This window comes from Papio anubis, chromosome 14, assembly GCF_008728515.1.
Source record: "Papio anubis isolate 15944 chromosome 14, Panubis1.0, whole genome shotgun sequence".
NCBI classification, from domain to species: Eukaryota; Metazoa; Chordata; class Mammalia; order Primates; family Cercopithecidae; genus Papio; species Papio anubis.
In genome coordinates, this window is record NC_044989.1 from 94,193,486 (window position 1) to 94,481,843 (window position 288,358).

The window sequence follows — 288,358 nt, forward strand, 5'->3', positions numbered from 1 at the left end:
TTAAAGATATACAGCTAGGAAGCAGCAGAGCCCATGTTATGTAAACAGGACAATACTTGATTCAAGCAGTACTTCTTTCCATGACAGCAGATGTCACTATAAGCAAATACCTGAATTCACTTAAGGTGCCAAATATCAAGAACTGATGTAGGGCTGACAACAGGAACAGTCAGACCCTAAGAGACACCACATCATCTCTATCTTGCACAGTCAAATGGATTCCTCTACCCCTAAAATCCTCCAAAAAAGCTGCTGTTCTCAGCAAACCCATCTGATCAGATCCAAATCTGTGAAGTTCCAACAAGGGTGAAGGCAGTGATTATACAGGACAATGAAGAAAAGTCTAGATAGTGAACCATGAGTTCCCCAATCTACTTCCCCTGGAACATAAGGGTAAATCTCTCAAAAGGCAGAACAAAAAGAGGAGGAGGCCGGGTGCGGTGGCTCACACCTGTAATCCCAGCACTTTGGGAGGCTGAGGTGGGCAGATCACGAGGTCAGGAGATCAAGACTATCCTGGCTAACAAGGTGAAACCCCGTCTCTACTAAAAATACAAAAAAATTAGCCGGGTGCGGTGGCGGGCGCCTGTAGTCCCAGCTACTCCGGAGGCAGAGGCAGGAGAATGGGGTAAACCTGGGAGGTGGAGCTTGCAGTGAGCTGAGATTGCACACTGCACTCCAGCCTGGGCAACAGAGCGAGACTCCGTCTCAAAAAAGAAAAAGAAAAAAAAAAAAAAAAGAGGAGGAGAATAAGAGAAAAATTAGAGAAACTCCAACTTTCAGGTAAACATCATAAAAAAAAGGTAAGAAATGGTCAAAGAAATAATACAAGAAATGTTACAGAACTGAAAGACATGAGTTTCCCAATTGAAAGGACACTTCCAGAAAACCTTTAAGTTACCAAGAACAAGAATCTCATGGGACTTCTAACAGAACTTCTAGAAAATGGAGCAATGATCTCAAAATCGAGAAAAAAATTATTTCAAACTCAGAATTCGATAACCAAATGATCAACTAAATTAAGTAAAGATGTTTTGCAGGCATACCATTAGTTTCAAGACCAGCCTGACCAACATGGTGAAATCCCATCTCTACTAAAAATAAAACAATTAGCTGGGCATGGTAGCGCACACCTGTAATCCCGCTATTCAGGAGGCTGAGGCAGGAGAATCCCTTGAACCCGGGAGAAGGAGGCTGCAGTGAGCCGAGACCACCCCACTGCACTCCAGTCTGGGCAATAGAGCAAGACTCCGTATCAGAAAAAAAAAAAAAAACACACACACACAACAAAACAAAAACCTCTCATCCACTTTTCCTCTAAGCAAGTGAGGCTATGCTACACCAAAACAAAGAAAGTAAATCAAGAGGACATGAGATACAAGAAACAAAGTGTCTAACTCAGAAAAGAGGTGAAGGGAATTCTCAGGCTGATGACAAAGGGAAGTCCCAAGAGCACAGCTGCATAGTAAAGAGGAAGAAAAACCAGTCCGGGTTGGAGAAGTCTGTTAGTAAGGGTATCTTAGGTAGAAAGACAATCAATCAAGCAATGTTTTAAGCTGAAATTGATGGGATTATGTGACCAGTATGACCACATTTGAGGGTTTAAATTGCTGAGTTTAAGAAAACAAGGAGTAACACAACATAAACCAAAAAATAAAGCAATTATTCAGTCCAGGAAAAACAAAACTGCATAACAGGGGCAATTCAAATGCAAAAATATTTACCTTATGATATTTATATAAATGTGAAATATTCATTTAAGCAAAAACTGCAGTACTGAAAGAATGAGGGGCAAACCAAAGTGTCTGAGGACAGTTTGGGAGGAGCATAGTAGAAAGTCAATAGAAAATGTCTAAAATGGGGCTGGGCGCAGTGGCTCACGCCTGTAATCCCAGCACTTTGGGAGGCCAAGGTGGGCGGATTACGAGGTCAGGAGATCAAGACCATCCTGGCTAACACGGTGATACCCCGTCTCTACTGAAAATACAAAAAAAATTAGCTGGGCATTGCGGCGGGTGCCTGTAGTCCCAGCTACTCAGGAGGCTGAGGCAGCAGAACGGCATGAACCCGGGAGGTGGAGTTTGCAGTGAGCCAAGATCGTGCCACCGCACTCCAGCCTGGGCAATAGAGCGAGACTCCGCCCCAAAAAAGAAAAAAAAGAAAATGTCCAAAATGGGAGAAAGGGAATTAAAAATAACAAAAGTATGTATGTGTGTTACTCAGAAATATGAAGTATAGATGTAAAGGGCAGAAAAAACAACTAACAGCTGTCAAAGGCACCTGCTTGTAGTCCTAGGTACTCAGGACACAGAGGTAGGAAGATCATTTATGCCCAAAAATTTGATGCCAGCCCGGGCAACACAGCAAGACCCTATTCTAAAAAATAATAATAATAATAATAAGAGCTGTCAAGTAGCCTTTGAGAAGTAGGAATCAGCTGCAGAAGAAGAAACCAACTTGACAGAACCTAGAAAAACTAAACAGAAGCCATATGGAAAAAGAAAAACTAGAGAAAGAATTATATTTTTTTTTAATTTTTTTTTTTTTTTTGAGACAAGAGTCTTGCTCTGTCACACAGGCTGGAGTGCAGTGGCGCAATCTCTGCTCACCGCAACGTCCGCCTCCAGGGTTCAAGCAATTCTCCTGTCTCAGCCTCCCAAGTAGCTGGGACTACAGGCGCCTGCCACCACGCCCGGCTAATTTTTGTATTTTTAATAGAGACGGATTTTCACCATATTGGTCAGGCTGGTCTCTCGGCCTCCGAAAGTGCTTGAATTACAGGCGAATAATATTTTCAAGAAGGGCAAAAGCACGTGAGGAGAGTAGAAAAACGGCAAAACAAAGAGGAGACTAACAAATGAAAGCACAATGGAAGACTAGAAAGATAAGATACACAGACACATCATCACACTCCAAAACTCAGACATTCTAGAAAGCATGGTCAGTTCACAGATGGCCAGCCTCTGCCAAACTGGGGGAGAATACCAACCTCTTTATATTCTTCACAGACACTGCCTCTTCTCCCTCCATTCTTTACCTTCTATCCAAGCACACTGTTTTGTCATTTCACTCAAACCTAACTTTATAGAATAGCTTCACATGTTCCAAAGTTACTCACTAGCTAATCCATATTCCACTGAAATCCCCCAGATTCTAATGTAAATGACTTTCAATTTGTTTGGGGGGAAAAAAATATTCTTTAAGTGTAAAGAGAGAGGTGGTCATAACAATGAATCCTCAAAATTTTGCCACCACTCCACTTTATTTAATGGAAAAGTTATGTAGTTGAAAGAACATTCTAACTTCTGTCTAGACCAGTGGTTTTTAATCTTTTGGAAGCCAAGGTCCCCCCTAAGAATCTCAGAAAGGCTCTAAGCTTGCTTTTTTTTTTTTTTTTTTTTTTTTTAAGCTTGTTTAAAAAAAAAAAAATCACGCTGAGCAGAGTGGCTCACACCTGTAATCTCAGCACCTGGGGCCAAGGCGGGAGGATCACTCGAGCCCAGGAGTTGGAGACCAGCCTGGGTAACATAGTGAGACCCCGTCTCTACATTAAAGAAAAAAGTTAGCCGGGCATGGTGATGCATGCCGGGAGCTGGCATGCCTGTAGTCTCAGCTACCCAGGAGGCTAAGGTGGGAGGATGGATTGAGCCCAGGACGTCAACACTACAGTGAACCATGATCCCGCCACAGCACTCCAGCCTGGAAGAGACCTTGTCTCAAAAATAAAATAATAGCCGTTGCAGTGGCTCACGCCTGGAATCCCAACACTTTGGGAGGTGGAGGCAGGGAAATCACTTGAGCCCAGGAGTTCGAGAACAGCCTGGGCAACATGGTGAAATCCAGTCTCTACCAAAAATACAAAACAAAACAAAAAAAAACAAGCGGGTGTGGTGGGTGCACCTGTGGTACCAACTACTCAGGAGACTGAGGTGGGAGGATCGCTTGAGCTGGGGAGGCGGAAGTTGCAGTGAGTCGAGATAGCGCCACTGCATCCAGCTGGGTGACAAGAGTGAGTGAGACCCCACCTCAAAAAAAAAAAAAACATAAAAATTAAAGTCTTTAATTTCAGGAGTTACTGGAACCCTCAATAAGGTCTGTTTTAGACCCTATCACCACGTTCATATTTATGACTACGCCAGCAGTTTGAAATTACAATGTACAAGTAGGTATCTATTCCTCCTCTCTGGAGGAACAGGCTGTAACTTACTCCACAGTTCCCAAGAGAAACTAAATCAGACCCACTGCCAAAATTCTGCTGCACTTCCTATTTGACCCTGAACAGGTATCTTTAATCTCTACAGGTCTCAATATCCACAGGGCTGCTGGAAGCACAAAATAAGATAACCTACACTTAGTTACGATAAAAGACACAATTGTGCTGCTATTATAATCATGGTCATCCGTGAGTTTCCGTTTGTTTTTTTGTTTTTTTTGTTTTTAATTTTTATTTTTGATGGAGTCTCCCTCTGTCGCCCAGGCTGGAGAGCAGTGGCACGATATCGGCTCACCGGAACCTCCGCCTCCCAGGTTCAAGCCACTCTCCTGCCTCAGCCTCCGGAGTACCTGGGACTACGAGCGTGCGCCACCACGCCCGGCTTTTTTTTTTTTTTTTTTTTTTGGATTTTTAGTAGAGACGGTGTTTCAACATGTTAGCCAGGTTGGTCTCGAACTCCTGACCTCAGGCAATCCGCCCTCCTTGGACTCCCAAAGTGGCGGGATTACAGGCGTGAGCCACCGGGCCCCGCCAATATCCTTTTAACATCAACAATAAAAACAGTGACTTGTAGCTAACATTCAGTGCTATGTATCAAGCACAACCCTAAATGTTTAAAATGGATCCTATCAAATTCTATCAATGTTACAACTCCACCTATGGATGAAAAGTGTAACTGGCCCCAAATACCCAGCTTATGAACGACAGAGCTGATTATTCAAGCCAAAGCAAACTGACTCAACATTCTGTGCACATCCACCTTTAATAGCTTCTTCCGTCACTCTTTAGATCCAATTGCTAAAGTCTTATTGAATCCAAAACAGATCACATTATTTACCTATAAAGAGGAAAAATATCCTAAGAACATTTGTGGAAAAGGTTAAAAATTGTAAGCCATACTAACGATTTATAAGAAATTTATAATTTTTTTTTTTTTTAAAGCAAAAGCAGCTACCAAACTGTTCTGGGGTGGGGGAGGTGAGTATGAGGAGTGGAGCTGGACCCTTATAAAGGGACAGCGACAAACACCTCATACTCAAAACAAGGGGACTTCGCGTGTCATTTGCGCCGTCGGGCCGTTGCAAACGTTCGCGCTGAGATCCCTACGTTGTCACTCGTCACAGCCGCCAAAGCGCACCCCGGAGCTGCGTCAGTCCCCACTGGGTTCCCCCAGGCCAAGGAGGTACGACCTCCGCCGCAACACGTAAAATGTCCGGGGGATGGGAAGAATCCCGCCGACATAGCAGCCGGGTGCCCAAGCCCCCCGAGAACTAGGCCGCGCGGGTACTACGCGGCGCGCGACCGGCCAGAAAGCCCGGGCCAGGGCGGGCCCACGAGCGAGGACCGTCGGGAACAGGCCGGGAGAAAGAGGAAGCGCCGGCGCCAACGGTCTCCCGCCCACAGCGGTCCCCCCAGGGCTCTCCCTGCGCTTGCCAGCGCCACGCCGCCCACAGGACCGCGCTAGCCGGCCGGCGCCTCAACAGTGCGCGCCAGGGAGCAGCGCCCGTCGGGAGCCATGACGCCCGAGCCTCGCGAGGCCGCCGCCCGGCCAGGTCGAAGCCGTCGGTCTCTTCGAGATCCACTCACCTCTCGAGGCGACGGGGCGGAGCCCTGCACCGAGGCGATGTACCGCTCCACGTCGGCCTTGCTGCGCCTCATCGCGCCGCCAACCTGGCTCCCGAGGCGCGGGAGACCAGCGCTCAGCCCCGCAGCAGTCGCAACTTCCAAGAGGAAAGCGCCTGCAAACCAGTGACGCAGCGACGTCGCCGGCGGAGGACCATCCCGACGAACTTGCGTACTGCGTCAGCACTGTGCGCCACGTTGGCGACGTCGGCGCTAGAGCTGCACACAGCCGGGCTCTTGGTAGCTCCCTGGGTTCTGAGCGGTGTCTTGGGAAGCCGGGATCAGATTTCGGCCCCCGCGTCCACAGCGTAGGCGTAGATTTCCAGCAGATAACAATTTGCGTGATGGGCTCTTAAGCGTTTTGGTCGCTTGTTCTAAATTATAAGTGCGCCATGCATTGAAAGAAAAAAGCACTCAGGCCAAGTTGGTGAGCGTGTAAATTGGAACAACGTTTCTGGAGATGACTGGTTAAATACGTTGCATCGGACATGTGTGAATACTAAAGTATACATTTTAAAATTCGTATCTATTAACAGAAATGAGGGCCGGGCGTGGTGACTCACGCCTGTAATCCCAGCACTTTGGGAGGCCGAGGCGGCCGGATCATGAGGTCAGGAAATCGAGACCATCCTGGTTAACCCAGTGAAACCCCGTCTCTACTAAAAATACAAAAAAAAAAAAAAAAAATCAGCGGGACGTGGTCGCACGCACCTGTAGTCCCAGCTACTCGGGAGGCTGAGGCAGGAGAATCGCTTGAACCTGGGAGGCAGAGGTTGCAGTGAGCAGAGATTGCGCCACTGCCCTCCGCTTGGGCGACAGAGCGAGACTCCGTCTGAATTTAAAAAAAAAAAAAAAAATTTAGAATTGCATAATGAAAAAGTAGGCCACAAATACTAAGTTTTGGACAATTACAATTTTTTAAACAGTCATCCCTTGGCGGGGGATTGGTTCCAGAACCACTGGTTTATGCCAAAACCCACGCATTCCGCTGGGCGCGGTGGCTCACGCCTGTAATCCCAGCACTTTGGGAGGCTGAGGCAGGCGGATCACCTGAGGTCAGGAGTTCGAGACCAGCCTGACCAACATGGCGAAAGCCCGTTTCTACTAAAAATGCAAAAAAAAATTACCTGGGCATGGAGGTGGGCACGTGTAATCCCAGCTACTCGGGAGGCTGAGGCACGAGAATCGCTTGAAACTGAGAGGCGGAAGTTGCAGTGAGCTGAGGTCGCGCCACTGTACTCCAGCCTGGGCGAGAGTAAGACTTCCTCTTAAAAACAACAACAACAAAAAAAATCCGCGGATTTTCAAATCCCGCAGTCAGTGCTGAGGATGGAACTCTCAGAGGAAAAGTCGGACCTCTCTATATGCCGGCCCCTCGAATACTGTATTTTCTGTCGGCTTATAAGTGGACCCAGGCAGTTCAAACCCATGTTATTCCAGGTTCAACCGTGTATATAGGAATAACCATTCGCCCCACAGAGTGGCTCAAGCCCATAGCCCCAGCACTTTGGGAGGTCGACGCGGGAGGACCCCTCGAGTCCAGGAGTTCCAGGTTGCAATGAACTATGATAGCGCCGCTGCATTCCATCCTGGGCACCAGAGTGAGACCCTTGTCTCAAAAAAAAAAAAAAAAAAAGAAAAGGAATAGCGCCCCAAATGTATATATATTTCACTAGCAGAATAACAGGGCATACCAAAATTTAACAGTAATAATGTCAAGATTTTGAACCATCTGTATCTTCCAAATCTTCAAAAATGTCTATTTTGGGAATTTGGATGTTAAACTCTTACTTTTAAAACAAGATTTAACAAAATGTTTTTAATAGTGAGAACCTTTTACATTTTAAAAGATCACATTTGTGTAAACATTACGGTCTTAATTATGCAGGCAAATATCAAATGCGTTGACATTTTTAACTGGAAATTTAGGCTATTTTGGTTGTGGATACATTTTTATCCTGTTTGTTTTTCCATATTTTCTAAATTTTGTATAATGAACAAGTATTGCCTTTCTAAAAAAAGGAAAAGCAGCGTTTTGTTTTGTTTTGTTTCAACCATACTGGATGTGAATAAAAGAAAAGAAAAAGATGATTCTGAGCTTACCAGTGTGTGTGACCCACATTAACAGAAATGACATGTAAAGAAAATCTAGTTTGGAGTGGAAAATCCTATTTTAGGTAGTTGATTTCTTTCACTTGAGGTACCATTTATATATCCATGTGGGATAGGCTAGTAGGAAGATGAAATGGTAGGACAAAGATCCTGATGGAAGCCAGTAGTCATGGCACAGTTCGGAGGCCCAGCTACTCCAAAGGCAGCGGGGGAGAAATCCCTTTAGCCCGGGAGTTGGAGACTGCGATTAGTTATGTTCATGCCTTTGCACTCCAGCCTCTGGAAGAGAATGAGATTCCTATCTCTAAAACGAAAAGAGGGCTAGGCACAATGGCTCACACCTATAATCCCAGCACGCTGGGAGGCCCAGATGGGTGGATTGCTTGAGGCCAGGAGTTCAAGACCAGCCTGGCCAACATGGTGAAACCCCATCTCTACTAAAAATGCAAAAATTAATTGGGTGTGGTGGTGCATGCCTGTAATCCCAGCTTCTTTGGATGACTGAGGCACTGGAATTGCTTGAACCTGGGAGGTTGCAGTGAGCTGAGATTGTGCCAATGCACTCCAGCCTGGGCAACAGAGCAGACTCTGTCTCAAAAAATAACAATAATAATATTTAATTAATTTTAAAATAAAAACAAAAAGAGAAGATCTGATGGACTTAGAAGTCATAAACCTCGGCTGGGCACAGTGGCTCACGCCTGTAATCCCAGCAATTTGGGAGGCCAAGGTGGGCGGATCACGAAGTCAGGAGATTGAGACCACCCTGGCTAACACGGTGAAAACCCATCTCCACTAAAATACAAAAAATTCTCTGGGCATGGTGGCGGGCGCCTGTAGTCCCAGCTACTCGGGAGGCTGAGGCAGGAGAATGGTATGAGCCCGGGAGGCGGAGCTTGCAGTGAGTTGAGATGGTGCCACTGCACTCCAGCCTGGGCGACAGAGCGAGAAAAAAAAAAAAAAGTAATAAACCTCAGGTGATAGGTGAAATCACGAATTTGCCTTGAAAACTGTGTTGGTAACAATAGCCATAGCTAACAAGTACTTGCTGTGTTCCAAAGCTCTTTTTTTTCTTTAGCACTTCACTTGTATTAACTAATTTCGTTCTTCCAACAACTTTATACGGGTACTGTTATTATCCTCGGTTTTTACAGATAAGAAAACCAAAAGACAGCCAGGCACCATGGCTCATGCCTGTAATCCAAAACTTTGGGAGGCTGAGGTGGGAGGATCACTTGAGCCCAGTAGTTCAAGACCAGCCTGGGCAACATAGCAACACCCTGTGCTTACAAACAAAAAGAAATTAAAAACTAGCCAGGCATGGTGATGCATGCCAGTAGTCCGAGCTATTTGGGAGACTGAAGCAGGAGGATCTCTTGAGGCTAGGTGTTGGAGGCTGCAGTGAGCTATGTTCACCTCACTACATTCCAGCTTAGGTGACAGAGAAAGACCCTGTCTCCCAAAAAAAAAAAAAAAAAGGAAACCAAGAGAATGAGCACTGAAGCAACTTGCCCAAACACACTCACCTTGTAAAAATGGTATCGTTAATCCATTTACATTGAATGTATTGAAAAGGAGTGCCCAAAGAGAGAATCTTCTTTTTTTGTTGTTGTTTTTTTTTTGTTTTTTTTTTTTCCTTGAGACAGTGTTTTGCTCTGTGGCCCAGGCTGGACTGCAGTGGCGCAGTGTCGGCTCACTGCAACCTCTGCCTCCCAGGTTCGAGCAATTCTTGTGCCTCAGCCTCCTGAGTAGCTGAGATTACAGGTACGTGCCACCACACCCAGCTAATTGTTTTATTCTTTGTAGAGATGGGGTTTCACCATGTTGGACAGGCTGGTCTTGAACTCCTGGCCTCCAGTGATCCATCTGCGTTGGCCTCCCAAAGTGCTCGGATACAGGTGCCCAGCATCCACCGTGCCCAGCATCCAAAGAGAGAATCTTCTTGAGGAACTCAAAAGACTTTTATCTTTTGGACAAGCAGTTCATAGTTCTGCATTAATTAGGGATTTTCACATTTTACTTCATTTTACACTACTTTTTTGTTGTTGTTGTTCAGTGGTGTGACATTTTCACCAAGGCACTGAAAATTCCATTTGCACTAATGTCCAATGTCATATATTCCTACCATGTTGCAAATACAGTTCATTTGCCCAGCTTTATTGAGGTATAATTCACAAATAAAAATTATATATATTTACTAGGTACAACATGATGTTTTGCTATCCAAGCATACCTCATGTAATTGCACTACATTTTATTGTACTTCACAGATACTATGTTTTTTACAAATTGAAAGTTTGTGCCCACCCTGTGTCAAACAAATCTCTCGGCATCATTTTTCTTTTTTGAGACAGAGTCTCACTCTGCTGCCCAGGCTGGAGTATAGTGACATGATCTCAGCTCACTGCAACCTCCTGTGGCAGGCCAGGTCTCACCAATGCAGGCTTCCATAACAACTCTTTCAGTAATGACTGAGTGGTTAAATTCAATATTAAAAGCCAGTGCCCTTATAGAAAGGCTGGGATATAACAAAAGGCCATCGAAACGTTTGCCTAGGCCTTTCCTGGGCCTTAAAGCATGAGAAAATAATGAAGGAATTCTTTTTTTTTTTTTTTTTTTTTTGAGATGGAGTCTTGTTGTGTCACCCAGGTAGAGTGCAGTGGTGGGATCTTGGCTCACTGCAACCTCTGCCTCCCAGGTTCAAGCAATTCTCCTGTCTCAGCCTCCTGAGTAGCTGGGATTACAGGCGTGCATCACCACGCCTGGCTAATTTTTTAAATTTTAGTAGAGACAGGCTTTCACCATGTTGGCCAGGCTGGTCTCGATCTCTTGACCTCATGATCCACCCGCCTCAGCTTCCCAAAGTGTTGGGATTACAGGCATGAGCCACCGCATTCAGCCCATAACGAAGAAGTTCTTAACAGGACCCATTTAGGATTAAACAAGTTTTATTGTGGGTCTGAAGAAACTCCCCAGGTCTCCACAGACAAGTTTACTGGGAGTCTGAAAGAACTTCCCAAACCTCCATGATTTAGCGGAAGCCAAGATAAGGGTAATCACCCGGCACCGAGGCAGAGCTTGCGGTGAGCCGAGATTGTGCCGCTGCACTCCAGCCTGGGGAACAGAGCAAGATTCCATCTCAAAAAAAAAAAAAAAAATCACTCCAGCATCTACATCCATTAGTTTAAGTGAATTTACTGAGGCTCCAGAGGAAGGTCTTTAGGACTCACACCTTAGTTATAGATTAAAAGAAGTGAATCACTTATGTCTTTAGATGAATGGGCACTTACACGTAGACATATAGCTTAGAAGGTATATAAGCTCTGGAAAACTTTGTAATTTTGAGTGGGTCTGGTGATAATTTCCAGGCCTTCTCCCTGTAACTGGTTGCAGAAATAAAAACTCTCTTTCTCCCCAGTTCCTCTGCATCTCGTTATTGGGCCATGAGAAACAGCAGCCCGACCCTCAGTTTGGTCCGGGAACACTCCATCTCCCAGGTTCAAGTGATTCTCCTGCCTCAGCTTCCCTCGTAGCTGGGATTACAGGTGTGTGCCACCACGCCTAGCTAAATTTTTTTGTATTTTTAGTAGAAATGGGGTTTTACCATGTTGGCCAGGCTGGTCTCCAACTCCTGACCTCAAACGATCTGCCCGCCTCAGCGTCCCAAAGGGCTGGAATTACAGGCATGAGCCACCGCACTGGCCTCAGCACCATTTTTCCAATAGCATGTACTCACCTCATGTATCTGCATCCCATTTTGGTAATTCTCACAATATTTCAAATTTTTTCATTATATAATATCTGTTATGTTGATCTGTGATCAGTGATCTTTGATGTTACTTATTGTAATTGTTTTGGGGTACCACAAGCCATGCTCACACAAGACAGCAAACTTAATTGATGAATGTGTGTGTTGCATCTGACTGCTTCACTGACCCGCCATTCCCAGTCTCTCTCCCTCTCCTCAGAGCTCCCTGTTCACCTAGACACAACAATACTGAAATCAGGGCCCTTAATAACCCTATAAGGCCTTCTGTGTGTTCACATGAAAGGAAGAGTTGCATGTCGCTCACTTTAAATCAAAGCTAGAAATGATTAAGCTTAGTGAGGAAGGCATATCAGAAGCCAAGATAAGCCAAAAGGTAGGCCATTTTTCCAGAAAAATGATTCCTTTCAAATTCTGCTGTTCATTGACAATGCGCCTAGTTACTCAAGAGCTCTGACGGAGATGTACAAGTAGATTAATGTTTACCTAGCAGCTAACACTATGTCCATTCTGCAGCCCATGGATCAAGGAGTAATCTTGACTTTTAAGCTTTTTTTTTTTTTTTTTTTTTTTTTTTTTTTTTTTAAGATGGAGCTTTGCTCTTGTCAACCAGCTGGAGGCCAGTGGAGCAATTTTGGCTCACTGCAACCTCTGCCTCCCAGGTTCAAGTGATTCTCCTGCCTCAGCCTCCCAAGTAGCTGGGATTACAGGCAGCTGGCCACCATGCCCGGCTAATTTTTGTCTTTTTTTTAGTAGAGATGGGTTTCACCATGTTTGGCCAGGCTGGTCTCAAACTCCTGACCTCCGGTTTAAGTTTTATTATTTAAGAAATGCATTGCTCTTTCTCTTAAGCACACCACTGAAGATCCTGGTGTCACCATCGGCCACCGCCCCATCCGTTGTTACCGGTATTGTAAGAACAAGCTGTACCCAAAGCCTCGCTTCTGCCGAGGTGTCCCTGATACCAACATTCTCATCTTTGACCTGGGGCGGAAGAAGGCAAAAGTGGATGAGTTTCCACTCTGTGGCCACATGGTGTCAGGTGAATATGGGCAGCACTCCTCTGACGACCTGGAGGCTGCCTGAATTTGTGCCAATACGTACATGGTAGAAAGTTGTGGCAAAGACGGCTTTCACATCCGAGTGCAGCTCCACCCCTTCCACGTCATCCGCATCAACAAGATGTTGTCCTGTGCTGGGGCCGACAGGCTCCCCACAGGTATGCAAAGTGCCTTTGGAAAGCCCCAGGGCACTGTGGCCAGGGTCACATTGGCCAAGTTATCACGTCTATCCGCACCAAGCTGCAGAACAAGGAGCATGCGAATGAGGCCCTGCACTGGGCCACGTTCAAGTTCCCTTGGCCGACAGAAGATCCACATCTCAAAGAAGTGAGAGCTTCATCAAGTTCAATGCGGATGAATTTGAAGACACGGTGACTGAGAAGCGGCTCATCCCAGATGGATGGTGGGTCAAGTACGTCCCTAGTTGTGGTCCTCTGGGCAAGTGGCAGGCCCTGCACTCATGAGGGCTTCCACTGTGCTGCCCCCTCTTAATACTCACCAATAAATCCTACTTCCTGTCCACCTTAAGTTTTTTTTTAAACAATGCATTTAGTAATGTTACAGCTGCCATCAGTGGTGATTCCTCTGGTGGATCTGATCAAAGTAAATCTGGAAAAGATTCACCATTCTAGGTGGCATTTAAAACATTCATGAATAGGCCAGGGGCGGTGGCTCATGCCTGTAATCCCAGCACTTTGGGAGACTGAGGTGGGCGAATCACCTGAGGTCAGGAGTTCAAGACCAGCCTGACCAACATGATGAAACCCTGTCTCTACTGAAAATACAAAAATTAGCTGGGCATGGTGGCGTTTGCCTGTAATCTCAGCTACTCAGGAGGGTGAGGCAGGAAAATTGCATGAACGCGGGAGGCAGAGTTTGCAGTGAGCTTAGATCATGCCACTACACCCCAGCCTGGGTGATAGCAGGCATGCACCACCATGCCTGGCTAATTTTGGTATTTTTAGTAGAGACGGAGATTCACCATGGTGGCCAGGCTGGTCTCAAACTCCTGACCTCAGGTGATCTGCCCACCTCAGCCTCCCAAAGTGCTGGGATTACAGGTGTGAGCTGTGGCACCTGCCCTATGTTTTGGTTATTAATGCCTTGTCAGATAGATAGTTTGCAGATAATTTCTCCCCTTCTATGGGTTGTCCCCTCACTTTGTTGATGTTTTCCTTTGGGGTGCAGGAGCTTTTTAACTTAATGTGATCCCATTTGTCCATTTTTGCTTTGCTTGCCTGTGCTTTTGAGGTATTACTCAGGAAATCTTTGCCCGGACCAATGTCCTGAAGACTTCTCCCAATATTTTCTTGTAGTAGTTTCATAGTTTGAGGTCTTAGTTTTAAGTGTTTAATCCATTTTGATTTGATTTTTGTATATGGTGAGCAAGAAGTCTAGTTTCATTCTTTTACATATGGATATCCAGTTTTCCCAGCACCATTTATTGAAGAGATTGTCCTTTCCCCAGTGTATGTTCTTGATAACATTGTTATAACGAGTCCACTGTACTGTGTGGATTTGTTTCTGGGTTCTCTATTCTGTCCTAGTGGTCTATGCATCTGTTTTTTGCCAGTACCATGCTATTCAATTACTATAGCTCTGTAGTCTAATTTGAAGTCAGGTAATGTGATTCCTCCAGTTTTGTTCTTTTTGCTCATGATGGCTTTGGCTATTCTGGGTCTTTTGTGGCTTCATATAAATTTTAGGATTATTTTTTCTATCTCTGTGAAGAATGTCATTGGTATCTAATAGGGATTGTGTTGAATCTATAGATTGCTTTGGGTAGTATGGACATTTAAAAAATATTGATTCTTCCAATCCATGAATATGGAATATTCTTCCATTTATTGGTGTCCTCTTCAATTTATTTCATCAGTATTTTATTATTTTCATTATTAGAGGTCTTTCACCTTTTTGGTTAATTCCTAGGTATTTTATTTTATTTGCAGCTATTGTAAATAGGATTACTTTCTTGATTTTTCAGATTTTTGCTGTTGGCATATAGAAATGCTACTGATGTTTGTATGTTTATTTTTTATCATCCAATTTTACTGAATTTGTTTTTCAGTTCTAATAGTTTTTTGGGGGGAGCAAGTCATTAGATTTTTCAAATATAAGATTATATCATCTGCAAACAAGAATAATTTAACTTCTTTCTTTTCAATTTGAATGCCCTTTGTTTCTTTCTCTTCTCTGATTTCTTTCTCTTCTCTGATTTCTCTAGCTAGGACTTCCAGTACTATGCTGAATAACAGTGGTGAAAGTGGGCATCCTTCTCTTGTTCCAGGTCTTAGAGGAAAGGCTTTCAGTTTTCCCCCATTGAGTATGATACTGGCTGTGGGTCTGTCATATGTGGTTTTTATTATGTTGAAGTATGTTCCTTCTATACGCAGTTTCTTGAGAGTTTTTTTTTTTTTTTAAATCACAAAATACGTTGATTTTCCCATCTCAGCCTCCTGAGTAGGTGGGACTACAGGGACACACCACCACACTTGGTTAATTTTTTATTTTTAGTGGAGGTGGAGTCTTGCTATATTGGCCAGACTGGTTTCAAACTGTTGGCTTCAACTGATTCTCTCACCTTGGCCCCCCAACGTGCTGGGATTACAGGCATGAGACACTCACTGTGCCTGACCAAGATAAGCAACATTATCAAACGGCTTTTTCAATCTAGTGAAGTAGTTGTATCGTTTCTGTCCTTCGTTTTGTTGATATGATGTATGTATTACATTGATTGCTTTGCATATGCTGAGCCATTCTTGTATTCCTGGGATAAATCCCACTTGGTCATGATAAATGATCTTTTTCAATGTGTTGTTGCATTTGGCTTACTAGTATGTTGTTGAGGATTTTTGCATCAATTTATCAATAATATTGGCCTCTAGCTTCCCTTCCCCTTCCCTTCCCTTTCCCTTCCCCTTCCCTTCTTCCTCCCTCCCTCCCTCCCCTCCCTTTCTTTCATTTTGATTGTGTCTCTGTCGGTGGAGCAGTTGTAATTACTGGCTGAACGACCAAGATTCTCCTCCTATTTAAATAGTTGAGTCGGATTTATGGTTCTTTAAATGTTTGTAAAATTCATGGTGAAGCATAATTTGTGGCCTTCCGAGACTTTATTGGCTTTGATCGCATTATCTGTTACCAATCTATTCAGGTTTTCGATTTCTTCATGATTCAATCTTGTATTTGTCTGAATTCTTCCGATTTCTTCTAATTTCTTCCACCTCTTACTGGCATATAGTTGCTCAAAGTAGTCTCTATTGATCCTTTGAATTTCTGCGTTGTCAGTTGTCATGTCTCATTTTTCATCTCTGATTTTATTCATTTGGGTCTTCTCTCTCAGGAAGTCTGGCTAAAGGTTTGCCAATTTTGTTTATCTTTTTAAAAACCAAGTTTTCATTTCATTGATCTTTTGTATTGTTTTTTCATTTCCATTTTATTTGTTTTTACTCTGATCTTTATTATTTCTTTCCTTCTAGCAATTGTGGGGGTTTTTTTCTTGTTTTTCAGTTCCTTAAGATGCATCTTAGGTTGTTTATTTAAAGTTTTTCTACTTTATCGATGTAGGTGTTTATTGCTATAAACTTTTCTCTTACTATTGCTTTTGCTGCATTCCATAAGTTTTGGTATGTTGTGTTTTCATTTTCTTTTCTTTCAAGAAATGTTTAAATTTCTATCTTAATTTTTTCATTGACCCACTGGTCATTCAGAAGCATAGTATTGAATTTCCATGTGTTTGCATAGTTTCTAAAGTTCCTCTTATTTTTTATTTCTAGTTTAATTCCATTGTGGTGAGAAAAGATACTAAATAGATTTCCTTTTTTTTTTCACTTTTTTTTTTTTTTTCATTTTGAGACAGAGTCTAGTTTCTGTTGCTCCAGGCTGGAGTGTGCAGTGCATTATCTCGTTCACTGCAAGCTCGGGCCCCAGGTTCACACCATTCTTCCCTGCTTCAGCCTCCCGGCAGGTAGCTGGGACTACAGGCACCCACCACTGTGCCCGCTAATTTTTTTTTTATTTTAGTAGAGACAGGGTTTCACCATGCCAGGATAGTCTCGATCTCCTGACCTTGTGTTCCACCTGTGTTGGCCTCCCAAAGTGCTAGGATTACAGGCGTGAGCCACCGTGCCTGGCTTTTTTTCACTTTTTAAAGACTTGGTTTTTTTGGCCTAAGATATGTTCTCTCCTTGAGAATGCTCCATTTACTTAGGAGAAGAATGTGTATTCTGCAGCTATTGCATGAAATGCTCTGTAAATATCTATCAGGTCCATTTGGTCTGTAGTGCATATTAAGTCTGACTTTTTTGTTGTTGATTTTCTGTCTTGATGATCTATCCAGTGCTAAAAGTGGAGTCTTGAAGTCTCTAGCTATTATTGTATTGAGGGCTATCTCCCTCTTAAGCTCTGATAATACTTGCTTTATATAGCTGGGTGCTCTAGTATTGGGTGCATATATATTTGTAATTGTTATAGTCTCTTGATGAATAGACCCTTTGTCATTATATAATGAACTTCTTTGTAGTTTTTATAGTTTTTGTCTTGAAATCTATTTGGTATGATGTAGTATAGTTACTCTGGCTCTTTTTTGGCTGCCATTTGCATGAAATATCCTTTCCCTATTTTCAATCTATGTGTGTCTTTATAGGTGAAGTGTGTTTCTTGTAGGCAACAGGTTGTTGGGTCTTTTTTTTTTTTTTAATCTATTCTGCCACTCTGTGTCTTTTGATTGGAGAGTTTAGTCCATTTACGTTCAATATTATTATTGAAAAGTAAGCACTTAACTACTTCAATGGTGATACTTGTTTCCTGGTGGTTTTGTAGTTCCTTCCCTTCCTTCCTTCCTTCCTTCTTGTGAAGGTGATTTTCTCTGGTGATATGTTTTAATTTCTTGCTTTTTATTTTTTGTGTATCTGTTTTAGGTTTTTTTTTATTTGAAGTTACCACAAAGCTTGTAAATATCATCTTATAATTTATTATTTTAAACTGATGAAAACGTAACACTGTGAAAACAAATAAGCAAAGAGAAAACTAATAAAAATTCTACACTTTACCTTCATCTCCCCACTTTTTAACATTTTGTTTTTTCTTTTTATATCTTATTATATTGTCTATGTCTTGAAAAACTTGTTATTTTTTGATAGGTTCATCTTTTAGTCTTTCTACTCAAGGTATGAATAGTTTACACACCACAATTACAGTGTTATCATATTCTATGTTTATGTGTGTACTTACTATTACCAATGAGGGTTTTTTTTTAACCTTCAGATGATTTCTTATTGCTTATTAATGTCCTTTTCTTTCAGATTGAAGACCTCCCTTTAGCATTTCTTGTAGGACAGGTCTATTGTTGATGAAGTACCTCAGCTTTTGTTTCTCTGGGAAAGTATTTCTCCTTCATGTTTAAAGGATTTTTTCACTGGATATACTATTCTAGGAAAACAGTTGGGTTTGTTGCGGTAGTTGTTGCTGTTGTTGTTGTTTTTCTGCTCTTTAAATATGTTATGTCACTCTCTCCTGGCCTGCAAGGTTTCCACTGAGAAGTCTGATGCCAGATGTATTGGAGCTCCTTTGTATGTTATTTGTTTCTTTTTTCTTGCCATTTTTAGTATTTCTTCTTTATCCTTGACCTTTAGGAGTTTAATTATTAAATGTCTTGAGGCAGTCTTATTTGGGTTAAATCTACTTGGTGTTCTATAACCTTCTTGTACTTGAATATTGATATTTTTCTCTAGGTTAAGAAAGTTCTCAGTTATTGGCTGGGCGTGGTGGCTCACATTTGTAATTCTAGCACTTTAGGAAGGTGGATCACCTGAGGTCAGGAGTTTGAGACCAGCCTGACCAACATGGAGAGACCCCATCTCTACTAAAAATACAAAATTAGCCCAGCAAGGTGGTGCACGCCTGTAATCCAAGCTACTTGGGAGGCTGAGGCAGGAGAATCACTTGAACCCAGGACGCAGAGGTTGTGGTGAGCAGAGATTGCGCCATTGCACTCCAGCCTAGGCAACAAGAGTGAAACTCCATCTCAAAAAAAAAAAAAGAAAAAGAAAAGTATCTGTTATTACCCCTTTGAGTACACTTTCTACCATGATCTCTCTTTTTATCTCCTCTTTAAGGGCTGTAACTTTTAGGTTTGCCCGTTTGAGGCTGTTTTCTAAATCTGGTGGGCATGCTTCACCATTTTTTTCTTTTTTCTTTTGTCTCTTCTGATTGTGTATTTTCAAATAGCTTGTCTTCAAACTCACTAATTCTTTCTTCTACTTGATCAATTCTGCTATTGAGAAACTCTGATGCATTCTTTGGGATGTCGATTAAATTTTTCAGCTCCAGAATTTCTGCTTGATTCTCTTTATTTCAATCTCTCTGTTAAATTCATCTGAGAGGATTCTGAATTCCTTCTCTGTGTTATCTAGAATTTCATTGAGCTTCCTCAAAACAGCTGTTTTGAATTCTGTGTCTGAAACATCACATATCTCTGTCAGTCTGGGATTGACCACTGGTGCCTTATTTAGTTAGTCTGGTAAGGTCACATTTTGCTGGATGGTCTTAATGTTTGTGGATGATCGTTAGTATTTGAGCATTGAAAGTTTATATATTCATTTTTAAATTATTTTTTAATTATTATTATTATTTTTTTTTTTTGAGACAGGGTCTCGCTCTGTCACCCAGGCTGGAGTGCAGTGACAAGATTGCAGCTCAATGCACCCTTGACTTTCTGGCCTCCAGCAGTCCACCCACCTGAGCCTCCTAAGTAGCTAGGACCACACACATGTGCCACCACACCCGGCTTATTTTTGCATTTTTGGTAGAGATGGGGTTTCACTTGTTGCCCAGTCTGGTCTTGAACTCCTGAGCTCAAGCAGTCCACCCACCTTGGCCTCACAAAATCCTGGGATTATAGGCATAAGCCACCATGCCCGGCCTGGTTAGATATTTATTACAATTTTTGCAGTCTGGCTTATTTGTTTCTGTCCTTCTTGGGAAGGCTTTCGAAGTATTCAAAGGGAATTGAGTGTTGTGATCTAAGATTTTGGTGACTGCAGCTGTATCTGCATTAGGGTGCACCCCAAGCCCAATGATGCTGTGACTCTTGCAGACTTGTAGAGGTACTACCCCAGTGGTCTTGGGTAAGATCTGGGAGAATTCCCTAGATTACCTGGCAGAGACTCTTGTTCTCTTTCCTTGCCTTCCCCTAACCAGAGTCTCTCTCTCTTTCCATGCTGAGCTGACTAGACCTTGGGGAAGGATGACATATGAACCCCTGTGGCCACGACCACTGGGACTGCACTGGGTCAGACCTAAAGCTAGCACAACACTGGGTCTCACCCAAGGCCTGTGGCAACCACTGCCTGGTTACCGTTGTTTCCTCACAGCCCACAGGCTCTACTGTCAGGAGGTTGTGAATCCAGCCAGGCTTACTGTCTTCCTTTCAGGGAAGTGCATTCCCCCTGTTTCCAAGTATGTCCAGAGATGTCATCCCATCTGGGAGTCAGGGCCTGGGGTTGGAAAACTTGGGAATCTATCTGGTGCTCTATTCTATTGCTGACCTGGCACCCAGGCCACAAGACAAAGTCCTTCCACTCTTCTCTCTCCTTTCCTCAAACAGAAGGAACCTCTCCCTATGGCCACCACCATCCCAGGCCCGCAGCGAGTATGACTTGGCTACTGCCAGTGTTCACTCAAACCCTGAGAGTTCTTCAGCCAGCTTCTGGTGATTGCTGCCAGGCTGGGTCTCTTCTTTGAGGGCAAAGGGCTCCTTCTCACCTACAGCAAGTCCAAAAATGCCATACAGGAGCCAAGGCCTGGAATCAGGGACCCCAGGAGCCCACCTGGTACTCTATCTCACTGTGACCAAGTCCCCTTTACTCTTCCCTCTCCTTTCGTCAAGCAGAGGGAGCCTCTCCCCATGGCCATTGCAGCTGGGAATGCACTGGGTCACACCTGAGGCCAGCACGGCACTGGGTCTCACCCAAGGCCCACAGTGGGTGGGGCCCGGCAACCACTGATGTTTATTCAAGGCCCAGGCCCTCTTTAGTCAGCAGGTGATGAATTCTGCCAGGACCAGGTTTTTCCCTTCAAGGTGGCGGGTTCCGTTCCAGCCCAGGGTGTGTTCAGAAATGTCATCTGGGACCTGGGGCCTAAATGGGGGCCTCAGGACTCTGGTGCCCTATTCTACTGTGGCTGAGCTGGCATCCAGGCTGCAAGGTACAGTCCTCTTTACTATCCCCTGTCCTCTCTTCAAGCAGAAGAAAAAAGTCTTGGCCAGCTATGGTGGCCCATACCTGTAATCCCAGCACTTTGGGCCATCAAGGCTGGAGGACTGCGTTAGCCCAGGAGTTTGAGAGCAGCCTGGGCAACATAGTGAGACCCTTGTCTCTACAGAGAAAAACAAATTAGCCAGGCATCGTGGGGCATGTCTGTAGTCCCAGCTCCTTGGGAGGCTGGTATGAGAGGATCACTTGAGCCTGGGAGGTCAAGCGTGCAGTGAGCCATGACTGCAGCACTGCACTCCAGTTTGGGTGACAAACCAAGAGCCTGTCTCAAAAAAAAAAAAAAGAAAAAAGAAAAAAAAGAAAAGAGTCTCTCCCACAGCTACACTACCCCAGCTGCACTACCTGGGGTGCTGCGCCCTCAGCCACCCCATCTGATGTCTCATTATGTCATGCGCACCCCAAGTTCACTGGCTCTGAGCCCAACAAAGCACAGCACCGGAGTTGCTAAGAAATTGCAGTCCTTAGCCGGGCGCGGTGGCTCAAGCCTGTAATCCCAGCACTTTGGGAGACCGAGACGGGCGGATCACGGGGTCAGGAGATCGAGACCATCCTGGCTAACAAGGTGAAACCCCGTCTCTACTAAAAAATACAAAAACTAGCCGGGCGAAGTGGCGGGCGCCTGTGGTCCCAGCTACTCGGGAGGCTGAGGCAGGAGAATGGCGTGAACCCGGGAGGCGGAGCTTGCAGTGAGCTGAGATCCAGCCACTGCGCTCCAGCCTGGGCGACAGAGCCAGACTCAGTCTCAAAAAAAAAAAAAAAAAAAAAGAAATTGCAGTCCTTGTGGCCTGGACTGCCTTCTAAGTTTAGTGCCCTAGGACAGGAGGGCACTTTGGCCCACGGTGACAAGGCTTGCTGGAGTTCAGGTTCTGACAGCTAGGACGGATCATTCCCTTCTGGCTAGGGCTGGTCTAAATGCTGCCTCCAAGGGTACCTGCTGAATGTTGCCCTGTGTTGCTTTCCGGTGTTACAGGGAAGCACTGAGTTCCAAGGCAAAGTCTCACAATCACAGCACTCTCCTTCCCCAGATCACACAGATTCTCTCTCATCATGAGGCTGCTGCTACTACTGGGGAGATGGGGGAAAAGTGGCATCAGCTGTTCAAGACTGTCTTTCCTTCCCTCTTCAGTGCCTCTTTCCTTGATATGATGTTACAAACCAGTACTGTGATCACTCATCTGATTTTTGTGTCTTATGAAGGTGCTTTCTTGTGCAGATAGTTGTTCCATTTGGTGTTCCTGCAGGGCAGAGGATTGGGGCGATGCTTGCTGGAGGATTCTAGTCAGACATCTGCTCTGCCTCGTCCTCTAAAAGCTCACTTTTGAAAAAGTGGTACAGACCAAAATCCACCTGCCTATGGAAAAGGAGGAACTAGGTGGTAAGGAAACAGGTGCTCAAAGTGGTGATTACCTTTTTGTGAAATAGAGAGAATGGATATAGGTATTTTCAGTATATAATCATATAGAAAAGTTGCCCATTTAGGGGGTGTAGAGTTCTACACATTTTTTTTTTTTTTTTTTGAGATGGAGTCTTGCTGTGTCGCCCAGGCTGGAGTACAGTGGTTCAATCTCAGCTCACTGCAACCTCTGCCTCCCAGGTTCAAGCGATTCTCCTGCCTCAGCCTCCTGAGTAACTGGGAGTACAGGCACGCACCATCACACCTGGCTAATTTTTGTATTTTTAGTAAAGGCGGAGTTTCACCATGTTGGCCAAACTGGTCTCAAACTCCTGACCTCAGGTGATCTACCCGCCTTGGCCTCCCAAAATTCTGGAATTACAGGTGTGAACCAATGCGCCCGGCCAGTTCTACAAACTTTTTGTAGAAAAAATTTGACACGTACGTCCAGATTCATGTAACCACTACTACAGTAAGGGTACATAACAATTCCAACATTCTAAAAACTCATTCATATTATTATTCCTTTATAGTTATACCTTCCACTCACCCCCTTACCACTGATTACTTCTCCACACTATATGCCATATAAATGGACTTATATGGTTTATAACCCTTTGATAAGTTTGCTCACAATGTTGTGTAACCATGATCACTATCCATTTCCAAAACTTTTGATCATCTCAAATAGAAACTCTGCGCCTATTAAACAATTACTCCCCACTCCCCACTCCACAAGCCCCTGGTAACTCTAACTCTACTTTTTGTCTTTATGAATTTGCCTACTAGCATTTTTTCTTATTGTTTTGTTTTGTTTTTTGAAACAGGGTCCTGCTCTGTCGCTCAGGCTGGAGTGCAGTGGCATGATCTTGGCTCACTGCAACCTCCGCCTACTGGTTTCAAGTGATTCTCAAGCCTCAGTCTCCTGAGTAGCTGAGACTACAGGCGTGTGCTACCACGCCCAGATAATTTTTGTATTTTCAGTAGAGATGGGGTCTCGCCATATTGGCCAGGCTGGTCTCGAACTCCTGGCCTCAAGTGATCCACCTGCCTCAGCCTCCCAAAATGCTAGGATTACAGGCATGAGCCAGTGCGCCCGACATTGTAGCTTTTAATGACTGAATATGTATTAATATTTTATAAACTACTTGATTCAATTTGCAAATTTTTTTGAGGGTTTTGGCATCTAATTTCATGAGGGATATTTATATTTTCTAATTTCTCTTCAAATATTCTCTTTGAAACATGGATTAATTTAGAAGTCTGTTGTTTAATTTATAAGTGTTCAGGAATGCTCCTATTACGTTTGTCTTATTGATTTCTGGTCTACTTTTGTTATGGTCAGAGACCATGCTTGGCATGATTTCACTTCATTTAAGTTTGCTAAGGCTTGTTTTATGACCCAGGATATGGTCTATCTTGGTGAATGGTTCTGTGTGCACTTGAAATAATGTATAGTCTGCTGTTTACAGGTATCAAAGTTCAATTAGATACAGTTGGCTAGTGGTGCTGTTTAATTCTCCTCTTCTTTGTTGATTTTCTTTTTCTTTTTTTTCTTTCTTTTTTTTTTTTTTGAGACGGAGTCTCCCTCTGTCGCCCAGACTAGAGTGCAGTGGCGCGATCTCGGCTCACTGCAAGCTCCGCGTCCCGGGTTCACGCCATTCTCCTGCCTCAGCCTCCCGAGTAGCTGGGACTACAGGTGACCGCCACCATGCCCGGCTAATTTTCTGTATTTTTAGTAGAGACGGGGTTTCACTGTGTTAGCCAGGATGGTCTCGATCTCCTGACCTTGTGATCCGCCCATCTCGGCCTCCCAAAGTGCTGGGATTACAGGCGTGAGCCACCATGCCCAGCCTTCTTTGCTGATTTTCTATCTAATAGTTCTACCAATGATTGAGAGAGGAGTATTGAAGTCTCCAAATATAATTTTGGGTTGTCTATTTGCTTTCAGAATTTTGAAGCTGTGGTGTAAGGCGCAAACATATTTAGGATTGTTATGTCTCCTTGGTGAATCAACTATTTTATCATGATGTATGATCCTTTTTTGTCCCTAATGATTTTCATTGCTCTGGAATTTGCTGTGTATGATATTAACATAGCCACACCAGCTCTTTTGATTAATATTTCCATGGTATATCTTTTCCTTTTTTTTTTTTTTTTTTTGAGATGGAGTCTTGTTCTGTCACCTGGGCTGGAGTGCAGTGGCGTGATCTCAGCTCACTGCAACCTCCACCTCTCGGATTCAAGTGATTCTCCTGCCTCTGCCTTCTGAGTAACTGGGACTACAGGCAACACCACTACACCTGACTAATTTTTGTGTTTTTGGTAGAGATGGGGTTTCGCCATGTTGGCCAGGCTGGTGTCGAACTCCTGACCTCAAGCAATCCACCCGCCTTGGCCTCCCAAAGTGCTGGGATTACAGGCGTGAGCCACTCTGCCCAGCCTCTATTCTTTACTTTTAACCTACATATATCATGTTTAAAGCAAGTTTTGACTGGGTATGGTGGCTAATGCTTGTAATTCCAGTGCTTTGGAAGGCTGAGGTGGGAGGATTGCTTGAGGCCAGGAATTTGAGACTAGCCTGGGCAACTTGGTGAGCCCCTGTCTCTATAAACAAAACAAAACAAAACAAAAAACTAGTCAGACGTGATGGTACATGCCTGTAGTCTTAGCTACATGGGAAGCTGAGGCAGGAGGATTGCCTGAGTCCAGGAGCTGGGAGCTGCAGTGAGCTATGATCATTCCATTGCACTCCAGTCTGGGCAACAGAGCAAAACCTTGTATCTAATAAATAAATAAATAAATAAATAAATAAATAAATAAATGCAAAACATTTTTTAAAAAATGAAAAACATTTTAAAAAATAAAAGAAGTTTCTTGTAAATAGCATATGGCTGGGCACTGCTTTTATCCATTCTGACAATGTCTGTCTTTTAAGATTTAGGTTTAGTCCATTTATGTTTAATGTAATTCTTTATGTGTTTGGATATATGTCTACCATCTTCTTCTTCTTCTTCTTCTTCTTCTTATTATTATTATTATTATTATTATTATTTTGAGACAGAGTCTTGCTCTGTCACCCAGGCTGGAGTGCAGTGGCACAATCTCGACTCACAGCAACCTCCGCCTCCCAGCCTCAAGCAATTTTTGTGCCTCAGCCTCCCAAGTAGTGGGGATTACAGGCGTGTACCACCACGCCCAGCTAATTTTTCTATTTTTGGTAGAGATAGGGTTTCACCGTGTTGACCAGGCTGATCTCAAACTCCTGGCCTCAAATGATTCACCCACCTCAGCTTCCCGAAGCTTTGGGATTACAGGTGTGAGCCACTGGGCCCAGCTCCATCTTATTACTTTTTATTTTGCTCCATTTTTTATCCTTCTGCTTACCACTTTCTGCCTCCTTTTTGGTTATTTAAATGAGTTTTAGCATTCTGTTTTAACTCATATATTGGTTTTGAATATATCTCTTTGAGTAGTTTTTTAAATGGTGACTCTAGGGATTACAATATACTTAATTTTTCACAGAATGAACATATTACCACTTCAAGTGGAATGCAGAAAACTTACAGCTGGATAGGTATTTTTACCTTCCCCTCTCTACATTATAGATGTTTTCTATTACATTTACATGCATTGTAAACTCCACTAATGTTATAATTTTTGCTTTCTTTCTTTCTTTTCTTTCTTTCTTTCTTTCTTTTTTTTTTTTTGAGACAGAGTTTCGCTCTTGTTGCCTAGGCTGGATGCAATGGCTCAATCTTGGGTCACTGCAACCTCCCCCTCCTGGGTTCAAGTGCTTCTCCTATCTCAGCCTCCCGAGTAGCTGGGATTACAGGTGTGCGCCACCACATCTGGCTAATTTTTGTATTTTTAGTAGTGACGGGGTTTCTCCATGTTGGTCAGGCTGGTCTTGAACTCCCAACCTCAAGTGATCCGCCTGCCTCGGCCTCTGAAAGTGCTGGGATTATAGGTGTGAGCCACCACACCCGGCCTAATTTTTGCTTTCAACCATCAAATGTATTTTTAAAAACAATAATGGATAGGTCCACTAGACAGGGATCATCAAGAAAATACAAGACTTCAACAATGGTTTAAACAAGCTAGACCAAATAGACATCTATAGAAAACTCCACCTAACAATATCAAAATACACATTCTTCTCAAGTGCACTTGGAACACTCTTTAGCATAAACCATATGCTAGAGCATAAGACAAACCTCAATGATTCTTTTTTTCAGTAAGTCTTTGTACTCCTAAACCCTCAATAAATTTAAAAGAATTGAAATCATAAAGAGTATGTGTTCTGACCAGAATGGAATGAAATTAGAAATCAACAACAGAAATTTGAGAAATTCACAAACATCTGGACATTACACAACACACTTCTAAATAACCAATGAGTCAAATAAGAAATCACAAGGGAGGCCGGGTGTGGCGACTCATGCCTGTAATCCCAACACTTTGGGAGGCTGAGGCGGGCCAATCATGAGGTCAGGAGATTGAGACCATCCTTGGCTAACACGGTGAAACCCCGTCTCTACTAAAAATAAAAAAATAAAAAAATAAAAAAAAATTAGCCAGGCGTGGTGGTGGGTGCCTATAATCCCAGCTACTCACGAGGGTGAGGCAGGAGAATGGCGTGAACCCAGGAGGTGGAGCTTGCAGTGAGCCGAGATAGCGCCACTGCACTCCAGTCGGTGACAGAGCGAGACTCCAACGAAAAAAAAAAAAAGGAAAGAAAGAAATCACAAGGGAAATTAGAAAGTACACAGGAAATTAGAAGAAATCACGACATGTGAAATTAGAAAATTAGAGAAATTTGAGATGGTTAAAATGAAGATACGACATACGAAAACTTATGGGATACAGCTAAAGCAACACCTAGAAGGAAATGTATACCTGTAAAGACTATATTTAAAAAAGAATGACCTCTAAAAAGTAAGGGATCAAAGCATACCACTACAGAAAGTCATCTAATCATAAGGAAGACAGCAAGAGGGGAAGAAAGGAACAAAGGATCTATAAAACAACTAGAAAACAATTTTTTTTATTTTTGAGACACAGTCTGACTCTGTCACCCAGGCTGGTGGAGGGCAGTGGCGCAATCTTGGCTCACTGCAACCTCTGCCTCCCGGGTTCAAGCAATCCTCGTGCCTCAGCCTCCCAGGTAGCTGGGACCACAGGTGTGCACCACCTCGTGGGACTAATTTTTGTATTTTTAGTAAAGACAGAATTTCACCATGTTGTCCAGGCTGGTCTTGAACTCGTGGCCTCAAGTGATCCGCCCACCTCAGCCTCCCAAAATGCTGGAATTACAGGCATGATGGGATTACAGGCATGAGCCACTGTGCCCAGCCGGAAAACTTTTTTTTTTGAGATGGAGTTTCACTCTTGTTGCCCAGGCTGGAGTGCAATGGTGTGATCTTGGCTTATGATAACCTCCGCCCACCGGGTTCAAGCGATTCTCCTACCTCAGCCTCCTGAGTAGCTGGGATTACAGGCATGTGCCACCACGCCTGGCTAATTTTGTATTTTTAGTAGAGACTGGGTTTCTTCATGTTGGTCAGGCTGGTCTTGAACTCCTAACCTCAGGTGATCCGCCTGCCTCGGCCTTCCAAAGTGCTGGGATTACAGGTGTGAGCTACTGCGCCTGGCCCGGAAAACAATTTTTTAAATGACAGTGGTAATCCTTACCTATCAATAATTACCTTGAATATCAGTGGACTTAAAAAGAATGATGTCAAATCAATAGCCCGGGAAAAAAAGAGCAAACCGTGCCTAAGGCAAGTGGAAGGAAGGACATAAAGGTCAAAGCTGAAATTAGTGAAATAGAAACTAGAAAGACAATAGAGACCTCAATAACAACAAACAAAAGTGAGCAAAAGGCTTGACTAGACATTTTTCTAAAGATGATACACAAATGTATAAAAAGCATAAGAAAAGATGCTCAGGCTGGGTGCGGTGGCTCATGCCTGTAATTCCAGCATTTTGGGAGGCCAAGGCGTGGTGGATCACTTGAGGTCAGGAGCTCAAGACCAGCCTGGCCAACGTGGCAAAACCCCGTCTTTATTAAAAATCCAAAAATTGGAATTTGCACCAAAGCAGCAGCTGCATTCCCACAGTTCTTTCTTCACCTTCATGATGTTTCACTTGGTCAAAAACCGCACTAAGTCATCTGCAAGTTCGAAGCATTCAGCAAACAATGGCAATGCAGAGCCACCAGAAAAGTACACCTGATTTTCATGACAAATACGGTAATGCTATATTAACTAGTGGAGCCACTTTCTGCATTGCTATATGGACATATGTAGCAACACAAATCGGAATAGAATGGAACTTGTCCTCTGTTGGCAGAGTCACCCAAAGGAATGGAGAGATCAGTAATCATCCCAGCTGGTATGATAATGAATTGTTTAAAAAACAGCTCATAATTGATGGCAAGTTAAAACACTGTGACCCATTAAGATATGGCATTATTGAAGAAATAAAGTATATTTGAAACCTTCAAAAAAAAAAAAAAATTAGCCGGGCATGGTGGCAGGCACCTGTAATCCCAGTTACTTGGGAGGCAGAGGCACGAGAATAGCTTGAACTCAGGAGGCAGAGGTTTCAGTGAGCCAGGATCGCAACACTGTACTCCAGCCTGAGTGACAGAGTGAGACTGTCTCAAAACAAAACCAACACCAAAAACAAAACAAAACAAAACAAAACAAAAAAGATGCTCAACATTCCTAATCATCATTAGAGAAATGCAAATGAAAATCACAAGGCAACATTATCTTACACCCATTAGGATGTCTACTGTCAAAAAAGCAGAAACACAAGTGTTAAAGAGGATGTACAGAAATTGGAGCCTTTGTGCAATGCAAGGTGTAGCTACTACCGAAAACAATTTGATGGGTTCTCAAAAGAATAAAAAAAGAATTGCCATATTCACTTCTGGACATATATCCAAAAGAATTGAGAACAGGGTCTTTAAGAGATATTTACACATCCATATTTATAGCAGTATTATTCATAATAGCCAACATGCAGAAGTAGCCTAAATGTCTATCAACAAACGAGGGGATAAACAAAATGTGGTGTATACAAATAATGGAATGTTACTCAGCCTTAAAAAGGAAAGGAATTCTGTTACATGATGTAACATGGAAGAACCTTGAGGACATCATGCTAAGTGGAATAAGCCAGTTGCAAAAATACAAATACTGTATGCTTCCACTTATATGAGGTATCTAAAGTAGTCAAATTCACAGAAACAGCAAATCAAATGGTTGTCACTAGAAACTAGGGGGAGGAGAAAATGGAGAGCTATTGTTTCATGGGTATAGATGTTCAGTTTTAAAAGATAAAAAGTTGGGCCAAGTGGTGGCTCACGCCTGTAATTCCAGCACTTTGGGAGGCCGAGGTGGGAGAATTGCTTGAAGCCAGGAGTTCAAGAACAGCTTAAGCAACAAAGCAAGACTCTCTCCAAAAAAAAAAAAAATTAACCCAGTTCAGTGGTGCACATCTGTAGTCCCCAGCTACCTGGGAGGCTGAGGCAGGAGGATTGATTGAGCACAAGAGTTCGAAGTTGCAGTGACCTATAATCGCACCACTGCAGTCCAGCCCGGGTGACAGTGAGATCATGTCTCAAAATAATAAATAAAGATGAAAACGTCCTGGAGATATATTGCACAACAACATAAGGCTACTGCATTGCACACTTAAAAATGGTTAAGTTGGGCCGGGCACGGTGGCTCATGCCTGTAATCCCAGCACTTCGGGAGGTCGAGGTGGGCTGATCATGAGGTCAGGAGATCAAGACCATCCTGGCTAACACAGTGAAACCCCGACTCTACTAAAAAATACAAAAAAAAAAAAAAAATTAGTTGGGCGTGGTGGCAGGCACCTGTAGTCCCAGCTACTCGGGAGGCTGAGGCAGGAGAATGGCATGAACTCTGGAGGCAAGCTTGCAGTGAGCCAAGATCACGCCACTGCACTCCAGCCTGGGTGACAGACTCCATCTCAAAAAAAAAAAAAAAAAAAAAAGGTTAAGTTGGGCTAGGTGCGGTGGCTCACGCCTGTAATCCCAGTACTTTGGGAGGCCGAGGCGGGCAGATCACGAGGTCAGGAGTTCGAGAGCAGCCTGCCAACATAGTGAAACCCTGTCTCTAATAAAAATACAAAAAATAAGCCAGGCATGGTGGTGGGCGCCTGTAATCCCAGCTACTCAGGAGGCTATGGCAGGAGAATTGCTTGAACCCGGGAGGCAGAGGTTGCAGTGAGCCAAGATCCAGCCTGGGCGCCATTGCACTCCAGCCTGGGCCAAAGTGTGAGACTCCATGTCAAAACAAAACAAAAAAAAACCACAAAAACTTGACTTGCAAGGATGCCTTCTTTCTTCACTTTTATTCAACACAGTACCGGATGTTCTAGCCCAGGCAATTAGGCAAGAAATGCAAACAAAAGGCATCGAAATAGGAATAGAATAAATAAAACTATATTCTAGATGACATGATCTTATATATAGAAAACCCTAATGAAACTTCAAAAAAAAAAAGATCTAAACTATCAGTGATAATAAATGAGTTCAAGGAGATTGTACGATACAAGGTCAATTAAAAAAATGAGTTGTCTACTTACACACTAGCAATGAACAATTCAAATAAAATTAAGTAACCAATTCCATTTATAATATTATCAAAAATAATAAAATAATTATGAATAAATTTAATCCAAAAGTGTAAGACTTGTAGACTGGAAACTACACAACACTGTTGAAAGAAAGAAGAGTTAAATCAATGGAAAGACATACGGTGTTCATTAATTGGATGTAAACATGTCTACACAAAAACTTGTATACAGGCCAGGCATGGTGGCTCATGCCTGTAATCCCAGCACTTTGGGAGTTTTCGATGGGAAGATCACTTGAGTCCAGGAGTTTGAGACCAGCCTGGGCAACAGAGCGAGACCCCCATCTCTACAAAAAAGAAAAAACAAAAACAAAAGAAAACTTACACACGAATGTTTATGGCAGTACTATTTTTATTAGTAAAAGGTAGAAATAGTCCAAATTTCCATCTACTGAAGATGGATTTTTTTAAAATGTGGTATTGCTGGGCACAGACACACGTGTCTGTAGTCCCAGCTACTGGGGAGGTTGAGGCAGGAGGGTCGCTTGAGCCTGAGAGTTTGAAGCTGCAGTTTGAAGCTGCAGTGACGCTCTTTGATCCATGCAGGAGCTGTGATCAGGCCTGTGAAGAGCCACTATACTCCAGCCTGGGCGACATAGTGAGATCTCTGTCTCAAAGAAAAATGTGGTATAGCCATACAATAGAGCATTACTTTTGCATAAAAAAATAATGAAGTACCAATGCATACTACAACATGAATCAGTCTTGAAAACATTCTTCTAAATGAAAGGAGCCCATCACAAAACCTCATATATAATTTCATTTATATGAAATATCCAGAGTAGGCAAACTCAAAGACACGGAAAGTAGATTAGTGATTGCCAAGGGCTTGGCGGAGGGAAAATCTGGGAGGGCATGTGACTGGCAACGTGAATGGAGTCTCTCATTGGGGTGATAGAGGTATTTTGGAATTAGATTTTGGGGATGGCTGTAAAACACTGCAAATTTACTTAAAAAAAATCACTGAATGAAATTAAATGCTATGGAGATTGTAGATATTTTCATTTTGGCCAGGCAATCTACCTGATTTAGGTTCAAACCACAAGTTCCCACCCCTCCATTCTGCAGTCTGTGGTTCCAAAGCCAGTTCAGTGTCCAAAGTCTTCACAGGACTAGTCAGTTCTGTCCCACTTGTGCGCCACCCAGTGGCCAGTTGTGTCTGTGGGTGATGGTCTCTCAGTTCAGCTCTCGGCCTCTGGTGTGTTGAACAGGACCAGATCTATGTGGGAGCCGCTCAAGAAGGAGCCCTGGGGTTCATAAACAACTTAGTGGGTTTGCTTCACTGATTAACTCTGTCTCAGCAATTACCCTGTTGCTTTCATTTGCTGAGGCTTCTCTCTTTCGTCTTCCAAGCAGAAAACTGAGGCTTTCGTTATCTGGCTCTGCCATGCATTTCTACATCTGAAACCAAGCAGTGGGAGGACTGAATTGGAAGAGAAGCAACATGGGCTGTTTCTGCCCTTTTGGGACCACAGCTCTGTCAACTGGAGAAGGTTCCCGCCTGCGTCTTGGCTTCTGGGGCTCCTCTTGGGGCTGGTGCCAGTGCCACTGTGGGACTGCTTGGGGGCTGAGGTATGAGAGAATAAGGAAAAGAAACATGGGGAGGAACGAACTTCTGGATTCCCTTGGGATGTTGGGAGACACTTTTCCTGTTACTTGAGCCAGAAATAGAGGCATCTTCTGGAGCTCTTTCTAGCTACACCCTGGTGCCCATGGCCAGGTTAGTCAGGGGATACCATAGGGGAAACATGGTTATCTCACCACCGATTTGGTGTTACTTCCGGTTCTGGTCTTCCTGGGAAGGCTGCCTGCAACTATTTCGTTTTCAGTGCCTTCCAATAGCTGCTCCATGCATTCCGTGCTGTCTCCTGGCTGCACTCCATGCAGGACGCCTGTCTCCTCCACAGTGTGCGCTCACTCAGGTCATTGCTCAGTTTTATTGTTGGCATTTGTTTGCTTTAATTTTTCAGACTGGCTTCCTAGAGGTCACTTCTTATCTGCATAGTTTGTCAGTCAAACATCAGTTAAAGCCAATACGGTTTCCACCATCTGCTGCTGGCTCTACGCGCAGTGGGGAGGAGGCACGCCCCGGGCCATTTGCAGTGGTGTTCTGGCTTTTACTTCCTAACACTGGCACCGGCACAGACACAGGCTGTGTGCCCTGGGCATATGGACGTGGCTTGGGCTTGCTCTAATCTCTGCCAGCCGGGAGCCTTCAGTCCATTTGGGTAGTGTGAAGAGTTTACCAAGCTCCCTTTGGCTCTCCCACCTCCTGGAGCTCCCTCTTACATCCCTGACTAGTCTGTAGGCCATTTGGTTATCTCCAAAGGCCCAGAGCCTCAGGCTAGGAGTCAGCGGCCTTTCTTCCTCCTGGTCATTGATATCACCACCTTAACTAGCCATGCTGCAAATCAAAACCTTCCTCAATCTTGCATCCGGCCCCTGCAGCGAGGTGGCGGGGGATCTTATTTCCACAGGCTGCCCTGCTGGGGGCTGCTGTGTGTGTTACCAGCAGCTGGGGTAGATGGGGGTAGCAGCCTGGGCAAAGATGCCATGGACACAGGCTGGTCTTCTCCAAGGCTCACTTTAATTCTTTTTTTTTTTTTCTTTTGAGACAGGGTCTGCCTCACTCTGTTGCCCAGGTTGGAGCGCAGTGGTGTGATCACAGCTCACTGCAGACTCAATCTCCTGGGCTCAAATGATTCTCCTGCCTTAGCCTCCCATGTAGCTGGGACCACAGGTGTGTACCACCATGCCTTTTTTTATTTTTTATTTTTTTGTAGAGACGGGGATCTCACTACTTTGCCCAGGTTGTTCTTGAACTCCTGAGCTCAAGTGGTCCTCCTGCTTCGGCCTCCCAAATTGCTGGGGTTACAGGCATGAGCCACCACGCCCAGCGAGCTTTCATTCTTAAACACATCCCCATTTGTGCTGTGCCTTTGGTCAAATTACAGAATGCTCAATGGTTTGTCCAGCTATATAGTTACATTTTGGAAAGATTTGTTGACCTCCGCACTTCATCATGCTAGAAGTGGGAACTTCGATTACTCTTTAAAGAATCTGAAGATGAAGGGAAGACCGATGCATGATTTGAGAGAACGGCAAGACTGAGAAAGGTTTCTGTAGCATGGTGCGTGCATGTGTGTGTGCGTGTGTGTTGGGGGAGGCAAAGAGTTCTGACAAGAGGAAGAGACTGAGAGAGCAGGCTCATCTCCACAACATGCTGCTGCCACCCAATCATAGGGTCTCTTGCAGCAGTTTTAGTCCTGATATCACAGTGCTCTCTTGGACAAACCTCACGCCCTGACTACTGTCCCCTTAATTGGGGTCCCTCCTCAGAGCTTTCCTAAGCCACCCAATGTCTGACAATTAATCAGCAGATATTTACTGACTGCCTCTGCCGTGTCAGGTGCTGTGCTAGGCACAGGTCCACGTTCGCCATCCGTCTCCAACTTCATCTCTCTCACCAGAGCTTAACCTCAACTCAGTGAGAATTCTCACCATTCTCTGATCATACCAGGCTCTTCTTACAGGCGCGTCTCTTTACCCAAAATGCCCACTCACCCCCCTGCCCTTTCCCCTTTCTCCCTCTGGAAAGCTCCTTCCATGTCTTTCAAACCCCAGTGCAGCCATCACCACCTTTGGGAAATCTTTGCAGATGCCCTACAATCACCCAGTCTCTCTGAGCAATCGCTGTATCCCATTCATACATATACACACACACACATATTTTATATATATATATTTATAGATATATAAATATATATTTATACATATATAAATATATATACATATATACACACATATATTTTTATATATATACACACACATATATATATATATTTCTTTAGATGGAGTCTCCCTCTGTCGCCCAGGCTGGAGTGCACTGGCGTAATCACAGCTCACTGCAACCTCTGCCTCCCAGGTTCAAGCAATTCTCCTGCCTCAGCCTCCTGAGTAGTTGGGACTACTGGCGCCCACCAACACGCCCAGCTAATTTTTGTATTTTTAGTAGAGACAAGGTTTCACCATGTTGGTCAGGCTGGTCTCGAACTCCTGATCTCAGGTGATCCACCCGCCTCAGCCTCTCAAAGTACTGGGATTACAGGCGTGAGCTACCACGCCCGGCCTCGCATTCATATTTCTAACATTGATTCTTATCACATTATATGCTGATGCTTTTGTTTTGTTTGTTTGAGATAAGGTCTCACTTTGTCGCCCAGGCTGGAGTGCGGTGGTATGATCATGGCTCACTGCAGACTTGACGTCCTGGGCTCAGGACCCTCAGCCTCCCGAGTAGCTGGGACTACAGATGCATGCTACCACACTTGGCTAATTTTTTGTATTTTTAGTAGAGATGGGGTTTCGTTGTGTTGCTCAGGCTGGTTTTGAACTCCTGGACTCAAGCCATCTGCCTGCCTAGGCCTCTCAAAGTGCTGGGATTACAGCCTTGAGGCACCGTGCCTGGCCTCTGATGCACTTCTTTTTTTTGTTGAGACAGAGTCTAGCTCTGTCACCCGGCTGGAGTGCAGTGACTCGATCTCAGCTCACCACAACCTCCACCCTCCCGGGTTCAAGCGATTCTCTTGCCTCAGCCTCCTGAGTAGCTGGGAATACAGGCGTGCACCACCACGCCCGGCTAATTTTTGTAATTTTAGTAGAGATGAGGTTTCACCATGTTGGTCAGACTGGGCTCGAGCTCCTGACCTTGTGATCCGCCCACCTCGGCCTCCCAAAGTGTTGGGATTACAGGCCTGAGCCACCGTGACCGGCCGCTGATGCACTTCTTATAGCCCCTGGTAAACCATAAGCTTTTCAAGGACTGAAGGTTTATTGTTGTTTAACTATCTTCCGGCACAGTGGCTGACAACAGTTGACATTCAATGTCTCTTTAATTTGCTTGCCTTTAGTCTACCCTCTCCCCGCTTTTAATCTGCGGTCTTCTGTTTGGTATAGGAAACTCAGGAAGTTTGTTAGAGCTGTGTAAACATTTCCAGTACGCAGCTGATAAGCAAGGCCCAAGGGATATTTCTAAGAGTAAAGATAGGAACTTTAGAGTATTTGGCATACATTTTGGTCTTTTTAAGGCTTTTAGGTCCTAATTTTTGCCTATAACTTGAGGGAAGTTGCCAGGAAGATCAGTTCCAAATAGTTCAGGTCTCATTACAGGTACATAAAATTAGAAGACTCTAGCTCGGCTGGGCGCGGTGGCTCATGCCTGTTATCCCAGCACTTTGGGAGGCCGAGGCGGGTGGATCACGAGGTCAGGTTCAAGACCAGCCTGGCCAAGATGGTGAAACCCCATCTCTACTAAAAATACAAAAAAAGTAGCCGGGCGTGGTGGCGTGTGCCTGTAATCCCAGCTACTCCGGAGGCTGAGGCAGAGAATTGCTTAAACCTGGAGGGGCGGAGGTTGCAGTGAGCCGAGATTGTGCCACTGCACTCCAGCCTGGGCGACAGAGGGAGACTCCGTCTCAAAAAAAAAAAAAAAAAAAAGACTCTAGGTCAGTGGTCCTCAACCTTTTTGGCACCATGGACCAGTTTCGTGGAAAGCAATTTTCCACAGACGGTGGTGGTGGGGGTGGTTTCAGGATGATTCAAGTGCATTACATTTATTGCGCACCTTATTTCTATTATTATTACATTGTAATATATAAGGAGATAATTATACAACTCACCATAATGTAGAATCTGCGGGAGCCTGAGCTTGTTTTCCTGCAACTAGATGGTCCCATCTGAGGGTGATGGGGGACAGTGACAGATCATCAGGCATGAGATTCTCATAAGGAGCGTGCAACCTGGATCCCGCACATGGATCTAGTGGAATTTACCACTTGAGAGAAAATAGGCACGTAAAAGTCTCGGAAAAAAGTCTTCAAACTCATGTTCAAACACAATACCTCTTGATTAAATGTGGGGTTTGGTGTAGGGGACTGTGGAATCATTAAAGAATGTGAATAATTTTCAAAGTATTGATATCAATGCTTTGATATCAACATAATCTCTCTTATGTTGTCTGACATGATGCTAAACATATGTGGAAAAGGAATACCCTTATAAGCTGTTCTTTCCATGATGCTTGTCTCTACTATCTTTGGGATTAAGATCTTCTTGGACCATATAAATGAAACTGGTATTTCTAGTAGTGAACTTATTCTATTCCAAGTGTGCTTCAAATACTGTACCGTGACTGCCGGAACCTGAAGGGCTTACCCAGTAAGGACTCCATGATCATGAGTTCAGTGGTCCCTGACCCACAACCCTCCCCATGTCTTGAGCTCCCAGGGGACACTGGGCAGCACAAGTGAGCTTGCTACTAGATCCTAACCTGTGCCTTCACACTCCATCTCCAAAGAGACATCTCAGTGTTTTACAAAGAGAACAGGGCAGTTTCTCCTCACCTCTGAAACGTGGGGTTTCCTGCTTTTCTTTTTAATTTTGCCGATATATTAGAATTTTTGTCTGTTTTAGACAGAGTCTCACTCTGTCACCCAGGCTGGAGTGCAGTGGCGTGGTCATAGCTCACTGCAGCCTTCAACTCCTGAGCTCAAGCGATCCTCCCACCTCAGCCTCCTGAGTTGCTGGCATGAGCCACTGTGCCCTGGCCAGTATTACAATTTTTGATGCCCTTCTACAGGGTCAAGTAGAAGATTCTCTACTTAATGATTGTCACTATTTTTTTTTTTTTTTTTGAGAGTTTCACTCTTGTTGCCCAGGCTGGAGTGCAATGGTGCGATCTCAGCTCTCCACAACCTCCGCCTTGTGGGTTCCAGCAAACCTTGTGGGTTCCAGTTCCTGACTCAGCCTCCCAAGTAGCTGGAATTATAGGCATGTGCCACCTCGCCTGGCTAATTTTGTATTTGTAGTTGAGACGGGGGTTTCTCCATGTTGGTCAGGCTGGTCTCGAACTCCCAACCTCAGGTGATCTGCCCGCCTCGGCCTCCCAAAGTGCTGGGATTACAGGTGTGAGCCACTGCGCCTGGCCAGAATGTCACTAATTTTTATTGCAAGGGTAAATGGCTTCTGAGATCTAAAATTTTATCAGGCTGTGTGACTGGTTCATCAGAATGAAGACTTTACTTTTAGCTCTACTAAGTTAGAATTTGCAATAACTAAGACAGGAGCTGCTTAAAAGCAGCTAAAGTTCAGCATGGCTCCATCTATGGGAAAAATTTTGCTAAAAAATTATGAAAACAATGTTGTAGCATATGCATTTAATTCATTTAACAGAGCACGTTCAAAAAATAGTTACTATTTCCTATTATTATAGAATTTATTTTGGCAAGCTGAAAACACCATCTGAAGAGTCCCCTTTCTCAAAAAAAACTCCAAACAAAAAATTTAAAAAGCATTTCTGTAACATTTTGATGTATTTCCTCCATCTTTTCAAAAGGCCATTTTGCACATATTTGTGATCATGTGTAGTATTTTTAGATCCTGTTTTTACATTGTAAGTATTTCCCAAGTAGACTGTTTAAATTTAATTATTTTTCAGACAGGGTCTCGCTGTCGCCCAGGCCAGAGTGCAGTGGTGCGATCATAGCTCACTGCAGCCTTGACCTGGACTCAAGCCATCCTCAGCTTCCAGAGTAGCTAGGGACCATACGCATGTGCCACCATGCCTAACTTTCTGATTTTTTTGTAGAGATGGGGTCTCACCATCACATCTGCCTAATTTTTAATTTTTTATAGAACTGAGGTCTTGCTATGTTGCCCAGGCTTGTCTTCAACTCCTGGGCTCAAGCAGTCCTTCTGCCGTGGCCTCCCAAAGTGCTGGCATTACAGGCATAAGCTACCATGCTCGGCCCCAAGTAGACTTTTTTTTTTAAGCAAGGAAGCGGTATTTTTGTTTTTTAGTAAGAAAACCCTGGTTGTGGTCTTTGTGCTGATTTTTAGTTTTAACAGCTTTTAGAATACTTGAATATGGCAAGGGCGTAACGTATACTCCCCAGGTATTCACTCACTCATTCAGTGATCACTGAGTTCTTATTGGGGGCTGGGCACTGTGACTGGCAGAGGATACAATGATAAAGTTGCCACAGTCCTTCCCCTCAGGGAGCCAACCTTCTGGTGGGAACATAAACCAATACTTAAATTGCACATCAGAACCACTGAGACAGAGGTGCATACCAAGAACTAGGGGAACAAAGAGAGGGTGACTTGTTGCTTGAAAAAGTCAGGAAAGGCTTCACAAGTCAGGTGATATTGAGCTGAGTCTCAAAAGCGAGAAGGGTCCATTTACTAGAAGAGGGCGGGTCAAGATCCGGGAAGACGATCAATTCTGTGGGCACTTGCACTGGCCACTGAGAGAAAAACACACAGACAACCAGTTGCCATGGGAGAGCTGGGACTTTTTGGACTATCCTGCTTCAGCGAGCCAAACCGAGGCTGACAGCAAGGGCAAGGTGACTGATGGGTACCTAGCAAGGGCAGCCTAAGGCAGGCAGGGGCTGCAAGTCAGGAGCAGAATAAAGATTTCTGGGAACTTTCCACAGCGGAGGTGATGAATTTTGGAGTTAGATGTGGGGGCAAATGTAGGTTGTAGGGAGGAGGAATTGAAGTCAAACTGTTATTAGCTTGGCAGCCTGCACTGATGGGAATGCCACCAAGAGAAATAGAGAAAACGGGAGTGGAAGAGGGCCTGGGATGCCCACTCCCTATCCTCCTTCCCTGCCTGGCCAACTTCTGTTCATCTCTCAAGATCCAGCTCCTTTAGGAAGCCTCCCGTCTCCTCCCCTCCCTGGGCTCCTGCCACTGTGGTCTAGCATGCTCTGTGCTCATCCCATCCAATACCTCCCACAGGGAGATGTAATGACCTGTCTCACCTCGCCAGGGAAGGAAATGGAATGCAAGACTCAGAGGCCCCAGGATTCTCTACATTTAAGGTGGATGCAGAGCCGGGCAGACCAAGCACTGGAAAAGGAATGCCCTGGTAGTGGGTATCTTCCCAACACACTGCACACAGTGACTCAGGGCGTGCTGAATGTTTTTATTAAGCTGTATCTCTCTTTTTTTTTTTTTTTGAGACAAAGTCTTACTCTGTTAGCCAAGCTGGAGTGCAATGGCACAATCTCAGCTCACTGCAACCTCTGTCTCCTGGGTTCAGGGGATTCTCCTGCCTCAGCCTCCCAAGTAGCTGGGACTACAGGTGTACACCACCACGCCCTACTAATTTTTGTAGAGATGAGGTTTCACCGTGTTGGCCAGGCTGGTCTCAAACTCCTGACCTCAAGTGATCCACTGGCCTCGGCCTCCCAAAGTGTTGGGATTACAGGTGTGAGCCACCATGCCTGGCCTGTATCTCCTTTCTTAATAATAATAATAATAATAATAATAATAAAAACCCAGCATTTACATTGAATAGAAGGAAGACTACACCATTGTTCTAGATGGTTTAAAATTTGGCTTATCTATAGTAACCAGGTCATTTTATTCATTTACTTGTTTCTATTATACATTCACGAATACTTCAATTTTCATACGTATTTCATATATATACCATTCAAATTAAACAATATACAACAGGTTATTGTTAATTATAAACATTTATTAAGCACCAAGAGTATACTGTGATGGTTGCTATATGAAAACATAATGATCGATATAGTATCCCTGCCATTGAGCTTACAATCTAAAATGAAATACAAGGCTATCAGCCTACCTAAAAATTTCCTTAACTTAGAAATGGCTACTTTGGCAAATGAGTGAGGCAAAATGACCTATTATTCAGGTGCAGTGTTAATAAGGCTATGAGTATGATCCAAAGAACGTTTTACTTGTACCCATTTTTCCTGATTATATTACACTTGCTAAGAAAAACAGTACTTAGAATTTTGGCATGAACAATGAATTATTTCAAATTGTCTTATAGGACTTTAAACAAAGAGATGCTTACTGGCCTAAGTTTTCCAGCAGCCAGGGAAAGCCCTATTAAAAATATTATGAACTAGACCAAGTTTCTCTTTTAATCCACTTGCAATTCTCTTTTTTTTTTTTTGAGAGGGAGTCTCGCTCTATCGCCCAGGCTGGAGTACAGTGGCGTGATCTCGGCTCACTGCAAGCTCTGCCTCCTGGGTTCAGGCCATTCTCCTGCCTCAGCCTCCTGAGTAGCTGGGACTACAGGCACCCGCCGCCACGCCTGACTAATTTTTTGTATTTTTAGTAGAGACGGGGTTTCACCGTGTTAGCCAGGATGGTCTCGATCTCCTGACCTCGTGATCCACCCGCCTCGGCCTCCCAAAGTGCTGGGATTACAGGCTTGAGCCACCACGCCCAGCCCACTTACACTTTTTAAACTTCTTCCTCTTCTCCTATATTTAAGGGCTCCAATGATACTACTTATCAGGGAAGAAAGTACTGTATCTAGATAAACTACCCTTAAATATTAGAGGCTTAGCAAGTTGAAATTCTAGAAAACACTAATTCATAATTTTTTTTTTTTTAATTGTTTTATTTGAGATGGAGTCTTGCTCTGTCACCCAGGTTGGAGTGCAGTGGCATGATCTGGGCTCACTGCAAGCTCTGCCTCCCGGGCTCACGCCATTCTCCTGCCTCAGCCTCCCGAGTGGCTGGGACTACAGGTGCCCGCCACCTCGCCCAGCTAATGTTTTTGTAGTAGAGACGGAGTTTCACCGTGTTAGCCAGGATGGTCTCGATCTCCTGACTTCGTGATCTACCCACCTCGGCCTCCCAAAGTGCTGGGATTACAGGCATAAGCCACCATGCCCGGTCTATTTTTATTTTTATTTTTGAGATGGAGTCTCACTCTGTGGCCCAGGCTGCAGTGCAGTGGCGCGATCTCTGCTCACTGCAACCTCTGCCTCCCTGGTTCAAGCGATTCTCCTGCCTCAGCCTCCCGAGTAGCTGGGACTATAGGCGCCCGCCACCACTCCTGGCTAATTTTTTTGTATTTTTAGTAGAGACAGGGTTTTACTGTGTTAGCCAGGATGGTCTCGATCTCCTGACCTCGTGATCCAGCCGCCTCGGCCTCCCAAAGTGCTGGGATTACAGGTGTGAGCCACTGCATCTGGCCACTAATTCGTATTTTAAAAGAGGACTGAGTAAAGACAGCAGTGGAACCTCTAGCTACAGGAGATGCTTGGCTATGCCTGATATGTAAACAAACACAAGCAGTTGAGTTCAGGCCATGCATCTTCAAAGTGATGAAGAATGTATGTAAATGCTTGTTTTCCTGCTCCATATTTCTCGTGTAGAGGTATATGAGAATTTAGCATCAAGACTCTGTACTGCAAACCCTGTCCTATGTTGCCTATATTCATAGTATAATACTTAATAAATATTCCCAAGGTTGTCATTGCTGGTCACATATTAGCTGACAAAGGCACACTGAAGGGACTTTGATTCTTACTGTCAAATGCAAAGATTGTTTTAAACTACTGAATACATACAATCTTCAACTACGTGATGATTATTTTCAATCATTTATGATCATTTTAATTCTAAAAGATTACTAAAAAAATAATTGGTTGTCGGGTATCTGAAAACAAAAATAGAATGTACTCCATAATGTACATGCACAGAATTTTTAAAAATGCAGGTATACAAATATTTAATGGCAGAGTGGTAATAACCTGAGACTTTTTAAAAATGGCAAAACAATATTTCAGCAATTTTTGGAAAACACAATATTTTCCCTAAGAAGTCTCTCTTGGCAACTTTCTCTTTAAGTAACAAAGCAGCAGCAACATTGTTTAAATGTTCATAAAGCTCGCTTTACATTAACAAGTTGATTAAGGAAGAGTGGTCCTGAAACTTCAGGATAAAACTTTTGATAAAAGTAGAAGCACTAATTTTGACCTAAAACAGACACTAAAACACTCCTCCTTCCAATTTAAGAGTGTCATTTATACCTCCTACTTGTAGTAAATAAATCCAATTAATTATAAGATTTGAAACGGAAAATCTGAAACACCTATCAACATCACTTTCTTCTAAGATGACAGAAATTAAGAATGGATTTCCCCCAAAAAAGGAGAAGAGAGTTTTTAAAAACTTCATTATAGCTGTGGTAAATGAATCTGGGTTTACCAATCTCAGATCTCAATGCACTTAGTTTTAGTTGGTATTCTGTGAGATGGCTACAATTCCTGATTTAAGTATGCAGTATGTATTTTTTTAAGGCAAGGCAAGTTTGAATATGTATAAAGCATAGATATCAGCATGGTTATAAAGGCAATATGACGGACATACACATTCACTTTTCTGAAGCAAGACATTCCAAGCTACATACAATTTAATTTCATGTCCTATTCTAAGATTACATGCTTAGAACATTAAGCTTAGAAACATAATTGCTGTAATACATTAAAAATACTTCATTTTCCAATATTGTAAAGTATATTTTCAAATGCCTGGTATAAATTTTTTTGCACAAAAATTTAAAAGACATCCTACTAGCTAGCTATTCCTACTGTGTTACATAATCATTCGAAGGAAGAATTCACAAGGAGAGCAGGTTAGAAAACTAAGCATAGTAATTATTGCATTTAACTAAAAAAAAAATCAAGTAGTTCTGAATTACACTTGTTTTTTGTCTTAGTAACGGGTATATTCACTTTATAGCTACTCGTTTGATAAATATACTAAGATCGTATAAGATTCATTTTTCTTGTTTTTGTTTTTCTTGGGTGGTTATTTTTTCTGTGTCCTTCCCCAACAGCAGTTGGAATTTTCTTTTGAATACAGAGTAAATGAATGTTTATACTGTGTTTTCACCTGAGTCATGTAGAAGGTGACTCCTTTCATTTTAAAAAGTTATATTTAATTTTGGGGGGGCCTTAATTAAAATTTAACATTTAACCATGTGTTTTTTTTTGTAAACAGTCTACATGTCAACAAATGGATAAGGGTTAACAAAGGTGAATACTGACTTCATCTGTGTTTTAAACACGATTATATGAATTTTTCTTTTTTAATTAAAAAACGGCATAAAACCATTCATATAGGTCCTTTTCTCGCTCAACTGCTTTGAGATATAGCTTTAAATATGGGTAGATCAAGACAAGTATGTTGGTAGTCTCTTATCTTGCATAGAAAAGAAAAAATAAAGGAACTTATTTCCTTCCTAAGGTCTCGGCTAGTTTCTTAAGTCTTTTCTTCAGCTCCAGTGGAAATTTCTCATAGCACTTCTTACAGACTGGCTTCATGTCAAACTCCACAAACTTATTCCTAAAGATAATAATTATATAAAAAAAAAGAAATTAGTGGAAACATATTCAACACAGATATATAAATAATGTGAAGTAATTGTACTGAACTAAACGAAGGCAACTAGGTGATGATATCTATATTCATGTTAGTAAAAAACCATAATTCTAACCTCAATTCTTATTGTGATATATATATATATATATATATATATATATATAGTATCATTTGAAAAAAAAGTCCTTATAAATTGGTTCTATACATCCACCTGTGTAACACAGACTGTAGATTACATATATAATTTACTTAAGTACAGTCAATCACTTTTTTTTTTGGAAACAGAGCCTCAACTGTCACCCAGGCTGGAGTGCAGTGGTGATCACAGCTCACCACAGCCTCTAACTCCCGGACTCAAGTTATCCTCCCACCTCAGCCTCCTGAATGGCTGGGACACAAGTGCATACTACTATGCCTGGCTAACTTAAAAAAAATTTTTTTTGGAGACACAGGGTCCTGCTGTATTGCCCAGGATGGTAATCACATTTTAAAATATCTTGGGAATACCTTAAAGATAAATTTATCTAAAGGAAAGAATCATATTTTTATAATGTGAATGATTTCTTTATTGGAGGCAACATGATCTTACTTAGTACTTTAAATTAGGTAGCCATGAGGTTTAACTAATTTTAAATTATAAGGGGTTATTTTGGTTATCTGACAGAAAGGTTGGAAGAAAGTTTTCAATCACTCTTAACATAAATGTAACCAAATCACCTGTGGTTGTATTGTAAATGGTAGCTATTTGAAGAACTCAACTATTCTTTTGAAAAGCTAGGGCAATACATATCAATTTATTTTTAAAACGGTCCAGGAGAAGACAACTTTTCAGATAGCCTGCTGACCATCTGTAATGTATTTCCAACAGGTAATTACAGGAGCATATTACTGTTGAAATCCAGAGTGTTTAATTTTGAATTGAGTAAATATACAACTTGATAACTTGTTCATTGTCCGTGAAATCATATTCAGGTAGCATTTGTGAAATAAATCTAGTGATATATTGCTATCTATGACAAAAATGATAAAACCTACTGATATTTTTTACTGCATTTAAACATTAAACTAGACTTTGCTTCAAGATCATTTTAAAGGACAATGTTAGTAACAAAGGAAATTCCTAAACACATATTTAAAATGAAAAATCTTCTATTTTAAAACACCACACTGGGAATTATTTTACGGCTTTTCTCCCAAGGTCTTCTTAGAGCAAAAGCTATTAAAACTGCCATTTTTGTGACAAAAGAAAAAACATTATTCCTGTTTTCAGAGAGACTACCTTAGCAAGCTTTCCACTGTTTGAATCTTTTTTTTTTTTGAGATGGAGTTTCACTCTGTTGCCCAGGATGGAATACAGTGGCACAATCTTGGCTCACTGCAACCTCTGCCTCTCAGGTTCAAGCGATCCTCTTGTCTCAGCCTCATGAGTAGCTGGGATTACCGGTGCCCGCCACCATGCCTGGCTAATTTTTTTGTATTTTTAGTAGAGATGGGGTTTCACCATGTTGCCCAGGCTGGTCTCAAGTGATCTGCTGCCTCGGCCTCTCAAAGTGCTGGCATCACAGGCGTGAGCCACCATGCCCTGCCTCATTGTTTTAATCTTACATTTACATTTAATTCCTCTTTATAGAAGGAAACATGTAAACTGAAACAAAATATTTTTAGAGCTCCAAACACAATGGTAACTATGAGGGAAAACTGGAACAATCATGCTAGTAATTCAAGAGAATTTCAAAGATTGAAATACTTCTCATAAAAATCACGAATAAAAAAAGAGTTTAAAGACACTGAGGACATGAATTCATAAACAATAGCATATGGGTATTGTATCAATGCATATTCAAACATCATAGAAGAGGTCTTATGTAAATCAGATAGACTTTGCTTAGATATGAAACATGTTGTAAGAGTTTTTTTTTTTTTTTTTTTTTTTTTTGAGACAAGAGTCTCACTCTGTCACAGCCCAAGCTGGAGTGTGGTGGCACAGTCATGGCTCACTGCAACCTCAGCCTCCTGAGTAGCTGGGACTACAGGTATGGGCCACCACACCTGCCTAATTTTTTTTTTTTTTTTTTTTTTTTTTACGGATGGGGTCTAGGCATGTTGTCCAGGCTGGTCTCAAAATCCTGGGCTCAAGCAATCCTTCCGCTCTGGCTTCCCAAAGTGCTGGGATTATAGGCATGAGCCACCATGCCTGGCCATGCTGAAATAATTTAATACATAACTTAGAATATATGCATTTTTAAAAATACCAAACACCACTTATAATTTATCAATTAAATGATTTTGGCAAGGAAACTAAAAACCAGGGTTTTAAAAGCTACAGTTATCGGACAAAAATCCTTTAAAACTTTTTCCAGGTTCTATTAACAGATTAGAATTCTCCCCTTTGAATCCATTAAAAAAAAGGAAAGAAATGTACACCGTACGGTATTTAAAAAATGAGGCGAGTGACCCTACAGAGCAAGTGAAATACATGACCACAAACTTGTATTAAGTATGGAGCGTATTCATTTAATCTTTGTAATTTTAGCAACTATGCAAAAGGACCAGTTCTACACAGGACAAATACTTGTATTTCAATCTCTGATGACTACAAATACATGCCCAAAAGTTGTGATGAGGGGGGAAGAAAGCAAAAGACAGAAACAGAACACAAACATATTCCGAAGAACTAACCAAAGGAGAAAGTAGCGAAAATGATGACAGAGCGATAGAAAAGTTTACAGACAGACTGGCTTTTTCTTTTTCTGCTTGTCCTTATCCTTTGCTTCTCTCTCCCGTTTGGCAAGTCGCCTCTTAAATTCTTCTGGCATTTTCTCATAACAGTGTTTGCAGACTGGCTTTAGGTCAATTTCAACAAACTTATCCCTTTGAGTAGGACAAAGAAGGAATAGAAGAAAGAACAGGGAACAATTAAAGGAAGAACCTTTACTTTCAGAAGGCCTGAACAGAAAGAGGACATAAGAAATCAAATAATTCTTTTTCCAAATTCTAGGATTTTTTTAAGTGTCACCCCAAAGTTTTCAGTCTTAGGATTCACACTGGACAAAACCGTAGACTTACTTGAGTGTTAACTTAGTGTTGCAGGTAGAACAGGCAAAGCAGTTCACACACCAGGCCTTATTAAGAGCAGAGACCACTAGAGAAAGAGGAAAGAGATCTGGTCACATGGAAATACATCCTTATGGGGAGCAGGGCAGCTCAGAATTTCAACTCTAAAACAGAACTACGACTGTGTCTGTGGCACTTGGTGGAGGTTCTCAATAACCTTTTTTTAAAAAAAAAAAAAAAGAGACAGGGTCTTGCTCTATTGCCCAGGCTGGAGTACAGTGGCACAATCATGGCTCACTGTAGCCCCAACCTCCCAGGCTCAAGTGATCCTCCCACCTCAGCCTCCTGACTAGCTGAGACTACAGGTGCACGCCACTAAACCTGGCTAATTTTTTTTTTGATACGGACTGTTGCTCTGTTGCCAGGCTGGAGTGCAGTGACGCAATCGTGGCTCACTGCAACCTCCGCCTCCTGGGTTCAAGTGATTCTCCTGCCTCATTTTCTTGAGTAGCTGGGACTACAGGCGTGCGCCACCATGACCAGCTAATTTTTGTATTTTTAGTAGAGACAGGATTTCACCATGTTGGCCAGGATGGTCTCAATCTCTTGACTTTGTGATCCGCCCGTCTTGGCCTCCCAAAGTGCTGGGACTACAGGTGTGAGCCACTGTGCCCGGCTTATACCTGGCTAATTTTTGTATTTTTTGTAGAAACACAGTTTTGCCACGTTTCCCAGGCCGGTCTTGAACTCCTGGGCTCAAGCAATCTCCCTGCCTCAGTCTCCCAAAATGCTGAGATTACAGGCATGAGCCACCATGCCCAGCCAAGAACCTCTTTCTTGAGAGCTTCTTTTCTTTTGTTTTTCAGACAGGGTCTCGCTCTGTTGCCCAGGCTGTACTGCAGTGGTGTGATCACAGCTCGAACTCCTGGGCTCAGGCAGTCTTCTCATCTCATCCTCCTGTGTAGCTGGGACCACAGGTGTGTGCCACCATATCTGGCTAATTTTTTATTTTTATTTTGTAGAGATGGAGGTCTTGCTATGTTGCCCAGGCTGTTCTTGAACGCCTGGCCCCAAGAAATTCTTCTGCTTTGGCCTCCTTAAGTGCTGGGATTACAGGTGTAAGCCACCACACCTGGCCCTCAACCTTTATGTATACAGTTGTTGCTCAGTATGTGCAGGATGCTGTTTCTAGGATGCCCTGAGGATACCAAAATCTCAGATGCTCAAGTCCCTGATATAAAATGCATATAGCAGCTTTCCAGCTTGGACCCGGCAGAATGGCTCCCGCAAAGAAGGGTGGCGAGAAGAAAAAGGGCCGTTCTGCCATCAACGAGGTGGTGACCCGAGAATACACCAGCAACATTCACAAGCGCATCCATGGAGCGGGCTTCCAGAAGCGTGCCCCTCGGGCACTCGAAGAGATTCGGAAATTTGCCATGAAGGAGACGGGAACTCCAGATGTGCGCATTGATACCAGGCTCAACAAAGCTGTCTGGGCCAAAGGAATAAGGAATGTCCCATACCGAATCCGTGCGCGGCTGTCCAGAAAACGTAATGAGGATGAAGATTCACCAAATAAGCTCTATACTTTGGTTACCTATGTACCTGTTACCACTTTCAAAAATCTACAGACAGTCAATGTGGATGAGAACTAATTGCTGATCATCAAATACATCAAATAAAGTTATAAAATTGAAAAATAAAATAAAATAAAATAAAATGTATATAGCCTATGTACATTGTCTTGTATACTTTTTTTTTTTTTTCCTGAGACGAAGTTTCGCTCTTGTTGCCCAGGCTGGAGTGCAATGGTGTGATCTTGGCTCACGGCAACCTCAAGTGATTCTCCTGCCTCTGCCTCCCGAGTAGCTGGGATTATAGGCATGCACCACCACACCCGGCTAATATTTTGTATTTTTAGTAGAGACGGGGTTTCACCATGTTGGCCAGACTGGTCTTGAACTCCTGACCTCAGGTGATCTGCCTGCCTCAGCCTCCCAAAGTGTTGGAATTACAGGCGTGAGCCACTGCTCCTGGTCCTGTCTCGTATAGTTTAGATCATCTCTAGATTAATTACAATGCCTAGTACAATGCAAATGATATGTAAATAGTCATTATACTGTATTATTTGTATTGTTATATTGTTATTTTTCTCTAAATATTTTTGATTCATAGTTGGCTGAATCCACGGATGTTTGCATCCAGCTGTTGGATACGGAGGGCTGACTTTAATCTTTCCCTGTCCTTAAGTATCCTGTGAAGTTATAAATGTGTGCCATGTCTTACACCAGCAACTGTGCCCCCTAGACCTGGGCACATGTGGCGACTGTCCATGCCTCATGTTGTTTAGGTGAGCTTGCTGTTTCTGTCCCTACTGCTGTTGGCCCAACACGGAAATATGAACTAGGTATATAATTTTCAAAAATCCAGACATTAACTTATTTGCCCCTGTAGGAGTCTTTTTTCCAGAGCTGGTAACAAGACAGCTTCCTTTGCAGCTTCTTTCACCTGGCGTCTGTTTCACAGAGGAGGGAGGTAAGTTTTATTTTCAGTGGCACTAAAGATTGTTTTCCTGGGTTGTTTTCACAAACTGCACATGAACAGTGTTTCAAAAGTATTTCCTGAATTAGGTGATGTCTGCAGGGAGCCATGAATCATGCTGAAAACAGGATTGTTCAAAACTTTGCCAGGAAGTCTCTGGCAGAATTGTGTTAGCGACTGTTAGCAAACACAGCTGCTTCCTTTCTGTTCCAATCAATCAGCCCAGCCTAATTACCAAAGTACATTACCAAAGGGTGGTAAGTCCTAGATATGCTTGCTGATAACTGCCAGGTTTTAGTATATGGAGGTTAAAGTGCCTCTTCCTAACTACAATAGCAGATGAAACCGTTCCTAATAAACGTTGTTGTAGAGTTTCCTGAAACTGGACACAGAAACTAGTCTTAGGGTCCACCAGGGACAGTTCCCATGATTGCTGGCATACAACACTGTGGTAGTGACCGGAAGTAGTATCATAAATCAGTAACAAATCCAACTCTTTGATACTATCATCTTACTGCTACAGATTACTTGGGAAATATGCCAAAGAAAGAGAAAAAGCAACTGATAACGATCACATTCCAAACAATAGCAATCACCAACCTGAATTTCCACATTACCCTAGTATTTTTGTGTCAAAGTGGTACGAATCTAAAACTCACACAGATACTTACCATCACCTTCTATAACACGATTGCAGTGGAAGCAAACATCACCAAAGAGCTGAAAATACAAAAAGGTGGTCAAAGTTCAAGATGTGTTAAATATTTTAGAACACTGAACATTTAAAAATAGCTAGTTATTTAAATTGAGAGTTTATCACTACTAGAGAAAATTAGTAAAAGTTCTTTGACAAGTTTTTACTTCTTACAATGAAAGTAATTCACTGTCATCAATTAAAAAGAAAAACTTTCCAGATGACAGTTTGAACACCCAAATAACTAATGCAAAATACAGAAATCTGTGAGTCCATATGGATAAGAAACAGATAAATGAATAAACCTATAGATGGGAGAGGAGGTGGGCTGTTGCTCAGGCAGAGCCCTGAGGTGGAGACTATGGGTGGAGGATGTGGGGCTGGAGAACTGTCGTTTGCAGCTGGCACAGAGACAAGAATCATCAAGGGGTGCTAAATCTAGGGCAGGTTGATGAGGAACAGGACATTTCCATGGTCATAAAATGAATGCCCACAGATTGCTTCTTTCTTACAAAAGAGGGAAGGAAATTGTAATTCATAGTGATGTTATCGGCCAGCACCATGCCTGGGAGATCACCAGTGGCAGGAGAGGCATAAAGTGCTCCAGAGACAAGGTTCTGAGAGGATGCCTGCCACTGTTATGGGGCTGCAACCTGCTGTGTATAACCTCATCTAAGCACAGAGAAGCAGCAGGTGAACCCAAGTGGAAAGTAGTCTATTAAAAGGGGGTAGGGGCCCTCTGCACCCCTCCAAAATGTCAATGTCATCAAAAATTTGAAAAGGCTCTGGAAATGTTCCAGATTTAAGAAGGCTAAAGAAACATCACAACCCCAGGCTGGGTCCAGTCTGGGAGGTGGAAAAAGTGCTGTGAGGATGTTACTGACTCAAGCGACAAAATTGGAATAAATGGGTTAAAGTATGGTATCAATATTGATAACTACGATTATGTTAGAGAGTCCCATATTCTTGGGAAATATACACTGAAGTATTTAGGGGTAAAGGAGTATGATGAACTTATTGGCAAATGCTTTAGAAACGGCCAGCATACTTGTATATAATATTTACGTAAGTACGTGTTTTACACAGGAAGACCGAGCGCGGGAAACGATAAAGCGAACTGTGGACTTGAATGAAAGGCATACAGGTATTCTTTGTATTTTCCATTTTATAGTTAGCTTCTGAGTCTGAAATTATTTCCCAAATACAAAGTTAAAAACAAATTTCTACTGAACAATGTACATCTTCCAAGAGATTTACTTGTAGTTAAACTACTGATAAGCTTAGGTTCATAAAAGTCTATCTGGCACCCAGTGACTAAGGTCAATACCTGGTTATAGTGGGTTTCACAATACGCCAGGCCTTTCCTCTCATAATGGCGATGTCCAAGAAAGGGTTTCTCACACTTGGCGCACACAAAATGCTGGAAAGAAAAACTGCTACAGGTCATTTTTGAATTGCCATATTTTATATCTAATAAAGGAAACCCCAAAGTTAACCTATTTTCAGAGAAGATGAATGAAAGTTTGAGACAGTCATTTCATTTGGCCATAAGTGGCCTCATAATATAATACTTTCGCAGTTTTAATTCAGGTGTCTGTCTTTAAAGGTTACTTTAAGACATAGCCTATTACAATAGCCCAAAAAGAGAACAGAGGTGAGCATCTCAGTAGCACCTATAAAGGACGAGCTGCTGCTGGATATAGACCGTGGCACTTCCTGCTTCAAGAAGGCTTTAGGAGCAAAAGTGCACATCCTGTATCATTACTGAGACATTCACAAAAGCAGTGTACATTCTATATTCTTAACTGTCAGCAAAGTCAATTGTCTTTAAAATGTCCATGTTTAATCTTTAGACTCTCCTAATCTTGCCAGGACACCTGAATCACAGAGATTTGAAAGTACTAGTTACCCCTGAATCATGAAGATTTGAAAGTACTGGTTACACCTTAATCATGGAGATTTGAAAGAACTGGTTGCCCTTTGCCATTCAGAACTCACCTCCACATGCCACTGCTTGCCCATGGCGTTCACCACGCGCCCTTCAATGGGCCGTCGGCAAGCGCCACAGATGGGGACCCCCATTTTATCATGGCATGGCAGGCAGTACAGCTCCCCTTTCAGCTCCCGTGCATCGGCAGTCAGTTCCTTCCTGTCCGTGAGAAAGACAGCCAGCTTAATACTAATACTAAGAGAGAAAAATGACCAACCGATGGGGCTAGCACACTTTTCAGGTTTTTAAAGACATTAGTATGACGATCCCTGCAAACTTCTTTTTCCCCCTTTAGAGGTGATCAGAGTAACCTGAATTAATAGGCCCGAACAGGTTTCAGACTCCTACCAAAAAATCTGTATCTTAAAAGGATAAGATGCAAGACTAGGTCAGATACACACCAACACACCAGGCATATTCATCATTTCCTTCTTATATTATCACATTACATTTTAGTCCATTTGCCTTCCTTTAAAAGCTACAGGGAATAATCACAGTGCTGAGGGTAGACTCAGTAATACTACCTGCTATGGTGTGACTGTGCCCTCCAAAGTTCATGATTCCCAGTGCAGGTGTTGGGAAGTAAGACCTCTAAGGGGTGATTAGATCATGAAGGCTCTGACCTCACGGATGGATTAATGCTGTTATTGAGGGGGTGGGTTCCTTATAAAAGGACGAGTTCAGCCTCCTTCCTTCTCTTACTTCCCCCCTCTTCTCTTCCCCACCATGTGATGCCCTCTGCTATGTTTTGATGCAGAAGAAGGTCCTCACCAGATGCCAGCCCCTTGATCTTGGACTTTCCAGCCTCCAGAACCATGAGCCAAATACATTTCTGCTGGTTACAAATTACCCAGTTTGTGGTATTCTGTTATAGGCGCATAAAATAGACTAAGACATGACCTTTCCAAGCAAACTGAGAAGTTGGGAGACTAGTTCCATTTACTAACATATTTAAATTGTCACAAGCTGTTGAAAAGAGTTATAGGTTAACAGGTTTATTTTCATAAACAATAAAATTCCCAGAATTTCCTTCTCCAAATACTCAAATTAAATATTATTTTCAGTCTCCTGCATCAATAAACATTTGGTCAGAGATGGTCCCAATTAGTCAAATGGATTTGTTTGAATTTCACCCCTTTTGTGTAATTCTCTAGGAGAGATGCTAATGAAAAGTGGACAGAGGAGAATCCCCCAAGAGGGAGGATAGGTAAGAAAATGAGGTAAGGCACAAACTGATAATTCAATCATAAAAGATGAGATGGCTGAACTTATACGACCAAACTGTTTTCTTTTTTTTCACTTTTTTTAAATGAGACGGAGTCTTGCTCTGTCATCCAGGCTGAAGTGCAGTGGTGCGATCTTGGCTCACTGCAAGCTCCGCCTCCCGGGTTCACACCATTCTCCTGCCCCAGCCTCCCGAGTAGCTGGGACTACAGGTGCCCGCCACCATGCCCGGCTAATCTTTGTATTTTTAGTAGAGATGGGGTTTCCCTGTGCTAGCCAGGATGATCTTGATCTCCTGACCTCGTGATCTACCTGCCTTGGCCTCCCAAAGTGCTCGGATTACAGGCGTGAGCCACCACGCCTGGCCAGTTATTGCTAAGTTTCTCAGGCACAATAAGAGTATTGTGGTTCTGACCAGGTGCAGTGGCTCATGCCTATAATCCCAGCACTTTGGGAGGCCGAGATGGGTGCACTGCTTGAGCCCAGGAGTTTGAGACCAGCCTGGGCAACACAGCAAGACTCCATCTCTACAAAAAATTAAAAAAGGGTGGCGTGTGCCTGTGGTCCCAGCTATTCTGGAGGCTGAGGTGGGAGGATTGCTTGAGCCCAGGAGGGTGTGGCTGCAGTGAGCTATGACTGCCCACTGCACTTCAGCCTGGGCAATAGAGCGAGACCCTGTCTCAAGAGAAAAATAAAAAAAATTAAAAATAGTATCGTGGTTCCATAGGAAAATGCCCTTATTCTCAGGAGATGTATACTGAGAGTCATGAGAAATTTTAGAGGTATGTGTATACATGCACACGCACACACATACACGAGGGTGAAACGAGAATGTACTGTATACACACAAGCATGGCAAAATGTTAACTGGTGAAACAAAATTAAGGGTATACAGGTTTCATTATATCATTCTCTTAACTCTTCTATAGTTTAACATTTTCTAGACTAAAAATTGGAGAAAAACAATTTGGTTTGCTAGAGTAACAGAACTATAGATAAATGTAGTCTTTCATTCCCACTGCGTGTGTAATAAAAAAGAAACAATTCCAGTACCCGCAGTTGGCACAGTTGAAATGGTCTGGATGGTAGGGGTCGTTCTTGAATATCAGAGGCTGCTCGTCGATGATAGCATGGCATTTCTGGCAGATATATTTCCCAAGGCCTCTCGCTTTCTCACGATTATGACAGGGGCGACACAGGTGTCTAAACAGAGCCAAAACTTACATTTAAAATTTTAGGTTCTTTCTAATGGTTAAAAAGAAATATGCTTCCCTTATCTCTGAAAAGAAATTAAACACACCATTTCTTAAAAAAATCACTCCTGTGCTTAACAGAGCAGAATCAAGCTACACAAAAATTGTGTTCCAACCCTAATATCTGACTGATTTTCATGAAACTCCATCTAGGCACATCCCCCGTTGGTAGTTCAGCCATGCATGGAGCAGTTATGCCCTGTGCACAGCAATGCAAGGGTCCCCTCCCAGCAGCAGCACTCAGTCAACACACTGCAGTGTCTGAGTTCCCATGCCCTCAATTCGGTGTCCTACAGAACTGCCTTACATCCCGCGTGGAGAAGACACGTGATCTTGTCACAGTCACATTATTCACCCACATCTGACGAGGATGAAAATCCACCTACCTCCCAGCATTCTTGACAAACCCGATATCCGCCAGAACTTCCTGGCAGAGGTCACAGCGGAAGCACTCTGGATGCCAGCTGTTATTCATGGCTTTGATAACTCGGCCAATGATGAATTCACCTGTGGGAAAGCAACACACAAAGGATGTTACTAAGTAACAAGCATGGCACTTTATTTACTAAGAGAGCAATTAAGGAAAAACAGTGAGAAAAAAACCATTTAAGCCTTTCTCAACAAAGGATTTTTTTTTTTTGAGACAGAGTTTCGCCCTTGCTGTCCAGGCTGGAGTGTAATGGCGCCATCTTGGCTCACTGCAACCTCCACCTCCTGGGTTCAAACGATTCTCCTGCCTCAGCCTTCCAAGTAGCTGGGATTACAGGCATGCGCCACCACGCCCGGCTAATTTTGTATTTTCAGTAGAGATGGGGTTTCTCCATGTTGGTCAGGCTGGTCTCGAATTCCCGACCTCAGGTTATCCTCCCGCCTTGGCCTCCCAAAGTGCTAGGATTATAGGTGTGAGCCACCACACCTGGCCAGTAGAGGAACTTTTTATTTATGTGTCTACCACAGTAAGCACATTAGAAAAAAAGTTTTTATTTCATCTGAGTTTTTGTTTTTGATTCAGTAGCCACGTTTTTGGGCTGTTTTGTTTCATCTCTGAATCTAATTTTACTTTCCAAATGAGGTACTGGGCTGTCTTGAATGCCTTTTGGTTATTTCTGTCATTGTCAACATAGACAACTGAAATCTCCAGCACAGTTTCTTATAACCCATACTTAATTTATTCTTTCATTAAACCTTTAGAACATTCTACTCAGTTCCTTCAATCTCTGGAAACCTAGCAGAGGGACTAGCAACCAGTGAAGTGGACAACACGCAAGTCCATTGCTTATGCACCGTGCAAGCAACGCTGAAGCATCCCTAAGCATCAAAAGCACCTCACTGATGTCTTCCCTACCTCTTTCCTGGCAAAACCAAAAGCAGATAGATAAAGGCTGTGTTAACACAGGAAAAGAACAATCCTAATCGCCACCCGATAGGAGTCCTAGTTCATCCCAAAATACCTCTACCTTAAATGTCCTTAAAAATCAATTCTCTCTAGGTTTTGATACTCCTCCAGCTTGTTATATATTAACAATAGGGAAGAGGAGTGATGAAGTATCCAACAGTTATTCATAATGAGCACCAAAAACCATCTCTACCATCGATACTTCACCAGTGTGAAATGACTTAAGGAATTTGGAAGCTTATTTTTTTACCCCAAGATGGAGTTTTGCTCTGTTGCCCAGGCTGGAGTGAAGTGGCCCAATCTTGGCTCACTGCAACCTCTGCCACCTGGGTTAAAGCGATTCTCCTGCCTCAGCCTCTTGAGTAACTGGGATTACAGGCACCTGCCGCCACGTCCAGCTAATTTTTGAATTTTTAGTAGAGATGGGGTTTCCCCATGTTGGCCAGGCTGGTGTCAAACTCCTGACCTCAGGTGATCCTCCTCCCTCTGCCTCCCAAAGTGCTAGGATTACAGGTGTGAGCCACCGCACCCGGCCGGAAACTTACTTTTTACTTGACGTTCAGCAGTAAAACTTACCACACTGATGACAGCAAGGGGCAAAGAGCATCTGAAAGTCATGTTCACAGTACTTTCTTCCTTCAAACTGAAAGAGAGGGTACCACCAACTTACAAACACGAAATAATCACAGGAGAAATATAATTATTTGATGGAGATATACAGGAAAGGTGTTTCCGAGCTAAGAGTTTGTAACTCTACCGGGATTTAGAAAAGCAGATACACTCTCGCACCATCCATACATCTGCATGTTGGTACAGGAAAGACACATGGAATGAGCTGAGGCCAGAGTGACTAGTACACCTACAGGGATGGTGACCCGGCCTCTGACTGCGCTGAATTGTTTTCTGGCTCAAATACCCTGCCTTTAATGAATCTGATGAAAGCTAGGGATCACCTCTCCCTCCAGAAAATATGCACATACATACAACTCACTTCCCACATGTTTTAGGTCGATATCTGTAATTCTCACTGTAACCTTAAATATTTACAAAGGGCAAATATTCTAGCACATTGTACTTTATTTATTTATTTTTTTTAAATGGGAATCTTGCTATGTTGCCTAGACTGGTTATTGGACTCCCGGCCCAAAGCAATCCTCCTACCTCAGCCTCTCAAAGCACTGGGACCACAGGTGTTAGCCAGTATGCTCAGCCCCAGCACATTTTAAAATGACCAAAATCCATTAAAAAAAATCCTTTTAACAGCCGCGATTTTTACATCTTTCATTTCTTGAACTGTTTCCATTTCATGTCCTCCAATTTTATCCGAGTATATTTTTTGTACTTGTCTTTAACTGATCGCCCTGCCATACTTTTCTGCAATTTAAAAAAAAAAAAAATATATATATATATACACAAAAACCATGAAATTTTAAAATGTGCTTTCTGAATCCATAAGGCTGTAAAGGTTAACATTTATTTTCTTCTGTATTATCATTACAATGATTAGTACAGGACAAGCAAGACATAAATATTAATTTTTTAATACTATCTATTTACTTGAAAAGCATATCTTAGTGATAGTGAAATGAGTAGGGCTGCCCTTTCCTCCTACAATTATTTCATGTATCTCATGCATCAACATGGCTTTCCACTAGAAGACTCAGGTTCAATATTAATTCTAGATCTATTTTCTATTTTGGGTGTTGCTTTTTAAAAAATATATATAAATGCTAAGAAGCCTTTTTCATATTACCAAGTCGTGAGACTTGTTATAGTACTGTCTCCCTTTGAGTCTTTGAGCTCCTTACAAGTTATATGTCAAAAGTCATACACTGTTTGATTATCAAAATCCATTTTTAATGATATCCATTTTTAATGTATCACTTGTCAACTCAATTTCCTCAAATTATGGCTATAGATTTAGTTCATCCAATTTAGTGAACATATCTACCACAGCTTAACTGGCAAAGTCAGTTCTTACTATTGAACCAACCAAAGCAGATTTTCTCCTAGAAAAATAACTTTTTTTCCCCCCAGAGTCTCACTCTGTTGCCCAGGCTGGAGTGCAGAGGTATAATCTTGGCTCACTGTAACCTCTGCCTCTTGGGTTCAAGCGATTCTCCTGCCTCAGCTTCCTGAGTAGCTGGGATTAGAGGCACCCGCCACCACATCCAGCTAATTTTTGTATTTTTAATAGAGACAGGGTTTCACCATGTTGGCCAGGCTGGTCTTAAACTCCTGACCTCAAGTGATCCGCCCGCCTTGGCCTCCCAAAGTGCTGGGATTACAGGTGTGAGCTACTATGTTCAGCTTTCACTTAATTCAAATTAATAAGCTGTCATATATTTAATGTATCTTTTTGTTGTTAGACTAGGTCTTGCTATGTTGTTCAGGCTTGTCTTGAACTCTTGGGCTCAAGTGATCCTTCCACATCAGCCTCTTGAGTAGCTGGGATTACAGGCACACACTACCTTGACCAGATTAATGTATCTGGTTTTTAAAGTTTATTAACAGAGGAGAATAAATTGATATGCTATTACTCATACTCTGCCATACTACATTATAATGTGAAGTCAAAAGTACAAGTATTTATGAAGTGCGATATATTTCTGATAAATGTATGCCATCTATGTGTATAAAAATCTGATGTTTAGCTTTTAGCAGTAATTCATGGAACTACCAGATGATCCAGCAATCTCACTACTGGGAATATATCCAAAGGAAACAGAATCAATACGTGGAAGAGATATCTGCACTCTCATGTTTACTGCAGCACTATTCACAATAGCCAAGATTTGGAAGCAACCTAACTGTCCATCAACAGATGAATGGATAAAACAAATATGGTACATATACCCAGTGGAGTACTCTTTGGCCATACAAAAGAATGAGATCTTGTCATCTGTGGCGACATGGATAAACCTGGAGGACGTTACATTAAGTGAAATAAGCACTGAAGGACAAATACTACATGATCTCACTCATATGTGGAATCTAAAGAGGTTGATTTCATAGAAATAGTAAGATAGAGGCTGCCGGAGCCTGGGGAGAATGGAGTGGAGAGCATGGGGAGAAGATGATCAATGGGTACAAAGTTACAGTTAGGATGAGTAAGTTCTAGTGTTCTATTGCACAGTAGCGTGACTGTGGTTAATAATATTGCATTTCAAAATAGCTATTTCAAAATAGCTAGAAAAGGGGTATTCTGAATGTTCTCATTACAAAGAAATTATAAATGTACGAGGTGATGGATATGTTAAATACCCTGATTTGATTTTTACACAATGTATACATGTATTGAAACATCACACTGTGCCTCATATGTGTAATTATTATGTCAGTTAGAAACAAACAAACAAAAAAACAAAACGACCACAAAACAGCCTTCTGTATCTGCTGGGTCTGCATCCTTGGATTCAATTAACCAAGGATAAAAAAATATGTGGAGGGAAAAACCCCAAACAATAAAAAATACCACTAGAAAAATAAAAATAAGACAAATTTAAAAACACAGTATAACAACTATTTACAGAGCATTTACATTTCATTAGCTATTATAAGTAATCTAGAGGTAATGAAAAGTATAAGGAGGATGTGCATAGGTTATATGCAAATAAGTACACCATTTTATATCAGGGACTTGAGCGTTCGAAGATTTTGGTAAACTCTGAGGGTGAGGTGGGAGTGGGGTGGAGGGGGTGTCCTGGAACCAGTCCTCTGTGGACACCATAAGACAACTGTATAAAAACTCAGAAATAACTCCATTAATTTAGTTAGAAATGATCAACTTTTATTCTGTATTAAATGAAAGAGAAAGATGCATATTGCATAAAAACACAAAAAAGTAGCCCAGCAGTTAACATATATATATATTTTAGAAGGTGTATATATATATATATAAAAAAATATATATATATATTTTGGAAGGTTGAAAATATAATCCCTGGCTAAGATAAAATAAAATTAGGATTAGCTGTAATTTGGAAACACCTTTTAACAAGACAGGTAGGAGTCAAGAACACTGACCATGGATCCAGATTGCCTGCGTTCAAGATCTGACTGAAAGACTCATTCAAGTTGCTTAACCTTTCAGGGCCTCCCAAGAGTCAAAAAGCGATAATGCTTTGGTCTGTTTGTTCTAGCTCATGGCATGCCCTCACTGGGACATTGTGAAATACATATTTGGTCTTCCTCCCAGTTTCTTGGCATAGAACTCCTAAAATCCTTGGAATCTTAAAAGTGATGTCTTTTTATATGTTAATGAGGTGACTCATGACTGGCAGCCCCTGGGTAGATTCAGGATGGGACTGGGTTACCAGAAAGACCAAGGCAGAATTAGATGGTTGGGGTTTTCAGCCCCACCCTCCAGCCTTCAGGGAAGGCAGAGAGGAGCTGAAGGTTAAGTTGATCACGATGGCCAAGTGTTTAATTAATCACGCCTACATAATGAAGCCTCCGTAAACATGTGAAAGGACAGGGTGCAGACAGCTTCTGGACAGCTGAACACAGTGCAGTTTCCCAGAGGGTGGTGGAGCCAGACAAGGTGCGGAGGCTCTGACCACCTTCCCCCATAGACCTCACCCTATGTATCTCTTCATCTGTATCCTTTGTAATATCCTTTTTTAAAATTTATTTTTATGTATTATTATTATTATTTTTTCAGAAACAGGGTCTTGCCCTGTTTTTCAGGCTGGAGTGCAGTGGCATGAGTATAGCTCACTGTAGCCTCCAACTCCTGGGCTCAAATGATCTTCCCACCTCAGCCTCCCAAGTAGCTGCGACTGTGTGTGTCATCATGCCTGGCTAATTTTGTTATTTTTTGTAGAGACGGGATCTCACTATGTTGTCCAGGCTGCTCTTGAACTCCTGGCTTCAAGCAATCCTCCCACCTGAGTCTGTCAAAGTGCTAGGATTACAGGTGTGCTCCACTGTGCCTGGCTGGTAATATTGTTTATAATAAACTGGTAAAGCCAGGCATGGTAGCATGTGCCTATAGTCCCAGCTACTGGGAAGGCGGAGGCAGGAAGACTGCTTGAGTCCACGAGATGGAGGCTGCAGTGAACTGTGATTGTTCCACTGCACTCCAGTTTAGGCGACAGAGCTTGGCCTTGTCTCAAAACAAACAAACAAACAAACAAAATACTAATAATAAACCAGTAAACGTGTTTCCCTGAGCTCTATGAGTTGCTCTAGCAAATTAACAGAACCAGAAGAGGGGGCTGTGGGATCCCCAATTTACAGAGCATGTCAGCCAGAAGTACAGAGAAAGCAATCTGGGGCTTTCAATTGGCATCAGAAGAAGAAGACAGTCCTGTGGCTGACCCCTCAATCTGTGGGATCTGAGGCTATCTCCAGGTAGATAGTGTGGGAATTGAATCAGAGAACGCCCAGCTGGTGTCCACTGCAGAACTGATTGCTTGCTTTGTGTGTGGGGAAAAATTTCCATACATTTGGTCACAGAAGAACTTCTGTGGTGACTGTCGTGGTGTGCAAGCAGAAGAAAAATGGTTTGTGTTTTCTATCCACCTCATTCACAATTTCTTACCAATGCTCTTTGCTTTGCTCTCCCAGAGCTTTCTCTTAAAAAGGATGAATTCTTCTGAAATTAGTCAGGGGATGTAGTCAGGGGATGAAAAAGGCTAAGTCCTAAAAGGAAAGCTGTTGGCTGGGCGCAGTGGCTCACGCCTGTAATCTCAGCACTTTGGAAGGCTGAGATGGGGAGATCACAAGATCAGGAGTTCGAGACCAGCCTGACCAACATGTTGAAACCTGTCTCTACTAAAAATACAAAAATTAGCCAGGCGTGGTGGCATGCGCCTGTAATTCCAGCTACTGAGGAGGCTGAGTCAGGAGAATCGCTTGAACCCAGGAGGCAGAGGTTGCAGTGAGCCGAGATGGCGCCACTGCACTCCAGCCTGGGCAACAGAGCAAAACTCAGAAAGAAATAAAGAAAGAAGAAAGAAGCAAGAAAAGAAAGGAAAAGAAAGGAAAAGGAAAGGAAAGGAAAGGAAAGGAAAGGAAAGGAAAGGAAAGGAAAGGAAAGGAAAGGAAGGAAGGAAGGAAAGAAAAAGAAAGAAAGAAAGAAAGAGAAAGAAAGAAAGAAAGCTGTTGTAACTACTGTCTACATCTCTAAACTCAGCATATACAATCATGTGCTGGATAACATTTCTGTCAACAATGAACCATATATACTACCATGGTATATGGTATATTTACCGTACTTTTTCTAAGTTTGGATACTTTTAGATACACAAATACTCACCATTGTGTTACAACTGCCTGCGGTATTCTGTATAGTAACATGCTGTACAGGTTTGTAGCCTAGAGGAATAGCCTATACCATATAGACTAGATGTGCTGTAGGCTATTACACTTAGGTTAAATACATTCTCTGATTTTTGCACAACAATGAACTCGCCTAATGACACCTTTCTCAGACATTTCCCTGTGGTTAGGGGACGTGCATATCTGTACCTGAATATAGGATATCCAACACAGTTCCTAAAGCCAAGCTTCTCCTTAACAAGAAAATACATAAGGCAGGGAAAGCCTAAGCTTATGGGTTTCAGCACTCCTAACTAATCCTTTTTGATGGGTATCCTGGAGCAATTAATGCTAGTAGGATTTGAGATTTCTTTCGTTTGCAATGTGAGAGAAGTGCTATTGTGAATATAAGTATGTTTTCAGGCAAACAGAAAAGGATCCAGAAATTGAGACCTTTAAAACCAGAACAGGAGGACTTAGAAATAGATTTCCTTGCCACCATTATCCTGCAAATCTCCTGCACTCTGGGCTATGCTTCTCCAGTGTCACAACGACTGTTAATTCCAGGTGGAGAACTTCTGCTATAACGAGCTGCCTCTTTTCTACAGAGTGTAGAAATGATCAAACACAGTACAGCCCAACTTTTGGGCCTGACAGACAGGCCAGAAGTTTATCCAAAGTAAAACTCCAGGATATAAATTTTTTAAAAAATCAAGAATCATAAATTGGGAAGAATTAAATTTCTATAAATATAGCTTTTCTAGGTAACTCCACATTACATCCCAAAATGGATTTAAACAAGGAATACAATAAGCCTATTAGAAATATTAAAGGTCCAAATTAGTGGTATTTATAAACAAAATGCCGTAAGAACCCTGGGGTCCCACCACCTGTGGAAATGGGTCGCTCTGTGTGGGGGAAGATGAACTCCAAGAACGGCTCTGTTCTTAACTGTTTTAAGTTTTGGAGTTCTGTAAATATTCCCTTTAGGGGAAAAAACAGAATCATTCTGAGCTGCTTTCAAGTAAGCTCAGGATGAGAAATCAGCTGCAAGTCTCATTTCCAGTCAAGTGCAAATTTGCCAATCTTCATTTGGTGCTTTACACCGGTTTGTCATACACTGCCCTGAAGTGAGTGGGTCCACAGATAAACAGATGTGCTGGTTGGAAGTGGCTTCCATTCTCAGTTTCCGCCTTCCTGAATAATCAGAGTACATGAGTGAAGAAACCGCTCTGTAAAACATCTTGCTACAAACTTACTCATCATAAATGGGTCTTTCCTGGCCAGGGGCAGTGGCTCATGCCTATAATCTCAGCACTTTGGGAGGACAAGGCGAGCAGATCACCTGAGGTCGGGAGTTTGAGACCAGCCTGACCAACATGGAGAAACCCCGTCTCTACTAAAAATACAAAATTAGCCGGGCGTGGTGGCGCATGCCTGTAATCCCAGCTACTTGGGAGGCTGAGGCAGGAGAATTGCTTGAACCTGCGAGATGGAGGTTGTGGTGAGCTAAGATTGCGCATTTGCATTCCAGCCTGGGCAACAAGAGTGAAAATCCGTCTCAAAAAAAATAAAATAAAAATATGAATCTTTCCTGTTAATGCATTTTGTGATGGGAAAAAAGGACATTTGTGAAATTCAAACTAAGGAGAGAGAAATGTGAAGCACCAACAAAGAACCCAGCCCTGAGAATGTACTAAGTCAGGGTTAATCGGCTGCACACCAGGTCCCTGGTCCTTGGTTCAGTCCATCACACTCTGCAACACTTCCTGGACTTAAATCACTCTTGCAACTGTTGGCTCCACTTCACTCCCAAAAGTATTTTCTTATGGAAAAAATTAAGATATTCCTTTTACTGGAAATAATGCTGGATGTCACAAAGTTAGATTGAGGAACCACTAAAGTTAGCGTTAGGGCCTCTGGGCTGAAAGCGTATTTTCCCAGGGAAATGGCATCTAATCACTTGAGTACAGGAGGTCGAGACCAGCCTGGGCAACATGGCAAGACCCTGTTTCTGCAAAAAAAGTTTTTTAATTATCTGGCTGTGGTACTGTGCGCCAGTAGTCCCAGCTCCTAGGGAGGCTGAGGTGGGAGGATTGCTTGAGCCCAGAAGTCAAGGCTGCAGTGAGCCATGATGGTGCCACTGCACTCCAGCCTGGGTAACAGGGTGAGACCTTGTCTTAAGAAAAAGAAAAAAAGGCCGGGCGCAGTGGCTCAAGCCTGTAATCCCAGCACTTTGGAGGCCGAGACGGGCGGATCATGAGGTCAGGAGATCGAGACCATCCTGGCTAACACGGTGAAACCCCATCTCTAGGACTACAGGCGCCCGCCGCCTCAAGCCCGGCTAGTTTTTTGTATTTTTTGAGTACGAGACGGGAGTTTCACCGTGTTCGCCAGGATGGTCTCGATCATCCTGACTAACTCGATGATCCGCCCGTCTCGGCCAAAAAATCCCAAAGACTAGCCATGCGATGTAGCAGGCGCCTATGAGTCCCAGCTACGCGCCCGGCTCATTTCTTCAGATATATCGTTAACTAGTAAGGTGGAGCTTGCAGTGAAACAGAGGATCTCATTCCACTGCACTTCAGCCTCTGTGGCCAAAGGGAAGAATGTCCTATTTAATTCAAAGTACCACAAAGTTCTACCACAAAAGTAAATCACATTTTCAAGGGGAAGCAAGTGCACAGAACCCACCTCTAAGTCTTCACAGCTAGTCTTCTAGAGAAAAGAACACATACAGGCTGTGGAAATCAGGGAAGGAAGTTGTTCTGATAATGAGACAAAAGCAATAACCAAGATACAGAGTGGCGAAGATGCATTTGTTATTATACAAAGACTGAAGCACATCAGTCATGTCCCACGTGGAAGGCAAACCGGGTAAGCTTCCAAGCTTCCTTTTCTGGAAAACAACTTATTGCTGGATATAATTGAAAGTAAAGATTATTTGTTAGCAGCCTTGGATGGTTTTTTCTCTAATATCATTTAACCAAAAAGAAATTTCTTATTCTCCACATGCGGGTTTACACATTCCTGGGCTGGTTTTAATGATAAACAATGTAGCCAAAATAGTAATCTTCCTCAGGACCCAACAGCTTGAACTGGGCAACAGCCCATGAATAGCCTAGTTCTGGGTATTCAACGCATCTTTTGGAATAACAGCACACAGACCCAGGGAGCGTATTTATAGTCCAGTGTGAGGGGTGGGCAGGACCAGATGAGTCACACTTTATTCTTCGCTGCTCAAGGCTGCTCTGAGCCTTTCCCTCTGACTCAGCACCAGTGGCCTCACAGCTGACAGGGCCTAAATGCGGCAGCAGGAGCTCAGGAAGCGGTCATGCTGCTTAATGAAGGTAGCTTAACCATCATGTTCATTCCTAAGTCACAGGCAAAATGGGAGAAAGAAGGTGACGGAATGCTGGAGCTCCAGGGTGCTCTCAGGGGAAACAGCAGGCCAGGGATATAAGGAAAATGTTTGGGAAAACAGAGCCTGTCTTTTTCTCTGAGTTCTTCTCTATTGCTCCCCTGGACCGAGCTCTCCTAAGGCCTTTGTCATAATCGCCCATTTCAATAAAAATATATTTAAAAAGAATATGTCAGGGAAAGAATACTGTATTGGATACTAGGAGACCAGATAGGTTCTCATCTCTTTCATATCGCAAACCTGCTGTGTTATCAGACATTTCAACCTCTCTGGACTACAGGATTAAAAAAAAAAAGGGAGGGATAAAGAAGGGATTCATATAGTGAGAAGACCAATGCTCTCTCCAAGCCAGCTTTCCAGAATTCCCTTCAATGTGCCTTGGGAGTCTCATCTCCTTCCTTGCCACAGTCCTGGCAGGCCTCCATGGTGCTGAGGTAGAGCAGGTCCTCAGGTCCCTCTACCTGAATTGAGTCATGGCTCACCACCACTAGCACCAGCAAACGCCCTCTCTTCTTGCTGCCTTAGCACCTAGGGATTTCCTTTTCCTTCTCCTCACCAGCCAATCACAGTCTACCTATAGCCTCAGTAGGGGTCTCTATGCTTGATACCTCCATTCACATCTCTGGAGCTCCTCTCCCGCCCTCTTCTGCTGTGGTATATTGGCCTCTCCTGCTCCTGTCCATCCTCACAACTGTCATTTGCCCATCCCTAAATCCATCATCCTTGCCCAAAAGACTCCCACTGCCCAGCGAAGGAGTCAGGAAGAACAGGAAAAACTACAAGAAAATACACAGAGCATGTTTGGAGGTCTAAAGAAATAAAGTAAAAAAAAGAATTAGAAGAAAAGAGAAAATGAAGACCTCTTTCCACTGCTAAGGTTTTTGTTGTCGGGAATGTGTGTTTTGGGGACACAATAGGAGCTTAAAAAAAATGTGTACTAGTGAATAAAATAGCATTCCCTAACCCAAACCCTTAAAGCTGTTTCCCAGAGTGACATTATTACATACTTGCTAGCCCTAAATTTCATGTACCCGTGACGGGGTAAACAGCTTTTCTGTGGGCTGGCCTGGGAACCCCCATCTCATGATGTTTGTTTCTATGGGAAAATGCTGCCTGAGAGGCACACAACGGACTTACCAATGATCTTTGTAAACTACCTTTCCTTGCTCAAGCATGGTTTATATAACAGGGAAATATAAAAATCTGCCAGGCAAAGGAAGAAATCAAAGAGCAGCCACCTGCAGCTATAAAATAATTCTACATACATATATTATCATATATAGATGTGCAGATATGTACAAATATGTAAGAAGTAAGGTGGTAACAGTAAATTACCTATTTGATCTAACACACACATATACCTCATTCTCACCTTCATTTACAGCCTGGGGTCAGCATCCCTAGATTATCCCCCAAAATACATGTTTACTGTGAGAAAGGGGTTTCAGTAGGCTGGACATGGTGGTTCATGCCTGTAATCCTAGCACTTTGGGAGGCTGAGGATCACCTGAGACCAGGAGTTCGAGACCAGCCTGGGCAACATAGGGAGATTCCGTTTCTAGAAAAAATAAAATTAGTCGGGCGTGGTGGCATATGCCTGTAGTCCCAGCTACTCAGGAGGCAGAGGCTGGAGGATCACTTGAGCTTAGCAGTTCAAGGCGGCAATAAGCTATAATCATACCACTATACTCTAGCCTGGGCTATACAACAGGACTTTGTCTCAAACAAAACAAAACAATACAAAACAATGAGAAAGGGGTTTCAGTAATGTTGAGAATACCAAATACACTACAAAGGAAGTGCAGACCATATGCTAACACTTGACGACCAAGAAAAACAAGTATTTGGAAAAGAACATACACACCCAGAAGAGCTAAATGTAGATAAATGTAGACAGTATAGTTCCCTAAAATACTTATTTTTTCCTTAGAAAATAAATGCATGGACGCTCCTGGCTCGAGGCTGGGAAGTTGTGGAGGGGGTGACGTACACCACACACTCTCCTTTACAGTGGGTCCAGTGGTCCTCTGAGAAGGGGGCAGACACAGAGACAGGAATGGGTGAGGTGTGTTGGGGGCCTGAGTGTGGATGAAGACTCGGAAAGAATTTTTTATGTGCAGCTGAGCTGCTTAGGTCTGAAAGGCTCTGTCATAAGGGACTCTGGGTTCTGAAATAGGACAACGAACTGAGCAATATGAATGCAGGGTCTGTGAGGGTGTCCCATCCACGCCACTGCCCATATGGGCCATACAGATTCCACCTCTGACCTCATAGCTATCAAATACCTGGCATGCATCTGACACTTCAATTCAGTCTTTCATCATGAAACTGAACATGAAGGAGGAGGCCTCAGAAAAGAAGGGCAGGAAGCGGGAGGGCGGGGAATGGCACCTCCCTGCTTTTGTCTAGCACAACTCACCTCATAGAAGAGTCCTTCTGGGAACTGCTGGAAGCACTGGGCGCACACGAAACACTGTTCATGGTACAGCTCCCCGTTACTGTTCACGATCTTCTCAGCGGGTGCAAAGCCGCCCTTGCAGCGCTCACAAGTGGCGCTGGCCAGGGCATTGGCCATGTTGCTGTAACACACAAAGAACAGCAGGTTGCAGACCGTCAGCCTCTTCTTAGATTGAAGACCAAACCACACCAAGAGCCGTGAGCAGCGAATTCTATCTGATCACAAAAACCCTATTTTATCTAAAAAGTTCAGTTTCTCGCTTGTTCCTTACGTGCTCTGAACTTGGACTCCTCAGCCTCTACCCTAGCATCTGAGGCTCTGTAAGGGTGTCCCACTTTGATTCTGTCTCTAACATTTTTGGCATTTTTCTTGCTAAATATATTATGAGTGCGTGCCTACTATGTGTTAGGCACCTGAGACAGAGATGAAAGTTATAAGCTGCTCTCAAGGAACTTGGTTTACAGCTTTATAAGAAGCTTAATTAAAATATCCAAAAGTCAGCATCTCAAGGCCAATTTCTTTCCCTTCTAAGAATAGAATCTAAAATGCTTGTCAACTAAATGCCATACCATATAACCTAGACACAGGTTACCCCTTTGATTACATTCTGTGGAAAGCAACTGCTTAAGTAACCTTAAAACCAGCCAAGATGCCCCAGTCCTGTTCCCTAATCGGTAAGACGAACCTGATTACCAGTATTATAAAGTGTATCTTAAAATCACAAAATTTTACATAATAAAGATCATTTTACAGATGGCAAAAGAGGTTCACAGAGATGGAAGGATCAGACCAACATCACAAGGCTAATTAGTTAAAGGAAGGCACGGGACTAGAAATCCAGGTTCCCTGCTCATAAAATCACACTGTCAATCAAAACAGATTACACAACGAATTTCAAACACTTGAAAGGACATGACAGGGATACCACCACGTTTCATGGTTAGGAAAGTGATACCAGGCTGTCAAGTAACCACTGTTGTGGCTGGTGATGTGGGAAATCCCCCCATCAGTAACCCCACTACACCTTAAAACACAGAAGGCATTCAATAAATAATCTCAGGCTCTAACCATTGTGCAGTTTGCAAGAAGAAAAGCAACATGGCAGCTGGGTGAGGTGGCTCACGCCTGTAATCCCAGGACTTTGGGAGGCTGAGGCCGATGGATTACTTGAGGTCAAGAGTTCGAGACCAGTGTGACCAACATGGTAAAACCTCGTCTCTAATAAAAATACAAAATTAGCCGGGTGTGGTGGTGCATGCCTGTAGTGCCAGCTGCTTGGGAGGCTGAGGCAAGAGAATCACTTGAACCTGGGAGGCAGAGGTTGCAGTGAGCCGAGATTTCACCACTGCACTCCAGCCTGGGCAACAAGAACAAAACTCCATTTCAAAAAGGAAAAAAAAAAAAAAGAAAAGAAAAGCAACACGGCTTCGACAGGCATACAATTAGATCAGGATTTCACATGAAGACCTATTTGTAGGGAGAAGGTCCCCCATGCAGGGCAGGAACTGGTCAAGTGGTCCTTCAATTTTTGGCCAGTTTATTTCACAGGACTACTCACAGCATGAGCTCTACACCTGTGTGTCTAGTCCCCTGGTACAGCTTCTGACCTTCCAAATATTTAATCAATGTACTTCATGAAGTTATTACCAACTTTCTCCTGAATTTTCACAACCAACTAGTGAGACAGACAGGTGGACAGTCTCCATTCTATAGACAGAGTAACTAACTGCCTTGCCCCTATTGGTTTCCAAGTTTTGCTGTTTTCTTAGCAAAAGTGGTCCCACTTACTTGCTTCACTCCCCTCCACACCTCTGGAAGACAACTTTCCCTCTGCCTTCCTCCCACAAATGTTTCACAAAACAGTCAGCCCGTTTTGTAGCCTTGCCATAAATAACTGCATGTAGACACACCATGTTCATCACTTCAGACCAGTCAAAGATCAACTTTATCTAACAGGTTTGAATGCAGAATTAAATGTCACCAAAAAAAGGAAGGAAGGGAGAAAGGGAAGCAGCTTCACTGCTCAGTAAACCTGGCCTAAGCCTCATGTTAAAATGAATTTCAATTTTGTCATTTCAAAGTTCCTGTGGGCTGGGGAAAAAATCTGTACAATTCTCATCATCGCCCAGCTTTGCCACAAGCCAGATGACTGTGGCAGTTTCACAAAACTCTGGAGAGGTCTGTGCTTCTTCCTTCTTCCTGACCAAAGTCCACAGGTGTTCCTGGATGGAGGAACATGGTAAGCTCCACACCTGCCTGGTCATTCTCAGTACTGTTCTCATTATTGTTCCAAGGAAAAAGTATTTAAAACCATTTGGAAACCAGAAGATGCTGCTCAAATATATGGCACTGTGGTTAATTCTAAACCCTCTCAAAAGATTCACCAAACCTCAACAATCTTAATGGGACTCTAAAAGAGCCCAAAAAGAATATTCTAGAATGTCCTGGCTCATTATCACCTAAATTAGTGGTTTCCAAAATGTCGGGGTCACCATGACTCTTTCAGGAGGTGGAAAGCTCCTCTGTTTTCCAACTACATCTCTGTGGGAGGCCACATTTTCTTCATATATTTCATCTAAAACAATATACCGTAATAGGTTGAATGCAGAAACAAATATGAGAAACTTTTATTAAGACAGATATTAACAAGATTCACAAAAATGTAACATAATGCCATCCTTTCCTCTAAGCCTCTTCCATTTTGGAAAACAGTTATTTTTCATGAAAACATTAATATTAACATTTGCTATTAACATGTAATAAGCTTATTGTTTTTTTTAAATGAAATAATAAGTATTTTAAATTGTTCCCAGTTTAAATTTCTCATACAGCAAATACTGATAAATGAAAGTTCTTTGGGGACCTTAATAGTTTTTAAGTGTTAAGAGGCCCTTAGATGAAAATGTTTGATTATCACTGACCAGTTTAAACTCATTATAATATAGATTGTTTCTACTTAAGTTCAAATACTCAAGTAGAATTAGGAAATAGGTAGCTACATCATAAAAACAAGCACATAGTTACTTCCCACACACGGGAAAAATGCGCTAGTTTTAGAAGTAACATAATATGTATTTTGCAAGAAGTATTCCTTTTTATAACAAGCAGAGGAAAAAAGGAAACAGAACAATCCCCTTGCTGCCCCCTGAACCAGTCAGGCTTCCCTTTCCTCTTTTGCCTTTGACCCTCTGGCACAATGCCTGTTTTTTATTTTTTATTTTTTTTAAATGTTGATTTTATATTTAATACAGATGACAGAAATTACTTTAAAAAAGTCATTAGTGACAGTTATAGCTATCGGATTAGTTATAATTAATTAGCTAATTTTTAAGAAAAAGATTTTCACTAAAAACTGTTGATGACAAGAAATACGTAAGTGGGGAAGTATCTACCTATCTATAGATATTTATATGTAAAAATCAGGCCAGGCATGACTGATGAAGCTGATCTACTTCCACAAATCAACCTCACACGGCACACTTGATATCTTGCTTTCCATTATTCAAGTGTGCAAAACAAATTGTTTGGTCCTAAAATGCAGCAATGTATAAATCCAAAAATCATCTTGAGAGTTCAAGCAGTGAAAACATTGGTGACTGTATTATTACAATTCCCCGGTTACTGTCCAACTGACCAAGAGCTCTCTGTGAGTTGTGAAGGTAAGTGACATCTGTACCACAGAGAACGGATTATGGAAGTAGAGAACCGGGTCAGTTAAATTCTCATTAACTCTTACTTGACAAATTGGGGATATGCAGTAATTCTAAGCTCACAACTTTGAATGAGGTCAATAATCTTGAGCTGGTCTGATGGCTACTCTGCATTTTCTCAAAAAATGTGTTTACTAAAACCCATTTAATAATATAAATTAGCCTAGCTTTTTCGAGTTAACAGTATGTTCTATATGTGTATTGATTTGCTACTTATACAATATATGTATTCATTCAATTAAGAAACCCAGTTAGCTTACTTCAAACTGTTGATTGTTACACATAACAAAAATATTTATCTTTAAACAGTCTGTAATTTGTTTTTTTCACTGTTCCAACCCATCTGCCCCTTATCTTTGGGCTGTTTTAGAGTGCAGAATTTTTCTAATGTAATTCCTGACAGCGACAACGATAAGCCTCCCCTGCGGACGACATGATGAAAATGCAGCTACCAAGTGATCAGGAATCTACTGAAGACGGGGCCGCGGTGCTCTCAGTGAGGGCAGCACCTCCCTCCCATCTGCGTGTCGCTGCATGTCTTACCGACAAGGAGCCTCCTGTCTCCCTAAACGTGCTGTACTGCGAGCCCCTCGGAGCCCTACCACCCTGGAAAACTCCCACTCAAAGTCCAGTCAATAAAATTGTATGGGCCAGCTCAGGATGGTTCCTGAACAGCCAGCCAAGAACGCCCGACCTGGAAGAGGGCACTCCAGGAGAGGAGACACTCACAATTTCGCATAAAAGTCACAGAACTCCTTGTAGACTTTCACGTCACTGTGCCTGCGCTGCAGTTTGGAGACAGCCCTCTCGTCCTCCGTCCCATTGGCCTCGGGGACACTGTTAAGGGCCGCTCGTGGGATTTCTTCGTTCTCTGGGATAACGCAAGGGCGCGCTCGGCCTGAGAAGGCCATCGTGGGTGCTTGAGAGCTCTGAGCACAGGGACGAGAGCCGCAGGACACAGAGCCAGGAGAAACAATATCCAGGCCTCCCTGCTTCCCAGCCAGGGTCACTCCCACCGTTCCCACGCACGTCAGCCCGACCCGCCAGGGTCACTGCGGCTGCTTCATGTTAAGAGCTCAGCAGCACAGGACACAGTTACATGGCAGTCAGGATTCACTGAGGCTTTCTGGAAGTTCCAAAAAACATTCCCAAAGCAGTGACACAGTCTGTCAGAGCAGCAGTCCCAGTGGACTATGCTATAAACACTGCACTAGGAGACAGGGGCTACCTCCTAAGTCTCCAAGAGAAGGAAATATCCACATGTGCCTTGCATATTTGCCACAAGACTTCATCACCAATGCCGTGCTTTTCACTCTGAAGGGCATAAGAGGCTTTTGGAGACCTTGTAAAACACCCCCTGACAAGCTCTCCCTGAGGCTGAGGCTGCTGGCACACTCTGAGGAGCATTTGAACCCTGCCCGGCCCTGGGTTTCCACAACCCTGGCCATGACTGCCAGCTATGCCCGATGGGTCCCTTCCCCAGCAGGCCGTGAGCCCCTAAAACTAACAGCAATGTTTGACTTCTATCACCTTTGCTACTGGTACATAGTCACAGTCCAATCTCAGCTTCAATGAATGGGCACCAGTGGAAACAGACAAGGGCCCGTGCTTAGTTATAACTCTTCTACTGGACTCCAGCTAACCTCAAAGCTTAGGTGAGCTGACGTTTCTCAATCTCTACCATGACTAAGGAAGCTGTTACATACTTTGGCATTCTTGCTATAATCAGTCCACACTCCTGTCTCCTGTGATTGAGTTAGCAATGCAAAAGGAAACTAAATCACTAAGCCAAGGGAAAAGTCAAGCTGGAAACTACGTCAGGCAAACCTGCCTCCCATTTTATTGCTAAATAAGATAGCTACAAAGATAACAACCCACATCCCTTCCTCACCATTTGCTCACAAGAAAATTCCTTATGGACAAAGGACAGACACAACTCAAAGTCATCCCTCTGAAGCTCACCTGAGACAAATGCGTATCTGATTGCTTCCTCTACCCTATTGTTCATGTAAAAATGTAGGTTCACTGAGTCACACACAATTGTGTATTCATTAGAAGGCTGATAAAGGACTCAAAAGAATGCAACTTTTTGTCTCTTACCTACTTGACTTGGAAACCCCCCACCCACTTCGAATTGCTCCGCCTTACTGGACCAAACATATATGTATGTACATCTTACATACATTGCTTGATGTCTCATGTCTCCCTAAAGTGTATAAAAGCAAGCTGTACCCCGACCACCCTGGGGCACACGTTGTCGGGACCTCCTGAGGCTGTGTCATGGGTGCGTCATTAACTTTAGCAAAACACACATTCTAAATCGACTAAGACTTGTCTCAGACACTTTTTGGTTTACAGCAATGATGACAATCATGATGTAGCACTAGAGATAACTAAAGGGCTCAGAATCCTTCTCACGTCCCCGTCCTCTCAGGGCAGTGTGCCACCCACCAAAACCAAGAGACTGTGAAATAAAATCTACAGAACAGGCACAAGGCACACTGATGGGCAGTCACGGAACCGGCAGCGGATAAACAAAATGCAGTAGAGACACCAAGTAATGACCATAAATAATGACATCCAAGAGTCAGTGAGTGCTTCCTACCACGGCCCTTAATCCTTCCCATGGCTTCTGAGATAGGTGGTAGTTACAAATGAAGAAACTGAGGCACAAAGAGACTGAAGAACTACTAAGGAGGTAGTGGAGTCAAGACTTAAACCTAGGCACTCTGAGTCCAGAGCCTATGTTGTTAATCCCTATGTCAGAAAATGGTAAACATAATTACTGGGAAGCACAATGATTAGCCAGAAAAGATTAGGCAGCGGGTACCAGACAGGACTGGAAGCAGAAAGTGGGACCAAATCTTTCTACTTTGAACCCTAAAAATCTCACAGGATGGGTCCAGAACTCAAAGGCTGCGGGCTACAGATCCTGCCCAGGCCCAAGGGAATCACCATATTTAAATAAGAAAGAAACAACCTCATAGTTTAAAATTTTTCCTTTCAATTTATCTGCATTTCCTAATTTTTGAGGTTTCTCTTTTATAATGACCATGTGAAACAGTGAGGAGGCAGGGAGGGAGGGAGGGAAAGAGACAGACAGACAGAGGGATGAGGACAGAGGCAGGCTGACTCAGACTGTAAGTTTAATGCATCCGGTGGGGGTGGCATGGTAGGAGGCAGGAAGCCACGTGAGCCTTCTGCTTAGAATTCTCCCTCACAGTCTCCCCAGTTATCACGTTACGTGACTACAGTACAGGAGTAAAACCAGGAATCTGACATTGCTGCAATGCGTTTGTGCGGGTCTCTGTCATTTCATCACACGGGCGGCTTCCTGTAACAACAGCCTCTATCAACTTACAGGACTATTCCATCACCACAGAGCTCTCTTTCATGTTATCTCTGACCATCACATACCTCCGCACACTGCAACACTCCTAACCTCTGGCAACCACTCCTTTGTTTTTCATTTCTATGATTCTGCTATTTAAAGAATGTTACCTAAATGGAATCGTTCACGTGACATCTTAAGGCTTTTCATTCAGCACAATGCCCTGAGACCAAGTTGCTCCACATGCCCACAGTTTGCTCTTGTTTACTGCCAAGTAGTATTCCATGACATGGATGCGTAATTTGTTTCACTGTTCACCCGCCGAAGGACATTTAAGTACTTTCCTTCCAATTTGTGGCACTGTGAATAAAACTATAGACATTTCTGTATTGAATATATTTTTATTTCTCTGGGATAAATGCCCAACAGTAAAATTGCTGAGTTGTACAGTAAGTGAATGTTTAGTTTTTAAAGAAACTGCCTGTGATATTGTGACTTTTAATAATAAATCTATTATTGGTCTCTGCCTCCATTTCCTGGCACAGGGCTCCGAAAACTCTTGACTCTCTGAAGTGGTACGTGTCTTTTGCAGGCTAATGTGACAGGTGTGGGGCTGGCTGCTGGAGAACCCATCATGCAATAAGAAGGCTGAAACTTCCGGCTCCAGCCCCAACCCCTTGGAAACGAGAGGATCTGGGGATTTCGATAATCACCAGTCGTCAATGATCAAATCAATCATGCCTATGAAATGAAGCCTCCATAAAAACTCAATAGGATAGAGTTTAGGGGAATTTCTGGGTCGCTGAACATATGGAGGTGCTGGGAGGGTGGCGCTCCCAGAGGAGAGAAGCTCTGCTGCTTCCGCACACCTTGCCCCATGTATCTCTTCCATCTGGCTGTTCTTAAGTTATGCTAGGTAAGGATTGCTAGGGGGAAGCAGATAGAGATCTTCCTTTTATCTGGTTTCCTCTACCTACATCTGTGACTATTTTAATGAGGGTGGTTGGCACACAGTAACCCTAAACAGAACTCTTCAATAGAGGTCACCTTAATATGACCTGGTTTTATGAGCAAAGGTACCATACATATGAAGATATTTTTAAACTGTTTAATCAATCAATGTAACATTTTATGTGAATGTAAAACAGGTTTGTGGCTCTGTTCCTTTGTTTACAATTTTGCTAGATCTCATTCTCTCCTCTTGGCCTTTTTTCCACTTCGGAATATCCTAATGGGAGTCGGGAGGGAGAAGAGAGGCTGAAGTTCTGAAGGAAGAAAAGATGCAGCAAGAAAGCTTGATTGTCTTCTATCACACTGTATAGATCACCTTCCCATTAGCTTCTCCCTGGGAACTGACCACCCAACCAGCTGATTCTCAGCATAAATAACACAAGGCAAAGAAATTCTCTGCACATTACCCAAGCTACTTACACTGAAACAACGAAGGAGCTAATGTGGCGGGTAAAGCCAAGCAGGAGGTTCAGACATGTCCTCCACTGCAATGGTGGGAGTAAACAAGCCCCGGGGTTTCAGGAGCTGGTGACAGCACTGATGGGCTGCCCTTCCTTTAGCAGCCCATTTTGGCATTCTGGTAAAGTCTATTTCTTCTCAAAAAACAGTTGCTCGCATTATTCCACTGTTGGCTTTACATCATTCCTGGACATATGGAACTTTTACTATGTGCCCATGATGCAATAGGCCCAGTGTGGTACCTAAGAAGTATCCAGCCCACCATCAGTAGAAGATACTACAATCTGCTGAATGAATGAATGAATAAATAAATAAAAGTCATTGTCTGCTTCTATGAGTATACAGTGTAGTTTGGTGCCCAGTGCTGAGTGAACAAGGTTGTTTTTATGTCCCCACTACCCTGAATAAGGATCTGTAACAGTGTGGCCATGGAAAGTTTAGGTGGTGGTCGGGTGCGCTGCCTCACGCCTGTAATCCCTGCACTTTGGGAGGCCGAGGCGGGTGGATCACCTGAGGTCAGGAGTTTGAGACTTGGCCAGGAGCCTGGTCAACATGATGAAACCCCATCTCTACTAAAAATACAAAAAATTAGCTGGGCGTGGTGGTGGGCACCTATAATCCCAGCTACTCAGGAGACTGAGGCAGGAGAATCGCTTGAACCCAGGAGGCAAAGGCTGCAGTGAGCCAAGATTGTACCACTGCACTCAGACCTGGGCAATGAGAGCAAAACTCCGTCTCAAAAGGAAAAAAAAAAAAAAAAAAAAAAAAAGAGAGAAAGTATAGGCAGTACACAATTCTCCCAAAAAGATTACCTGTAGTCACTTCTCTTATTTAGCTACAAGAGAGTAAAGCTAAAAGAAATGCTATTTTTCCAAGAGGACAAGGGAGTGGTTTAATTCTGAATAAACACCATAGCTCAACTTTTATATTCAGGCATTTTGATACTGTTAAATCATTTTCAGGAATTAATAATGCCACTCTAAGAACTGCAAACAAATTTAATTCGAACTACTACTGCCACGGCAGTGGCATCAGAATAGCCATTGAAGTAGGGTGGGAGGATGTTATTTGAAAATACCAAAAACGTCAGATTCGTCTGAATAGCAGGTCTGCTAGGTGGCTTTTGGTGAAGAATTAGGATTGTGTGAGGTCCTCAATACCCTAAGGGTTTTTTTTTTAATGTTGAAAGTATTTATTTATTTTATTATACTTAAGTTCTGAGGTAGGTACATGTGCAGAATGTACAGGTTTGTTACATTGGTATACATGTGCCGTGGTGGTTTGCTGCACCCATCAACCGGTCATCTACATTAGGTATTTCTCCTAATGCTATCCCTCCCCTAGTCCCCACCCACTGACAGGCCCCAGTGTGTGATGTTCCCCTCCCTGTGTCCATGTGTTCTCAATGATCAACTCCCACTTATGAGTGAGAACATGCAGTGTTTGGTTTTCTGTTCCTGTGGATAGTTTCATGGTAAATGATGGCTCTAGAGCTATCCATGTCTCCCTAAAAGTGGCGAATCCCATCCTTTTATGGCCGTGGCCAACATTCCATGCGTATATGCGCTACATCTTTGTATCCAGTCCATCAATGACGGGCACCGGGCTGGTCCCAAGTCTCGCCTACTGTAAACAGCGCGGCAAATCAACACACACGCATACGTGTCTCTTTACAGAAAGATCGCATAATACTTTGCATATAACCAGTAAACGGGATCACAGTCAAATGGTATCAGTTCCAGATCCTTGAGGAATCACGGCACCATTGTCTCCACAATGGTTGAACTATATACTCCTACCACAGCAAAAAGTGTTCTGCCTCCACATCCACCTTGGCATCTGTTGTTTCCCTGATTCTTTTAATGATCGCTTACTTAACCAGGCAGTGAGATGGTATCTCATTGTGGTTTTGGATTTCCATTTCCAATGACCAGTGATGATGAGCCGTTTCTTCTATGTTTGTTGGCTGTGCATAAGTATCTTCTTTCTTTGAGAAGTGTCTGTCTGGCATCCTTTGCCTACTTTTGATGGTTTTTTTTTTTTTTTTTTTTTTTTTTTTTTTTTTTTGTAAACTGCTCTCAGTTCTTTCTAGATTCTGATATTAGCTCTTTGTTTGAGGAATATATTGTAAAATTCTCCCATTCTGTAGGCTGGCTCTTGCTCCATTCTGATGATTGTTTCTTCTGGCTGGCAGAAGCTCTTTTAGTTTAGTCAGATCCCATTTGTCAATTCCCTTGGCTTCTTTGCTGAAGCATTGCTTGGGTAGTTTTAGCCACAAAGCCTGCCTATGTTTCTAAGGTCCTGAAATGGTACCTGTCTGTGTCTCTTTAGGGTTTCATGATTTTAGGGTCTTACATTTTAAGTCTTTAAAACCATCTGAATTTTGTATAGTGTGGGTGAAGGATCTAGTTTGCCGGCTATGGAAGTTAGCTTAAAGTTTTCTCCTAACACTACTTATTAAATAGGGAAACATTTCCCAAAGTATTTGTTTTTGCCAGTTCACAAGATCAGATGGTTGTAGATGTGTGTGTACTATTTCTGAGGCTTCTGTTCCTGTCTCCACTGGTCTATATATCTGTTTTGGTATCAGTACCATGCTGTTTTTGTTACTGTAGCCTTGTAGTATAGTTTGAAATCAGGTAGCATGCTGTCTCCAGCTTTGTTCTTTTTGCTTAGGATTATCTTGGCTATGTGGGTTCTTTTTTGGTTCCATGTGAAATTCAAAGTAGTCTTTTCCAATTCTGTGAAGAAGAAACTCGATGTAGCTTGATGGGGACAGCATTTAATCTATAAATTACTTTGGGCAGTATAGCCATTTTCATGATATTGATTCTTCCTATCCATAAGCATGGAATATTTTTCCATTTGTTTGTGTCCTCTCTTATTTCCTTGAGCAGTGGTTTGTACTTCTCCTTGAAGAGGTCCTTCACATTCCTTGTAAGTTGTATTCCTAGGTGTTTTATTCTCTTAGTAACAACTGTGAATGGGAGTTTACTTGTGATTTGGCTCTCTGTTTGTCTGTTATTGGTGTATAGGAATGCTTGTGATTTTTGCACGTTAATTTTGTATCTCGAGACTTTGCTGAAGTTGCCTATCAGCTTAAGGAGTTTCTGGGCTGACACAATGGGGTTTTCTAAATATACAATCATGTCATCTGCAAACAGAGACAATTTGACTTGCTCTTTTCCTAACTGAATACCCTTTATTTCTTTCTCTTGCCTGACTGCCCTGGCCAGAACTTCCAATACTATGTTGAATAGGAGTGGTGAGAGAGGGCATCCTTGTCTTGTGCTGGTTTTTAAAGGTAATGCTTCCAGTTTTTGCCCATTCAGTATGCTATTGGCTGTGGGTTTGTCATAAATAGCTCTTATTATTTTGAGATACACTCCATCAATGCCTAGTTTATTGAGAGTTTTTAGCATGGAGCACTGCTGAATTTTGTCGAAGCCCTTTTGTGCATCTATTGAGATAATCATGTGGTACTTGTCATTGGTTCTGTTTATGTGATGGATTACGTTTATTGATTTGCGTATGTTGAATGAGCCTTGTATCCCAGGGATGAAGCTGACTTTACCGAGGTGGATAAGCTTTTTGATATCTGCTGGATTCAGTTTGCTAGTATTTTATTGAGGATTTTCACATTGATGTTCATCAGGGATATTGGTCTGAAATTTTTTTTGTTGTTGTGTCTCTGCCAGATTTTGGTATCAGGATGATGCTGGCCTCATAAAATGAGTTAGGGAGGAGTCTCTCTTTTTCTATTGTTTGGAATAGTTTCAGAAGGAATGGTACCAGCTCCTCTTTGTACCTCTGGTAGAATTCGGCTGTGGATCTGTCTGGTCCTGGACTTTTTTTGGTTGGTAGGCTATTAATTGCTGCCTCAATTTCAGAACTTGTTATTGGTCTATTCAGGGATTTGACTTCTGCTTGGTTTAGTCTTGGGAGGGTGTACGTGTCCAGTGATTTATCCATTTCTTCTAGATCTTCTGGTTTATTTGTGTAGAGATGTTTATAGTATTCTCTGATGGCTCTGATGGTAGTCTGTATTTCTGTGGAATCAGTGGTGATATCCCCTTTATCATTTTTCATTGCATCTATTTGATTCTTCTCTCTTTTCTTCTTTATTAGGCTCACTAGTGGTCTATTTTGTCGATCTTTTCAAAAAACCAGCTCCTGGATTCACTGATGTTTTAAAGGGTTTTTCTTGTCTCTATCTCCTTCAGTTCTGCTCTTAGTTATTTCTTGTCTTCTGCTAGCTTTTGAATTTGTTTGCTCTTGCCTCTCTAGTTCTTTTAATTGTGATATTCAGGTGTCGATTTTAGATCTTTCCTGCTTTCTCTTGTGAGCATTTAGTGCTATAAATTTCCCTCTACACACTGCTTTAAATGTGTCCCAGAAATTCTGGTACATTGGGTCTTTGCTCTCATTGGCTTCAAATAACATCTTTATTTCCGCCTTCATTTTGTTACCTACCCAGTAGTCATTCAGGAGCAGGTTGTTCAGTTTCAACGCAGTTGTGTGGTTTTGAGTGAGTTTCTTAGTACTGAGTTCTACTTTCATTGCACTGTGGTCTGAGAGACTGTTATGATTTCCGTTCTTTTGCATTTGCTGAGGAGTGTTTTATTTCCAATTATGTGGTCAATTTTAGAATAAGTGCTATGTGGTGCTGAGAAGAATGTATATTCTGTTGATTTATGGTGGAGAGTTCTGTAGATGTCTATTAGGTCTGCTTGCTCCACAGCTGAGTTCCAGTCCTGGTTAATTTTCTGTCTCATTGATCTGTCTAATATTGACAGTGAGGTGTCAAAGTCTCCCACTATTATTGTGTGGGAGTCTAAGTCTCTTTGTAGACCTCTAAGAACTTGCGTTACGAAGCTGGGTAGTCCTGTATTGAGTGCATATATATTTATAATAGTTAGCCCTTCTCATTGCATTGATCTCTCTACCATTATGTAATGCCCTTCTTTGCCTCTTTTGATCTTTGTGGTTTAAACTCTGGTTTATCAGAGACTAGGATTGCAGCCCCTGGTTTTTTCTGCTATTTGCTTGGTAAATATTCCTCCACCCCTTTATTTTGAGCCTATGTGTGTCTTTTCATATGAGATGGGTCTCCTGAATACAGCACACTGATGGGTCTTGACTCTTCATCCAATTTGCCATTCTGTGTCTTTTAATTGGGGCATTTAGCCCGTTTACATTTAAGGTTAATATTATGTGTGAATTTGATACTATCATTATGATGCTAGCTGGTTATTTTGCCGTTAGTTGATGCAGTTTCTTCATAGCGTTGATGGTCTTTACAATTTGGTATGCTTTTGCAGTGGCTGGTACTGGTTGTTCCTTTCCATGTTTAGTGCTTCCTTCAGGAGCTCTTGTAAGGCAGGCCTGGTGGTAACAAACTCTCTCAGTGTTTCCTTGTCTGTAAAGGATTTTATTTCTCCTTTGTTTATGAAGTTTTGTTTGGCTGGATATGAAATTCTGGATTGAAAATTCTTTAAGAATGCAGAATATTGGCCCCCATTCTCTTCTGGCTTGTAGGGTTTCTGCTGAGATCCACTGTTAGTCTGATGGGCTTCCCTTTATGGGTAACCCGACCTTTCTCTCTGGCTGCCCCTAACATTTTTTCCTTCATTTCAACCTTGGTGATCTGATGATTATGGGTCTTGGCGCTGCTCTTCTCAAGGAGTATCTTTCAGGTGTTCTATTTACTTAATTTGAATGTTGGCCTGCCTTGCTAGGTTGGAGAAGTTCTCCAAGATAATATCCTGAAGAGTGTTTTCCAACTTGGTTCCATTCTCCCTGTCACTTTCAGGTATACCAATCAAACGTAGATTTGGTCTTTTCACATAGTCCTATATTTCTTGGAGGCTTTGTTTGTTTCTTTTCACTTTTTCCCCTCTGATCTTGTCTTCACGCTTTATTTCATTGAGTTAATCTTCAATCTCTGATATCCTTTCTTCCGCTTGATCGATTTGGCTATTGATACTTGTGTATGCTTCATGAAGTTCTTGTGCTGTGTTTTTCAGCTCCATCAGATCATTTATGTTCTTCTCTAAACTGGTTATTCTAGTTAGCAATTCATCTAACCTTTTTTCAGCATTCTTAGCCTCCTCGCATTGGGTTAGCACATGTTCCTTCAGCTCAGAGGAGTTTGTTATTACCCACCTTCCGAAGCCTACTTCTGTCATTCGTCAAACTCATTCTCCTTCCAGTTTTGTTCCCTTGCTGGTGAGGAGTTGTGATCCTTTGGAGGAGAAAAGATGTTCTGGTTTTTGGAATTTTCAGCCTTTTTGTGCTGGTTTTTCCCCATCTTTGTGGATTTATGGACCTTTGGTCTTTGAAGTTGGTGACCTTCAGATGGGGCCTCTGAGTGGATGTCATTTTTGTTGATGTTGACGCTATCCCCTTTCTGTTTGTTAGTTTTCCTTCTAATAGTCAGACCCCCCCTCTGCTGCAGGTCTGCTGGAGTTTGCTGGAGGTCCGCTCCAGACCCTGTTTGCCTGGGTATCACTGGTGGAGGCTGCAGAACAGCAAAGATTGCTGTCTGTTCCTTCTTCCGGATGCTTCATTCCAGAGGGGCACCCACCAGATGCCAGCCAGAGCTCTCCTGCGTGAGGTACCTGTCGGCCCCTACTAGGAGGTGTCTCCCAGTTAGGATACATGGGGATCAGGGACCCACTTGAGGAGGCAGGCTGTCCCTTATCAGAGCTCCAATGCTATGCTGGGAGATCTGCTGTTCTCTTCAGAGCTGCCAGGTAGGGACAGCTGAAGCTGAGCCCACAACCACCCCTTCCCCCAGGTGCTCTGTCCCAGGGAGGTGGGGGTTTTATCTATAAGTCCCTGACTGGGGCTGCTGCCTTTTTTTCAGAGATGCCCTGTCCAAAGAGGAGGGAATCTCTGCCGGTAGCGGCCTTGCCGAGCTGCGGTGGGCTCTGCCGAGTTTGAACTTCCCAGCGGTTTTGTTTACATTGTGAGGGTAAAACCACCTACTCAAGCCTTAGCAATGGTGGGCGCCCCTCCCCCAACCAAGCTCGAGCATCCCAGGTTGAGCTCAGTCTGCTGTGCTGGCACAAGAATTTCAAGCCAGTGGATCTTAGCTTGCTGGGCTCTTGGGGTGGGACCCACCAAGCCAGATCTCTTGGCTCCCTGGCTTCAGCCCACTTTCCAGGGCTGTGAATGATTCTGTCTCGTTGGCATTCCAGGCGCCGCTGGGGTATGAAAAAAACCTCAAATGCCACCACTGGGGTATGAAAAAAAAATAAAAAAAACTGCAGTTAGCTCAGTGTCTGCCCTAAAGGCCGCCCAGTTCTGTGCTGGAAACCCAGGGCCCTGGTGGTGTAGACGTAGGAGGGAATCTCCTGGTCTGTGGGTTGTGAAGACCGTGGGAAAAGTGCAGTATCTGGGCCAGGGTGCACGGTACAGTCCCCAGTGGCTTCCCTTGGCTAGGAGAGGGAGTTCCCCGATCCCTTGCGCTTCCCGGGTGAGGCAACGCCCCACCCTGCTTCGGCTCACCCTCCTTGGGCTGCACCCACTGTCCAACCAGTCCCAATGAGATGAACCGGGTACCTTAGTTGGAAATGCAGAAATCACCCGCTTTCTGTGCCAATCTCGCCGGGAGCTGCAGAACGGAGCTGTTCCTATTTGCCATCTTGCCAGGAAATCCAGGGCGTTTCTTAAGGGGTTCTATAATCAACCCTCATGGCTAAGTTGGGTCTTTGGGAGATCCCACAGGACAGGTCTGAACCCCAAATGTTCCTTAAATCCACTCACGGCAGAGCGATTTCTACTTTTATGAAAACAGTTGATGAATTTGTCATTTTCTGATCATCTACTGCGTGTTTCACTTACGGAGTGACTGACCTACTGTGGCAAATCTGGGACCCCAGCTGCATGGGTCCAATAGCTTGGTTAAGGGCCCCCACTCACTGCACAGTGATGCAAAGTTGGCACACAGTAGTGTCCTGTAAAGAAGGCTGTAAAGCTTTAGATTCCAACTGTCTGCTAACTTTATGGTTTTAGTCAAAACTAACTCCACCTCTGACATAAGGCATGGCCAAAAACAAATAAGCTACTTAGAGATATCATACAAAAAATTACAGCTATTTCTAGCAGCTTAAATAATTAAAGCCTGGATAAACTCATGAAAATAGCAGCCAACATTTTTTAAAAAGCAGCTTTTAAAAAACCACTAGCAGCTTAAAATTACTCCTCTTAAGAAGTAATGATGGAATTATGTACATCATTACCAAATATTTCATCTGTAGGATTTAAAAGCCAAACTGGACATTTTAACCAATTGTCTCTAAAATACAGGACTCCAATACAGAAAAAGAGGAGTGCTTAGTAAATGCTTCACTCTATTCCACAAAGAGATTTGCATAACTGATGACTAAACGGAGCACTTGGCAATAACAACTACTGGACGAAGCTTCTCCAACTGCATTCAAAGGCTTCCAGGTCATAATGGGGCATCTGAATTGTTGGGGTGGCCTGGTTAAATTACCATATGCCAAAATGAACTGTTTCCACTATCATCCTCTATCCTGCTCAAATGGAAAAATATAATCTAATTTTCCCCAGACTACGAAAAACAAAACATGATTCATGACACGCAAGTAAAGATAATGAAACTGGGAAGTTCCTTCCCATTTCGTAGCTTCCAGAACAAATGCACTGTGTTTTATTTCGACAGACAGTGAGAAAATAGACAAAGTTTGGCCACAAAAAGATTTGAATTTGTAATTAATATGCCATTTGGCCTTGTCAGTTTTTTTCCCCTAATTCTTGATTGAACAGGCAAAAAGAAATTATTTATTACCACAGAAGCAAGAGAGTGATAAAGAAATAATGTACATTTCCTCAAGCTAGCTTAAAATAAAGAAAATAGCACGTTTTTTATGTGTTTGTATTAGCATTGCTTATTGGGATTATTATCAAAGGCAGAGCTACTGTGGCTTTGTTACGTATGTTAAAAATAACTGAAGAGTCACTAAAAGATTATCACCTAACAAAGATGAAATGAACAAAACAAATTCTCTCCCTATGCACCATCAACCCCATCCCAGGGGCCCAAACCATCCCAAACACTGGAATCAAAGTCCAGAAATTACAATGAGGTTGTAATTGTGAGAAGGCTATTTGCATCTGACAGTTTGCAAGAAACTCCCTCTGAAATGAAACTTAATCTAAGAGTTAGAGACTCTCTTTGGTGTTGCAGATAGGTTTCTAGCATCCCAAACTTCATGATATCTTAACTGCATTTATTTCCCTTAAAAGGAAAATGAGTGAAATGCCGTTCGATTATCAGGTTGAAATATTTCTGGAAGGAAACTAGCAGGCACCTATTTAAGTCTTAAAATCACCTAAAATACAGTGTTTCAGATGGAATATCATCAGCCACAAAAAAAGAGAAAGAATTAGATCCTGTCAGTTGTGGCATCAAGATGAGCCTGGGGTACATTATGTTAAGTGAAATAAGTCAGGCACTGAACGACAAATGCCAGATGTTCTCACTCATATGTGAAAGCAAACATAAAATTGAACTCATAGAAGTAGAGCATAGAGTTGGTTATTGGAGGGTGGGAAGGGTGGCTGGGAGGGGAGACAGGGAGAGGTTGCTTAAGGGACTCAACATTACAGCCAAATAACAGGAATAGTTCTCGGGTTCCTCAGCACTGTAGAGTGACTAATGTTAACAATAATTTATTGCATATGTTCAAAAAGCTAGAAGAGGAATGTGAAAGTTCTAAACCCAAGGAAATGATAAATGTTTGAAGTGATGGATTTGCTGGTTACCCCGATTTGATCCTTATGCACTACATGCATGCATCAAAATAACACATGCACCCCATAAATATGTACAATCATTATGTATCAATAAACAATTCCTCCTCCAGTATCTGAGGGAAAAGTATCCTAGTTTTATTCCCAAAGCCCACAAGAGAGGCAAAAGACAGTGGCCACTCAGAAGCTCCAGGCAGAGGTGTGTCGAGGGACAGCCCAGAGAAGGCAGGAATGGCCGCCATTCAACCTCAATGCCCACGGGGTTCTGCAACACAAGGCAGGTCTGAAAGTGCTGTGTGGCCTCAGAGACTGCCCACAACAGGCAGAAAGTACCGCAAATAAACAGCTCAGTTACTCAATCCTAATCAGTTTTAAAAGTCTTGATGGCCTACGTGGTGGCCTGTTGCTTAAGCAGTACCTCTCCTTGGATGATCTCTAGAAAAGTTTCTAACATGAACCAAGCAACAAATACCTGCCCACAAAGGACTCTGTAAAGGACATGGAGCCTGGGGAAGGGAAAGGAGAAAGACTGAAATCAAGCTCCTCCCAGCACTCTCTCCTTTCCCGTGATATTCCCTGAGTGCCTCAGACACTCTTGTGATGCTCTTGCTCCCTGCAACAAGCCATCCTGTCCCTATGATAATGGAGACACTCCCATCACACAGGAAACCCATCATGGAAAGACACGAGACTGGATGGGAAAACAGAATGGGCAGCAAAAAGGTGTAATCATTAAAAGCAGAACACTAACAAATGACTGTACAATGGCAAGCCTCAGTTTCTGTAAGCCCGTGCGCTTGGATGTGCAAGTGCTTTGAGATGGGATCACTGGATTGTACTGTTTTGGTTTGGTAAGTTGAATTTGTCAACTTTTATCAGCCCAACAGCAATATAGCTTATTACAGAAAATGTATGAAAGACAGAGAAGAATCACTCATATTCCTGCCAACTAGAAACAAATTTTAACATTTTGAACTCTATTCTTTTTAAAATACATGTACACGGCTGGGCACGGTGGCTCACGCCTGTAATCCCAGCACTTTGGGAGGCCGAAGTGGGTGGATCATAAGGTCAGGAGTTCAAGATCAGCCTGACCAACATAGTGAACCTCTGTCTCTACTAAAAATACAAAAATTAGCCAAGCGTGATGGCAGGCGCCGGTAATCCCAGCTACTCAGGAGGCTGAGGCAGAAGAATCACTTGAACCTGGGAGGTGGAGGTTGCAATGAGCCGAGATGGCTCAACTGCACTCCAGCCTGGGCAACAGAGCGAGACTTCGTCTCAAAACAAAACAAAAACATGTACACATATAGTATATATGATCTTAAATATAAATACAGGGTTGTTGCAAGGTGACTTTAGAATTATCTTTAAATGGGATGATCAACATTTCTAGCACTGGGTGAAACATATAAAGGACACACAATTTTCTGGATGAATGCCACTGTCCCCTTTTTCTCCTGAACTTTCTGCTTATCAGAAACCTGCCCAGTCCTCAAGTACCTGCTCAAGATCTTCTCCAGGAAGCTTTCTTGACATTCCAGGTCTTATCAATCTTCTGTTCAGCAGCCACAGCAGCCACTGTATGTCCCATGCAGTGAGTGGGTAAGATTTTCATTGGATATAATGTTGTGTTTTGTATTGCAAAGACGCTCCTCATCTCCTCAAGAACACCAGGAGGCCCTTAAGTAGACATTTTTTTCTTTTGTTTGTTTTGAGACGGAGTCTCGTACTGTCGCCCAGGCTGGAGTGCAGTGGCACGATCTCGGCTCACTGCAAACTCTGCCTCCCGGGTTCATGCCATTCTCCTGCCTCAGTCTCCCAAGTAGCTGGGACTACAGGTGCCCACCACCACGTCTGGCTAATTTTTGTATTTTTAGTAGAGACAGGATTTCACTGTGTTAGCCAGGATGGTCTCCATCTCCCGCCCTCGTGATCTGCCTGCCTCGGCCTCCCAAAGTGCTAGGATTACAAGCATTAGCCACCGTGCCCAGCCTGTGTTTTGTTTTTTTTTTGAGACAGAGTCTCACTCTGTCGCCAGGTTGGAGTGCATGGTGCAATTTTGACTCACCGCAACCTCTATCTCCTGGGTTCAAGTGATTCTTGTGCCTCAGCCTCCCGAGTAGCTGGAATTATAGGCATATGCAACCACACCAGGCTAATTTTTTATTTTTAGTAGTAGAGACGGGGTTTCACCACGTTGGCCATGCTAGTCTCGAACTCCTGACCTCAGGTGATCCGCCAGCTCCGGCTTCCCAAAGTGCTGGGATTACAGGCATGAGCCACCACACCCAGCCCCTGTTGAATCTTTATACCCCTCATGGCACCAAGCATACTGTCATCATGCAATTAATCAAACTGGACACCTTGAGAGAAGTCCCTAGACTGCCCGCAGAGGGCGTCTAAAGAGGACAAGCCCTGGTGAGCTGTGTCTCTCCCCAGACACCCAGACAGCTCAGTCTATCTTGTGGCCTTCGGTGTAACTTTCTCTCCTCAAGAAAGACAGCTCAATCAACCAGAATCACTGTAGTTTGAAATCTATAAGCCATCTCACAATTATTTTTCTCCCATGGTCCCTCAAATAAGCAGTGTTTGGTCAATTTAAAAACATTCTTGGGCTTGGCATGGCGCCTCACGCCTGTAATCCCAGCTGAGGTGGGAGGATCACCTGAGCTCAGGAGCTGGAGACCAGCCTGGGCAACATGGTGACACCCCATCTCTACAAAAAATACAAAAATTAGCTGGGCATGTTGGCATGCACCTGTAGGTGCTACTAAGGATGCTGAGGTGGGAGGATTGCTTGAGCCTGTGAGCTGTGATCGAGCTATGATCACACCACTGCACTCCAGCCTGGGAGACACAGCGAGATACTGTCTAAAAAAAAAAAAAATCTTAAAATTTTCTCTCATAGGTTAGGTGATTTTCTCTGTTTAGAAACTTTTACTAGAAAATGTCTCTGTACTAGTTCCTTCATATTTCAAATCACATATCTTTTTATTCTTTTATTTTTATTCATATTGTGATCTATTAACATACATTCTCACACCTAAACAGCTTTTTAAAAAGATAACATTGTGTTCTGGTCAAAACAGACAAATTAGAGGAAGCCGTGTTTCCAATACAGAATGGCAGTATTTTTAGCTAGGAATGCTGACTTAGGAGAACGCCCACATCACCAGTGACAGCCTCCAGTGTGTCAGGAGCTCTTGACACGGCTGTAGTGGCTGCAGCACCAGAGTCTCTGGCTCTAAATCACACCCTTATTTTAGTTCTGACTCAGTCAAGGCTATCTCCCCGGACACTGACCTTCAGCTACACCGGGAGGGAAGTCCGTGGGAGTTTTTATTTCGTGACTAAGCTTAATGTGGGGTTTACTTGCCTCAGAAAAGTAAAACGATGAGAATTTCAGAATAGAAGAACAGAATAAAAAACATTTTACTTGATTCAAGTGAAAACAATGAACCCTTTCAAATTCAAATGTACATATCTTTCACTGCCAGTTATTTTCTTTGTGACACAGAACATGTTTTGTGTAGATTTTACTGCATTAAACAGCATTTGAAAATACTGACCAGGATGAAGCAGAGGAACTAAGAAAATATATACACACACACATATGTACACACACATATATACATATACATATATACACATACACATATACACACACACACACACACATATTGCTGAATTTAAAAAGGTTTCTTCTCTTTCATTAACTTTTAATTTTGTGAAATGTACACAGAAAGGCAAGGGATTATCTCAGCTACCACAACTTAGACTTTGCCATTAGTGCAATGAAAAAAGATGTGGAAATGATATAAGGTCAGGAGGTCAACCTCTGTAAGCTGGTGCTCATGTAACACTGCCCAGCTACAGCCAGGCCAGCAGCGTCTCCCGGGTCCTCAGTTGCTCCTCCTGTTCTGCAGGCTCCTGTGCTCAGCCTTCCTCTCTCCCCACAGAGCTCACCCTTCTCTGTCATGGAATGAAGCTATGGTTTTTGAAAGCAGTTCACAGGGCTAAGTAGGAAGCTCTTTGTTCCATTCCTTACCTCTTCTCAAAAAGCAGTATTCTATACATCTAGCAATAATATATAAAATTATGGCAATTACCCACTTAGACAGACCCCTTGTGTCCTGTAGGAGGCAGCACTGGGATATTGCGGGGTGCTGGTGATGCAGTCACTGCCGCCTCCGTGAATCTCTGTCCTCTGTGAGCAGCACTGAGGCCTTGTCAGTAGAGGGTGCTGGAGAGACGCAGGAGGAAGAGGTGTGCTTCCCAGTCCTGCCTGCTCCCTGGGCAAAGCTCCTGCAGCACTCTGGCTTCTTCGGTGTCTAGCTCCCGCAGGGCATGGTGGCCAGCACCAGCTTCCCTGGCACCGGCCCCTCGAAAATTTTGCAGCAGAGTGCCTTGGACCCTGATGGTGCATGCTGCCAGCAGCACCCACCCCTTGGCAGTCAGCTATGTAGGGGGTGCCTTGGGTGAGGGACCTCACTGGGAACAGCCTTCCCTGGTACTTGAAAGGGGGATTTCCAGCAATCTGTGCCAGCGACTTTTCTGCCATACAGTGCCCTGGTAGTGTGACCCTGGGCACAGAGGAGGGCTCTTCCCTGGGCGCCCTAACTCAGCTCTAGGGTCCGTGGCTGCTCCTTACAGCGGCTATTCCTATACTCTTGCTTTCTCTTCTCTTACTAGCCAAATTCCTTATTACTCCAAAACCCTGTTAGAGTTAGTAATTCTATCTTTATATTAAACCTTTCCTATTCAAATTAGTGTGTAGGTTTTCTCTCCTGGTTGGACCCAGGCCGACAGAGGCAGCCTATATCAGGACTCTGCAGCTGATGGTACTTAGACCTTTTGGGCTCTTTCTCCAAGATCTCACTTACCAATTTAAACAACTGTATTTACATTCAAAACTAGGAAGAGACTGGGGGAGAAGTGTGTTACCAAGTAAAGGTACAAAATAAAAAACCCGTCAGTTAAATGGGAGTCCGGTTCACTGAAACCTCCCCATCCCGGGTTCAAGCAATTCTCTGCCTCAGCCTCACGAGCAGCTGGGATTACAGGCACCGCCACCACACCTGACTAATTTTTGTATTTTTAGTAGAGACGGGGTTTCACCATCTTGGCCAAGCTGGTCTTGAATTCCTGACCTCGTGATCCGCCTGTCTCAGCCTCCCGAAGTGCTGGGATTACAGCCATTCTTTTTTTTTTTGAGATGAAGTCTCGCTCTTGTCCCCTAGGCTGGAGTGTGATGGTGTGATCTCGGCTCACTGCCACCTCCGCCTCCTGGGTTCAAGCGATTCTCCTGCTTCAGCCCCCCAAGTAGCTAGGATTACAGGCACCTGCCACCATGCCCAGTTAATTTTTGTATTTTCAGAGATGGCGTTTCACCATGTTGGCCAGGCTGGTCTCGAACTCCTGACTTCAGGTGATCCACCCGCCTGGACCTCCCAAAGTGCTGGGGTTACAGGCGTGAGCCACCGTGCCCGGCCACAGCCATTCTTTATTTATGTAAACGAGAGGCCACACATGGACTCACTGTTCAAGTCAGGGCCAGAAGATACGGCCACCCCACACCCCCAGTGTAGACCCCCCATCCTGATGGCACTTTCTGGTCCCAGTGACATGTCTGGGGGCCACTCAATGTGAGCTCCTGAGTTCCTCTGTGACCCCAGCAAAGAGGCAAAGAGGGACACACACCCACTGGTCAGTCCTCAAGGAACAAGAGGAGAATAAAGGAACCGAGGCGGTCAGTGAACTTTGCTTTTGTTGAAGATGACTGGGAGGGTGCTAGGACAGCAGCTCCTCGGAGAGTCGCTGCGCTCTGCTGCGCCTGGCCGTGAGGGCTTCTGTGAAGCTTTACTGTGAGTGTGCCACCCGCTTTCCTGTCATGGTCATTCCTGAGCCTCCCTTCCTGTCACATCACTCCCACAATAGAATGAAGCAGCAGCCTGTTTTCTAAATAGTCCCTCGATTTCAGGACATCTGTGGTGAAAAGGACCATGTGTACCACTTAACACTGACATGTGTAGCGTCTCTCCAGAGGTGTGGCCAGGACAAGGTGTCACTTCAGAAGGCACAGCTTCAGGGGCCTGAAAGCCAGCCCTGGGAGGGCTGGAAGATTTGCCTCATGCTAGTAGAAGGGGCAATGTTCTGGATGAGCTTCTTTGTTTTCTGAGGGGATTGGGAAAAATCTACAATGTAATGCAGTAATAGTCTGGACAATTTCTGTTACAAAATGAGCTTTTAGGAGATGACATATTACCTCATTATTTCTTCTCTTTCCTCATCATCTACCTCTCCCCCAATCCCCATTGGTATAGACATTAAATTGAACAGCTGGCATGCTGAATTAACATGAGAGTCACTGAAAACTGAGTGCTGCATGAGAGCTGGCAGCTGGCACACCAGAGAGCCCTGCAGTCCTTCTTCCCTGCCCCAGACATCCTGCTAGAAGGAGACCCCAACCTGACACAGGTCAGTTATTGCACAGACTTCCGTGAGCTTTGCCTAGCCTACTTCCTCCCTCTCTAACCTCGCTGGAGTCTGAGGACAATGCTCCCTCCTCTTTCCTCTGAAGCCACAAAGGGGCCACAGCCAGCATCCAGTCCCCATCTCAACCACAAACTCCAAGAAATACTACTTCTAAAGAACGGTGGTGCGCAAGAGAGAATCACAAGAAAAGCTTGGTGGGAGAACCGCCACAATGGAGCCCAGGGAGATGGTTTCAGGAAATCTTGTGATTGAGGCACAAGGATGGACACACATACACAACTGTGTGAAACTTTTTAACATTTAATTACTTAAATAATATAAAATAAAACTTGAATTTCCTGACTGTAGGGCAACAAAACTCCCTGCTCTAATCCTTTCATAAACAGCACTGGCACCAGGGATTTCAGTTCAGAATGGCAAACGTGCACCTGTATGACTCTGGGCCTATCCAGTCCTTTAATTCAAACCTTTCACCGACTATTAGTAAAGTCTAAGACAGAACAATCTCTTTTATGGACAGCTCATAAATAAAAAAGCAAAAATGTAGCCAAAACTAACTTGGCACGAGGCCAAATTCATAGGCTGAGAAAACAGAACAAAATAACTGAGCTTCAAAGAGCTTAGAACCTATTAGGAAAGCAAATCAAATGGTGAAACTGAGAGTCGTTCAAATAAACTAATAAATGCAGTGACTATTTGGACTATGTTTGCACTGAATATAAGTAGAAGAGGTCTGACCTTCTAATGATAGCACCTATGCTGGTTGTATAAAAAGTCAATAATTTAAGCCTATTTAAAAGCAGCAGTCATTTTTACTCTTCTATGTATGGCAATATTCTAACCTGTTAGAGACAAACCACCACATGACTATTTCAAGAGACAGTTTTATTCTTTTAAATAAAACTGCTCTGAAATACAGAAAATAATTCTGTGTTAAAAGAATACATAAAAAGAATCTCACCAAATCAATTAGTAAGAATTAAGATGCTGGCAAAAAACAAAGGGACAGAAGAGCAGGAAGCAATTCAAAAGGCAAAAGCAAATCTTCCACTGCCGTCATGATGAACATTAAATGTTCTACGTCAGAGCAGAGCAGAGGATACATGGATGCTTCCTGGAGTGGAGGGTGAAGGGGACGGGGGAGTCACCTGGTACACCTTATTAACCTGAGCACAAACATAATCAGAAGAACAATATAATGGCTCATAAGGCAATGTCACGTGCTTTCTCATTCAGAAATCAATGTGTACACTTGCTATGCAGGTACAGATTGCCTCTAAGTAATCTGCTTATATAAACAGACTTGTCAAGGTCAATTTACCTTCCTTTTGGTTTCATATTTTCATCTACATTTAAGTAGCCTGAGCCAGTATTCCAGTTCTCTGAGGCCACAATCCCAGGCACTCACGTACCGCTCTGCAGAAGTTGCTGAAGTCATGCCGCTACTCACATGTTGATTCTATAGCAGTATCTGCATTTCCTTTTACATTTTCAAAGCTGAGGAGGCACAGAGGCTTGTCTTTGGCTCGCTTACCATTTTCATTTGGCCCCAAATACCATTTTATGCAATAAGGTCTAGCACTGCCTGATAAAGAACAAGGTGTCCAGAACATCAGGACTCTGGGTACATTCTCCCATGAGTTTTCCTTCACTGTTCATCACGCTCTCTGAGAACGCACGTTGCCTGATTTTCAGACACCTGAACCCTACATCCTATGCAGCATCAGCACTTAACTTTTAACATGGTGTCTTTCAAGGTGGAGAAGATGGCTGAATTCAGCAGATGAAATCACTGACATGAGCTACTTAGAAAGTAAAGGGCAATTAACTTTCTGCTTTTCAAACATGTGTGGCTTCCCAAAGAGTAAAAAGGGAAAGTATTAGCCGGGCTTGATGGCTCAAGCCTATAATTCCAGCACTTTGGGAGGCCAAGACGGGTGGATCACCTGAGGTCAGGAGTTTGAGACCAGCATGGCCAACATGGTGAAAACCTGTCCCTACTAAAAATACAAACATTAGCGAGGCGTGGTGGCGGGCACCTGTACTCCCAGCTACTCGGGAGGCTAAGGCAGGAGAAACGCTTGGACCCAGGAGGTAGAGGTTACAGTGAGCCAAGGTTGCACCACTGCACTCCAGCCTGGGTGACAAGAGCAAAACTACATCTCAAAAAAAAAAAAAAAAAAAAAGGAAAGTATCTATTCGTGAAAGAGGCATATATGCAAAGCGGCCCCAAATGTGAATGAGCTGAGACACTAAAGAAGGAGGAAGACAAATCTAGTTTGTTGGTACTGGGTGATTTACTGAGGGAACTTACAGACAGAAGTGTGGTCTTGGTCAGCCACAAGACAGGCAGATCTCTGTACCACTGCCCCCAGACCCAGGGCTTACAGACCATGAGGAAAGGGCATGCGTGCAGAGAACCCTCCAGAACATGGATGCTGTGCGCATCACAGCCTGGAAATCTGTGTGGCAACATCCAGGCTGACATGCTCTTACACTAGGGACAGTAAGTAAAGTAGTAATCAGGAGGCATTCAAAGGTCTTGAAGGAGGTTGATCAGAAGTCAACATGGCATGCTATAACAGACGTCTTAGAAAAAAAAAAAAGGCAACATGGCAGATTAGCAGCCAAGATGGAGTCCCTTTTGTTTCCACAGCATACAATCATTTGACATTTAAAATGAAACACAATAAATCCTCCTTGAGTAGGTCTAAATCTGTTAATATAAAAACATTCACTTCTTTTACAAATCATATTCAACTAGCAAAGGGAGAAACTCAAGCTCCTAAAAATAACTGACTTGCAGAAGTCAATTACTAAGTAGTTATTCAAGACACTGGACCCAGTCCGTGGGCTATCCCCAGACTCTTCACCCACTCTACACCTATGTCTCACTCAGCAACTTAAAACAAGTGTATTTACACTCAAAACTAGGAAGGGATGGGGGGAGGTATATATTATCAAGTAAAGGTACAGAATAATAAAATTTTCAGTTAAATGAGAGCCCAAGTCAGTCTACCCCATTCTTTATATACCTAAGCTAGAGACTAGAAGCGGACTCATTAAGTGTCCCACACTCTGTAAGCCAAGTTCATCCTGTCATAATAAATTTAAATTGTGTGACAAATCAAACAATTCCATCTCTGCTCCACAGAGGTAAAAGTAGTAACTTGAGATGTTCATTTTTCTGAATCTAATCTTTTACACCCACATTATCATTTTCACTTTCTAACAACATTAAGAAATACTGTTTTTTTTGTTTTGACACAAAATATGAAAGGCTTAATGATTACCATAGGAAGACAGACTAGACTAAGGTAAAGAATCCTACTTTTTTCCACCCTCCTTCTCCCACTCAACTTCCAAATTACTCGTATTAGAGCCACCGGTGGTGAAATCCTGGCGTGGCGTACATCCCAACAGACACACAGGCAGCTAACAGCAGAGGGAGCCTCAGGGGCTTTGCTGTATTCCTGACTACTGGGATAGATGTTTGGATGGGGCACAACCACTGATAACCCCTAAATAAATGAAAAATTATAATGTGTTAGTTACCTAAAAGGGAAGTGTTAAAACTGTGCCATTCATCATGATATATATTTCAAAAAATTTAAACCCTTTGATTACTGAAGATTTCCAACATATATTAAATGAGTGAGTATAACGAATCCCTCTGAACCATTACCCAGCTCCAAAAGTCATCAACTTGTGATCAATTTGTTCTGTCTACTCATCAACCATAAAATATTTTGAAACAAATTCCCTACATTGTATCATTGGATCCCTGAGTTCTTAAGCTCATGTGATATAATTAAGCTCCGATTTCCTATAGCAGCACAGTTAATCTTGAGGGAGGCTCAGTAGAGGGATGCCTGAATTCTACTATTTTTAAAAATCACACTTTTCAGTGAGGCAGGCTGTGTTCTCGTTTTCTTTTTCTTTTCTCTTTTTTTTTTGAGACAGGGTCTCACTCTGTTGCCCAGGCTGAAGTACAATGGAGTGATCTCACCTCACTATAGTCTCAACCTCCCAGGCTCAAGCAATCCTCCAGCCTCAGCCCCCTAAGTTGCCAGGACTACAGGTGCATGCCACCACACTTGGCTAATTTTTGTATTTTTTGTGGAAACGTGGTTTCGCCATGTTGCCCAGTCTGGTCTTGAACTCCTGGACTCAAGTGATCCACCCGCCTTGGCCTCCCAGAGTGCTGGGATTACAGGAATGAGCCATTGAGCCTGGCCTTCCCCTGGTTTTCAAATCTTGATCTCCTAAACCGAGACGCCTCTGCAGCTGCCACGGGACAAAGGAAGGGCCTCAGGAACGGAATCTGCAGTCTAGGCCACATAGCCTTCTCTCTTCACATCACCTCCATGGAGAATCGCTGACTTTGTTTCATACACCACAATCCACAGGGAAATCCTGTCTGGGGAAAAAATGACTCTTTAAAGCTTCTGAATGGACCAACCCTTTCTTTTTATATTTGGAGGAAACTGGGCTTCAGAGAGGCCCAAGGTAAAGTTCCACTTCCTCACATGCTAAACAAGCTAATTAAAGGATGCAATGTCAAACACACACAGTAACCACCCACACCTTTTCTGGAGTCTCAAATGGAAAGTCTTCTATATAACTGATATTTGCATTTTTCATCTGTTCTTGTGACAATCAGAAGCTCTAAAAACTGGCTTTCTGAAATAATCCAACCTCTAGCTATTTCTATTATGAGTGAAAGTTAACTCACTAGAGTTGAAAGAGTCAATTTCAGTCTCTGTCTCCTCTCTTTCTTTATATACATCTCTGAAGACCATCCTAGGTTCATTCATAAACAAGAAACTTTTTTGGAAACAATCCTATACATCTTCTTTCCACCCAAACATGGCTGAAACATTACAAATTAGAAGCCAAAATTTAAGTTGTGATCCGTTTCTAGTTCCATGCATATGAATACTTCTTCCCTATAACACTGTCATTTTTTTCATTCTCATTATCTCTAATCAATTAGAATTCTGGCAATAAAATGTTCCATTTCCTCCCAATACCACACCACACTGTCTTCCTTTAAACAGCTATAATAGCGGATGGCCACAGAGACAGACAAAGGTGATGGCAATACGTTTCTGTTGAATTGCACAGCTGCTTATGATGGACACCAAACCTATCGATATTGCTTTAAGCACATACGGTCAAAGAAGCATTCTGCTTTTTAAAAAAATACTTTAATGCAGTCCCAGCTACTCAGAAGGCTGAAGATTGCTCGAGCCCGGGAGCAAAGATCGTGCCACTGCACTCCAGCCTGGGTGAGAGAGCAAGACCCTGTCTCAGAAAAAAACAACAAAAACCTTCATAAAACTCATTACTGTTATATTTATCTTCAAAAGCTAATGCACTGAGGCTGGGTGCAGTGGCTCATGCCTGTAATCCCAGCACTTTGGGAGGCCGAGGAGGGTGGATCACTGAGGTCAGGAGTTCGAGACCAGCCTGGTCAACATGGTGAAACCCCGTCTCTACTAAAAATACAAAAATTAGCCGGATGTGGTGGTTCACCTCTAATCCTAGCTACTCGGGAGGCTGAGGTGGGAGAATTGCTTGAACCTGGGAGGCGAAGGCTACAGTGAGCCAAGATGATGCCACTGCGCTCCAACCTAGGAAACAGAGCAAGACCCCGTCTTTAAAAAAAATAAAAAATAAAAATAAAAAAAATTAATGGACTGAAATGCCTTTTCACATTTTAAAATACATTAAAACATACTCTGCACTCCTCTACCTAGATAACAAGTGCTTTACTTTGGAGGGGTTTGAAAGGAGGTACAGTCACAATCTTGTCTTCAAAATCTCTACTTATGTTATATTGTATTACCTTTTTAATGGCTTTCAGTTTAGTTTGTAAAGAAAAATCCAAATACTATATTTTGATTTCACTGCCTATTCAATAAATGATCCAATAAATTGCTTTCATAGCTCATTTCATTCATTTATTGATTCACAAATATTAACTGGAAATCCCTAGTTTAAACTGGTGCTAGTCACTAAGTGACAGCTAGAAATGACTCCTGGCCTCATTTGACAGTGACTGCACATGGACGGTATCTGACCCATACATACTGAAGAGCTATGGGAGACACCGAAAGACAAGGGAAAAATTGAAAAGAAGTAACTAGCAGGAAAACTAGGAAAAGGCAGGGCTGAGGAGACAAGGGAGGAGAAAATTTTAAGAAGAAAGTATTACTGCTGTCAAACCAAGAAGTCAAGGGAAAGTGACCAGAGCTGTGGTGAAGACAGACACACTGAGAAGATGGCCTTATGACCACAAGGGCAGAAACAGGAGCAAGGCACCTGCAAGTCAGGAACACTCAGCACTGCAGGCAAAGCCCAGTGCTCGGAAAGGCAAGGAAGCATCTCCCTTCAGGGTTCAGAGTGGGCATGGCCCTGCTGACATGCTGGTTTCTGACTTCTGGTGTCCCGAACTCTAAGACAACAAATTTCTGTAGTTTGAAGCTACACAGTTTATGGTACTTGGTGATGACAGCCCTAGGAAACAGATATAAGCATTTAAAAAAACATAAGGAGGTTCATATTTATGTGAAACATATTTAATCATTATTTCTAAAAGATTTTTTTAAAGTAAGAAAATATTCACTTCTAAAGTTTGTTTTAGTCACAGAATAGCCACTGGGTAGCACAGACATTGCTGTGTCTCTAAGATATACACATGTAGAATAAATAGTACTGTTTCCTTTTAATAACATCTATCCAAAGTCAGGTAGGTAAAGCACAAGTTTTGGACAACTGTCTTTTCTGACTTTTATAAGTAATTTATACCTGAGACTTCAAGATTTTGTTTGCTTTTTAAAAAACCAACAGGAGGGCCGGGCACGGTGGCTCACGCCTGTAATCCCAGCACTTTGGGAGGCCGAGGTGGGCGGATCACAAGGTCAGGAGATCGAGACCACGGTGAAACCCCATCTCTACTAAAAATACAAAAAATTAGCCGGGCGCAGTGGCGGGCGCCTGTAGTCCCAGCTGCTCGGGAGGCTGAGGCAGGAGAATGGCGTGAGCCCGGGAGGTGGAGCTTGCAGTGAGCCGAGATCACGCCACTGCACTCCAGCCTGGGCGACAGAGCAAGACTCCGTCTCAAAAAAAAAAACCAACAGGAAAGCAACCAAATTATTAATATTTTGGAATTTAATTGTCACAATAAATAATTTAGATAATTTGATGTGTACTGACAACAAAATTACAGATTGATTCTGTTAAAGTGGAGGTTGGTTCATTCCTAAATGTCTCTTATAGCAGTGCAAAAAAAAAAAAACCAGAAAGGGATCATTATTCATTAACTTTTTACTTCTTATCATTCCTTTAACAGACCTGATTTTTAAGCATCAACACTGCTATTTTTAATTTCAGCATAAACTCCCTCTACTATAGTCATACATTGCTTAATAACAAGGATATGATCTGAGAAATGCATCGTCAGGTGATTTAGTCATGTGTGAACATCATAAATATATAAATGTTCACATAAACATACATAACCCTGGACAGTACAGCCTATTACATGCCTAGGCTATGCGGTATAGCCTGTTGTTCCAAGGCCACAAACCTGTACAGCACAGGACGGTACTGAATACTGTAGGCAACTGTAACACAATGGATTAAGTATACATATAAAATAGCTAAAAATATTATAGTATAGTAAAGTAAAAATATGGCTTAAAAGATTAAAATGGTACATCTGCATAGGGCAACTTCCTTATAATCTTAAGAGACCAATGTCATGTCTGTAGTCTCTCGTTGACTGAAACGTTTTAGGCAGCACATGACTATATACAGAAATATTTTAGATGACTGAAAAATATATTTCCCTTCGGAAACTAAGCTTTCCAGAACTACTGAAAGAGAAAAGCAAAATAATCATGATCTATACTCTGGTAGATGCATCCCTCTCTTAGTCTTCTCTCAGTGTGATACTGTACATAAATAAAAAGTTAATAATTAAGACTTCAAAAGTAGAGTGTAAAGAGTTTAATGTAGAATAAAAGAGGTAGCTTTAGGCCAGTTCAGTTTCTCATTCCTTAACTCATTCAATGAGAGACAGATTCTGAACCTCGGTAGGTGCTAGACGCACAGGAAATATGGTAAAGTCTCTCGCCTTGGAGAATCCCCTCTCTATTATATGGGGGAGGGAGGTGAGAGGGGGTGAAGAGGGGACCTGTAAAACCAGTTATTACAATATAAGTATTTGCAGGTTACAATCAAACATATAGGAGAAAACACTATTAACTTTTAAAAAGCAACACTAGCAAGTGGTTTTTCTCTTTGCTACAGCAAAGAGAAAATTCAATTAATTTCTTATTAATTGTCCCATGTGTTTGCTCATTGTTAGGCAGACTAAACGTGCCCTCACTGAACCATCAAATAATAAGAACAGATAATATCACATAATAAGATGACAAAACTGCAATTTTATCCCTATTGTCTAACAGACTACATTTCTAAAACTAAAATGCAAACATAATTTTTCAGTTAAAAGTTGGGCCGAAAAGTGATCGGCGAACTGCAAAAGACGTAAGCAAGAAACACACAGCCCAGGCTGAGCTACTCCAGCGTTGACTGAACTCTAGGCACTAACTTATTTGAATCAAGGACAGAAACTGGTTTCATAACGATGACCAGCTTTATAGCCTTCAGTTCTTTCTCCCTTAAACGGGATCATGAGAAGTTGTGGGCCCACACACAAAAAAGCCCTTATTTAATGCAGTGCCTGGCCTATCACAGGGGTTCAATTAATGGTAATGTACTAGTCAGGAATACATGATCTGAGTTTTCACTCTCAAACCAAAGCAAGGACATTCCCGCCACTTAAAAATGATTTTACATGCTATATCTATAAAAATACGAGCTTGGAAGGTTTATTCTATAACCAGAAAGTAAAGGTTACATTTCTTTGCACTTCCATTCTTGGTTAACGTGATCCATCCAGGAATCAGAAGGGTACTACTTCAAGGTCAACGCTGCAGGAAAGGAGGAAAAGGAGGTCTAAGAAGCCAAAAGCTCACTGCTGCAGTGTGGCAACTTCACATTTTCACTTTACTCCTAAACTATTAGGGATACAAATTTCAAACTGCATTTTGTTTGTTTGTTTGTTTGTTTTTTGGATTCACATTCTTTTCAAATGGCTGATGTAGCCCTGATTTTATCCAGGCAAGATAAACCTAACTGGGAGGTGAGGGCACGAGGAGGGCAGAAGCATGGCTGAAGGAACAGGGAAAAGGGAAAGCTCTAGGAGTTCTTATCTCAGCACTAGACCAGGGTCAGCCCAGGTTTTCCGTGAAGGGCCTGAAGGTAAATAAATTGTTGTCTTTGTGGGCCACATTGGTCTGTGTCACAAAACCACCACAGGCAACACACACAAATAAGCATGGCTGTGTTCCAGTAAAACTTCATTTGTGGACACTGAAATTTGAATTTCATGTATTTCACACGTGAAAAATATTTTTATTTTCAACCATTCAAAAACGTAAAATCCATCCTGAGTTTATAGGCCATACACAAAAGGCAGCAGGCCAGATTTGGCCTGAGGGTCATAGTTCACCTGCCCCTATATATATATATATATATTTTGTTTGTTTGTTTGTTAGAGACAGAGTCTCACCCTGTAGCCCAAGCTGCAGTGCAACGGCATGATCTCGGCTCACTGCAACCTCTGCTTTCCAGGCTCAAGCAATTCTCGTGCCTTAGCATCCACAGTAGCTGGGACTATAGGTGTGCACCTCTACACCTGGCTAATTTTTTATATTTTAGTAGAGACGGGGTTTCACCATGTTGCCCAGAGTGGTCTTGAACTCCTGAGCTCAGGTGATCCATCCGCCTCAGCCTCCCAAAGTGTTGGGATTACAGGCGTGAGCCACCGTGCCCGGCCTACCAGCCCCATATTTTTATTTATTTATTTATTTAGAGACATAGTCTTGCTCGGTCACCCAGACTACAGTGCAGTGGTGCAATCTCGGCTCACTGCAACCTCTGTCTCCTGGGTTCAAGCAATTCTCCTGCCTCAGCCTCCACAGTAGCTGCGACTACAGGCGCGTGCCACCAAGCCCAGCTAATTTTTGTATTTTTAGTAGAGATGGGGTTTCACTATGTTGGCCAGACTGGTCTTGAACTTCTGACCTCAAGTGATCCACCTGCATTGGCCTCCCAAAGTGCTGGGATTATAGGCGTGAGCCACTGCATCCAGCCACCAGCCCCTATATTAAGCTGTTTTGAACCCAACCAGGAGAAACTTGAATTTTGCACTGTTTCTAATCAGTTATTTATAGATCCCTTCCATCTGAGGCAGAGAAAAAGTGACTTTGAGAATTTTTAAAGGGCAGGAATTTCTCAGGTGTGTTTGTCATTCAGGTATCCTCAAAAAACAACTATGTTTGACTACAACATAATTTAAAAGATAGAACAGCTAAAGGAGTAAGTATATGTACGTGGGTTTATCTTAGATGTTATTTTGGGACACCAAAAACTTCAGGGAAAAAAGGGTCAATGCCTTGTGAAGGTCTGGGGCTTCCGACCCACCGGAACGAGCATGTCACTTGTGTCACTTCACTCTAACTGTAACCCCCAAACGCAGTGGGCAATGCTCCACTGTACAAAGTATGTGAATAAAGTCAGCTTCAAGTCATATTTAATGCTTTAAAACAAAAGTCTAGGAAGCCCAGTGTTTGTCATGCCACCTTTTACCTGCTTCAGTTTTGAACAATTTCAAGTTTGAAGCCAGAACTATTTTCAGGTGTATTACAGTGCTCTTTAAGCACCTGCCTCGCATGTTTCAGAGCACAGCCTTTTATTTAAACTTTAAGAGAAAAAAAATGTTTTCTGGCAGTGGCCATGGCCAAGTTTAGTCTCTGGAAGTTTTCTGTTAAGAGTCCACAAACATAACAAGAAATGAACACGTGAGTAAGAAGGAATGAGAGTTGGAACGGGTCTTATGCAATACTTGCGACAGAATAAAAGATGTTTGATAGCCCATGTATTCAAAATCAAATAACTGCTCATGGAGAGAAAATCTGTGGTCATATTCAATATGCACAAACCTAGGTGGGTGTTCCTATGGCGAGGCCTGTGTCTTATTCATTACTGTATCTTTACTTTGCAAACAGTAGGCACTCAATAAAAATTAAACAATGAATTAACTGTATGGCACTATTCGCAAGATAACAATGCCACCCACCTCACTGAATTGGTAGTTTGAATTCTGTAAGAGAGTAAATAATGTTCAATAACAGTAGTTACTTTTATTCTCATTTTAAAAAAATAAACCAAGGCTTAAAAAGATTATACAACTTGTCCAGCTGAGTGACACTGAAACTTCGGTGTACCTACCTTCAAAGTCCTTATTCTCTCTGATTCCTATTAGCTCAGAAACCTCATTTAATCCTGAAAACAGGCTTAGTATAACTAGGGTAAAAAAAAAAAAATTACCTTTCTAAGCTGATTTAAAAAAAAATCCAGGGATAAACAGACAATGGTTTACCTTTCTTGGCTAACCTATGCTTCTAAATAAGGAAAATGATCGTTTTCTCTACATTAAGGGACAAAAGTGGCAGAAACAAAAGTCCCATCCATCACCAGGTACCTGCATCACCAGAATGGGTGACAAAATATGTCTCTTTAAACAATTAGGCAATACTTAAGAATTACTCTTCCTCTTTTAATTAAATTTTAAGCAAAAAATAACAACAACTAGTTGTTTGAAAGAACATTGTAACTATGTAAATATATGTAAATAACTACCTCCTTGGCATTTATGTTATTTTATTCATGGGTACTTTGGCTATTGTCTGAAAATAAAGAAAAGGTTGGTTTAGAATATTACTTTATATAACTTAATTTTTTTAAAAAAGGAAATTCCTCCAAACCCCAAAATCTGAAATTAAAACTGTTTTCGATAGATAACTTCACTCTTGGATCCATTGTAGACTGGAGTCTACCAATAAACGTTGGTTTCGGAGGTCACTTCCAGTTGTCTCTGGTTAGCAATATAGAGCTCAATATTTTCACTAACCTCACATATAAAATTCATAACAATTTAAACTCTGAGACTTTTAAATTGTTTAATCCAGTCAATTCAAAGTTAATACATTAAATGTAACTAAGAGACACTTGACATAGTAGGCAATAAACTCTAATAATGTTAGTGTCAATAATAGTCCTTTAATGTTACCCTCTTCAAAAACTGGTGAGTCAACAATTTTAAAATAACTATGTCTTTAGCAAATTACAGTTCCTGTAGTATAGCTGTCTATGACAAATACAAATTTAATAGAGAATTTTTAAGCTTGTCAATCTGTCCTTGCTACATATAAATAGATAATTTAAAATAAACTCTGGAAGTGAGTGTAGGAAAAAGAACAATGGTACACAAAGTATAGATAATCTTCCTGCCATCTAATTAGTATATTCACACACTTAAATCAAGACCTCCAAATTAAAGTACTAAACAGTAAATGTAACGTAAAAAAAGGAAGTCTCTCTTTACTGCAGCGTTCTGTCATCAGTAAAACAGGAACATCCTAGGAACAGAGAAAATCTAAACCCTTCAGTTAACGCGGGATTTTAACACATAGGCTTAATGTTGTAGAGGCTTTCAGAACCTCACATCTAAAATAAATTTTCAGTAGTTGCAACACAAAACTAAAATTGTGTTGTTTTAGGGAAATTCAGTTTGAAAGCCAAGAACTCTAACCTTTTTAGTTAAAAAGGTTTCCAGATTTTTGATGTCCTTCCTTCCTAGGCTACATTCAATAGTTCCACTGCATTCCTTTGTTACACCATTTCAGCAACAATCCCCATGACACCCCTCCCCCAACCCCAAACCACCACAAGCTACCCCCCTTCATCAAAACGCAGACAAAAACATGTTCCAATCAGCCAAAGAAAACTCTCTTTAAAATAAGGGGAAAAATTAATCGTTTTCAATTTAAAATATTACTCTGGTGAGTATATAATTTTTAAAGACATAACAACACTGCAGGTTTGGAGAAGAGGTAAAACAACTTAAAGGATTTGTGAAGAAATGGGCAAGTGTTCTGGTTTTGCACAGTTCCAATCAGTACAATCTTGATATTGTGTTCAGTCTTTAATTACAGACTAGAAGGTTACTTTTCAATGAGTACTTCCCAATGCTGCATCCACTTAGGCATGAATCCCCACTGCACTTACTAGATTAGATGCCTTGACCTTTAGCCAACCATGACTTTGCACTCACCTTAGCTCTTCCTCCGGTAATCCATTTACTCTCAAACTATCGGGACGATCTCGTCTCCTCCTGTAGAGACCTGAATGTGAAAGCTCTTTAAGCTGTAATGCAGTCATACTTCTCTCCACACATCAATTGCTGACACTTTAAGCATTTATGCTCAGCAGTGTGGCTGCCAGGGGAAAGCAATATCCCTTGCCGAGGGACCTCAGCACACCTGACTCAGCCTTAGAAACCTCCAGGCAGGCCAGGCTGCTGAAGCACAGCTTCCTGTTTCTCACTGGTTGGTACACACCCTCCTTAGCAAGGCACAACTTGCCTTATCTCTGGGCCTTGCACCTTGGGAAGGGGGGAGTCGGTGACCAAGAAGGCAGGTTACTTACTTGTTTATTAATAAGAAAAACTTAATTGTTATGAATAATCACACCAATTCCTTTATAAACCTTGCCAGGACCACTCTGAACTAAAATTGGGCTAAAAAGCTCCAGTAAGGTAGTCACTAAAGAAGGGTCCTGCTGTTTTATTTCCCAGGAAATCCATTAACACTTCACAGGCAGTTGTCAGTTTAAAGAACTGCCTGGTTACAGTGAGCTCCTTAGGGACAATTCTCCTTAAAAAGGAGAGGAGGGGCAGAATTCTAAAGGGAAGCAGTCCAATTCCTCCCCCTTACCACTTTACTCCAAATCCTCTTCAGAAGGGAAGGAAGTGTCTTTGGTCCACCCACCCCTCATTAAATATTACTAAAAAATTCATAACTGAAAGGAAGACGGTTTCTTCCTTCATTCAGTGATTTTCTGAATCTATAATTACTGGCTGTGAATAATGCCCTCTTGTAGTGCAGGCCACCCCGGATGACACAATGCTGTTGCCTTTAAGGTGGAATGGGTCCTATGTACCCTATATTTATCTGTACATCTGACCTTGGAAAGTGACAATGTTTAGGAAGGTTTTGGGTGTGGGGATGTGGACAATAGAGGGCAGGTTTGGGGCAAGTGTCATCCAGCTCAAAGTGATGCTACCCCACAGCAGGCACAGTGCGGCCCTCCAATCCACTTCAGTCCCGCTGGGAACATAGGACCACACCACAAACACAGGCTACCTCCCAGCAAGCTCTTAGCCAGTAGTATGACTGCATGGTTCTAGGAATTTCTCTCTGGGCAATTTATACCAGCCTCTTTTCCTTTAGAATCTTCTCGACAAGAGCACACAGAAATGGGTCTGATACTATTTTTACACCAAGAGTTAGAGAGTTAATATATTCCCATCTTTGAGAGAATCTGCACTATACATACAAAAATGAAGGCAACCCACAGGAAAGGGAGTCTACATCTTACTCCTTCACTCAGGACATAGATGCTAGTTCCCCTGAGGGCTTCCATTTGTTACGCTAGGTCCAAGGCCCCAGGAAAAACAAGTGACTTTTCATAATTGCCATTCGAACACAGCACATGCTTTTAAAGATGCAGGGACAAAATTTACCATTTTTGTCACTACACTAGATTTAATGAGTGATGAAACACGTTTTAAAAAATCGGTTGACAGTTATATCTATCTCTGGAATGGCACACAAAACACTGGTAATATTGGCTGCTTCTGAGGGACCTGGGAGGATAGCAGCAGAAGGAAGCATTTCCACTACATACCACTCTACCTTCTGAACTTTGAATATATTGCCACTCAAAATCAAATAGAATTTAGAAGATTTAAATACCAAACAACTTAGTTTACAGTAATAGAAACATTTTAATTTAGACCTCCTAAAGTATCCAATTCTTTTTTTTTCTTTTTTTTTTTGAGACAGAGTCTCCCTCTGTCACCCAGGCTAAAGTGCAGCGGCACAATCTCGGCTCAGTGCAACCTCCGCCTCCCAGGTTCAAATGATTCTCGTGCCTCAGCCTCCCCAGTAGCTGGGATTACAGGTTTGTGCCACCATGCCCAGTAGAGATGGGGTTTTGCCATGTTGGCCAGGCTAGTCTGGAACTCCTGGCCTCAAGTGATCCACCCGCCTCGGCCTCCCAAATTGCTGGGATTATGGGCGTGTGCCACCGTGCCCAGCCTTCGTTTTTAAAAATCAAGACAAGTTAAAAAAAAAAAGAACAGAAATAACCACTAATCTTCCTTGTTTTCCCCTCACCATCAATACAGAATAGACACCTAATGAATAAAACATAAATCAATTGTATATTCGTTGCAAATACAGAAATCCCAACATTAAATATGACCTGTCTCCATAGGAAATGTAAATAATTGCTTTCTTTTTAAAAGAGTTTTTAAAAATTAATGCAGCTTGCTGACAAGGGAAAAGAACTTGGTGACTACTAAAGGTTAACCAGACAGGAAACACCTAACTGTGTAGGATGAATCCTGTATTTGATGAGACTAGTGTTAAAAGGATGTGCAGGGGTGGGACAGGGCGGGGAAGAGCGGTAACAGGGACAGTTAGTTACCAAGCCATAAAACAAACGAGCTGAAACAATTCTTGCCCTCTGACTTTTAAAATGGCTGTACTGACAAACAGGAACTTCAGCAAATCAATGCTTATGTTCTGATGAAACTGCCACAACTGAGTAAAATTAAATTTTGGGCCTTTGGGGAAGGCCCTTTTAACCAGGATCTTTTTTTTTTTTTTTTTTTTTTTTTTGAGAGGGAGTCTTGCTCTGTGGCCAGGCTGGAGTGCAGTGGCGCAATCTCAGCTCACTGCAACCTCCACCTCCCGGGTTCAAGCGATTCCCCTGCCTCAGCCTCCCAAGTAGCTGGGATTACAGGCAAGCGCCACCGCGTCACCATGCCAGGCTAATTTTTTGTATTTTAGTAGAGATGGGGTTTCACCATGTTGGCCAAGACGGTCTCGATTTCCTGCCCTCGTGATCCGCCCGCCTCAGCCTCCCAAAGGGCTGGGATTACAGGCGTGAGCCACCGTGCCCGGCCTAACCAGGATCTTTTCACTGAAGACAGAGACAGAGACAGAGGACTGCTTTCCCTCCCCAGCACCCTTCAGACAGCAGCACATCAGCACAGGGAAGGGGGGCAGATGCACAAACACCCAGCACACACAGCAGGGCCGTGACAAAGAGAAGGAGGAGGAGTCCCCATCTATTTATCCTTTCAAATGTACTTTCCCATGGAAATGGAATTATTAATTATGCCTGAATTCTCAGATCAGGCCAATTTAAAAGGCTTTTAAATTTCAAATAACTGTCTTAGCATGATTTTGACAGTACAGAGGGAGGCCTGTATAAATGCATTTTCTGTGGGTTTCCATATAGATATATTTTATTTTAGCACTCTAAAAAAATCTTTAAAGGTCAGTCCAGACTCTCATTCAATGCAGAATTCCCCACCGTCATTTTCCCCATGGCTTCATCCCTATACAATATCTACGACCTGGGATTTTGTCTCTTCATGGACACTTGCAGTGATGGGGAACTCACTACCTCATAAAACTCCTGGGGCTTTCCCCCATATGCCCAGTGGTTGCCAAGGAACAACAGTTCACAAAAACGGTGAATAAGACAAATTTGCCTTAACAACTGGTCTGGTCTTTGAACCTCATGACAACTTTTGTCCTTTTTTCCGAACTGTCGGGTTCTCCTCAAATCTGTACTTTGACTCCAGCAGATCTCACGTCCCCATCCCAGCTGAGAGGACTGGACTCCAGGAGTTCCCTGGATAGACTGTGCTTCCTCTCACTTTCTAGCCTTTGCACATACGGCTTGGTAAGAATGGAAGAAAGATCACTGGCAGGACTAGCTCCTGATCATCCCACTAGGACTCACTGCAAGGATCATCTCTTCCAAGAAACCTTTCTAAACCCCATACCCAACTTATCACTGCATCTGTAGGGCCAGGGACATGGAAGAGAGTCATGTTTGTTAAATAAGCTTTACGCTTTAGTTGTTCAACCAATTAATTTTGAGAGCCTAATCATTTTGCAATGTTATGTTTGAGGAGAAATCTCCAGAGTTTTGAAGCTTTTTCATTTCTGCATGCAATACTCAATGTTACCTAAATGAGATTTTAAAAGACACACTCGTTCTACGGTTTTGGAAAAATTTACTTTCTTGGTGAGACTAAAACTCTGAAGCTTTCCTATTTGTGGGGTTGAACAGTACCTTCCACAAGTATAAACATTTTCCATTTGTGATAAGAATAAAAAATTAGCCTGGATTTTTGCCTAAACTTGTCACAGTCCAGCTTTTAGCATCTTGTTGCAATTAACCCCTTCAGATATAAGAGGGTAAAGAAACCTAATTAAACATCAAGCCGTTTGTTAAATATGATCATTAATGAATCATCAATTATTTCTCGTATACAGAGTTAAGAAAGCTGCAAGCTGGTTTCCATGGCTAACTGGGGCTCACTGCCAGTACACTAGGTACTAATGGCCTGTAAACTGGTTGAGCAGCTGTACATTTCCAGGCCATTAATTTCCTTGTGGGACATAAAAGAAGAATTTTATGTTTTGCAGCTAACTTTGAACTTGATGGAAAGGAATCATTTTTAGTTTATGTTTTATCTCATAAATAATCATTTACAGGGAAAATCAAATTTTATCTAATAAAGCAAGAATATTCATCCATACTATGTCCAACACACATTCATCTGGCAAACATTTATTTGCCAGCCAAGCCGTCTTCCTAAATGAGGCCTCTCAAGAGTGCTCTAGGCTATACATTTGAAGGAAGAACAGTGCTATGTATCTGCTGCAGAAAAGGGTTCAATGATGTACCATTGTGAGTAGGCTCAAGGTCAAGCTAACTGGAGCAGAGAGTATGAGAAGGCAGAAGCAACTGTCCATAAAAACTGTTCACTGTGCGGAAAAAAAATCTCCAAAATATGGTCCCACTCACAAGCAGATAATATTGCAACTGTCTATAAGCCTCTCTGAACTTTCTCCTTAATCAGGCTTCCTGGACCTCTGCCACATCTAAGTGGATAGGCTGAGCTGTCATTAAAGCTCACGTGAAGCCAGTGTGGTGGCTCACGCCTGGAATCCCAGCAATGTGGGAGGCCGAGGTGAACAGACGGCTTGAGCCCAGGAGTTTGAGACCAGCCTGGGCAACACAGTGAGACCTCATCTTTACAATACAAAATTAGCTGGGCGTGGTGGCGAGTGCCTGTAGCCCCAACTATTAGGGAGGCTGAGATGGGGGGATCATAATCACTTGAGCCTGGGAGGTCGAGGCAGGAATGAGCTATGGTCATACCACTGCGCTCCAGCCTGGGTGACAGAGTAAGACCCCTATATACCAAAAAAACCCCAAAAAACCCAAAAAGCCATGAAAACCTGCCTGTGTCATTCTCATTCAGCAGCCTCTTCCACAACCAGTAACATGGGGTCATCAACAGTTTTCAATTTAGACCATTAACAAATGTTCTCAAAAGCCACTGATACAAAACGGCAAATCTTCCGGGTATAATTCCAGGTATATTTCCAAATAATTTAGAATGAAATTCTAAGTAACCTATCCAATCCCACACTTTCGAGGGGCCAAGGGAGAGTACAAGGTATGTTAGTGGAAGGATACAAGAGGGGACCAGTAGACATTTAGCTGACAGATCCACATTTGGAAACTTCCTTGCTGTGACTACCTTAGAAGTACACAGGAAGTCATTTAACTACCGCAGTCCTCCATTGCTCCATTTGGAACAGAAGTGACTGAATCAGGTGACCTCCATGGTCTTCTCCGTAGGCAAACATTACTTGGTTTTCCAGACAGGATCTGTGCAACGTGACTCCCTGACTGAGCACACTTTTCTCCTTCGTCATTTAGTCAGAAATCTCTTTCCTGAATAAAGTAGGCACACGTGGGCAGGCTCTGCACATTCAGCAATTCAACAGACATTTCCCAAAGGCCTCAGCGTGCCAGGCCTTTGGGGTGTGGAAGAGAACCCTGAGCAGCCTCTGGGCTCCCCAGATCCTTCTCCATGAACACCTTTTCTTTGGTCACAAAGCTGCTTGAGGATAAGAGCTCTAGAGTAGATAAAGGACCACAAAAAGGCATGCTGATCACCCTAGACCCAACATACACCCGACCTTGCCCAAAGAGAACAGAGGATCCTCCTCAACAGAGCACTGACCTTTCAGGGAAGGAACACAGACTAAAGCTTGCAGCGGGACTGCACTTTTCTTCCCTGAGGGCAAAATACAGGGTATCTCACTGAATGTAGTACACTTGCTTCTGGAAAACTACAGATAAAGCTAAAACTTCAGCACATAGATTAATTTTTCTTTCCCTAAATGAACTTGTTTTTAAAAGGAATTCTAGTGGTACTCTTCACAAATGAGAGCTTTTCTACAATCCAGATTTTCCCATAATTTGACTTAAAACAAGATACATATTAATGTATTGAAGTAACTTTTTAGATACTGTTTCTATCCATTCTGCCTGTCCACCACTATACATAGAACTACACGCTATAGATTTTAGTGTATCTATATCTGCTTAGCATATTTCTAAACCAAACTGTCATTACAAAAAAATCCAATAGGTGAAATACTTCTTTGTGAGAGGAGAAATGTAACAGTTACTTGCAAGCTAACAGTTCTGACATTCTGAAGACCAGAAAGAACAAAAACGGTTCTTCTCCCTACCCTGGAATTCAAGGGGTGTGTCTTAAAAAATAAACCACAATTCCTGCCCCACCCAGTATAGGTTCATGACTATAGCCAATACTGTTAACACATTGGCTTTCACTTCAAAATTGTTTTTACCAGGTTATCAAAATACTTCCCAGATTTTATGTGAAGCCTAATCTTAAAGGCAACAACACACATAACAAGTTGTATGGACACATTTCTGATATCTGTATTATCCCTTTATTTACTGTTATTTTTTCCTAACTCAGATATAAAAGTTCAATTCAATGATACAAATATAATTTAGAAATTTAAGGATATCTAGCACTAAAGACAAAAGTTTTTCAAAAACTTGTATTTCCTATATAGTGTTACTATGCCAGAGTGATTGATGGCAACTGAAAACGATAATGTAAACATGTATTTGGCATAAAAAGGTGTGTTCATGATCTACCATTGAGTGAAAAAAAAGACCATAGGATACAAGCTATGAGATTCCATTCCACATGAAAAGACCACATATGTATGTATCATGTAAATATGTCTGGCTCATGCTGTACTTCACCAGGTCTGTTTGTTGCTATGTCCACGAAAGAATGTGGGGAGAAACGTTAGCAGGGTCGGTGCTCCAGCCTCCCTCCCTGGCCCTCTGTGTCCAGTCTGCCCTTCTCCCCTCCCTTCCTACACATCTCTGTGTCCACTCTCCTTGCTCTTCTCTCTGTCACCACCCTGGCTAGAGCTCAAGCTGCTATCTGTTCCCTGGACTGCCATGTGGCTCTGCACAGCTCTGCTGGTCCTCACCCTGGGGCCTCTGCTGCCTCAGAGAGAGGAGTCCTCAGCAAACAGATGGGTCTTGTCAGTACCCTGCTTAAGACATGGGCTGCCCTTGGCTCTGAGGGTGAAGAACACTAGGCCCTTCGAAACATGCCACCTCCCGTGTCTCTTGTCTCATTTCACCTCCCAGCCTTCCCCTCAGCCACAGGGTCAGGCCCTCTTGCTTTTGAGCCTGGTTTCTTGGATGAGATCCAGTGTTTCTGTCTCAGGAAGCTTGCCCCTGCTGTCCTGCTCGCCTCCCTGCTTTCAGCATCCACTCTGCACCCTACCTTCTACCACTTGACATGTTTCACATTACATATTCATTTGTGTGATTACATGGTTGATACCAGTGTCCCCTACTCGACTGCAGGCTCCATGAGGCCACTGAGTCTCTGCTGCTAAGAGCAGACCCCAGCCTAGGTTAGACGCTCACTAAAGGTTTGTGAGGGCCACAGCTGGGTTGGGGGCACACCAGGCACCCTTCTGTGTTGCCTCTTATACTTGGCTGACGACACACCTGCCGCATGTGACTTTTGCTGTTTTCTTACCCATTTTAAACCTGTGTTTCCAGTTTGGAAGGCCCGTGCCTCTGCCAGTCTCATCCCCTTGACAGGTCCTCACCATGCTCAGACATCTCCTCCACGTGAACTGCCCTGCGCTTGCTCTCTCACCACCCAGACACTGCCTAGGCTTCCAGCCCCTGCCAACCAGAGATGTCTTGGTAGACACTCTCCCAGATGCTGGGGAGGGTGTGGACACATTATGTTGCCTTAATCTTGTCCACAGAAAGGTAAGCGTTTCAAACCTACTTTGACTCTAATAATAAAGACTTTTATGAGTTTACAAAAGAAAAAAGCTAGGACACAAAAATGTTTGCTTTTCAACTATCGCAAGGACAAAAAAACCAAACACTGCATGTTCGCACTCATAGGTGGGAACTGAACAATAAGAACCCTTGGACACAGGAAGGGGAACATCACACACCGGGGCCTGTCGTGGGGAGTGGGGAGGGATAGCATCAGGAGATATACCTAATGTAAATGATGAGTTAATGGGTGCAGCACACCAACAGGGCACATGTATACGTATGTAACAAACCTGCACATGCACCCTAGAACTTAAAGAATAATAATTTTAAAAAAGTTTGCTTCTCACTATTGTAAAGCTCAGTCTCTCAACTATTTATGTAACGTAATTATTACTAACAACTGAGGTTAGAGTACCCACCCAGCACACTATGTGTTGTTAACCTCCATCTCAACTCTGTGAGGTATGTATCACCATTATTCCCATTTACAGATGGGAAAACTGAGTCTTAAAGCAGTTAAATGACTTGACCAAACAATGTAACCAATAAAGAGAGTGTGGGTCCAACCAAAGTCGATTTGACTAAAACATTCCTGTTTCAGTCATTAAACTGCACTGTCCCATGGCCTAAAACATTCTCCCCCACAGACTATCACAAGGTCAAGTCTGAACTAGCATTGCCTCTCAACAAGACAACCTAATCACGGAAGCTTCTGGGAAACGGGGTGCATGACAGGCGCAGGAGCTGCAGCGCAAGCCCCAGACTGTAAACACAGACTAGAAACCACCCAGACACCTCCGCCAGCCCACACCTTCCCTCCCTCCAAATGACCCAGACCTAGTCCACGTGAATACTGCGAATGGTCGGTTTGAGGGTTCTGAAAGGAGCCTTGTGGGGTGCTCAGGTGCAGTCCCCACTCATATGTGTGTTCCTTTTCAGCTGGTTTTCTCCTGCAGGTTTGGAGGCAAAAGCTAGTGAAAGAAAGTGACCTTCTATGTAACTGAATTCCTAGATTCCTTAGGAGTCTTTGGGTCCAAATTACCCAAACTACTTTATTTCCTTTTAGAGTACATGGAATTATTCAATGTTTCCAACAGTTCTGAAAAAAAAAAAAAAAAAAAAAAAAAAGGCAGATTCTAACAGGTTTTCTTCATCATAGCAACTATGCTGAAACCAAGGGTACTGTTGAACAGCAACAGGCGCTAGAAGCAACACAAACAGCAACCTTCAGGAGGGCGTGGGTGTATGAAGAGGCACTGATGATGTGTGACCACACCGATTTCGGTTCCTCTGAGAACACTTCATACCACAAACACACTTTAGAGCTCAAGCCAGTTAAGCAGCCACTTGCTCCTACTGCTTCATGCAAAGGAAGTCTGGTAAAGAAGGTGATTCTAATTCGAAAGCACAAATCAAACCAGTCACTCTGTGAGACTAATAAAAGAAAGGCCTGCAGTTTTAATCCTCCAATCCTGATCTCAAGAACTCCTGCCAGGAGAAAAAACTCACTCTTAGGGTGTCTATATATATAAATACACACACACACATATATATATTTATATAATATGTAAATACAATTATATTTATATATAAATATATGTACATGTATGTACATATATTTATACATTTATATAAAAATATTATTTACGCACATATATTTATATATATATATTAGATCACAGTTCACAGCAACCTCCGCCTCCACAGCTCAAGCAATCCTCCCACCTCAGCCTCCTGAGTAGCTGAGACTACAGGCTCACGCCACCACGCCCAGCTGATTTCTGTATTTTTGTAGAGACAGGGTTTCGCCATGTTGCCCAGGCTGGTCTCGAATTCCTGAGCTCAAGCGATCCCCATGCCCCGGCCTCCCACAGAGCTGGGATTACAGGTGAGCTACTGCACCCCGCCTAGAGCCAATATTTTTGATTGATCAAAACATACTAGGGAACTATGTTCTACTGAATAAAAATTCCCAAAATAGAAGTGAAACACCTCAAAACGTAGTGAGACCACTATACAGAACCAAAGCAAATACACTATTTCTAAGGCAAGTGGAAAAAAACATCGATACAGTATTTTCTAAATAATAGTGAGCCTCGGGGAAGACCCAGTTCCTTCCCCGGGGTTTGGTATGATTTAGGAATAGCACCTTGGTCAAGAGCTAGGTGTATTGAGTGCTTCTTATGTGCCCAGAACTGTGATAAGCACTTTGTATACACTTACCAAATTTATTTTTTTTACAATAATCCAATGAAACGGTACTATTATTATTCCCATTTCAAAGGTAATGAGACAGACATGGAAAGTATAACTTACTATACAGTTATTACGTAATTGAGTGAAAAACTGAAACCTGGCCTCAGCCTGGTTTTTAAACCGTAACGGTGTACTGCCTTCTAGTCAGAAAATGGTTATTTTTTTCAGCAGTAGATGAGAACTTATAACCAGAAATCATTTAAATATTCAACTATGGCTAAACACAATGTGGTATCCTGGATGGGATGATGGCACAGAAAAAAGACATGATGAAGGTAATGGAAGGTGCTGACAAGAGGGGAAGCTAGGCGAGGACTATGTGAGGATTCTCTTGAGCTCCTGACCTCTGCAACTTTTCTATAAATCTAAAATTATTCCAAAATAAGGTTTATTTTAAAAATTCAAAACTTTAATTCTACATGACAACAGAGCTGGCATCTCTGTCAGTGACTGGAGGAAAAACAGAGAAGGGGTTTTCCTGAAGATTAAGAGACACTTAAGAGACATATCAATTAAACGTATTATTAAACTATGGCCTTTGTTTAGATCTTGGTTTAAACAAAACAAATGTAAAAGGCTACTCTTGGGACAAGTGAGGACATTTGATTATGGGTGGCGTACTGGATGGTGATAAAGAATTACCACTCATTTGTTAGATATGGTAATAGCATGTCCATCTTCTCAGACACCAGCTTATATAAGAAAATGTCCATCTCCTCAGGCACCAGCTCTGATGTATTTTGGGATGAAATGTCCTGATGTCTCGGATTTGCTTTTAAATAATTAAGAAAGAAAAGAAAAGAAAAAAGAACATGTGAAGCAAATATGGCAAGATGGTATTAAGTGTGGGTGATGAGTATAAGAGGATTGTTTCTTCTATTTTTATATCAGAATGAAAATTTTCAGGCTAAGTGCAGTGGCTCACGCCTGTAATTCCAGCACTCTGGGAGGCCAAGGCAGAAGGACTGCTTGAGGCCAGGAGTCTGAGACCACCTTGACCAACATAGTGAGACCCCATCTCTATTTTTAGAAAATAAAAAATAACATTTTTATAATAATATATATGTATACACACACACACACACACATATATATACATATATATATATATTTGAAATGGAGTCTCACTCTGTTGCCCAGTCTGGAGTGCAGTGGCGCGATCTCAGCTCTCTGCAAGCTCCACCTGCCGGGTTCATGCTATTCTCCTGCCTCAGCCTCCCAAGTAGCTGGGACTACAGGCGCCTGCCACTATGCTCGGCAATTTTTTTGTATTTTTAGTAGAGATGGGGTTTCACCATGTTAGCCAGGATAGTCTTGATCTCCTGACCTTGTGATCCTCCCGCCTCGGCCTCCCAAAGTGCTGAGATTACAGGCATGAGCCACCGCGCCCGGCCAATAAAATATTTTTAAGTTAAAAAAAAAAGTTCAACCGTGGGGATGAAAACAAGCATAACTTCCTTAAAGCCAGAACGCCATACACTGCTGTATCACACGCGCAGTGTGATGCCCCGACGGCACAGCAGAGGGCATCAGGTCAGGATTCCTGGCTTTTCTGGGTGCTTCCTCTAATGAGGGATCTGAAGTGTCATATCTGAGGATGTTAAATAGGTTGCCCAAGATCATATGAAATGCATTAAGGGATATGTTACATTGTGAAAGAATGGCACCAGGAAAGGGGAGGAGAGAATATTCTAGGTGGAGAGGAGAGTGCAAAGGCATGGCAAGGTGGAGAAGTGAGCCAGGGAACAGTGGGCGCCTCACTCTGGAAGCAGTAGGAGCAATGACTGCAGGGAGCCAGGCAGTTTTGAAAAAGTCAGAGCCAGGCTGATGGGTGTATGTGACAGGTGAGAGCCGCACAAGGTTAGAATTCCAGGTGGGGAGGGTGCAATCCTGGAGACAAGCAGTTGTGGAAGCGGCTCCAGGTAGCAACACCTGCCATGGCGGAGGGGAGAGAAGACTCTAGAGGAGAAGCCTTTATACTTTGCCAGGTAAACAGGTTGCTAAGAAAAAAACCAAACAAGATTAGCACACGCACCAACACAGGAAATTATTTTGCATGTATTTAGCCAGATCGTGCCGCAAACAAGGACACTTGAAACCCTCAGTACTCTCGAATCACCGATCCCACCCTCTTTTTCTATTACCACCCACGTCAGAGAAAACAGAAGTCTTCAGAAAGACGCCACCTCAGCTGTCTCAAGCTATTGTCCCCACTTCTTTCAGCGTGCCCTCTGTTCGACTGGAAATTAAAACAGCACAAAATTAGCCCTGCCCTGAGTCTGCACTACTGTCATCTTGTTCTAATGGCAGTAATGTCATCTTGTTCTAATGGCAGTAATGATCATGCACTACTATAATCTTCTTCTAATGGCAGTAATGATCATGGTGCTAATGCTTCACATACTATTTCATCTGATCCCCCTAACACCCTGTGAAATGAGCGGTATCCCTACTTCGCGGAAGTAGAAACTGGGCCCTCAACTGGTGAGTGACAGAATGGGGACTGGAATGGGCATCAGGGGCCCCATCTATGATCACTCTACTACCCTGCTTCTCTCAAGATCAAGAAAACAGATTTCTAAAATTGTGATGTCTTCAACGAAACGCTGTATAGCTGTAAAAGAAAATTCACTGAAGCACAAATCTACATAAATGTTTTTAAAAAGTGAGTGAAAAAGGCAACTTGCACAGTAACACAAACAGTAAACACCAAGTAAAATCTGAAACGAAAGAAGGAATCCCATGCACTGTTAAGAATATGTAAATGTGTAATGAAAGTATAAAGATATGCACAAAAGTGAGCCAAAAGCCAAACTCCGTTAAGGAAAGGGTTTCCTCGTGGACGAAAACAGGAGGGGGGAATGTGATTGATTGGAAGAGGAAACTGAACCAAGAGACCTCAACCCTGTTTGTAAGGTTTTATTTCTTGAGGTGGGTGGTAGATATTTGGAGGTTCTTTTTTATTAATTTCAATATCTTCATTGTTTTTAAAGGAAGGAAAGATGAAGATGCACAGCAAACACTCTGAGTATGTAAGTCCACAAAGTTTCAAAGCACTGTGCCTGCCACCATGTGGCTCCTAAAGACGTTACAGGCACACAATCTTCAGAGGATGAAAGAAAGGGGCATTAACTCTGAGACAAATATCACATGAATGTTACCCACAGTGAAAGCCCAAGGAGCCCCTACCTGATACATAACCAATACTAAAATCATATCCATTTCCAAATAATGCTTAATAAAACAGAAGACATAAAACATTATGCTAGGAGCCCACTCAAAGGAAGATGAGAAAAGTTATGGGATATAAACTCTAAGACTAGCAAAAACAGATGGGAAAGACTGGGTTTCAGGCACAATTAACAGGTAAATGAGGACCTGTGAACCGACTTTAAGACCCAGAAGTAAATAAGCAAAAAGAATACAGTAAAAAGGAACTCTGCCCATGGTATTAATAATTTCACTTGTAAAACTTAGTACTTTTAATAGGCAGATTTATTAGAGAGATCAATATCTCTTTTCTGGTTATATCCAGGTTAGAGAGAAATACCTAAAAACTACACCATAGTGAATCCTATTAGATGCACAAAAATATACTCTTATGTAAAAATCACTTCTATATGTGCACACACGTACTATTTATGTGATGATACCAGACAACTGGTGTGCTCAATTATGTTCTATTTGTGTTTCATCTGGAGGGGGAATAGCTCAATATTGTGCAACAGCACCCACCATGTCATGTATCTTGATTCAGCGCGTCCCTCATCACCTTGGCTGTCCAAGCTAAGCTCTCCGTGCTCACAGATGGCACCCTCTCACTGTTTCCTCACATGCACGAAGGGGCAAGCAGGCTCCCTTGGGCCTATTTTATAAGGGCACTAATCTCATTCATGAGAGCTCTGTTCTCATGACCTAATCATCTCTCCAAAAGCTTCACCTCCTAATACCCTCACTTTGGGGTTAGAAGTTCAACATACGAATTTGGGGGAGACACATTCGGACCACAGCAGCAAGGTACATGAGACATCCTTTACTGCATACTCACCTGTGTGGCCTCATTCCAATCACCTTTTCCCTTCTAACAACTGATTGTGCTATATTTTAATTTCCCAACCACTGCCCTAGACTCAGCACACTCTTGTGTTTCCAGGATCTACCATTTCTCTACGTGGATGAACCTCCAGCCTCTCTCCTCACATAGGACTCCCGCAATATTGCCATTTGGTGGAGCCTTCTAGAGCTCTCCCAGGGAGGCAGTGGAAGCTGTTCTCTCCTCTGGGATCCTACTGAACTTTAGACAAATCCATTCTGTTGCACTTGCCGTACTGTGTGTTGTTCATATGTTGGTTGGTCTTCCTCACTGAAATGTTAGCTCTTCAAGCCTGGCAACAGTAGGTACCTAAGAAATGCTTCTTGAATGGTTGAATTAACTTCAGAAGCTTCACAGAAACATGAAAGTGCTAATAAAATTTTTAAAGTACCTTACAAATTGTGATTTTTCTTACTGACATACACACACATGCACATATACTGAAGTCCACCCCCCCTCCCAAAAAAAAAGTCCTCAGTTCAGTGACAGAGTCTGCTGGTGAATCCAGCTGGCTTCCTATAAAGAATCCCACCTTGGTGAATTTTTAAGAATGTAAAGTCTGATCTTCAGCTTCTGAAGCTGAGTAATCAATGTTGTCAACACACCTAAGGTAGATGTGCCACTTAAGCATCCTCATTCACCAACTTTTAGAACTGATGTGTAAAATCAGAACTCCAACTTGCAAACTAAAACATCTAGCTTTCATAAGTAATGTGTTCTCTCCTAGGCACAGGTCAAATGAAAATCTAAGTTATAATCAGAAGGTTGTCTGGTGTGCTTGAATTCATAAAAATAGCTACACAGTCCGAATATTCAGTGACTACGACAGCCAGATTCACCTCCCCCAAACTGGGGGCAGAGCTGGCAACAGGAACCTGGTACTTGGGCCCGAGGGCTACGCTGCCTGGCCCCCAGGCCTGGTTGCCAGCTTCACCTCTGTGACTGCCCATACACCTGCTGCTTCCATGCTCACTGGGCCTTTCAGATGGTCATGTCCTTTCTTTACATATACATCCAGAGCCACTCCATCCCCTTTAGGAGACTACAGAGCTCTACTCCTGGGTCAAGTCTGAAGTTTCACTCTCAGAGGATAATCTGACTTCTTTTCTTTCCACGTTGCTGTTGGGCCCCTCACTGTAGTCAAGTGTGGCCCACAATACACAGATACAATGACCTGGTTATAAGGATCAAGACTACACTGTATGGCATTCTCTAAGTGGGGCATCACTAAATCCAAACACAGACACATTCTTCTGCTTGTGTTTCTGCTTATGTGAAGCCATGTGCTGGGCATGTAGTAGGTACTCGGCAGACATTTTTGGAATGAATAAAGAGGAAAACGGGGACAGCATAAGATGCTGAAAGAAATAAATTTCAGTAAGTTTCAAAACAGGGAAATTTTTTCAAAATTTTATAAAACATTAGATATTTTGAGTGAGCTCTTTATTTAGCTTGACACATGTAGGTTTCTAAGATGCAAGCAACAGAAACCACCTTGGGTTAGTTTTAAGCAGAAGAGATATTTAATAATGATATTGCAATGCTCACAGACTCTGCAGGATTAACAAAGAACCCAGCTTGTAACAACACCCTGCCCAGCGGGGGAAGTGTGCCCCCAGCCCTACACCTCTGGACCGAGTGTACCACATGGACCAAGGCTGGGTACTGGACTGTGCTGCTCACACCGGGTTCTACTGCTGCCCCTAAACAATGGGTGTCGTGAGTGCTGTTACAACCGAGCTCTCCAGAAATGATTCCAGGGAATCCCTATTTCTTTGCATCTCTAGCAGGTCACAGTCCAATACAGGTGTACCTGATGGCCAGAGCCCAAGGCACATTCCTGTGCCTCAGCTGCAGCTGCAGGAGAGGCTAGGAAGGCAGGCATCTGGCCCTTCCGGATTCTCAAGAGGGAGCAAGCTTCAGTATCCTGTTCAGACTCACAAGGTGGGGAATCACCAGACAACTGGATTCCAATGAAAAAGGAACTATGTGGCATTAATCCGTGACCCATCAATCCTTCCTGCAGGTAAACTGCTCCTACCTGGCAGAGATCAAAGTTCAGACTACCAAGTGCTCTGTACAGTCGAGATGCTGCCACACACTCTGTCCAACAGACTCTACTCCTGCTGGTCCCCTGCTCCTCCTTCATCCAACTCAGAGGAGCAGGGGCAGTGGGGCGGTCTTAGACAACCCTCTAGTAGTCTTCCAGGACAGAAAGAAAGGAAGCTAACTAATCCTAGTTACAAGAAGCCCATCTTGAGGAAGGGGGATGAGGAGCAAGACTTGTTTTACGGTAATTAAAATACGTTAATATCCAGTCATTTCTATTAGAACAAAATTTAATTTGAGAGGCTAAGGATAAAAGATCTGAAGGCAGTAACCATCTAAAATTTGCAAATGTTAATGTTTTCAAAAACTGCTACAACTCTTCTATGGCAGGAATCATCAAACTTCTGTAAAAGGCCAGATAGTAAATATTTTAGGCCTTGCAGGCTACAAAGTCTTTGTGGTGACTAGCCAACCCTGCCCTCGTGGTTCAAAAACAGCCACAAACAATAGTAAATATGTAAATGTGGTTGTGGTCCCATGAAGACTTTATTTATGAACACTGAAACTTGAATTTTGTATAATTTCCATATCATCCTTTTATTTTTTTCTCAACCATTAAAAAAGGTCAAAATATTCTTAGCTCACAGGCTGCAAAACAAAACAAAACAAAACAAAACAAAACTGGAGGCCAGAATAAAACTACAAATAAATAACAAGAGGAATTTTGGAAACGATATAAATACATAGAAATTAAACAATATGTTACTGAATGACCAGTGGGCCAGTGAAGAAATTAAGGAAAATGAAAAAGTTCTTCAAACAAATGATAATAGAAACATAACATACCAAAACCTATGAGATATAGGAAAAGCAGTAATAACAGGGAGGTTTAGAGCTCTAAATGTCTACATCAACAACCAAAAACCCTTCAAATAAATAACCTAACAATGCATCTTAAAGAACTAGACAGGCAAGAGCAAACCAAACCCAAAATTAATAATAGAAGAAAAGAAATAGTAAAGTTCAGAATAGAAATAAATGAAACTGAAATGAAGGAAACAAAAAAATCAGTAAAATAGTTTTTTTGAAAAGTTAAACAAAATTGATAAACCTTTAGCCAGACTGAGAAAAAGAGAGGACCCAAATAAAATCAGAGATTAAAAGGAGGCCAGGCATGGTGGCTCACAGTACTTTGGGAGGCCAAGGTAGGCGGATCATTTGAGGTCAGGAGCTCGAGACCAGCCTGACCAAGAGGTAAAACTCCGTCTCTACAAAAACAAAACAAAACAAAACAAAAAAACTTAGCCAGGCATGGCGGCACATGCTTGTAATCCCAGCTAGTCAGGAGGCTGAAGCAGGAGAATCACTTGAACCCAGGAGGTGGAGGTTGCAGTAAGCCAAGATCACTCCAGCCTGGGTGACACAGCAAGACTGTCTCGGGGGGTGGGGGGAGAAGGGGGATGAAAAGGAGACATTACAACTGAGACTGCAGAAATTCAAAGGATCATTAGTGACTACTATGAGCAACTATATGCCAATAAATCGGAAAATTTAGAAGGAATGGAAAAATTTCTAGATACATACAACCTACCAAGATTGAACCATGAAGAAATCCAAAACCTGAACAGACCAATAAGAAGTAATGAGATCAAAGCCGTAATAAAAAGTCTCCCAGTAAACAAAAGGCCAGGACCTGACGGCTTCACCAAATACCAGACATTTAAAGAAGAACTAATACTAATCCTACTCAAACTATTCTGAAAAATAGAGGAGAGGGGAATACTTCAAAACTCATTCTACAAGGCCAGTGTTACCCTGACAACAAAACCAGAAAAAGACATGTTGAAAAAAAGAAAACCTGGCCGGGCGAGTGGCTCGTGCCTGTAAATCTCAGCATTTTGGGACACCAAGGCCGGCAGATCATTTGAACCCAGGTGTTCCAGACCAGCCTGGGTATCATGGCGAAACCCTAAAAATACAAATATGTCTCTACAAAAAATACAAAAAATTCGCCGGGCAAGTGGCACATGCCTATACTCCCAGCTGCTCAGGTGGATGAGATGGGAGGATTGCTTGAACTCAGTAGGTTGAGGTTTCAATGAACCATGATTAAAACTACTCACTCCAGCCCAGGCAACACAGTAAGACCCTGTCTCAATAAAAAAATAATAATAATAAAACAAAACTACAGGTCAATATCTCTGATGAATTTTGACGCAAAAATCTTCAACAAAATATTACAAAACAGAATTCAACAATACAATCATTCATTGTAATCAAGTGGGATTTATGCAAGGATGGTTCAACACATGCAAACCAATCAATGTGATAAATCAATCAATGTGATACATCATATCAACAGAACGAAGGATAAAAACCTTATGATCATTTCAACTGATGCTGAAAAAGCATTTGATAAAATTTGACATCACTTCCTGATTGTAAAAAACCCTCAAAAAACTGGGTATAGAAGCATTCCTCAACATAATAAAAGCCATATATGACAGACCCACAGCTAGTATCATACTGTGGGGAAAAACTGAAAGCCTTTGCTCTAAAATCCGGAACATGACAAGATGCCACTGTCACCACTGTTATCAACACAGTACTGGAAGTGCTAGCTAGGGCAATCAGAGAAGAGAAATAAAGGGCATCCAAATTGGAAAGGAAGTCTTCAAACTACCCTTGTTTGCAGATATGATTTTATATTTGGAAAAACCTAAAGACTTCACCAAAAAACTATTAGAGTTGATAAATTCAGTAAAGTTGGAGTATACAAAATCAACATACAAAAGTCAGTACCATTTCTATATGCCAACAGTGAATGACCCAAAAAAGAAATTTAAAAAGTACTCCCATTTACAATAGATACAAATAAAATAAAATACCCAGGAATTAATTTAACCAAAGAAGTAAAACATTTCTTACAATGAAAACTATAAAACACTGATGAACAAAATTGAAGAGAACACCAAAAAATGGAAAGACATTCCATGGGTTGAAAGAATCAATATTGTTAATATGTCCATACTACTCAATTTCTAGATTCAATAAAATCCTCATCAAAATGCCAATGACATTCTTCACAGAAATAGAATAAACAATTCTAGGCTGGGTGCGGTGGCTCACACCTATAATCCCAGCACTCTGGGAGGCCAAGGTGGGTGGATCACCTGAGTTCAGGAGTTTGAGACCAGCCTGGCCAACATGGTGAAACCCTGTGTCTACCAAAAATACAAAAATTAGCCAGGCATGTGTGGAGGAAAAGTTAAATATTATATTTGAACTCAACTGAACATGGACACAAACAATGGTCACCAAGTTCTGGAACAGGCTGTGTCAGCCCTTTGAGGCATTCATCCAAGGCTGTTTCGGAGAAATATCTATTTCAATCTATTCCTATACGTTAGTTATTGAAAAACAATAGACAATCGCAAAAACAAGTTGTGACCTTTTTGTGTTCCTTGAGCCCAGTCACGAAGGGCACTCGTGACTGGGTCTCATGCCAAACAACTTGTTACAAAAAGAGCTAGAGTCCCAGACTGCACTGAAACTTCATGAGACCCTCCCTCGCTGCGCACAGACAAGCGGCTGACTCTGGAGCCCAGGCTGTTGCTTCCTGTTCTGGTGGTGAATCCTCCAGAGTTAGGTGAGTGTAATACGTTACGTATATATAGTAACCAAAACAGCATGGTATTGGCATAAAAACACACATACAGACCAATGGAACAGAGCAGAGAACCCAGAAAGAAAATCCACACACCTACAGTGAAGTCATTTTCCACAAAGGTGCCAAGAACATACACTTTGAGGAAAAGACAGTCTCTTTAATAAATGGTGCTGGGAAAACTGGATATCCATAATGCAGAAGAATGAAACTAGACCCCTACCTCTCATCATAAACAAAAATCAAATCAAAATGAATTAAAGACTTAAATCTAAGATCTTAAACTATGAAACTAGTATAAGGAAATGTTTGGGAAACTCTCAAACGGAAATACTATGAACTGATGATATACCGGCAAACTTACCAGATGGAGGGCTTTGAGCCAGCTACTTACACATCAGGTCCTAACCTATGAAATAACACATGCTGCAGTTGTAGGGATAAGGGGCAAAGTTCATAAGCCACCCAGTGCACAGCCAACCACGGTGGGTGCTCATAATTGGCAGCTATTCCTGGGATGATGAAAAACAAGGATATATTAGAAAACATTCAGAATTCATCTGTAGAACATGTGGGAGAAGGCTTTTAAAAAAACAGCATTTCTGGCTAGGCATGGTGGCTCACGAGGTCAGGAGTTCAAGACCAGCCTTGCCAACATAGTGAAACTCTGTCTCTACTAAAAAATACAAAAAATTAGCTGGGTGTGGCAGCAGGCACCTGTAATCCCAGTTATTCAGGAGGCTGAGGCAGGGGAATCACTTGAACCTGGGAGGCAGAGGATGCAGTGAGACGAGATTGCGTCATTGCACTCCAGCCTGGGTAACATGCAAGACTCTGTCTCAAAAAAAAAAAAAGAGGAAAAAGCATTTCTGCTTGTATTACAGATAAGTGAAAAGGAGAAAAAAGAAACATGCACAAAGAAATTCTTTTAGCTATGCAGGTAGAGACAGTGTGTGTGTGCCTCTGTCTCTCTCACACACAGACACAGACATACATACAAGCAAGCACATATATAGGAACCTACAATGGCAACCTGCCAGAAAGAACTTGATGTTGTATGCTAGAAAACATCACCCTCTAGTGACTGCTAGTGAATTTGCTGCTTATTCAATTATCGAGAATTCACAACATTTTAACTCTCCTATCCAAAAAAAGGCTTTAAAAAAGTCTTCAGAAATGCAATCATCATTACAATCATGTGTTGCTGTGGAGGGACTGGGGGCATGAATCCCTTGACGTTACACACAAATTTACTATGCATGTGCCTTTGTGCATTTTTTTCTATGAAGGTCATAAGTATTAGAGTCTCAAAGTGGTCTGTGAATTAAAAAAAGGTCCAATTAAGATGTTTTGACCAAGTACTGTAATCCCAGCACTTTCGGAGGCTGAGGTGGGCATATCACCTGAGGTCAGGAGTTCGAGACCAGACTGGCCAACAAGGAGAAACTCCGCTTCTGCTAAAAACACAAAAATTAGCTATGTGTGGTGGCGCGTGCCTGTAATCTCAGCTTCTCAGGAGGCTGAGGCAGGATAATCGCTTGAACCCAGGAGGTGGAGGCTGCAGTGAGCCAAGATCATGCCACTGCACTCCAGCAACAGAGCAAGAAAAAAAAAAAAAAAAAAGGTTTCGTAGGAAAATTAATGAACCACTGCACATACTTCAAGCTCCTATTTTCCTCAACATGCCCTTTTTTTTTTGAGACGGAGTTTTGCTCTTGTTGCCCAGGCTGTGCAATGGCGTGATCTCGGCTCACCGCAACCTCCGCCTCCCAGGTTCAAGCGACTCTCCTGCCTCAGCCTCCTGAGTAGCAGGGATTACAGGCATGCGCCACCACGCCTGGCTAATTTTGTATTTTTAGTAGAGATGAGGTTTCTCCATGTTGGTCAGGCTGGTCTCAAACTCCTGACCTCAGGTGATCTGCCCGTCTCGGCCTCCCAAAGTGCTGGGGATTACAGGCGTGAACTACCACGCCTGGCCAACAAGCCCTTTCTTTACATACACCCTTAATGGGGAATGTAAAATCTGAGACCTAACTGAATTCCATTGAAGTGTTCTGTAAATCATTTTACATTTATGTTAATATTCCAAAAAGTGATTTTCCCCACCTCTTATTTTTAAAATGTTGTCATCATATGTATCACCAGACTCCTGAGCCACTCTCTGGCTTCTCTGCCCCTTCCACAGCTACCGCGTGACCTACAGCTCATCTTCCTCAGACCCTTTCATTTCCTCCTTTGTCAATTGAAGACAGCACATGCTCATTTATCTCACACTCTTGTAAGAATTACGAATTGATTTGTATTAATACTAAGAGTATTAATTATTAATTAAAAATAAGCTGAGAAAGATAAAATACTATACAAATGTTGGCTGCTGAATGGCTACTGGGACACAGGAAGTCAAAACAGTATCAGGTCTTTCTATGTCTGGGCAGAATGCCAAAGCCCTGACACACATCCTTTTAGCAGTTTTAAGTTACTTCTGCAAGTGAATACTGGGAGATCGTTCCCTCACTCCTGATCTTCGCTCTCAGGGAGCCACTCCAGCATAAGCCTTCCACCCTCCACAGATAACCTCAGGTTCTCCTCAAGCCTCTAGATCTTATTTGACATTTTATTGTAAGTAGCAACTTCTTGTGCACTTAACACTGTTGAATTGTCGAGTTTAAAAATGATTAAGATGGTACATTTTATGTGTTTTTTACCACAATAAAAAAATGAGGCTCCAAATGAGCTGCAAAATGAGGGCCCCAAAAAATTATAAAGGACTCTAATTCTAATCCTTTTCATTTTTCAGATGAAGGAACCGAATTAAAGTCCCATAGCTGAGCGCCAAGAACAGGACCTGGGGGGTACACTGATTCCTAGTACATAGTTGACTACAAAACAGCAGCAGCAACAAAATAAACCAAGTATAATGCAACAAACAACCAAGTGGGACAAAGACCATAAAGGAGGCAGAGTCACAAGGAGAAAGAAGACCAAGCGGAAATTTCAAGAATATTTTTTAAAGTAAGAAAGCATGGAAGAAATGACTGAATATTACAAACACAGGATGGTCCCTGTTCTGCTGGAATAGCAGTCTGAAACCATCATTTATCTTGGTCTGGGTGGAGCTGAAGTCTGGGAATTCCCATATAAGGTAGTTTGTTCATGCTTACTTCCTCAAGCACACATCACACCTCCTCATCTGAAAAAGGCACCGGAAGAAAAGATTCTTTGGGAATGACATCCACACACACGTTGAAGGCTGTGGTTTCCACTCCTAATGGTGAGTAGATTTGCCAAGACACAGCACCCTCGCAACTCCGCCCAAATACGGTTCAGCATCTAGCAGTCAACACCACAGAGCCTTCCTGTGGTCACGACTGGCGGTGGTGATAAAGGTCAGTATGACCTTGCTGCTCTCCATAAATAGCCCTTCAGTCAGTAATGTCCTCACATGATAAGGTCACATTCTTTCCTTTCAAGAGCAGCCCTGCTTTTATGTATGGTACCTTCCTTCCACACAGCTTTCCACCTCAGGTGAAGCTGCTTTCTTTCCCCACCATAATTCCTCTCAATGGCTTCAAAGCAGGGCCTCTACCTTCAATTTTTTTAGGATGAGTCTCTCTACCTTTTTTTAGAGCTATGCTGTCCACTTTGGTAGCCAGTAGTCACATGCAGCAACTTGAAATGTGGCTAGTCTGAATTCAGATGGACTTTAAAGTACACACTGGATTCTCTTGGTAATTTTAAAATGCTGATGACATGGTATGTATATAGCTTGGACATGACAGTTTGATATACTGGGTTAAATTAAACATACTATTAAAATTAACCTTCCCTATCTCTTCTTGCCTGTTTTAAATGGCTACCAGAAAGTCTTAAACTACACATGGGGTTCACATTATATTTCTAAAGGATAGCACCATTCTAGACAGTATAATAAGCCCTACTTATTGAATAAGCTCAGTAGAAAGAAACCCTGGAATCCTTTCATTTCAAACGATCTCTTATCGGCCAGGCGACTTTCTTCATTTGCAGGTGAGATTCTTCATCTGTAATGTAGACAAAATAAACCCCCCTCACAGACTGGTAAGGACTGAGAACACAAAGAAAGCATTTTAAGCATGCAGCAGCATAAAATGTGTTCTCAGTAAATGTCACTTCCCTTTCTGTGGGTGCATTCAGTTTAGTCATCTTGGGGTTAGTCATGGAACGTCTGGATTCCAACCCTCTTTGTTCCTTCTCCACTCTAATCACTTCCACAGAATTCACTGCAACTTACAGGGCAGGCGTGTGTGGTGAACCTTCTAAGCAAAAGCTACCCCTTCCCCACAGCTGAATTCTTCATTCCTGCCACTTGTTGACCATATCCTTCCCACTTCTTCTCTGCTGGTCCATTCATTAATAAATTATTAAAATTAATCTCAAAATTCTGGCTGCTGCTCATTTTCTCCTTAGGGCTGTTACCAGTAGCTCATTGCTACTGCGTGAATTGAAAGGGTACTTTGTTACTATTCTAGCTATTTCAGATATGAACACTTCCTTCCCCTCCAGTGCATGGATATCCTTTACTTATCACTAAGGTCTCACCAGATATGTAATGACTGAAGGATTCTATAATGGTCCTAGAAATAAGTAAAATAAAACTGAATGTTGACTTTTAATTATTGACCAGGCCAATCAGGATTACAGGAATGAAAAGTACCTTTTATGACTAAGAAATCACATCTGACTTGGCAGTCTGGTGTTTATTTCTGGCTGGTTTGTCTGTGGAAAATTCACTTTATGATTTCTTCCCAGCTGTTGCTAGCAGCGTGCTAGGCTGGCAGCCCTGACAGTTGAATTACTCCCATGGATGATGCTATTTTCTCATTCCCCACCCAACCTTTCCCAAATACTTGGCATTTTTTAGTATTATACAGGTGCTAATTTTTCTGAAAGTCTGGCTTACAGTTTATTGTAAATTGATGTTATCTAGCATCTGGATGTCATTCTGCTTCTATGTCCCTTTTCACAAAGACAGCAACTCCAGGTCTGGGTAGGCTTGAGAGTGGCGATGGAGAAGTAACCCCTGCAAGACCTTTTCCCCAGCATTCCTTTATAGAAGGCAGGAGATGAGAAGGAAAGAATTAGTGAGGGAAAGAAAAGGCAATCGAAGGGGAGAAGATTTAAGAAAGAAAAAAGCAAAAGAAAGAAGAACGGCTTTTTTCACAGTAGAAGTCAGACAGTGGGAGGCTTGGACAAGGTTTGGACATGTCTGGAAGTGGAGAAAAACCATGAGACTACCAGGCACTAAAGTGAATTTGGCTGATCTCAACCTTGACCTCTAGCAATTCTGGATCTTAAAGGAGATATGCATAAATGATGCAGAGTAAACTAAAAAACAAAGGCAGAGAATGACTGGAAGTCCCTCAAAAAGTTAAACATAGAATTACCACATTACCCAGCAACCCCAGTTCTGGGTATATATCCAAAAGAACTGAAAACAAGGATGCAAACAGGTATGTGTACACGCATGTGTACAGCAGCATTATTCACAATATCCAAGGTATGGAACTAACCTAAGTGTCCTTCACAGGTGAATGTTATACACATTTTACTATTAATACAATAAAAAGGGGAACATTTGTTGGCCACCTAGATCCCACCAAATATCAAGCTAGGATCCTTTTACATACATTACTCACAGATTAAATACTATTGCCATTTACAGATGAGGAATATACAACTCAGATATTAAATAATTTGTTCAAAATCACACAAATGGCAGAAGTAAAATTTAAACCTGTAGTCTTTCAACTTACACCACAGTATTTCAAGGATAAACAGGCTCAACGAATAAGGAACAAGTGACAATATGCTCCTTATGTTCTGAAACTGTTAAATAAGTGACAAGAAAGACCATAAACAGTTGAACCCAAAGAACTAGGTAGTCTAAATGTCTTCCCAGGCTGCAAACAAACTTTCTTTTAGCATAGCACATTTTAAAGCCCTATAAGGGAATCTCTGTCTCTTCTCCACACATCCCCTCCCACACACAAAAATTGGTAAAAGTTATTTTTCAATTTTTTAGATTCTATATGTCCCATCTGGGCTGATAAAGTATCCTTTCCTCCCAACAATATTACCATACATTTGTGGCAACATTTGGGGTATAAAATACCTCCCTACAGACAGGTGCGGTGGTTCTCACCTGTAATCCCAGCACTTTGGGAAGCCGAGGCGGGTGGATCACAAGGTCAGGAGATCGAGAACATTCTGGCTAACATGGTAAAACCCTGTCTCTACTAAAAATACAAAAAATTAGCTGGGTGTGGTGGCTCATGCCTGTAGTCCCAGCTACTTGGGAGGCTGAGGCAGGAGAATGGCATGAATCCAGGAAGCGAAGCTTGCAGTGAGCTGAGATCGCGCCACTGCACTCCACCCTGGGCAACAGTGCAAGACTCCGTCTCAAAATAAATAAAGAATGGCATGAACCCAGGAAGCGAAGCTTGCAGTGAGCTGAGATCGCACCACTGCACTCCAGCCTGGGCAACAGTGCAAGACTCCGTCTCAAAATAAATAAGGAATGGCATGAACCCAGGAAGCAAAGCTTGCAGTGAGCTGAGATTGCGCCACTGCACTCCAGCCTGGGCAACAGTGCAAGACTCCGTCTCAAAATAAATAAATAAAATAAAATAAAAATAAATAAATAAAATACCTCCCCACCTGCCACTTCACTTATTTTAATCAAGCACTCTACAGGACATCAATATTTCATCCTGTAACTATTCTGACAAACTGTGCCCCAGAAGTGACACTTTGACTCGGAGTTAAAACACTGTTCCTGTATACCTCTTTCTCCTGGAACTAATGGGTCAATCAACACATTACTAACTTTTGGGCAAGATGCAATTTAAAATCACTGTTAAGTCCCTGTATTAAAAAAATAAAACTGGCCGGGCGCGGTGGCTCAAGCCTGTAATCCCAGCACTTTGGGAGGCCGAGGCGGGCGGATCACGAGGTCAGGAGATGGAGACCATCCTGGCTAACACGGTGAAACCCCGTCTCTACTAAAAAATACAAAAAACTAGCCGGGTGCGGTGGCGGGCGCCTGTAGTCCCAGCTACTCGGGAGGCTGAGGCAGGAGAATGGCGTGAACCCGGGAGGCGGAGCTTGCAGTGAGCTGAGATCCGGCCATTGCACTCCAGCCTGGGCGGCAGAGCGAGACTCCGTCTAAAAAAAAAAAAATAAAATAAAATAAAAATAAAACTAGGCTGGGCGTGGTGGCTCACGTCTGTAATCCCAGCACTTTGGGAGGCCAAGGTAGGTGGATCACCTGAGGTCAGGAGTTCAAGAACAGCCTGGTCAACATGGTGAAACCTCGTCTCTACCAAAAATACAAAAATTAGCCGGGCATGGTGGTGCATGTCTATAATTCCAGCTACTTGGGAGGCTGAGACAGGAGAATCACTTGAATCTGCAAGGCGGAGGTTGCAGTGAGCTGAGATCGCGCCACTGCACTCCAGCCTGGATGTCGGCGAGTCTCAAAAAAAAAAACCTAAAAACATTTTTAAAAGTTCCCTTAAAGGGCCAAGCATGGTGGCTCAAGTCTGTAATCTCAGCAGGTTGAGAGGCCAAGGCAAGAAGATCTCTTGAGGCCAGGAGTTCAAGACAAGCCTGGGCAACACAGCGAGACTCTGTTTTTACAAAAATTTAAAAAATTACCCAGTCATGGTGGTACGTGCTTGTAGTCACAGCTATTTGGGAGGCTGGAGCAGGAGAATCTCTTGAGCCCAGGAGGTCAGGGCTGCAGTGAGCCATGATCGTGCCACTGCACTCTAGCCTGGGTGACAGAGCAAGACCTTGTCAATCAATCAATTTTTTAAAAAAAAAGTTTCACTGAAGGCTTCCTCTTTTTTTCTGGGAACTCTCGGAACTACTGACATCAAGAAACTACCAATGAGACTTCAGACTCCTTCCCACGCCTCTGACAAGGCCCAGGTTCAGGCCCCACCACATCATTTGCTCAGTCCTTTGCTACAAGATGTTCACACATCTGGCACTAGCCATGGAAACCATTTCTCAGTCACCTTTGTGTCCCCCAGAACCTAACACAGTGCTTAGCATGGGGAAACCACTCAAATGTCAACTGAATGAAGGACCCACTGACACATCCTTTCATTTGGTATTGCTATCTTGCTCTTTTGTCCTTCTAATCCATTCTCTACACTGTAATATTAGCAAAGACTTCACTGCAACATCATAGATGCTTCCCTAATGTCCCCAAACTTTACACTGCCCTCAAGACCAGTACTCCACATACACCTCCCTGCCATTCTTATCCTTCAAACATTCCAGCACAGTAGATAATTTTAGAATTTCTTTCATTCATTCAACATTTATTTATTGAGCACTTACTACTGCTCTGGGCACTGGGAATACAGAGGTTAACAAGAGGAAACAAAGCCCCTGCTTTAACATATCTTCCAGGCTAATGCGGAAAACACAGCACAGAAAGGAATAGGGCAGGGGGTAGATCCAGAAAGCACTTGCAGCCCAGAATAAAAACTGGATTTTACTCTAAGTGAGACGGAAAGGCAGTGGAGGATTCTGAACAGAAAGTAACACTGATCTGCAAACCTTTGCTCAAGCTGTTGCCAACTCTGCCTAGAACAACACTCTTTTCCATCATTTGTCAAATTCTTCAAAGCCCAACTCAAAAGTCACTACCTCCATGGTGCCATCTCTTAGACTTACAGGGGGTTCCCCGTTTTTTGGTTAGCCTCAAAATCTTGACACAACCTGTGATGGCCTGATGTTTATTTCTGTATATTTTAAAAAACACCACCAAGTGTTTATGTTCATTAAGAATATTTTATCCTATTTTCATTCTATCAGCTATGCAGTGCTGCCTTGTTTGCAAACTAAAAAGCATGAACCCTTTTTATCAACTGAAAGACTAAATTAAAATGATCATCCTCTTTTCAACGTTTCCTTTCTTATCCATGAAAAATACTTGTGTTCTCCTGTTCATTATAACTATTCCTTATTTCCTGACTACGTATGTGAATGTACACATATACACGTGTACATACACACAACATACATCTACATAAGAGAATCCCTTACACATGCAATCAGTATCACTCTTAATGTTCTTGAAGGTTAACTGTAAAATCAATGCTTTTGCAAATACATTTAAATCTATAGGAAGTCCACTGTATAGGGCAAGTCATGTAGTAAAGTAAAAGATTCTTTTGTGGGTAAATAATCACCCCTTAATAAATGTTTTCCAAATGTAGGTCTGAGGCATTAGAGTTCCTTTAAGAGTGGCCTGCAGGGGAAATTCCACCCAACAGCAACAGAATACATATTTTTCTCAAGTGCACATTAAACATTCTCCAGGACAGGTCAAGAAGCGTGAAATTATATCAGGTATCTTTTCTGATCACAATGGTATGAAACTAGAATAGTTTCTACAGTAACAGGAGGACATGGAAAATTAACAAATATGTGGAAATTAAACAATACGCTCCTAAACGACTATCGAGTCAAAGAAAAAATTAAAGGGGAAATTAAAGAAAATAAAGGAAAAATGTAAAAATATCTTGTGACAAACGAAGATGGAAACACAACATACTAAAACTTATGTGATGCAGCAAAAGTTAGTGCTAAAGGAAGTTTACAGCAATAGACACCTACATCAAAAAAGAAAGATCTCAAATAACAGCCTGACATTACACCTCAAGGAACTAGAAAAATAACAAACTAGGCCCAATGTTAGCAGAAGGAAGGAAATAACAAATATTGGAACAGAAATAATTGAAAAAGAGACTAGAAAAACAACAGAATCAATGAAACTAAGAGTTTGTCAACAGGTACAAAATTAGATGGGAAGAGTAAGTTCTGGTGATCTATTGTACAGCAAGGTGATTATAATTAATAATACTGTATTGTATATTTCAAAATACCTCAAGAGGATTTTAAGTGTTGTTACCACAAAAAAGTGATATTTGAGATGATTGATTGGCTAATTACCCTGCTTTGATCACTGTACAATGTACATATGAACCAAAACATCACACTGTACTCCATAAATATGTGCCAATTAAAAAACAAAACTTTAAAAAAAATGACCAGCAGTTTTTTCTTTCTTTTTTTTTTTTTTTAAAAACTAGAGTTTTACAAGTTAATGAATAAGAGTAACTCCTTATTTAGTTATAGCTGCTTTCTTCTTACCATGACAGGACAAAAGTTCACTAAACATATTGTTAAATAGTACATTTCCCCGCCAAAGATCCTAGGCAGCAGAAATAATGTTTCAAAAAATTAATGTAATAAAATGCCAAAAGCTAAAGTCTTTTATAGAAGGTTCTGCAGGACATAACCATATGACACTAAATACTATTTATCAATTGTTTTTAAATTTTTCTTTGCAAACAAAAGGCATAGTTTCCCTTCCATATCCACCCTACTTTCAAACCAATAAAACATACAGTTTTCACATATTTCAATAATTAAATATACATCTACAAGATAAAAGAACCACAATCATAACCTCTGCAGCAGGGGGAAATTTTAATCAGCACGGCTAAAGGTGACTACAACTCACCCAAGACCCGTTCTGCATAGAGAGTTTCAACAAACATCCTTTAGATTTGCTTCTTAAATAACTGAGAAAGATAGGTCATAAGGAAAACAAATCCAGAAATACAACAATACCCTGTGTTTGGCTGATTTAGGCGATCAGGTCCATTTCTTCTCTTAAACTTCCACTCCCCCGCCTTAGTCACTTTACACACACAGACCTAGTTCTGCAAACCTCCGCACCCTACCTGAGGCACCTCCAGCTCCCCTTCTCTTAATTCAAGAGTAAAGAACCTCCCTCCGGGCTCCTACTCTTATTTAACTTACTTATCAGGGCTTGGGAGGCCAGTTTCACATCACTGTGAATTATCTTTGAAAGCCCCTATTTCCTAAACTGTATAGAACTTCCTCATCTTAGCTTTGTCTCCGTTGTCTTGAACTATATTTGAGCCAATGAAACCAAGTTTAGGGTTTTTTTTTCCTGTATGTAGTCAAATCATGTGACATGGTGTATTACACGATAACCCCACTGTTCTGAAGCAACAGGACAACACCCCTAAATGTCATAACTCATATCCTGCTAAGTTGTTTTATATACTTTATGAAATTAAGAAATTCATCCAAAACTTACTGAAAGCACATACAACATGCAGACAAATATTTAGAAAAATGAATAACTGATCAGCATAGAAAGAGGTTACTTTAAAAAAATGACAGCCTCTGGCCCTCTGGATCTCTATAACACCTACATGTTTGAATTAACGGAGCTTCTTTATGTGCCCTCTGAATGCTACTTTGGGGTCAAGCAGCTTCTCTACATTACATCTTCCAGTGGCAAGGCGCAGGCCAGCTTAGAGACGGGCATGCCAGGCTCTGGCTGCCCCAGCAGCGGAAATTATTTTCTGTCCCAGATATCCCTGACAAACACAGTGCAGAGAAGAAGCAAGGCCAGTGGTGCCAAGGCCTCACATATCCGACTGAGTCACCTCCTGGGACTCCTCAGTGCCAAGTTTCCACTGAAGAATAAGGGGATCTTTAGTTGAAGCTAAGAAAGAACTTGAGAGCAATTAATTCAGCCTTCCCCTTCCATGAATGAAGGTGTCCTTGCCTGGATTCACTGAAAATACAGTAAGAAAGCTCCTTTACCCAATTTCTTTATTATAGAGGAATCATTTTTTAGGATGACGGCATTTCCAGGATGATAACATAACTAGGGCCTGAGGTTAATCTTTAAAAACAAGAAAATGGCCAGGTGCAGTGGCTTACACCTGCCTGTAATATCAGTGCTTTCCGAGGCCGAAGTAGATCACTTGAGCCCAGGAGTTCAGGACCAGACTAGCCAACACAGGGAGACCGTCTCTAAAAAAACAAAAACAAAAACAAACATACCACCACAACAAAACAAAACAAACACACACACAAAAATCCCAAGAAAACAACTCATCACTTTTGCTTGTTATCCAACACTGAGACTGGGCACTAGCCCCTTTTAGAGCTGGTGACAAGCTATATAACCTGAGGGCACCCTGGCAGGTGACTATTTGCAGGGAAGGGTTTAGAGCTTGAAAGAGTGGAAGAGCACATCCAAGACAAGCTAAAGGCAGAGGGAGTTCTAAAACTCAGGGTTCTGCCCAGCACTCCTGGGAGAACCTCACAGGCTTCACCTTTATTCTGAAGTCCAACCATCAGAGCGAGTTTGGGAGCTTTCACACAGTACTGAATCTAATAAAATTCCAGCCAGAATGTTTTTCTGGCTTTGATTTATTTATTTTGGGAGGTGGGAGTGGAAGGCGGATGGAAGCTGGAAGTGAAAAGGCTGCTTTGGAGTGGGAAGCAGTTCCCTCCCCCATTCCCAGCAGGGACAGTCCTATGTCATGGACATAAACCCTGGGAAGCAGCTGCGATCTCTCTCGGGAGAGGGGAAAGAGAATGGAAGTCTTCTGAGCTACAGCCCCAAAATACAGAATTCCCTCTAGGAAGGCAGCTCACGATGCTGCAGTTAAAATCTAAAGGAAGGAAACTGGGTGTTTTTCTGTGTCCCAGCAGAACATCCTGGGCAGACTGGCATTGTTAACTTCTGTACTCATGGATGGGCCCCACCAACCCTCCTCTTGAAGACACGCACCACTTGCATAAGGACTTACTGTGCTTGAGAGGCTTCCCGTAATCGACCTTTCTTCTCTCAGCAGATACTACCTTATTACTTATTCATGAAGAAAACAGATCATCTGGAAGGTTCTCTTTCAACTACCTCCCACCCATATGCTTAACTCTTCAGGCCTTCAGTCCCAACAAGGTCTGTCTGATGTCAGTCCATAAACTCACATCCAGACAGCCACTTTCCTTCTTTTTGGGCTCTTCCCCACAAAGATTTTGTAAATAGGCTCCAGTTTCTGCTACATTAAAATGAATCTATCTTGAGTCACTCTCCAGCTACCATCACAGCTCTCTCCTCTTTTCAGACACCATTTTCTTTTTCGTCTGCTTCTTTTTTTTTTTTTTTTCTTGAGACGGAGTCTCGCTCTGTCGTCCAGGCTGGAGTGCAGTAGCGCAATCTGAGTTCACTGCAAGCTCCGCCTTCCGGGTTCACACCATTCTCCTGCCTCAGCCTCCCGAGTAGCTGGGACCACAGGCGCCCTCTACCACGCCCGGCTAATTTTCTGTATTTTTAGTAGAGACGAGGTTTCACCGTGTTAGCCAGGATGGTCTCCATCTCCTGATCTCGTGATCCGCCCGCCTGGGCCTCCTAAAGTGCCGAGATTACAGGGATGAGCCACCACGCCCAGCCTCAGACACCATTTTCTAAAAGTTATCTCAACTCCTATTTACTCATTAACCTACTGCAGTCTGGAAACACCTCTTACAGTCACAGTCAGCTCTTAGAAGCCAAATCCAGAGGACATTTTTCAGTTCTTATCTTACACATGACATTTTTAAATGACGCTTTCCTGGGAATTTTCTATTCCTTTGGCTTCCAGACCATTGTACTTTTATCCCTCTAGTCATCCCATCACCATCTCCTTTGCAAGAGCCTCTGCCTGGCTGTAGGTATGGCTACTCCCCAGCCTGACCTTGGTTTTTTGCTCTTCTCATTGTGCACATTCTCCCTGATGACTTCAACATTTCTCATGGCTCAACTACTTCCTCCCTGTTAGTGGCACTAGCTGGACCTTCTTAAACTTCACAATCATACGTCGAATTGTCTGCTGATGTCTCCATACAGATATCGTCACAGGCAACTCAAACTCATGATGCCTAAAATAAACTTCCCTCCCCACTATGCCTAAATCCAATTCTTCCTCTTAATGTGCCCTCTCTCAGGCATCGCAACATTATCCGAGCAGGCATGCCGCAGCCTCCTAGGTAGAGTCCCCGTCTCCAGCCTGGTCCCCTTCAATCAAATCCAACAGACACAGCCAGTAAGTGGTCTCTCTAAGGAACCTGCTATCACTACCCTGCTTAAACTCTTTACTGCACTGAGGACAGTCAGCATCCCTTAAGGTAACATACAAAACCCTACATCACCTGGCCCCATTTTTTTTTTTTTTTGAGACAGAGTTGTGCTCTGTTGCCCAGGCTGGAGGGCAGTGGAGCGATTTCAGCTTGCTGCAGTCTTCACTTCCTAGGTTCAAGTCATTTTCCTGCCTCAGCCTCCCAAGTAGCTGGGACAACAGGTGTGTGCCACCACGCTTGGCTAATTTTTGTATTTTTGGTAGAGATATGATTTCGCCATGTTGCCAAGGTGGTCTTGAACTCCTGACCTCAAGTGATCCGCCCATCTTGGCCTCCCGAAATGCTGGGATTACAAGTGTGAGCCTACTGCGTCAGGCCCTACCTGGCTCCATCTATGTCCCCAAACTCTCATCCCTGGACACTTCCTGCTGCTCAGTTTACATAGCCTAAGAGGGACATACACACACCACACAGGCCCTCATCTCCATGCCGCTGCTCACACTGACCTCGGCTGGGAAGGGCATCCCTTCGCTAATGCTCACATCCTCAAACAACTCAGAAAACCCCTCCATACATTCCTAGTCGACTCTCCTGCCTGGATCCCACACTCCTCCTCAGGGATCCCATTATACATTCTCATTTACTCTGCGAGGATCCTTTTATGAGCTCCTGTTTCTAACCTCGTGGTGGGCAGGGACTAGATTCCTACTCATCTTTATGCTCCTTGGGCCTCTGCCTAATAGACACACTAGATATTTAATAAAGTTTAGCTAAACTGAGGCCTATAGGAGGGGCCCTGTTATTCCTTACCTCTGATAAGGAACAGGAAGCTCAGAATGAGGTTACATGGCTTTAAAAGTCACCCAAGGAGAAGTCTAGGGGGAAACCTAGAATGCATAAGCACACCAGCTAAAACAAGTCTTCTTGACAGCAGAAGGCCTCTCAGAGCTAAGCATGGTGGGAACAGGGAACATGCCTATGTTTTTCCTCTGTTACCCTAAGCCTGACAAAGTGTTACACAGTGTACAGCAAGTGCTTAGCAAACACGGGCTGGCTCACTATGATTGTGGAGAGATCACTTTCATTTATAGACTATGCAAGAGAGAGTTTGCTTCTCTCCAGCAGATGGAGCTACAACCCTGTGTTATCTCCAGCTATGGTCTGGGAACCCTGAGAGAAGAACCAGCCTTTTCCATCCATCCCTTGCCATGCTTCTTTTTGTCCTTTATTAGTCTCACACAGAAACAGCAATGACAGCCGGGTGCAGTGGTTCACGCCTGTAATCTCAGCACTTTGGGAGGCCAAGGCAAGCAGATCACTTGAGGTCAGGAGTTCAAAATCAGCCTGGCCAACATGGTGAAACCTCATCTCTACTAAAAAATACAAAAATCAGCCAGGTGTGGTAGTGGGCGCCTGTGATCCCGGTTGCCCAGGAGGCTGAGGCAGGAGAATCCCTTGAACCCGGGAGTCAGAGGTTGCAGTGAACCCGAGATCATACTACTGCACTCCAGCCTGAGCAACAGAGTAAGACTCCGTTTCAAAAAAAAGAAAAAAAAAAAAAAGAAACAGCAACAAAATAGCAGGATAAATGTTTTCCACAGAATATTCTGAATGGACATAGATCTTTTTTAAAAACAATTTGTTCAATGCCCAACATACTTGCATATCTTTTCCTCCCAGGACTTTAAAAAAATCTGGGATAATTTCACCCAACTTGATTTGCCCAATCTATCAAGTGTGAATCAGTGTTTCTACCTTTATATACTCTTCATAGGTCCTTGCTATGAAAGTCATTTATAACCCAAAATGTTCACCATATTCATCTCTATGTATATACCCTATGTCACCTGGGAAAATATTAGTTTACTAACCATCTCTCATTTAAAAACAAAACCCTTTGGGCCAGGTGTGGTGGCTCACATCTGTGGTCCCGGAACTTTGGGAGGTCTAGGCGGGCGGATCATCTGAGGTTAGGAGTTCGAGACCAGCCTGCCCAACATGGTGAGACCCCATCTCTACTAAAAACAAAATACAAACATTAGCCGGGTGTGGTGGCAGGCACCTGTAATCCCAGCTACTCAGGAGGCTGAGGCAGGAGAATCGCTTGAACTCGGGAGGCAGAGGTTGGAGTGAGCCGAGGTCGCGCCACTGCACTCCAGCCTGGGAAATAAGAATGAAACTCCATCTCAAAACAAAACAAAACAAAACAAAAACATACCCCTTTTAAATATATTCTAAACATTGTCTTAAAGGATTTGAGCTTCTAAATAGAATATGAAAGAACAATTAAGGGCAAAATGTTCATAGGTGGTAATGTCAGTAAAGCATAAAGTCCAAGCAAATTTCATTCTTCACTCAATTTATAATTTCACGGCATTCCCAGAAAACTTAGTGCTTACTGAAACTGTTGAAAAGTACTTCATGATGGTATCTTTTTTATTTATTTATTTATTTATTTGAGACAAGATCTTGTTCTGCTGCCCAGGCTTGAGTGCCCAGGCAGTGGTGTGATCTTGGCTCACTGCAACCTCTGCCTCCTGGATTCAAACGATCCTTCCACCTTAGCCTCTCAAGTAGCTGGGACTGCAGGCGCGTGCCACCATACCTAGCAAATTTTTGTATTTTTAGTAGAAACGGGGTTTCATCATGTTGGCCAGGCTGGTCTCGAACTCCTGGACTCAAGTGATCCACCCACCTTGGCCTCCCAAAACTGCTGGGATTACAGGTGTGAGCCACTGTGCCCAGCCGATGATATCTGAAACAGATATCAACCTAAACACAGTTAGGTTCTATGTTCATCATTATACAAAGGTGTTTTTCTTTCTTATGTTCTTAACCAGCATCAAAGTCCTGTGGATGAATACTTCATGACATTCAGCATCTCTGGCTTTAGTCCATTTAGTGCCTATGGTACCCCTTTCCTCAAACCATCGAGATAAACTAAAAATGCCCCACAAGTTCCCACTTGCTCCTTAGGGAACAGTTCCAGATCCACTGAGGACGACAGACTCAGAGGATTTCTGAGGCCAGTAAGCATTAATGCCAAAAGTGCTCACTAAAGTACCTAAGGGAACCACTTGTCAGGGTTTGGCTTAACTCATTAATATTATACAACATTGAATACTATTAAAATTAAAGCACTGTAACTAAATTCATTTATCAACTTTACATTTTAATCAAGGAAGTCCCCAATCTGAAGCTCTGTCAAGAAAACAGTGTCATCATATAGCAAGCTTTATTTATTTATTTATTTATTTATTGAGATGGAGTTTTACTCTTGTTGCCTAGACTGGAGTGCAATGGTGCAATCTTGGCTCACTGCAACCTCCACCCCCTGGGTTCAAGCAATTCTGTTGCCTCAGCCTCCCTAGTAGCTGGGATTACAGGCATGCGCCACTGCTCCTGGGTAATTTTGTATTTTTAGTAGAGATGGGGTTTCACCATGTTGGTCAGGCTGGTCTTGAACTTCTGACCTCAGGTGACCTGCCTGCCTCGGCCTCCCAAACTTCTAGGATTACCGGCATGAGCCACCGTGCTCGGCCTATAGCAAGCCTCTTCTAAACACAGTAACATCTAAGAAAGAGCCCTGAATAGCACTTAGTCCTAAAAGCTCCTAAGGTCTGGGGGCCTTTCTGAGTTTGGGAAAGCTACTGTAAAAGAAAAATCTGAGGAACAATACAATTTTAAAGAATTTATTTAAGTAAGAAGCAATTCATGAATTGGGGAACACCAGACCAAAAAAGTTTCAGTGTCCCAATGACAAAACATCAGAGACAAATATTTACTGGGAAACGCAGAAGCAAAATAAATAAATTATTTGATTCATCTGAAATTACAGAATTGCCTTTTGTTAAAGGTACCTTGCTGGAAAGCCCCTAGTCACTTAGTCGTATGTTAGTTGGCAGCTTATGACTGGCGGGGGCTAAGTTTTACTTCTAACATAAACATTTATCAAAATGACTCTACTCGTTCTGCGTAGGTTTGCAATTTAAATAAGGCTGAGGTAACATATAAGGCTTAACTGGTTTTGTGTGCTCAGAGATTCTACAGGCCTGGTCTTCATTTTAACTTCCTTTAACAATACTCATTCCAATACGGACTCAGACCCAAACCTGCCTTGGGGAGCAGAAGGAAGCATGTTGCAAATTCCATGGCAATACTGTGAGAAGATTCTGGCAGCCCAGGGACACGAAAAGAGAGGAACAACCTTGGCAGAGGCCACAATGCTGGAGTGAGAGGGCCCCGATGGCCGAGCTGGAATCCCACAAGTAATGGGGAGGCATTGTTCATACCCAAGTGTTCTTAAATTAAATGTGGTCTGCTTAGATACTCCAACTCAGTACTGAATCAAAGCCCCATTCCCCTCCTGAAACTCTCTCTCCTCCATGCAATAGGGACCACTATGGACCCAATGGTTCTAGTCCAAGCCAGAAACATGAGAGTCATCTTCAACAACTTAATCATCCTCACACACCTCCCAGTGTCCAGCTGCAAAGTCCTTTTTTCTCTGCCTCTTAACTGTCTCCGAATCTATTTACTACTTTATATCTGTACAGGCTGCACCTACTTCTGGCACCATCACCTCTTATGTGGATTAATGCAACAGCCTTCTAACTGGTCTCTGAACATTCACTCTTTCCTAATCACTGCTCCCAAACCACCTCTACTCTGAGATACCGTAACACTGCCTTCTGGGTGGTCATGTCATCCACTCTCTCCTTCAGATAACAGATCTAGTTGTCCTGACCACCTAACAGTCACCTACCTTGATTGACTAGGCATGGTGCTTGTTCCTATCCTCTGGCCACAATGACTGGTCCTGGTCCATTTGGACAATGGACTTGAACTAAGTTAATCAGATTCTGTTTCTCAAAGACTAGAAATCTGAGTAGAGACTAACACCCTGCAATTAGAGGAAGTCAACTCAGAGCACTGCTCTATGGAGAAATCCCACAAGTTCTGCAGAGATGCCGGGAAAGCCCTAGTTGTTTGCCCTTCTCTGAGACCTGTAAGCTCAGCCCATTCTTCAATTCTGGGAGCAACCCCTCTATTTTTCCAGTAAATTTCTTTTAAGCTTCTGTTTGCCTGAGTCTATTCCTGTTGTTGATAATCAAGGAAACTACAGTCCCAGTAAAAACGAACCTGGCTGTCCTTGCCCACCCAGCATCCCCCAGCTCCAGCCCTCGCTGCACAGGCCGCAGCCCTGCAGATCTGCCTGTCTCAACAGCCCTCCTGGCCTGGTGCCTCCTGCTGTCCTCCCTAAACTCTTCTTGGGATGATTCCCGTCCATGCTTGGACTCAGTCAAGAGGTCGCTTCCTCTGGGAAGTTCTCCGGAAGGCCCTCTTGCTCCACAGGAATTTGCCTGCGTCCTTTAGTCTGACCTCAAGTTACAAGTGATGATTCCTGTTCACAGCTGTGCCCCATGCCAGTCATGCCTGGCAGAGGGTAGGCTCGCTGTGAATACTGCCAAACAAATGAGCAAATGAGGAAATCAGAAACATTTCAAATGAGTATTAAGGGAAGTGTAACATAAGTTTTAAAAAAAATGTATTTCTCTGGAATCAAGAGCCTCTAGACATCTAATATTAAATTCATTGTATTTTAATATTAATTCATACTCCAAATCATTTGACCATGTTTTTGCTTTGTGAAAATTCTTAAGTTGTGCATTTAAGATTTGTGCACTCTCGTATTTTACACATTAACATTTTTTTGTTTGTTTGTTTGAGACGGAGTCTCGCTCTGTCGCCCAGGCTAGAGTGCAGTGGCGCGATCTCAGCTCACTGCAAGCTCCACCTCCCGGGTTCATGCCATTCTCCTGCCTCAGCCTCCAGAGCAGCTGGGACCACAGGCGCCCGCCACCACGCCCGGCTACTTTTTTGTATTTTTAATAGAGACGGGGTTTCACTGTGTTTGCCAGGATGGTCTCGATCTCCTGACCTCATGATCCGCCCACCTCGGCCTCCCAAAGTGCTGGGATTACAGACGTGAGCCACCGCGCCCGGCCAATAAAATTTTTAAAAACACATTTAACATCACTGAAAATCACAGATATAGACTAGTAATAACTTCATATGCTTGGAAACATTATATAGTGGTAGAAGGTACACTGACTACAAGTAAAATTATAGTCTTAATCATGCCACTTATAAGAGCTGTGACATCTTGGTTCGATAAGAATTCTTTATATTCAGCTTTAATAACCATAAAACAACATAATTACCATTTTGTCCAAATCTCAGGGCTACAGAATAGATTTTTTAAAATAATAAAGGTGAATATTCAAACATAAATTGTTTTTGTTACAAAATTCAGAATCATCTCAAAATGAATGTTAGTTAAACCAGTTAAAAAAAAATTGGACTTCGGAAAACACGACACTTTGGCATGAAACTGCCTACAAAGTTCCATGAATGCATACCAAAAAGTGATATAGGATAATAAATCCAGGATGCTAACCTGAAATTTAAGACTAAATTTATTACTGAGGAACAAAAAAAGGATATCCCTTCATCATCATTTTTTCTTTGTAAACTAGATTTAAAAATTATTTACATTTCATGGCCGGGAGCGGTGGCTCACGCCTGTAATCCCAGCAATTTGAGAGGCCGAGGTGGGCGGATCACGAGGTCAGGAGATCGAGACCATCCTGGCCTTGGTGACAGGAAGACTCCATCTCAAAAAAAAAAAAAAAAAAAAAAAATTTTTACATTTCGTGAACCAAGACAAACATTTCTTAAGCTCATGATAACTGAAATGCTTTTAAGAGTTCAGCTAAGGCATTAACCTTCTGGCTGCAGTAATCTCAGAGAAGGGGAGTAGAGGAAAGCGCAGATATTCCTTATTTCATATGGTGGAGATACTATAACATTTAAAACAATTTCAAAACAAGTGCTTGCATTTAAAGAGAGTATAACAAATTGTGAATGGATGTACAGATTAAAAATAAATGAATCTTTACATATACACATGCTAATAAGCTCTTACAAATAATTTAATGATAAAATGAATCATAATTAGAAATGGTGAGTAATTAGCAATTTTATTGTATACCTCTCTATAGTATCAAAACATAAAAGCTGGGCGCGGTGGCTCACGCATGTAATCCCAGCACTTTGGGAGGCCGACGCGGGTAGATCATGAAGTCAGGAGTTCGAGACCAGCCTGGCCAAGATGGTGAAACCCCGTCTCTACTAAAAAATACAAAAATCAGCCAGGCGTGATGATGGGCAACTATAATCCCAGCTACTCGGGAGGCTGAGGCAGGAGAATCACTTGAACTCGGGAGGCAGAGTTTGCAGTGAGCCGAGACCGCACCACTGCACTCCAGCCTGGGCAACAGAACAAGACAAGACTGTCTCAAAAAACAAAACAAAACAAAACAAAACATACAATCTCAGAACAGCATTTAACAGTCACATGGTAAGAGGAGGGAACAGATGGGCAAGACTTTATTCCTCAGAAAAAATTGATTTTCATTTTTTAACTGCTGAGCCAGAACATTTTATTAAGTTCTCAGAAATGCTAAGCAGCTTGTAAGAACATCTGAAGCACCTTTTTTCTCTCTTACTTAAAAAATAAAGTACTACAATATAGAGAAATTCATGTTTATTAAGAGTGTAAAATACATTTTAAGAATGTAAAAACATTTAGTTATTGTAAAAATTAACTTTTGAGCAAATGCAAGTGTTAACCTGCCCTTACCCACTTTGTACCACTAAAACAGGGGTAAGCAGAAAACAAATACATATACATTGAAAACTTCCATTTTCATGTCAGTGAATATTTACCCAGTGACTACCATATCACTAACTGCTATAGGTACGGGGCACCTAAGGATAAATAAGGCAGAACCCGGAGTAACTTCCTAGACTGCGATGTACACACAAAACATATTGCAATATTCTGTGACACAGCAGAGGCAGCATTTGCAAAGCGCTACGAAATGCAGAAGCAGCAAGAAAGGCCTAGGCCTTACCGGGTTTGTCATGGAAGTGAGTCTATATTAGCTGTGGTTCACAAAGTGGGAGAGGGAAAGGGAATTCTCAGAGAGTAACTCGAAAGAGCGCTGACTTAGCAGTGTGTCAGGCACTGTGCTAGCTTCTCAGGCAATAGCAATAAGACTCAGTTATCTGATTTCAAACGAGCTTATGGTTCAAGGGAGACACAAGAAAAGAATCATAAAACATGCTGAGTACACTCACAGTTCTGAGATCGTACTGTTTTCTGGAAGTTTAAAACCCATTTTCAAGGAAATTGGAAGTACTAGTGAAGATCAAACAATGGTATAAGGAAATGGGAAGCTGTGGCAGCCATGCGCATCCCTGTTTGGGATGGTCAGAAACTCCTGTTGGCACTTTCCCCCCTACCTCAGGGAGTTCTCCCTGTCCTTGAATCCTGATCGCTCTGTACCTCTTTTTGGATATTTACCATATGTTGCCATGTATCACGATAAATCTGAGACTTATTTACTCTTCCCTACTAGAATATAACCTCTGAGACTGGGAACTTTGTCCCTTAGCTTCTTAGCCACTGTAATGTGAGTCATAAGGCTCACTCTAAAGGGCATTTTAACTTGTGGCCGGGCACAGGGGCTCACGCCTGTAATCCCAGCACTCTGGGAGGCCAAGGCAGGCAAATCATGAGGGCAGGAGTTCGAGTCCAGCCTGGCCAATATGGTGAAACCCTGTCTCTAATAAAAATACAAAAATTAGCCAGGTGTGGTGGCACATGCCTGTAATCCCAGCTACTAGGGAGGCTGAGGCAGAAGAATTGCTTGAACCTGGGAGGCGGAGGTTGCAGTGAGCCAACATCATGCCACTGCACTTCAGCCTGGGCGACAGAGCGAGACTGCATCTCAAAAAAAAAAAAAAAAACTTGTTAGCCGGTGAGGCGCATGCCTGTTAATTCCAGCTACTCAGAAGGCTGAGGCAGGAGGATCGCTTGAGCCCAGGATCAAGACCAGCCTGGGAAATACAGCGAGACCCTGTCTCAACAAAACAAAACAAAACAAAACTTGCAGAGTTGACCCATAACTGGTACTGACCCAGACCCACTCTGACAAGTTCTATTCTATTCCTTTTACAGGAATGAATAAAACCTGATACCTATTCGCTCTCATTCAGTCAAGGTGATGATCTTAAAGACTTCAAAAAATTATTTTCACATACGTAAATACTAAAACCTTAGCAAGAACAGTACTAAAATGAGTAAGAAAACCCAGTAACTGGTAATAAGTCTCTGTCACTGCTTCCAGACTAACACTGACATGAAGACCAGCCCTTTCCCCACTCTCCCAGGAAAAGAAAGAAGACTTCAAATCCTGGCCCCAGGTGCCTGCTTCCTGATCAGGTGCGAGCACACGTGCCTATTAACATTATCTTGCTGCTTTTTTCTGTCCTGTTGCCAACCTCTTGGTTTGGTTTTGGCTACAAAAAAAAAAAACGCTGTATCGCATGCCATCCAAACAGCCAAAATGAATACTACCACGCACACACACACAAATGCACAAAAGGAGAAAGACTAAACAACCCTGATGACTTAGGATTGATTTCTGCAATAGTTATTACAAATCAAAACATAAAATACTTTCAAGAATAAAGATAAACGGTGCCTAAAAGGAAGCTGGAGAACAAGACGAGGGTTGCAGCAAACCCTGCACCTCTAACATCAGTGTTCACCCAGACCACTTAGCCCAACAGCCTGCCTGTGACAAATGCAGGAATTTGGAGTAAGAAAATGCACCAGAGCAAAAGGGCCTCCACATTAAATTTCAAGAAGAATGTTCTCTGATGAAAGAGAGAGGAAGAGCTAGAAACATCTGGATGGCTAACACAGCTTTAAACAAAGAAGTAACAGCACCTGCTAGGCTGCAGCTCTGTGATCCGTAAGGGCAGCAAATCTCTACTACTTCAGTTAACTGAGAGGACTCAGGTTTCACAGTCATCAACACCACGCTGATTAACTCTTTTGCATTTTTTTGAAGAATGGTTAGCTCACATTCTAACGAGCATGTAACTATGTTTGTAAGAGGATCAAAAAACAAATAACCCCAGGCTGAAAAACCCCTCCTCCATCCTCCCCAACCTTGGAGGGGAAGTTACAAATGATTAAACAAAGTAGCTAGGGAAAAAAAGGGTGAGAGAAGTTATTTGTAAGATTGAGAACCCCAAGAGTGTTCAGGCTTGTTACTAAGAAATATAACCTACAATGAGAAACAGCAGGTAATATTTCAAAAGTAAGAAGAGTATCCTGCCAAATTTCAAAGCACACTTATACAAATTATTAAATTTCAGCCTAAAAAATAGCAAGGCACTGTAAAAATCAAAATGATATTTAGTCCCCAAGTCAACGACCAAAAATCTGAAGCAGAATCTTTATTACGTTTCCAACCCTGGAACACAGTTTCCATAAAAGCCATAAAGTAAATTCCATATAAATAAAATCATGACCAACCCACAAAAGCTTCCTTCATCAAAAAAAATGTAGCTGAAAAAGGAGACGAGGTAGCAGCAATCAGGGACATGGAAACCAAAGAGTTTGGTTCAAGTGTTTACTCTGGTTTACCGGGAATGATGGCCTTGGACAAATTATTTAACATCAGTGAGTTTCACATTTCTCATCTGTAAAATAGGTACAGTAATACCTGCCTGCCAATGTTATATAGTGTACAAGCTCAAATGAGACTAGGATACTTACTAGTTATAAACAGTCATCATCCCTACTCTTCCTCCTCTCTAACCCAATTGAAGGCTGGTGGAGGAGGTGAGGGGGCGCAGAAGCAGTGAGAGGTTCAGCAGCCATGACCTCGGGTGAAGAGTTTGGGTCAGAGCTCTCGGGGTTTGGGTCAGAGCTCTCGGGGTTTGCAGAAGGTAAGTCTTGGGCAGCAGAGAGCAGCCAGATAAGAAAAAGGCCCCAGCAAATGCTGCTGTCAAATATGAGGAGAGCTGTCTCTAAGCACCAGGTCATTCATAAGCAGGGAATAACCAACACATCCTTAACGTCAAAGTGCTTAAACAAAAACAATGCCTTTCTCCCAAAGCTTTAATCTCTTCTCTTTTGAAAGCCCCTTCCCTGATCTTGTCTAGTTCTTCATGTCCCCTAGAGAAAATTCATCCACTTAAAAATGGAAACTCCATTACAAAACTCATGTACTTCGTATCCTTAGGAAAAAGATATTTAAAAGCCTTGAAAAATATCCAGACCTAATCATCAAAAGCAAAATCCACACATAAATTCCACCTTCCCATTCCCAAATTGATTTCCACTTTTTTTTTTGCAGGGGGATCCAGGTACCTTTTAAACCAAGAGCATGGAGAGTGAGTAAAGACTATAAAGTATAATAGAAAAAGTCACATTTATTACCAGCCATTCCCTAGCTGAATGGCGTGACAAGAGTCCCTAACCTCAGTGAGTTCCTCAAAACTGCAGTTCCTCGCCTCTGCCACTCCAAGTGCTTCTCTTCCTCAGCCTGATCTTGGCCCAAGGTCACCTCAGAGAAGACTTCCAAGACCGTCCAACTTCAATGTGCAATCGTTGCCTACTGCACCCTATACCCTTTTCTAGCTTATTCTTCCACGCTGTTGATCACCATCTAATATGGCATACGCATTATTTATGATATGTCTCCACCATCCCCAACAAGGACGTAAGTACCATGAAGATGGAGAGTTCTGTCTGCTCTGCTTCCTGCTGTATCCCCAGAGCCCAGCACACGCCCGGTCTCTACCAGGCATTCAGCAATATTTGTTAAATAATACATGATTACAAGTGAGGTAATTCATCCCTGTAGTGGGGCTAATACCACTTACTCTGCAGGGTTGTTTGAGGGTCACCTAGAAATAAAAAATAAAAATGCTTTGCCCATTGGCTGGTGTATCCTTAAGTATTCAGGAGCTACTGTAAGTTTCTTTTTATTTCTTAGGCCAAAATAACTGGCCAAAAGCTGCAGAATATTCCAAATGGGAAACTCTAAAAGCGTGGCCAAAAGATCACTGTACCCCTTGTGGGGAGCGGGGGGAAGAAAATGGGAGAAGCAGGACTGCCAATCAGCGTTGCTCAGTGTGGCTCATGAATCACAAAATTTTGTAATCACTCTGCAATAAAATCCGTGCAGAAATTGAGTATAAGTATTTAGAAACTTACCAATGTACATAGAAATTTTATATCTGCTGAATCTAAAGAGAAACAACTGGGACTTGTATTCATATGACTTTTTAAATTTCATTTTTCTAGTATCCCATTTTAACTGTCTTTTACAGAAGTATCACTTAACAATAGACTAGAAATTATTTCTTAAAATTCTCGTTCTTCACCAGTTTGGAAAGCACCGGCAAGCATCCACTCAGTCTGATGTGGCCCAGGAAGCTGTGGAACAGCAACAAAGCTAGCACACACTACAAGTTTACAACTGCAATTTATGTGGGTTCTAGGACAAAAGAGACCTCGATGCCAGAAGGGTGGCGAGGCAGGTTCAGTGGCCTGTTCCAGAATTTAGAGAATTCTCTAAAACAGTGTTTCTCAGAACGTTTTCCTATACACATCAAGAGCAAGAGTCAGGCTGGGCGTAGTGGCTCACGCCTGTAATCCCAGCACTTTGGAAGGCCGAGGCAGGCGGATCACAAGGTCAGGAGTTCGAGACCCACCTGGCCAACATGGTGAAACCCTATCTCTACTAAAAATACAAAAAATTAGCTGGGCGTAGTAATCCTGCCTGTAATCCCAGATAGTCGGGAGGCTGAGGCAGGAGAATCACTTGAATCTGGGAGGCGGACTTGCAGTGAGCTGAGACTGCACCATTGCACTCCAGCCTGGGCAACAGAGTGAGACTCTATTTCCAAAAAAAAGAAAAAAGAAAAAAAGCTAAAGAGTCCCAGAGACCAAGGGAGAGGAGGATTACAAAGATTTATGCTCATTTTCTTGACTGTAGTAACAATATCATGGGTCAGAACTTATATTGTAAAATGGAATACAAGCAGCTTATTGTATGTAAAGTATATTTCAATGAAAGGAAGTTTAAGGAAGGGAGACGAGAACACTAAGACACAACAGACATGTATACAAAGTCAGGATTAGGATATAAATTCCACGATTAAAAAAAAGCCCAGTCCCTCAAATCCTCTTTCAAAGGAACTTTTCTAGTGGCTTTATAATAGGCCACTCATGACACAACCAGTATTTAGACATAAGCTCAACATGCATTCATGTATATTATTACAGTTTTGGCACTGCTACACTACATGCATATTTTCCAACAGAACATCCCCTAACCCATCCTTTTTACATTATAAGGGCCCATGGTTCCTGGCTTAGAGACAGCTGTTGTCAGGTCCAGTTGAGCTCTGGAAGAGCAGCTGGGCTCAATGAGACACATTTCAAGACAGTTTCTCAGGTGCCCATCTCTACATCGAACAGCTTTCCTCAATAGCATGAGGCCCATGTCCCCATCTGTATTTTCTTATCATACAGAATTATGTGCTAAATTGTCAGAAACTGAAAAGTGAGAGTCTTCAACGAAAGATTAAATGTTTAAGATGCACTGTCTAAAACACTCATTCCTACTTACTATCACAGCATTAGTAAGCTTTTATACTAGTCATGTTATATAACAGACTGCTTTGTTCACAATAAAATGCTATTTCAATGTAACGGATTACAACATTTTTTAAAGACTTTATTGTACCACTTTAGATGAGTAACATGGATTCAGTGCAATTATGTACGCCCATGTTTATTTTCAAAGAAGTATATTTCCTGTTTGCAAATAGCTCAAGGAGAATGTCCAGCACACTGGGAACAGTAGTGGACTGTGGCTCAAAACATTCACGATCACTATTCACACTAACATGACCAACAGAGTCACTTTCATGGAGCCTCTTGCTATTTACATGTCAGATATAATGTGTGGAAGACCCAGACCTGTAAAGTTTACATAATCTTTAGCTCTCAGTTTCTCCATCCTTAAAAAGATCTTTCTCCTCCCTCCAGATAGCCTCAAAAGGTTAACTAGAAAGACAACATTACGTCTTATGATTACTATTATTACCGCTGGTATCATAACTATTTACCATTATTTATAAACATTCTGTCTTCTCTACTGCAATCTAAGCTTCCTGAGCTTACATCCCTCCCAATAAACAGTATACGTAATATCTGATGCAGAGAGGAAAGGAAATAAAGATACAAATAAGATTTCTATAACTGATTAATGCCAGAGATTTTAACAGAAGATGCAGACATTTGAAATGTTTTAGCAACTTTGAGAAATGTTACCACATTAGCCCAAAAGCTATATAATTTTTCTTCAGTTAGCTATTAAAAGCTCCTAGAGGCTGGGATTAGTTAGCTGAGGGCTAACACTTAAGGGATGGAGGAGCAGTCTTGGCCTCCCTTTCCCCTCCAGGGCAGGACTACAGAGCCGGTACCTTTAGCCTGGTGTTCTTCCTCAAGGTTGCTGCTCACAACCACCCTCAGCACTGCCGACCTCCAGGGCTCTCCCTCGCTAACTCCTCCTGCTCTTCTCCACTGCCTCCCAGGATGGCCACACTCCCTCTGAGACGCGGCCACTCCCTCTGTGAATCAGGCCATCACAGTATACAGGAGACAACCTCTTAGAGTTCAGCTTTTTTTATCTTCTATGTTTGTTTGCTTGTGGGAGTTCAGAGACTTATTAGTTTGGCATTAAAAGGTTTCCTCCCCCACCACCAACCTGCCAGCAACTTCTGGATTCCAGAAACCCTGGGTTTCTGGAAAGCTGGTCTCTTCGTAGCCAAAGAGAATATAGTATTACTTTATTTATTTTTTTGAGATGGAGTCTTGCTCTGCCGCCCAGGCTGGAAGCAGTGGTGAGATCTTGGCTCACTGCAACCTCCGCCTCCTGGGTTCAAGCGATTCTCCTACCTCGGCCACCCAAGTAGCTGGGATTACAGGCACACGCCACCATGTCGGCTAATGTTTCTATTTTTAATAGAGATAGGGTTTCACCATGTTGGCCACGCTGGTCTTGAACTCCTAACCTCAAGTGATCTGCCCCCCTTGGCCTGGGATTACAGGCGTGAGCACCATTCCCAGACTAGTATTACTATAATGTCTTGATTGCTTTCCCCATACAAACAAATATTAATAACAAACTCCTCTATATCTGTCAAACAAGTTCTCCATAATTCCTGTAAATATATTATCCTAGCAAAGATTTATGTACACTTTTCTCCATTTATGTAGTGGCAAACAAGCTAAAAAATACTTCTGCATTATTTTTTCTCCCAAAATAAATATCCCCTCTCTTCACTCTCTCTCCTCTACCCTTACAAAACAGCATGATGGATGAGCACAGTGGCTCACGCCTATAATCCCTTGGCTTTGGGAAGCCAAGATCACTTGAAGTCAGGAGTTCAAGATCAGCCTGGGCAACACAGCACACAGCAAGATCTCATCACTTAAAAAAAAAAAAAAAAAGAGCCAGACGTGGTAGTGAGTGTTTATAATTCTATAATAGCTACTTGGGAGACTAAGGTAGGAGGATTCCTGGAGCCTAGGTGTTCAAGGCCATAGTGAACTAGGATTATACCACTTCAGCATGGATGACACAAGAGAGACCCTGTCTCAAAAACAACAACAAACAACAAAAACCCCAGCAAGATGGAAAAGAACAGTTTCTTCAACAAATGATACTAGGAAAACTGGACATCCACATTCAAAAGAATGAATTACATACAAAAATTAACTCAAAATGGATTAAAGACCTAAACTTAAGTCCCCAAAGTATAAAACTCCTAGAAGAAAATACAAGGAGAAAGGCATGACATTGGACTAGGCAATGGTTTCCCAATCCAAAACTAAAAGCACAGGCAACGAAAGCAAAACTAGACAAATGGAACTATATCAAACTTCAAAACTTCTGTGCATCAAAGGATCCAATCAGAGGGAAAAGGCAAACTATGAAACAGGAGAAAATATTTGCAAATCATGTATGGGATGAGGCTTTAATATCCAGAATATATAAAGAACAGCTGTACCTCAAGAACAACAACACGGCCGGGTGTGGTGGCTCACGCCCACAATCCCAGCACTTTGGGAGGATGAAGCAGGCAGATCACGAGGTCAAGAGTTTCAGACCAGCCTGGTCAACACAGTGAAACCCCGTCTCTACTAAAAATGCAAAAAATTAGCTGGGCGTGGTGGTGCATGCCTGTAGTACCAGCTTCCCGGGAGGCTGAGGCAGGAGAATCGCTGGAACCTGGGAGGTGGAGGTTGCAGTAAACTGAGATCACGCCACTGCACCCCAGCCTGGGCAACAGAGTGAGATTCCATCTCAAAAAAAAAAAAAAAAAAAAAAAAAGAAAGAACAACAACAAAAAAAATCAAATAGCCTGGTTACAACATGGGCAAATAACTTAATAGACATTTTTCCAAAGATGGAAATACAAATAACAAGCATATAAAAAAAAAGGTGTTCAACATCACTGACCATCAGAAATGCAAATCAAAACCACAATGAAACATCACCTCACACCCATTACGATGGCTACTATTAAAATGAAACAAAACAACAACGAACAACAAGTGTTGGTGGGGATGTAGAGAAATTGGAACCCTTGTGTGTTGTCGGTGTAAAATGGTGTGGTTACCATGGAAAACAGTAAGGTGGTTCTTCAAAAATCTAAAAATTGACCTACCATTTGATCCAGCAATCCTACTTCTGAGTAAATATCCAGAACAATCTAAAGCAGGGTATTGAAGAGGTATTTGTAACCCATGTTCATAGCAGCACTATTCACAATAGCTAAAAGGTGGAAGAACTCAAGGGTCCCCTAATAAATTAATAGATAAATAAAATGTGGTATACATAACAACGGAATACTATGAACCCGAAGGAAATCTTGTTATAAGCTACAACATGGATGAAGCTTGAGGACATTATGTGAAGTGAAATATAAAGCCAGTCACAAAACAACAAATATTACATGATTCCACCTATACAAGGTATCTAAAGTACAGGAAATCTTCAATATTATCAATTGGTTGTCAGAAACCTATGACTTTAAATGAAGGGACACATAATGAAACCAATTTTTCTACAGGCTAATTGATACAAACAACAGTTAAGTTCCTACGGCTGATTTCTGGTCACAAAAATATCACCAAACTTCTAAATACCAAAACACTTCTAATATTGAGCCCTAAAATAAATATGAGCTATACAGAGATTTAAGACAGATGAATAAAAATAATTATTTACCCAATTTTTGGTGAATCAGTGAGTGACAGCAGTCATAATGGTGGTTAAATCAATGAATCAATGTTTGCAAAGTGAAAATTGCAAGTAGCACCTCATGACACCACGCTATTTGGAAACAAACAAGAACACAGGGCAGGCTGGGTGAGGTGGCTCACGCCTGTAATCCTAGCATTTTGGGAGGCCGAGGTGGGAGGATCACTTGAGGTCAGGAGTTCAAAACCAGCCTGAACAACATGGAGAAACCCTGTCTCTACTAAAAATACAAAACTTAGTTGGGCGTGGTGACGCACGCGTGTAATGCCAGCTACTTGGGAGGCTGAGGCAGGAGAATTGCTTGAACCCAGGAGGCAGAGGTTGCAGTGAGCCAAGATTACGACACTGCACTCCAGCCTGGATGACAGAGCGAAACTCCACCTCAAAAAACAAAAAACAAACAAAAAAAGGAAAACATGGCATGTTCATTGAGTGCTTTTGTACCACATCGTTTACTGTCATGTATTTTATTGATCATTTATTGTATGATCATATACTTTACAAATTTTTATTTTACAATAATGTATGTCCATTCATTCATGCATTTTCCACCCTGCTTATTCCAGTTCAGGGTTGGAGGTGGCTGGAGCCTATCCCAGCTGCTCACGGAGCAAGATGGGAACCAACTCTGGACAAGACTCCATCCCGTCACAGGGCACACTCACAGCCACACCCACTCACACTGCGACGATTTAAACACCAATTAACCTAACATGTACATCTTTGGGATGCGGGAGGAAACTGCAGTACCAGGAGAAAACCCAAGCAGACATGGGAGAAACACGTAAACCCCACACAGACACTGGCCCCAACTGGGAATCAATTTTTTGTTCTCATCAATATTATAACAAAATCATGTTGAATAAAACAACATTATTTGAGAATCTGCTGTACTCAAATTTATAGACATAGAAAGTAGAAGAGTGGTTGCCAGGAGCTGGGGATAAAGCAGGAGTTGCTATTCAGTGGATATAGAGTTTCAGTCCTGCAAGATGAAAAAGTTCTGGAGAGCTAATTCATAACAATATAAACATACTTAACACTACTGAACTACACACTTAAAAAGGGTTACGATGGGCCAGGCACAGTGGCTCACACCTGTAATCCCAGCACTTTGGGAAGCTGAGGTGGGCACACCACCTGAGGTCAGAAGTTTGAGACCAGCCTGGCCAACATGGCGAAACCCCATCTCTACTAAAAATACAAAAATTAGCCGAGTGTGGTGCTGGGCACCTGTAATCCCAGCTACTTGGGAGGCTGAGACAGGAGAATCACTTAAACCCAGGCGGCAGAGGTTGCAATGAGCTGAGATCATGCCACTGCACTCCAGCCTGGGTAACAAGAGCAAAACTCCATCTCAAAAAAAAAAAAAAAAAGAAAAGAAAAGGTTAAGATGGTAAATTTTATGTTGGCATTTTATGACAACAACAGCATGATACACTGGAAAGAGTAGGGTTTGGGTTTTAAAGACCCAAGTTTGAAACTCTAACAGCTCTGCCACTTACTGTGTGGCCCTGGGCAATTTACCCTCTGAGAATCAGTTTCCTCATCTATATAAATGGGGGTATAAATAATACATATCTTAAAAGTGATCTGAAGAGTAGATGAGAACTGCTGACATAGAAGACACTCACAGCTGGATTCCCTAAATCATCTTCTGGGGATTGCATCAACGCATCACTCTCATCAAAGCAGCTAACACGAATTAAAGGCTGAGTCTTGCACTGCTCTGGGTGATATGCCAAGAACCACATTTAATACTTGCAGAAAGGAAAGTAGGGAGGACTGTAATCCCCACTTTGCTGATGAGGAAAGCAAAGCAGAGAAGTGGCCTAACTTGCCCAGACACCACAGTAAGTGATGGAGCCTGCTTCATTTGACTTCAGAGACATGAGACAGAGCTAGCAACACAGAAAATAAAACCGACAGCAAAACATCAAACTCAACAAGGAGCTGCTATGGTTTGAATGTCTGTGTTCCCTCCAAAATTCATGTTGAAACTTAATCCCCAATGCAACAGTATTAAGAAGTGAGGCCTTTTGGAGGTGATTAGGCATGAGGGCTCTGTCTCACGGATGAGAAGAGTGCTTTGTGAAGGGCTGGTGGGAACTGTCCGTGCCCTTTTGTTGCCTCCTGCCATGTGAAGCCAGGGCCTTCAAGGTGCCATCCTGGAGAAGATGGCAGCCCTCACCAGACACTGAACCTGCTGGCACCTTCATTTAGGACTTCCCAGCCTCCAAAATTGTGAAAAGTATGTTTCTGTTATTTAAAAATTACCCACTCTGTGGTATTTTGTTATAGCAGCAGGAATGCACTAAGACAGGATCACAATATATAAAACAGTCCACAAGGGCTGTGTCTCAGAGGTCAATGATCAGATAAGATTAAGGAAAACCATTTTATTTTTAAAATTTACATTTCCAAAGAATGGTTTAAAAGGTCATGATTTCCCTGTTTACCTTTTAAACAAATTCATTCCCTCCTTCAGCATTCACTTTAATATTCAGTTGTCTTTCAAGATAGAATTATAACTGTAACTCATGATGCAGTTTAAGTAACTTTACTTCTTACTCCAATTAAGATAGAAAATAGTTACTTAACACCATCTATGATTACTAGATGACTAAATAATGTGCTACCCAAATTTTATTAGACTTTTGTACTACCAAATTTTAAAGTAGCTACTGTAATAAACTTCCCAGAAATTATGCCATCTTGGCTATGTCCTAATGAGACGACACAGCTGTAGCAACCTTTCCATACATTCCATTTCAAAAACCCTGTGGAATGAAGACAGGGTATCCAAATAAGGAAAAAGTTACCTCCTGGCTTTTAACAGTAGCCATAAGTAACAAAGTTGAGTTGAGAGAATCAAGTATTCCAGAGGTCAACTCAGTTATGGAGTAGTTCTGAATTTTGACAGAAATGGACTTGGAGAAAGCTCAGAGATTTTGTCCAGCACAAACACTTTCTGAAACTACGGGTTTCTCTTAAAGAACTAGGGCAGAGCGCTGGCCCTTTCCTTCCCTGTAACCCTGGGGTACAGTGACCACAGTACAGAGTGCTCATTTTGGACGTTTACAACAGACAAGTTCCCCTAGGCTACACCGTGTTACCCACGCCCTTCTTTCTTTTACGGTGTTGCCATTCCCTCTTTGACAATCCCAATTCCAGCTTCAGCCCTAACATGACAACACAGCTGTAGCAATCTTACATACCTTACATTTCAAACATTCTTGTGAAATACTAAATTGTATGATGTGCCAAGCACTGAGCTAACGGGCTTATGTAAGAGGCACAGCATAATGGTAAAAGCAACTGAGAAGTACAACTGAGTTTGAATTGTGCCAATATACAGCCTTCAGACTTGAAATGCAATACCGGCTCCTCCCTGGGTCTCAAGATTGGGGCCTACTCTGTGGATTTTAAACTTGCCAGCCTCCAAAATCCTGCAAGCCTGTTCCTCAAAATAAGTCTCTCTATCTCTTTATCTATCTCTATACAGGCATACCTCGGAGCTACTAAGGGTTCAGCTTCAGACCACCACAATGGAGTGTGTATCACAATAAAGCGAGTCACATGAATTTTTTGGTTTCCCAGTGCATATAAAATTATGTTCACACTACACTGTGGTCTATTAAGTGTGCAAGAGCATTATGTCTGAAGTGTGCAAGAGTATTAGGTCTAGAAAGAAGTACAAACCTTCATTTTAAAATACTTCATTGCTCAAAAGTGCTAACAATCATCGGAGCCTTCAGCAAGTCATTATCTTTTGCAGGGTCTTCCATGATGTAGACAGCTGCTGACTGATCAGGATGGTGGCTGCTGAAGCCTGGGGTGGCTGGGGCAATTGAAGAAAACCTCATTGTGGCAAACAATGTTTCTTTTCTTCTTCCTTTTTTTTTGAGACAGGGTCTTGGCCTGTCACCCAGGTGTGATCATAGCTCACTGTAGCCTTAAACTCCTGGGCTTAAGCGATCCTCCCACCTCAGCCTCCTAAGTAGCTGGGATTATAGTGCAACACCACACCTGGCTAATTATTTTTATTTTTGTAGAGACAGGATCTCACTGTATTGCCCAGGCACATCTCAAATTCCTGTGCTCACGCAATCCTCCCACCTTGGCCTCCCAAAGTGCTGGGTTTACAGGCATGAGCTACACACCTGGCCACTAGAACATTCAAAACTGCAGTCAGTTCTCTCAAACCCTGCCACTGCTTTACTAAGTTTATGTATTATTCTAAATCCTTTGTTATAATTTCAATAATGTTCACAGGAAGTTCACCAGGAGTAGACTACATTTCAAGAAATCACTTTCTTTGTTCATCCATTAGAAGCAACCCCTCATCTGTTCAAGTTTTATCATGAAATTGCAACAATTCAGTGACATCTTAGACTCCACTTCTAATTCTAGTTATCTTGTGATTTCCACCACATCTGCAGTTACTTCTTCCACTGAAGTCTTAAGCCCCTGAAAGTCATCCATGAAGGCTGGAATCAACTTCTTCCAAACTCCTATTAATGTTGATATTTTGACCTCCTGCCATAAATCATGAATGTTCTTAATGGCAAGAAGAATGGTTAATCTTTTTCAGAAGGTTTTCATTTTACTTGCCCAGATTCATTAGAGGATCATCATCTGCAACAGCTATAGCCTATGGAATGTATTTGTTAAATAATAAGAATGAAGTTACTCCTTCATCCCTGGGCTGCAGAATGGATGCTGTGTTAACAGGCATGGAAATAACATTAATCTCCTTATACATCTCCATCAGAGCTCTTAGGTGATCAGATGCATTGTCAATGAACAATAATGTTTTGAAAGGAATCTTTTTTTCTGAGCAGGTCTCAACAGTGGGCTTAAAGTATTCAGGAAACCATGCTGTACACACATACCTGGTCATCCAGAATTCAGTGTTCCATTTACAGAGCAGAGGCAGAGTAGATTTAGTATAATTCTTAAGGGCTCTGGCTTTTTTTGGAATAGTAAATGAGCACTGGCTTCAATTTAAAGTCACCAGGTACATTATCTCCTAACAAGAGAGTCAACCTGCCCTTTGAGGCTTTGAAACCTTGAAGCCAGGCATTCACTTCCCCTCTCCAGCCACGAGTCCTAGACGGCATCTTCCCCCAACAGAAGGCTATTCTGTCTACACTGACAATCTGTTGTTTGGTGTAGTCACCTTCATTAATCATCTTGCCAGATCTTCTGGATAACTTGGTGCAGCTTCTACATCAACACTTGCTGCTTCACCTTGCACTTTTATGTTCGGAGATCTTTCCTCAAGCTTCATGAATGAACTTCTGCTAGCTTCCAACTTTTCTTCTGCAGCTTCCTCACCTCTCTCTGCCTTCACAGAATTGAAGAGTTAAGGCCTTGCTTTGGATTAGGTTTTGACTTAAGGGAATGTTGTGGCTGGTTTTATGTTCTACCCAAACCACTAAAACTTTCCCTGTATCAGCAATAAAGCTGTTCTGCTGTCTTATCATTTGTGTTTTCACTGGAGTAGCACTTTTTCAAGAACTTTTCCTTCGTATTCCCAACTTGGCCAGCTGGTGCAAGAGGCTTAGCTTTCAGCCTGTCTTGGCTTTCAACATGCCTTCCTCACTAAGCTTAATCATTTCTCGCTTTTGATTTAAAGTGAGAGATGTGTGATTCTTTCTTTCACTGTAACACTTAAAAGATTATTGTAGGGCTATTAATTGGTCTAATTTCAACATTGTTTTGTCTCAGGGAACAGGGAGGCCCAAGGAGAGGGTGAGAGATGGGCAAATGGCCAGTAAGTACAGCAGTTAGAACACATACAACATTTATCAATTGAGTTTGGTATCTTGTTTAGGTGCATTTTGTGGTATCTCAAAACAATTACCATGGTAACATAAAAGACTGCTGATCACTGGCCGGGCGTGGTGGCTCACGCCTGTAATCCCAACACTATGGGAGGCCAAGGCGGTCGGATCATGAGGTCAAGAGATCGAGACCATTCTGGCCAACATTGTGAAACCCTGTCTCTACTAAAAATAGAAAAATTAGCTGGGTGTGGTGGCGCGTGCCTGTAATCCCAGCTATTCGGGAGGCTGAGGCTGGAGAGTTGCTTGAACCCGGGAGGTGGAGCTTGCAGTGAGCCAAGATCACGCCACTGCACTCCAGCCTGGCGAAAGAGCGAGACTTCGTCTCAAAAAAGAAAAAAAAAAAAAGACTGCTGATCCCAGAGTACCATAACATATAATTATAACAAAGAAGTTTGAAATATTGTGAGAATTACCTAAATGTGACACACAGACATGAAGTGAGCACATGCCATTGGAAAAATGGCACCAACAGACTTGCTTGACGTAGGGTTTTACAAACCTTCATTTTGTAAAATATGCAGTATCTGTGAAGTACAATAAAATGAGGTATGTCTTTCTCCATCTACATACACATAGATGCATACACTCCCCCCACCCCACACACACATATATACTGCATTGGTTCTGCCTCAATACCAATTATTATTAATTTACCACATGACCTTGATCACACTGTTTAGCCTTTCTAAACCTCGGGTTCCTTATCTGTCAGATGGGCTCATAATAGTACCTACTTCATAGGCCACTTATGAAGATACACTGTGTTAAACACAGATCCAAACGGATTAAGCACAGTCAGAAAATAACAGATGCTGGTGAGGCTGCAGAGAAAAGGAACACTTTACACTGCTGGTAGGAACGGAAATTAGTTCAGCCACTGTGGAAAGCAGTTTGGAGACTTCTCAAACAAAATACCCAGAGTGAGAGATTCCAACAGCAGGTAAGTGACAAATACCAACACAACTGAGAGGAAGGTCTGCGCTGGTGTTTGCACTTTGCAGCCGAATGACAAATGCAGCTGATTTTTTTCACTGAGCTACTGGGTTTATCAGGAAAGACAGGGGTTCAGCCTTTCTTTGGTAACAGAATCAGACCAATTAGCATTGAGCTACAGTGTGGCAAAACCAATGATTATTTATCAAAGCACATACAGACACGCAGAAGGCATCATTTTGGCCCTACTAAAAATGTACTTCAGGCAGAAACGTTGGTTAAGAGTTTTTAAAATTAATTTGACAAATATTGACTGGGTGCACTAACAGGCACTCTTCCAGCTGTTGTGGATACAATGAACAAAACAGAAAAACTCTTGCCATGGTGAGACATGACAACAAAATTAAAATCCACCCATCCATCCATCCACTGAAGCTGTGTGTGTGTGTTTGTGTTTAGCAGTGAACAAAGAGACATTTATATTCTAAGTGTCAGGAGAAAAGCAAGCCGGGAGGGGGCAATCAGGAGTGTCAGGGCAATTTTTGATAGGCCAGCTATGGAGGACCCCCCAGAGGAGGTGAAAGAGTGAGCTCTGCCAGTCTTTGGGTAGGAAGGCTGGTAAAAGCCTCTGGGATTGAAGCCTGGCTGGTGAGTTTGAGAAAGAGCTAGGGGACAGACGTGGATAAAGCAGAATGAATGAGGGGAAGAATAGTAGGAGATGAGATCAGAGGGCAGCAGGGGGCCAAACACTGTGAGGCCTCATGGGTCTCTCTAAAGACTATGGCTTTCCTTAGGGTAAAATGGAGACCCACTGGAGGGCTTTGAACAAGACTAACAGGATCTGACTTAGTAAATTTTAACAAGATCACATTGGCTGCTTTGTTAAGAATAGACTGGAGCTGGTGAGGGGCAGGGAGGGAGACTCGTTAGGAAGCTAATAAAACAGTCCAGGTGAGAGGTGACAGCAACCTCATCATCCACTCAGAAAACACCTGTGGACACCCACGCTGTGGCCCGTCATCTGCTGGCCCTGAGAATACACAGTTGAACAACTCCCTGCAGGAAAGGCACCAGGGAGGCATTCTCCACCACCTCTTCCTCAGGCAGGAAATGAGGGGGCAAACGACACTCCAACCTGGGGAGAACCCAGGACTCCATGGGAGGTGGTGGGGCTGCCGGGTGAGCTCCACTTGTTCACTGCTGACTCCCCAGCACCTATGACAGTCCCTGGGATAAATATTTGTGCTCGAAGTGACTTTCAGATAACAGTTTTTAAGGCTGCTTTAGTGTCAAACCAGTTTATAATTGTTTGCCAGTTCAAATGTTGATCAACTCACTGAAAATATTATAAAAGGACACACACCCACATACCTACACACGCCACACACTTCCCACAAGTATATGTTGAAGACTGACAGATTCTGTAACAAGCACATTGGAGACAGAATATTTCCAATTTCATAGAGGTTTCATTTGAGGGAGAGAGTAATAGAAAAATGTCTTTTAAATGCGAAGAATGTGATCCCTATAAAGAGATTAGATTTTTATCATGCCTCTTCATAATTATAGTTTCTAATATAAAACTAGCACTGTGCTGCAAACTAAAAGTAATAGTTTTTAAAAATTAAGAGAGTTGATTAGAAGACCACAATTAGAAAGTCTTATTTTCTTACTCCTTATGGAACATAATTATGTATCACAGGCAATTCAAATCAACTCATATTTACCGACTAACAAACATTTTAAATTACATGTAATGTAAATCACTCTAGAACAACATATTTTTACAAGTTATTCTGAAGTGTTTTATTGTCACTGAGGACATTTTAAAATTCTCAGGAACTAATTCTCAAATTTTCCTGGCTAGCATTTCTCATACCCATGGATGTCAAGGGATATTGTGACTATGTATTTTCATAGCCTTCTACAGAAGACTTTACGTGCAAACTCTGAATTAAAGCCAGTGTCTAAGGGTATATAAATTATTCCATACAGAATAATTTCGTGGAAGTGATATTTAGCTCCTCGCTCAGCCAGTCGTAACAGTGGGAATCAGAAGCTACCCCCGGCGCCTCGGCAGTTTCTGAAGAGTTATTTTTGCACGTTTAAATATGTTCTTGGCTGGGTGCCATGGCTCACGCCTGTAATCCCAGCATTTTGGGAGACCAAGATGGGTGGATCACCTGAGGCCAGGAGTTTGGGACCAGCCTGGCCAACATGGTGAAACTTTGTCTCTACTAAAAATAAAACATTAGCCAGGTGTGGTGGTATACAACTGTAGGCCCAGCTACTCAAGAGGCTGAGGCAGGAGAATTGCCTGAACCCAGGTGGCAGAGGTTGCAGTAAGCCGAGGCTGCACCACTGCATTCCAGCCTGGGTGACAGAGTGAGACTCTGTCTCAAATAAATAAATAAATAAATAAATAAATAAATAAATAAATTCTTACAAGTTTTCTCACAGTTGATGTAAAAGGATATTTGTCTCCAATGCACTCTATAGACTGTCAATTTATTCATATTTAACAAAAGACGAGAAATGCCAGTGCAACAAAGGCATTTTGAGTACTACAAAAATGCACAAATCCGCCTGGTGCAGTGGCTCACGCCTGTAATCCCAGCACTCTGGGAGGCTAAGGTGGGCGGATCACGAGGTCAGGAGATCGAGACCATCCTGGCTAACACAGCGAAACCCCGTCTCTACTAAAAAATTCAAAAAATTAGCTGGACGTGGTGGCAGGCGCCTGTAGTCCCAGCTACTAGGGAGGCTGGGGCAGGAGAATTGCTTGAACACGGGAGGTAGAGGTTGCAGTGAGCCTAGACTGCGCCACTGCACTCTAGCCTGGGCAACAGAGCAAGACTAGGTTTCAAAAAAAAAATCCTACTATTTTCTAACAAGGGTAAAATAAGAATCTGTTCGTATGTTCAATATCTCATAAAATGGTCAGTTCAGAAGTTCCATGTTAAAATTATCAAGTCCTCTCAATCAATGAAAAACTATAATCTTAAGAAAAAAAGGCTGGGCGTGGTAGCTCACACCTGTAATCTCAACACTTTGGGAGGCTGAGGCAGGAGCAACACTTGAGCCCAGGAGTTCAAGACCAGTCTGGGCAACATAGAGAGACACCGTCTCTACAAAAAATGAAAAATTAGCCGGGCATGGTAGTGTGTGCCTGCGGTCCCAGCTACTCAGGAGGCTGAGGTGGGAGGATTGCTTGAGCTCAGAAGGTTGAGGCTGCAATGAGCTGTGATGACTCTACTGCACTCTAGCCTGGGAGACACAATGAGACCCTATGTCAAGGGTAGGAGAAGGAAGGAAGGAAGGAAAGTAGGTAGGTAGGTAGGTAGTGACAGTTACTACGGGACTGAACAAAGGGGGATGAATGCAGAAATGAAAACAAAACAAAAAAAAAACTGTTTTAAAGAAGGGGTCCGGGGATCCTTGCTTCTAGTGAGCAAAGGCAGCCCTGAGCTTCTATAGCCTTTGTATTTATTGGGTAGAAAGAGCAGGGAGGAGGAGGTAACTATTGGTCAGCTGCTTGACTGATCACAGGTACATATTATTGCTAACAGGCTCCAGATTTGCCTAATCACAAGAAACACTGTGCCTGGGGCGTGACTGCCCTCAGCATTCCTTCTGGGCTGCAGACGCAGTTGCTAGCTTGCCAACATCCTGCATTCATGAGAACAGTTTGCTGTTTACCCATATAGCCTCCAGTGGTATACTGAGTTGATCACCAACACTTATCCTTTCAGTCTCCAACAAAGGAAGGGAGGGAGGGAAAGGACACAAAGAGAAAAAGCCTAAGTCCATCTTCCAATCTATGTCTGAAAATATAAATAACATAAGAGTTAAGTTTTCAACAGTTTGACAGGTCCTAAAAGGTAAATACAGAATTAACATATGATCTGGCAACTCCACTCCTAGGTATATGTCCCAAAGCATTAAAAGCAGGGACTCAAACAGATACTTGTACACCAGCGTTCACAGTACTCAGGTGTTCGTAAGTGACATTACTCACAATAGCCAAAAGGTGAAAATCACCCATGTCCATCAACAGATAAATGGATAAACAAGTACAGTATATACATACAATGGAATATTATTCAGCCATAAAAAGGAACAAAATTCGGATACAGCTGCAACATGGATGAACCTTGGGGACATTATGCCAAGTAAAATTAGCAAGACACAAAAGGATAAAAATATATAATTCTACTTATATGAAGTATCTACAGCAGGCAAATTCATAGAGACAAAAAGTAGAACAGAAGCTACCAGGGGCCGGGAGGAAGGGAGAATGGGAGTTATTGTTTAATGTGTACAGAGTTTCTGTTTAGGAAGATGAAGAAGTTCTGGAAATAGACAGTGGTGATGGTTGAACATTGTGAATGTGAAGTTACTATCACTGAATTATACACTTAAAAATGATTATGATGATACATTTTGTGTTATTTATATTTTGCTATAGTAAAAAAGAAAAAAAAAACAGGATAATTAAACTGGGCAAAAAAGAGTCAAGTTTTCAAAGCATTTCCAATCTACCTCCACTATTTCATGATGATTCTTTTTAGTTTACAGATAAGGAAACTGAGGTTCAAACACCAAATGAGGCGCAAAGCGTGGACCAGCACTCTAGCCAGTGGGCTCCACAGCCAGCCAATTGCAGCCTGGCTCACCCCACAGTCCAGCACACAACACTTCTGAGTGCAAGGCTGCCTTCCCTCAGGACAGTCTCCCAGTTCTTCTCTCTGCCCTTATAGCTTTCCTCTCCCTCCGCCAACTTCCATGTGAACAATGGAATAATCATCACAGGGTAAAAGCACAATTCACAAGACTAGGGGCAAAGCCTAGGAGCACCTGAGAATGTAGGCCTTTCACAAGAGGACCACGCACAAAGCACCACATGCTCAGAGCGCTCATTACCAAAGCAGAGCTAACTAGGATGCTTCCAGCTGCAGAAAATCAGAAAACCCAAAGTCAAACTGGCATAAACCATGAGAAAATTTATTATCACACATAACTATGAGATGAGAGGCAGAGAGAGACCCCGGCCTAGATCCTATGACCAGCAGGTGAGTGCCAGAACCAAAAATGCAGGTTCCTTCCGTCTTTCTGCTCTGACAATTTCAGTGTCAGACTCATCTCACGACTGATCCCCTCATGGTCACAGAATGGCTGCCAGTGGAAATGCGGTCACGGCTATGCTTCATTATTTGCTCTCTCATTCTGGATGTGAAGGAAAATGCATCCCCCACCCCCCTCAAAAAATAAAGTCTTTACTTATGACTGAGTCAACCCAGATTATGCAGGACCGTAAACAGTCACCATGGGAAAACCATGCTCTCACCGACTCAAAGAATGGATTCTCATGGCTGTCTAAGGGTGAAGGGAAAGTAACTGAAGAAAATCTGAATCTCGTTATTAGGAAAGACAAAGGAAATGGATGCTGATAGGCAGCCAGCATTGTCCACTATTCCTGTGTTTCTCAAACTGTAATGCACATGAACTCCCACAGGATCTCACTACAACACAGATTTGGATTTGGTAGGTCTGAGATAGATAGGGCCCAAGATTCTACATCTTCGATAAGCTTCCAGATAATGATCATGCCCCCGGTCCCTCTCTGCACACAGGAGCTACTCAACAATGGTTTGTGTGTACTTACCTAAAGAGCACACCTCCCCTAGTGACCAGGGTGTCTGGCCGCCTTCTGAGAGCATTACGTCATGTACTTTTGTCAGGCTGGTTGCCAGCTGTGCTCTGAACATTAGAGGCCAGCCCACTCCCCTCAGCTGTAATGGCACGGATGTTGAATAGCGCAGGTGACAAATTACCCTGAGGCATCAGGAAACTAAGAAGCTTTTTAAACAAAACACTTGGCAAAATAATCAATGGTGATAAATAATATACTCCAGCTCTAATGGCAAGCCATTATAAATTTCTTGCATTTTATCACCCCATCTATGTTAAGAGTTTCTACCCCAAGAATAAGGAAGATACTCTTCTTCAGAGACTGTCCTCCAGCAGCACTACCCCAATGGGACACCATGCCAAAAACAGGGGGAGAAGGTGACCAGTCCTCGGGAATAGAGTGTAGTCTGGGATGAAGTGGAGCCATGGGTTGGTCTGGCTCATATTGAAGAAGACGTAAAAGGCAGTAGGTATCAAGCGAATACAGACGAAACAAGCAGCAGCATCGCCTAGATTTTCCATAGGATCTCAATACAGACCCCACCAAGAGCTGTCATTCCTCCTCTACCTCTTCTATCTTCTCCTCAGCAATTCTGTCCTCTCCTGGCAATTTCCTTGGCTTCAGAATAACAGGGTGTTCCCCACCACTGAATAGATTTCTCAGAGAAAATGTAATGCTACAGGAAAGGCACGGGATCTGAAATTCCAGGGCCCAGGTCTCAGTATCAGCTCTGTCATTTTACCAACCAACTATGTGAGTAAACAAGCATTTCCTGAGTCTTGGTTTGCTCATCTAAAAACATAAAAGAGAATGAGGATAATCATGCCTATCTATATCATCAAATACTACATACATGTTTGTCCCTATCATTCAAAGTTCTCTGTATGGCAGAAGAGTAATTTCAGTTTTCCCCATACACCAGGACCTCTGTAATTCTCACAAATCCTGGACATTCAGATTGAAAATTATCCGAGGCATGGCTCCTCCACATACTATAATGTCCAACAGAGTCATCACAGCATTTCTGGGGGTGCATGGCCTGAAGCTAGGTCCACAGAGATTCTGGGAAGGCTGGTCTGGGTCTGTACTAGCCTGCAATTTGGAATTTCCTGTTCCTTAGTAGTTTATGGCACTACTAAGAGTGGTTTGCAAAGCAAGGGATCTTCCTTCCAAGCAGAGAGAAGACCACAAAATAGGAATGTCAATGCAAAACTATCATTATTTCTAATGAAAGAGAACTGGATAGTTCTCTAAAGTCTCTTCTAACTCTAGTATTTTGGGACTGTGTGATCCCAGGCCTTTCCTAGAGAAACGTTAGCCCAGAATCCACTGCTAATAAAGCTTCTCTTATGACCCTCACTTACTCCTGCCAAGTACAAAGCACTGTCCTCAACTGGTTCTCCAAATTTATATAACAGTGAAAGGCCATTTGCTTCAATCGTGGAGCGATGATTTTAAAAGGACCAAAAGAATAAAAGCACACAAACGGCAGTGAGCCCCAGACAAGTACTAGCTCTCTCCCTCAAAAGATATTTATCTGCACTCAGGCTGCATCTGGACAGCGAGAGAAGGAAATCTTGAACCCTACACATTGTGTCCAGGAGAGGGCATGGAAGACCATGCTAGAAAGTGGCAGCAGATTCTCTTATGTAAGCAGGAGGCCCACATGAATTATGACTCTTTTTATCCTTTTCTCTTTAACATCCCATCAGTGCCCACCGTGATTTCTCATGCACTGGTACCTTCTTCGGAGCCTTCGTGATTAAACTTTAGTTTTCATTGGATATGGCTGTGACAAAGGGTTCTAAGATGAAGATCCTTCATTTTCCCCAATCTATCTCTATGCCTCAGAAACATAAGTACTGAAAACACTTCTGGTGTTTATAGTTAAATTGGACTAGGCACAGTGGCTCATGCCTGTAATTCCAGCACTTTGGGAGGCCAAGCTGAAAGGATTGCTTGAGCCCAGGAGTTCCAGACTAGCCTGGGCAACATGGTGTGACCTCATCTCTACAAAAAAATGTAAAAATTAGCTTGTCATGGTGGCACATGCCTGTAGTCCCAGCTACTTGCGAGGACTGCTTGAGTCTGGGAGGTCAAGGCTGCGGTGAGTGGTGATCATGCAGTATGGCCGACAGAGTAATACCCTGTCTCCAAAAAACAAAAAAAATTGTGTATATTATATATATATACACACACACACCCCAAATATATATATATATCCCAAAGTTCACTCATAGTGAACTTACATAAAGTATATATGTATATATATACTTTATATATAATATATAAATATATATAAGTTCACTTATATATAAATAAGGTATATTTATATATTTTATTTCTATATAAGACATAACTGTAATGTATTATATAGTATATATTAATATATATTTAACCGTATATTTTATATTTATATATTTAACTATATACAATTATAGTTAAGTATATTCAATGTGTATATATATATATATATGGAGGAACCATGCCTCAGATCATTTTCAATCTGAACGTCCAGGATTTGTGAGAATTAAAGAGGTCTCTGGTGCGTGTGTGTGTGTGTGTCTGTGTGTCTGTGTGTGTATATATAAAGAGAGAGTTAACTATATATTACATATACCACATATGCTTAACTATATATTATAAATATAATATAAAATATAGTTATACATTAATATATAATACATTAGTTATATATTATAAATAAAATATATTATACACAAATATATATTACATATTTATATGTGTATATATATACTATGAGTGAACTTTGGAGTGATGAAAATATTCTCAAACAGCATTGTTGTAATGGTTGTACAACTGTATAAATACATAAAAGCCTTATATACTTGCAACAAGTGAATTTTATAGTATTTAAATTATACTTCAACAAAGCTGTGTGTGGGTTTGTTTTTGTTTCTTGAGGTAGGCTCTTGCTCTGTGCCCAGGCTGGAGTGCAGCTGGGTGCAATCATAGCTCCCTGCACCCAACTTCCTGGGCTCAAGTGATCCTCGCACCTCAGCCTCCCAATTAGCTGGGACTACAAGTTTGTGCCACCATGCCCAGCTGAATTACAAAAATAATTTTCTTTTTTTTTTGGTAGAGATGAGGTCTTGCTATTTTGCCCAGGCTGGTCTCAAACTTCTGGCCTCAAGCAATCCTCCCATCTCGGCCTCCCAAAGTGCAGGGATTACAGGCATGAGTCACTGCACCTGGCCTAAAGCTGTTTATTTTTTAAAAAGCACTTTGTATTTTTCCTAGTCATTTTATGTTTAAACATTATAAAGTTCTAATCATACCATATTTATAATTTCACATCCTGTTTTTCTTAATAAAATGTCATGACATTAAAATATTACAAAGCTTTAATAAATATGATAAATATTGTATAATTTCACTAAACTCTAGGGTATCATCATGCATTTTAAGTGATCCTTTTATTATCTACATAGTTTCAAACTTTCTGCTAGTATAAATAATGCTGCCAAAATCTACTCACACCCAGTTTTCTCCACACATTCTTAGATTTGATTAACAAAAGTAGAAATTATGAATTACGAGTTATAAATCATTTTAAACTTGATGCATACTGACAAATTATTTTACTAACAGATTTTATTCATTTATCTTTCTTTTTAATAATTAGCTTTTTGCTATTCTTGCCTGTTTATTCCACTCAACGAACTTCATAATTCTGTCCATTTTACCAAAAGAATTCCACCTGGAATTCTGATTAATAGTATTGAAGCTATATATTAATATGGAAAGTTGAGGAAATTAATAAGAAAAAAATTAATGTTTCAGATAAAAAATTTAACCCAGTAATCTGGAAGCTTCATTTATCTAAAATATAGCCTCTTCCCATATCAAGTAACTTGTTCCTGCATTGCCTGTTAACGGAAAAAGCAAACACTGTACTTACCATCCTGGCCAACATGGTGAAACCCTATTTCTACTAAAAATACAAAACTTAGCTGGGCATGGTGGTACACGCCTGTAGTCCCAGCTACTAGGGAGGGTGAGGCAGGAGAATTGCTTGAACCCAGGAGGCAGAGGTTGCAGTGAGCCGAGATGGTGCCACCACACTCCAGCCTGAGCCTGGGAGACAGAGCAAGACTGCGTTTCAAAAAAAAAAAAAAAAAAAGAAAGAAAGAAACATTGTACTTGTACAGTATTATTGAAATAATTCATGTCTAATTTAATGTCAACTGAAAGGTTACTTACTAGCAACTACCTACATGTTATTTTATGGCAATATTTAAAGAAATATACTTTACTAAACCAAACAAAAAGCCATATATACCAAATAAAATGTACTGCATCATTATTTATTCATTTGACAAGTATTCACTGAATGGTTACTATATGCAATGTACTGTCTCATGAGCATGAGATTTTTAAGTATCTCAAAAAGCATAAGTAGCTTTTTGTAGAAAAATGCTATATTCTTATAAAGTAATGTCTCATCAAAATTTATTTAAAATATCCAACTGCATATTTTAGCTTTCATCTCATTTGTTCAGCTCATCTCCAGTAATGCTCTATCCTGGAAAGCATGACAGTGCAAAACAAAACTTCATTTCTAAAAAGTTCCCAAGCCTTATATCCTTGGAGTTCCCATCACCCTCCACATTCCAAAACCTATCACCACAACTTCCTTCATAGAAAGCATTCTAAGTGAATGAGCGTATTATTAGAGATGTTGGTTTTTATCTGTTCCCACGGTCCCAAAATGACCCTTTGCCAGGGGACTGGTGGGGGGAGCAGGGAACAGACCTCTGAAATTTTGAGGAACTGCTGGAACTTGTTTTGTCTTTCATCAAACTCAGTAGAGAGTTCTGTATTAAAATTAAGCGTCACATTCTACACTTCACCAATGTCCTCTGTCATCATGAATACCACTCCCAAAGGGAAAGCACCCGAATACCGGAAAACCCAGGTCTAAAACAAAGTAGCTTTCATACAGCATATACCACATGCTCAGGGTTAAAACATTCTATTATGAAATATAAAGAAATTGCGTTAAACAGACATCTGCAGATGTTTCATACTTTGTATAGATCTGGCAAATGCCCAAAAGACAAAAAAGTTCTCAGTTCCTGATGTGGGTTAGCCAGCATTGAAAAAAAAAAAAATCCCAAACACTGTTAGATTGTTTCAGAAATTACCCTTACACCCACCCACCTCAAAGTTACATCATTGTAATTCTCATCCACCTTACTAACCAGGTAACCTAGTGTCCTAGATATCTATCATTTTAAAATCTTTAACCACATTTTTTCATCATCATCCTCAGTCACGTAAATACACTCAATGACCTGAAATGGGCTAAGTGCAAACACAGCTTTCCAGATTTCATGGGGCTAGTCACAAAGCTCCTACTTTCTTGAACTCATTTTTAAAAAGAGAAAACCAGTCTCTAGCCATGTTTACAAAGGTTTCATGGCTATTGCAAAAATATCACTACCCACGCTCCTAAAACAAAAGGCTGCTCATTTGATGGATGAATTACTCCATCTCCAGATTCTAATTAAGACTACTATATATTCCCTAAAACATGCTTCACTATGACAAAGTCCATATTGTATTCCAAAGAAAGAACTATTCTGACAACAATCCAGTAAAACCCAAGGGAACCGATATATTCTAATGTAGGCAATGACCTTAAACTCTGGTATTTTGGGCACCATTTCCTCCACACACTCTCTCAATGAGAAAATTTGAAAGTGGAGAATGAATAATTGTTTTGTTCTGAAACTTCCCATTAGAATAACAGAAAGAGACGTTCAACACAACACTGAGGAACCAGGCTAAATTTTAACCTGTATTCCTATGCTTTAGCTTCTAGGACACCCAAAGAACAAACCTCAACTGGATAGAAGACATAAGTCAAACTGCCAACAGTCCCTTTTGGCTAATTATGCACCTAGCACCTGTCATTTTTAACTCTTTCTTCCTCTGTGTTGTGGGCCCAGCTATGAGAACTACCCCACTCAAGAGAGTGTCCAGACTCTTGGAGCCAGCAGTTAGCAAACTGACCTGTGCTGGAGACACTACGCATCACGTTCTAAGGGTTTGAAAGAGAAAGACACCCTCAACCTCATCAATTCCACCTCTGCCCTACACTGTCCCTTGGTGATGAAGGGTACAGCAGAGTAATCCCTAAGGATGTCCTGCCTGACCATCCACCACCCAATCCACAACAGGACTTGGCCTATTTCCCAGCAACTTAAAAGTTTAACAACACTATCAGTAAGTGTGGAAGCACACCAGTCTTGTGTTGAAGTCAAGGTCTAACTGCACCTTTGTAATCCAAAGCGCAAGGTGAAAACTTTATTCAAAATTTACATGAAACAACTTCAAACCACAACTCCCCCAGTGAACTCCATCAACCCTTCTTCTTACCTTGTAATGAAATCAGAACTCTTATCTATCAGCCATTTCATTTTTTCTGTAACAGACTAAAGTTATAACACAATTATAGCCAGGGAGACCATTACTGAAAAGCAAAACGTCACACTTCAAACACAAGCGTCATTAAGGAAACTTTATTCTCCATTATAAAATATGCACAGTATTAACACCCAAATGATTTACAGGTGCTTTACAGAAGTCTCCATAACCAACTTACTTTGCCCTTTAGAGATTAGCTTCCTTCCATTTCTCATTGAACATTTCAAACTCTGTATGACATTTAACATAAAACTATACCATTGTCTTTAAAAAAAAAAAAAAAAGATCACTCAAATTAGACAGGCTTGCTAGAGAATGATCTGCTAGGCTCTGCTGGTTTAGCTATAAATGACGCAAACATTAACGACTGAATGCTAATCAGCCAATGAACAGGGATTACTTAATATGAGTGGGAAGTTATCACCATTCCAGTGGACTTCCAAGTGCAGATGCCATCCTAACCAGCGGGGCTCATAATACAAGAGCAACATCCACTTAAAGAGTAGGAGGGCGGGGCAGGCACTGTGGCTCACACCTGTAATCCCAGCATTTTGGGAGGCTGAGGCAGGAGGACCCCTTGAGCCCAGGAGTTCAACGTTTACAGTGAGCTGTGATTGATCCACTGCATGCACTCCAGCCTCAAGGACAGAATAAGACTCTGTCTCCCTTAAAAAAAAAAAAAAGAAGAAGAAGGCAGCAGTCCGATAGCAAGGAAAAACAATCACTCGTCCAAGTCAGAAAGTGACACTTCAACCCTAATTTAGTACTCTGTAAACCTAAAGCATCCAAAAGTGAAGGACTATCTAGATACCACAAACAATGTATTTTTGGGGCACAGATTCTATAACCACTATTATACTAAAGTGATACATGCTAAGGCGATACACATATTATTGAGTAGGAGACTGGACAGGATTACATGCTAACAACATAAGAGTGATGTGTAATCTGTCAAATTACATCATCAGATTACCAAATAGTTAAGGAGGGCTACTCTTTTTAGAAGTACAGCAGGTAAGACCTGCAATGTCTTCAATAACAATTAAAATATTTCCATCTTTCAAACCCCCTAATGCATTAATAATAATCTAGACTGAACCGTCTGCAAAGTGGGGTCCAGAGGCCAAACCAGCCTGTCCCTGTTTTTATACAGCCTGGGAGGTAAAATAGTTCTGTCATTTTCCCATTTATTATGAAAGAGGTGCATCTGAATCAGATATGGGTAAGACTCAAGGCACCATTCATCCTGAGGCAAATTCTCCTCCAGCTGTGAACCCTTAAGATCAAACAAGTTACCCATTTCCAAAAGACACAGCAGTCCTCAATAATTTCTAAGAGTAAAAACGGAGCCAAGAACGGAGACCAAAAACGGAGAACTGCTTTTTTAGATCCAACTACCAATTTACAGAATATATTAATGTAATAGAGGATGTGCCAGCGGAGTGACTCAGGCCTGTAATCCCTGCACTTTGGGAAGCTGAGGTGGGTGGATCACTTGAGGTCAAGAGTTTGAGATCACCCAGGCCAACATGGTGAAATCCCGTCTCTACTAAAAATACAAAAAATTAGCTAGGTGTGGTGGCGGACGCCTGTAATCCCAGCTACTTGGGAGGCTGAAGCAGGAGAACCACTTGAACCTGGGAGGTGGAGGTTGCAGTGAGCCAAGATCAAGCCACTGCACTTCAGCCTGGGCAATAAGACTGACTCACTCATTCTCTCTTTACATAGATAGATTAGATAGATAGGCAGATAGATAGATAGATACATAGATACATAGATAGATAGATAGGAAGGAAACCATATACCCTGAGGATACAAGTTGGTAAATCCAGATGGTAGGAAATTCTTCAAGATAACCAGCAATTTCTTCAACAACAAAATCACAAGAGAAAAGAAAAAGATGGAAGGTATACTTATACGTTAAAAGAGACTAAAAGACTTATCAACCTATCAAATTTGTGAACCTTATTCAGATCTCAATTTAGAAAAACCACAAAATAAAATCGATGTTTGAGATACACAGAAATTTAAACACGTACTGTGTAGTTGATGATATCAAGTAATTACTACTCATCTTTTTTAGGTGTGATGATGCTGAGGTTATGTTTAAAGTTTTTCAAAGAGTCCTTATCTTTTAAGGATACATATTAAAATCTCTATAATATGACATAGGGGAGAGATGAGTGAAAAAAGATTGGCCTTCAGTCAAAGATTTACCATCAGTCAATAATTACTGAAGCTGGCCGGGTGTGGTGGCTCACACCTGTAATCCTAGCACTTTGAGAGGCTAAGGTGGGTGGATCACCTGAGGCCAAGAGTTTACCGTGGCCAACACGGTAAAACCCCATGTCTACTAAAAACACAAAAATTAGCCAGGCGTGGTGGTAGGCACCTGTAATCCCAGCTACTTGGGAGGCTGAGGCAGGAGAATTGCTTGAACCCAAGAGGCAGAGGTTGCAATGAGCCGAGAGTGCTACTGAACTCCAGCCTGGGCAACAGAGCAAAAACTTCACCTCAAAAATTAATAAATAAAATAATAATAATAATTGTTGAAGCTGAGCGGAAGCACATGGAGACACATTATTCTCTCTGCTTTTGTATATGTTTGAAATCCTCCACAATAAAAAATTAAAAAGCACAGACTTCATGACATTTCTCCCTCAAGAAGTACGGGATGAGGCTGAGCAACCAGCATTTTTAGCACGAACCCCATGCCATGAGAAGTCTGCAGCCCACGTTTTGAGAGCACTGTTCTCCCTGATTCTTGAATTTTCCCTACAACATTCCAAATCAGCCAGGCGTCTGGTTGAACCCTACAATGACCAATACATCTCTACCTGCTGAGAATCCAATAACATTTGACTGGTCCTAATGTCTTCAATAAGTGACAACTAATCTATAATAACTAGTAACAAATTACCACTTCCTCCTTTAAATTTCTTATTTCTTTTTTCTTTTTTGAGAGAGAGAGGGAAAGAAAGAAGAGAGAAGATAGAGGGAAAGAAAGAAGAGAGAAAAGAGAGAGGGAGAGAAAGAGAAAGAAAGAAAGAGTCTTGCTGTGTTGCCCAGGCTAGAGTGCAGTGGCAAGACTCAACCTCCCAGGCTCAAGGGATCCTCCCACCTCAGCCTGCTGAGTATCTGGGACTATTCCCGGACCAAACTGAGGGTCGGGCTGCTATTTCTCGTGGCCCAATAGAGAGATGCAGATGAACTTGGGAGGAAAAGAGTTTTTATTTCTGCAACCAGTTACAGGGAGAAGGCCTGGAAATTATCACCAGACCCACTCAAAATTACAGTTTTCCAGAGCTTATATACCTTCTAAGCCATATGTCTACGTGTAAGTGTGCATTCATCTAAAGACATAAGTGATTCAGTTCTTTTAATCTATAACTAAGGTCTGAGTGTTGGAGACCTTCTTCTGGATCCTCAGTAAATTTACTTCATGTAAATGGGTCCAGGTGCTAAGGTGATTACCCTTATCTTGTTTCCTACTAAATCACAGAGGTTTGGGTAGCTTCTTCAGACCCACAATAGAATTTATTTAATCCTAAAAGGGTCCTGTTAAGAATTCTTTTGTTTGCCGGGTGCGGTGGCTCATGCCTATAATCCCAGCACTTTGGGAGGCCGAGGAAGGCGGATCACGAGTTCAGAAGATTTGAGACCACGGTGAAACCCCATCTCTACTAAAAATACAAAAAATTAGCCGGGCGAGGTGGCGGGCGCCTGTAGTCCCAGCTACTCTGGGGGCTGAGGCAGGAGAATGGCGTGAACCCGGGAGGCGGAGCTTGCAGTGAGCCGAGATCTCACCACTGCACTCCAGCCTGGGCGACAGAGCGAGACTCCGTCTCAAGAAAATAAATAAATAAAATAAAAAATAAATAATTATTTTGTTATTTTGTCATGCTTTAAGGCCCAGGAAAGGCCTAGGCAAAACTCTTGGTGGGTTTCATTTGCAGTCCAGTCTTTGATAAGGGCACTGGCTTTTTTAGCTTTTACTATTTAACTTAACCACTCACTCAGTATTGAAACAGTTGTTATGGAGGCCCGCATTAGCGAGACCTGGCCGCCACAGGACTACGGGCGCGTGCCACTATGCCTAGCTAATTTTAAAATTTTTTGTAGAGATGGGGTACCACTATGTTGCCCAGGCTCATCTTGAACTCCTGGGCTCAAGTGATCCTCTTGCTTCAGCCTCCCAAAGTGCTGAGATTACAGGTGTGAGCCACCATGCCCAGTCAAATTTCTAAAAGACTTTTCTAAACAGTCTGTTATGGGACTTGTACACACAAAGCTGCAATATTAGACAATGTGTCCTTCACTCTATTACAGCTGTATACTCCATGCCCTATAGCATAGTACAGTGTATATAATGGACACAAACTGTATTGAAAGATGTCTTCCGAAATTTGTAAATATCACTTTCACATATACAAGCACAGCCAAGAGTTCAACTAAAAATAATGAAGTTTGTGTGTTGCACACAAATATAGACACACTAAATCTGGGTAAAGAACTGAATCTTACCCGATGCATTCTCCGGGAGGTCAAGGACAGAAAGCCTAACAGGTGTTGAAGCAGCCAGGGAAGCCATCTTCAAGATAGAGGAGTTTGCTGGGACTTGAGTGTAAGACTTGGGAACTCCTACCCCCTTCAAAAAGGAAAGGCTACTCCTGGCAGAATAACAGAAATCAAGTTCAGAAAGAGGGACTGTGGTATGGTTGGCAATAAGATGATGGAAGCTTAAGGGTAGTAGGGAATAAAACTGGATAGGTTGTCTGGACATGCCAAGAAAAAGCCTTAAGACTTGGAAAAACAATTAGCGAGCTGTGACCTCTTCTTGACCAGTGATGTGAAGTGAGGAGACACAGGGCTCTACAGGGCACTTCGGTTTGAACCCCAGCTGTCACTAATTGTAAGAGCTGGTGAGTTCTTAGTCTCTTGAGCTTGGTTTCCTTATCTGTAAAATAGATACAAAGATCCTATTTCACGGTGTGGCAATGATGGTAAGATTATATAAAATAGTATCTTTAAGGTATTTGTGTGGAAGTAGGTAATTAAGAAAAGGTGGTTATGACTAAGAGATTTTCCAAAAGAGTGGCCTAGGAGGAAACTAGACTAAACAAGGATGCCTAAATATCATTTGAATTTCTCTTCAATGTTTCATGATGTTGGGTCTCTGCCAGCAGTCTGTAATATACTGTAGACTCACTAAACCAAAGAAAATGATGCTGTCTTACGCAGTTTTGTGAATTTATTCAAACAATGTCAAAGACACTAAGCAGAGCTAGCTCTGAACTTTCTGATTCACTAACAAATAAAAGGAGAAATAAAGCCTAATGTCCAGTTTGTTTTTCTTTGGATATTTAACAAATTTGATTAAGACATTCCTTTACTTCCAGAGATTACATTTTGGAGAAAAGATTAGACATATATACAAAAAAACTATAAAACAAAATAGAAATTGGTAATTACCAAAAAAGAATTCAAAATGCTTTGGGAGAACAGAAAAAGCTCTGAATCCCTAATTCCCTACTGCACAGCAGGGGCTAAATTAATGCTCCAGGAATTCGTTGTTTTATAAGGGAAGTGGCAATTTTGCTCCCCCTGCCAAGAAAACACAAAAGATTATGATTTTCCAGGCCAAGAGAAGGGCATGAACAGCACTGAGGCAGGAAATCATCATTTTCAGAAAAGGCAGTGGGCTAGAGAGACACAGGCTAAGGAAATAGTGTGTGACAAGGCTATTAAGATGGGCTGGGCCAGATCACAAACAGCCTTAAATTCCAGGAGCTGGAGTTTGGACCTACTTGACAGGCAATAAGCAGCTTCTCAATATTTTGAAAACATGTGACCAAAGCAGTGCTTTAGAAAAATCTGAAACCAACACGGATGACAGATCAGTCAGGTGCACCTGCACTGTACCTTCCACAGAAAAACAAATCCTGTTGAATCTACTGCACTGAGAAGGAGAAACAGCCAGCTGTGGCAAAAGCTGCAACTGCCTACCCAATGTCCATTCTCCCTCCCTTCCTTGCTGTATTAACAAGGCAGATTTTACATGGGACAGCAACGTGCCTAGCTTTAAAAGCAAACAAAAACAAAACAACAACTACATTTACCAATGAGAAATAAACATATCTGTTTAAGTAGTTGGTAACATTTGTCACTCAGCTGATGCATCGGTAAGGAAGCCCATCAATAGGAAGGGATCTCTCTGGAGAGGAAAAAGTTGCAAGCACCAGCACATGTGGCTAGGATATCAGGTCTTCAACAACACTTCTGAAGTGTTCTTCAAAAGGAATCACTTGAAAGAGCCTGATATCCAGGACACCTGTAATAGAACAATTCTGGGCCAATATCCATAATTCATTCAGACATTTCCAAATACACCATGTTAATGGGCTCAGCTACAGGCCTTGGTCCTCAAGGTATTTACTACATACTGTAGACAAAAAGATAAAATATATACATACAACAAACTGTAACAATGCAATGTGAATAAAGTAACAGAGCAAACCAGTGTAATACAGCAGAGGAGACCCCACAATACAACTATAGCTTGGGCTGTATTCCTAACCCTGCTGTTAACTCACTTTTCAGCCTTGAATAAACTATTTTACCTCTCTAGCCAAATCCTGTCCTATAAAATAAAGGAGCAGTTTAAATAAAGGGCTAACACAGGAGACCCACTAAAGTGCTTAGCGCATTAGTTCAGTAGGTTCCAACTTTTTCACATATAAAGCCATTTTTAAAATGTTAAATAAATTATCTTAGATCTTCACATCACTATGATTGTCTTTTTAGCACATGTTCACAGATAAAGCATGCACTATATAAATACCACCACAAATTCCACAAATCCCTTAAAAGAATCTGTACTTTATCAACATTTAAATGAAAATCAGAAACATTCACAAACATTATTTCTTCCACTTCAAACACTTCATATGTGCATGGATTTTTATTTCCAGCCAGTTGGAGTAAGTTTACAGTCCACAGGGCACTGGCTCTGCATTCTCTCAAGTCTTTCCCAGCCTTAATACTGTCATCTTATGTTCATTTGAAAGATTTTCAGAACCAGGGTGAAAAGGAAATCAGTAAGAAAGGAGTGAAAAAAGAAAACGAAGGATTCAAGAGAAAATTCGAAGGTAAGAACTCAGCCAGAAAGTGGCTATAGGGAGGGAAGGACAGGAAGAAACAAAAGCAACCATGTTAAGTGCCATCAGCAGCAGTATAAGTCCGGGGGAAAAGAACCAGGATGATGGGAAACGATGACTCACTGAGCATCTACTATGTTCCTGGCATGGCGTTCAATGGTTTAAAAATGAAAACATACACATGATTTTAAAAATCAAAACAGTTTGCGGCACTATTCACAATAGCAAAGACTTGGAATCAACCTAAATGTCCATCAGTGACAGACTGGATTAAGAAAATGTGGCACATATACACCATGGAATACTATGCAGCCATAAAAAAGGATGAGTTTGTGTCCTTTGTAGGGACATGGATGCAGCTGGAAACCATCATTCTAAGCAAACTGTCGCAAGAACAGAAAACCAAACACCGCATGTTCTCACTCGTAAGTGGGAACTGAACGATGAGATCACTTGGACTCGGGAAGGGGAACATCACACACCGGGGCCTACTATGGGGAGGGGGGAGAGAGCAGGGATTGCATTGGGAGTTATATCTGATGTAAATGACGAGTTGATGGGTGCAGCACACCAACATGGCACAAGTATACATATGTAACAAACCTGCCCGTTATGCACATGTATCCTAGAACTTAAACTGTAATAATAATAATTAAAAGAAAAAAATCAAAACAGTACAAAAAGCTATACAACAAAAAATTTCCCTCTTATCCTGGATTCTCAGGTGCCTAGACTCCCTCTCCAGAAGCAACAATCACTAAAAATTTCTCCTGTATCCTTTCAGAAATATTTGCATTTGCCTTCATATTTAATTATCACAACCTCTGAGATAGGTGGGATTACTTTATAAATTAAGAATCTGAGGCTTAAAGATGCTGACAGGGCCAAGATCAAAGAGCCTTGAAGGGACAGAACTAGGACAAGAACACGGATCCAACCACCCATGTACATACTAACTCTACACTCAGAAAGCTACGAAAACTCTGGTAGCTGGATGCAGTGGCTCACGCCTATAATCCCAGAACTTTGGGAGGCTGAGGAGGGCGGATCGCTTGAGTCCAGGAATTGAAGACTACGCTGGGCAACATGGGGAAACCCTGTCTCTACAAAAAATACAAAATATTAGCCGGGCATAGTGGTGTGCACCTATTGTCCCAGCTACTCTGGAGGCTAAGGTGAAAGGATCACCTGACCCCAGGAGGTTGAGGCCGCAGTGAGCCATGACTGTACCACTTTACTCCAGCCACGGTGACAGAGTGAGACCCTGTCTCAAAAACAAAACAAAACAAAACAAAACAAAAAACACTGTGGCAGAGATGTTCAAAGTGTTTGCGATAATTAAAAAACAGAACCCAAATAACCACTAGTCAAAGACTGGTTGTATAAATCATATCACATGTACACTGTGAAATACTATGCAGCCATTAAAACTAAGGTTAAAAAAATAAGGCAAACCCAGATATACCACTCTAAGACAGCTTGTTGAAGTAAAAAGGCAATTGCAAGAAATGGGGAGTTGGTATTTACTGGACATAGAGTCTCAGTTTGGGAAGATGAAAAAGTTCTCAGAAGGAAGGGTAGTGATGGTTGCACAGCAATGTGAATGTACGTAATGCCACAAAACTGTACACTTAAAAACAGTTAAAATAGCAAATTTTGTTTTGCATATTTTACCGTAACTTTTTTAATACTAAAAAAAGCAACTGCAGAACAGTATGACTATGATTCCACTTTTGTAGAAAGTATGTGTAAACATTTTTTGTAAATGCATGTTGTCTATTACCTTGCTTTACCTTGCCTGCTACTTAGACATCCTGAAAGCCCTGGACTCCTGGTGTGCTGACGCTGAGTCCCATGCCTCCCACCGCCAAGCACATACTGCCAGCAGTTGAACTACTACCTTCACCTTTCTTCCAACCTCTCATGGAATGCACTCTTCAGCCCTTGCTTTATCTGCAGCTGCCCCGCCCCACTGTTAAATGTCACTGCAGACTCATCGAGCTCCAAAACATGCTCCAACGTGAAAAAAGATGCAGGAAAATGACTTCCTTACTCACCCCTGCAGTAAGCTCCAGGGTGGAAATGTCTGATATGATCAAATGAAAGAGATGAGATTATATCAGAAAGAGGGAAAAGAAAACTTCTGTTGCTGAAGAACGCACAGTATATGGCAACAGGTAGTGCAGCTCCTGCTTCTCAAGTGTCTTAAAATTAAAGTTTTTGGAAGATAATGTGGCAACAGTCCAGCATATAACGTAGACGACATCCCTGTGGGTGGAAAACCACAGCTTTAAGTATAGTTACGAGAACTATAAAACTGACAGAATGGTTTGAGATGTTTTTCCTTCCATGTAAGTGCAAACCTAGGTAAGAATATGACCTATACTGAGGTGTATTTATTTAAATGATTATCCAAAGAGCAAACACAACATTGTTAAAAACAGAGGCTTTCAGAGTAAAGCTCTGCTCTCCTGTTACTCATCTGTTGTAGCTACGGAAGTTTCTCTGACCCAGTGGAGGGGCTCCAAGGTTCCCCTCTCTAGGAGGAAAGGAAAGCCTACTTGCTGTACCCACATTTAGCAAAGGAAAGAACTGCCCAGGAGACAGGTCAGGGGCTATAGCAAAGGGAAAAGGGTGGGAATGATCAAATAAAATCAAGACAGCACAATCCTGATGGACGGTTTTCTCTAAGCCTGCGAGAAACGGAACCACCAGAACTGAAATGATCTTTTCTACCACCAAACTTTCCTTAGCTTTCTTAAACATCAAGAGTTTGATTTTCTCACCATACAAACAGGGACAGCGCACTGAAAAGGTGTGAAGACACACAGGCCCATGGCATTTTCCCTCTTCACAATGGCACTGGCCATTTTCTTACCAGGGAAAATCCTGAAAGGCAGAGAGTTGCTTCTTCCATAGTGGTCGAAGTCTTAGTCATTACGTCCTACTAAATCTCCCCAAAACTACAAGGCACACACTACCACAAGCATTCAAGAACAATTTTAAGAGAAACCTTGTATTTGTTCCTTTTTAAATATCCCCAATACCTGCATATCCCTCATCATTTAGGATTATGTCTTTAACAGTGGTTCTTAAAGTATGGCCTTGAACCCCTGAGGGTCTCCAATACCTTTTTAAGGGGTCTGAGAGATCGAAGCTATTTTCATCTAACTAAGATATTCCTAAGAAGTCACTGTAGCATTGTGCACTGTGTTGACACACAGATAGTGCAAAAACAACAGTCGGTACAACTGCTGGCCGCTCAGCACTAAAGAGGGCCATGGTAGCGTCCCTGAATTCTTTACCTCTATGTCCTCACAGGAAAATGATGTCAATTTCACCTTTTTAAGTGAAATGGTACAGTCACGCTGGAAAAAAACTGTCAGTTTCTTAAAAAGCTAAACATGCAATTTCTGTACAACCTGGCAATTGCACACTCTTGGACATTTACCCCAGAAAAGGAAAACTTACGTTCACATAAAACCTAGACAGTCCGGGCACAGTGGCTCTAAAATTCCAGCACTTTGGGAGGCTGAGGTGGGTGGATTGCTGGAACCCAGGAGTTTGGGGCTCCTGGACTAGCCTGGACAACATGGCGAAACGCTGTCTCTACCAAAAAAACACAAAAATCATCCAGGCATGGTGGCGTGTGCCTGTAGTCCCAGCTAGTTGGGAGACTGAGGTGGGAGGACTGCTTCAGCCTGGGAGGTCGAGAGTGCAGTCAGTCATGACCATGTTACTGCATGCACTCCACTCCAGCCTGGGTGACAGAGCAAGACACTGTCTCAAAAACAACAACAAATACTTGTCTATTTGTTCATAGTAGCTTTCTTAATAGTCCAAAACTAACAGCTTGAATGTCCTTCAACATGTGAACAGTCAAACTCCTGTACATCCATACCACGGAGCACTACTCAGCAACAAAAAGGAACCAACCATGACATACACAACAAATAGTGTATGATTCCACTTACATGAGATATGAGGTACCAGCACTAAAGTCATAGAAAGTAGGATGATGGCTGCCAGGGGCTGGCGGGAGAAGGGGAATGGAGAATTGTTTAATAGGTACAGAGTTTCAGTTTTGGTAAGACAAAGATTTCTGGACATGTATGATGGTTATGAATGCACAATAATTTGAATGAACTTATTACCCTCCCCCCAAAAAGTAAATTATTAATGGTAAATTCAGGATGGGAAGGGGACAGGAGGGGGAGGGACACTGCACTAGAGAGGTTTGAAGGTCTTAAAAGGAAACTATTATCTCCTTTATTACACTACATATCCATTATTCTTAATATCTCACAAATACTTTAAATTTTATATCAACTTACTAGTCAATACTTGAAGGAAAAAAGTCCATGATGAAGGAGTACAAATTATCGTTATCAAATCTTGAGCTTTGACTCTTTTTTGTTACTTGTGACCAACTGGCAGGTGTGCACTTCTGTAATAGAACGATGAGCTGAATTCCTTGCTTGTTTCATGAAATACCATTTTTATTGGAAAGAACAACTGACAAACTAGGGTTATTTAAACCTGCATTGCCAGACATTCCCTTGAAACTGAACAAAGTGAGTCTGTCACTTTAAGGAAAACAATTGACAATATTTGGTTTCCAATGATAAAAAGCAAGCTTTCAACTGAAAATTAGAATTTCGGAAAACTTGTAAGCACCACACCTTGTATCTGACAGCTTTTAACATAAAGACTTTGCTAATGAAATCAATAGTGACAGTAACGAATGTTATTCGGCGCTATTAATGAAATGCGTCAGCTTGGGATCTGCCAAACTCAGTGAGCCAGTATTTTCCAAATGACAAACACATGGCGTTACAATGGGTAACAGGTCCATTCAAACTGCAAGACAGACCAAGGAATTTTAATGTAACTGTGTGCAAAGGCCATTGACAGAAGCTTCAGCTGCATTCAAACTGCAAGAGAGACCAAGGAATTTCTAACGAAACTGTGTGAAAAGTCCGCTGACAGCAGCTTCAGATAACTGCAAGACAGACCAAGAAATTTTAATATAACTGTGTGAAAAGTCCACTGATAGTAGCTTCAGATTCCACGCCCAAACCAGCCTTTGAGAAACTTCCACTTACGTAGTTTTGGGGTAGTAATAAAGAATACCCATAATTATCTGAAAAAGCTATTAAGACAGTACTCCCTTTTTCAACTATACATCTGTGTAAGATCAGATTTTCTTCACATACCGCAACAGACTGAACGCAAAGCAGATGGAAAAACGCAGTTGTCTCTAAGTCAGACAACTCAAGAGATTCGCAAACTGTAAAGGACGTCACTAGTCCCACGAACTCTTTTGTTTTAGCAAAACCCTATGTTGCATAAAAATGCGGTATGTACGTTAACATACCACGGATTTATTCAATTAGTTAATTGTAACTTCACTGTCTCGGTTTTGCTTTCTAGTATAGTCTATGGAGACAGCCATCCTTCCAGGTCCTCTAGTCCCAAGAGGGGTCCCGAGACCAAGACGTCTGCGATCTGCTGATCCCTACTGCTAGAAGATAAATGATTAGCTAGGCAAATACTGATTTGTCTTAAGGAACTCTGGGGGCAGCGAGGCGGCGTCAGCGCCCGTACCACCGCGGACACCCGGGAGTGAACAGCAGGGGTCTCCTCCGCGGGCCCGCACGCAGCCACGCCGCCGCCCGAGCGCTGGGGGTCCGGTCTCCGGGTTCCGGGCTCCGCGCCGCCCGGGTGAGGCCGCAGGGAGGCCGCGGGGAAAGCCCGGCCGCCCGCCCGCGCCAGGCCCGGCCCGAAGGCCCGCCGGGAGCGGCGGGGCGGACGTGGCGGGCGCCGCGCGGCGCGGCCCGTACCTGTGGGTCATCCCGGCCGCCACGCCCAGCATCTCTCCGCTTTCCACCGCCGCAGTCTCTCAGCCCCTCGCCTCACGGCGCCGCTCCAGCCGCGTCCTAGTCCCTCGTCGCCGCGGCCGGGTACTGGCGGGCCCGGAGCAGGAAGGGGAGGAGGGCCGGGGTGGGCCGCGCGGGGGCGAGCGAGGCGGGGGCAGGAGAGGCGGGCCGCGCGGGAAGGCGGGGAGGGGCGGGGACTGGCGGGGCGGGCGCGGGAGGGCGGGGACTGGAGAGGTAGGCGCGGGGGGCGGGGAGGGGCGTGGTAGGGCGGGGCGCGGGTCAGACCCCGCCCCAACCCGTGGCTCGGGCCCGCCCCCATCTCAGCACCCCAGGCGAGCTAGTCTGGGAGGCTGGCGCAAAGGCAGCTGGTGGCGGGGTTAGGGGCTACTTTGGGATCCCACGACGTGCGGCGGCTACTCTGAGGCCGACTTCCCTACAACAAGGATGGCAGTGACGGGCGCAGAGAGCGGGCCCCGCTCTCCTTGCGTCGAGGCTCCTCTGATTCCATTCGCGTAGCTGCGCTGCCCTGGCAGCGGCCTCGGTCCCGGGCGTGGGCGCTCCACAGGGTTCCGCCCCGTCCTGGCCACTACGCCTGAGGGGACTCTATGCTAAAGTTCTGTCGGGCAGGCGGGGCGTCCGGGAGAATCTGGTCTAGATCGGCCACCGCTGGGTCCCTGAGCTCCGCACGGAGCCTGCAGGCTTTGTTTAACTTGTGAGTTAAGAAGTTAACCTTTCTTGGAGAGATTTCCAGTCTTGCCTCTGAATCCTGTTCTTCCTTGCTAGCTCTCATTGTCTTCACCCATTCCATCTATCAAAATCTGAAATTTCGGGGCCGGTGCAGTGACTCACGCCTGTAATCCCAGCACTTTGGGAGGCCAAGGCAGGCGGATCACCTGGGGTCAGGAGTTCGAGACCAGCCTGACCAGCATGGAGAAACCCCGTCTCTACTAAAAATACAAAATTAGCAGGGCATGGTGTTGGCGCATGCCTGTAATCCCAGCTACTCGGGAGGCTGAGGCAGGAGAATCGCTTGAACTTGGAAGGCGGAGGTTGCGGTGAGCTGGGAGATCGTGCCACTGCACTCCAGCCTAGGCAACAGGAGCGAAACTCCGTCAAAAACAAACAAACAAACAAAAAACCCCTGCAATCTCCAAAGGATCTAATAGATAAGACAGGTTATTCATCCTGAGCATAAATGATGTCTCTCAGGATACCTGATTCAGTAACTATACTTACTCTCTGGTAATAGAATGGAAACTTTGGTCTCCTGCCAGTCGAGGCATGTGGGAGAAAAACACTGGATCTATTTGATGTCCTGACATCAAAGTAAATTCCAAACAAAGCAAATAGTTAAATATTCAAAAAAAATAAAAAATAAAAAAATAAAGAGAGGGAGAGAGAGGATATAAAAATACCAGAAGAAAACAAGGGGAAAAAAACTAAGGTTGGAGTGGTGAGAGGCTTTTCAAAGAGCATATAAACCATAAAATTAAAAATTGATAAACGTAGGCTGGGCGCGGTGACTCCCGCCTGTAATCCAAGCACTTTGAGAGGCTGAGGCGGGTGGATCACTTGTGGTCAGGAGTTTGAGACCAGCCTGACCAACATGGTGAAACCCCGTCTCTACCAAAAATACAAAACTTTCGCCGGGTGTGGTGGAGGGTGCCTGTAATCCCAGCTACTTGGGAGACTGAGGCAGGAGAATTACTTGAACCCGGGAGACAGAGGTTGCAGTGAGCCAAGATCGTGCCATTGCACTCCAGCCTGGGCGACAGAGCGAGATTCTGTCTCTAAATAAATAAATAAAAATTGATAAACATTTAAATTGATAAATATAATGTAGAAATCTAAATTTTCTGCATAGCATATAAATATAACAAACCCCAAGAAAAATATCTGTAAAATGTATGACAAAAATTATATTTTATCTAATTTTTAAAAAAAGAAGTACAAAAATGTTCAACTCATTGAAAAACAGGTTTCTACAGAAAATACAAACGATTTTTTGAAGTACAAGAATCTAACACCATAAAACAAAAATAAAATATGATTTTTCACAAATGCAAAGATGAAAAGTTTGACTATATACTGTTTTGATGAGGATATAGGGAAACCCCTTTTTTCCCCCCTAGAGGAGGTCTCCCTATGTTACCCACACTGGTCTTGAACTCTTGGACTTAAACTATCCTTTTGAATAGCAAGGCTTATGAGTGCATGCCAGCATGCCTGGCTAATTTATTGTTGATAGGAGTATAAATCCATACAGGCTTTGTAAAGAACAAGTGGGCAATAGCTGTCAATGTAAAATTCAGCTCTACTTTGACCCAGGAAATTCATCTTTTGGAATTTATCTTACAAACGTATTCTTATATGTACACCAAAAGAATGTACAAATTTGACTGGGCACGGTGGCTCACACCTGTAACTCCAGCACTTTTGGAGGTTGAAGTCGGAGGATTCCTTGAGGTTAGAAGTTCAAGACCAGCCTGGGAAGAAAAGGGAGACCCCCCATCTCTACAAAAAAATTTTTTAAAAAATTAGCTGGGCATGGTGGTGGGCACCTGTAGTTCCAGCCAGCCATAATTGCACCACTGCACTGCAGCCTGGGTGACAGAGTGAGACCCTGATTCAAAGAAAAAAAAAAAAGAACAAATTTTAAAGATCCCTTGGCAACTCTCTGTACACTAAATGATATCACTGAAATTTAAAATAAAATGTAGGGGTGGGGAATGTGGGTTGATAACTTGAAACTACCTCATAAATACATGATATTCTTTTTTTTTTTTTTGAGACGGAGTCTCGCTCTGTCGCCCGGGCTGGAGTGCAGTGGCCAGATCTCAGCTCACTGCAAGCTCCGCCTCCCGGGTTTACACCGTTCTCCCGCCTCAGCATCCCGAGTAGCTGGGACTACAGGCGCCCGCCACCTCGCCCGGCTAGTTTTTTGTATTTTTTAGTAGAGACGGGGTTTCACCATGTTAGCCAGGATGGTCTCGATCTCCTGACCTCGTGATCCGCCCGTCTCGGCCTCCCAAAGTGCTGGGATTACAGGCTTGAACCACCGCGCCCGGCAATACATAATATTCTTTATATTAGCTTGTCTACTTTAGTGTATATGTGAAAATTTCTATAATAAAAAAGTTTTTAAAAATTGAAAACGGCCAGGCTCAGTGGCTCAGGCCTGTAATCCCAGCAATTTGGGAGGCCAAGGCAGGCGGATCACGAGGTCAGGAGATTGAGACCATCTTGGCTAACACGGTGAAACCCCGTCTCTACCAAAAATACAAAAAAAAAAAAAAAAAAAAATTAGCCGGGCGAGGTGGCGGGCACCTGTAGTCCCAGCTACTCCGGAGGCCGAGGCAGGAGAATGGCCTGAACCCCGGGAGGCTGAGCTTGCAGTGAGCCAAGATCGCGCCACTGCACTCCAGCCTGGGTCCACAGAGCGAGACTCGGTCTAAAAAAAAAAAAAAAAAAAAAGAAAAGAAATTGAAAACAGAAGAATGTACAAGGAGAGTCATCGCAGTTTTGTTTTTAAGAGCTGAGAAAGTTTATTTATCCAGGACATTGTTTAAGTAAATTATGGTTTCTACCAGTAATACTCTGCAGCTGTTAAATAAGAATAGCCAGTAAGTATATGAAAAAATGCTCAACATCACTAATCATTAGGGAAATGCAAATCAAAACCATGGTGAGATATACCTCCTACCCTTTCAGATGGCTACTATCAAAAAAACAGAAAATAATGTTGGCAAGGATGTGAAGAAATTGGAACCCTTGTGCACTGTTGGAGGGAGTGTAAAATGGTGCAGCTCCGGTGGAAAACAATAAGGCAGTTCTTTAAAAAACTCAAGATACAGTTGCCATATGATCTAGCAATTCCACTTCTGGATATATATCCCAAAGAAGTGAAAGCAAGGTCTGGAAGAGATATTTGCACATGCATATTCATAGTAGCATTATTCACAATAGCTGAAAGGTGGAAACCACCCAAATGTCCAGAAATGGATAAATGGATAAGTAAAATGTGGTACATTCATACAATGGAGTATTTATTCACCCTTATAAAGGAAGGAAATGTTGGCTGGGCGTGGTGGCTCATGCCTGTAATCCCAGCACTTTGGGAGCCCAAGACAGGCAGATCACCTGAGGTCAGGAGTTCGAGACCAGCCTGGCCAACATGGTGAAACCCCATCTCTACTGAAAATACAAAAATTAGCTGGGCGTCGTGGCGGGCACCTGTAATCCTAGCTATTTGGGAGGCTGAGGCAGGAGAATCACTTGGACCCAGCAGGTGGAGGTTTCAGGGAGCTGAGATTGTGCCATTGCACTCCAGTCTGGGCAACAAGAGCAAGACTCCATCTCAAAAAAAAAAAAAAAAAAAAGGAAGGAAATTCTTAACTCATGCTGCAAAATGGATGAACCTTGAGAACATTACACTAAGTGAAAGAAGCAAATCATAAAAAGGACAAATACTGTATGATCCCACCTACGTGAGGTACCTAGAGTAATGAAATTCTGAGACAGAAAGTAGAATGCGTGTTGTCAAGGGTATGGATTGGGGAATGGAGAGTTATTGTTTAATGGGGACAGAGTTTCAGTTTTGCAAGAGAAAAAATTCTGGAGATGGATAGTGGTGATGGTTGCACAGCAATGTGAATGCACTTCACGCTACAGCACTGTGCATTTAAAAACAGTTAAGACAAATATATCTTAATTAAAAAAATAAAAGGAAGTTGACTGGCTGTATGGGTGTAAAGATGGTGGCATGATCTAGGAATAAGTAGCCAAAGGAATGGGCATAAAGTTGAAACAAGCAAGGAAGAGCCAGGTCATTAGGGTCCTGAATGTTAGGGGAATGCTAGATTTTTCTATGAAAAAAAATGTAGGCCGGGTGCGGTGGCTCACGCCCGTAATTCCAGTACTCTGGGAGGCCGAGGCAGGCGGATCACGAGGTCAGGAGATCGAGACCATCCTGACTAACATGGCAAAACCCCGTCTCTATTAAAAAAAAAAAAAGATTAGTCCGGCGTGGTGGCGGGCGTCGGTGGTCCCAGCTACTCCAGAGGCTGAGGCAGGAGAATGGCGTGAAGCTGGGAGGCGGAGCTTGCAGTGAGCCGAGATCGCGCCGCTGCACTCCAGCCTGGGCGACAGAGCAAGACTCCGTCTCGACAACAAAAAAAAAGGAAAAGAAAGAAAGAAAAATAAAAAGAAAAAAATGTATAGATAAGAATGTGTAGTGTAGATATGGATGTTTTTAAATAAAAACTTAACGAAGGGCATTATTTATGAAAGTGTTCATGTGTATGTGCTTTGAGAGAAGGAACTCAGGTGCCAAGGAGAGAAGTTAGGAGTCGGTTTTAATAATTCAGCAAGTGATGTTTATAGAAATGGAGGAAGGGTGTAGAAAACACTTTTTGGGTTGTTATCCAACTCTCCCTGTCTGTGGGACCTGCCCCATATTTGTACAATGGACCCCACTCTTCTGGCTGGAGGTCATTAGACCAGAGAAGGGCACCAAAGTCTGCAGGGCCAGAACCCCTACATAGGGATTTAGAATTGAAGCTAAGAGGTTTCAGTCTCACTCGGGGCTGAGTTCTTCAGTGGAGGTGCAAACGCTTGGGAGCTTTGGAGAGAAGCCCTTTCCTACTGTGTGAAACCAGTAGTTGAGAATGCGTGTCCACGGAGAAATATAAGTAAATATAGATCAAAACAAATACAAAGAAATGATAAAAGTGTAAGCATAAAGTAATATAATCGTATTTTAAAGCTAACATGAGGCCAGGCTCGGTGACTCATACCTGTAATGCCAGCACTTTGGGAGGCGGAGGCGGGTGGATCACGACGTCAGGAGATAGAGACCACCGTGGCTAACACGGTGAAACCACATCTCTACTAAAAAAAATACAAAAAATTAGCCGCGCATGGTGGCGGGCGCCTATAGTCCCAGCTACTCGGGAGGCTGAGGCCGGAGAATGGCGTGAACCCACGAGGTGGAGCTTGCAGTGAGCAGAGATCACACCACTGCACTCCAGCCTGGGCGACAGAAGGAGACTCCCTCTGAGGCGAAAAAAAAAAACCCGCTAACTTGAAAATTGCAGTCCCTATAATCCTACTTCCTAGATCGAATTGGTGATCTTGCACTTTTAGTGTCATTTTCTGTGAATCACAGTTATATGTATCCCAATGTAATACATATATTACCTATTAACATGAAAAATTTTAAGCACAAAGAAATTTAAAGGAAATATGCTCATCTATGAATATTATAAAGCCACCATCTAGATTTATCAATTAATATTTTGCAGTGTTTAATTTTTTTAATGTAGTTTGAAGTAAATAACTTTAAACTCTTCATCCCTAAATACTTTAGAATGCATCTTTTTTTTTTTTTTGAAACGGAGTCTTGCTCTGCCGCCCAGGCTGGAGTACAGTGGCCGGATCTCAGCTCACTGCAAGCTCCGCCTCCCGGGTTCACGCCATTCTCCTGCCTCAGCCTCCCGAGTAGCTGGGACTACAGGCGCCCACCACCTCGCCCGGCTAGTTTTTTGTATTTTTTAGTAGAGACGGGGTTTCACCGTGTTAGCCAGGATGGTCTCGATCTCCTGACCTCGTGATCCACCCGTCTCGGCCTCCCAAAGTGCTGGGATTACAGGCTTGAGCCACCGTGCCCGGCCAGAATGCATCTTTTTTTTAAAGAAGCAGTTCTTTTACAGTATAATCACACAATTCTCACAAGTAATAGTGCTTTCTAAATGTTGTCTAATAACCAGACTATATTCACATTTCCCTTTTTGATCCCAAAAAATGTCTTTGAGAGCTGGTTTGTTTAAATAGCGTTCTAATTAAGGAGCATAGGTTGCATTTCATTGTTTGTCTCTAAGCTTTTTAAAAATCAAGTGTAGGCAGGGCGCGGTGGCTCAAGCCTGTAATCCCAGCACTTTGGGAGGCCGAGGCAGGCGGATCACGAGGTCAGGAGATCCAGACCATCCTGGCTAACACGGTGAAACCCCGTCTCTACTAAAAAATACAAAAAAATTAGCCGGGCGAGGTGGCGGGCGCCTGTAGTCCCAGCTACTCGGGAGGCTGAGGCAGGAGAACGGCGTGAACCCGGGAGGCGGAGCTTGCAGTGAGCCGAGATCCGGCCACTGCACTCCAGCCTGGGCGACAGAGCGAGACTCTGTCTCAAAAAAAAAAAAAAAAAAAAAAAATCAAGCGTAGTATCTGGCCCCCCCCTTTTTTTTTTCTTGACTTTGAACTTATTGGAGAAACCTAGCCAGCTTGTAGAAGTTGGGTCAATGTTCTCACTTTCTGTATGTATCTGATTGTTTCCTCATGGTGTTCTTTAACTGTATTCTCTTTTATTTCCGGTAAAGCAGAATTTTAGGCTTGAATACAATTACATTAAACATGTTGGGCAACAATTCTTCACCGTTGATGCCATTTTCTTTCTTCCTCGCTTGCTTGCTGACTTTCTTTGTCTGTTTTTTCTTTTTTTGATGGAGTTTCACTCTTGTCACCCAGGCTGGAGTGCAGTGGCACGATCTTGGCTCACTGCAACCTCTGCTTCCCAGGTTCAAGTGATTCTCCTGCCTCAGCCTCCCAAGTAGCTGGGATTACAGGCGCTCGCCACCACGTCCAGCAAATTTTTGTATTTTTAGTAGAGATGGTGTTTTATCATGTTGGCCAGGCTGGTCTCGAACTCCTGACCTCAGGTGATCCACCCACCTCTGCCTCCCAAAGTGCTGGGATTACAGGCATGAGCCAGGACGCCCAGCCTGATGCCATTTTCTTCACATAATATCTAGTGTAGTCACTATTAGAGATTCTAAGATCATAGGGTTAAGGTAACTATTCCTTTATCTTCTTGCCACTAAAAAGTATTCTACGGGTTGATACACCGAGATCTTTGACATCTTTCCCTTAATGGTTTTAGCATGCAGTAATGATTCTTTCTTGCATCAGTTACTTAATTAGAAGTTGCCAAATGGTAATTAAATTCTCTTCTTTTTTCTACATTTATTAGCTGTCATTCTAATCTCTAATGAACTTTCCCTCATCCACTGGGATTATTTTGTATCTAAAACTTAGTTCCACTGCAGAGAAAGAATAAATTATTCTTTATTTACCTTTAATTACCAAGTTTTAGAATAAGAAATTGAATAATAGCCACCCCCAGCAGTGACAAAAAAGATGGTTTGTTTTCATCTTTATTGAATATGATTATGGACTCAAGAAGTTTTATGCTTTAAATGTGTTCTAGTCAATTATGGTTCATTACTTTTATTGATGCTCAAACTGTCAAAATGTTCCAGATTTGGCCAAGGGGAGTCCTTTCTGCTGGCTCCTGAGACCTTTTCAGACCGTAGCTGTATCTATCATTAATTTGGGGAAATTTTCAGTCCCTGTTGCTTCAAATGTTTCTTCTGTTTCTTTCTCTTTTTCTTCTCTTTCTGGTATTTCCAAAAAGTCTCCATGTTCCACCTTTTGTAATTGTCTCGCAGTTCTTGACTCTTGTTCAGTTTTTCCTTTTTCATTCTTTTTTCTCGTTGTATGTCAGCTTTTGAAGTATCTATTGACATCTCTTCGAGCTCACTGAAGCTTTCACTGGCCATATCCGTTCTTTTGATGAATCCATCAAAGGCATTCTTCATTTTTGTTACGGTGTTTTTTATTTCTAATATTTCATTTTTATTTCTTCTTAGTGTTTTTATCTCTCTGCTTACATTACCCATCTGTTCTTGCATGTTATGCTCTTTTTACATTAGAGCCCCTAGCATGTTAATCTTAGTTATTTTAAATTCCTGGTTGGATACTTCCAATATCTCTTTCATATCTGAGTCTGGTTCTGATGCTTGCTCTGTCTCTTCAAACTGTGGGGCTTTTTGTGTTTTAGTATGCTTTGTAATTTCTTGTTTGAGGCTGTACATGATGTACTGGGTGAAAGGAACTGAATTAAATAAGGTTTTAGTATGAAGTTTTGTGTTTCTCTGACTGGGAGATAGGCTTTGTTTACTATTTCCTATAGTCATAGATGTCAGAGGCTAAAATTTCCTCTAGTGTCCTTGTGTTGTCTCCCCTGTTTTCTCTGGGGAGCTCCCTAGAGGCTTCTTTGTAAAGTGGCTCTGAGTCTTGCAGTGTCTATCCCTCATCATGGGAAAACATCAAACAAACCCATACAGAGGGACATCTGACAAAATACCAAGTTTCAACAATCATGGATTGAATCCTGAAACAGAGGAAGGACACTGAAGGAAAGACTGGGAAAACCTGACGGAAGTCTGGAGTTCAGTTAGTGATATTATACCAAGACTAATTTCTTAGTTTTGATAATTTGTTAACAGTTATGTTAACATTGGGGGTAGCTGCGCAAGGGGTGTGAGAATGCTTTTATATCTTTAACTTTGGTCCCTGTGTTTCCAGTGTAAGGTCACTGTTATTACTTGTAGTTCACATATTTGGCACCACAGGATTCATTCTGGAATTCTCCTTGGTTTATTTATAACTTTTTTTCTTTTTCTAGTAGTGAGAAACCTGGTTTTCATATCTCATGCAGAGTTTACAAAGGCAATTTAAACTTTTGTTTTGTCATATGCAATGATTTTATTACCTGTATTTATTTCAAAGCTTATGAATTTTTAATTATTCTAAGGGCTAACAGAACTTCTTCTTGTTTTCTACTCTTCAAGAGTAGGTAAGACTTTAATTTAGTTTGTAATTTATGAATCACATTACAAAAGGAATCCTGTGGCTCTCTGAGAGCCAATATATTTTGGCAAAAGGCTTTGGAGAGCTGTGAGTGGTGGCTCATGCCTGTAATCCCAGCACTTTGATCTGAGGCGGGCAGATCACCTGAGGCCAGGAGTTTGAGACCAGTCTTGCCAACATGGCAAAACCCCATCTTTACTAAAAATACAAAAAATTAGCCAGGCATAATTACATGCACCTGTAGTCCTGGCTACTTGGGAGACTGAGTCAGGAGAATCTCTTGAACCTCGGAAACGGAGGTTGCAGTGAGCTGAGATCGTGCCACTGCACTCCAGCCTGGGAAACAGCGAGACTCTGTCTCAAAACAAACAAACAAACAGAAAACAAAAACAAAAAAATTAGACAGATGTGGTGGCATGCACCTATAGTCCCAGCTACTCAGGAGGCAGAGGCAGGAGAATCACTTGAACCTGGGAGTTGGAGGTTGCAATGAGCAGAGATCACGCAGCTGCACTCCAGCCTGGGTGACACAGTGAGTCTCCATCTCAAAAACAAATAAACCAACCAACAACAACAAAACAAGCAAACAAACAAAAAAACTAAACAGGCTTTAGGGAAAACAAACCAACAACAAGAAGAAAACAAGCAAACAAACAAAAAAACTAAACAGGCTTTAGGGAAAGAGCAATCTAATCATCTGATTATATAATTGGCACTCAGATTGGGAATGACTCTGGCCTAATTTCTTCAATTTGCATTTTAAAATAGGAGCTTGGTTAGCCTCCCAATAATATGCAATTGATGTATTAGGGTTGGGGAGTGAATATTTTTCAAAGCAGAAGATATTTCTCAATTCTTGCTTACATTTAGAGGCTGAAGTTCAAGGAAGCCCCTACCTTGGCACTATATTCCAGGGAGGTATTTGGAGTTAATTTCAGGGCTTAGCAGAGTGACTCTTTAGAACAGCAGTATATGATTGAAATGTAATGGGTTACAAATGAGATCACTACAAGTAATTTAAAAATGTTCTAGTAGTACTTTTATCAAAAGTAAATAGAAACATGAAATTAATTTTCACAATATATTTTATTTAAACTAATACGTTCACGATGTTAAAATTTCAACATGTAATCACTATAAAAACTACTAGTGAGATATTTCACATTAATTTTTTCACGTAAGCGTTTGAAATCTGGTGTTTATTTTATATTTACCGTATGCCCTGATTTGGAATAACCACATTTCAATCTTTCAATAGCCACGTGTGGCCAGTGGCTACTGTATTAGAGCAGTCCTAGAACGAAGGAGTCCCTTTAAAAATATTTTGAGGCCGGGCGCAGTGGCTCAAGCCTGTAATCCCAGCACTTTGGGAGGCCAAGACGGGCGGATCACGAGGTCAGGAGATCGAGACCATCCTGGCTAACATGGTGAAACCCCGTCTCTACTAAAAAAATACAAAAAAAACTAGCCGGGCATGGTGGCGGGCGCCTGTAGTCCCAGATACTCAGGAGGCCGAGGCAAGAGAATGGTGTAAACCAGGGAGGCGGAGCTTGCAGTGAGCTGAGATCGGGCCACTGCACTCCAGCCTGGGCGACAGAGCAAGACTCTGTCTCAAAAAAAAAAAAAAAAATTTTTTTTTCAGGTCATAGTCTATAAGGCAATATGAAAGCTGATCTGAATGATTTCTCCTTTTCCAGGAAAGGAAACAAAAATGAAATCATGTTAGGGCTGCATATTTTATGAGTCCCAGGAGAAATACACAGTCTGAAAGAATGATCTCAGTCAGAAACTCAGAATGAATCATATGAATTAAACATTGGACAATGTCCAGTGCTCAGCATGTGTTTTTGGTTTACAATAAGAGCATATTATGCCACCAAATACAGAGATTTACTATTATACTTAGTGTAGGAGGTATGTTGAGACATTGTTCTAGACTACTGCAGTTCCATATTTTGTGAAAACTTATACTGCACCTTTTTTTTTGTTTTTTTTTTGAGACGGAGTTTCACTCCTGTCACCCAGGCTGGAGTGCAATGGCGCGATCTCAGCTCACTCCAGGCTCCGCCTCCCGGGTTCAAGTGATTCTCCTGCCTCAGCCTCCCTAGTAGCTAGGATTACAGGTGCATGCCACCATGCCTGGCTAATTGTTGTATTTTTAGTAGAGATGGGGTTTTACCATGTTGGCCAGGCTGATCTCGAGCTCCTGACCTCAGGTGATCCACCCACTTCGGCCTCCCAAACTGTTAGGATTACAGGCACAATCCCCCGTGCCCAGCCTTATATTTCACTCTTTAGGAATTATATCTTATTGTAATCTTAAACTACACCAAAATAAATAATGTAAACCTTTTGTCAAATTGCTCACAGTAGGTTTCTACTTTGGTTATAAGGAATAAAAATCATGCTTTTGTGTACACACTAGACATCTAAAGCAATCAACTGTAGTTAACAAGCAGTGCTCTTACCAAAAGGTAACTCTTTCTAGAATCTGGCACACCATTTAATATCCGTATGAGCATATGGTTGGTTTAATAATTGTTTTCCATGTTTATAAGTTTTCTTTACTTTTATAAGCAGTTAAAAAGAATCCCTTTCACTGAAATACAATCTGTGGTGGGACTTCTAGCTTTCCTGGATCTTACTCTGCTAGATTTATGTCGCTGCCATAGCTATGCCATGGGTAATGTTTACACTATGCTCAAACAAAGTAACCATAAAAACACATCACTGGGCCGGGTGCGGTGGCTCAAGCCTGTAATCCGAGCACTTTGGGAGGCCGAGACGGGCGGATCACGAGGTCAGGAGATCGAGACCATCCTGGCTAACACAGTGAAACCCCGTCTCTACTAAAAAATACAAAAAACTAGCCGGGCGAGGTGGCGGGCGCCTGTAGTCCCAGCTACTCGGGAGGCTGAGGCAGGAGAATGGCGTAAACCCGGAGGCGGAGCTTGCAGTGAGCTGAGATCCGGCCACTGCACTCCAGCCTGGGCGACAGAGCAGACTCCATCTCAAAAAAAAAAAAAAAAAACAAGCAAAAAAAAAACCAACAACAAAAAAAACACATCACTGAATAATACAGATATTCTGAAGTCAGGCAAACCAGCCTTCATTAACTGATCAATTTCCTTAGAAAAGTTGATGAAACTAAAGACTGAGGTTCAAACAAAAAGCCCTCTCAAGGGCGTATGAATTTCTGATAACTTAGGAGGTAAGAAAAAGAGCAAGAAACTTGGAAGTAGGGAAGAGAAAAAAAGAAAAGGAGCAAGAGGGGATAGCCAGCTCTCAAAAAAGTCTTCACTAGGAAAGCAAAATCTGTATCTAACCAGTACCAACATGTGAAGAAAGAGTGAGCATAGCAAAATTTAGAAGAGTTGCTTGAAAACCAAACAAAAAACGAAACACCTGGCTAGGCACGGTGGCTCACGCCTGTAATCCTAGCACTTTGGGAAGGCGAGGTGGGCAGATTGCCTGCACTCAGGAGTTGGATACCAGCCTGGGCAACGTGGTGAAACCTCATCTCTACTTAAAAAAAAAAAAAAAAAAAAAAAGCTGGGCTTGGTGGTGGGCACCTGTAGTTCCAGCTACTCGGGAGGCTGAGGCAGGAGACTTGCATGAACCCGGGAGGTGGAGCTTGCAGTGAGCTGACATGGCGCCACTGCACTCCAGCCTCCGCGACAGAACGAGACTCCGTCTCAAACGAACAAACAAACAAAAACCCCAAATACCCATTTACTCCTAAGGTAACAAAAACTAACAGAAATTGCCCTATTCTGAATAAACTATGTTTAGATTGCTTTTGCTAATTGGGAAAGCAGTAACAGAAATGAACTCAAAAGCCATTTATAATAACTTTTCAAATATTTACATTTGTATTTAGACTTCAGTATGTCTCTTGGAAAAGAGTTGTAGCCATAAACAATTATTTGACTAAATAACAATAGTTTAGGGTAGGAGCAGAGGCTTATGCCTGTAATCCCAGCACTTTGGGAGGCCAGGGTGGGCGGATCACTTGAGGTGAGGAATTTGAGACCAGCCTGGCCAACATGGTGAAACCCTGTCTCTACTAATAATACCAAAATTAGCCAGGTGTGGTGGCCCATGCCTGTAATCGCAGCTACTTGGAAGGCTGAGGCAGGAGAATTGCTTGAACCTGGGAAGCACAGGTGGCAGTGAGCAGAGATCGTGCCCCTGCACTCCAGCCTGGGTGACAGAGTGAGACTTAGTCTCAAAAAAAAGAAAAGAAAAGAAAAAAAAACATTATTGTTAATCTTCTGGTTATTGACAGTGACAAGAGCATGCTGAAATTTGTTTGTAATTACACATTTGAAGTGGACAATAAAAACATTTAACATGTATTGTGTATGTCCTGTGTACCAGGTACTGTGCTGAGTCAGCCTTTTCCCTGCATTATTTCACTTAATTCCATTATATTATTATCTTTATTTGAAAGTTAGGAGTGAGCCAGAGGCACGTAACAGGAATTATACTAATAAGGGTTTATTTTTCTCATATAACAAGAAATGAGAGATAAGTCATGGACAATTGGTTAACAAGAATTAATTAAAATTTTTTCTGTTTTCAAATCCACCATTCTTAGCATATCTGTTGCCTCATGGTCACAAGATGGTTGCCACAGCTCTAGGCAGCAGTACTTTCTTTTTTTTGACAGAGTCTCGCTCTGTCACCCAGGCTGGAGTGCAGTGGCACTGTCTCGGCTCGCTGCAAGCTCCGCCTCCTGGGTTCACGCCATTCTCCTGCCTCAGCCTCCCGAGTAGCTGGGACTACAGGTGCCTACCACCACATCCAGCTAATTTGTATATTTTTAGTAGAGATGGGGTTTCACCATGTTGGCCAGGCTGGTCTTGAACTCCTGACCTCAGGTGATCCACTCGCTTTGGCCTCCCCAGGTGCTGGGATTACTGGCATGAGTCACTGCACCCGGCCATGTTTTACTTTCAAATATGTGATCGATTTTAGAGGAAGTGCCATGTGTTGCTGAGAAGAATGTATGTTTGTTGTTTTTGGGTGGTGAGTTCTGTAGATATCTATCAGGTCCAGTTGATCCAGAACTGAGTTCAAGTCCCGAATATCTTTGTTAATTTTCTATCTCGATGATCTGTCTAATATAGACAGTGGGATATTAAAATCTCCTGCTATTATTGTATGGTGCTCTAAGTTTCTTTATAGGTCTTCAAGAACTTGTTTTATGAATCTGGGTGCTCCTGTATTGGGTGCATATATATTTAGGATAGTTAGCTCTTCTCATTGAATTGAACCCTTTACCATTAAATAATGCCCTTCTTTGTCTTTTTTGACCTTTGTTGGTTAAAGTCTACTTTGTTAGAAACTAGGATTGCAACCCCTGCTTTTTTCTGTTTCTACTTTCTTAGTAAATTTTCCTCCATCCCTTTATTTTGAACCTATGTGTGTCTTTGCATGTGAGTTATGTCTCTTGAATACAGCCCACCAATCGATCTTCTCTTTTTATCTAGCTTGCCATTCTGTGTCTTTTAATTGGGGCATTTAGCCCATTTACATTTATGGCTAATATTGTTATGTGTGAATTTGATCCAGTCATCATGATGCGGGCTGGTTAATTTTGCAGACTTGTTAATATAATTGCTTCATAGTGTTGTTGGTTTGTGTACTTCAGTGTGTTTTCGTAGTGGCTGGTAATGGTTTTTCCTCTCCATGTTTAGCACTTCCTTCAGGAGCTCTTGCAAGGCAGGCCTGGTGGTGACAAAATCCCTCAGGATTTGCTTGTCTGAAAAGGATGTTTGGCCGGATAGGAAAAGCTTAGTTTAACTGGATATGAAATTCTGGGTTGAAAATTTTTTTCTTCAAGAATGTTGAATATTGGCTCCCACTCTCTTTTGGCTTGTAGGGTTTCTGCTGAGAGATCCACTGTTAGTCTAATGGGCTTCCCTTTGTAGGTGACCTGGCCATTGTCTCTGACTGCCCTTAACATTTTTTCTTTCATTTCAACCTTGGAGAATCTGATGATTATGTGTCTTGGGTTTAATCTTCTTATGAAGTATCTTATTGAGGTTCTCTGGATTTCCTGAATTTGAATGTTGGCCTGTCTTGCTAGGCTGGGGAATTTTTCCTGGATGATATCCTGAAGTGTGTTTTCTCCAACTTGGTTCCATTTTCCCCATCTCTTTCAGCTACTCCAATCAGTCATAGGTTCAGTCTTTTGACATAGTCCCATAGTTCTTGGAGGTGTTGTTCATTCCTTTGGGTTGTTTTTTCTCTAATCTTGTCTGCTTGCCTTATTTCAGAAGATAGTCTTCAAGCACTGATATTCTCTCTTTCACTTGGCTGATTTGGCTATTGATACTTGTGCTTGCATCATGAAGTTCTTGTGCTGTGTTTTTCAGCTCCATCAGGCCATTTATGTTCCTCTCTAAGCTAGTTATTCTAGTTAACAGCTCCTGTAATCTTTTATCATGGTTCTTAGCTTCTTTGCATTGGGTTAGAACATAATCCTTTAGCTTAGTGAAGTTGATTGTTGGGGTCCGCGTGTTTCCTAAACAAAGGAATGAACACACAAGACAACACAGGACAAGACATACATGGTGGCCGCCCCGAACGGCACACACTGCTTTATTTTATCCAGCCGTTTGTGGAATGTTGCCAAGTCACGGGACATGTGTTGCTTCTCTGACCTTTCCTTGACTCGCAAGATCAGTAAAACACTGACCAGTTCCCAGAGCCCACTGTTTACAGCTGGCTCCTTTATCCTTCTTGTTTGCAGAGAAGGAATGTCCTGCTTTGTTTGCAAGAGCTGGGCTTATTGGGAACTTCTCGTTTGCGAGCACACAGTCCTCTACAGTTGATTATTACCCACTTTCTGATGCCAGCTTTTGTCAGTTCATCCATCTCAGCTTCAGTCCAGTTCCGTGCCTTTGCTGGAGAGGTGTTGTGATCATTTGGAGGAGAAAAGGCATTCTGGCTTTTGGAATTTTCAGTGTTTCTGTGTTTTTTCCCTCTCATCTTCGTGGATTCTACCTTTGATCTTTGAGTCTGTTGACCTTTGATGGGGGTTTTGTGGGGTCTTTTTTGTTGATGTGGTTGTTGTTGCTTTCTCTTTCTTTGTTTTTCTTTTAACAGTCAGGCCCTTCCTCTGCAGGTTTGCTGCAGTTTGCTAGGGGTCTACTACAGATTGTTTGCCTGGGTATCACCAGTGGAGGGAGCAGAACAGCAAAGATTGCTGCCTGCTCCTTCCTCTGGAAGCTTCATTTCAGAGGGGCACTGACCTGATGCCAGCCAGAACTCTCCTGTATGAGGTGTCTGGCAACCCCTGTTGGGAGGTCTTGCCCAATCAGGGTGACCCACTTAAGGAAGCAGTCTGGCTACCCCTTAGCAGTGCGGGCGCACTGTGCTGGGGCGAATCCCCCTCTCATCTGGATTGCCCATACTCTTCAGAGGCAGCAGGCAGGAAAGATTATGTCCACTGAACCTGAGACCATGGCTGCCCCTCCCCCGAGGTGCTGTGTCTCAGGCTGATGAGAGTTCTGTCTGTGAACTGCTGGCGGAGTTGCTGGAATTTCTGCAGGGAGACCCTGCCTGGTGAAGAGAGATGGATCCAGGTCCCACCTAAATAAGCAGTCTGGCCACCATCTGCCACAGCCACTATGCTGCACTGTGGGGAATTCCACCCAGTCCAAACCTCCCAGTCTCCCTAGCACTCACAAAGGAAAACCTCCGACTAGAACCACAGTAATAGCCGGTCCCCCTTCCGCCAGGAACTCAGTCCTCTTAGGCAGACTCCAGGCTGCTGTGCTGGCCGGCAGGGATTCCAAGCCAGTGGGTCTTAGCTTGCCTGGTTCTGTGGGAGTGGGACCTGCTGAGCAAGGCCTTTTGGCTCCCTGGCTTCAGCCCCCTTCCCACGGGAGTGGATGGATCTCCTGCCTCACTGGAGTTCTGGGAGTTGTTGGAGTATGCAAAAATTCCTGCAGCTCAGTGCTTGTATAAAACATCAATGAAATTAAGTTAGTTTTTTGAAAAGATAAACAAAATCAACAAATCACTAGCTAACCATGAGAAAAAAAGAGCCAAGAAAATAAGGAATAAAAAAAGGAAACATTAAAACTCATACCACAAAAATACAAAGGATCATTACAGACTATTATGAACAAGTATACACTAACAAATTGGAAAACCTAGCAGAAATAGATACATTTCAAGACACAATCTACCAAGATTGAATCAAGAAGAAATAGAAAACCTGAACAGACTATGAATAACAAACTGAATTTATAATAAAAAGTGTCCCATTAAAAAAAGCCCTTGACTCAATGACTTCACTGTAGAATTCTGCCAAACATTTAAGGAACTAACACCAACTCTTTTCAAACGGTTGCAGAAAATTGAAGTGGATCTCTTCCAAGCTCATTCTACAGCATTTCCCTGATATCAAAACCAGATAGGGACTAAAAAAAAAAAAAAAAAAAAAAAAAAAGGAAACTATAGACCAATATCCCTGATGAACATAGATGCAAAAATCCTCAACATAATACTAGCAAATTGAATCTAGCAGCACATTAAAAAGATCATTCACTATTATCAAGTGGGATTTATCTCAGGGATGCAAGGATGGTTCCATATATGCAAATTAATAAATGTGACACATCTGGTCAACAAAGTGAAGGACAAAAACCATATACTCATCTTAAGAGACAGAAAAAGCATTTGATAAAATTCAACATCCATCCTTGATAAAACTCCTAACAAATTAGGTGTAGAAGAACCATATCTCAACACAGTAGAAGCCGTGTATGACAAACCCATAGCCAACATCATACTGAATAGCAAAAAGTTGAAAGCTTTTCCTCTAAGAACTGGAAAAAGACAAGGATGCCCCCTTTCACCACTCTTAATCGACATAGTAAAGTAAATATTAGCCAGAAAAATTAGGATAAGAGAAAGAAAAAAAAGGTCATCCAAATTGGTGAGAAGGAAATCAGATTGTCCCTGTTTGCAGATAACATGATCGTATATACATATAAACCCTAAACACTCCACAGAACACTCCGAATTGATAAACTGATGAAGTTGCAGGATACAAAAAATCAACATACAAAAATTAGCTGAAAAACAAATCAAGAAAGCAAGCCCATTTACAATAGCAAAAACAAGATACCTAAGAATAAATTTAACTACGGAAGTGAAAGATCTCTACAAGGAAAACTATAACACATTAATGAAAGAAATTGAAGAGGACAGAAAAAGATAGAAAGATATCCCATGTTTATGAATTGGAAGAATTGATATTATAAAAATGGCCATACTACTAAAATCAATCTACAGATTCTATGTAATTCCTATCAAAATTCCAATGATATTCAGTGTCTCAAGTCTGTAATCTCAGTACTTTAGAAGGCCAAGGCAAGAGGATTGCTTGAGTCCAGGAGTTGGAGACCAGCACGGGAAACAAAGTGAGACCCCGCCTCTACAAAAATAAAAAATTAGCCAGGTGTGGTGTCACACGTCTGTGGTCCAAGCTACTTGGGATGTTGAGGTAGAGGGATCACTTGAGCCCAGGAGTTAGAGGCTGTAGGGAGCCATAATTGTGCCACTGCAGTCCAGCCTGGACAAAAGAGTGAGACCCTGTCCTGGAAGAAAAGGGAAGGGAAGGGGAGGCGCAGGGAGGGGGGAAAAAAGGGAAGGGAAAGGAGAAAGAAGGGAAGGGGGAAGGGAGAAGGAAGGGAAGGGAAGGTAGGAGGAAGGAAGAAAGGAATGAAGAAAGGAAGGGAGGAAGGGAGGGAGGAAGAAGGAAGGGAGGGAGGAAGAAGGAAGGAAGGAAGGAAGGAAGGACGGAAGGAAGGAAGGAAGGAAGGAGCTGGAGGAATCACATGACCAGACTACAAAATATAATAGAAAGCTGTAGTAATCAAAACATCATGGCACTGGCATAAAAACCGACACATAGACCAGTGTAACAAAAGGGAGCCCAGAAATAAATCCACATATTTACAGCCAACTTATTTTCAACAAAGGTACCAAGAATATTCATTAGGGGAAGGGAAAGTTTCTTCAATAAAGGATGCTGGGAAAATTGGATACTCATACTCAGAAAATCAAAATGAGACCTCTATCTCTTACCATACACAAATATCAACTAAAAATGGATTAAAGACTTAAATGTAAGACCTGAAACTATGAAACTACTAGAAGAAAACACAGCGAAAATGCGTCAGGACATTGGTCTAGGCAAATATTTTATGGCTGAGACCTCAAAAGCATAGGCAACAAAAGCAAAAATAGACAAATGATACATATCAAACTACAAAGTTTCTGCACGGCAAAGGAAACAGTCAACAAGGTGAAGAGGCAGTCTGCAAAGTTGGAGAAAATATTTGCAAACGATTCATCCAACAACGGAGTAATATCCAAACCTCAGTATTATGCAATATACTCTTGTAACAAACCTGCATATGTACTCCTTGAATCTTAAAAACAACAAAGCAAAAAAGGCTTTGCTTTTGGCCTCAGTCTCAGCTTTTGACTTGCTTTCTTCACTAAGCTTAATTATCTCTAGCTTTTGATTTTGAGTGAGAGATGTGTGAGTCTTTCTATGACTTAAACACTTAGAAGGCATTGTAGGGTTTGTAATTTGCCTAATTTCAATATTGCTGTGTTTCAGGGAACAGGTAGGCTCTGTCGTCCAGGCTGGAGTGCAGTGTCGCAATCTCGGCTCACTGCAACCCCCAACTCCTGGGTTCACGCCATTCTCCTGCCTCAGCCTCCCAAGTAGCTGGGACTACAGGCGCCCACCACCACACCTGGCTAATTTTTTTTGTATTTTTAGTAGAGACGGGGTTTCACCGTGTTAGCCAGGATGGTCTCGATCTCCTGACCTCATGATCCACCCACCTCGGCCTCCCAAAGTGCTGGGATTACAGGCGTGAGCCACCGCGCCCAGCCGTCTGTGCTGGGTTTTATGATGTCATCCAATGAGTCACAACTATGTAATTTATCTCCTTTTTACAGATAAAGAAATGGGGGCTCAGAGCAGTCAAGAACGTTCCCCAAGTTATTCGTCAGTGAAGCAGAAATTGTGTCCTTGTGTAAGTTCAGTTTATACTTTACCATTATACTGTGCTCCAAAATATCTGATATTCACTTTCAAAGTATGTGTAGGAAGTTTACTATGATGATGCAGAGACATTGTACAGAATCCAGTCCCTTGACTCTCAGGTCCCCAGAATACTCACTTCACAATTTTGTTGACCTCTTACATCAAATTAAAGCTGGCACTCTCTTGGCTGGTTTTCTCTGCTCTTTCTGGGCACTCCAAAGCTTCTGTACTTACATGCTACAATTCCAGTCACAGGAAGATGCTGACTTGATTCTTTAGTCCCAGATCCATATTCCTGAGAAAACCTAACTGCCTAGGCTCAGATCAGAACTCTCTATCTGTTTCAGTTGATTATGGCTGGGCCTACTGCCCCTCTGTATGGTGGTGGGGCAAAAGTTCCCAGAGAGAGGCAGGGGTGACAGGGACTGTTGTGGTCTCAAATGCTAGGCAGACATCTGGGGTGGTAACCACTACATCTTTTCACAGTGAGCACATCCTTGCAGGGAAACTGGGTTAATCATCTCCATTATTGAAACTCAGAGGCATAGTGTTTCTTCATAGGAATTTTCTTTCCTTTTTTCAGATGGGGTCTCGCTTTGTCGCCCAGAATGGAGTGCAGTGGTGTGATCTTGGCTCACTGCAGCCTCCCCTCCCGAGTTCAAGCAATTCTCCTACCTCAGCCTGCTGAGTAGCTATGACTACAGGCATGGGCCAACACGCCTGGGTAATTTTTGTATTTCTAGTAGAGACAAGGTTTCACCATATAGGCCAGGCTGGTCTTGGACTCCTGACCTCAGGTGATCTGCCCACCTTGGCCTCCCAAACTGCTGGGATTACACGTGTGAGCCATCGCGCCCAGCCTAGTTATAGGAATTTTCTCTCTATATATAATAATTTGAAGATCACAACTAGATGCCTTTTCGTGTAATCGTATCTTGAATGGAACAAATATTTTCTTTCTACATAGAAATTATACATAAATAACTCACTGCTTTTTAATACCCATGAAAAAGCATTAGCTCAAAGACACTTGCAAAATTGTTATCACGTTGTTTTGCTTGGTGTGTAGTAAGTTTGAAGCAAAGGGGATTTTCAGATACCAAGACAAAGTAGAAGTCTTCCACCAAGCTGAAATCATTACATTGCAATTTAATCATATGATACAACCAATTTTTTGATGTGTTATTCCATTCACCAAATACCAACGATTTTTAGGGGAAACTTTACATCCTCAATACTGTACACTTCCAGCTACACCACCACCTAACATGGACTTTAAAAAGAATACAAAGTACAGTATGCCTTCTCAGTGCCTTGGTAGTAATTCAGTTACAATTCTGCCAAACTTTAAGAAATACAATTCTCAATCTTACACTGTTCAGAGCACAAGCACAGCTTATTGTACACAAGAGATGTGCATCCGTTCCCACTCCTCAGGGACTGTATGAATTTGGCTTTTTTTTTTTAGATGGAGTCTCACTCTGTTGCCAGGCTAGAGTGCAGTGGTATGATCTCGACTCACTGAACTCTGTCTTCTGGGTTCAAGTGATTCTCCTGCCTCAGCCTCCCAAGTAGCTAGGACTACAGGCACACACCACTAAGCCCAGTTGATTTTTTTTTTTTTTAAATTTTTAGTAGACACGGGGTTTCACCATGTTGGCCAGGATGGTCTTGATCTCTTAACCTCATGATCCACCCACTTCAGCCTCCCAAGGTGCTGGGATTACAGGCTTGAGCCACTGTGCCCAGTCAAATTTGGCTCTTAAGAAACCAAGGAGAAATGTGTGCACTAGGCCCAGGGCTGAAGAGCTGCTTCTCATCAGATGCCTCTCTTGGTCTGGCTGCTGTATCCAGTCCTATCTGGGGTTAGCTCTGTTCCTCCTCCTTGTGGCATCTGTGTTCTCTGTCTGCTCTGTCTCTCCCCATCTCCCAGTCCAAACACCCAAAGAAACTAGTTATCTCCAGGAGATCGAGACCATCCTGGCTAACACGGTGAAACCCCATCTCTACTAAAAATACAAAAAATTAGCCGGGCGTGGTGGTGGGCGCCTGTAGTCCCAGCTACTCAGGAGGCTGAGGCAGGAGAATGGCGTGAACCCGGGAGGTGGAGGTTGCAGTGAGCTGAGATCGCGCCACTGCACTCCAGCCTGGGCGACAGAGCGAGACTCTGTCTCAAAAAAAAAAAAAAAAAGAAATTAATGACCTCTGCCCCTAACTAAACAAAGCCCTTCATCTAAGGCCAACCTTACGTTGGCAGCCTTAGCCAGACATCTGCTTCTAGTCAAATCAATGTCTTGTCCACAGGGAGGCCCAGTGCTGTTTCTAGTTTTAGCTGGATGCAGGGTGTCAGACATGGCAGGTACCACGGTCTACCTGGCGGGTATCGAAGAGTTGGCCGACATTCTCTCAACCACCTAATAGGTCCCAACCATGTAAGGCCAGTAGTAAAGGAGTTTGCAGTTCCATTTCATAAACCAATGAACAACCCCTAAAGAGACAGTGTCTAACATAAAAGAGCAGCCATAAAAATGTACAGTTAAACATATTTAATAGAAATATTAAAATAATCATTACACTTCCTCTCATTGCGGAAACCATGAAAGAATAGGCCTTTTGTAATCAAAGTAATAATTTTTTATCATGCAAAAAGGTATTTGTGTTATGACATTCATAAGTAGAGACTATATTTTAAAACAAGTTTATACAGACTTCAAAAGGTCTAAAGTCAAAGAGAAAGTAAAATATATTTAAATATGATTAGTTACATTGTAGGCAGGTGGCATACTCAAATTCACAGTTTATAAAGTAAAAAAACTAAACTCTTCATGTCAGCTCTGAAATAGATGCATTTTCATTAATACATTCACTAGTTAGGTCTGTTCTTCTAAGACAGGAGGAAAGACAGATACATGAGATATTATTTAGAGAACAAACTCAACATATCAGCAGCAAATTTCAGTTAAACTAAATTGGAAACCAATGTTCTGCATAACCAAAGTGCAAAGTCAGTTCTCCAGCTCAGAATGAGAATTAAGACTATAAACTGAAGGCTTAAGAGAACTTCAGAGAGCATACTGTGTGGTGATTAACACATAAATATTAAAAATAGAATTATCAAATTTTTGATTGAAGAACACCACAATTTTGATCTAGTCATTAAAACATATGCAGAGGCGTCAAAGGCAAGTAACGCTACCACCTAAGTTTATTCAGAGGAACTGTGAAGATGTAGCACGGACCTCCAAGGTGTCTTTCTAAAATCCCTTCTGATGGAAAGCTGATGGAAAGCTTACGGAACACTATCTGCCACAACACTGAAAGCACCAGTTTTATACTTAGATACAACGCTGAGTGATACAGTCACTGTTGTGATAGGTTTTTATTTGGGAAAATGGAGAGGATTCTCAAAACGGATTCATGGCTTGCATGTAGCGACATCATACCAAGAGCCTGGAGAGACAGCATGAAATCACCTCAACTCAGGGGGTGGGCCCGCCTATTCAGAGTCAGTGTTACACTAGCCAGCTCTAGGGCTCTGACAACATCGTGAGTTTTGAGAGAATATACTTTAAAGAAAAAAAGAACAGTTTATTTTAAAGTAACTAAATTATATTTCAACTTAGCATAATTAACTGCAGCATATTTACTTCATAGCCCCTTAACATGTCACTTTTACCAATAAAGCTTTTTCCTTCATATTCTAATCACAAAAATTTCTCAACAATTTATAACTAATAACAATCTACAAATCTGACCTTGCAATAAATAGTCATAAAACATTATTTTTATTTTATTACTATTATTATTTTTAGAGACAAGGTCTCGCTCGCTCTGTTCCCCGAGCTGGAGTGCAGTGGTACGATCACAGCTCACTAGCCTCAAGTGATTCTCCAGCCTCAGCCTCCCAAAGTGCTGGGATTACAGGCCTGAATCACCACACATGGCCTTGAAACATTATTTTTAAAGCCTAAATTCCAGTTGGTATGGTACCAAAATTTAGTTTAACTTCAAAATTCACAGTACTGCCGAGCAATGGGTCCTGAGGTTCCAGAGAAGTGGGGAGTGAAGTCATTCCTGGTGGTTTGATTCTGGCAGCATGCACGGGAGATCACATGAATTAGGGGGCTGTCGCCTGGTATCAACACTTCAAGCTGTTGTACTTTTACTTCAAGTTGAAACTTTTAAAATACATCTGTCATATAGATGTACAAATATATGTAGATGCAAACACATATACACACTTTTGGACAAAAGGATGATGGTAATATACATGAACCATTTTTGTAAATAGATTCCATTTGGTTAATAAAAATACTCCTTCCATCAATCTATCGAAGTCCAGACCAACTATGAAGATAGGATGCCCATCCAGAAGAACGGGAAGCATTTTCTTCCTCACCTTTGGAAAGTAAAAAGAGAGTATTAAAATTTCTCAATGTAAAATCTGTATTTTAGAACCACTCTACAATATAAGCAAATAATGTCTTTTTTACTGATTACATGCCTTTTTGGGGGGCCGGGGGGTTCCTTTTTGTTGAGACAAGGTCTTGCTCTGTTGCCCAGGCTGGAGTGCAGTGGCGTGATGAGACTTCAATGCAGCCTTGGTCTCCCAGGCTCAAGTGATTCCCCCACCTCAGCCTCCCAAGTAACTGGCACCATAAGATGTGTGCCATCGTGCCTGGGTAAGTTTTTTTTTTTTTTGTAGAGATGCGGGTCTCACTGTTTTCCAGGCTGGTCTCAAACTCCTGGGCTCAAGTGATCCTCCCATTTCAGCCTCACAAAGTGCTGGGATTATAGCCATGAGCCACTGCATCCATCCATATGTCATCCTTTAGACATATTACTTACTAAATTTCTCTTTTTAAAGGATATACTGAATTTCTGGTTGAGCCAACCTAACAGCTACTTTTATTTTAGCTTTAAAACATTGATAAGCAACATGAAGCAATCTAGAACTTAACCTCTGAATGGCTTTATTAAAGAAATCCAGCTATGAAAATTATGCAGAAATGATTCTCTACAAACAATCCTACCAGCACATAAGAAATTCTTCCTCCATTCTGAAATACCATCTTCTCATGACATACTTTGATGTTATGAATCAATGTCTGTTCTTGAACATTATTTATTGTCTTTCTCTATTAAACAATTCCAAAATAAGATTTCTAGCACAACTAAATATTGTTGACAATAAGAGAATGAAAAATAAAAATTCTTTTAAAACAGAAGCTTATATGCAACTTAGAATCTAAAATCAATAGATTTATGGTAAACCTTAAAACTTAACCAAAACAAACAAAAACCAAAGTTTTAATCATTTAAAAATCATGTTTATTGAGGTACAACTTACTTATAGTAAAACCTGCCCTTTTCAGCAGATAGCACTGAGTCTTGACAAATGCACAGTTATGTACCATCACTGACCAAGGCCTGGCACATTTTCACCTCCTCAAAGTTCTCCCTGGCTGCTTCTCCCATCTTTGGCTACCACTAATCTGTTTTCTGTCCTTACAGTTCTGCTTTTTTCAGAATGTCATATAAGTAGAATCACACTGTACATAATCTTTTGAGTCTGACCTCTGTCAACTGGCATAATGCATTTGAGAATTATCCATGTTGCTGCACTGGCAGTGCATTCTTTTTTTATTGCTGAGCAGTATTAAACTGCATGGCTGTACCAGTTTGTTTATTCATTTGCTAGTTGAAGGATAACTGAGATCTTCCTAGTTTTTAGCAATTTTAAAGAAAGTTTCTATGAATAATTGTGTACAGGTTTTTCATGAAATGTTTTGGAGATATAATTCATATACCACATAATTCACCTTTTCAAAGTGCACAGTTCACTGGTTTTTAATGTATTCACAAGGTTTGTGCATACGTTTCTGTGTGAATACTGGTTTTCATTCCTCTTGGATAAAGATATTTAATTTGGTATTACCCTTCCAGACACCTTTCTGTGTTTTCATACATATACATGTACCACAGTTTGATCTCAGGCAGAGAAGCATTTTCAAAATTTTACATGGGGAAACTCTTTCTAGAGTTAAAGCCATTTTCATTTATTTGTCTGTTCTGTCTGGTTTTATCTGCATATTATTTACAATCTGCTGCATAACAAATTACTACAAACTTAGTACCTTAACACATTTCACAGTTTCTGTGGGTCAGGAGATCAGAAACGGTTCTGTTTTCAAGGTCTCTCACAGGGCTGCAATCAAGATGTTGGCATGGCTGGGGTCTCATCTGAAGGCTGGACTGGAGAAGAATCTACTTCCAAACTTATGTGCTAGTTGGAAGAACTTAGTTCCTCAAGGCTGCTAAGCTGATGGCCTGTTCCTTGCCTATGGGCCTGTCTGGGATGGTAGCTTGTTTCATCAAAGTGTTCAAGCAATGAAGGCAGAGAGTCTGCTAGCAAGATAGAAGCCACAATCTCTTGTAATCTATCACTTTTGCTGTATTCTACTGGTTAAGAATAACTCATTAGGTTAACCTACTGGCTCTCAAGGGGAAGAGATTATACAAAGGCATGAATTTCTGGAGGAGTGAATGAGGGCAAAGAATTCTGAGAAGTCTGGTTTCCACAATCTTTAGAACTTCTAGAAAGTAAGAGGAAGAAATAATGCTTAGGGATGGACAACTTGGCACTGGTTATGTGTTCCAAGTGAGGTAACCTTGTTTCCAAGAATAAAGAGAACCAGATGACTGTAAACATTTCCCTAAAGTGAAATGCAGACTGTTGTATGTTTACCTGAAATGAATGGTATAAGCCGAGTATAAGATTTTTGACAAAATAAAAATTTTGCTGTGTTCTCAGATCTGGCAGGCCCCTGTCCTTGTGCAGACAATGTTCCTGGCAGCTATTCATCTCCTTAGGTAAATAAGAACTGGAGAAAAGTTGTGCTGAGATAGGGTGCATTTGCTTTTGCCTTGGAAGGTCATTTTCTGATAAGGTTCTATATCCTCTGCAAATCAAGTCAGGTACTTAGAAGTGAGTATGCATTCTCCTCCTGCCAGTCTGGAGATGATCAAAAAGCATATAACAGGTTGGGCACGGTGGCTCACGCCTGTAATCCCAGCACTTTGGGAGGCCGAGGTGGGAGGATCATGAGGTCAGGAGATCGAGACCATCCTGGCTAACACGGTGAAACCCCGTCTCTACTAAAAATGCAAAAAATTAGCTGGGCGTGGCGGTGGGCGCCTGTAGTCCCAGCTATTCGGGAGGCTGAGGCAGAAGAATGGCGTGAACTCAGGAGGCGGAGCTTGCAGTGAGCCGAGATCGCGCCACTGCACTCCAGCCTGGGCGACTGAGCAAGACTCTGTCTCAAAAAAAAAAAAAAAAAAAGCCTGTAACAGGCTTGGTCTATTTTCCTATTGGGTTGTTGGGCTTTTTTTCCTCTTTATTTACTTGTATAAGGAGTTTTAGACCTCTGTGTATGTATGGTGTACAAGTGACAATATTCAGATCTGTAAATTGTAACCCAGTCTGGGAGCAAAGAAGATACAGAAAAATGACTTACTTTCTGCTTGAGTAGTAAAATTGAGATTCAAATTTTGCACACAGAATTACTATATGGCTAACTTACTTGGGGAGCAAAGCTGACTTACCAAAGTCTATCTCAAATAGAAATGAAACACTCAATTTGTGAACTATGCTGAATTTTAATGTGTGTGGGGGCAGGGTGAATGAACATTTGTGATACAAGGAGAGGAGCAATCTACACTTAGCAGTATCTATTTGACATTAATTGTTTGGGGACTACTGCTACACTCTAAGTCATTTTACCTTGTAACACAGAATTGTAACAGGCTACTCTGAGCAGCTCATGCCATCTGCTTGAAATTTAATGTGTTTATTTATAAAGAGTTTGTGTTTCTTTATTTATAAGGAGTTTGATGCTGCTTTTCAGAGTTGGGTAATCTACTTTACCCCCTAAGCTAACGTTTCCCAAATACACCCAAACCCACAGAAAGGAAAACTATTCCCCATAAACTTACAGCCAACATCATAAACATTTTATATCTAGAGCTGATGATACAGTCAGGTATTTACCAATACTCATGCATATATGTAGAGTTTCAGGAAATAATTGCTTACCCTTACTAACATATTCTAATGTTTGACATACTATTTTAATTTTTTTTAAAAAATGGGATTTTACTCTGTCGCCCAGGCTGAAATGCAGTGGCATGACCAGGATTTCAACCAGAAGTTTGACTGCAGCCTCAAATTCCTTATAATAAACAATCCTGCTGCCTTAGCCTCCTGAGTAGCTAGGACTACAGGCACATGCCACCATGTCTGATATTTTCTAAAATTTTTGTAGCCATAGGTTCTTGCCATGTTGCCCAGGCCGATTCTGAACTCCTGTCCTCAAGCAATCCTCCTGCCTGGTATTCCCAAACTGTTGGGATTACAGGTATGAGTCACTGAGCCCAGCTTGTATTCTTTTGATTAAAAAAAAATATTCTGAATGTGATCCACCAAATTAACTTCACCATCCACTAATAGGTAGCAACCTGAATGAAAAATACTGTTATAAACTTTACACAAAACCAGAGATTACAAACATTTGCTTCCAAGGAGATGAAGGAGGCAAGAGGTACTTGTCTGCTCTGATGGGCCCTGTTTCCTTCAGTGCCAGGAAGAGTGGCTCTCAGACCTTTCGTACTTTCAAGGCCTTGGTAACAAAATGCCCCTAGTGTGACCAGTCAGGCTGACAGTCCACACCTGTAATACGGTGGTTACGTTTCCTCTGCATGTCTTTCTTTCTTGCATCTTAGACTTTTTACCTAGGAAATTTTCTTTTTGCTTGGAGTACATCATTAAGACTTTTCGATGAAGGCGAATTCTTAAAAGGTTTTGTTTTCCAGAAGAGATCTTGGAAAATATGAAAGGTTGGCAGTTATTTCTTTTAGTACATGAGATAGTATCACACCAATGGTGTTGAGAAGTCTATTGTGAGGCAATGTGTCTTCTTTCTCTGGCTGCTTTTGAGATTTCTCTGTCTTGTTTATTTAGAGGCAGTTTTACTCTTATGTGACTAGAAGTAGATTTCTTCTTTTTTTTAAATACTGCTTGAGATTTTATTGGGTTTCTGAATCTGTGGATAGACATCCGTCTCCATTTCTAAAAGATTTCTAGCCATTCTCTTCATAAATGATCTGTGCTCTATTCTTTTCTCTCCTTTTAGAACTTCAATTAGTAAAAACATGTTTCCTGTCTTTATTTATCCTCTATGTCTTTTCCCATTCTTTTTCTTTTTTGTTTCTCCCATGCTGAATTCTGTGTAATTTCTTCTGAACTATCTTCTAGTTTACATTCTCTTTTTTTTTTTTTTGAGACAGAGTTTTGCTCTTGTTACCCAGGCTGGAGTGCAATGGCACCATCTTGGCTCACTGCAACCTCCACCTCCTGGGTTCGAGCGATTCTCCTACCTCAGCCTCCCAAGTAGCTGGGATTACAGGCATGTGCCACCACGCCTGGCTAATTTTTGTATTTTTAGTAGAGACGGGGTTTCACCATGTTGGCCAGGCTGGTCTCGAACTCCTGACCTCAGGTGATTCGCCCTCCTCGGCCTCCCAAAGTTCTGGGATTACAGGTGTGAGCCACCACACCTGCCCTTACATTGTCTAAATCTGTTGCTAAACCATCATTGCTTTTAATTGTTATAAGGTGTCTTTTATGTACTCACATTGATAAGAGACAAGTGGTAAATAATCTCTAAAGGGCAAACTAATTTAAATGTAAGTGTTTTCCTGTATGTTTACAGGACTTAGCAAATGCACATCTTCGAGTTCTGGGATTCTAATGTATATCTCCTCTATGATATTCTTTAAAAATATGTTATTGGTATCCCTTAGGTTAGTCTCTTTTAGAACTTCTAATCAACGGACGCTTAACTTACAGGAGCCACCTGGATGTTAGCAACATCCACATTAAACGTGCTGAGCTTTTAAAAGAGGGCTGTTAGACATGCTAAGTATTTTGAGATATCATTGTTCTATTGAAAACTATTGAAAACTTTAATTTTAAAATGCAAACGTTCTTAAAGTCCTGGTTAATTTTATAATTATAAAATTAGTTATAATTTTGAGATTTCTCTGTCTTGTTTTTATAGGGGCAGTTTTACTCTTATGTGACTAGAAGTAGTTATAACTATAAAATTAGGTTTACTTTTGTTAGAACAAATTAAAGACAGTGAATTTGTAATTTGCAAATTTGTAATTGGAATAACTATTTACTAAAAATATACATGATGTATTCTTATTTGGGCTCTTGTGACAAAAATACTATTGTGGCTATAGAAATCTAAGAACTGAGATTACTGTCAGTATTGAGAACATTCCTCCTTCATCATTAGAAAGACTATAAAAAACCAGATTCAAAGAAACTATCAATACTACTTATGAAGTACGTCTGTAAAAAAAAAAAATTAAGCCTGCATCTTATCAGGCCTCTAGACCAGGGGTTCTCAAGGTATGGGCCCCAGACCAGAAGTATCAGCAACAAATTGTTAAAAATGCAGAATCTTGCGTCAGAAACTGGGGACCAGCAACTGGAATTTTAGTAAGTATACCAGATGATTCAGATGTCTGCTCAATATTTTTTTTTTTTTTTTTTTTTTTGAGACGGAGTCTCGCTCTGTCGCCCAGGCTGGAGTGCAGTGGCCGGATCTCAGCTCACTGCAAGCTCCACCTCCCGGGTTTACGCCATTCTCCTGCCTCAGCCTCCCGAGTAGCTGGGACTACAGGCGCCCGCCACCTCGCCTGGCTAAGTTTTCATATTTTTTAGTAGAGACGGGGTTTCACCGTGTCAGCCAGGATGGTCTCAATCTCCTGACCTCGTGATCCGCCCGTCTCGGCCTCCCAAAGTGCTGGGATTACAGGCTTGAGCCACCACGCCCGGCCTTGTCTGCTCAATTTTGAGGATGACTCTATCAGTTTAGTTATTAGGATTTACAGGGGATAGGGGAACATGTTAAAGAGCACCAACTAGATAAGGTCAATCAGTCAAAAGTAAGACGTCTGGACATTCTGGGCCTCCTGATGTCTTAGAAAGCACACAGTACTATCTATGATGTATTTTTGTCTACCATCCCACCCAATTGCACCTGGATCTTCCTATTTATAGGCAATTGGAACAAGTTCAGTGTTACCCTGTAATGATTAAAACCAGAATATAGGACTGCTATAGCATAAATGACCAGTTTCTTCAATTAGTAAGTGGCACATTAAAAAAAAATTTATATATATAATTGTTATAGATTAAAAAAACAACAAAATGGCCGGGCGTGGTGGCTCACGCCTGTAATCACAGCACTTTGGGAGGCTGAGGTGGGCAGATCACAAGGTCAAGAGATTGAGACCATCCTGGTCAACATGGTGAAAGCTCGTCTCTACTAAAAATACAAAAATTAGCTGGGTGTGGTGGTGCGTGCCTGTAGTCCCAGCTACTCGGGAGGCTGAGGCAGAAGAATTGCTTGAATCCAGGAGGCAGAGGTTGCAGTGAGCTGAGATTGGACCACTGCCCTCTAGCCTGGGTAACAGAGCAACACTACATCTCAAACAAACAAAAAAACAACAACAAAATAAAGCTTAAGGGACATCAACCAAACGCAATATATAAGCCCTATTTAGGATACTATACAAAGACATTCACAATAACCCAGGCAAAATGAACATAAACTGGATATAGGTGACAAAGAAATCCAATAAACACTGAATTATTCATTGGGCAAATAAATGATGTGTGGGATTTGTTTTAAAGTCTCTAACTCTCCCCTGTTTGTGCCAAGATTGTCCATGAGTTGAAAACTGTTAGAGGTGGGTGACAGCTACAAGAGAGATTATAGTGTCTTCCTTGTATGCTTGAAAATGTCAACAATAAAATTTAAAACTAAAAATAAAAATGAAACCATAATTCTTAAGATGCAGTTTGAATTAACTACAGCAGCTGTATGTGAAGCATTTCAAAGGAGTTAATGACATCACAGTATTAAATCCATCTGACATGGAAACTAACTCCAACTACATCATAGTTTTTTTTTTTTTGAGACGGAATTTTGCCCTGTTGTCAGGCTGGAGTACTGTGGCGTGACAGATCACTGCATCCTCCGTCTCCAGGGTTCAAGTGATTCTCCTACCTCAGCCTCCCAAGTAGCTGGGACTACAGGTGCACGCTACCACGCCCAGCTAATTTTTGTATTTTTAGTAGAGACGAGATTTCACCATGTTGGCCAGGATGGTCTCGATATCCTGACCTCGTGATCTGCCCGCCTCAGCCTCTCAATGTGGTGGGAATACAGGTGTGAGCCACCGGTGCCTGGCCTATGGCACAGTTTTAAAACTGCATTTGCCTAGAAAGTGGATTTCTGTATATAGACCAAGTGTTGGGCTATATGACTCCATTGTCTTAGGCTATTTGGGGTTGGAGGAGGGAAGAGGGGTGAAGTAGAAAAGGAACAAGCTAACAAATGTCTTTTAAAAAGTAGAATTTAAAACAAAACCACATTCAACTGAACACCAGAACTCAATACCAGGATACAAGTTCAATTTTCAAAGAGCTAGAAGATCAAGCTAAGCACTGTATTGTATTTAGCTGAACGTTAAAATGACATAAATGTACTACAATTGCCTAAAGATGTTAAAAAAGTCAGCTTTTCAAATCTAGTCATGGCCTACTCATATGATAAACCCAATCCAAATGAGCAAAATTTAAACGTTACACATACAGACAAATTCTCAACCACAAGACTGTTTAGTTTAAGTTATAAGTTAGAAGTTCTAAGACTCTCCTTTTACCCACCTTGAGCAATCGCAGCAAGTTTTCCCTTTTCTTCAGGGCTGAGCTGCAACATTGTATTTATAACAGGAAGAAGTCTTTCTCTTTCACTACCTGGTTTCAGGAAAATGAACTGTAGCAAGACATTCTTCAAGTATTCCAGGTTAGCTGCAGACTTCTCTCGCTCTTGATTCCTTTCTAATCTTCTTATTTCACTTTTGAGAAGCTGGTGTTAGAGAAATGAATTAAAAATGGGCTTTAGGAGCTTCTGATTAAATATGGCAGACTGAACTCATGTATTTTTCTTCTCCTCCCCGCTAAACGTCCCCCTTCCCTCCATATGGCAATAAAGGAGGGAATTCAGTTAACTATAGCAGCTGTATGTGAAGCATTTCAAAGGAGTTTATGACATTACAGTATAAAATCCATTTGACACGAAAACCTGAACTCCAACTATGAGATAGTTTCAAAGCTGCATTTGCCTAGAAAGTGGATTGCTGCATATGCACCAAGTGTTGGGCTATATGACTCCACTGTCCTAAGCTATTTAGGGTTGGAGGGAAGAGGGGTGAAGTTGAAAAGGAACAAGCTAATACAAGAGGAGGAAAAGTAGATGAGACACATCAAGAAATTCTCACAAGATGAGAAACAGACGAAGTGGAAATGAGTCAGTCCAGCAGCTTAACAAGTATCACTGACAAGAGGAGAGGATGCACCCTGTGTAAATACTGGGGTTCTTGCCTCAGAAGCACAGGGTATCATGGAAATTGGAGTTGAAAGCTGGGGAACTGATGGAATGTCTACATGAGGAGCAACTAACTGGAGCCATGGGTTGGTACCAAGATGTTTCCTCTGCCTTCTACTTTCTATAGAAACTAAGCCTGTATGGCATGGGGCTCTGACAATGGGCTGAGGGGAACATCTGTAGCCTCCACTAACTCCCTGCCCCTATCTTGTTCCTAAAGTCCCAGGCAGTTAAGACGTCCACAGTGAATGGCACTTAATCAAAAGTTCAGACACAGTGAAAATTCAAGAATATAAGACAATGTAAAACACTATCAAAGAAATGAGGCAAAGAATGATATAAAAAAGGTAACAGCATGTTCAAGTCTTTGAGGAAGATTTCCAGGTTGAAACCAAGCCGTGGCTTTTAGCATATTTTCATTTTAGGTTAGACAAGAAAGTTAGCCAACTTTGTCCTAAAACCTAGGACCACTTAAAAAAGTGACAATAAAGAAGACTAAGAAATTATCAAGAGAGTATAAATTTATGAAAATATAACATTTGGCCAGGCGGGGTGGCTCATGCCTCTAATCCCAACACTTTGGGAGGCTGAGGCGGGCAGATCATGAGGTCAGGACATCAAGACCATCCTGGCCAACATGGTGAAACCCTGTCTCTACTAAAATACAAAAAATTAGCCGGGCGTAGTGGTGCGTGCCTGTAGTCCCAGCTACTTGGGAGGCTGAGGCAGGGGAATCGCTTTAACCTGGGAGGCGGAGATTGCAGTGAGCCGAGATCACACCAGTGCACTCCAACCTGGTGACAGAGCAAGACTCTGTCTCAAAAAAGAAAAAAAAAAAAAAAAAGAAAATAAAACATTTAAACAAGTAACTTAGGTTTACTGGGCTAGTTAGTGATTTGTTAGCTATGATGTTTTTATTAGTGTGAAAATGTTATTTTATAGAGATGCATACTGAAGTATTTAGTGGTGGAATGTCAAGATATATTCAATTTACTGAAAATAACTGAATTCAGCTTTAAAATAATCTGACAAGGATAGCTAGTGGCCTTGCACAGTGGCAGGACAGATCTATTAGGAGCAACAAAGTACAGGGGAAAAGTATGTATTTTTCAGACAGCTATGAGTTTGAACTTTGTTCCACCATTCACCAGCCTCAATTTTTCTCTCAACCAGTGATGAGATTAAATAATATATGTAAAGCCTAGGGCCTAGGTCATAAGAACTCCCAATAAGTAGTATGACTGTATTCTGAGGGGTGATTATCAGTGAGCCAGGGTGGAAATATCTCATTTGAGTAATTCTCAACTGCTCTACAACATTCCTACATGTTTCTGGTGTCTACTTGAAACAGGAGAAAAACTTCCCATGCCACTTTGCCATCTCCACTTGAAAACTGTTTAGTAGTTCAGTACCATAAATATCATGTGAATGATTTAAATTTACTGTTTATCTTTAGAATTCAAAGACTCACACCCAGTTAAGTTTTATTTAAGCATATGTGGAACAATGACTTATGAGCATCTCTCTAGTTTCTAAATCTATTATGGTTTCTTAGAAAAAGTAGGAATTAAGAAATAATCTTTATGTAATAGGTATAAAAGCAATATTTTGGCCAGGCGCAGTGGCTCATGCCTGTAATACCAGCACTTTGGGAGGCTGAGGCGGGCGGATCACAAGGTCAGGAGATCGAGACCATCCTGGCTAACACGGTGAAACCCTGTCTCTACTAAAAATACAAAAAAATTAGCAGGGTGTGGTGGCGGGCGCCTGTAGTCCCAGCTACTCGGGAGGCTGAGGCAGGAGAATGGTGTGAACCCGGGAGGCGGAGCTTGCAGTGAGCCGAGATTGTGACACTGCACTCTAGCCTGGGCGACAGAGTGAGACTCTGTCTCAAAAAAAAAAAAAAAAAAGAAAAGCAAAGCAGTATTTCTCACCATCAGGAATCTAATATAAAGATCAAGACGTTATGGATGCATCTGCAATGTGAATTTTTAAACTTGGGTGCCTGTGTATGGAGGACCAAGAAAACCAAACTGGCGGTTTTCATGGTGGCCAGGTTCGCTGATCTCACCTTAATTTGCTCCATAAGGATTGCATTGGTTGCTTCTGTTTCCCGAAGCAGGCCGTTTAAGTGATCTGCACTTTTTGTGGTGGAACTGAGCTTCTGAACCAATTCTTCTTTGGTAAATTCGGCATGCCATAATGGAGGCTCTGCAAGATGTTCCAAGAATTAATTTTCAAAATCACAGATACAGATGAAGATTCTAAATAAGAAAACATCTAAATATAAATATCTTACTATGTGATATTTTATAGCCCTGCTTTCTTTGCCATTCATCTATTCAACATACCTTGATCAACAGATTATATTGTAGGTGACACAAATAAAACAGTATCTCTGTTGTAAAGCATGTAATCTAACTGAATATAAGCCCTATAAGTCCCAGTTCTGAAATTTGTCAGAACTGTGTTTATAGGCAGTTTTATTACACATCTTCTTCCCATCTATGAATATTGCAAGACTTTATGTCATTTCACTTATAATGAGGAAAGCATTAACATTTACTGGTCACGTATCATGTACCCTCATAAGAATCTTCTATCAGGTGGGGTAGGTATCATTATTCAAACTTTATAGACGATGAAACAGGCTCACAGATGACAGGTAATTGTGGCAGGAATCACAAAGTCAAATCGGCTTCTGGAGTCTGCTGCTGCTCTATCACGATGCCTCCATGTCACCACTACTAACTTTGCCTGAAGGAACCATGACTTGCAATTTCTACCCCACATAGTCAGTGACCATGAATACAAATGACCCTTACTCCAGGTGATCCTGAAGTTTCAGGAAGATGACAAACAGATTCCCCCTAAATTTTGAACAGTAATATTGATTATAGGTAAGAATAAAATATACCAAAACATCACTACAAAAATTTAGCATTACTTCACCAAGAGGAATAAACTGAAACTGTCAGTTTCTTGGAAGGGTGAGAAGATAGTTTATCCTGCTTTCTAATACCCACCACCTATTTGTGACTATAAACTTCCCACCACTTATTTATGGTTCAAACCTAGGGCAAGAGCTAGCATTTTATTTTACAAAAGATTTGTTTTATAATTTTCCCATTTGGACAGTGTGATGGTTAATGCTGGGTGTCAACTTGATTGGATTAAAGGATGCAAAGTATTAATCCTGAGTGTGTCTGTGAGGGTGTTGCCAAAGGAGATTAACATTTGAGTCAGTGGGCTGGGGAAGGCAGACCCACCCTTAATCTGGTAGGTACCATTTAATCAGCTGCCAGCGAACATAAAGCAGGCAGAAAAACGTGAAAAGGTGAGACTGGCCTAGCCTCCCAGCCTACATCTTTCTCCTGTGCTGGATGCTTCCTGCCCTTGAACATCAGACTCTTAGTTCTTCAGTTTTGGAACTTGGACTGGCTCTTGTTGCTCCTCAGCCTGCAGACGGCCTAGTGATCGTGTAAGGTAATACTTAATAAGCATCCATCTGTCCATCCAATTAGTTCTGTCCCTCTAGAGAACCCTAATACAAACAGGTAGTGGAATATTGAAATAAATTTTATTGGAGCAGCCTAAAAAAGCATATGTAACTTAGAGTAATAGTAATTAAATAAGACAAAGAAATAAAATAAGAAAAACATATTTAGATAGAGTAACATACCAAGTTTAGTTTCGGGAGAATTAAGCAGCTGCTCTAAAGACTGTGTATATGTGCTGGCGGAAGACACGGACTCAGTATCAGTTGTCTCCATGCCTTCTCCCTCTTCCCGGGTTACAGTGTGCATGTCTAGAAGTGGGAGGTCTGTGTTTCTTCTTTCTCGAAGGTTCTTCAAAGATTGTTGAGAGGAAACTGGGCCTATTAGATTTTTTTTTAAAGGTTAAGTGTGAGATTGTTCAAAATCTATTGATTCGACCTTACAGAGATACACAATAAAATGAAAATATCAAATGATAAGAGCAGAGGAATTAAGTAACTATAAGACAAGTGAAAGGTATATGAAGAATTGCTAAAACATTTCTTAAAATTTAGTCATCATGGCTGGGTATGGTTGCTCACACCTGTAATCCTAGCACTTTGGGAGGCTGAGGCAGGTGGCTCACGAGGTCAGGAAGTTCAAGACCAGCCTGGCCAAGATGGTGAAACCCTATCTCTACTAAAAATACAAAAGTAAGGCGGGCACGGTGGCAGGTGCCTGTAATCCCAGCTGCTGGGGAGGCTGAGGCAGAGAATTGCTGGAACCCAGCAGGCAGAGGTTGCAGTGAGCTGAGATCACGCCACTGTGCTCCAGTCTGGTGACAGAGCGAGTCTCAAAAGAAAAAAAAAATTTTAGTTATCAAATATCAAACTTTTAACTACGTTAGTCATTTTAGCGGAAGCTATGAATTAATTGCTACTAGCTAAGATAAACTGTGAGATAACACAGCTCATAATACGGTACTATTTGTTTTTTATTAATTTAGAGTACAGGGCCATACTGCTGCTAAATACTGGCCAAAATTAAAAAAACTAGATTCTAGCAATTTTTCGGGATTAGGTATTTGAGATTGCTGCATACTTCTTGAAACACACTTGCTGAAATCTGCTCGGCAGACATCCTCGATCACTGCCCTTATACCTTTACCTCTGCAGCTTCTTACCTGTTGCTGCTCATACCTACAGTGTTCATACAATAAGAGCCCAGAATCCAGAGCATGGAACTCATCAATTACATTGTCTAGCAAGACTTTCCTGTTTGCTGATGAACTGTAAAGTGCTTTTTTTTTTTTTTTCCTGAGACAGGGTCTCACTCTGTCACACAGGTTGGAGTGCAGTGGCACAATCTTGGCTCACAGCAACCTCTGCCTCCTAGGCTTAAGCCATCCTCCCACCTCAGCCCCACGAGTAGCTGTGACTTACAGGTGCATGCCATCCTGCCCAGATAATTTCTGTATTTTTAGTAGAGATGAGGTTTCACCATGTTGCCCAGACTGGTCTCAAACTCCTGGCCTCATGTGATCCACCTGACTTGGCTTCCCAAAGTGCTGAGATTGCAGGCGTGAGCCACCATGTCCGCTCTAAACTGTCAAGTTTATCAGGCCCTTTGACATCTATTAGTTTATTGACCCTGAAACATCTAAAGTTCAGATAAATTGAATGACTTTGCCCAAGGTCTCATAACTGAGTTAGAAACCAGAATTGTAATCTAGATTTTTAAACTTCAGATTTCATTTATTTTGCATTTCATTAAGTTGCCTTAGGCCTGACTGCCCTTTCTAAAGCATTTTCCTGAGTTTCTGATAAGCTGACTGCTTATTCCACTGCTAATTCCTAGATTACAATCTCCTGTATGACCTTTGCCCTGGCCAATTACTTCTTTTGTTGATTCTTTGGCATATGTTAAATTATCTTGAAGTTGCTTTTTTACCCTAATAAGTGACCGATAGCTGCTAATGCTCCAGTGACAGTATTTCCCATGGGAAACCAAAACACCATCAACTTGCTACTAAAATACTGCATCATCATGGCTGACATTTTTCCACTTCTTCCTGGAAGCAGAATGGAAGACACTGGGTGCGGCTGAACTAAAACTCCAACTAGTTGTAAATGTGAAAGGAAAGAAGCTATATTGGCCATGCAATTCTACACATTCAGTGTCGCCTGAGTGTTTCTAAGCTCCTTGCTCTATCTCTAATGTTTCTATTTAAAAAGTAGACAAACTTGATGACTAACAACAGAGAACGCAAAACAAATCTGGTGAATACTAGAATTAAGACATATGTCACGAGACTACCAGAGTATGTTTAAGTCAGAGAAAAAGAAATACTCCTTTCCATTGAGGGTACGAAATACATCAAAGTCAGCATTCTAAGAGGTTATACAGGCCTCTGTAAGTATAATCAAGGAAGGATTCAGATGGTTCAAATATCTTCCTAGTAAGCAAATCCAAAATTTATTAATCACAGAATTGACACTGGTGACACCTAGTAAATTTTCTTTTTTTTTTTTTTTTTTTGAGACGGAGTCTCACTGTGTCTCCCAGGCTGGAGTGCAGTGGCGTGATCTCGGCTCACTGCAAGCTCTGCCTCCCGGGTTCACGCCATTCTCCCGCCTCAGCCTCCCAAGTAGCTGGGACTACAGGCGCCCGCCACCGTGCCCGGCTAATTTTTTGTATTTTTAGTAGAGACAGGGTTTCACCATGTTAGCCAGGATAGTCTCGATCTCCTGACCTTGTGATCCACCCGCCTCGGCCTCCCAAAGTGCTGGGATTACAGGCTTGAGCCACCGCGCCCGGCCAAATTTTCTTTCTTATGAATTTGGAAGAATGTATTTAAGAGACATAAATACACGAAAATTTGAACAACTAATATTTCCATGTGTACATACATACTTCTTGTGGTCGGTTCATTCTTAAGCTGGAAGAGCTGTGCTTCCACCCTGGACAGCTGCTGCTGTAATGTCTCCACTGTCTTTCTGTGCTCTTCCTGCAAATGTCGCACTTGATCTCGGAAGCTATTTCGAAGGACCTCATTCTGGGATGTTAGCTGACTCACAGTCTGTGTATGCTCAGACTTCATCATCATGTTCTCTGATTGTATTGAACACAATCTGAAAGATGAGAAACTTAGTTCACGGAAGATCTTTCAACTTTATATGCTGACTTTAGCCTCTCTCCACTGGGTTCTGCAAGAGAATTAGCTCTAAGACCTCTATTGAATGTATGAATCAACTTCTCTCCTACATACCTACATTGTACTCATTGTGTAATAACTTGATGAGAACTGACACTGGCTGTCATCTAGTTCAAATAATCTGCGTTCCACATTTCAGATGAAGAACCCCAGTTGAGAAACTGCGTTGTGTTGTCCAGACTAGGAACTTCATGGTTCAGAAAAAAGGACTATATTTAAAGCATAAAATAATTATACTTTTAATTAGTCCACTTCTTCATGTCATTGTATGTGGTAGCTCACATAAATATAAGATTAATCTCCCTTTTATCTACTACCCTGAAAATATAAGGGGGGGGGGGGAAAAAACTCACACTCTTAATTCACTCAGAAAACTTTAGAGGAAAGTATCCAGTTTTGAGTCGATTGACACGAACCACAAACACAGACTTGGTTTACTATAGCTGTTTCAAATCTCACTGCACGTAAGAATCGCTGGAGTACCTTGTTGAAAATAGAGACATCTAGTTTTCATATTACACCCACTGAATCAGGATCTCAGTAGTATTCTAGGAATTCCCTACTTTTAGCAGTTTTCAATGTGATTTTTATGTGCTCAGCCTGAAACTAACCAGTGGGCTTACAATTTGGGAACCATCACGTTTAAGGGTTTACCTGTAGTTTTCATGTTTTACATGTTTGGCTTTGGTAAAACAAAAGAAAACAAAAAAACATTTCCTTTTATACAGGGGATCCACATAATTCTCTCATAAAAATACAAAAGCTGTCAGAGAAAAAAGTAAAAGCCCTCATTAATTACTCTCATGCCTGGCAGGATGAAATCCCAATTCCACAGGTAGATAAATGTTGTTAACAGTTTAGCCTATACTTTTCCAAGACGTTTTTTCTACCTGCTACACTTATGCGCACCATATAAGGTTTAAAACAGGGGTTAGTGGCTGAAGAGAGAAATGCAATAAAATACCATGTTTTAGAAAAGAAATCTTAATTACTAAGTTCATATTGATTAATGAATTTAGAAAATACTAGTGTATACACATTTCTCTGCAAGCATTTTGTTCAAACAATATCTACCAAGAAAGTAAAGGAAGAACCATCGGTAGTTACAAAAATAGTCCAAGCAGGATAAATATTAGAGGTAGGGTAAAGTGTCTATTCTCAGGCAGTATCAGTGACATTTCTAAATTTACCTACTTGAAAGCTAAATATTTAAACCCCCCATCTGGAATAAGAATGACTATGCTGATGGAAGTTCACTGTTCTGTCTCAGTTGTTACTGAAGTGTTTATATTAACTGTAGTCTCTGGGTAATACAGATATTAATTAGTTAGCCTAATTATCACATTCCTCTGGAACCATTTTCACAATCTACTATAGAGAAAGTATAAATATTAAAACATTTTTAAAAGTGGAGACTACATAAAGAGGCTATTTCTTCATACTTGGGCAGAGACAGTAACAATACTGTTAGTTTTTAACATTTCTGAAGAAGAGGAAAGACTCCTAAAGATACCTCAAAATGCTATGAAAAGTGGCACATAGTAGGTGCTCAAAAAACACTTACTGAAAGATTGAATTACTTTAGAGGAATCAACCGTTACTTTATTTGTGTTAGCAATGTAATTTGCAATAACTTTCCTAAAGAATAAGTGTTGGAGAATATCAAGCAAACATCACCTAGATAATCTCATGGTAAACCCTGGTGATAGGCAGCTAAAAAACTGGTCCATCTCCCTGAAACTTTTGGTTTACATGATTGACAAGCAAATTACACTGTTAACAGACAGAAGCCACAAAAAGCTAAGTGCTTTCACTTTTCAGATTAGCATAAGATTAGATATATATTATGTAAGATAATCTGTGATAAAAGTATCTTAACACCCTTGATAAAAGACGCTCAATGAAGAATTCTTTTTCTCAGCCTAATATTCCTACTACCCAATTTCTTTATCATAGGAGTTCAAAACTTCTTGTTCACAATCTATTTATTTTGCCAATACGCCTAATGTCTATTTAAAGTATTATAGTGATGAACAAAATATGACAAATTGAAGATAGAATTGCAAAGATAAGTTGCATATTCTTTTTCAGTTAGCAACTATTTGGGTGTTTTCTTCTAAAAAAAAAAAAGCTTATGATTTGATACCTGGGTTGGAAAGTAGTATGTTTTTGTTTTTTTAGAGAAACATCCTAGCCAAGAAGGCTGTAGGAGACGCAGAATACTGGATGAGCAGACAGACATTAGTTGTTCTTAAAAATGCAAAATACAAAAGCAAGGTAAAAGGTGAAGCTCTAAGGTAGATAAAGCAAAGTTACCAAGCCTTTAGATATGTCTATTTTTTATTTTCTCATCTGCATTTATCTCAAGGAGCAACATATTAGAAGTTTCAACAAAGAAATACATTGCTGTCTGGTACAGCGTTAGTGCTGCTAACAACCTTACTTTTCCCGGAGTTCCGCCTCTTTGGACACAGTTTCCTGAAGCATCTTGTTGTGCCTTTCTAGCAGTGTATCATGTTCAGACTGCAATGTTTGAAGTTCAGATACATTCATCTGTAAGTTATTTTGGCTATCTTGTAATTTGATTTTTAGTTGGTCAATCAGCATTTCCAGATGTTCCCTAAAACAGAAATACAGTTTTAAAATTTTTTGAAAAAGGTGAATTTGATTTTGTGGTTTTAAATATAGTTTAACCATTTAATCTTTCAATGTCATACTCTTGGATGATTCTGAAGGAAATACAATAGTCAGAAGAATTCAAGACTAGGATTAAATATAATACAAAAGATATAGCCAGATTTAAAATCTTAGGCACTATAGATTTACAAAAAATTTCTCCAAAATTTAGAATTTCATATTCAAAAAGGGGCATCAAAATAGCCTATTTTATGTTACAGGACTATGTCAGCTAAAGAAAAAACGTCACGCTATTTTTTTTTTTTTTTTGAGATGGAGTCTGGCTCTGTTGCCCAGGCTGGAGTGCAGTGGCGCAATCTTGGCTCACTGCAACCTCTGCCTCCCAGGTTCAAGTGATTCTCCCGACTCAGTCTCCCGAGTAGCTAGGGCTACAGGCACACACTACCACACTCAGCTAATTTTTTATTTTTAGTAGAGACGGGGTTTCACCATGTTGGTCAGGTTGGTCTTGAACTCCTGACCTCAGGTGATCCGCCAGCCTTGGACTCCCAAAGTGCTGGGATTACAGGTGTGAACCACCACACCCGGTGCGTTCACAGTTCTTAAATTGTTGTTTTAAGAATGGTATGTCAGATGAAGTTACAGTGAAAGAGAATCCCGGAAGAAAAGCAGGTCATTTCAGACTTGGAAAAAAAACTAGGTGGAAATAGTTAAAATCCTAATTCTGCCACAATAAGTACAATACACTATTAGTTTCTTTTTTAAAAAATGTATTTATATTATAAGAAAGTAGAAAGAACACAAAACATTTACATTCATATAATCTGAACTCAAAATTTAGGCATGGTGAAAAATGGCTCTTGAAAATGGTGACATTTTTATATTTATGAAAAGTACCAGTATCTAATTTCCCCTTTATATAATGAGCTACTGGAGAGAAAATACCATGTTTCAATCTACAGTCTCTATATTTAATAGATTCCTAAATGAAAGTAACAGAAACATAAACATACAAAAATCCATAATAATTAGTCTTGTTTAGAACAGTAAGAGTCAGATGTAAAACTGCTTTGAATACTGAACTGCTACTCAAAGACAAAACACAGATGCCATGGAATGCCCTATCTCTTACTCCCAGTGCAAACAGGATTTGTATGCTACTTTTAAAGCAGCATAAACAATATACCATTCAAACAGAACTGAAATGGTCATAAACAAGAAAAGTTTAATTCTAGACCAAAATTCAGTATGAAATTTAAAATTTTTTGAAATAAGTAAAATATTTTAAAGCAACTTCTGTTTAACCTAAATTAATGGCAAATAAGTATACTTCGCATTTTAATTTTCACTTCTGAATTTTCAAAATTGGAAAAACAAATCATAATGTAATTTTAATGCCGGTATTTCTACCATGACAAGATCTTATTAAGACCAAATTGAACTGTTAGCCTATTATCTCATATCCTGGCCTCACTGTGCACTTTAACATCTAATTTTAGAGTTTGTAACAGTGTCCTTTGTAATGAAGTTTCCCTGTTACTGTCTGCAGACACAGTGAAGCCAAGAAATCCTGTTTTCTTTGGTAACAATATACATAATTTCACAGTTAAAAATCATAATAGGAGTTTAGGCTAGGTGCTGTGGCTCACGCCTGTAATCCCAGCACTCTGAGAGGCTGAGGGTGGGTGGATCATCTGAGGTCAGGAGTTTGAGACCAGCCTGGCCAACATGGTGAAACCCTGTCTCTACTAAAAATACAAAAATTAGCTGGGCGTGATGGTGCATGCCTGTAATCCCAGCTACTCAGGAGGCTGAGGCAGGAGAATCGCTTGAACCCGGGAAGCAGAGGTGACAGCAAGCTGAGATTGCACCACTGCACTCCAGCCTGGGCAACAAGAGCGAAACTCTGTCTCAAAAAAAAAAAAAAACCACTCAAGAAAACACAAAAAAACCACACACAAAAACATAATAGGATTTTCAATCTCCTTGGTGAAGAACCTGCATTGTGGGAGGAAAACTGCATATTTAATTTAGACTTTACCTTTCTTGTTTAGCGCCCTCAGTTTCAGCCTGAGACATAGATTTATTTTTCTGTTGTTTTAGAACGTTATGAACTCGGACTTTGTAGCTCTCGAATTCAGAGGTTACAGTAGCTTGTTCTGCCTATAACATTTAAAAGAGAGAAACGTTTTGTATCGTAACAGGGTCCTTCTATTTTCTTTCAGAGATTAATAAATTGAGATAAAAACCTGTTTTTTAAAGTAAGAAAAATGGCTGACATACTTTTTGGTTCCTTGATTAACCCTGCTAAAAAGTATACTTCTGTTGGCTTTACACTTAATTTTCTTTTCAATTGATACATAATTGTACATATTTATGGGGTGTATGTGATATTTTGATGGATACATACAATGTGTAATAAGCAAATCAGGGTAATTAGGATATCCATTGGGAGGCCTTACACTTTTCAAAGGCCTCTCAATAATACATTTTTTTTTTTTCTGATAAGAGATCCGTTTCTACCATGTCTTCTACCCTGGTAGATTAATTTACTAACCATACATTTTATAGTGGCACTATGTGCTTTTGGAACTTTATAAACATTTTCTCTTATGATATCCCTTTTATAAATTTGAGGCAAATTAACTCAAATAAATTATTTGAACTTCAGTTTTCAAAACAGGGTGGTAAGTGTTAAGTTCTAGGTCTTCCACTTTCCTGAAGTGATCTGTAAACTCCCACAACCGTGTTGCCATGATTGCTTAAGTAAGACCTGCATCTAACACAACCACTGCACTTTGCCTGTTTTGGATGATGACAAGAAAGTAGGCCCCCACAGCCGTGCTACTAAAATGTTATTTTATCATCATTTAGCTCTCAGAAAGAAGTGTAACACCTTTCTAATAAAAAAAAGTTTTATAAAGAAGTGACACATAAATTGCAAAACAAGGTTGAAATGGAAAAAACATCATGTTTTTCCTTTTGGCAAAAAAAGTGATCCAAATTATGACCGGGGTTGGCACGGGATTGGGGTGAGAGGCAGATTAACTGAACAGGTCTTAATCTAATAAGTGCTCTTAACAACAAAATACTAAAAAGGGAGAGCACAGCCCTGGAGTAAACACCAATGACTAGCTGACAATAAAATCCCAGTGGCTCGCTGTGGCTGCCCTGAAGAACGCACCTTGGCGGCACGACTCTCCTCCTGTAGCGCTGTCACTCTCTGCTGGTACGCACTTAGCGTACGCTGGTGCTGTTCTGCAGAGGTTTTCAGGTGCTCGTGGATTTTGTGTTTCTCTGATGTTATTTCAGCCAGCTGTATCTGGGGGTAAATCTTTAAATTTAGCTTTAGCAAATCCTACCTTCACTAGTTAAAGAGGTTTTCCTTAAAACACAAACTTTAGGTTTGAGACATAAGTACATATAAGGCATAATTAAGTAGCGAAATATTTTTATGTATTATTATTGAAAAAGAGACAAGTAGAACATTTTCTAATTTATCTTTTCTTAAACCAACATCGATTAAAAAAAAAAGAAAATCCCAGACTACATATTTAACATACACATACAATGTTTAAATACTTCAAGACATTATATATGTAAAAATATATACAAACGTAGCAAACATAGAAAATCATTTTATAAACTGTTTCTTGTGACTGCAATATCATTTAGAAAGTTCAGATGCATGCTTATTTTGCACTATTCTACCGTGTATTACAAATTTCCAAATATATGAAAATAATCTAGCTTGAGCTAAACAATATACTCCAGTTATATACCAGACTTGATTTATTGTTGCAAATTCCTCAAAATGTTGAGGAATCTTTCTAGATATCCTTATAGGATAATTAGTAAAATCTCTGAATGGTACCTCACTTCTACATGAAAAAACATTTTTTTAATCTTAAAAAGTAAAAACCTTACTTTATAGACTTCTACTTGCTGCTGGCTTGCCTCCAGCTCACCTTTTAAAGATGCTTGAAGTATTAAGTGATCAGTTTCCTACAGAATGAGAATCTTGGTTAAATTTTTAAAAATGTTACTCATAAACAAATTATGAATAAGTACTAAAATATGAAACTGAAAAATTAACATACTGCTTGCTTTGAATCTGCCAGTTCCTTTTTGGTTTTCACAAGCAATTGCTTGATTTTGGTGTTTTTTTCTTCATATTGTTGTACTGAAGACTGTAATGAAGCTAGCACAAGAAATAATTTCAGCAGAAAAAGATGAAACATTTTTTATGAGTGAATTTGAATACACAAATAATGTCTTCTTTGTATTGGCTCATCTTTAAAAGAAGCCTGTTTTAGCTTTTTATTATGGAATACTTCAAACATATGTGACAGTAGTAACAACAGTGCCATAAACTCTACTGTACCCATCTCCCAGCTTTTACAATTACAATCCATGACAATCTCAGTTAACCCAGACAACAGCAAGGTACTTAAGAAATGTTAAAGTGAATAAATGTGGACTATAAACATCTTAATGGCAAACAGTTTTACACCCATTCTGGGCCCCAGTAACATTTATCCTGTTAAACACTTGACAGTGAAAGACTGGTGAAATAAACAAGAAATGCCCCCCACTAAATCAAGTTATGATGACATAATTAAAAGGTAAAGTGAACTTTATTTAACTCACTTATTTCTTCTTGTAGGGTTTCTTGTTTCTGTTTTTGAATTTTTATTTCTTGCTCCAAATCTTCTATCTTGTTGTTTTTATTACTTAACTTTTGATTTAGTTCTTTCATCAAACGTTCATAATCAGCTATTTCCATATTCATCAATGTGGTTTGTTGGGCATCCTGCACATTTTATAAATAAAAGATTTAGACAATAGTAGATCAGTTCATTTGTAAAATTGCTAAAATGATGCCACAGCAATAAATGGATGCTTTTCTGTAATACTCAAATCGTTTACACTGTAATGAAGAAATGAGGAGTTGGATATTTTCTAGTTTTTAATTTCACAAAATATTTTCCAATAGTTTAACCCAACTTTCTTAGTTTCATTTTATTTCATTATAACGAACTACAATGGGCAGTTGTAGCCTGTGGAGCTCTTATTTATTAAATACTAATACTTCAAGTGGCTCTTATATACTAGTACATTTCTTTTTAGCCTAATCTTTGAAGGAGCAAAGTCAGCCAAAGTTTTAAGTATAATACAAATTTCAAGCTTTGACATTAATTAAATCTTAATGTGTCATACAACAATCATGTACACAAAATGAAATGTCAAACCAAAATCTTATAACTCATGAGCTTAGATTCTTCTGAAAGGACTGGTACTTAGAGAAGTTAAATTTTCAATTTTTTGAGCAAGTAATTTATAAAGCATTATTTTAGTACCACAAGTAACATTCTAAAATATTTCTTTTCAACATGTATAGAATAGTTTAACAATGCAGGCTGGGTGCGGTGGCTCACACCTGTAATCCCAGCACTTTGGGAGGCTGACATGGACAGATCATTTGAGGTCAGGAGTTCAAGACAAGCCTCACCAAAATGGTGAAACTCCTTCACTACCAAAAATACAAAAAGTTAGCCGGGTGTGGTGGTGCATGCATGGAATCTCGGCTACTCGGGAGGCTGAGGCTCAATAATTGCTTTGAACTCGGGAGGCACAGGTTGCAGTGAGCCGAGATCAGGCCACTGCACTCCAGCCTGGACCACAGAGCAAGATCACAGAAAGAACAGAACAAACAGAACAACAAAACAGAACAACGTGAATATTACACCAATTTTGATCCTAGTGTTTTATTTTACCTTTTTAACCAGCTCTAATTCTTGCATGGTTTTCTGAAGCTGTTTCTTTTCCTTTTGAAGTTGTACCTGAAGTTCTTCAAGTTCATTTACAGTAGTGGCATGTTCCTGAAATTAAAAATAAAAACAACCCACACAACCCAACCAACATTAAAAAGGTATTTTTAAGGGGCTTTAAAATAAATCTGACGGTCGGGCGCAGTCGTTCACGCCTGTAATCCCAGCACTTTGAGAGGCCCAGGCGGGCAGATCACAAGGTCAGGAGACTGAGACCATCCTGACAGTGAAGCCCCATCTACTAAAAACACACACAAAAAATTAGCTGGGCTTGGTAGTGAGTGCCTGTAATCTCAGCTACTCGGGAGGCTCAGGCAGGAGAATGGCGTGAATCCAGGAGGCGGAGCTTGCAGTGAGCTGAGATTGTGCCACTGCACTCCAGCCTGGGCAACAGAGCAAGGCTCTGTCTCAAAATAAATAAATAAATAAATAAATAAAATAAATCTGACACACTAAAATACAAAAAGTTTGGTAATATTTCAATGTTTAAAATATATACACCCCCAAATCACAGCATGGATTCTCAAATTTATGGTTGGTATTAAGGAATTAATGAACTGTGCTATATTCATAAATGCTACTCTTTAGTAAGTCTTCCTTTCATTTAAATATTTTGATAAATGCATCATATATATGTGAATCAATCTCGCAGGATTGTTTTTACCTTTATCTTCTGTTCTTTCTGAAGTTTTTCAGCTTCTAATTCTTTGTCTACCATTGCTTTGGCTCTCTGGACTTCTAAAATCTGTACTTCTAATAATTTGGCATTGGACTGTAGTGTCTCAATACGAGCCAGCAGATCTTCATTATCAGAATTTATTTTTTCACACTGAAATGACAAATGATTCATTACTATAAACATGCAGAAAACATACACAGCAGAGAAGAATGAACAGGTACACTAACGAGAATACTGGCATAGTGTGACAAATGAAGATTTCAAAGTCCATGCTATAGAACGATAATGTTAAATTAAGTTTCAAAATCTGTCACTAATATGGTAAACTTTACAAGAGACCAGGTGCACTGGCAGAGTAAAGAGCAGAAATGAAAAACAAACCCACCCCCAACCAACCAACCAATCCTCTAGGGGAATTAAGATTAGAATAATAAGCAAGATAGTTGCTAGCTGTTTCGTCTTATTCTTCTCTCACAAGTGGGGAGGAGGGTAAAGCGGGGGGTGGGGGGAATAAATTCTGTTTCTGACTATTTTTTTTTATGTTTATGCACAAAGTATTGAGATTAAAATACACCTGTTATAGTTCTCATTTTTGAAGTATTGAGATTAAAATACACCTGTTATAGTTTTCATTTTTGAATTTATGCACAAAGTATTGAGATTAAAACACACCTGTTATAGTTTTCATTTTTGAATTTATTAAAAAATTACCTGCAAAGTCGAATTTCTTAGTTGTCTTGTAAGGTCTTCAACATGATGCTCAAAATTGTTAGCACGTTCTTTTTCCACATCCAGTTGCTCTGACTGCTTTTCATATTCTAATAAAAGATTCTTCAATAAAAGAAGGATTTAACTTTGGTATATTATTATGCATTCAACAGGTCAGACTTTATCATCAAGCCACCTTAAGATTCATGAGTCCATTCTGGATGCTTAAAATATTTACCCAAGTTGAACAGAATACCTAACTGGCATTAGGTAATAAAAACAGCACATTTTGGAAAACTTTTAGTATTGGAGGGTGGGGGAAATGTATGAAAGGAGAAGAAAATTTTAAATATAAACAATATAATAGCTCCAAGGTTAAATAGTCTACTCATTAACAACAATGAACTTCCAAAATGTAAACACAACTTAAGGATAGAGGATAAAAAGTTTAACCTGGATACCTAACTCCACCTGAAGAATTCTGATGAGAGAAATACTCCAGCCCTGGCCTAATATAAGGTAAAGGTGCTAATGAAAGAACACTGGAAGACATTCATAGATTTAGTCTCTCATACTCCGCAGTGACACTTTCAATATTTACTGAAGAATCCAAAGCCAACTGAATTTGCTTTGATATTCCCAGTTGGCCTACTGAAGGACAGAATGATCAGACTTTTTTTTGCCACACACAAGCTAATTAGGTTATCCACCAAAATATGTAAATGAGATTGTTTTGAGACTACATGTAGTTCTTCATGTTCTTCTCTCTCCTTCCTTATAAATCCTGTTTTTGCCTTTGTTTCTGGAAAACTTCTATTCTTCCCACAAATGTGCATGCAAAATTACTAGCAAAATGGTGTTTTTTTTTTTTCCTAGAGGTTCATATTTATTGACATTTGACCTAGAGTCCTCAGCATAAGGAAGGCACAGCCCTGGGCCATGGGTAGGAAAATCAGCATCCTACTCTCTCCTCAATTCCATCTGTTAATCCACCAACCCAAATCCCTCCCACCCCACTTGTAGTCCAAAGAAGATAAAATGATAAAATGATGTGCTGCTCTCTCAACAGTCAGCTGAGTCTGAATTGGAGGGAAGGAAGTATTTGAAGTTCTGCTCATTTAGTACCACAACAAGAAATAAGCAGAGGCAGGAAGTGGAGAGCAAAGATGCTGGCAGCCCTGCAGCTTGCTAGGTCTTTATAGCTGTGTCTCTGGATTTGTAGGCACTTCGACTTTTCAGCTCCCACACAATTCCTTGAGGCAGGCAACCAGTGACCGACACCGCATATATACCTGGCTTAAAGTTACTGACTCGCTGCCACTTGGAGACCCAGCTGTCCTCTGGACTCATCATCACAATGATTTCATCAAAGGAAGAGCTGGTGGAGTCATACACCATCTCTCAGTTACCTTTCATTTGTAGATATGCATCACAATTGTCAAAACCATCACATTCAAACTGGTCTATAGTCTGGACCAGTCAACACAGCAAACAGGCCCGCAGATGCCGCAGGTCCTTCGGCACCGTTTCCAGGGCCATCTTCTCTGATGGGAAGAGCAACAGAGAGGTAGATGGCCACAGCCTGCGCACCCGCAGGAAGTAAATGGTGTTTTTAAAAAAATTTTAACTTTTCATTTCGGGGGTACATGTGCAGGTTTGTTATGTACGCAAACTTGTGTCACAGGGATTTGTTGTACAGATTATTTCACCATCCAAGTATTAAGCCTAGTACCCATTAGTTATTTTTCCTGATCCTCTCCCTCCTCCCACCCTCCGTTAGGCCCCAGTGTCTGTTGTTCCTCTGTATGTGTCCATGTGTTCTCATCATTTAGCTCCCACTTGTAAGAGAGAACATGTGGTATTTGGTTTTCCGTTCCTGCATTAGTTTGCTAAGGATAGTGGCTTCCAGCTTCATCCATGTCCCTGCAAAGGACATAATCTCATATTTTTTTATGGCTGTGTAGTATTCCATGGTGTATATATACCAATTTTCTTTATCCAGTCTACCACTGACAGGCCTTTAGGTTGATTCCATGTCTTTGCTATCATGATTTGCTGCAGAGAACATACGCGTACATATGTCTTTATTACACAATGACTTATATTCCTTTGGGTATATACCCAGTAACGGGATTGCTGGGTCAAACGGTATTTCTGTTTTTAGGTCTTTGAGGAATCTGTTTTCCACAATGGTTGAACTAATTTACACTCCCACCAAAAGTGTAAGTGTTCCTTTTTCTCTGCAACCTCACCAGCACCTGTTATTTTTTTGACTTTTTAATAGTAGCCATCCTGACTTAAGTGAGGTGGTATCTAAATGTGGTTTTATTGCTAGCACAGTGTTTATGTTTTCTTGCAAAGTTTACTTTTGGAAGTTCCACTGAGATACTATGCGTAAAAGAGAAACGACATTAACCAAGAGGACTGTGAAGCCTGGCAGTGGCCTTCCTCTGGACCTGGACCTCTTACGTCCTTGGCTCACCTCTGCAGGCTTCTCTAGTGGGTTTTTTTTTTTTTTTTTTTTTTTAAGATGGAGTCTCTGTTGCCAGGCTAGGGTGCAGTGGCACGATCTTGGCTCACTGCACCCTCCGCCTCCCAGGTTCCAGTGATTCTCCTGCCTCAGCCTCCTGGGTAGTTGGGATTACAGGCACGTGCCACCACACCCGGCTAATTTTTATATTTTTAGTAGAGACAGGGTTTCACCATGTTGGCCAGGCTGGTCTTGAACTGACCTCAGGTGATCCACATGCCTCAGCCTCCCAAAGTGTTGGAATTACAGGCATAAGCCACTGAGCCTGGCCTCTGGTGGGTCTTCTGGGGCATTTACACTCTTTTGGATCGTGCTTGCCAGATCTTTTTTTTTTGAGATGGGGTCTTGCTCTGTCGCCCAGGCTGGAGTGCAGCGGTGCAACTTCAGCTCACTGTAACCTCTGTCTCCTGGGTTCAAGTGATTCTCCTCCCTCAGCCTCCCAAGTATCTGGGACTATAGGTGTGTGCCACTACGGCCAACTAATATTTGTATTTTTGGTAGAGACAGGGTTTTGCCATGTTGCCCAGGCTGGTCTCAAACTCCTGAGCTCAGGCAATCTGCCTGCCTAGATCTCCCAAAGTGCTAGGGTAACAGGTGTGAGCCACCATGCCCGGCTCTTGCTTCCCAGATCAGATCCTTGACTAATGCACTTTTGTTTCTAATTCTGATCTACACATGGTGAATTATTTGACTCAACTGGTGGCTAACTGTTACAATCTGAATTTTGATTTTATAGTCTGTCCATTTAGTGATTTTGAAAAGTGGTAGAAGACAGCACTTGGGAATCTAGAATCTGGCTTTTAAAAAATTTTTTTTGAGACGCTGTCTTGCTCTGTCACTAGGCTGGAGTGCAGTGGTGCGATCTTAGCTCACTGCAACCTCCATCTCCCTGCTTCGAGCAATTCCCCTGCCTCAGCCTCCCAAGTAGCTGGGACTACAGGCACACACCACCACATCCGGCTACTTTTTTTGTATTTTTAGTAGAGAGGGTGTTTCACCATGTGGCCAGACTGGTCTTCAACTCCTAACTTCAGGCAATCCTCAAGCCACGGCTTCTCAAAGTGTGTTTTTGTACGCTTTTTAATCTGAGTCTGCTACTTCCTGGCACACATGCACACAGGGCTGAGGTATCACTAGGGTCTTTTCTTTTCCATAGAAAGAAGATTCTGTGCTTCTTTTATATTTGGGTAGGCTCCTCTAAAAATCAGAGATATTTATCCACTTAGTCTCTAACTGGCCTTCTTCATTTTTACTCATTCTGGTTCCATTGCTGTCAATAGCTGTAAAAACTGAATTGCTATGCCAAGGCATAATAAATAATGGCTCCCTATGGGAAATTCTGATTTTAATCAAGTATTATTCCTAAGGGGAGTCTTGGCACAAAAATCAATGCCAGGCATACAAGAGTCTACTTTTACTTTCCGTATGTAGGGTAGACACTTCTAAACATCTGAATAATTATAAATTATTGTTCCTCTAGGACTCCTGTGTGTTCAGATCTTTTAATAAACTGATACAAGTTATTACAAGTGATGTGAACACTGAAAAAAATAGCCAAATTAACAAACTCCAAAATTATTCAGTATCTTTATAACGATGCATCTTGAAGAACTTAATAGAGCGTAGGTATATGTGTTTTTAAAAGTGATTAACATTCATAAACGTTTCAGCACTTCTGGTTCCACCTTAAATCCTGTCACATTTTTATACATAAGTTTATATTACATATGAAAATATGGTAATGAAATTTGAAAATTTAAATCTACACATGACAAAATTAGTATGCTCATATATAAAGATCTTATAAATCCATTAAAAAACCCATTTAAAATTTATATATGGGCTTCTTCATAAGAGTAAGTTACATGAGGAACTTGCTTCTTTACATTTTAAGAGACCCTATAATCAATTAATTTCTTCCAGAGGTAGATGAGGCATATCAATTTCAAATAGTTAAATCTTTCAATCTTTTCCTTTGTAATTCATTAAAATACTTTAGGTAGGAGTGCAGTGGTACAATCTCCCCGCTCACTGCAACTGCCACCTTCCATGTTCAAGTGATTCTCGTGCCTCAGCCATCAGAGTAGCTAGGAATACAGGCGTGTGCCACCATGCCCAGCTAAATTTTGTATATTTTGTAGAAACAGGGTTTCGCTGTGTTGGCTAGGCTGATCTCAAACTCCTGGCCTCAAGTGACTCACCCACCTCGGCCTCCCAAAGTGCTGGAATTATAGGCGTGAGCAACTGCACCTGGCCTAAATTTAGTATTTAAAGTTTGAAAAAGTCTTTTGTATCCAGAAGTCAGTTAAAGGATCAAGTATTTCATTCTAGGTTTTTAAAAAATATTTTTCACAAAATTCTTTAATCCATCCAGAATACATTTTGGTATGTGGAGTGAAATAAAAAGCTAATTCCTTAGAAGGAATTTCTTTCTTCATTGGTTTCTGTTTCAAATTTTACTGGGATGGTATAGCTTAGTGGATGAAACAACAGATCTGGAACGAGACTGCCTGAATTCAAATTCCAGCTCTGCTCTGTCACTTGTTCTGTGACCCGGAGGTCTCTTAAGAAATCTGAGTCTGCGACTTTTGAGTTCTTTAATCGATTTATGCCTCAGAGTCCTCACTTGTAAAGTGCTGATGCTAATATACTTGGGGGTTGTTTTGAGAATTAAGTGTATTGAGATATGTAAAGTGCTTAGAAGAGAGCCTGGCACCTGTTTGTTGTTATGCGGAAGTAACTATCTCTTCTGCTATGTTAATCTGTACCATTCCTGCATCAGAATTCTACCACATTACTGTAATTCTGTCATAAGTTTTAGTGTCTCTTTGAGTAGGATGTCACTTTATTCTTTTCATTAAAAAAAAAAAATTTAGCTGCTCTTGCTAGTTTTTTACTTAAAACTTAGAATTTTCTGTCAAGATCCAGCCAAAAAAAAATCTAAAATGTTTAATGAATTTGTTTCAGAATTTATAAGCCAATTTGAGAACTGATAGTTCAAATATAGTCAGTCACTGTACGTAAGTCTTGCAGTTTTTTTCACTGAGTGCCAAAACTTCTCATTTAAGTGCTTCCTAAGATTGGATTTTATGGCTGTTGTGGTATTTTTTTTTTCATCAAATCCTGCCTGATTACTGCTCACTCTCTTCTCCCTACCCAACTAACTTTTCTACATAGTATGTATCTTCTGTTTTTGTATGTTTGCCTGTTATTGCCATTGGGATTTTTTTAAGTCCTAAGAGGACAGGAACTTAGTCTATTTGGTTGACCTCCAACTTGCCCCAGAACTCAGAACTCAGTCTGCCATATAAAATTTGCTGAATGAATACCTGAAGAAATGTAGTGATGTCTATCTTGCATTCAGTGATTTTGTTGTACTTTCATTTTTAATTCTTGTATTTTTAATAATACATTTTCGTGTTACTAAGATAAACAAGCATATTGCCTCCAAATAACAATGCTTCACCTTGTTTAAGCTTCAGGTTTATTCACTTGGCCAGAAAAATATCAAATAATCGTAGTAGTAATAGGTTATCTTTTTGTTACTGATTTTATTAGGAAATCCCAAAACAAAATTTTACTTTTATAAACAACAGTTTAAAGGCACTATTTAGGCCAGGTGCAGTGGCGCATGCCTGTAATCCTAGCACTTTGGAAGGCCGAGGCAGGTGGATCACGAGGTCAGGAGTTCAAGACCAGCCTGGCCAGCATGGTGAAACCCTGTCTCTACTAAAAATACAAAAATTAGCCGGGCATGGTGTCATGCGCCTGTAGTCCCAGCTACTCGGGAGGCTGTGGCAGGAGAATTGCTGGAACCTGGGGGCAGAGGTTGCAGTGAGCCAAGATTACACCACTGCACTCCAGCCTGGGTGACAAGATCGAGACTTCATTAAAAAAAAAAAAAAGCATGCCACTATTTAAAGCTTAACCACTTTAAAATCTTGATGTTAGGATTCTATTACATTGCACTCCAAAACAGAATATTTACTGAAAAATACAAGGTGACTGTTTTGTGGACAATAGTTTTATATTTCCACTACATTTCTTAGAAGTTATGATTATAACTTTTATAACTTGTTATTAAAATGACTATTTTTACCTTATAGCTTTCTGCTGCTTGAATGAGATCTCTCATGGAAGCAGATAACTGGTCCTTTTCTGACCGAAGAGATTCAAGTTCTTCCCTTACAGTCTGGGTCTGTTTTAAATACAAGCAAAATTAAAGAGGTGTTTGTTTTTTTTTAATGGATAGAAAAACTATTGATTTTCTAAAATATAAGATTCCTGAATCTTACATTTTTAAAGTAAGCTCACCTCCTTTCTGCTGGAATCTAGTTCTTTCTTTGCCTTCACGGCAACTAATTTTATCTTATTTATTTTCTCCTCCTTTTCTTTGCCTTCTTTTTCCAGATTTTCTAAAAACAGAAAATAAATGGATTACATATGAACTCAAAAGGAAAAAATTCAAATTACTTGCTTATTTTAGCCCTAGATTATTTGGAAGCACAAAATTGGTAATTTGATATTAAAATAAGCAGTAAAAACAGTAATACCATTTTTTAAAGTGGAAGCTTATTTGTTATGTGAGGCAATGTAAAAAGTTTCCATTGTCTTTAATTCTCCAAAATAGTCTACTTTTCTCTAGCCATTTCATAAGTTTCTAGGAATTACAGGCTTTCAAAACTTCTCATTAGATTTCCTGGAAATGCAGGTATGCCAGGACTTTAGATAATAGTGTGCCAATTAGGATCAAGTATTGGAGATATCAGATGCAGATCAGTATTTATGCTCCATAGGTACACTCTTCCTCTTGGCTGGTGGGTCTGACTTTCCCAACTAAACCTGTAATATGTTTTACCTATCCAATATGGATCTCTCTGTTAACTTCTTTAGCTACCTACCCCATTTGAACTCCAGAGTTCAGGACTTCTTGGTATTTGTTTCTAAAAATTCAGTTATGATCCAAATTTCTGTCCTGGCCTATTAATTTACTTGCACCGGTACCTTCCCTCTGGCTACCATAGTGAAGTGTCTGTGTGTGGAGCAAAGGCCAATCGTTTCACATCTGCATTTCATCCTATGTCTCCTTACCTACTCAAGCATCAGAGCAACAATTCTCCCTCCTTCTTCTCCAGCAGCAATTTTCCCCTTTCTAGCAGATTTTTTCCCAATATTTTATAAACATGCAACAAGAAAAATTACCATCAAGAAATTAAGGCCAGGAATAAATAGTGAAAGCAGTTAAAGAGGGTAGGGGATAGGTGAAACATCTCAAACATGCTGTTATTTTTCCCATAAAATAAAAAATTAAACCACAAGGTCCCTCTAGTTTTGTCCCATTGCTTTTTCTTTCCCCTATAGCAAATCCCTTGAAAAGAGTCGTCTATATATGCTCTCAAACATTGCCTCCCCCATTTTTTTCTAGAATCAACTGCAATCAAGCTCTGGTTCCAGCATGTCATGGACACTGACCTCTTTGTTGCTTAAGGCAGTGGTCTTAAGTGTTGCTTAAGGCATCTTATTTGATACATCAGGAGCACTAGCAATGGCTAACCACTTTTTCCCTCTTGAAGCACTTCACTTCCTGTCACTTGCCTTAGCTTTCAAGACATTTTATGTTCCACGTTTTCCTACCTCACTAGCTGCTCCTTCTCAATTTCCTGTGTTGTCTCTATCTTCTCTATCTTTACATGAATGGACAACTGTCTCTGGTCTCCATCTTTTGGCTATACTCCCTTAGTAATTTCAATCTCCCAGCTTTTTTTTTTTTGTTTTTTTTTTGAGACGGAGTCTTGCTCTGTCACCTAGGCTGGAGTGCAGTGGCGTGATCTTGGCTCACTGTAAGCTCCGCCTCCTGGGTTCACGCCATTCTACTGCCTCAGCCTCCCAAGTAGCTGGGACTATAGGCGCCCACCACCATGCCCGGCTGATTTTTTTTGTTTTGATTTTTAGTAGAGACGGGGTTTCACAGCGTTAGCCAGGATAGTCTCCATCTCCTGACCTCGTGATCTGCCCACCTCGGCCTCCCAAAGTGCTGGGATTACAGGTGTGAACCACCGGGCCCCCTCTCTCGGCTTTTATGCTCACTCTTTAACTACAAATATTTATCTCTAGCTTAGGTCTCTCCCCTTAACTCCAGATTTGCGTAGCATTCTAACATCTCTACTTGGACTGGTATTTCAACTTACTTCTAAAACTGAACATCCCAATCTGCCCCAATAACCTATTATAAACAACTGGGAGTCATTCTACTCTTCAACTTCCCTTACCCTAATCTAATAGGGCACTAATTTCAGGGATCATTGGCACATTACATACTTCTAAGTCTTTGTTTCCTGATCCTTATATGGGAATAAGAGAGCTATCCTATAATGTTACTGTGAGGAATAAATGGATAAGATAAAGCCCTAACTCCTCTGCATATCAATCATACTGTTGGGTTCATGATCTGGCTCTTATCTCTCCAGGAACTTTCTAGTATGTGCCTTGATGTATGCTATATGTCAATCTACAAGCACCTGCTCTTCCTTCTTCCTAGAATACCTTTCTTCCCGTGTAAAATTTCTCATTCTTCAAGACTCGGCTAAAAACACTATTCTATGCTGCTTTTCTTAACTCAAAACAGTGTAAGTTCCTATGTTGTCAGTACTGTATCTTGTCCACACCTCAAACTACTGCAATAACAGTGAGATCTTTGAGCACATGGTCTGTACCTCAACCACTTTTCTATCACCAGTGTCTAGAATAGTTGGGCATTTAAATAAAGTTTGCTAAATAACTGAAAAATCCAAAATAAATCAGGAAACCATTTATAAATCACACCAATCTTGCCTGGGTTAAACAATAGAAAGTAACACTTTTGAAAGAGAAGGTAAACAGGTGTCAGAGGGGCAAGAATGTGAGCTCGAGGAAAAGACAGCTACGAACTGTGCTTTTAACAACTCATTATTTGGCTACTGTATTTCCCAATCTATTCTAACACTAACAAGAATCTGTCTAATTGTGACAACATCTGTAAAACCATAGTTACCTAATTTTTCTTCCAACTCTTTTACTGAAGACAGAGGATCATTTTGTACAGAAGGTGATTTCGCTAAGGAATCCTAGATTTTACAGGGGGAAAAAACAAAACAAAACAAAATAAAAATCAGAATCAGAATTCATTTTCCATAATGAACCGGCCATCATGTTAAGCATAAGAAAATCATTATCAAAGAGAATTCCTACAAAAAGCAATTTGGTCACAGATTTTCCCTTGTTAGACCAGAAAATTAATACTGACCTTACTATGCATATGGCATTTACTATTAAAAAAAAATAGTAAGCAAGGCCAAGATAGATAACCTGATACATCAAATACATATGTAATAAGGAAATGAATAAACGACTTTCATTCTTTAATTTTTAAAGAAAACCCTAAAAATTTTAGCAATACCACCAAAGCTCACTCTCTTGCTTAAAAGTGCTCTTTACAAAAGATAACTAGACATTTCACACAAGAATGAAACTCAAGTTTTTTCACGTTTAGTTGTTTTGCTAGCGACTGATAAACTTCTGACCAAGACATTTAAATCCCTAATCATTTACTCTTCTATAAACTCAAGATTTTAAAATTATCTAAAACTCCCCAAAAATAAATGTAATAAACTGGACATACAACATGGAAATGTCTAACGCACTTTTCAGAAAGATGCCACTTGAACTTGAATGGTAAAAATTTACTTTTGATGTCAAGGTGTAAAAATGTTTAACGTATATATTTTAGAGTTGAACTAAGAATTTATTTGAAACAATACAATTCAAATGAACAGTACCTTTAATAGTATCAACTCTGCTCTCATATCTCGTAATTCTGATTCTTTTTGTTCTAGTAACGGCTTTAGGTTTTCATGTTCCTTTATAGAACATTTTTCTTTTTCATTATGGATTTCATTTTTGTTACACGTTTGAGATACTTCTTCAACTTGAATTAGAAGATTCTGATTTTCAAGCCTTGTTTTTTCATTAGCATTCTTCATTTCTAGAAGATCAGATTGCAGGGCCTCTTTTTCTGACTGGATTTCTTCTAACTCTTTCCTTAAGAGAACTTTCTCTTGTTCATAGTCTCTCAATAAAAACTTAAGTTCTTCACACTGAACTACACTCTCTTCTTGAAGGCACTTAATCTCTTTTTCTAACTCGAATACCTTTTTATCACACTGAAAAACCAGGTTGCATTTTTCCTCATTTATTTTTGCCAAGGATTCACCAACTGCCTGTAGGATATTAACAACATCTTTCTCTTCACCGTCTTCTGAAACTTCAGACCCTATATCTTTAAAAAAACCATACAACTGAGTTTTGACAAATAACTTCTGAACTTGCTCATTTTCAAGCAGTTTATTTAAATTATCTCGCTCTTCAACCATTAACTGAAGTTTCTTTTCTAATTCAGTAATATGTTCTTTAAGGATAACATCATCTTTTTGAGACAAAAAAACTTCCAAATCCCTACTCAACTGTTTTTTTTCTGAACTGAGTTTATTGTTTTCCTCATAGAGAGACTTCACTTCAGCTGATAATACTTCTTTGTCTTCAGAGAGAGCTTTCATTTGAACCATAAGTTTTTCTAGTTTTTGGTCATTTTGATCCTTTTCTTTTAAAGTCTCCTCTAGTCCTCCTGTTAATTCATTTACCTTTTGTTCTAGTTCACTGTTGTACTGGGTTGTCTGCTCTACTTTCTTCCCAAGTTCAAGAATCAATCTTTCTTCCCTCTCACATTTCTTATGGAAATTATCCATTTCTTCATAGGAATTTTTCAGTTTATTTATAAAATCATCTTTTTCCACAGTAAGAGAATTTATCTTTGCTTCTAATTCTTTTAACATGGTATCTCTTTGACTGAGACTAAGTAAGTATACTCCATTCTTTTCTTCAAGGTTCTTTATCGTATTTTCAAGTTCTGGTACCAATTCTTGTTGAGATAGTAACTTTTCATTTTCTCCCTGGAGGTGGTTCACAGTTTCGAGAAGAGCATCTTTTTCAGTAAAGGCAGTTCTGAGCTTCTGCTGCAGTTCATGAACATCAGATGCTTGCTGTTGCTTCATTGATTCAAACTCTTGACTTATTTTTCCAGCAGATTCCCCCAGTTCTGTTTGTAAAATTTCCATAATCTCTCGTAAACTCTCATAATTTAAAATTGCTTCTTGCTTTTCTTGCTGTAGGTTGTCACACTGTTCCTTAAGACCCTGTATTTCAAACATTAATGTTAATTTTTCTTTTTCTGAATCTGACAAAAATGTTTCATTTAGCTCCGATATTTCTTTTTGATGTTGTTCCTTAAGACTCTGTACTTCTTTGTTATGCTGTTCTACGGTACAGCAAAACTGTTTATTTAAACCTGCTAGCTCAGATTTTAATTTTTCAATTACACAGCCCTGTTCTTCTTTAGCTAGTAATAATTCATTAATTTTAAACTCTAAGTCTTCCCGTTCATGAAAAAACTCATCCTTTATATGTTGAGCATCCATTTCAAGTTTTAACTTAAGATTATTCATGTAAGTTACCTCATCTTTTAAGATACTATGTTGAGATTCAAGTTCTTTTAAGGTATCTTCTAAGTGTTTGACTTTTTCATTTACTACTTGTTCTACAAATGTATTTTCTTGGAAGAGAAGAGAACACATCTGATTGTCTTCGTTTGCATTTGAGGTGGCTTTCCTTAAATTTTCTAACTCACATTCATATTTCTCCTGGATGTTCTTTTCACTTGCCTCACATTGTTTTACTAAGTTCTCTTTTAGCTCATTCAACTTATTTATCTCTGTTTCATGTTCCTTAGCTGATGCTTCAATCTGGCACATTAATTCTTTCACCTCTTCTTGGTGTATAGCTTTCAACTGTAAAAGTTCCTCCTGCAAACTATTAATATTTTTTTGGTAATGCTGAGAATTAGCCTCAATGATATTTTGGAGTTGAGTAACTGTTTCCTTCTTTTCATCAGTGGTAGCGTCTAATTGCTTTTGCAGATATAAAATTTGCTCCTCAAAGGCTGGCCTAATTTTCTCAATCTCTTCTTGTAGTTTTTTAACATTATCTTCAGAGTTGTTCTGAAACTTAAGTTGTTCTGAGAGCTCTAATTGCTTATTCACTGCTTCTTCCAGTTCCTTTTGTAAGTTAGCTTTGTCTTCACTGTATTTGGCACGTACTGCCATCAATTCATTTTTCAAATTTTCAATTTCTTTCACATAGTTTATATGTGATTGTTCCAACTCCTTATGTGCATCTTCCATCTTAGTTACAGAATCCTATTACAAAACATAAGCACACATAAATTATTTAAGTAAGACAAAAGAAGCCTCTGCCCTTAGGAAAAATATTAGCCACAAACTAAGTAGAGAGAAAAGTAAATGAGAATAAACGTATTTGCAGAAACATGATACTGATATTCCAATAATTCTCCTTAGGTGCTGCCTATCTAAAGTATGACAATATACATCTACAATATTAGATCTACAACTCAAATTAGCTCAGACCTAATAGGCAAGAAACAGAAGCATGTCTCTGAATAGCCTAGAACTAAAGAGATAACGGTATTTAGTCATGTGTGAAAATCAACTTACTTTTTTTTGCTTTTATTAAAGAATAGCATTATAGCTGTAAAAAAGATAAAGCAACAAGTAAATTCACCTCTGTTGCTGTATAGTTAGGTGATTCAGTTATTTTTCTTTTCTATTGAGATTTAAAATCTCAATCTCAGTTTCTTTGTTTATATTACAAAATGTTAATCAGATTAGATGCTTTTTAAAGTCTTACCTCTAAAATTAGTGACTACACTATATAAGTTAATAAAAAAGAACACTAAAATATTGACTTACCTCAACCTCTTGCTTCATTTTTATATTTTCCTTTTTCAGAGAAAGACACTGTTGCTCAGTCTCTGCTTTTTCCAGAAGAATAGCATCCAGACGTTCAGTTAATGCCTATTTTAGAACAGGATTTATATGCCTGGGGTTAAAAAAATGGTGGATTGACCACATGCATAATTTTCTCCTGACCTTTTCAAAACACACTAAAGTGAGAATAAGAGATTTTAAAAGGTAGAATACATTAAGCAAAGAGAAAAGGAGAAAAGATATAAGGGTAAGAGAAATTTCAACACATTTTTGGAAAACTGAATTATGGAGGAGGATGAACTGAATTAGAAGCAGGAAGAAAGCTATAACCTAAGGACCTACACAAGGAAACACATATGAGAACCTGGCAAATATTTTGCAAAACTGAAATGCTCAGAATTGGAGGTAACAGATATTGTTGAGGGAGGTGTAATGTGTGGGCTCAAAAATTGGGGATTGGTCAACAATCTGAATAGGGACCAGTCAGAGAGTAAGTAAGAAATAATCTATGTCCTTCCCCCATCAGAGACAGGTTATTCTCTGCAGAAATTAAAGAGGAAGTTAATGAGATGGAAAAAAAAAACTCAATAAGCCAAGAGTCAGCTCTTTTAAGACAGCTATCAAAATAGACACCTTTTAGTAAAACTGATCAAAAGACAGAATTTCCAAAAAATAATACAGTGTAAAAGGATGCACATCTACATAAGTCGGGCATGGTGGCTCATGCCTGTAATCCTAGCACTTTGGGAGGCCAAGGTGGGCAGATCACTTGAGGTCAGGAGTTCGAGACCAGCCTGGAGAACATGGTGAAACCCTGTCTCTACTAAAAAATACAAAGAAAATTAGCTGGGTGTGGTGGTGGGTGCCTGTAGTCCCAGTTACCCTGGAGGCTAAGGCAGGAGCATTCCTTGAACCCAGGAGGTGGGGGTTGCAGTGAGCCAAGATTGCTCCATTGTACTCTAGCCTGGTCCAGCCTGGGTGACAGAGCAAGACTATGTCTCAAAAAAAAAAAAAAAAAGAAAGTTAAAGAAAATTATTATGAGTAACTATTTGTCAATAATAATGAAAACTCAATGGAAATGGATTCCTATAAAAATAAACCTTGGCCGGGCGCGGTGGCTCAAGCCTGTAATCCCAGCACTTTGGGAGGCCGAGACGGGCGGATCACGAGGTCAGGAGATCGAGACTATCTTTGGCTAACACAGTGAAACCCCGTCTCCACTAAGAAATACAAAAAACTAGCCGGGCGAGGTGGCGGGCGCCTGTAGTCCCAGCTACTCGGAAGGCTGAGGCCGGAGAATGGCATGAACCCGGGAGGCGGAGCTTGCAGTGAGCTGAGATCCGGCCACTGCACTCCAGCCTGGGCTACAGAGCGAGACTCCGTCTCAAAAAAAAAAATAAATAAAAAATAAACCTTTATTGACTCACAAAAAATTTAAAAAGCATAATACTATATTTAAAAATCAAAAAAACAGTTAAAAACAACAGGAGGAATAGATGGTTTTTAAGCTGAGTTCTATCAAATTTTCAAGGAACAGACAGATCATCCCAATTTCATACAAACTTGTTCAGACAAAGTAAGAAGCAAGAATAATTCCCAAGGTATTCTATATAATCAGCATAACTTGAAACCAATATCCAAATACTTACAGAAAGGAAAAATCAAAGACCCATTTTATGACAAATCTAGATGCAAAAATCCTAAATAAAACATTAGTACACTATCACTATTGCTAATCAACAATTGTTATTAAAGACCTCAGCCTGTAAATAAAGCTTTAAGAGGACAGGAGGTGGCCAGGAGTGGTGGCTCATGCCTGTAATCCCAACACTGGGAGACGGAAGTGGGAGGATCAATGTTTAAGCCTCGGCAACAGGCGAGGCTCTGTCTCAAAAATAAATAAAAAAATAAGACGTGAGGCATAAAGACTCAAAAAAAATGTTTTCTTCAGATGATATGACTGTTTATATAAAAAATCTAGAAGAATCTATAGGTAATTAGAAACAACAGAGTTTCACAAAGTAGATACAGGATTAATATACAAAGTCAGTTCCATTTCTGGATACTAAAGAATTAGAAAATACAGTTAAAAAGAAGACAGCATTTACAATGGTATCAAAGAATATCAACGGTCTAGAAAAAACTTTACCAGAAGATGTGTGAAGGCATTCCACAGGGGAAACTATAAAACTACAGATTCCATGCAATTCCAATTAATTGCAATGAAGTTTTTCATGGAATATGACAAGATTCTAAATGCATATGGGAAAGTAAAAAACCAAGAATAGCCAGGACACTTTTGAAGAGAACAAAGAGAGGACTTACTCTCCTAGATACCATGATTTACTATAAGGCTATAAAAAATAATAAAGACAATACAGTATTGGCAAAGGCACAGACAACCAATGGAACAGAAAAAAGAGTTCAGACAATTCAGACAAACACAAACATTTTTAACTATAATATTAGATTAATGGAGAAAGACTGTTTAATAATTAAGGTTGTAAAATAGTTATTTATATTAAAAAATACTTCGAACCATATTATAAACAACCTCCAGATGGATTAATATTTAAATGTCAAAAACACAGTTTTAAATTCTTAAGAAACCTTAAGATGGCCGGGCGCAGTGGCTTATGCCTATAATCCCAGCACTTTGGGAGGCCAAGGCAGGCGGATCACAAGGTGAGGAGATTGAGACCATCCTGGCTAACACAGTGAAACCCCGTCCCTACTAAAAATACAAAAAATTAGCCAGGCGTGGTGGCAGGTGCCTGTGGTCCCAGCTACTCAGGAGGCTCAGGCAGAAGACCGGCAGGGACCCAGGAGGCGGAGCTTGAAGTGAGCCAAGATCGGGCTACTGCACTCCAGCCTGGGCGACAGAGCAAGACCGTCTCAAAAAAACAAAAAAAAAACAAAAAAAACCATAAGCTGGGAGAAGGTATTTAACACATAAACAACAAAAATAACAAAAAATATATATTTTAAAAAATTCTACAAACCCGTAGGAAACCCATTGGCCCATTAAGAAAATGGATGTTGGTCAGGCGTGAGGGCTGACATCTGTAATAACAGCACTTTGGGAGGCTGAGGTGGGTGGATCACAAGGTCAGGAGATCAAGACCGTCTTGGACAACATGGTGAAACCCCGTCTCTACTAAAATACAAAAAATTAGCTGGGCGTGGTGGCACATGCCTGTAATCCCAGCTACTTGGGAGGCTGAAGCAGAGGAATCGCTTGAACCGAGAAGGTGGAGGTTGCAGTGAGCTGAGATTGTGCCACTGTACTCCAGCCTGGCGACAGAGCAAGACTCTTAAAAAAAAAAAAAAAAAAAAAAAAAAGAAAGAAGAAAAAATAAAATGGATGTTATACACAAAAAGAATACTTTCAATCCAGACCACATGATCTATCATTTTATACCTATTTGGCAAAAATAAAAATGTATGACAATGCCTAGTGCTGGAGAGGATATGGATCCACAGTAACCCTTGTACATTGCTGGTAAAAGTTATTTCAAATACTTAATAGTGGTTTGGCACTATCTCCCGAGGTTGAACCTTCATGTAACTTTTGACACAAAGATTTCACCCATTTACTTATAAGAATCCTTTGCACATTTATAAAGGAGATGTATACGAGAAGGTTCATTCTGCTTGTACTCCATCGCATAAACCTCAGCATAACCCCAACATCCATTAACAGTCTAGTTCATGAATGAACTGTTATTGTAATACAATGTCATACTCTATAGCAGCATGGTGACATGCAATGATACAGATGAGCTTTAGAAAAATATTAAGTGCAAAAAGTCCTAATACATTACAAACAACGTGATACCCTTTTAGTGAAGTTAAAAACTAAAATGAAAAAAAATTATAAAATGATACTTATAAATGCCATAAAACTTCGTAAAAGGAAAAGGAATGATGAACATGGGACTTAGGATTATGGTTTCCTGAGGTGTGGGAAACTAGCGGGGGTGGAGTAGCAAGGGGGTGGGGATTACACTGCAAGATGTCTATTATTTTAAAGATCCTAGCTTTTGGGGGAGTTCATTTGTGATTATATCACAAATAATTAAATTGGAAGGAAATGGAGACAATGCAAAGGAGGCAGAAATAAAGTCCAAGACAGAAAAAATTTATTAGCTCAGAAAGATTATAGAACTTGTTGAATCTTTAAGATGAAAACAGAATATTCATATATCAAGAATGAGCTCTTTGAAATATTTAACATCAAATAGAAATTTTAATACAGTGATGGAAAAATTAAAAGTGGATGACATTTCTTCTTAGACAAAAGGGAAAACTATTGAGAAAAAGGAAAAACTCTATTGAAAATATAAATCTAGAGCATTCTAGAAAGTTTTGTGGCATACTCTATATATAGACTGTTTCCTTCAACTTCTATAATCAACAAGTTCTTTCTTGCCTGCCTCTTTTACATACAGTATAAAAGCTAAAACCTAAAACCCCTGATTTCTCAGATCAACAGCATGAGGATACAGGAGCACAGGGATGAAGAGTGTCTGGGTCCTGATGACATCACTGGAAGACTGCACCAGCCTGAGAACTGCTATGTCTAAACTTCTTAGATGAAATAATACTAATTTAAAAACTATTATTTAAGAAAACAAAAACAAAACAGATATAGAAAAATTCAGAGTTCTATATCAAGTTACAGCTATCATTCAAACATGAGAGTAAAATAAAGGAATATTTAAATACAAGACAATACAAAAATTTACCTACATGTGTTCATTCTTAGGAAGCTACAGAAGAATGTGCTCTACCAAAATGAGACGGTTAACCCAGAGAGAGAATGACGTGTGACCTAGCAAAGAACAGGGGGCCAATACAAGTAAGCAGTGTAGAAGTTCACAGGATCATCACAAAAGGCCTGTCCCAAAGTACAGGAAGACAGAAGGCAGGTACCAGGAATAAAGATAAAACAAAGATTATTTAATCTGTTTGATCATTTGGAAAGTAGAAGGGGTGGTGAAAGACAGCTAGATTTTCATTTGTTGTAACAGGAAGTTTTAGAACTGATAATTCAAGTAATAGCAGTATAAGCATATTATTTAGAAATACAGAGATAATTTTCAGAAGTTATTGGGTATTATATGTTATTTAGAATTTAGTATTAAAAATTACGTGGATATGACTTTGGTTAAAACAACCTGAATTTTAAAATTAGTTTTTTCACATTATACGTAAGTATTGCAATATAAACTTCTGATTGGTAAGTATCGAAAGTCTCAATAAATTAATTTTAGGAGATCTATATATACAGGCTAAATGCAAACAACTATTTAAAAAAAAACTTAAAGATCAGAAGCACAGAATGGACAGTATTTCTTAGGAAATACAAATTTGATTTCAACTTAAAAGAAAAATTATTAACAGTGATATGGACTAGAAATTCAAGTATCTTAACATGCAACTTTTTCATGTTTCTTGCATTTAGAAGCAGCATAAATATTAACCATAATGGTGTGCACCTCAAATTTTGACATGAGAAATATGGTTTCTTAGTCCTTCTTTAAAAGTCAAACCTGTGAGGTTTGCAATGAAACTAAGATTGTATTCTAATGCACTAGATGTTTACCAGAGGTTTTAGTCACAATTTAAACTTGTAAGGACATACATTTTGACATGTTATATAAAGAATAAAAAAGTTTCTATTAAAAGCTATAGGTTTTTCCAGTGTATTTTCCCAAAAAAGTGATATAACTTAGCAAGAAAGCCTTTTCAGTTTTCTAGAAATGTAGAGAACATATTATTATATTGCTATATGAGTTTTCTAAAATAGAGAACTTAATTGTAGCAGTTAAGTGATGAACACCTGTTAACAACACTCCCAAAATAATTTTCTTAAATTGTTACCTTCTGAGACTTGAATGGTCAGGATAACACGCTTTAATATTAAATCAATAACCTGGCCTAAGCAAAGAATTCATGACTAATACCTCAAAAGCAAACGTAACATAAACAAAAATAAACAAATAGGACCTAATTAAACTCTTTAGTTTAATTGCTTATACCCCAAAAGCTACTGAAATAAAAATTAAACTTTTTAATTAGCTTCTGCACAGCAAAAGAAATAATCAACCGAGTACAGACCACTCACAGAACGAGAGAAAATATTTGCAAACTACGCATCTGACAAAGCACTAGTATCCAGAATCTACAAGGACTCAACAAATCAGCAATAAAAAACCCCAAATAATTCCATTAAAAAGTGAGCAAAGGACACGAATAGACATATGAATAGACATTTCTTAAAAGGATATATACAAATGGCCAACAAATATATTAAAAAATGCTCAACATCATAATCATCAGGGAAATGCAACTTAAAGCCACAATGAGATACCACCTTAATCCCAGCTACTCGGGAGACTGAGGGAGAATTGCTTGAACCTGGGAAGCAGAGGTTGCAGTGAGCCGAGACTGCGCCACTGTACTCTGGCCTGGGCGACAGAGCAAGACTACATTTCAAGAAAAGTCAAAAAACAACAGATGTTTGCGTGGATGTGGGGAAAAGGGAACACTTATACACTGCTGGTGGGAATGCAAATTAGTACAACTTCTATGGAAAACAGTATGGAGATACCTTAAAGAGCTAAACAGATCTATCAATCAATTCAGCAATCCAAAATGACTTATTTTGTTTTGGGTAGATACCAAAAGAACGTAAGTCCTTAGATGACTACACTTGTAAACAAATGTTTATGGCAGCACAATTCACCATTGTAAAGATGTGGAACCAACCTAAGTGTCCACTGACTAATGAGTAGATAAAAGTAAACGTGGCACATATACACCATGGAATACTACTCAGTCATAAAAAGGAATGAAATAATGTCTTTTTAGGCAACTTGGATGGAGCTAGAGGCCATTATTCCACATGAAATAAAACCAAAAACCATACATATTCCCACTTATAAGTGGGAGCTAAGCTATGAGTATGCAAAGCCATACAGAGTGACATAATGGACGTTAGAGACTCAAAAGAGGGAGGGTGGAAGGGGAGCTAGGGATAAAAAACTACACAGTAGGTATAATGTTCACCACTCCGGTGATGGGTACACTAAAATCTCAGACTTCACCACTATATAATTCATCCGTGTAACAAAAAACCTCTTGTACCCCAAAAGCTATTGAAGTAAAAACTTTTCAAAAAATCAATAATCTGAGATGAAGGTTAGGAGAGGGCTTCAAAGGTGGCTGATTAGAGGCATCTCTTACCTCTTCCACTATGAACCAAAATAGTGAGTAGATAATTACATACATATAGATCATCCAAGAGAGAACACAAATTCAACAGAGAAGTGACAGAAAACACCTTAAGGTGGTAGTTTGGAAATTTGTCCCCACCCAAATCTCATGTTGAAATGTAATCCCCAATGTTGGTGGTGGGGTCTGGTGGGAGGTGTTTGGATCATGTGGGTGGATCCCTCACGAATGGCTTGGGCCATCCCCTTGGTGAAAAGTGAGCTCTCACTCCGCGTTCACAAGATTTGGGTGTTTAAAATTGTGTGGCACCTCTTCCCACAGTGCTCTCTCACATGCTCCTGCTTTCGCCATGTGATGTGCCTTGCTTCCCCTTTGCCTTCTGCCATAAATAAAAGCTCCCAGAGGCCTCCCTAGAAGCCAAGCAGATGCCAAAACTATGCTTCCTGAACAGCCTGCAGAACAATGAGCCAATTAAACCTCTTTTTTTTAAATTACCCAGTCTCAGGTCTCCCTCCCTTCCTTTTTCCCTCTTTCCTTCCATCCTTCCATTTTTCCCATAGACTTCTGGTATTTCTTGATAGCAATGCAAAAATGGCCTAAAACATAAGGAAAGAGTTCGAAGCAAGGCAGCCTGCTCAGCTACAGTTGGCTGGGAGAAGAGAGAAATTCCCCAATGCTCAGAAAGGCTAAGTGAGAGACTCTCAGCTATCCACATTCCTGTTGCAGACTTCTACAATCCTAGCCACAGAAGGGTCCCTTGACCCCTGTGGGTCCCAAGACTCACATAGTGAGTTTCCTGGAAGCCGCATGAAGGCACTGCTCCAGAGAGCTCACGCTGCCCCCACAAGCCCCTGAGTTTTGAATAGTGGCAGCACAGTGCCATGGCCTCCACTCCACTGGATTATATCTTGCCCGGCAACCTGGGCTGAGGTGTCAGCATGGGTGGCAATCTTGCCCCTTCTAACCATGCAGAGGGGGGCAGCTGAGCATTGTTATGAACCCTGAGGACAAATTCTACTGCCTGCAGCTGCTGTGGCTAAAGACTGCTGCGGGCCGAGGCACAGGTGATGCTGCCTACCTACAGCTGCTCCCAGGGGAAGCAACTTCACTCTCCTCAGTAGCAGGGACACACTGCTGTCTCCACCTGAACGTTCCGCTGGTGGCCTGGGACGCTCACCCCACCCTTATACACCACAGTCGGAATCTTCACGCACCACCGAGGAACCTAAGGGCACACAGCCTGTCCTGGCTTCAGCCCCTACCAGAACCTGAGCGCAATGTCCAGGGGACTAGGTATTGTCCAGCCCAGTCCATTACCAGTGGCACCTGAGCCCTCCTCCTGGGGCCTGAGATAGGGCCCACTGAACCTGCTGCTACCACCACAGCTGGCACTCATTGCCATGTACCACCTGTGGATATGGAGACTGGCCCAATCAACAAATCAGTCACTGCCAAAACCAATGCTGATCAGTGAGGCCCCAGAGGGTTGTCCCACCACTGCTGTTGCCAATTCCCATGCTATATCCACTGCCCGGGGGCTTAAGAACGCACCCAACAGCCTGGCCCACTGTTGCCATTCCCAGCACCTGATCAAGCTACCTGGAGGCTCAAGAATTGGCCTGCTAACACTGGTGCCAGCAGACACACCTTGGGGCCCAGGGACAGGCAAGCTCAATCCACAACTGCCACCACTGCGACTTGAAGACTGGCCTACTTGGCATTCCAGGCCCCAGCAAAACTTTACCACAGCCTCCACTAAAAACTGCACCCTAAGTCACTGACGAAATCACAGTCACCACTGACGCTGTTTACAGCCAAGTCAGTCATACTGATCCTATGCTACAGCACCCACCTAGAATCAAAGCCACTGTGCTCTACCCAATCAATCCTAAAGATACATCCTCAGGAAAAAGTTCTTCCCTAAAAAAGTAAATTAAAAAAAAAAAAACTGGAGAAAGTGACTATTATACCAGATGCACAGATATCAAGGTAAAGGACATAGAAAACATTAAAAAGCACAGAAATATGACATCTCCAAAGGAACACAATAATTCTCTAGCAACAGATCTCAATCAAAAAGAATTTCATAAAATCCTGGAAAACGAATTCAAAATTTTGATACTAAAGAAGCTCAGTGAGATACAAAAATTTCCAAAAAACAATACAAAGAAATCAGAAATAACAATTCAGGATATGAATGACAAATTTATCAGAGATAGGTATCAGAAAAAAGAACCACATAGAAATTCTAGAACTGAAGAATTCATAGAAAAAAAAATACATTCAAAAGCTTCAACAATGGACTAGATCAAGCAAAAGAAAGAATGTCAGAACTTAAAGACAGGTCTTTTTTTTCTGATATAGTCACACACACAAAAATAACGGAAAAAGAATTTTCAAAAATGAGCAAAGTCGGCCGGGCGTGGTGGCTCGTGCCTGTAATCCCAGCACTTTGGGAGGCCGAGGCAGGTGGATCATCTGAGGTCAGGAGTTCAAGACCAGCCTGGCCAACATGGTGAAACGTCATCTCTACTAAAACTACAAAAATTTTAGTAGCTGGGCGAGGTGATAGGCATCTGTAATCCCAGCTACTTGGGAGCCTGAGGCAGAAGAATAGCTTGAACCCAGGAGGCAGAGGTTGCAGTGAGCAGAGATCACATCACTGCACTCCAGCCTGGGCGACAGAGTGAGATTTTGTCTTAACAATAACAACAACAACAGGCAGCAAAGTCTTTGTGACCTATGCAGCTCCATAAAGTGACCAAATATTTATTTGAATTATTGGGGTATCTGAAAGCAAAGAGAGAACAAAAGGATTAGAAAACCTATTTAGTGGCCAGGTACAGTGGCTCATGCTTGTAATTCCAGCACTTTGGGAGGCTGAGGCGGGTGGATCACCTGAGGTCAGGAGTTTCAGACCAGCCTGGCAAACATGGTGAAATCTGGTCTCTACTAAAAATACAAAAAATTAGCTGGGCGTGGTGGCAGACAGCTGTAATCCCAGCTACTTGGGAGCCTGAGAGAGGATCACTTGAACCCGGGAGGCGGAGGTTGCAGTGAGCTGAAATTGTGCCACTGCACTCCAGCCTGGGCAGCAAGAGTGAAACTATGCCTCCAAATCAAAACAAAACCAAAAAATACCAGAAAACCTATTTAGCGAAATAATACATGAAAGCTCACCAACTCTAGCAAGAGAGGTAGACATCCAGATACAGGAGGCCCAGGTATCCCCAAACAAATACAAAGCAAAAAGGTATTCTCCATGGCATATTTATAGTCAATTGCCATAAGTCAAAGACAAAGAGAACTCTAAAAACAGCAAAGAGAAAAAAAAAATCCAGCAAAGAGAAAAGCATCTAGTCACCTATAAAGGAGCCTCCATCAGACTAACAGCAGGTTTCTCAGCAGGAAGCTTACAGACCCAGAGAAAAGAGAGCAATATATTCATTGGAGATAAGAGAACGATATATTCAAAATGCGGAAGGAAAAACTCTCAGCCAAAGTATATTAGTCTGATCTTGCACTGCTATAAAGAACTGAGATTGGATAATTTATAAAGAAAAGAGATTAAATTGGCTTATGGTTCTTCAAGCTGTAGAGGAAGCATGGCTGGGAAGGCCTCAGGAAACTTATAATCATGGCAGAAGGCAAAGAGGAAGGAGGCACGTCTTACACGGTTGGAGCAGAAGGAAGAGAGCGAAGGGGAAAATGCTACACACTTTTAAACAACCAGATCTTGTGAGAAGTCACTCACTATCATGAGAACAGCAAGAGGGAAGTTCATCCCCATGATCCAGTCATTTCCCACTAGGCCTCGCCTCCAACACTGAAGATTACAATTTGACAAGAAATTTGGGCAGGGACACAAATCCAAACCATATCACAAAGATACTATAATCAGCAAAATTACCATTCATAAATGAAGGAGAAATAAAGTCTTCTCCAGACAAGCAAAAGCTGAGGGAATTCATTACCACTAGACCAGACCTACAAGAAATGTTCAAGGAAGTCCTAAACCTGAAAGTGAAAGGATGACATTTACAATCATAAAAACACAAACAGAAAACTCACTGGTAAAGCAACACACAAATAAGGAAGAGAAAGGACTCAAATGGTACCACTATAAAAAGCCAGCAAACCACTATAACAAACAATGAGAGAAAGAGAAAGGAACGAAGAAAATATAAAGCAACGAGAAAACCATTAATATGACAAAAAATAGGCTCACACATCATTAATAACTTTGCATGTAAATGGAGTTCAGTTCTCTTCTTAAAAGATACAGGCTGGCTAAAAGGATAAAAAACATAATCTAACCATGTCCTACCCACAACAAATGCACTTTCCCTGTAAAGAGACATATAGAAGAAAGTTAAAGCGTAGAAAAAGATATTCCATGGAAATAAAAACCAAATGAGCAGAGAGAACAAAAGGATTTGAAAACCTATTTAGTGGCCAGGCACAGTGGCTCATGCTTGTAAACCTAGCACTTTGGGAGGCTGAGGCGGGTGCATCACCTGAGGTCATGAGCTCGAGACCAGACTGGCCAACATGGTGAAACCCTGTCTCTACTAAAAATACAAAAAATTAGCTGGGCATGGTGGTAGACGGCTGGAATCCCAGCTACTTGGGAGGCTGAGGCAGGATTGCTTGAACCCGGGAGGCGGAGACTGCAGTGAGCCGAGATCGCGCCACTGCACTCCAGCCTGGCAGTGGCGTGATCTCCGCTCATTGCAACCTCTGCCTCCCGGGTTCAAGCGATTCTCCTGCCTCAGGCTCCTGTGTAACTAAAATTAAAAAAAAAAAAACAGACTTTAAGAAAAAAAAAGTTAAAAAAAAAAAAAAAAAAAAGGCAAAGAAGGTCATTATATAATGGCAAAAGAATCAAACCAGCAAACAGATATAACAATTCCAAACATATATGAACCTGACATTGCAGCACCCAGATTCCTAAAGCATTACTAGATCTAGAGAGACACAGACTCCAACGCAATAGTACTGGGCAACCTCACCCCGCTCTCAGCATTAGACAGATCTAGACAGAAAATTAACAAAGAAATATTGCATTTAAACCAGACTTCAGACCAAATGGACCTAACAGATGTTTACAGAACACTTTATCCCAAAGCTGCAGAATACATATTTTTCTCAACAGCATATGACACATTCATTCTCCAGAAAGACCATATGTTAGGCCACAAAACCATTTTCAACAAATTTTTAAAAATCAAAATCATATCAAGTATGTTCTCAAACCACAATGAAATATTAGAAATCAGTACCAAGGGGAACTTTGGAAGTGACAGAAATACATGAAAATTAAATAACATGGTCCCAAATGACCATGGGTCAATAAGGAAATTAAAACAAAAATAAAAAAATTTCTTGGAACAAATGAAAATGGAAACTACAACATACCAAAACCTATGTGATACAACAAAAGCAGTGCTAAGAGGTAAGTTCATGGCAATAAACGCCTACATCCAAAAAGTAAAAAGATTTCAAACAATCTAATGATGTACCTCAATGAACCAGAAAGAACAAGCCAAACCCAAAGTTAGCAGAAGGAAAGGACTAATACAGATCAAAGCAGAACTAAATGAAATAGAGACTTTTTAAAAAGGCAGAAGATTAACAAAATGAAAAGCTGGTTCTTCAAAAAAAGAAACAACACTGATAAACTACTAGTTAGGCTAACAAGAACAAAAAAGAAGACCTAAATAAAATCAGAAATGGAAAAGGAGACATTACAACCATTATCATGGAAATAAGTAGACCATCAGAGAATATTATGAACAGCTGCGCACTCACAAGCTGGAAAACCTGGAGGAAATGGATAAATTTCTGGAAACACACAACCTACCAAAAAAAATCCAGGAAAAAACAGAAAACCTGAACAAATTAATAAAGGGTAGCAAGAATGAATCAGTAATAAAAAGTCTCCCCACAAAGAAAAGCCCAGAACCAGATGGATGCACACTGAATTCTACCAAATGTATAAAGACCTAATACCAAATCCTCCTGAAATACTCCAAAAAACTGAAGAGATGGCAATTTCCCCTCATTCATTCTAGAAAGCTGGCACTACCCTGATACTAAAACCAGACAAGGACACAGCAAAAACAAACAAACAAACAAAAACCAACAACAACCAATATCCTTGATGAACACCAATGCAAAAATCCTCAACAAAATACTAGCAAACCAAATCTAACAGCACATTGAAAAGATAATACACCATGATCAAGTGAATTTATTCCAGGGATGCAAGGATGGTTCAACATATGGAAATCAACGTGACATATCACATCAACAGAATAAAGGACAAAGGTCATACGTCACCTCAATAGACGCAGAAAAAGGAATTCATAAACTTCAACATCCCTTCAGGATAAAAACTCTTAGCAAACTAGGCACAGAAGGATTAAACCTCAAAATAATAAAGGCCACATATGACAAACTCAAATTAACAGCACACAAAAATGGGGGAAAAATGAAAATCTTTCCTCTAAGAACCGAAACAAGACAAGAGGCCCACTTTCACCACTACTATTCAACATGGGACTGACAGTCCTAGCCAGAACAATCAGGCAAGAGAAAGAAATAAAAGGCATCCAAATTGGAAACATGGAAGTTAAATTGTCCCTCTCTACAGATGACAAAAGACTATCAAAAAACTCTTAGAGCTGATAAACAAATTCAGTAAAGTTGCTGGATACAAACAATATACAAAAACCAGTAACATTTCTATAGACCGACAATAAAATAGCTAAAAAAGGAAATCAAGAACCTTTTACAACCGTTCACAGCAGCTCAAAAAAAAAAAAAGCAAAAAACAAAAGCCAAAGACGTGAAAGATCTCTATAATGAAAAAAAAAAAAAAAAAAAAAAAAAAAAGCAAAAAACAAAAGCCAAAGAAGTGAAAGATCTCTATAATGAAAACCACAAAAACACAGATGAATTAACTGAAGAGGACACAAATAAGTGGGAAGACATTTCATGCTCATAGAATATTGTTAAAATGACCATACTACCCAAACTAACGTACAGTTCAATGAAATCCCTATTAAAATACCAACATCATTTTTCGCAGAAACAGAAAAAAGAATCCTAATATTTTTATGAAACCAAAAAAAAAAAAAAAGGCAGAAGAGCTAAAGAAATTCTGAGTTAAAAAACAAAGTGGAGGCATCACACTACTTGACTTCAAAACATATTACAAGGCTATAGTAACCAAAGAAACAAAGTATTGGTATATAAACAAGCATACAGACCAACAGAACAAAATAGAGAACCCAAAAATAAATCCTCATATTTATAGACAACCGATCTTCGACAATGCCATTAAGAACACACACTGGGCAAAGGACACCCTCTTCAACAAATGGTGCTAGGAAAACCAGGTAACTATATGCAGAAGAATGAAAGTGAGTCCCTATCTCTCACCATTCACTTGATACAAATATCAACTAAAATAGATTAAAAACTTAAATATAAGACCCAAAAGTGTAAAACTAGTAGAAGAAAACACAGGGTAAACGCATCAAAATATTGGCCTAGAAAGATTTTATTAAGATCTCAAAAGCCCAGGCATCAAAAACAGACAAATAGGACATTAAACTGAAAGGCTTCTTAAAATTTTTTGTTTTTTAGATAAGGGCCCCCTCTGTCACCCAGGCTGGAGTGCAGTAGTGTGATTATGGCTCACAGCAGCCTCAACCTAACGGGATCAAGTGATCTTCCTAGTGTCCCAAGAAGATGGGACTACATGCACTCTCCACCATGTCTGGCTAATTTTTATATTTTTTTTTGTGGAAATGGATCTTGCTATGTTTCTCACGATGGTCTGAAAATGCTGGGCTCAAGTGATCCTCCTGCCATGGCTTCCCTTAATGCTGAAATTATAGGCTAAAAAGCTTCTGCATAGCAAAACAATCAACAGCGTGAAGAAGACAACCTCTTAAATGGGACAAAATATTTACAATCTCTTCATCCAATACGGGACTACTATCCAGAGTATACAAAGAACTCAAACACAACATTTAAAAATAACCCCATTAAAAGATAGGCAAGGGACATGAATAGACATTTCTCAAAAAACAAAGAAATGGCCAACAAGTATATGATACTCAACATCACTAATCATCAGTGATGTGCAAATCAAAACCACAATGAGGAATGGCTATTAAGAATAAAAAAATGTAACAGACGTTGGTGACAATGTGGAGAAAGGAGAACCCTTCTACGTTGTTGGTGGAAGTGTAGGTAAGTATAGCCACTATAGAAAACAGTTGGGGATTCCTCAGGCCGGGAGCGGGGGCTCTCGCCAGTACTTTGGGAGGCCGAGGCGGGCAAATCACAAGGTCAGGGGATTGAGACCATCCTGGCTAATATGGTGAAACTCCGTCTCTACTAAAAATACAAAAAACTAGACAGGCGTGGTGGCGGGCGCCTGTAGTTCCAGCTACTCGGAAGCTGAGGCAGGAGAATGATGTGAACCCAGGAGGCGGAGCTTGCAGTGAGCCAAGATCGCGCCACTGCACTCCAGCCTCAGCAACAGAAGGAGGCTCCGTCTCAAAAAAAAAAAACAAAAACAAAAAATTAGCCCGGCATGGTGGCAGGCACCTGTAGTCACAGCTACTCAGGATGGTGAGGCAGGAGAATGGTGTGAACCTGGGAGGAAGAGCTTGCAGTGAGCTCTCGAGATCACGTCACTGCTCTACAGCCTAGGTGACAGAGCAAGACTCCATCTAAAAAACAACAAAACAGTCGGGGATTTCTCAAAAAACCAAAAATAGAGCTACCATACAATCCAAAAACCCCAATGTTGGTAGTTATTGAAAAGAAATCAATACAACAAAGGGATACATGCACTCCCGTGTTTACTGCAGCACTATTCACAATAGCAAACATGAAATCAACCTAAGTGCCCATCAAAGGATGAATGCTATATATATACAATGTACATAGCCATAAAAAAGAAAGAGATCACATCATTTCCAGCAATATGGATGGAGCTGAGGTCATTATGTTAAGTAAAATCTAAGTCAGGCAGAGAAAGATAAGTATTTTCAAAATAGCCAGAAGACCTGAAATGTACCCAACACATATATATGATAAATACCTGGGTGTGGATACTACTCTGATTTGATGATTATTCTATGCATTTAACAAAATTTCACATGTACCCCATGAATACGTATAAATATAACGGATTAAGGAAAAAAAAAATGAGGAAAAGAAAAAAAACCCTTAAAGGTAAAGTTGGCTAACTTGGATAAATTTTGTTTTTCTTGAGACGGAATCTCATTCCGTTGCCCAGGCTGTAGTACAGTGGCACTATCTCGGCTCACTCAACTTCTGCCTCCTGGGTTCAAGCGACTCTTCTGCCTCAGCCTCCTGAGTAGCCTGAGCTACAGGTGTGTGCCACCATGCCCGGTTAATTTTTGTATTTTGAGATGGGGTTTCACAAGTTGGCCAGGCTGGTCTCCAACTCCTGACCTCAGGTGATCCATCTGCCTCAGCCTCCCAAAGTGCTGGGATTACAGGTGTGAGCCACTGAGCTCAGCCGAAATTTTCTAATCTTGTCTTTAGGAGCAGTTTTGACAGTGGGAGAATACATTGATGAGTGATAAGAAGGAAACAGCAGGTAGGTATTTAAACGTTCTTATTCTGAAATGCAATTCTGTAAAAAGTATTTTAAGAGTTAATGGATAAAAAACTAGAAAACACTCTAGAGGTTGCAGTGGACGGAGATCATGCCACTGCACTCCAGCCTGGGCGATAGGGAGAAACCCTATCTCAAGAAAAAAAAAATCCCCCAGAAATAATACATGGTAATAACAACAATGATAACTAACAATTATTGGGTACTTACGTGGCCAACCCAGTTCTATGTGCAGTAGATGTATTACCTTATCAATCCTACATTTCTACATCAATCCTATTTGTACCTCAATCCTACAAACAAAGAGTATTATTATCGCTGTTCTACAGATGACAAAACTGAATCATAGAGAAAGAATTTAAGAAACTTAGTCAAGGTCACACAGCTGGTCAGTGGAGGAACAAGGATTTGAAAGCCTAACGCAGGCAGTCTGGGTGTAATTTGACCTTCTTCCTTAATTACCATATAGTTGTGTTGTGGCTATCATGGATTAAGAAAACACATAATGATCAAATATACAAAGAAGACTACTGTGAACTCAATAATACTTAAATGAAACAGTACATTATAAAACGAAATGGCATTTGTGTACATCATTCTAGCTTCATAGATTGTAACTAAGAACTGATACAGCGTGACATGCATATGGATTTAAAGACGCCTTGTAATAACTCTCTGGGAGTCCCTCAGTAGTCCACAGCTCGTAAGTAGGGAGCCACTGATGAGAAAATAATATATAACCACGCTGGGCGCAGTGGCTCACGCTTGTAATTTCAGCACTTTGGGAGGACGAGGCGGGTGGATCACGAGGTCGAGATTGAGACCATTCCGGCTAATGCGGTGAAACCCCGTCTCTACTAAAAGGACAAAAAATTAACCAGGTGTAGTGGTGGGTGCCTGTAGTCCCAGCTACTTGGGAGGCTGAAGCAGGAGAACAGCATGAACCCAGGAGGCGGAGCTTACAGTGAGCTGAGATTGTGCCACTGCACTCTAGCCTGGGTGGCAGGGCAAGACTCCGTCTCAAAAATAAAATAAATAAATATATAACCAAAGGATATTATGCAAAAGCAGTGAATACAGTATTGCAGAGCTCTGACATGCAAAAGAAACTTTACAGAAGCTTGGCCTAAGGTGGGGAATAAAAAAGCATTTGTTAGCATTAAGGGAGTGGAAATAATAAGCAACTCAGTTTTTTTTTTTTTTTTTTTTTTGATGCGAGATGGAGTCTTACTCTGTTGCCCAGGCTGGAGTACAGTGGCTCAATCTCAACACACTGCAATCTCTGCCTCCTGGGTTCAAGCAAACCTCATGCCTCAGCCTCCTGAGTAGCTGGGATTTCAGGTGTGGGCAATCACGCCCAGCTAAATGTATTTTTAGTAGAGACTGCGTTTCACCATGCTGGCCAGGCTGATCTCAAACTCCTAACTTCAAGTGATCCTCCCACCTTGGCCTCCCAAAGTGCTGGGATTACAGGTGTGAGCCACTGCGTCCGGCCTGCAACTCAGGTTTTCAAACAGGGAATAAAAATAATATTTTGTTATCTGGCAGGATTATATAAGACTAAAAAGAGAAAGAGAACCCAGTTAGGTTTTTATTGAAATAGGTTAAGTATTTGATGTTTTTAACATAAAGCCATAGAAATGGAGAGAAAAGAGATAAACTGGAACAATATCTTATAGCTATGATAGGTCTCTGGTGGCTGACGCATATAGAGAATAAAGGAAATAGAAAAGTTAAAGTGTCTCTAAAGTCAAAAGGTATGAAAAACTGTGGTGCCACTGGTCTAACCAAGGGAAGCAATTTGGTTATGTTGAGTTTGATGAGATGATAAGTGAGATGTGTGAGAGGGAAACACAACTGTGAGATCTGGGTCAGTAGTCACGTCCAGGGATATGAATCTATCTATAGATTATATACTGCACACCTAAAATCACTGAAGTCCTGAGCATGGCCAGGTTTTCTCAGGAGGCTGGGGAAGAGCAGACAGAGAATGAAGTAACAACCATAATTAGAAAATATGGGCTGGGCGTGGTGGCTCATGCCTGTAATCCCAGCACTTTGGGAGGCCAAAGTGGGTGGATCATGAGGTCAAGAGAGCAAGACCATCTTGGCCAACATGGTGAAATCCCGTCTCTACTAAAAATACAAAAATTAGCTGGGCATGGTGACGTGCACCTGTAGTCCCAGCTACTTGCGAGGCTGAGGCAGGAGAATCGCCTGAACCCAGGAGGCAGAGGTTACAGTGAGCCAAGATCACACCACTGCACTCCAGCCTGGTGACAGAGTGAGAGTCCATCTCAGAAAAAGAAAGAAAGAAAAAAGAAAATACGTGGGAAGAAAGAGTAGAATAATTTCAGAACAGAAAGAGACCTAGAGGTAATTAACCCACTCTTTTTACAGTGAATCAGATAGGTAAAAACAACCATGGCAGAGAGGAAGTAGAAGAACAGGGACACAAAGCCAGACAGCCTCTAGCTGACTGACAATCCTCATGGAAATTTTATTTCTCTTTAGACATTTCCCAACTTAATAATTACCTTAATAATATCATCAGTTCCTTCAGTAACAGGTTTTGATTTGAGTTCTTCAATTTCTTTCTCCAATTCTAAACAATTAAAAAATAAAGGACTCCGGTTCAGAAATAAAGAACATAATTACTGGGAAACTGATAAGTACATTCTTACAAAACCCCCCAAAAACTACAAATTAGAATATATGTAAGCAGAATAGTATGATTAATCTCTGCACTCATCACTATGCTTCAACATTATTACATGGCCAATTTTGTTTCCTCCCAACCTGTATTCACTTCCTCCTTCACTGCTCTTATCCATCTGATAATTTTCAAGCATACTCCAGACATCATATTATTTCACCTGTAAGTACATATAACCTTAAAAGCCACAATCGCATATTAAGAATAAACATTACTGAGAACGGCCTGGCCAACATGGTGAAATCTTGTCTTTACTAAAAATACAAAAATTAGCCAGGCATGGTGGTGGCCGCCTGCAGTCCCAGTTACTCGGGAGGACTTGGCAGGCTGAGGCAGGATAATCGCTTGAACCCAGGAAGGGGAGGTTGCAGTGAGCTGAGATTGTGCCCCTGCACTCCAGCCTAGCCAACAAGAGCAACACTGTCTCAAAAAAAAAAAAAAAAAAAGAAGAAGAAACGAAACGTTAATCGAAGTGTTTCACTAGCGAATGCCTACATCTCAGGCCTAGAACTTCTTTCCAAATAAATTATTCTCTTTATTGCAAAGTGATCCAAACTCCCAAGACATAATTTTATCTTTTCTAATAGAAAATAAGTCTCAGCTTTTAGGCTAAGCAGTTAATATTTGTAAGTCACTGGAAATTCAAGAGCTCATGTACATATACTAAGAAAAAGATCTAAGATCTTTTTCCTTCTGGAATAAAAAGAAAACTGAATAGGGAATCAATCAACTTCAACAGATAAATATACTTTAATGTCTATAAATGGAAATCTTTTATTATTTTAATTGAGGAAGCGTTCCATCTCTTTGGGCTTATCTTCTGTCTCTAACATTTCAACTGACTTCTCTTGAAAAAACGCTTTACTCAGAAGAATCTAAAGTCTACATGAAGGAAAAACACTTAACTTGCACAAACTTTAAAAATCCTCCTCCCTGACTTTAACAACTCAAAAGTCACTGTGGTTTAGAGACGTGGGAATAATTTAGAAATCAGAGGTAAATTTTTAGAATGTTAAATAACAGATTCTACTACACTAAGGTGTACTTGGAATCACTGGAAAACAAAAACAAGCCAATGCATTATTTTAAAAACTACCATTTTAAACCACGATTAAAGAGACTGTGATCAAGATGAATATTTTCAACCCAATACCTGTACACCTTGACTTAGCTTTCTGTATTAGCATCATCTGTTTCTTGGCAAACTTGATGAGGTCTTCTTTGGGCAATGTTTCCAGCTGAAAGATGTGGTCATGTTACCAACTTGTTATAACTCATGTTTCTAGTATACCACAAAAAACAAACAATGTCTGCCAGAAAACAAAAACATTCTACAGAATAAATCTTTATGCCAACAGCATACTTTGTTCCACTTTTTTTTTTTTGAGACAGAGTCTCGCTCTATTGCCCAGGCCAGAGTGCAATGACACGATTTTGGCCCACTGCAACCTCTGCCTCCCAGGTTCAAGCAATTCTCCTGCCTCAGCCTCCCAAATAGCTGGGATCACAGGCGCCCGCTACCACGCCCGGCTAATTTTTGTATTCTGAGTAGAAACGGGGTTTCACCATGTTGGCCAGGCTGGTCTCAAACTCCTGACCTCAGGTGATCCACCCGCCTCGGCCTCCCAAAGTGTTGGGATTACAGGCGTGAGCCACCGCGCCCGGCCACATCTTTTAAAATAAGCAAACGCAACGTCAACTCTGTAATTGCTATGCAAGTACTAAAAATTAGTTATGCAACTACTATGAAACGCAAATACCAGGGCATATCCTCTTATAGCTAATGTTACAGGTTGACATTGCTAGCTTTTGATTTAATTGTAAAATTTGTGGGTTGGAGCTAATGCTACTTAAAATTGCTTGGAGCTGTAAAAGTATTTCATTCTAGTTAAGGCTGAAAGTGTCACAAGAAAATGTAAGCATAATTACAGCAGCAAGATGAACCAGGTGACATTCAGGCTTTAATTAAAAAATTAAGCTTTACCACTTGAAAAAATTACTTAAGCCTGTAGTCTCAGGTTTAAGCTTTAACCACTTGAGAAAATTACTTAAGCCTGTGGTCTCAGGTTTCTCAACAACAGTACTTATCTCACGGTTATCATGAAGCTTCAATGAAGTAACTGAGTGGTTAGGCAAGTGCCTGAAATTTAGCATGCAAGCAATAAACCTTAGCAATAAACCACTATCGTTTAGCATGATTAAATGTTAAACACCGTACAAGGCCATAAAACTGGACTAATTCAACTCTTTGACAATGTAAAAACTGGAGCCCACAGATCAGAATCCCTTGATCCCTACCCTATGTCACTGCTCCTTCCACTACATCACTATATAAACCTTCTTAAATTAGACTGCTTTGTTTCATGTTCGAAAAATCGCAGGATCTCCCAGCAGTGCTAACCAGGAGCAGGAAGTAAACAAAAAGTCTTTTTATATCGGGGTGGGCGGGGGAGAAAGAAACAGGAAATGGATTAGTGACTGCGTAAACTAAAATTGAGATCCCTTGGAGCAAGGATATTAAAAAAATAAATTATGTGTGTGTGTGTATATATACATATATATATAGCGCCCCCCTTCTTCATGCCAAAGTTTTCCAATTCATCACCCTTCCAGTCTTCAGGGAGCCCGCTATTCAAGTATCCTCTTCACCTTAGATTTCCCGGTCCCAGGGGTAGCTGGTGAAGCCACCCCATCTTGAACAGGATCCTGCAAAACAAAATCAAACGCAGGTGTCAGAAGAACTCTTTTCCTAATCCCACACGGAACGCGTGGAACCTTTACAGGGAAAAACCTTCTATGGAATCAAGTGGTGGAAAGCCTTGTGAGACAGAGAATGAGGGCGGACGGAGGCGGTCGCTGTGGCAAATCATATACAAACGGGCTCTATGGGGACAGGTAACCGCCAGGGATGGAGTTTAGGGAAGATGTGGCAGGCGACGGCAGAGCGGGCTTCGGGGTACCCTCCGCGCCCTCCCACCGGGCCCACCCCCACATCCCAAGTCGCTGCGCGGAAGGCTTGATGGGAGGCAGTGGGCCCGACCTGAGTTACCTCCATCGCCGCCTGCCTGCCGCTGGCCCGCAACCAGCCGCCGCCACCGCTGCACTTCTGTTTGCGCCAGCCTCTGACGTAGGCTCGACTGCAGGTCAAAGGTCGCGCTCTCCGGGCGGCCCGCCCCCCGCGTCTCCATAGCTACGGCTCGGCAGCACTTCCGCTTACGCCTCTGTGTCCGGGTTAAGGTTCCCCGCGCTGCGCCGAGGGAGGAGTCGGTGTAGGCGTTCTACCTGGGGCTCGACCCCTGGGCCTGCGGGTCACAGGGTAGGTGTGGGTCCCGCCACCGCCGGTTATTGGCATGGGAACGCGGGCCGATTACCCCTTGGGGCCTCGGTTTCCACGTCTGTAAAATCTTGTGAGAGTGAGGAGAGCATTGGATTGAAATACAAGTCCCTCAGGCCCCGAAGGTGTCTACTAGCCTGCGAGTGCCTGCGGGACCCACAGTTGCTTCCGGGGGTGGCTCCTTAGGCATTTGTGGCCAGCATGGTGCCCGGGAGCTCCGTGACTCACAGGTCAGTGATGAGGTGGAGGACTTCCCTGAGGAGGTGTTCCTTGACTCTGGAGGCTGTGAGGAGGTCCCGGGACAGCTCTGCCCTGTAGCCGCCCAGTACTGCTGGTGATGTGGTAGAGGCAAGATAGTCTGCCAGGGAGCTGGGCAGCCGTGGGAGGAGACTCTGTAGAATAGGGGGCACGAGGCCACCCTTTCTCCGAGGGCACGCCGAAGAATCTGTGGTCGAATCCCAGAGCTGCTGCAGTGTCCTGATTGGCGGTCCAGTGCTCTGAGAGCCTTTCTGTTAACTGCTGAAGTGGTTTGCTGCACTTTTACCTTTCCATTCATGTTTTCCATACACTCCCATAACTAAGGTGACCTGAAGATAACTCAGTTTCCTGTAGTTTAAATGGCCAAAAGGATGAAGAGGCAGCATACAGTATGTAACTAGTAAATGGTAGCTGCTTATTACTAGGTAAAAGAAGTGTTATTGTGGACATCTACTCTTTGTCTTTGACAGGGCGTATCACCCATAGTGTTTGACTAGGATTGGTTCAGGGGTGGTGTGTGACCTAAGATGTACAGTCAGAAATTTTGAGACTTCTATTTAGTATTTTGGTTTAGTGATACTATTTTCTCTTTCTTTGGATGTGATTGAAGAAACATACAGCCCTGATTGCTGTTGGCAGACAGCTGCCGCTATGGTAGAAAGCAGCCTGAGGACAAAATTGTTAAGAGGAAAAAAGCAGAGCCGAGGCAGCTCCGGAGGAATGAAACTGGAGCTTTGATAGGTTATCAGTGAGTCGGTAAATTCCCTTTAAGTGATCCAGTTAACACTGGGGTTTGCTGTTACTTGTAACAGTGTACACATCTATTGGGAGGAAGAGTTTTCCAACTTGAAGAAAAAAATCTCTCTTAATGAGATGACTAGAGAAAATGTCCATAAATCTGGACATTGTGCAGTGGTATAAAATGGGCAACTTTCCTACTGGAGTAGAAAAATTACTGCAGACAATATTTGAAGAAAAGATCTAAGAGCCACCAACATTTTATGGCAGCACATGCTATTAAAGAAGCATTCTCCTTGAAAACCGGCACAAGGTTGAGTGGGGTGGCTCACGCCTGTAATCCCAGCACTTTGGGAGGCCAAGGCGGGCAGATCACTTGAGACCAGGAGTTTGAGACCATCCTGGCCAACATGGTGAAACCCCGTCTCTACTAAAAATACAAAAATTAGCTGGTCGTGGTGGTGCGTGCCTGTAGTTGTAGCTACTTAGGAGGCTGAGGCAGGAGAATCTGTTGAACCTGAGAGGCGGAGGTTGTGTGGAGGTTGTAGTGAGTTGAGATTGTGCCGCTGCTCTCCAGCTGGGGTGACAGAGTGAGACTCCGTCTCAAAAAAAAAAAAAAAAGCTGGCACAAGACAAGGATGCCCTCTCAGCACTCCTATTCAACATAGTATTGAAGGTTCTGGCCACAGCAATCAGCAAAGAGAAATAAAGGGCATTCATATAGGAAGAGAGGAAGCCAAACTACCTGTTTGCAGATGCCGTGATCCTATATCTAGAAAACCCCATTGTCTCAGCCCAAAAGCTTCTTAAGCTGATACGCAAGTTCAGCAGTCTCATGATACACAATCAATGTGCAGAAATTGCTAGCATTCCTATACATTGACAACAGTCAAGCTGAGAGCCAAATCACAAGAGAACCCATTCACAATTGCCACAAAAAGAATAAAGTTACCTAGAAATACAGCTAACAAGGGAAGGGAAAGAGCTCTACAAATAAATCAGATGACACAAACAAATGAAAAAATATTCCATGCTCATGGATAGGAAGAATCAATATCATTGAAATGGCCACACTGCCCAAAGCAGTTTATAGATTCAATACTATTCCTATCAAACTACCACTTACTTTATTTGCAGAATTAGAAAAAGCTATTTTAAAATTCATGTGGAACTTGCTGGGCGTGGTGGCTCACGCCTGTAATCCCAGCACTTTGGGAAGCCAAGGCGGGTGGATCACAAGGTCAGGAGATCCAGATCATCCTGGCTAACACAGTGAAACCCTGTGTCTACTAAAAATACAAAAATAAAATTAGCCAGGCATGGTGGTGGGCGCCTGTAGTCCCCACTACTCGGGAGGCTGAGGCAGGAGAATGGCGTGAACCCAGGAGGCAGAGCTTACAGTGAGCTGAGATTGCACCACTGCACTCCAGCCTGGGTGACAGAGCAAGACTCTGTCTCAAAAAAATAAATAAATAAAAATAAAATTCATGTAGAACTAAAAAAGAGCCCAAATAGCCAAGGCAGTCCTAAGCAAAAAGAACAAAGCTGGAGGCATCATGGTACCTGACTTCAAACTATATTGCAGGGCTACAGTAACCAAAACAACATGGCACTGGTACAAGAGCATACACATTGACCAATGGAACAGAATAGACAACCCGGAAATAAGATCGTATACCTACAACCATCTGATCTTCAACAAACCTGATGGAAAGAAGCAATGGGGAAAGGATTCCCTATTCAGCAAATGGTGCTGGGATAACTGGCTAGCCATATGCAGAAAATTGAAACTGGACCCCTTTCTTACACTATATAGAAAAACTAACTCAAGATGGATTAAAGACTTAAATGTAAAACCCAAAACTATAGAAATCCTGGAAGACAATCTAGGCAATACCGTTCAGGATATAGGCATGGGCAAAGATTTCATGACAAAGCAATTGCAACAAAAGCAAAAATTGACAAGTGGGATCTAATTAAACTAAAGAGCTTCTCACAGCAAAATAAACTATCAGAGTAAACAACCTACAGAATGGGAGAAAATTTTTGCAAACTATGATCTGACAAAGGTCTAATAGCCAACACCTATAAGAAACTTAAATTTATTTATTTATTTTATTATACTTTAAGTTCTAGGGTACGTGTGCACAATGTGCAGGTTTGTTACCTATGCATACATGTGTCATGTTGGTGTGCTGCACCCGTTAACTCGTCATTTACATTAGGTATATCTAAATACCGCATGTTCTCACTCATAGGTGGGAATGGAACAATGAGATCACTGGGACACAGGAAGGGGGTCATCACACACTGGGTCCTGTGGTGGGGGCGGGGCGGGGAGGGATACCATTAAGAAACTTAAATTTACAAGTAAAAAATCTATTGAAAAGTTGGCAAAAGACGTGAACAGACACTTCTCCAAAGAAGACATACATGTGGCCAACAAACATAAAAAAAAGCTCAACATCACTGATCATTAGAGAAATGCAAATCAAAATCACAATGAGATACCATCTTATGCCAGTCAGAATGACCATTATTAAAAAGTAAAAAAAAAATAACAGATGCTGGCAAGGTTGTGGAGAAAAAGGAACGCTTATACACTGTTGGTGGGTGTGTAAATTAGTTCAACCATTATGGAAGACAGTGTGGCAGTATGGTGATTCCTCAAAGATCTAAAAACAGAAATACCATTTGACCAGCAATCACCTTATTGTGTATATACCCAAAGCAGTATAAATCATTCTCTTATAAAGACACGTGCACATATATGTTCACTGCAGCACTATTTAAAATATCAAAGACATGGAATCAACCTAACTGCCCATCAATGATAGACTGGATAAAGAAAACGTAGTACATATACACCATGGAATACTATGTAGCTATTAAAAGAAACAAGATCATGTCCTTTGCAGGAACATGAATGAGGCTGGAGGCCATTATCCTCAGAAAACTAATGCAGGAACAGAAAACCAATACCACATGTTCTCACTTATAAGTGGGAGCTAAATGATGAGAACAAATGGACACATAGTGGGGAACAACACACAGTGGGGCCTAATGGAGGGGTTGGAGGGTGGGAGAAGGGAGAGGATCAGGAAAAATAACTAATAGATACTAGGCTTAATACCTGGGTGATGAAGTAATTGGTACAACCACCATGACACATGCTTACCTATGTAACCTGCATGTGATGCACAGGTACCCCTGAACTTAAAAGTTAAAAAAAAAGTGGATAAATGATTTCACAGACAGCATTGTTAGAACTGGAAGACTTTGAGCAGCGTTTGAGAAAAGAGGAATTCCTACATCAAGTATAATACATTGCCTTTTATATAGCAGGCATTCCATGAATGCTTAATTGAATCAATTAATGTATTAAAGGATCAAGGAACAGAACATAAGATCACTAGTCAGTTTTTCCCCAGGTTTTGAATAAGCTTGAAGCTAAAACTTTGGAGTTATTTGTTCTATCTGTTGATACAAATGATGTTATAGCATTTTTTTTTTTTCCTTTCTGGTATGGAATCCAGTCTGGGATCAGGTATTACATTTGTCACGTCTCTTCAGACTCCTTTAATCTGGAGCACACAGTTTTTCTTGGTGTTTTGTAAAATTAACATTTTCAAGACTGTAATTCTCCCCATCTTTTTTTTTTTTTCAGTTAACATAGAATGGATTTTTCTTTTGGCATGCAGTTCTTTGAATTTTTTTTTTTTTTTTTTTTGAGACGGGGTCTCGCTCTGTCACCCAGGCTGGAGTGCAGTGGCCGGATCTAAGCTCACTGCAAGCTCCGCCTCCCGGGTTCAGGCCATTCTCCTGCCTCAGCCTCCAGAGTAGCTGGGACTACAGGCGCCCGCCACCTTGCCCGGCTAGTTTTTTGTATTTTTTAGTAGAGACGGGGTTTCACCGGGTTCGCCAGGATGGTCTCGATCTCCTGACCTCATGATCCGCCCGTCTCGGCCTCCCAAAGTGCTGGGATTACAGGCTTGAGCCACCGCGCCCGGCCCAGTTCTTTGAATTTTAATACACATATAGACATGTAACCATCAGCACAATCAAGTTACAAAAAAGCACTATTATCTTTCAAACTCCCTTATACTTGTCTGTTTTAGCCACGCTCTCCTTCCATCCCTAATTCCTGGCAACACCATGATCTGTTTTTCATCACTATACTTTTGTCCTTTCATGAATATAACATAAATGGAAATATGCAGTATGAACCTTTTGAGACTGGCTTCTTCCAGTCAGCATAATGCCTTTGAGATTCATCCAAATTGTTGCATTTACTGATAATTTGTTTCTTTTTATTGCTAAGTAATATTCATGGTATGGATGCATGACAATTTGCTTATTAGGTTATTAATCCTAATAAAAGTAAACAGTAAGTATATGTTTAACTTTTTTTTCCTTTTTTTTTTTTTGTTTGTTTGTTTTTGAGACAGAGTCTCACTCTGTTGCCCAGGCTGGAGTGCAGTGGCAAGATCTCGGCTCACTGCAAGCCATGCCTCCTGCGTTCACACCATTGTCCTGCCTCAGCCTCCCAAGTATGTATGTAGGACTATAGGCACCTGCCACCACGCCCAGCTATTTTTTTTTTTGTATTTTTAGTAGAGATGGGGTTTCACTGTATTAGCCAGGATGGTCTCGATCTCCTGACCTCGTGATCCACCCGCCTCGATCTCCAAAAGTGCTGAGATTACAGGTGTGAGCCACCGCGCCCGGCCATTTTTTTTTTTGTTTTTTTGAGACAAGGCCTCACTCTTTCACCCAGGTGGGAATGCAGTGGTGTGATCATGGCTCACTGCAGCCTTGAACTCCTAGGCTCAAGAGATCCTCCCACCTCAACCTCCTAAGTAGCTGTGACTACAGGCACATGCCACCATGCCTGGCTAATTTTTAATTTTTTTTTTTTTTTTTGTAGACATGACGTCTCACTATGTTGCTCAGGCTGATTTGAGCTTCTGGCCTCAAGTGATCCTCCTATCTCGGCCTCCCAAAGTGCTGGGATTACAGACATAAGCCACTGTGCCCAGCCATGTTTAACTTTTTAAGAAACTGCCAAACTGTTAATCCTGATTGTTACCCAGGACATCACCAAGAGGAGATGATCTTTTCCTGGGGATGGCTGCATTTAGTGACCAACTGCCTGAGCAAGAGGCACAGACCACGAGATGAGAAAGACAATCAAAAAGCTTTCTGGGCTGGATAAAGTGGCTCACACCTGTAATCCCAGCACTTTGAGAGGCCGAGGTGGGTGGATTGCTTGAGCCCAGGAGTTCGAGACCAGCCTGGGCAATGTGGCAAGACCCCATCTCAAAAAAAACAAAAAAAAACCTTTCTGATTTTGTTTTAATGGAGGCTTTTTGAATGCTTAACAATATCAGATGCCTTTGGATGGGAAACAGCATTGAGTACCTTGGCTATCAACCCATTGTTGAGTAGCTGTTGCAATAAAAGTTGTACCATGGTTAGATTGCAAATTGTCCAGAAAACCAAACACAGGATACATATTAGTTTCAAGGCCATACAAGTGTAACTATGGTTGGCTGATTGGACTGAAATGACAGCACTGTAGCCTGAAAAATTGTCAACAGAGTTGAGGCACCACCAATAGCCTGGGAGGGCTCAAAGGTCTACTGTAATCAGTCTGCTGGAGAGAATCAGACCAACTTTGGGCAGGAGCCACAAGTGACAGCCTCTGCAGAACAGAGTCCTTCCCTTTTTGCCTTGTCTGCCGTGGTGGATATGTGGCCATATCTGGTGTGATGATGGATCCAGGTAGCAACAGAGTAGCAATCAAGGCAATGCAAACTCAGCAACTTGATTCTGGTTGGTCTCATCAGGGAATGGGCCCTTCCTGTGGGTGTTTACATAGGAATCCCCAAAAGTTTAATCAGCAGCTGTAATTCATTTCGACAGTTCACAGCCCTATGATGCATGTCTTTAATCTGCTAATCTGTAGTTTTCAAAGTGACAGACCAATGGCTAGGCCGTTGGCAACAGCGTAAGTCTGTAAACATATAGCAAAATTCACCAAGGGAGGTATTGACCGAAACTCTGAGAAGGTCCTTGAGTTCTGTTCTTTGAGTAGAGGTACTATATCTGTTTTTAGTTCTGCAAAGCTGGCACTGAAGTTGAAAAGCTGCTGCAGTCTGGTGGAAACCATTCAGATTCAACCTAGCCACACCAGACTCAAGATTTAAGAGAATCTTTGTGAAGTGAGGGCCCCATTGAGCTAGTAAAATGGCTCACATGGCTGAGTCAGGGTAAAATTTTCCCAAGAGAGCCGCGAATTTTTTTTTCGAGACAGAGTCTTGCTCTGTCGCCCAGGCTGGAGTGCAGAGGTGGGATCTCAGCTCACTGCAACCTCTACCTCCTAGGTTCAACCAGTTCTCCTGCCTCAGCCTCTCAGTTAGTGGGATTACAGGCGCTCGCTACCATGCCCGGCTAATTTTTTGCCGGGGAAAGGTGGGAATGCAAATTAATTCAGACCCTATGGAAAACAGTTTGGAGATTTCTCAAAGAATCCAAAGGGAAACAAATCATTCTACAAAAAAGACACCTGCATTTATATGTTTATTGCAGCACTATTTATTTATAATAGCAAAGACAGATCATCAACCTAGCTGCCCATCAGTGGTGGATTGGATAAAGAAAATGTGATACATATATACCAGGGAATACTATGTAGCCATACAAAGAATGAAATCATGGCCAGGTGTGATGGCTCACACCTGTAATCCCAGCACATTGGGAAGCCTAGGCGGGTGGATTGAGCGCAGGAGTTTGAGACCAACCTGGACAACATGGGAAAACCCCATCTCCACAAAAAATACAAAAATTAGCTGGATGTGGTGGCATGCCTCTGTAGTCCTAGGTACTTGGGAGGCTAAGGTGGGGGGATGGCTTGAGCCCAGGAGGCAGAGGTTGCAATGAGCTGAGATCATGCCACTGTACTTCAGCCTGGGCGGCAGAGCCATACCCTGCCTCAAAAAGAAAAAAAAAAAAAAAAGGAAAAAGAAATCATGTCCTTTCCAGTAACATGTATGCAGCTGAAGGCCATTATCCGAAGTGAATTAATGCAGAAACATAAAGCCAAATACTGCAGATTCTCACTTACAAGTCAAAGCTAAACATTGGGTACACACAGACACAAAGATGGGAACAATAGACAACGGGGATTCCAAAAGTGGAGAGGGAGGAAGGGAAGGGTTGGAAAACTATCTATCTGGTATTATGTTTACTACTCGGGCAACAGCATCATTAGGAGCCCAAACCTCAGCATCCCACAATATACCCATGTAACAAACCTGCACAAGTACCCCCTGAATCTAAAATAAAAATGAAAATAAAAGCTGCTTTTGAAAAGGGATGGTAGCCATGCCAGAGAGACAATGAGTCCAAAACCCAAGGGGTACTTCCAGGTGAAGGCTGCCTCCCTTCACTAGAGGCTATCATCGACAAAATCATCAGTCACAGGCACTTTTGGATTCAAGTGGTAATTAGGGGTGTGGAACCCTCTAAGTAGCGAGCATGCTACAGCTTAACAGCTTCCAGTGCAGCCTATCAATTTGCAGCCCACTTAAATGATACTCATTTATGAGTTAGCCAAGTAGAATGCCCAAATGAAGCAGATACTCTCTCTAGTGCCCAAAGAGCCCCATAAGGCTCTGGGCCTCCATTTTGTTGGGAGAGAGCAAATAGACAGCTGTCTTTCCTTCACTTTCAAAGTGATGGAGCATTGTGAGTTCACTCAAATAATCCACATAGTTCTAAGAAACTTGTTATCAGGCCCCTCAATTTATTTACTTTTATTATTATTTTTTGAGACAGTCTCACTCTGTTGCCCAGACTGGAGTGCAGTGGTGCAATCTCAACTCACTGCAACCTCCACCTCCTGGGTTCAAGGAATTCTTGTACCTCAGTCTCCTGAGTAGCTAGGATTATAGGCGAGCACCACCATACACTGATAATTTTTTAAAATTAATTAATTAATTAATTTTGAGACAGTCTCGCTCTGTTGCCCAGGCTGGAGTGCAGTGGTGTGATCTTGGCTCATTGCAAGTTCTGCCTTCCAGGTTCACTCCATTCTCCTGCCTCAGCCTCCCGAGTAGCCGGGACTATAGGTGCCTGCTACCAGGCCTGGCTAATTTTTTTGTATTTTTAGTAGAGACAGGGTCTCACTGTGTTAGCCAGGATGGTCTCGATCTCCTGACCTCATGATCTGCCTGCCTCAGTCCCCCAAAGTGCTGGGATTACAGGCGTGAGCCACCGCGCCTGTCGCACACTACTAATTTTTGTATTTTTAGTAGAGATGGAGTTTTGTCATGTTGGTCAGACTGGTCTTGTATTCCTGGCCTTAAGTGATCTGCCTGCCTCTTCCTCCCAAAGTGCTAGGATTACAGGCATCAGCCACCTCACCTGGCTCAGGCCCCTGAATTTCACTGGGGTTATTGGCAGAGGTGTGGTAGCACCACAATCAGGGCCATTGAAACCAAGGTTGCTAATTTGCCAACCAATAGGACACTCTATGGTGAATGATTTGGATATCAGAGGGGAGATGCATTTACATTAAATCTTCACCCACCCACTGGTAGCAAATGACAGACGAGTTTGTCCCACTAGCTGTTTCTAACATGAAGCCATTTCTTATTGGAAAGATCGTCTTTGGCACTTATGGGAGAGGGAAGTACAAACATGGAATCCAGTGGTTCCTATATAACAGGGGTCCCCAACCCCCTGGCTGTGGCCATTAGATTCTCATAGTGCAAACCCTATGGTGAACTGTGCATGTGAGTTTGCACGCTCCTTATGATAATCTTTACACCTTGAAACAATTTCATCCTGAAACTGTTACTGGAAAGGGGTCCTGATCCAGACCCCAAGAGAGGATTCTTGGATCTTGTGCAAGAAGGAATTCAAGGTGAGTCCATAAAGTGAGAACAAGTTTATTAAGAAAGTAAAGGAATAAAATAATGGCTACTCCATAGGCAGAGCAGCCCTGAGCTGCTAGTTGCCCATTTTATGGTTATTTCTTGATTATATGCTAAACAAGGAGTGAATTATTCATGAATTTTCTTAGAAAGGGGTGGGAAATTCCTGGAGCTGAGGGTTCCTCCCTTTTTTGGACCATGTAGGTAACTTCCTGATGTTGCCATGGTATCGGAGGAATCACTCCCCAATATTTCAACTAAATGTTGGCCAGTCTGAGAAATAAAGAGAAAGAGTACAAAGAGAGGAATTTTACAGCTCGGCTGCCGGGGGTGACATCACATATTGGTAGGTCCGTGATGCCTCCTGAGCCGCAAAACCAGCAAGTTTTTATTAGGGATTTCAAAAGGGGAGGGGGTGTACGAACAGGGAGTAGGGCACAAAGATCACATGCTTCAAAGGGCAAAAAAGGAGAACAAAGTTCACATGCTTCTGAGGCCAATAAAGATCACAAGGCAAAGGGCAAAGCAAGATTACAAGGCAAGGGCAAAATTAGAATTACTGATGAGGGTCTATGTTTGGCTATGCAAGTATTGATAAACATTTTAAACAAGAGAAAACAGAGTTCAAGAGCAGAGAACCGGTCTGACCTCAAATTCACCAGGGTGGGATTTTTTTCCCACCCTAAGAAGTCTGAGGGTACTGCAGGAGACCAGGGCATATTTCAGTCCTTATCTGAACCACATAAGATAGATACTCTCAGAGCGGCTCTTTATAGACCTCCCCCCAGGAATCCATGCCATGCCATGCCATGCCATTCCATTCCAGTCCATTCCATTCGTCTTAATATTTAATATTCCTTGCTAGGATAAGAATTGCTAGCGATATCTCTCCTACTTGCACGTCCATTTATAGGCTCCCTGCAAGAAGAAAAATATTGCTCTATTCTGCCCGACCCCGCAGGCAGTCACACCTAATGGTTGTCTTCCCTTGTTCCCAAAAATCACTGTTATTCTGTTTGTT

The 288,358-nt window shown here is 41.5% G+C and overlaps 3 protein-coding genes and 4 pseudogenes across 31 annotated transcripts in view; 3 read left to right on the forward strand and 4 right to left on the reverse strand.

Moving 5' to 3' along the window:
• Positions 1 to 6,417, reverse strand: part of LOC101000556 (E3 SUMO-protein ligase RanBP2) — a 70,398-nt gene extending 63,981 nt beyond the window's left edge. For 4 of the 7 annotated variants that reach the window (XM_031655390.1, XM_031655391.1, XM_031655388.1 and 1 more), the window contains exon 1: positions 5,801 to 6,003. In XM_031655390.1, the coding sequence (XP_031511250.1) occupies positions 5,801 to 5,872 (72 nt within the window). In that variant the 5' untranslated portion in view covers positions 5,873 to 6,003. Of the gene's footprint in view, positions 1 to 5,800 lie in introns of all 7 variants that reach the window. The other 3 variants (XM_031655387.1, XM_031655386.1, XM_031655392.1) reach the window with 2 other exon arrangements.
• Positions 6,418 to 10,049: 3,632 nt separating this feature from the next.
• LOC101000206 lies at positions 10,050 to 13,303 on the forward strand (annotated as a pseudogene).
• Positions 13,304 to 28,592: 15,289 nt separating this feature from the next.
• On the forward strand, positions 28,593 to 28,822 carry LOC108581808 (annotated as a pseudogene).
• A 13,881-nt stretch (positions 28,823 to 42,703) lies between these two features.
• On the reverse strand, positions 42,704 to 190,377 carry LIMS1 (LIM zinc finger domain containing 1). Of its 15 annotated transcripts, none has more exons than XM_017947833.3 (11): positions 190,147 to 190,377; positions 68,594 to 68,753; positions 57,066 to 57,132; positions 55,480 to 55,600; positions 54,894 to 55,043; positions 52,625 to 52,775; positions 51,954 to 52,046; positions 50,604 to 50,652; positions 47,404 to 47,479; positions 47,017 to 47,208; positions 42,704 to 44,301 (listed from the first exon to the last, which is right to left on the reverse strand). In XM_017947833.3, exons 1-10 carry the CDS (start codon positions 190,176 to 190,178, stop codon positions 47,061 to 47,063), a joined length of 1,047 nt encoding a protein of 348 aa, XP_017803322.1. In that variant the 5' UTR covers positions 190,179 to 190,377; the 3' UTR covers positions 42,704 to 44,301; positions 47,017 to 47,060. The 15 variants fall into 15 exon arrangements, 13 of the variants coding, with proteins under 13 accessions (XP_017803322.1, XP_017803324.1, XP_009183172.1 ...); XM_017947835.3 differs by lacking the exon at positions 190,147 to 190,377 and adding an exon at positions 137,821 to 139,977; XM_009184908.4 differs by lacking the exon at positions 190,147 to 190,377 and adding an exon at positions 137,742 to 139,977.
• On the forward strand, positions 48,645 to 49,091 carry LOC108581726 (annotated as a pseudogene). The gene has a single exon (XR_001894416.3). The product of XR_001894416.3 is annotated as a 60S ribosomal protein L31 pseudogene (transcript).
• Positions 190,378 to 213,493: 23,116 nt separating the features above from the next.
• On the reverse strand, positions 213,494 to 277,235 carry GCC2 (GRIP and coiled-coil domain containing 2). Of its 7 annotated transcripts, none has more exons than XR_636827.3 (23): positions 277,109 to 277,189; positions 276,718 to 276,774; positions 275,222 to 275,306; positions 273,890 to 273,957; positions 254,428 to 254,532; positions 251,386 to 253,857; positions 250,602 to 250,674; positions 247,886 to 247,986; positions 247,671 to 247,769; positions 241,045 to 241,164; positions 240,319 to 240,483; positions 239,601 to 239,705; positions 238,474 to 238,636; positions 237,924 to 238,024; positions 237,751 to 237,828; positions 237,008 to 237,145; positions 235,865 to 235,986; positions 233,630 to 233,806; positions 230,882 to 231,103; positions 228,179 to 228,373; positions 226,568 to 226,707; positions 223,776 to 223,977; positions 213,494 to 215,369 (listed from the first exon to the last, which is right to left on the reverse strand). XR_636827.3 is itself a non-coding variant. In XM_003909094.5 (23 exons), the coding sequence occupies exons 1-23, from the start codon at positions 277,121 to 277,123 to the stop codon at positions 215,299 to 215,301; spliced, it is 5,061 nt and encodes a 1,686-aa protein (XP_003909143.2). In that variant the 5' UTR covers positions 277,124 to 277,235; the 3' UTR covers positions 213,494 to 215,298. The 7 variants fall into 7 exon arrangements, 6 of the variants coding, with proteins under 6 accessions (XP_003909143.2, XP_009183163.2, XP_021780852.2 ...); XM_003909094.5 differs by having other exon boundaries at positions 230,886 to 231,103; positions 277,118 to 277,235; XM_009184899.3 differs by having other exon boundaries at positions 230,886 to 231,103.
• LOC108581725 lies at positions 241,809 to 242,741 on the reverse strand (annotated as a pseudogene). Its single transcript, XR_001894408.3, has one exon. The product of XR_001894408.3 is annotated as a transcription elongation factor SPT4-A-like (transcript).
• Positions 277,236 to 288,358: the final 11,123 nt, after the last annotated feature.

Coding starts and splice junctions, on each gene's coding strand:
- GCC2 (XM_009184899.3), bottom strand. Junction 254,533..273,889: donor GAACTGATGATATTATTAAG/GTAATTATTAAG, acceptor GTTCTAAAATAG/GCATTAACTGAACGTCTGGA. Junction 228,374..230,885: donor GAATGAACCGACCACAAGAA/GTATGTATGTAC, acceptor AAAATCTAATAG/GCCCAGTTTCCTCTCAACAA.
- LIMS1 (XM_009184903.4), bottom strand. CDS start 73,253: ATGGCCTTCTCAGGCCGAGCGCGCCCTTGCGTTATCCCAGAGAACGAA. Junction 68,754..73,071: donor TGTGACTTTTATGCGAAATT/GTGAGTGTCTCC, acceptor TGTGTGTTACAG/CAACATGGCCAATGCCCTGG. Junction 57,133..68,593: donor CAGAAGGACTCTTCTATGAG/GTGAGTTGTGCT, acceptor CCTCTCTTTCAG/TTTGAAGGAAGAAAGTACTG.